The 288,358-nt window shown below is 33.3% G+C and overlaps 1 protein-coding gene, 1 non-coding gene and 3 pseudogenes across 2 annotated transcripts; 2 read left to right on the top strand and 3 right to left on the bottom strand.

The window, feature by feature from the left end:
* Positions 1-3,688: 3,688 nt before the first annotated feature.
* LOC118607888 lies at positions 3,689-3,807 on the bottom strand (annotated as a pseudogene).
* A 4,786-nt stretch (positions 3,808-8,593) lies between these two features.
* On the top strand, positions 8,594-8,712 carry LOC118608488 (annotated as a pseudogene).
* A 58,811-nt stretch (positions 8,713-67,523) lies between these two features.
* LOC118608115 lies at positions 67,524-67,630 on the top strand. Its single transcript, XR_004952917.1, has one exon. It is a non-coding gene; the product is annotated as a U6 spliceosomal RNA (small nuclear RNA).
* A 67,002-nt stretch (positions 67,631-134,632) lies between these two features.
* On the bottom strand, positions 134,633-258,122 carry KLHL4 (kelch like family member 4). Its single transcript, XM_016129519.2, is given in 12 exon segments — positions 134,633-135,791; positions 137,528-137,699; positions 158,408-158,620; positions 166,697-166,859; positions 168,310-168,534; positions 188,112-188,298; positions 191,271-191,483; positions 199,311-199,507; positions 202,282-202,418; positions 202,807-202,971; positions 257,600-257,922; positions 257,925-258,122. Coding segments are annotated over 12 exon segments (2,142 nt in total). The 5' UTR covers positions 258,012-258,122; the 3' UTR covers positions 134,633-135,731.
* Positions 165,977-166,095, bottom strand: LOC118608358 (annotated as a pseudogene).
* Positions 258,123-288,358: the final 30,236 nt, after the last annotated feature.

Genomic DNA, 288,358 nt, shown 5'->3' with positions numbered 1-288,358 from the left:
GCTTATTATTATTGCAGGTATTTTTATTATCTATTATATGCAAATTGACTACTGAAGAATGCTTTATGTTTTTAATTATGTTTTAATAAAAAAAGAAGACATTAATGTCTCCCCAGATAGTAAAGAAAAGTAGTAGTTCTAGGCTAACAATATAAATTTCTTATACTTCAGTCAATTTGAACATTTAAATCATACATATATACAACCTCCTCAGAGATGACATACAAATACATGATACAAATGTAAATAAAAAAATCCTTTTAAAAGAGTGGTGGTAGACAGGAAATTCTCAATATGGCACATGAATATTGAACCTAATTGGTTTTCTGTGGAAACTATTTTGTGGTAGTTAAATAAATTTTAGTCACTTAAAAGTAGAAAACTAGGGGACCCTTTGCCCCTAATTTCACCTTGTTACTAAATATTGAACACTATGAAAATGAAATGGAACAGCTAAGATTCTTTTATGATACATGATAAACATAAGGGATGAATAAAACTAGTTGGACCACCTTCAATTCATGTACATTATATTAACAGCAGTTCTTGAATTGCTGGCCATTCGTACTCCGCCCCTGACATATTCTGTACAGGGGAGGAAGGATAGCATAATAATCAACATTACTTAGTTTCAAACTTCCATATGACTTGAGGAAGTACCTTAAACCTCTATGCCTCAGTTCTGCCATCTGTAATATAGGGCAAATGAGAGTGCCTATCTCATTAGATGGTATAGTAATTAAATGAGTTAGCATGCATAAAACCACTTGTATAGCGCCAGGAACTTCACGAGTACCCAGCATTGTCAGTTGTTATCATCATTATACTCATGCCATAAACTAGATATTGACATAATTAATCACTGGTAATGTTAACCCTGATAACTTGGTCAAGGTGATACCTGCTAGGTTTCTTTATTCCATATACTATCATTAAAGGGAAGTAACTAATTTCAACCCACACTCAAGGTGGGGAGAATTAAGTTCCATCTGTTGGATGAGGGGATATCAAAAAGTTTGTTAGCATAAACTAAAACCACTGTAGTAATTAATCAGTATTTGGGAGAAATTTGACTAAGAAGAGACTTACATGTCAGAGAGTTCAAAAAAAAAAGGGTTAGAACAGAGACACAACCATTAATTTAGCAACAAAGAAATTATTGGTAAGTTTTTTGCTAAAGCTTTTTTAGTGCAACTATGGAGACAGAAGTCACAAACTTCAAATAGTTAATGTATGCTATTTAAAAGAGCTTGGCTATCAAGGAAAAAAAAGAATAAGAATAGAAGAGTAAGATTAAGCTAGAGTCAGATGCAGAATTAAAAGAGTACTTGATTTTTGTCTTGTTTTACTAAAACAAAGACTTGAGCACATGTATGTTCTGAGGGAAATAAGCCAAGAGGTTAAGGGTATCTAAAGAGCAGTGGGGAAGAATGAGATCTAGAGCATAGATAAGTCATAGGAACCAGTGGTGTAGAACCTCTAAGCCAATATTCCTTAAAGGCTCTGTCTCAATCATGACCACTTCTCAGAATGAGGAAGGAGAGATCAGCTTATTGTGTATTTACACACTGGACTTCTACTCTTTTCCCTCTCTCATTTTAGAGGATGGAAAAAGAGATTAAGGGTTTTTTTCTACAATAGGGAAAATCTATACGCACACACATGCGAGCACATAAGCACGTGCGCGCGCGCGCACACACACACACACTCACACGCACACTAGCAGAGGAAGTTTGTAAGGCCTAGCAAAGGCATGGGTCTTAAACCCATCTTTCGAAGGAAACGTATTTTTGGCTTTGTGGTGTCTGACTTCTATCCCTGGTATATCCCAGAGAATGGCTTAGTCTAGAAGAAACATGAAAATACCACATCTCCTTAAGTTGCCATCTAACATTTTTCTCTCACATAAAGTATGCAAGTTCATATAAAAAAGTGAGCAAATGTCTTCCATTTACTTAAACTATTCAGACTAGATTTGGAGAAGTATTTCAGATCAAGAAAAAGTATACTTTCTGGCTGTTCTTTCACTTAGAAGTTTGGCCTGCTGATCAGAAGCAGGGTATTTCACATCTTTTGTGTGCTAAACTAAATATTGTTTTATGACTCCATGGAATTAAGTTAGGGCTGAAGTTTTGTGGCACATTTTTGTGGAAGAATATTTTTTGCTGTTTTGGTCTTTTGGAGTCAAGTTTAGTTTTCTTGTCATTTTTAAGGCATAAGTACACCTGGAGATAAGCAGTTACTGAAAATGGCATACCACATGTAGGCTATGGCATTACTTAAACTCTCTTATACTTAAGGGTTTTTTTCTACAATAAGGAAAATCTTACCCAATGTATATTTTAAAAACATGATTGGATCCGAAAAATAGCATTGAAGGTTTCCGTACTTAATTATCTTTAAATTACTGATAGTAATAGATGTTCAGAGTAGTACAATGCCATACAAGCATATCTAGAAAATATATTTTTCAGATAAAATTAAAGCACTTCTTTTGCCAAATATATTCAAGTACTTAATTAGTCATTTCTTTTATCTTTTTAACTATGTTATTTTACATAAGAACACTATATTGCAGTATTAGATTATTAAAATAATAATTTGCATACTTGGTTCAATCTTTATTTTAAAATTTCTAAATATATATGTACTGACTCTAGGCAGCTGTATTACTTTTATATGACCTGTTCCCTTCTAATTTTAGATTATTAAAAATGCTACATTTAAAATGCTTAGTATACATTTTATTAAGTATTCTATGTTTTAAGGGTAAATATTCTCAGCAGAATGGAAAGATATCAAACACAGTGCTTATCCTTTCTTGTCTTGCTCAATTTCTTTAGAAAGCTCCCTGCAATATTTTGCATTAAAATCGTCTTCCAAGTGGATTAAAAGTGTTTGAGTGAGAAATGAATTGATTGAGTGATTGCAACAGAGTAGATGGAAAAATGACCTAGGAAGAAGAGATCAAATTTTCTTAGAAGGATTGAGAATCTTTATTCTTTTGTTTTATTTATTTTGAGGCCAATTTAAAAATGCTAAAAAGTCCAGGAGATGACTGAATAGTGTAACAAGATCCAAAGTACACCAGTCCAAGAATTAACAAAAGTTAACATTTTCTTCTTTGTGCCTCAGATATTTTGATATAAACCAGTAGTTATTCTATGTTTTGATATTGAGAAAAATGGTGCTATGTGCGTTTTTCTGTTTGAACAAATGCGAAAGTTTCTACAGAATATATGACTGCAAGAATAATTTATGGATTTAGAAAATGACAGTTTTTATTTATTTATTTATTTTCTGTGAGAGGAGAATAGGCTTATACTTTAATGAGGTGACCAGTTCTTAACAGATGAGCTCCACAGTATATGCAACTCAAACTTGCTCCTCGGCCTAGAGGTTACTCACTCCACATAGAATTTTTAATACTCTCATCCACTCCAAGCCACCCCAGCTTTTATTTCTAATAGATATTTTCAAATCGCTCTCTAAAACAGTTATTTCAATTTACATTCCTCTCAATAGATTGTGAGAGAGTTCATATTTTCTCCCATCCTTCTCAACACTTTATTTAGTTAGTTAGTTAGTTTTTTATTTATTTATTTTTTAGGTGAAGTAACCCTTGGTTGACCTCACAGATTTCAAGGAACTTGTCAGCTTATAATACCTTATTTTTAAAATTTTTTTACTCCTACAGCACCTGATATTCCTAGGTGTTCTCCCATCCAAGTACTAACCACGCCCCACTCTGCTTAGCTTCCGAGATCAGGTGGGATCGGGCTTGTTCAGGGTAGCATGGCCATAGACCACAAAACTTTTTTTAATAGCCATTTTTATTTTGCTTATTTGGTAACTGAGAAATGAATAGTACTTTACTACCATTTTAATTTCCATTTCTCTTATTTCTAGAGATTAATATTCTATTTTACTTCTACTGGTCATTCAGGTTCTCTCTCATGCATTTTCTATTTATTACATCTTTTGTCTGTTTTTCTGTTGTATTGTTTGCCTTTGCCTAAGTTCATTTAAAATTTTGGATACTTCTAATTTGTCCTTTGTATATGTAATAAATATATTTTCCAAGTCTGTTTTGAGTTCTTTAACAGTTTTCTCATCTCTTTTTATATATAATTTATGTTTTGGTGTGGTCAATTTATTTTCTTAATGAATTTTCTGTGTGTCGTCAAATAAAACTTGTTTTATCCTGAGGTCTTAATGACAATTTCTTCTGTTTTTTTTTTTTTCCCCTTGTAGTTCTGAGTTTTCCCTTTTCAATTATTTTAAAATCCTTCTATTTTTTTCCCTACTAGGTAAAGTAAGTTGTCGAAATACCATTTTTTGAAATGTCCATCCTTACTCACTGATTGGAAATACTGCCTTCAAGTTCTCATATATATTTAAATTTATATTTGTTCTCTATTCTGTTTCATTAATCTAGGTCTATTTCTGTACAAATAGCGCATGTTTTAATTACAAAAGCTCTATAAGAAGCATCAATATTTAGTCTCTTATTCCCTTCCTGACCTCAATGCTTTTTTGTTTGCTTGTTTGTTTTATTCAAATTGTCATAGGTACTCTTACAACTTTAATTTTCCATATTAATTTTCCAATAATTTATTATAAACCATTTTCAAACATATAGGATATTTGAAAAGATTTTACTGTGAATTACTATTATCCAGCATTTATACTCATCAATATTAACATTACACTATACTTGTTTTATCTCATATCTATCGATCTATCAATCCTTATGTCTATCCATAAATCCATCTTTTTTGCTTTTGGCGGCATTTCAAAGTAAATTTCAGACATCAGTACTTCCTAAAAATATTTCAGTGTGAATATGATTAATTAACATTCCATATTTGTTTATAGTTTATTTTTATTTTGATATAAAAAATTACATGAAATAAAATGCACGAGTTGTGTATATGCACATATTCAAAATTTTTACTAATGTATACAACTGTAAAATTCACATTTTTATCAAGATAATAAAACATTGCTATTGCCCTATAAAGTTACCTTCTGCCTTTTTCCAGTCAGTACCTGCTCCCACCACTCCCAGAAGCAATCTCTTTTCTGAATTTTACAGGTAGACTAGTTTTGCTTATTTTAGAATTTCACATAAATGAATCATACAGTATGTAGTCTTCTGTCTAAAGTTTGTTTCATTTAGCATAATGTTTTAATATTTATCCATGATCTTGCATGAAATATTAGTTCATTTATTTTTATAGCACAGTAACATTCCATTGTATTAATATAACTTTACTCATTCTTCTTTTGATAAACACCTAGGCTGTTCCCAATTTATAGCTATTATAAATTAGTTTTCTATGAATATTCTGTGAGTATATGCCTTTACGTCTCTTTGGTAAATACCTAGCAGTAGAATTTTAGATCATAAGATCAGTTCTGTATTAATTTTAGAATGCATTTCTTAAGTTCAACTTGAGCAATGGGTGGAATCACATCGAATTTTAGATTAATTTAGAGAGCATTAACAGCTTTATGATAATTGCTTTGCATACATTAATATTTATCAGCTTTCTCATTTAATAATATTTCATATTATTTTTGTCTTGCACAGTTTAGCTAATGTAGTTACAGATATGTCAATATTGTGGAAATTATATATTTTTTCTGTTATGCTATCTACTTTGTTCATAAATTTGATAAATTAAAAACTATTGATTTGTATAGATTGATAACATGGCCAAGCTGTGAGCCTTCATAATAGTTCAAATTAGATGTAGATTATTTTGGGTTTTATATTTAGACATATGTTCTACAAAAAAAGTAAAGTTTCTTCCTTTATCAGTATAGATCTTTTAGATCCATATGTAGCTTTTTGCTTTTCTTATTACGTCGCCTACAAATTTCAGTACTGTGAGAAATAGTTACAATAAAAGTAGGCAATGATATTGCCTTAATATGAATTTCAACGGTACTTCTTATAATTAAATACCATTAGTGATGATATTTGCTATAAAAATTATTTCTTGTTTGTTTTGTTGAGGTGTAATTGATATATAACATATTAATTTTACATATACAACATAACTTTATATTTGTATATATTGCAAAATGATCACCACAATAAGTCTAGTCAATGTCCATACTATACATAATTATAGTATTTTTTTCTTGTATTGAAAACTTTTAAGATTTAATCTCTTAGCAACTTTCCAAACTACAATACAGTATTATTTATTGACTACAGTCAATATGCTATACATTACATCTCTGTGACATTTATTTTATAACTAGAAGTTTTTATCTTCTGAACTCCTTCACCCATTTTGCCCACTGTCAATTATCCACCTCTGGCAACCACCAATCTGTTCTCTGTATCTATAAGCTTGTTTTTTTGTTCGTTTGTTTTATTTTAGCTTTTACATATATGTGAGATAATATGGTAATGGTCTTTCTCTGTCTGACTCATTTCCTTTAGCATAATGCCTTTAAGGTTAATCCATTTTATTGCAAATTGCAAGATTTTTGTCTCTTTTATGGCTGAATAATATACCACTCTGTGTACACGCTGCGCGTGCGCACATGCGTGTGTGTGTGCGCGCGCATGCACACACACACACACTATATAGTTATAATCAATTTTTCTTTATTCATTCCTCCATTGATTGGCACTTAAGGTTGTTTCCATATTTCAGCTATTATAAATAATGTTACATAGGACTTATTATTCTTCTTCAAGTTAAAGGAGTTTCTTATTATTTCTAGTATGCTAATATACTTTTTAAATGAATAAATATAGAATTTTGAAGACTAATCTTTCTAGTTTTGTTAACATTATTATGTTTTACATTAATTTTAGTCTGTTAATGTGGCAATTCACATCAGAAAGTTTTTCTTATTTTGAAATATATTTTGTAGTTCTGGAATAAACCCTACTTCATTATATATACAAAAGTAATTAAGTAAATTTGGCATTCTTTTTTGGCTTATTATGTCTGTGCTCACTAGCAAAATTGATCTATAATTTTCTATTTTAGGATAGTCTTTATACAGTTTTTAATTCTTTAAATAAAATCTTAACTTTTTAGAAGAGTTTTGGGTTTAAAATAAAATTGAGAGAAAGGTACAGAGATTTCCAATATGTCCCCTACTCCATCCCCACATGCATATACTCCTACATTATCAACCTCACTCATCAGAATTATATATTTGTTACTAAGGATGAACCTACATTAACAAATTATGATCACACAAAGTCCATGGTTTACCTAAGGTTTGACTCTTGGTGTTATACATTCAAGGTATTTGAACAAATGTATAATGTATAATAACACAATAATGATTTATTGTGGTGATCGTTTCATATGATATACATATATTAAAATTTATGTTCTACACTTGAAACTGATATATCGTATGTTAATTATATCTAAAAAATTTTTAAACATTATAAAAGGATAAAAACTTAAAGAAATAAAAAGGCATATATCAATCATTTTATATTAGTATACAGAGTATTTCACTGCCCTAAAATTCTGTGTGATCTGCCTAATCATTCTCTCTCCTACCCCATCCTACCTCTGGCAACCACCTATTTTTTCATCGTTTTCATAGTTTTGCCTTTTACGAAATGGAGTTGAAATCATACAGTAGGTAGCCCTTACAGATCGGGTTCTTTCACATAATAATATGCATTTAAGATTCATACACATCTTTTTATGACATGATAGTTCATTTATTTTTAATGCTGAATGATGATGTTTTATAGCCTGGATGAATCACAGTTTGTCTATCCATTTTCTTATTGAAGGATATTTTGGTTTCTTCCAAGTTTTAGTAATTATAAATAAAACTACTATAAAAATCCTACTTAAGCAGGGCTTGTTGCCTGCTGAGTCTGCCCTGTGGGCGTGTAGTTTGTGAAGGTGGTTGAGTGGTGCTCTGGTGCGGTCTAAAGCTCGCCACCGGATGTGTTGGTTCTGGGACCTCTTAGGAAGTACATTTGTGCAGGTCAAATTTGTCCTCTGTCTGTGTCATGCCTAGGGCCACAAATGATTACCAATTGTTCTGGGTTTGGAGGTGACCGGGAGAGGCTAAGTTTAAATGGTAGCTGGCTGTTGCTAGGCCTGACCTTGGGACTGTTTGATAAGAGGTGTGGGTCACAGTGATGCCAGATGCTGCTTGTTTAGGCTTTTTTGAACCTTTGAGAAATTTTAGGAAAGTCCGTAGCATGAGCCCAGATAGGCCATTTGTATGGAAAGGTCACTGAAAGTGATCTAAGTGGGCCTAAAAGTTGGGTAGAATAAGGTCTCAGAGAACCACCAGGGCAGCTCTAATGTTGTTAGCTAGGTTTATGGAAACTGAGATATAGTTCCCACCTGTTTGTTCAGGCTAGGTTGGGGAATGGTTAACAAAGTAACAATGGCTTCTGTCAGCACTCTGTCTGGGAGAAAGCTGCCCCTCCAGTCCTTGCCCAAAATACAGACAAGTAATTTCCTTCTTGTAAAAATCCTTGAAGCTTTTTGAGCTGGTGCCTCAGTACTGAAGTTCAGAGTGAGTGACTCCATCAGCAATTAAGTCTGCATGTGGGCCCTTTAAGAGGAACTCTGTAATCTACTACCATACCATCCTGAATACACCTGATCTCATCTGATCTTGGAAGCGAAGCAGGGTCAGGCCTGATTAGTATTTGGATGGGAGATCACCTAGGAATACCAGGTGCTGTAGGGGAAAAAAAGGGAGGTTTGTGACTCTTGAAGTCCTTCATCTCATTCAGCCACAATCTCCACATGTTTTCACAGCCAGGGTTATGAGGACTTCTCTTTTTGGCACTGGAACTCTGGGCGGGGAGCCTGATGTGGGGCCACCCCTCTGTTCTCAGGGGGAATTTCTGTAGCCAAGATATCTCTCCGGATTTTTAACCACCACACGTGTGTGAGACCAGCCTGTCCCGGCCCACCGGACAGTCAACAGGGACCCTAAGACAGAACGGGTAGGGGAGGGAGACAAGACGACGCAAAGAATGGAGACAAGACAGGCTTTCTGATCAAGTCTCGTTTATTAAGGCTCGCTGCAGGCTTACATAGGGCGTGATCGGGTGATGTTGCATTAGCGGGGCTGATTGGCCAGAGGCATTCAGGATATACTGTGTAACACAAAGGGGCCGAGCGAAAAGACCCGCGAAAAGTCCCTTTGGCAGGAAGCGAGGCAGATACACCCGGGAGGCTTACGTGCCCTTGGCGCGAAGCTCTGCTGAGCAGCCATTTTCGGCCTGGTAGTCATCTTAGTCAAAACAGCCCCCGACACCAGCCTGTCTTGCGTTTCTGTCCCTCCTACCAGTCTAGATATTGCTTCTTCTCTATGTCCTTAGTTATAGGCCTTCTGTTCAATTAGACTTTAGGTGAGTCTCAATGATGGTTGTTCCATAGTTTACTTGTAATTTTGATGTTCATCTTACTTAAAAAATACTATATTTCAGATTGTTATTTTCTTATATCACTTTAGGAACCTATAACAAGATTTAATATTCAGTGTCATTTAGTTCTACATATAGGCGTTTAGATTTATTTCTCTTTTTTTTAATTTTGGTAACATTGGTTTATAACATTATATAAGTTTCGGTTTGCAACATTATAAATTTGGCATCTCTATTTACTACAGCATGTTCACCATCAAAGTCCAGTCTCCATCTGCCAACATACAATTGATTCCTTTTACCTGTTTGCCTTCCTTTCACCACACTTCTTTTCTGGTAACCATTGATCTGTTGTCTGCTTCTATGAGTTGGTTTATGTTTTTGTTTTTTTATTTATTCTTCTGTTATATTTTGGGTTGTCTTTTTATATTCCACATATGAGTGAAATCATACAATATTTATCTTTTTTATTTGACTTCTTTCACTTAGCATAATATCCTCAAGGTCCATCAGTATTGTTGTACATGGCAAGATTTCACTTGCTGTATGGCTAATAGTATTCCACCTTGTGTGTGTATACATATACATATATAAATGGATATATATATCCCTTGTCATAAATTAATTGACCATATGTGCATGGGTTTATGTTGGGCTCTATTCTGAGAAAAAAAGGACGAATTCTTAAAATAATATATTATATATATTAAAATAATACACATATTATATATATTTAAATTAATTTCACATCACATCTTCTTTCTCTTTACCCGTAGATAGATACTAGACACTTAGGTTGTTGCCATATATTGGCTATGTAAATAATGCTACAATAAACATAGGTGTGCACATATCTTTTTTAATTAGTGATTTTGTTTGTTTCACATAAATCCCCAGAAGTGGAATTGTCAGATTACATACTAGTTCTATCTTTTTAATTTTTTGAGGAAATTCCATACTGTTTTCCATAGTAACTGCCCCAATTTATATTCTCACCAACAACAAACAGGACTCCCCTTTCTCCATATCTTCACCAGCACTTGCTATTTCCTATTTTCTTGATAACAGCCATTCTAACAGGTCTAAATTAATATCTCATTGTGGTTTTGAGTTGCATTTCCCTGACGATTCATGATGTTGAGCATGCTTTCTTAAACCTGTCAGCCATCTGAATGTCTTCTTTGGCAAATGTCTATTCAGATCCTCTGCACATTTTTTAGTTAGAATGTTTTGTGTTTTGCTATTGAGTTGTGTGTGTTTTTTTAAAAAATACATTTTAAATATCAACCACTTATCAGATATGTGATTTACAAATATTTTCTTCCATTCTGTAGGTTGCCTTTTTATTTTGCTAATGGTTTCTTATGCTTTATAGAAGCTTTTTAGTTTGATGTAGTCCCACTTGTTTCTTTTTCCTTTTGTTGCCTTTACTTTTGTTGTGAACTTCAATAAATCATCTACAAGATCTTTGTTAAGGAGCTTATGGCCTATGCTTTGTTTTAGGAGATTTTGACTTCACATTCAAGTTATTATTCCATTTGCGGTAAAATTTTTTATGCCTGATATAAGGTAGTGGTAAAATTTTATTATTTTTCATGTGGCAGTTTAGTTTTCCCAACAACATTTAATAGTCTGTCCTTATTTCATTATATATTCTTGGCTCCATTGTCATAAATAAATTAACAAATATATGTAGGCTTATTTTTGATCTCTATTCTGTCCCATTGATTTATGTAGCTGTGCTTACACAAATTCTATATTCATTTGATTAATATAGCTTAATAAGGTACTTTGAAATTAGGTAGTGTGGTGCCTCAGTTTTGTTCTTTCTCTAGATTGCTTTGGCTATTCGGCATCTTTTATAATCTCATACAAATTTTAAGATTGTTTATTTTGTTTTTGTGAAAAATGTCATTGTAATTTTTATAGGGATTGCATTGAATCTGTAGATTGCTCTGGGTAGTATGGATATTTTTGCAAAATTAATTATTCCAATCCATGAGCTCAAATTATCTTTCCATTATTTAGAAAGATATACTTTTAAAATCTTTATTTTATCATTAGTTTTAAGTATACAGTCCACTGGTTCGATATTTATAAAGTTTACAAATGATCACCCTGGCTCTATACCTTTCTCTCCTCTGGCTCTATACCTAAACATTACATTAAGGCTAACTGCATTCCTTACTCTGTGCTCTCCATCCGCATGACCACTTATCAACTACTAATTTGTACTTCTTTAAACTTTCACCCCTTTCTCTTAGCCCCACGACTCCCCTCCCCTCTGGCCATCACCGATTACCCTCTGTATTGTCTTCTTTGTCTTCTTTTATTAAAGCCTTATAGTTTTCAGTGTACAGATCTTTCCCCTCCTTGGTTAAATGTACTCCTAGATATTTTGTTATTTTCGATGCAATTATAAATGGGATTGTTTCTTAATTAGTTTTGTTCTGATAGTTCGTTATTAGTTTATAGAAAACCAGGTTTTCATCATCTTAGTTTATTCCTTAACTTTTATTATTTCAGGTCTATTGTAAATGGTTTTTTCCCCCCTAATTTTCTTTTCAGATACTTTGTGGTTAGGGTAAAGAAATGGAACTGACTTTTGCATATTGAGTTTGTATTCTACTGTTTTACTGAATTTATGTATTCTAAGAATTTTACAGAGATTTAATGTACATATATATATTTACATATATATATATACACAAAATTATGTAATTTGCAACTACGTACACTTTTATTTTCTCTTTTTAGATTTAAATGACTTTGATTTATTCGCCTTGCTTAATTTTTTGGTTAGGACTTCCAATATCATTTTAAATATGAGTGATGAGATTGAGCATCCTTGCCTTGTTACTGATCTTAAGGGAAACACTTTAATTTTTCCTAATCGAGTATGTATAGACCTGTCAAATTTTCATATGTGGCCTTTATTAAGTTGAGATTTTATTTTATTCCTAAACTTTGAGAGTATCATTAAATGGTATTGAATTTGTTCAAATGATGTTCATGTATCTATTTAGGTTATCATGTGATTTTCATGCTTTATTTTGTTATTATGGCATATCATATTATTTGATTTTTTATGCATAAACCATCCTGGCATCCCAGGAGTAAGGCCCATTTAGTCATGGTGTATGGTCTCTTCAATGTTCTGTTAAAGTTGTTTCTCTAGTATATCATCAAGTATATTGGCTGATAGTTTTTCTCTTTTTGTGTGTGATGTGTTTGTTTGTCTTTGGTATCAGAGTGACACTGGACTTCATAAAGTGTTATTATAAGTGTTCTCTTTTCAATTTTCTGAAGGAGTTTGACAAGGATCTGTGTTAATTCTCTTTTGAATATTTGGTAGAACTCAGTAGCAATGTGTTCTGGTCCTGGGCTTTTTATTGTTGGGACATTTTTGATTACTGATTCCACCTCCACATTAGTTATATGTCTGTTCAGACTTTCTGTTTCTTCATGATTTAATTTCAATAAGTTGTATGTTTTTAAGAATTTATTCATTTCTTCTTAATTATCTAATTTGTTGATGTATAATTATTTATAGTAGTTTCTTATCATTTTTTTTCATTTCTGTGGCGTCAGTTGTTATGTCTCTTTTTTCATTTTTAATTTTATTTCTTTGTGTCTTTTTTATTAATCTAATTAAGCATTTGACAATTTTGTTTGTTTTATTAAATAACTCTTATTTTTATTTATTTTATCTATTATTTTTATGTTTTCTACTTTACTTATTTACACTCTATTTTTTCATTCTTTCTTTCTGCTAAGTTTGGGCTTGGATTACTCCCCCCCACTTTGATAATTTCTGAAGGTGTGAAGTTAAGTTTATATTTGATATATATCTTTTTATGATACAGTGCTTTTTTTGCTTCATCCCATAAGTTTTGGAATGTTGTTTTAATTGTCACTTGTCTTTATGTATTTTCTAAATTCTTTTAAATTTATTTTTTGACTTGATGCTTGTTCAATACTGTTATTTAATTTCCACATATTTTTGAATTTCTGGTTTTTGTCTCTTATAGATTTTTAACTTCATTCCACCATAGTTAGAAAAGACAGTTGATATCATTTCAATATTTCCTTTAAAAGCTTGTTTTTTGAACTATTATGTGAAATATCCTGTAGAAATATATGTATTCTGCTGCTGTTGGGTGAAATGATTTTTATATGTCATATAAGTCCATTTAGTCTATTGTATTGTGCAAGTCATCTGTTTCCTTACAATTTAATATCTGGATGTCTTATTCATTATTAAAAGTTGGTTACTGCTATCTCTTACTATTATTGTAATGCTTTTAATTCCTTCATTTATATCAATTTTTCCTTTATATATTTAGGAGTTCTGATGTTGAATAAATATACACACATACACACATGCACTAGTCATATCTTCCTAGGGGATTGACCAATTTATTTTTATATAGTGTTCTTTCTCTCTTGTGATATTTTTTTGACTAAAGTATATGTTGTCTTACATAAGTCAAGCCTCCTTGACCTATCTATCTATCTATCTATCTATTTATTTATTTATTGTCTTGTATTTCTGTTATTCTTTTCTTCCACTCTTTGCAAACATCCTTTGTGTTTTTTTTTGTATTTACATGCTTTGATTCCTTTCTCTTTTTATTTGTGCAATTTGTATAGGTATTTACTATTGTTTCAATCATGCTTATGTAAGATATCTTATAATAGTCCATTTTAAACTGATAACAACTTATGTTCAAGCATATACAAAACCTATATACTTCAAATTCTATACTCTTTGTTATTTTCACAATTCACATATTTTCTTACTATGTGTCTTTTAACATATTTTAGTTATATTCACTTTCATTTATTTTGCCTTTTCACTTTGGTTAATTGATCACCATTATGGCAATATAGAATTCTGTATTTGTATATATAGTTTACTTAACCAATGACTTTTATACTTTCCTATGGTATTGTGTTCCTTTTTTATCATCCTTTCATTTCAACTTGAAGATTGCCTTTTAAAATTTCTTATAAGGTAGATTTAGTGGTAATGAACTCTCTCAGATTTTTTTTTTGGTCTGGGAAAGTGTTTATCATTCCCTCACTCGTGAAGTGCAGTTTTGTCGTGTATAGTATTCTTGGTTTGCAATTTTCTTTTGGCACTTCTGGCCTGCAAAATTTTCTTTTTAAAATCTACTGGTAATCTTGTGGGGTATTCCTTATACATGATGGTTTGCATATCTCTTGCTGCTTTCCAAGTTTTGTCTTTGTCTTTTGAAAATTTGATTATAATGTGTCACTGTGGATTTCTTTGGATGCATCTTTTTTAGTGTAATTGGGCATCCTGGATCTGGATATCAGTTTTCTTCCCAGGATTTGAAAAGTTTTCTGTCATTTTTTCTTGGAATATTCTTTTTGGCCTTTTCTCTCTTCTCCTCCTAGGATGTTAATAATAAATAATTGGTCATCCTGATGATGTCCCGTAAGATTTTTAAGCTTTATTCACTTTGTTTTATCCTTTTCCTCCTTGATTTCCAAAGACTTTTATTAGAGTTTAGTTATCCTAATTTCTGCTTGATCTGGTCTGTTGTTGAATCCCTTTAGTTGTTTTTTTCATTTCTGTTATTATATTCTTCAACTCCATGATTTTTGTTTGTAGTTTTCAAATATATTTTGTCTCTGTTGAAATTCTCATTTTGTTCTTTTGGCCTTTGTGTACATCTTTATGACATTTCTTTGAATTATCTGTCATGCAAATCTTATGACTTTATTTCATTAGGTTATAATTTCTGGAGATTTATCTTTTTTTCTTTGAAACACCTTTGTCTGATACTTCATTTTCCTTCTCTCTCTATTGGTGTTTGTACATTAGACAAAGTAAGCCCCTCTCTCAGCCTTTATGGACTGTCCCTGTATAGGAGAAGACACTCACTAACAAGCATGGCCAGAGATTTTGGGGATCTCTACTAACTCTTCTTTTTTTTTTTCTGCAGAGAGAAGCAGGAAGCAGGTAGCTTATGGTTTCAATTTTCATTTTTTCTTCATTCTCTGTTTAGCAGATGAGGGAATCTATACTGTATAGCAATCCAAACTGCTATCTCTGTTCTTCATCAGTAGCTAGATTATGTCAGAATAGTCAAAGCTCTAAGACTTGGAAGTCAGGTGACATTTTTTGGAATAGCCTCAAACAAGTTGGGATATTAGACATATGGAGCAAATATTTCCCTACCCAGGGGGAATTTGAGAGCTAGATTTCTTTATCAACACACAGTGTCCTGAACAGGGAAAATATCTATGGTAACTCACAGTTCAATCTGCCTTGTCTACTTTTTCCCAAGTCAGTAGAGTACTTCACCCATCAGAGCTCCAAGACTTGCAAGGCAGATATTAATTATTTGGGCAGCTTTGGAGAAGTTGGAGTAATGGATACATACATAGATCAACTCTTTCCCAAGAAGGTAGCTGAGGGCCAGGATTTTTTATATAGTCACTCTATGCTGAAAAAAAAGGAGGATATATGATGTCTATCATTCCAAGCTGCTATCTCTGTTTTTCTTCAGGTATCAAAAAGATACCATACCTATCAGAGTTCCAAGACTGGCAATACAGAAGCCAGTCCTTTGGGAAGCTCCCTTAGAAAATTTGGGGCACTCTACATGAAAACTAATCCCATATAACCCTTGAGAGAAGCTTGAAACTAGGAAGTTCTCCTAATTTTGTGGCACTACACCAGACAGAGGGTCTCTGGTGAGAATATCTACCAAATCTCACTACTGACTTCACTGAGTCCGATTTGATGTTTATCCGGAATGTAGGGGACTTCCCATTAGTTTTTGGATTTCTCAAAAAGGGAATTTCCCTGAGAATTGTTGCTAAATTGGTGTACTTTGAAGGGAAGGAGGGTTCATGGCTGCCTAATCTGCCATCATGCTGTAACTATAACAGTTACTTTTTATTTCATTATCACAACTGTTATATCAGGTTGATATTCTTGACATTTTATAGATGAGTTAACTTAGGTTAAGAGATGCTGAGTAACTATCCCTATATATAGTTAGTAAGTATTTGAGTTTGGAGGGCACAAACTAAAATTATTTTAGAAAAAATATAGAATATAAGACAAATGTGAGATATGTTTCAAAGATAGGATCAATAAGACTTGATAACTGGTTGTATATGGGATAAGAGAAAGAAAAATTTTAATAATGGTTTTATTTATTTTTATTATAGTCGATATATAATATTATATTAGTTTCAAGTATATAGCATAGTGATTTAATATTTATATACCTCAAAAAGTGGCCACCATACTATCTATTAATTATCTGTCACCATGCAGTTATTATGATATTATTGACTATATTCCCTATGCTGTAAATTGCAACCCCATGACTTAGTTTATAACTGGAAATTTGTATTTCTTACCCCTTTTCCATTTTCCGCCTACCCCCTACCCAGATGATTCTTATTTCATTCATTAAAATGTTAATTCATTCCATTTGCATTGAATTCCTGCTATATCAGGCACACTGCTTAATGCTAAGTATATGGTGTTGAGGAAGCAAGAAAGAGTCTTTCTGCATAGAGCTAGACACTTATTTTAGCGAGGGTGATAGGTTGAGGATGGTGTCATCAACTGACATGTGGAATGGAGTATTAAAAGTAGATTTTTAATAGAGGGGAAATTGTGTGATATCTTTTATGTTCCCATTGGAAATACATGAGGACAATATTTCCATTAAACAACTGGAAATTAAGGACTGAATATAAAAGATTTTCACTAGAGATCTATAACAGGTACTAATCAATGTGTAGCTTTCAAAGATATCAATGAATGAAATCATCAAGGTGGTATGTAAAATCAAAGGAAAAGGCAATGCCATAATCTGGGAAACATTAACATTCAAAGAGGCAAGCAAAGGTCACTTAAATGAATAACCAAGAGAGTTATTTTCTAAAAGGCAAAGAGATAGTGAAAAAAAAACCCTCAATAGTGACAAATACCAGAGAAAGATCAAGAAAAAGAGAAACTGAAATGTGTAAATTGAATTTGCCAATTAGATGATAATAGGTAACCTGTGTAAGAATATTGTCAATATAATTTTGGTTATTCAATCAAACCTCAAAATTTTTTATGTCTTCTGTAATACCAGAGAAGTGCCGTGCAAATGACATACTCAATAAATACTTGTCTAATTAATGAATAACACAACCATTATACTTGTGTTGGCTCTATTAAGGAATGATAAGGATTTCCACAGAAACTTTTATCTTTAAGCCTTGTTATATAAACATTGGTGAATAAGTAAACTGGAAATACCAATGTTCTGCAAAAATAAGAGATATGAAGCTGATATTTTAAGAAAATGAGCTATTTTTTACTTTACTACAAAGGTTTGTGATTGAAAACCATGCAATTTTATGTTCCACTTTATTGTAGAATCTCTCATTTGTATAGCTTTTACAATTTCTTTCATCACTTTGATGTACATAAACTATTTTACATTTTAGCATAATTCTGTGAGGTATATGTTATAATCCCATGTTACTAATAAAAATACAAAGAGTTGAGAAGTAATTTTTGAAAAGTCATTCATCTGTAAATGTTCAAAAATGTACAGCTCAAACAAGTGTGCTCAAGCATAGGACTCTGTTTACTATATAGCATGTTTTCCTTTATTCTGCAATCAGATGTCTATATTGAGTTTTATTTTAAAGTATTTTGTTAATATCTTATGCAATTCTAAATAAATATAAATGATTTCTTGTACATCTTTGTCCAATTTATTCATGTTATAGAACCTCAATGAGATTTGAAACCATTATTTTGATTAGATAGAATGCAATCAACATTTATTCAGCCTTGATAATAGATGAAAATTGTTAATCACAGATGTTTTAACTTATTAATAAACAAATTGAACATTTTATACAACCTAAAAAATTTGAAGTTTGTAATTAATCAAGTAGAAGAACTGAATAGATGACAAAGGCAGCAAACGACTAAAAAAATAACATTCAAAAGAACATGCGTACAAGGTGAAGTGCAATATAAACCTATAATTCAAAAAATCTCATGTATTTTTTCTTTTTTAAAAATTTAATTAATTTTTAATAGTAACATTGGCTAACAAAATCCAACAAGTTTCAACTGTACACTTTAACAGTAAGGCATATATATGTTTACACAATGTGTTCACTTCCCATAGTTTGATTTCTTTCTGGCACAACATATCTGACCCCATTAATCCATCTAACTCCCCCTTCTTCCCTCACCCTCTACTCTCTGGTAACCACTAGCCTATCGTCCATGTTCACACATCTCTGTTTGTTTTTTCTGTTCATTGGTTGCTTTTAGGTTTATATGTCACATATAAGTGATATAATGTGATTTTCAACTTTTTCTGTCTGGCTTATTTTGTTTAGCATGAATATCTCGAGGTCCATCCATGTGGTTGCAAATGGCAGGATTTCATCTCCTCTTATAGCGGAGTAATATTCCTTTGTGTTTATGTACCACAAGCTTCTTTATACGGTCATCTCTCATAGGACATGTTGACTGCTTCCATGTCCTATCCACCATGAATACCACTTCTATGAACATCGGTGTGCAAATATCTTTTTGGATATAGGTTTTCAAGATTTCGGGGTACATACCCAGTAGAGCGATCACTGAATCTTACGGTAGATAAATTCCTAGTTTTTTGAGAAATCTCCAAACTGTTTTCCATAGTGGCTGTACCAATTCGAAGTGACCATTCCATTTTCTCTACATCCCCTCCAACATTTGTTATTCACTGTCCTGTTGATTACAGTTATTCTAACAGGAGTGAGATGGTATCTCATTGTGCTTTTTATTTGCATCTCCCTAGTAGCTAGTAATGTTGAACATATTTTCAGATATTTGTTGGCAATTTGTACATCCTCTAGCGAGATGTGTCTGTTCAGATCTTCTGATCATTTTTTGATTTGATCATTTGATTTTGTTGTTTCTGAGGTATATGATTTCTTTGTGTATTTTGGATATGAGGTCCTTATCAGAGGCATTGCTCGCAAATATATTTTTACATTCAGATGGTGTCTCTTTACCTTGTTGACAATTTTTTTTCTAAGCAGAAGCTTTTCAGTTTGCTGTAGTCCCATTCATTTATTTTTGCTTTTATTTCTTTGCTTTTGAGATCAAATTCATAAAATCCTCTTTAAGTCTAAGGTCTTTCAGTTTAGGTCTTCTGTTTTCTTCTATGCATTTTATTGTTTCAGGTTTTTTATTCAGGTCCTTAATCGATTTTGAGTTAATTTTGGTGCGTAGTGATAGACAACAGTCTACTTTAGTTTTTTTGCAAGTGGCTTTTTAGGTTTCCCAGTGCCATTTATTGAAGAGGCTTTCCTTTCTCCACTGTATGTTTTTGGCTTCTGTGTCAAAAATTATTTTCCCATATAAATATGTGTTTACATCTGGACTCTTGATTCTGTTTCACTGGTTTGTTTGTCTGATTGTCTGCCAATACCATGCCACTTTGATTACTGTCACTTTGTAGGATAATTTGAAGTCAGGCACAGGGATGCCTCAAGACTCGTTCATTTTTCTCAGGATGGCTTTGGAGATTTGGGGTCTTTTGTGCTTCCAGCAAAATCTGATAATTTTTTGTTCTATTTCTTTAAAAAATGCCAATGAGATCTTGTTGGGGATCACATGAAATCTGTATAATGCTTTAGGTAATATGGCCAATTTAACTATGTTGATTCTTTCAAATGGAGACCATGGAATATCTTTCCATTTCTTCGTATCTTCTTCGATTTATTTTAATAGGATATTGTAGAATTCATTATATAGGTCCTTCACATATTTTGTTAAATTTATTCCTAGATATTTTATTCTTTTTGTTGCAATTGCAAAAGGAATTATTTTTTCCACTTCTTTTTCTGACACTGAATTATTAGAGTATAGGAAAGCTATGGATTTTTTAATGTTAATTTCATATCCAGAAATATTATTGTATTTGCTTATTGTTTCTAGTAGAGTTATTGTGAAATCTTTAGGAGTTTCTATATAGAGAATCATGTCATACACAAATAGTGACAGTTTGACTTCTTTGTTTCCTGTTTGGATACTTTTTATATCTTTCTCTTTTCTGATTGCACTCAGTAGGACCTCCAATGTTATATTGAATAACAGTGGTGATAGTGGATAGTCTTGCCTTGTTCTTGATCTTGGAAGGTTTTTAGTTTTCTATCATTAGGTATAATGTGGGCTGAGAGTTTGTCATATATAGCTTTTATTATGTTAAGGTACTTCTATAACGATTTTGTTAAGTGTTTTAATTATAAATTGATGCTGTATCTTGTCGAAGGCTTTTTATGCATCTATTGATATGATCATATGATACTTATTTTTTAATTTGTTTATGTGGTGTATATCACATAAATTGATTTGCATATGTTGAACTATCCCTGTGCCTCTTTATCTTCTAATATGTGAGAAGAACTAAAAAAGATGATCTTTTGGATTTTTTTGGAGAAACATGGCAGAGCGAGAGAGGTCCCCAGATTTATTCCCTTGAAACAACAAAAAGCAGAATATCTAAAATTCAACAACAACAACAACAACGAACACCCAAACTTCACACCAGCACGTCTGAGCATGGGATTTGCACATAAGAGCTACCACAGGTTAGAACTCCAAGTGTCAGGCTGTAGACAAGGAGAAATAAAGAAGTTGCCTCTCACAGCCACTGGAGCTCCCCATAGGAGGAGGGAGAGGGGAGAAGGTGTGGCAAGTTCCATGAATACCCTTGACTGGTAGACCTGTGAGCTCCACATGACTGGCCAAAGTGCCCAGTCATCAAGGCAGAAAGCAAAGAAGAGGGACAGCAGAGAAACAACATGAAATACTATGAACAACTAAGGTGAAAAGGGACTTCAGTAAGAAAGAGAAAACTCTCCAGAAAATAAACTTAAAAAATAGAAATATGTGAGATAAATGACAGAGAATTCAGGATGGTACTTCTGAAAAAACTCCAAGATCAAAAACAGTTCATATCAACAATTCCAGGATCGAGAAAACGACTAGATCAGCAGAATGAAGTTCGCAGCAAGGAGGCTGAAACCATTAAAAAGAATCAAATAGAACTTCTAGAGATGAAGAACACACTGCAAGAGGTGAAAAATGAAATAGCAAGCTTGGGAAATAGAGTCAACCAAATGGAGGAAAGGATCAGTGATATCGAAGACAGAAATCTAGAAATAAATCAAAAGAAAGAAGAGGGAAACAGAAGAATAAAAAATAATGAAAGATGAATACAAGAACTACCTGCTACCATCAGGAGAGAAAACATAAAAATAATGGGCACTCTCAAAGGCTAGGAAAAGGATCACAGAATGAAAGCATTTTCTGACAAATAGTTGACGAGAATTTCCCAAATCTCAGAAATGAACTAGAGCTTAGAATTCAAGAAGTCAACATAACACTCAATTATCTCAATCCAAAAGGCCTTCTGCAAGACACATTGCATTAAAATTATCAAAAATCAATGACAAAGAAAGAATTCTCAGGGCAGCCAGGGAAAAGAAGACAATAACTTATAGAGGAAAATCTATTAGCTGATAGATGAACCTCTCGGCAAAAACCTTACAAACCACAAAGGAGTGGAATCAAATATTTAAACAATTAAATGAAAGGAACTACCATCCAAGAATGATGTATCCAAAAAGCTCTTTTAGATATGAAAGAGAAATTAAGATCATTCCAGACATACAAAAATTGAGGTTATTCTCCACTGTGCGGCCTTCACTACAGGGAATACTGAAAGTGGTCAGCTCACCTAAAACAAAATGACAAAAAAAATACATAATTAGGAATAAGAAGGCTGTCAGGCAAATAAAAGCAGAAGAGTGCAAACTTTACTAAGAACGGGGTATTATAAGCTTAAATAATAATAAGAGAATTGCTATAGCAAGGTAGTAATGCATGTTCAGCATACATAGGGACAAATTGAGACAACACTGACTGAAAAGGAAAGGATTCAAAGATCCAAATTTGCAAAGGGGAATGGAGATAAGGTACACACAGAAGAAAAAGGACAAATGTATGTGTGTATATATGTGTGTGTCTGCATATGTATGTATATATATGTGTGTGTATATATATGCATACATATATATGTATATACACACATACATACATACATTATATATATAAAACTATCCTTTACATAATTATAATGGTAATAACATACCAAAGATTCAGAACTGAAGCACATAACTTAAAACAAAAAGAACCAGAGAGAAAATCCACAAAAGCCAACCAAAATAAAGAAGGCAGAAACACAAACACAGGGAAGCATTGGAAATGCCGAGCTACCAGAAATCAAAAGATAAAATGGCTATAAGAAGACTTCATATTTCAATAATCACCCTAAATATAAAGGGACTGAACTCATCCATAAAAAGACACAGAATTGCAGAACGGTTCAAAAACAAAATGCAACCATATACTGCCTCCAGGAGACACATCTCACTTTCAAAGACAAACATCAACTCAAAGTGAAAGGGTGGAAAATGATATTTCAAGCAAATAGCATTCAGAAAAAATGTGGTAGGAGTAGTACTAATGTCAGATGAAATAGACTTCAAAAAAAAGGTAAAGAAAAACATGGAGGGTCACTTCATAATAATAAAGGAAATCATGCACCAAAAAGACATAACACAGTAATATCTATGCTCCCAATCACGGAGCCTCAAATTATGTAAAGCAATTACTAACAGAACTAAAGGGAGAAACATACCAAAACATTATAATAGTAAGTGACCTAAATACCACAGTGTTGGATATAGACAGATCATCCAAACAGAAAATCAATAAGGAAATGACATCCTTACATGACAGATTAGACCAACTGGACATTATTGACATTTACAGAGTCTTCCATCCCAAAATGGCTGCTTATGCATTCTTCTCTAGTGCACATGGGATATTCTCAAGGATCATCCACTACTGGGACACAGAGATAGCCTCAATATATATAATAGGGTTGAAATCATTCTAACCATCAAAATGCTATGAAACTGGAGATCAACCATAAAAAAAAAACAGAAAGATTTACAAATACATGGAGATTAAACAACATGCTATTGAAGAATAACTGGGTCAGAGAAGAAGTAAAAGAGAGATTAAAAGACACATTGAAACAAATGATAATGATAGTTCAACATATGACAACTTTTGGGATACAGCCAAAGGGATAACAAGAGGAAAGCTCACATCATTACGGGCCTATCTCCTAAAACAAGAATGAGCTGAAATAAACAACCTAACTCTTCAACTTAACAACGACAACAAAAATACTAGAAAAGGAAGAACAAATAAAGCCTAAATTCAGCAGAAAGAAAGAAATAAATGAAATTGAAAACAAAGAATACAAAAAAAAATAGATGCAACAAATTGTTATTTCTTTGAGAAGTTTAATAAAATTGACAAACCCCTGGCTAGACTCACTAAAGAAAAAAGAGAAAGGACATGGATAAACAAAATTAGGGATGAAAGAGGGTTAATTATAACGGACACAACAGAAATACAAAGGATCATACAAGAATAATATGAGAAAGTAATGACACCAAATTTAATAACCTAGAAGAAATGCACAAGTACTTAGAAAGATATAACCTTCCTAGACTGAATCAAGAACTAGAAAATCTAAATAGATAGATCAGCAGCATGGAAATTTAAGCACTTTTCAAAATCCTACCATAAAGTAAAAGTTCAGGAATAGATGGGTTCACCAGTGAATTCTACCAAGGATTGAAAGAAGATTTAAATACCTATTATTCTCAAAGACTTCCAAAAATTCGAAGAATATGTAACACTACTTCAGTCATTTTGAGTCCTATATTACCCAGATACCAAAACCTGATAAAGAGAACACACAAAAAGAAAACTACAGACCAATATCTCTCATGAACACAGACACAAAAATCCTAAATAAGATACTAGAGAACCTAATAGAGAAACATACTAAAAAGCTTCTACGGCATGATCAGAAGGGTTTCATCACAGGGGCACAGGGATGGTTCAACATATGCAAATCAATTAAGATGATACACCACATAAATAAATGAAAAAAATAGAAATCATATGATCATATCAATGGATGCAGAAAATGCCTTTGACAAGATACAGCATCCATTTATGATCAAAATACTTAACGACATCTGTATAGAATAAGTCAAACTGTCACTACTTGCAGATGACATGATTCTCTATATAGAAAACCCTAAAGACTCCACAAGAATATTGCTAGAAACAATAAACAAATGGAGTAAAGTTTCTTGATACAAAATCAACGTTCAAAAGTCCATAGCATTCCTATACTGTAATAATGAATTATTAGAAAAAGAAGTGGAAAAAAGAATTCCCTTTGCAATAGTAACAAAAAGAATAAAACCTCGGAATAAATTTAATAAATTATGTGAAGACCTAAATATTGATAACTATAAGACCCTATTAAAATAAATTGAAGAAGATAGAAAGAAATGGAAAGATATTCTGTATTCTTGGATTGGAAGAATCAACATAGTTAAAATGTCCTATAACTTAAAGAATTATACATATTTAATGCAACCCCCCACCAAAATACCATAGACAGTTTTTTAAAAAAAATAGAACAAAAAATAATCAGATTTATATGGAAGCACAAGAGACCCCAAATTGCCAAAGCCATCCTGAGTAAAAAGAATGAGACTGGAGGCATCTCTGCCCTACTTCAAATTATCCTACAAAGTGACAGTAATTAAAACGGCATACTTTTGGTAGAAAATTAGGCAAACAAACCAGTGGAACAGAATCAAGAGTCCAGAAGTAAACACATATTTATATGGGCAAATAATTTTTGACAAAAAATCCAAAAACATATAGTGGAGAAAGGAAAACCTCTTTAATAAATGATGCTGGGAAAACTGGAAAGCTACCTGCAAAAAAATGATATTAGTCTGCTGTCTATCACTACACACCTAAACTAACTCAAAATGAATTAAGGACCTGAATATAAGACCTGAAACAGTAAATTATATAAAGAAAACATAGAAACTAAACTTATATTCCTTGGACTTAAAGAGGATTTTTTAAATTTGTCCTCAAAGGCAAGGGAAGTAAAAGCAAAAATAAATGAATGGGACTCCATAAAACTAAAAAGCTTTTGCACAGCCAAAAAAATAATGGTCAACAAGGTAAAGTGAGAACCATCAGAATGGAAAAATATATTTGCAACAAACAAACAGGACAAAGAAACAGAGACTCATGGACATGAACAATAGATTAGTGGTTACCAGAAGATTAGGGGGAGGAGGGAGGCAGGAGTTAGATGGGGTAAAATGGGTCAAAAATGTGGTCCAAGAAAGAAATCTAACTATGGGTGGTGAACTCATAATACAACGTGTGTGTGTGTGTGTGTGTGTGTGTGTGTGTGTGTGTGTATGCCTTACTATTGAATTGTATGCCAGAAACTTACTGAATTTCGTTAACCAATGTCATCATAAAAATATATTAATTAATTAATTAATTATCTAAGAGTGATCTCATCAACATAAATTATCTCAGTCCTTCCTGAATGACAAAGAAATATCTATCATTTGGGAAATATAAGGGCTTAGATATTCTCTCCCAGGAATGAGGAATGAAGACAGGACAACTTATACATAGATGATATGTAAAGTCATGATACTAGGTGAGATTACACAAAAATATCTGTTGGTAGAAAAGAGAAGATGTCCAAGCACCAATTATTGAAGTACACCAATATTAAGAGATCAAGAAGATGAGAGTCAACAAATAACAGGGAACCCTGTGCACTTTGGTGAGACTACAAACTGGTGCAGCCACTATGAAAAATAGTATGCAGATTCCTTAAAAATCTAAATATAGATATACCATAAGATCCAGAAATTCCACTTCTTGGTATTTATCAAAAAAAGAAAAGAGAGAGACAGAGAGAGAAAGAGAGAGAGAGAGAGAGAGAGAGAGAGAGAGAGAGAGAGAGAGAGAGAGAACTAAAACACTAATTTGAAATATATATGCACCCTTATTTCATTGCAGCATTATTTATAATAGCCAAGATATGAAAGCAACCTAGGTGTCCATCAATAGATGAATGGATAAAGAAGATATAGTATACAGACACACACAAACACAATAGGTTGTTATGCAGCAACAAAAAGAAAGAAATCTTGCCCTTTTGGATGACATAGATGGATTTAGATGGTGACAGATGTTTACTAGAATTAGTGGGGTGGCCGGATCCGTTTTGAGTCAGTACCAAACTCCCAGGAAAGCAAGATGTTCTGCAAAGTTGATACACTGTTTAATCTGCTGACACAGGAAAAAGTATACTTAGAGCTCTATGAAAGTATCTGATGTTCTTTAGCTTCTGATGTCCATGCCTGTTAGCCCTAAGGAAGAGAATGTGAAAATAACCGCAGGCCTCCTGGGACAATATCAGCTATTGTTTGCATACTTGTAAGTGTTACTTCTCACCCACTTGATAGGTTATAAATATGCTGTGCTAAATAAACTCAGGGCTGCAGCAGTGACTGCATGCCCTCCTGAAGCACTTTCCTGTCTTCTTTTTTTTCCTTAGGCTTCACCCCCCAATTTCAGGTGCTGTTCGACCTCAGCCGGCTGGCTCCGGCAGTGGGGTGATCACATTTTGAGGTATAAAATGTTGAATCACTATTTTGTACAACCTGAAACAAATATAATCAATATAAGATTGTATACTAATTATACTTAAATTTAAAAAAGATACTAAAAAAAGAAAAGAAAAGATGAGCACATATAGCAAAAGAGCCTAAGGAAAAGGCACCAATTAGGTAGCAGGTAAATTGGGTGTCCTGGAAGCTACATGAAGAAAGTGTTTTATGGAGAAAGAAATGATCAACGATGTAAAGTGTTACTGGCAGATAAGACATGATGAGACCCTAAAAATGACCATGAGGTATAGCAAGTTTCCATTTCACTAAAAACCTAGAGTAGTTCAGTGTTGTGGTGATAGCAAATCTGATTGGTGCAGATCCAAAAGAGAAATGGAGAACATAAATCTGGCTGAAAGGTATGTGGGGATTCTTTGTATAATTTTTTTTGCAACTTTCGTGTCTGTTTTATTTCAATATAAAAGTTTTAAATATAATATAAAGAAACAAAAAAGGAATTTGAGAGTAGAAAAATTAGAAAAAAAGGATTGTACGTAACTTTTTCAAAGAAGTTTCCTGTAAGTTGAAGAAAAGAAATGCAAAAGCAGCAGAGAGGGAAGTGGTTAAGAGGATTTGTTCTGTTTCGGTAAGAGGGAAACAGTGAAATGTTTTCCCTGCTGACTGAGGTTGGAGTGGGTGGGGAAGGGGAGAATTTCTGGAAGAATATCCTTTAGTAGTTGAGGGGAGATGGGATCTCTTACATCGTGGAGAGGCTGGCCTTAGCTGGGAGCAGAGACATTGCATTGCACTCAGTAACACAAAAGGAGGCAGAGCATATAAGCACAGATGCATGTAGTTAGATATATAGGGTAGTGAGAACCTGTGGAGGTTCTCTTTTAATTGCTTTCATTTTCTCTATGAAGTAGGAAACAATGTTAATAGATGAGGATGAGGAAGCACCGGAGGTATTGGAGGTTTTCAGAGAGAAGAGGAAGTATGAAATAGTTATCTGAAAGAGTGGGAGAATTAAAGAACCATAGAAATATAGTATGATAGTAGGCCAACTTTGAATGTCCTCTTGAGGTTCATGGTCATGAATTTAAAGTGAGACTGCTAAGTATTACTGGTTTTCTCCAGCCAAGTTTCAGCTTGCATGCAGGCATTGTGCACACTAACTATTGTATTAAACCGGAGCTGTAGTTCTGTTAAATGAGTAGGAGCGACAAAGTGGACAATATATTCAAGGTAGTGATTATAATGATTGGAATCTAAGCTCAAGAAATAGCATAGTAGCAAAGACTTGCTAAATTATCTATGCAAGATGAAGTAGGACATTTTAGTATTTATGCGTAAGACTGTTAGATAGTGCTATTGTTAGAGAAGTATGTTTTAAAATAGAAAACAAAATTGTTAAGACTGCTTGATTCTAAACATTTTATCTATTAAATACATTTATAAAAGTAGCATTTTTAAAGCGCCAAACTTGAATATCAAGTTAGTGGCTGTTATCTTTCAGCGTGATAGCTTTATCAAATATCATTCCATATCATTACAAAAAATAACCACTGACTTTCTTTTTAAAGCTCACAATTCTAATATTATATAACCTGTGCTTTAAAATTAAAGATAATTTTAATTATAATATTTTCTCTTTTTATCATTGTTTCAAGCACAGACCCTTTAATAACAGCCATGCATTGTTGAACAGTACAAGTCTTTCCAGCTTTTTTCCTATACTTCTCTATTGCATTATCAAATCTCTCATTGAATTAAATGAAATAAATCAACCTGTAGTAACTGGGCACCCACTGATTGTAAATTTTTTGAGTATCAAATTATTTATTTACAACTAGTAAGGGTAATAGTCTCAAAATTTAAAAACAGAGAAAATTTAAACATGAAAATCTCAAATAGCTTACAACTTTATTAATTTTAACAACTTGTCCAACCCCTGAATTTTAATCTTATAATTATAAAAATATATCTGTTTATCTTTTTTATTATCATACTATATGGCAAATACTGACAAGTAATGAGATGAGTATACTTTAAAATTAACTTGAGATGTGATACGCCACTCAAAATAGAGTGGAAATCCAAGATAGGAAATTTAGAGTTCAATTCTATCAAGCTTATTTTGTAATAATAGCTGAATTATAAATATCTCTTAGATTTTACAATTTCAAATTTATAATGATCCGTATGTTACATTCTGCAATACAAATGAATATAACCACATAGTTATGTCTTTAGCAAGAGAGGTAAATGGAATAACATCGCTTTTGAAACTGAATCAAATTATAAACATAATTGCAATACTTCAATCAGAACTTTGATGAAGTTTTTATAATTTTGATATGACGGATATCATTCTTAGTCATTGTAGCACTCAATTTCTCAACAATATTCCAGGTAACATTAGTTCCATGAGATAATAATAGTCAATGGAAAAAAGTTTCTATTGTCAAATATGGCTTTAAAAGATTTTAGTTCACAAGAGCATATGCAAGTTTATGATAATATTGATTCTCTAAAGTCCTGCAGAATATAAGTCTAGTTACATTTGTTTAATTCTGTGTTACCAGAATTATTGACTGATGCATTTTTTTTTACATAAAAACCTATGCTTCTTTAAACTAATATTGTTTCCATATGTAAAAGCCATTTGGACAACTTTATGGATCAAGACTAAAAACATATAGCCCATTCAGTCAAAAAAACTGAACTGAACCAGTTATTTGATTAACTTTATTGATCATGTTTTAAGTTAATAGTTTTCACATTACTGTATAGGTGGGCACAAAAATACTTAATCAAATTCGGTCTTTTAGTCTTAAGTTCATTTTTTTTCATTAATTTTTGTATAACACCAGCTATTAAGAATTCCTTTCTTATAATTTCCTTCTTTAAGGTAATAAAATTTCTTCTTTTACTTTAGAGTAAAACCCACATTGTCTGGTGTTTGTAGCATTCAGAATTTATCTATCTACTATCTAAGTATTTTGATTGGTATATTATCATTTTATAAACCTATAATCTAGTACAGTCCACTGTGGAAGTTACTGGTAATAGAGGTTGCTAGAGTATTTCGATGTACCTCTCTTGCCATTGAAGGCGGTGGGGAATCAACATCTCCTTAAAGTATCCACTGTTATTTTTTTCATTTTAGGTTTGTGAAAGGGGACAAAATAATGTCATTGACATTTAGTTTATAAAAAAAATTAAACTAACCAATACTTTCATTCCCTCAACATTCCCAGTGAAAGACTTCTACAGTACTCAGGTTATTTAGTGTAGTGGTAGAAGACAGAAATATAAAAATTATGACTTGGTTTATAGCCAAACAATATTACCTAGTAGCTTTATGACCTTGGGCAAATTATTAATCTCTGCAAACCATTATCTATAAAACAGGAATGACAACATCTGCTTCAACACAAGATTGCTATAAGAATCAAGTAAGATACAATAAGTATTTTAAAGTGATTTGAAAGCAACAGAGCATTAAATAATTCAAAGTATAGATACGGGCATAGTAATATACATATTAATACAGATAGATAGTTGAGTCAAATTTGTCTTGGATGCTTCTCTGGCTCTATTCTGTCCAACTGCAGGTACTCCTACTTTGAGTGCTCTGCATTTTGTGTTATGCTCAGAGTTCTTATGCTACCATTCTCCTGACTCCATAAAAACTAAATGTGAAGAACTTACTTACATTGAGCTGTCAGGACTTTTTACTTACTCCACCTGGTGATATTGTCTCGAAACGTTCTCTTAATAAGTACAGTTTATTTTCTTTTATAACATATTTCTTATTGGACCCTATTTTCATACCGAATTTTAGCATTTATCCTTCCGGGGATACCTACAAATCAGATACTTCTATACTGTTTAAAAAAGAATAATTCTTTCTTTGGACTCATTTGCTCATGCTGTCTGTAGCTAGTGGGCCTAGGAATAGTTGTGGTCAAAGTTATGTAGATGGTTCTGATTAAGTTCTTTTCATTTCTATTTCTGAATTTGACATTAGATCATTTTTACATTTCTACTGGATTCATTCTTTTTTCCTTCAATATTATAAACATTGTTTTTTTAAATTTATTAATTTATAATTTCAATTTGCTACAAAAATATCAAATCATGACTAAAATTGTATGTGTATAATATATATTATTATTATTGATTACTTTCTGTATTAGTTAGCTAAGGCTGCTGTAACAAAATACTCGTGACTGGGTCATTTGAACAACAGAAACTTATTGTTTCAAAGTTCTGGAGGCAGTTCTAATCTGAAATCAAAGTATTGGCAGGGTTGGCTCTTTCTCAGGGCTGTTGAGAGAAGGCTCTGTTTCAGGACTATTTTCCTGGCTTATAGATGGCCATCTTCTCTCTCTTTTTTTTAATCATTTTCCTTGTATGTGTACCCGTGTTTAAACTTCCACTTTTTGTAGGAACACCAGTTATATTTGACTTTGAGCACACTCTACTCCAATATGATCTAACCTTAACAAATTACATCTGCAATTACCCTATTTCCCAATAAGGTCACGTTCTGAGATACTGGGAGTTAGGACTTCAACATACACTTTTTTTTTTATAGAAGACACAATTCAACCTATAACATATTCCATTCATCTTCTACATATGGTGGAAGAGTCCTTTCATTTCTAACTTTCAGGTAAGAAATTGGTTATTAATACCAGTGTTATGTGGGATAGCTTCTGGACTCACAGCAGACCTTTATAGAATATCAAATTGATATTAATAGCATTAATATTATTGAAATCCATTTTAACATTTTATTTACATTTTAACTTAATTGAATATTTTTAACTCAATCCTTCCTGATTTAGGGACACCTAGATATTTATAGAATATTTTTTTCTTTTTACTAGATTATTAACAACTTTACTTTGAATTGTCTGTACTTGCTAACATACCAACTCCACCAATCCCTACCTCATGCACATGTGTAGTACAGTGTGTTCGAGTCAGAGATACAAAAGAATTAACTAAATTTTTTCGTATACTTATTTTATGCATAGACAAAAACCATAATCATTAGTGGTATCATATTAAGTATATATTGAGCCCACTTCCATATATGCCCTCTCAATCAGGAGTCTGTTCTCTGACACTCAAATAAAATATTGGAATTCGTTCTTAAATAAGCCATTGACAGAATCCAAAGCTAGTTTTTGCTAAATAAGTTTTAGGAAGAATTCCTAAATGAAGTGTTAAAATACTTCTTCCTTCTTAAATAAGACAAAATGTTAAAACTAACACAATATTTTGGCAAAATAAATTAAAGGAATTGGATGAAATAAAAAATAGGCAAACGATCTCATATATGTGTTATAGAAAATACTTTTATATTATGGCTGGAAGGAATGTGAATTAATATTGCTATTTCTCTTTATACAAAGTGATTAGAATATTTATAGTTATGTCTTTTTTGTTATCTAATGATGCCATCTAGTGAACATATAAAATTTTGAGAATATAGTCTCTTCTAGGCATTACAGTGCTTATTAAACAAGATTTTACACAGAAAAATGTCTTTAAAAGACTCTATATGTACTTTATTTTGAAGATTAAAGGTAAAGGGAGACTTATGAATCCAAAATATAAATAAGATAACTGGCTTCAGTCTGGGGAAAATAACTTTCATAAGGTAATATTATTTTTTTACTTTAGCTATTTTATTCCTCTTGAATTCAATTTTGGTCAATACCTTTCTTTTAATACAGTTAGGACTTCTACTTCATAAAGTGAAGTTGATTTTGGTGCTGTACTAAATATTAAATTACTTTTGTATATTTCTTTTTTTAAAAAACAATTGAATCACAGAGGCTTAATATGGCATATAAGAAATATAAGTACTGTAGGCATACCCTTTGGATCATATGTTTGACTTTATTGTAGACTTAGCTAATTCTTACTGTAGGCTATAAAAAGCATACTGCACTTATATTTAACTGCTGGAGAATCACCTGAAGTCCAGCTGATTATAACACCTATGTCTGATAACATAAAGGAGACACATAGAAGCCAGTAAGAGTAGCAAAGTCGCAGATCAGGCTGGACTCACACTTGCGGGTGGTGGAAGATCACCGGGAGGGAGAGCGAGGCTGCAGAGGCTCTCCCGAAGGAGAGGGGGTCCTGATCTCATATGGGGGTCTCCGGCCCAGGGTCCCATCCCAGGGAAGAGGAGATTCCAATAACTCTGACTGCAGAAACCAGAAGGGATTTTGGCTGTCTGGGTGAGATGGAAGGAGACTGAAACCCTAGATGCCCCTTTGAAGGACCTGTGAACAGACTTTCTGACCTGTGGACACTCACCAGGGACACTGGTAGTGGGTCAGAGGCTTTCATGGGATTCATTCTGAGAAAGTCTGCATTACCTGGAACCAGAATGAGGGCTTGAAGGGCAGCCATCATTGTGCCTTAGTCCCGCCCCGGTACCAGACAATCTACAGACTGTGCAAGCTTGACTGTATGTGCTCGACTGTGCAGACCTCTTCCACAAAACAATTAGAAAGTGCTGTCCAGAAGGAATCAGCCTATCCCACCAAACCTGATTCCTTAGGGCATTTGTCGCTGGATCCCTGCCAAGCACTGCTCTGATCAAGGGCCAAGCATTCCCAGTTGGTGGACAGCTCTGTGAGCCTCATTTCCATCCGCAGCAGGCAACTAGTGCAGTGAGCTGCATTTGCAAGATATGGTCAGGCAGATCACTGCTTCCAACACAAACTGGGGCAGATCTTGGGGATCTATGAGCTAGTCTTGCTGTGGTCTGAGACTTCTGCGGGAACACGTGAACTGTTACCAAAGTTGCAGCAAGACTAAGGCTGTATTGATCTAACTGTCATTGTCTTTCTGAGACCACACCCAACTCTACCCATAAATTACACCAGGTGGCCCATAGACAGTGACCTTCCACAGTCCTGCCTCTCTCATCCCCTGATCTCCCAATTCACACAGACAACAAACTTTGGCTAGCACAGGTTGGGCACTGCATGGAAATCAGCAAGTAGACCTTTGCTTCCTGCAAGAGTTGCAATATTGTGTCAGGAGAGTTCAGTGGTCTATGGGACTTCCCCAGACTACAGCTTGTCTCACTGTGATCTGTGACTACAGCGGGTGCACCCAGGTACAGAAGTTGCAGCAAAACTGAGGCTGTATTGATCTGACTGCCTTTGTCTCTCTGAGACCCCACCCCACTCTACCCACAAATTGCCTCAGGTGGCCCATTGACAGTGAACTGCTACAGCACTTCCTCTCCCCTTCCCTGATCTCCCAATCCACAGGCGACAAACTTTAGCTGTCACAAGGTGAACACTGCACAGAAATCAGCAAGCAGATTTTTGTTGCCTGTAAGAGTTGCAATATCGTGTCCAGGGAGCACAGGGGTCTGTGGGACCGCCCCATATGGCAGCTGGTCTCACTGAGATCTGTGTCTACAGTGGAGATGCCCAGGCACAGAAGTTTAGCAAAACTGAGGCTGTATTGGCTGGACGGACCTTGTTTCCCTGAGGTCCCACTTCACTCAAACCGCAAAGTGCCTGCAACCCATTGACAGGCAGCCTCCTGTGCCTCGTTTGGCTCTGAGGTTGTGCAGTCAGTGCAGGCAACAGACCTAGGCTAGCACAATGAGCACATTTCGAGGAAAAGAATTGTGGACAGACCACTGATGCCTGTATGAGCTGCAATATCTCTTGAGAGGATCACAGGGGTCTGTATTAGCCTTATGGCACTTGACTCCCTGAGCTCCTGCCCTATACAATACACAAAGTGCCAAGTGCACGTTGAAAGGAAGCTGACCCTGCCCAGGGGTAGTGTATTCAGGCCCAAGGTGGGCAGCGGCTGACCTTGTTATGAGTGGAAACTTGTACAGGGACCCACAGAGACAATATTGGCACATAAATTGAAACTGCAATGGCAGGGGAAAATTTACTCAATAGACCCAAGAGACTCCCAGAGTCCCTGTACCACGCAACATGTATATTGCCCAAAGGCTCATCCAGTTTAAGAGACAGGCAACTGACAGGCAATGTCATGCCTTGAGGAGCTCTGGTCCCTCTGCTAAACTACTATAGGTCAGGGACAGGGGATAACTGGCCACTGTCTACAGCACTGTCTCTTTCACTTACCTATAGATCCAACATAGGCAACAACCATCTGTGGATCACTTTGTAGTTCCAAACAGGTAGCCCTGAGTAATCAAAACCAGCAGCTGACCTTGGCCTACTTGGGAGCCCCTCCCAAGGGACGACAAAAACAATACATTAGGAGGCTGGTATCAGACCACAGCAGAGCAACTCATGACTATTCTCATTAGAGGTATGAACTAAGGGTAATTGCAACAATGACACAAGCCTGCTAGGGAAAAATCCAAATCAGTGGGGTCAGCCACCATGCAGCAACTCTTACCTTGTGAGTGCAGCAAATTTCCACAATTAGTCAGCCTGAGTGTTAATCCCACCCACTGATCTAATTACAACAATAAAGGCTTGGTGGTGACAGATCACACACAACCCACACGAAGATCACGTTCAGATCCCCTGGCATAAAGGATCAGGGAGAGTGTGTGACTGGGCCACATAGGATACTTTCTATATTAGGTCATCTGGCCAAAGCCGAGAGATGAAACAGATATTTCTGACGCATAGAATTGAACATAGAGAGGCTATTAAATGAGAAAACAAAGCAGCAGGCCATAAATGAAACAACAGGAGAAAACTCCAGGAAATAAGCTAAATGAAATGGAGGTAAGCAACCTACCAGAGACAGAGTTCAAAATAATGGTTATAAGGATGCTCAATAAACTTATGGGGAGAATGGAAGAGCACAATAAGAACCTCAACGAAGAGATAGTAAGCATAAAAAAGGATATAGAAACCATAAAAAAGAACCAAACAAATTAGAAATACAATAACTGAAATGAAGAATACACTAGAAAGATTAAAGCGTAGGTTGGATGAAGCAGAAGGTCGAATCAATGAATTGGAAGACAAGGTAGCAGAATACACCCAATCAGAACAACAACAAGAAAAAAAAAGATTTTAAAAAAATGAGGATAGTTTAAGAAACCTCCAGGACTATAAGAAGCATAAAAATATCCAGATCATAGGAATATCTGAAGAGGAAGAGAGAGGGGTAGGGATTGAGAATCTACTTGAAGAATAATGACAGAAAAATACACTAACTTGGCAAATAAATTAGACATACAAGTTCAGAAAGCACAAAGAGTCCAAATCAAGAGGAATTCAAACCAACTTACACCAAGACACATAATTAAAATGCCAAAGGTCAAAGACAAAGAGAGAATCTTAAAAGCAGCAAGAGAAGGAAGTTAGTTACTTACAAGGATACCCCCATAAGAATGTCTGCTGACTTTTCAATGGAAACTTTTCAGGCTAGAAGAGAATGGCAAGACATATTCAAAGTTATGAAAAACAAAAAACTGCAACCACAAATACTCTACCCAGCAAGGCTTTTGAAAAATGGAAGATAAGATAAAGAAATTTCCAGATAGGGAAAAGCTTAAGGAATTCATCACCAACAAGCCAGCAATACAAGAAATGTTAAAAGGTCTTCTATAAAAAGAGAAGGGGTAAAAAAGAAAATAGAAATAACAAATATGAATAATAACATGGCAGTAATGATGTATCTATCAGTAATCACTTTAAATGTAAACAGATTAAATGCTCTAATCAAAAGACATAAGGTAACCGAATGGATAAGAAAACAAGCCCCGTGCATATGCTGTCTACAAGAGACACACTTCAGATCAAATGACACTCACAGATTGAAAGTAAAGGGATTAAAAAAAGATATTCACACAAACGGAAATGAAAAAAAAAAGCCAGGGTAGCAATACTTATATCAGATAAAATAGAATTTAAAATAAAGGTTATAATAAGAGACAAAAAAGGGCATTACATAATGATAAAGAGATCAATAAATCAAGAAGACATAACCCTAGGAAACATAGGAGCACCTACATACATAAAGCAATTATTGAATGACATAAAAGGAGAGAACAATAGTAATACACTCATAGTGGGAGACTTTGACACACCATTGACACCAGCTGATAGATCTTTCCGGCAAAGAATCAACAAGGAAACAATGGGCCTAAAAGACACACTAGAACAGATGGATTTAATAGATATTTTCAGAGTATTTTTACCCAAAGCAGCAAAATATACTTTCTTCTCAAGTGCACACGGAACAGTTTTCTAGGACAGACCACATATTAGGACACAAATCAAGTCTAAATAAATTTAAGAAGATTGAAATTGCATCGACTATCTTCTGATCACCATGGTATGAAACTATATATCAACTACAAGAAAAACACTGGAAAAAACACAAACATATGGACTCTAAAGAACATGCTACTAAACGATGAATGAGTTATTGAAGAGATCAAGAAAGAAGTCAAAAGATACCTAGAGACAAATGAAAATAAAAACAAAATGAATCAAAATTTATGGGACAAAGTGAAAGCGGACCTAAGAGGAAAATTCATAGCAATACACGTCTACCTCAAGAAACAAGAAAAAGCTCAAATAAATAATCTAACCTTACACTTACAAGAACTAGAAAAAGAACAGCTAACAAAGCCCAAAGTGTTTAGAAGGAAGGAAATAATAAAGATCAGAGGAGAAATAAATGAAATAGAGTCTACAAAAACAATACAAAGATTAATGAAACCAAGAGCTGGTTCTTTGAAAGGATAAATAAAATTGACAGACCCTTAGCCAGATTCATCAAGGAAAAAAGAGAGATGACTCAAATGAATAAAATCAGTAATGAAAGAGGAGAAATAACAACCGACTTCATAAAAATACAATGGATCATAAGAAAATACTATGAGCAATTATATGCCAACAAATTGGACAATCTGGAAGAAATGAGCACATTCCTAGAAACATACAATCTCCCAAGACTGAGTCAAGAAGAAACAGAAAATCGGAATTGACCGATTACCACCAATGAAATAGTATCAGTAATCAAAAACTTCTCAAAAAGCTAAAGTTCTGGACCAGATGGCTTCATAGATGAATTTTTCCAAACATTCAAAGAACTATCATCTATTCTCAAACTATTTTAAAACATTCAAGAAGAAGGAAGCTTCCCTAACTCCTTTCATGAGACCACCATTACTTTGATTCCAAAACTAGACAAAGACATTACAAAGAATGAAAACTATAGGCCGATATCTCTTATGAACATTAATACAAAAATTCTCGATAAAATTTTAGCAAACTGAATTCAGCATTACATTAAAAATATCATACACCATGATCAAGTTGGACTTATTATTGGGATGCAAGGCCGGTACTATATCCACAAAGCAAATAATGTAATACACCACATTAACAAATTGAAAGATAAAAACCATATGATCATATTAATAGGTGCAGAAAAAGCAGTCAACGAAACCCAGCATCCATTTATGATAAAAACTTTCAGCAAAGTGGGAATAGAGGGAACATACTGCAACATAATAAAGGCCATATATGACAAACGTACAGTTAACATCATACTCAATGAGGAAAGGCTAAAAGCATTTTCTTTAAGATCAGGAACAAGACAAAGATGCCCACTTTCACCACTCCTCTTCAACATTGTATTGGAAGTTTTAGCCACAGCAATAAGACAAGAAAGAAAAATAAAAGGAATCTGAATTGGAAAGGAAGAAGTAAAACTTTCATTATTTGCTAATGACATGATACTATACAGAGAGAACCCTAAAGATTCCACCCCAAAACTGCTAGAACTGATCAATGAATTCAGTCAAGCAGCAGGTTACAAAATAAATATTCAGAAGTCAGTGGTATTTTTATACACCAACGATGAACTTTCAAAAAGAGAAATTAAAAAAACAATCCCATTTACAACTGTTTCCCAAACTACTAGATACCTGGGAATGAAATTAACCAAGAAGGTAAAAGATCTGTTTGCAGAAAATTATAAGTCATTGAAAAAAGAAATTGAAGAAGGTATAAATGAATGGAAGAATATACTGTGTTCATGGTTAGGAAGAATTAACATCATTAAAATGGCCATACTATCCAAAGCAAACTATAGAGTCAATGCAATCCCTATGAAAATACCAATGGCATTTTTCAGCAAGCTAATCCTAAAATTTATATGGAGCCATAGAAAACACCGAATAGCCACAGCAATCTTGAGAAAAAAAGAACAAAGTTGGAGGTATCACACTACCTGATATCAAACTATACGACAAGGCTACAGTAATCAAAAAAGCATGATACTGGCATAAAAACAGATACATTAATCAATGGAACAGAATAGAGAGGCCAGAATTAAATCTGCATCTATACACTCACTTAATATATGATAAAAGAGGTAAAAATAGACCATGGGGTAAAGACAGTCTCTTCAATAAATTGTGTTGGGAAAATTGGATAGTTATATGCAAAAAAAAAAAAAGAATCTTGACCACCTTCTTACGCCATATACAAGAATGGACTCAAAATGAATTAAAAATTTAGATGTGAGACCCAAAATCATAAAACTTCTAGAAGAAAACATAAGCAGTAAACTCTCCGATAGTAATAACAGGAATTTATTTTCAGATATATCTCCTTAGGAAGGGAAACAAAATAAAAAATAAACAAATGGGACTATATCAAACTAAAAAGTTTTTGTACAGCAAAAGAAACCATCAAGAAAACAACAACAACAACAAAACGACTGTTTAGGAGAAGATATTCACTATTGATACGTCTGATAAGGAGTTAATATCCAAAATATATTAAAAAAAACTCATACAACTCAACAACGAAAAAAACAAACAATCCAATTAAAAAATGAGCAGAAGACCTGAACAGATACTTCTCCAGAGGAAATACACATGGCTAATAGACATATGAAAAAATGCTCAAGGTTGCTAAACATCACAGAAATGCAAATTAAAACCATAATTAGATATCACTTCACATCTGTCACAATGGCTATCATCAATAAATCAAAAAACAACAAGTGTTGGTGATGATGCGGAGAAAAAAGAACCCTCATACATTATCGAGATTGCAAATTGGTACAGTCGCTATGGAAAATAGTCTGGAGGTTTTTCAAAAAATTTTAAAAGGATATACCTTTTGACCCAGCAATTGCACTTCTGGGTATTTATTCAAAGAAAACCAAAACAATGACAGCACAATTTACAGTAGTCAAGATATGGAAAAAAAAAACCTAAATGGCCATCAACAGATGATTGGATAAAGAAATTATGGTTCATAGGTTCATATTACAATGTAATATTACTCGGCCATTAAAACAACGAAATCCTACCATTTGCAATGATATGGATGTACCTAGAGGTTATAATGCTGAGTGAAGTAAGTCAGACAAAGATAAATACCATGATTTCATTTATATGCAGAATCTAAGGAACAAAAAGAACAATAATAGTTGTTAGATAGTCACGGAGATGGGGAACACGGAATAGGGAATGCAGTTAGCAATAATATGCTGGCTATGTGGAGGGTTAGAGGAAGGAGGGAACAATCGGGGGATTGGATTATGAACTATATAGATGTCTAACCAATGTACTGTATACTTGAAACTAATTTAAATAAATGTGTTTTTTTTAAAGCAAGGATGATAGTAAAGGAAAAAAGGATAATGATATGTTGATCAATGGTAGAGAGCCCAGAAATAAACGCATGCCTATACTTACTTAATATATGACAAAAGAGGCAAGAATATACAATGGGGTAAAGACAGTCTCTTCAATAAATGGTGTTGGGAAAATTAGACAGACACATGCAAAAAAGTGAAACTGGACCATCTTCTTATACCATATACAAGAATATATTCAAAATGGATTAAAAACTTAAATGTAATACCTGAAACCATAAAACTTCTAGAAGAAAACATAGGCAGCAATCTTCCTGATATTGCTACTAGTGATTTCTTTTCAGACATATCTCCTTTAGTACGAGAAACAAAAGAAAAAAAAATATGTCAATGAATTCTTTGATACTCTTTTCTTTGAGATGTGCAACCTAATTCTCTCCTTTCGTGTGTTCTGGACCTAGCGAGTCACTTCTTATTAATAGAATAAAATAGAATTGACAATATTTCATTTCAGAGACAACTGATAAAAGGCACAGCATTTTTCTTCCTTTTATCTCAGAGCACTAGCTCAGGGGGAATTTAGTTGCCATGTTTTGAGAAGATAGTCACATGGAAAGTATTTTAGTCAGCTTAAGATGCTATAAAAAAAATCAGATTGCACAACACAAATTTATTTCTCGCAGTTTTGGAGGCTGGGTAGTCTAAGATCAAGGTGCTGATTGATTTTGGTTCTTGGTAAGAGCCCTCTATTCCTGGTCATATCCTCATATGATGGGGCTGTGGGGGTAGGGAACAAGTGCTTGTACTATTTTCTGTCTCTTCTTATAAGTATACTAATTCCATCACGAGGGCTGTACCCTCATGACCCAGTTATCATCCAAAGTCTCTAATCTCCAAATACTATCACTTTAGAGATTAAGGCTTTAACATATGAATTCAGAATGATAGAAACATGTAGCTCATAACAGGGAGGAACTGAAGCCTCTGGCCAATAATCTCCAAGAAACTGTGGCATCCTGACAACAGCCATATGAATGAGTAAAGCATCTTTAGAAGTGGATCCTCCAGCCCCAGTCAGGCTTTCAGATGGCTGTAGCACTGGCTGAGAGCTTGATTAAAACCTCATGAGAGACTCTGAACTCAAATGACCCAGGTAAACTGGTATCATATTCTCGACCTTCAACAACCGTATGAGATAATAAATGTTTGTTGTTTTAAGCTGCTAAATTTTGAGTAATTTTGGCAACAATAGATTACTAGATATAATATGGATATAATAATTATAATTTTATATCTCTAATAAAATAGATATGCATTTTATTTTAAGCATAATTAGTCAATTTTGCTTTCTTGAAACATTAAATTGGTTTCTATAAATCACACTCATAGTTTTCTTCTCCTTCTCTGGCTACTTTTTTTTCCCCAGATATATTTACTATCCTGTTGCTGATTCATATATATTTGAATTTGAGTTCATCTGGGTTCCACTGGTTCTTCATTTATTTTCTGTCAACACTCACACCCTAGGTGATTTATAAACTCGGGTTTAAATACAATCTACATGAAGATTACTCTCAAATTTATGTATAAGCTCATACTTCTTCCTTGAACTACAGACCCATGTGTCTGCTTGACATTTGGGTGTCTCACAGAATGGAGGTGTTTTAGCAGCTTATGCTGTTTTCCCAAATTTGCTCTTTCTCCATTTTCTCCTGCCTCAGGAAATGATACTTCTTACCTACCCAATTGCTCAAGGAATAAACAGTGTCATATTTGACACTATTCTTATCTCTCACATTTATTTTATCATCAAGTTATATTGATTCTATCTTCAGAATATATCTTGAATACTTGTCGCATTCCCTGCTGTCACTTTAGCCCAAGTCGCTATCATTTATTGTCTCAATTTCTACAAGAATCCTCCAGCTAGTCTCTCTTTCACTACAGGATATTTTACACATAAGTCCAAGTGAATTCATATATTAAAGCAAATGAAATACCATTATTAAATTTAATAAATAAACATCACTTATTTAATATACTCAAATATCTAGTTAGTGTTCAAACAGTAATTCCATGATATCATCAAATATTCAGCCTATATCTAAATTTCCCTGATTATTTCATTTTTACTATGGTTTGTAGACATCCATATCCAAATATGACCCATGCATTGCATTGTGATTAATTGATATGTCTTATAATATTTTTAATCTATAAGTTTTCTATTTAGTATGTAGGTATCAAATTTTTATTTTTATTTTTATTTTTGTAATTTAGTTTCTGAAATGACTGGGAAATTTGTATTGTAGTGTTTAATAGTCTGGATTTTGCTGACTTCTGATACTTGTTCAGTCACTTCGAACTGCTTTTTACCTTTTGTACATCTTGTAACTTCTTGCTGAAAGGTGGACATGATGTATTAGGTAAAAGAAACTACAGTAAGTAAATAGGCCATTAGTGATGTAATAATAAGGTAGAGGAGGAAGGAAAGCATTCTATAGTCTTAATAATTAGCTCTCAGCCTTATGGTGAGCCTGCACCCCTGGACTATGAACTTCATCAGAGCTTCTACCTTTTTGCCCACTTAGATGGGGAAAGATGACTAGAGGCATCTGGAGACTGGCATTTTTCTTCTCCTATGCGGAAGGCTTGAGCCAGCTGAGGTTGAATATTTTCTTTCCATCCAGGTAGGTTAGGCTCTTGTTAAAAATAACAGAATACTCTTCTGTATTTAAAAATGATTATTTTTTTCTCTTTCCCTGTTAGAAGCAAGAGGGAAGCTTTTCTCCCCGATATTCTCTGTGAGGACCTTATAAAACTCCTAAGTAAAACTCACAAAAGTGTGGGAGCTCCCTGTAATTGGTTTTATTAAACTCACAGTGAATTTAAAAAATTATGATTTATACATGGAATCATGGAATCAAGTAATATTTAAACTGTGAAAAAAGCCATATTTACACACAAACCCCGGGATAATGTCTGTGTGACTATTTCCTTCCCGGAGGAAACTGCAGGTCCTAGACTTTCAGACCTCAAAGAGAGGGAAATCTCTGAGAGCTATTTTTGTTTTGAGAAAAGAGGTTCTCAAAATGATGAGCTACTGCATTTAAGAAAATGTTTTGATCTGAGTTGAAGTTACAAATTAATGGGAAACATATGAGTTAGATTTTGTTATTTCCAATATCATTGTCCATATTTGTAGCCACTTACTTTAACAAGTTTAAAAAATTATACGTAGTTTGTAAAAATGCAGTAAATAAGTATAAGTAGCTGTGATATTCTGACCAGTTAGTAATACTTTTAAGTATTTCCTAAAGAAAGTAGGGACTAAATGAATTGGTGGTATGGAGTGACTTGCAATAGACCAAGACTGACATATTATAAATTGGTAGATGAGAGAGTAATTAAAAATCAGAAATTAACTATAACTATATTATATTAATAATACATGATACTAGTAATGAATAGTGTTAAATACAATTAAGATTAAAAACTATAACATTTATTAAGTAGAATAATGCAATAATGCTATTATTGTATTAGAAGACTTGATCACTGTGCCCAGTAATGAAGCTGTTGGTGAGTTCGGTAGGAATAATTACTTATGATAATGTAGGTGAATTTCCTGGAAATAATATACAAGCAAAATATCTTGCAAATGCTTGTACAAAGATTATGTAATTTAGAAAACAAATCATACTGTCGTTCATGTGTTTTATGACAATCAAAATAAAAATTGAATAGTATTTATTAATTTATTTGGTAAATTCTAAGTATTAGTAATGCAGTATAGTGAATACTATGATGTTAAAAAAAAGATACACTTGTCTGTATTCCTAGAAATAGGGAAAGTAGTTCCTCTTACTTTTCAAGTCTCACTTAAAACAATTATATAAACATAAGTCAAATAATAAGATAGTTGCTAGTAGGCATTTTATATTAATAACTAAGATTTCCCTCATTACATTTGTAGGCTATATTTATCTACTAACAAGATTCAAAATTTTCATGGAGGAAAATCAGTCATGCTCTTGATAGAGGAATTACACAACTTGTATTTGATGGAAGAATAGTTCTGGCATTATAAAGGAGCTGAAGGTCAGTCCTAGGCTAAGTAAAGGAGGAAGAATAAATGAATCACACTCAAATTTGAATGATCAAAAATATTTTATTAAATCCAAGACATACAGCATAATTCATATTAGATTTGAGCATAAATTGTTTTGACATTCAAATTATACTGTTTAATGAATAAAATCCACAGATAGATGAAAATCTCTGTTGAACGCTTCAGAATCCTCATGCCATTCCAGATACAGATTGTGACAGAAAATACAGGCAAAAAAGTAAAAACCTCTCTATTCATTATTTGCTGTACTTACTTTGATTTCTCCATTAAATGGACATTTTCCAATATTACTAGGAAGTATTTAGGAATCAAAGTTATTATGTATTTCAACTGAGTTTTTAAAACTAAACCATGAGTGAATTTAAGGTTATAAATTGGTGCTATTTTAACTTACTTTTAATATTAAATGATATCCTAATGATGATATATTATAACCTAGATCTTTCATTATCAGGTTGTTAAAAAAATTATATTTTTAAATAGAAAAACAGCAAAATGTGAAGTCTTGACTCAAGAAAGGTATACTCTTGGATGTGGATTGTAGAAGTACTTTGTAAATGGAGATTTTTTTTAAAATGGAATATTAGCAAACATGCTCTCACAGAATTATAGAATTGAGTCAATGAGAAGCATGCAGATAACTGTTTTATGTTCTTGCTAGTTTTATTTTCTTCAGCTAGTTGTAAATTTAAATAGCTTTGTATATATTATTACAAATACATTAAAATATATTTTTCTATACAATCTACCTTAATGTTATTAAAAATGAAAGTTTTTATTTGAAAGCATTGAAGCCAATATAAATAATATCGATAGTTCATAAATTAAAGTGAATATTGTTTTTATCTTGTGTTTCAGAACCCTTCAACAATTTTTTTTCATTATAATGGCTTTTGTTTATTATTTGGCTTTTATTAATTATGTGTTCTCAATTTTAATATCCATTCACTGAGAGTCTTTATAGTCTAACCTTCTATTTCTTATCTGATCTCAATTTAGTTTCCTTGGGAAATTATATCAATGATTTAATTTTAAAAAATTGGATTTAAAGTCACTTTCTATTAAAAATTTATTAAATTACTGTTACTATCTACATTTAACAAAATGTAAATTATAAAACATTTTTATTGTTTTGAAGGTAATCTTAATTTTGGATGTCGGTGAACTATTCTGGGAGAAATGCTTCCAAAGAAGAAGTAAATGTCAAAGTGAGTTAAAATAAACACTAGGATATTAAAATAAGAAGAAAAATTTAAGTATGGGCTGTGAGTCTCAGTATTTCATACAATAAAGCTATGTTTTTTATTCTCAACATCCTTGATTTTAAAAACTGCTAAATTGTCAAATTATACTTTTTAGAAAAAATACTGTATTTTATTGTATCTTGCCACAGTATTTGGAACATATTCTAAATATAACGATCTTCACAAAATACAAATACTCTAAACTCTGAGAAAAATGCCTGAAACAACATATTCTTTACATATTTGTTTCTTCATGGCACTTCACATTTTTTTTTACCTGAGGAGAAACACAATGCTTAATTTATTTAATTCTACCTAAATTTTAGTTGAGTTATATAATAGGTTTAATATTACATATAAACATTCTTCCACAAAATGATAGAGAACCATATTATTTCATTTAGCCAAATGTTATAAAAATTTATAATGAAATTTGATATGCTGTATTCAAAAAAATAATTAGAAACATTAAAAAGCAGTACTCACAGTAATCTTTAGTTTGTCTTGGCTATAACGGTGCTTAGTACTTTTGCTGAATCTGCTGTTGCAATCAATTAGTTACCCATTTTATATAATTATTATGTATATATAAAACATAAACGTATATAATTTATATAATTATGCACATATCTTACAAATTCCTAAAAGGGATTTATGCGTAAATTACCCACACTCTGGTTATAATCATTATAACCAAATAAACCAAGGCATGATGAAAAATAAACAAGATTATCATTTATGAGCAATATTGCTTAGAGTATATATTTGTTGCTTTGAGTAAAAAACAAATACTTCTGTAACTAAAAGTTGCTTCAGAAGTTAAATATAGACTTTAAAATATATCTACTTTGGTTTAGTGGCACGTTTATAAAATGCATTCCAGAGATTCATATAATACAAAAAGATTGCTGTCTAATTTAATTTCTAAAGAAAATAAAGCCATCTGTTTTAATTGTAAAGAGCAAATAAATACAAATATCATTTTGCTCCTTTTTTAAAAAAATCATTGAGATCTAGGAATCTATTATTAAATAAATATATAGTGTAGTTCATGAAGATCAGTAATTAGTCTTATGAGTCCTTATTCACTTGCTAGCTTTGATGATGATTATGAACATTATATAATTTAAATTATTTTGCTTATTATTCAGATAATATTTACTTTATATGAATACAGAATATTAACAGTGAAATATAAGGTAATCAGAACAAAAAAATGATAATTCATGTAATTTAAGATGGCCTTCCTCTGATCCAAAAATTCATTAATTTGGTCAAAATCATACATGAAATATTAAGATATCTCTGTCAATTCAAAATTAATACAAAAAGATGAAACTATATTAGAAAAGAAAGTTATATTTTTTCTCACTACTTATTACATTGAATTAAAAATGACTCCCATGCATAACATGATAATTAAATAGAATAAAACCTACTCTTGTAATCATATAATCTTATAATTAGATAATAAAATGATTTTATAAAATTAAATTAATTGATTTATTTAAAATGTCAAATGCATAAATACTAAATATCAAATCATAAAAATAGTATATATTTTTGGTGCATAACACAGAGTTAATTTTTTGTCTCTTCTTTAATATAATTCAGTTCCAAACACAAACATGACTTTACTTTTTTAAAAAAATATATTTATACTTACATAATTAATACAAATTAAAACAATGTGTGTGATGGATATTGTGAATTAGTTCTCTCATCATCCATTTCAATCTCCTTCTAATGTGCCTCATTTTACTACAGATACTGGAAAGTCGAAAATTACATTTTCTATACTTCTTACAGCACAGAGGTGATTTTATTCCTTCATTTCGATGTACTCACATTAATATGAAAGTGAGTTTAGTGGAGAAAATGATGCAAATTTTAAGGTATCCACTAGTCTAATGATAGTTGTAGAATAGGCAGCATACACCATTTGTCATAAACTTTCTTATTCAGCAACAGTGGAAGCCTAAATGAGATAGAAGTTTATGTCTCTCTTGTGAAAAAGAAGAGTGAAGTTAGGCAGTTTAAGGGTTAGGTATCTTCACAAAGTCATCAGGCACACAGATTTCTAGCTTGCTGCTTGCTGACTCATTCTTGTCAGGTAGCTTCCACCTAATGATCCAAAAGGTTTACCCAGCATATATGTATTCAGCCAGCAGTTACCTCTTCTTTATACAGAAGGGTCTAATTTCATTCTTTTGCATGTAGATATTCACTTTTTCCCAACACTATATGTTGTAGAGATTATCTTTCCCTTGTTGTGTTCTTGGCACCCTTGCAAAATACAATTGACGACCCTATATGAGAGGGTTTATTTCTGTGCTTTCTATTCTGTTCCATTGGTCTAAATGTTAATTTTTAAATGACAGTGCCATACTTGTTAAATTATTTTAGCTTTGTAATATATTTTGGAACCAAGACATGTAATGCCTCCAGCTTTATTCTTCTTTCTGAAGAATAAATTGGCTTATCTTGTGGCTTTTGTGGTCACATATGAGTTTTAGCATTGATCTTTCTAGTTCTGTAAAAAGTGCCATTGGAATATTGATGGAGATAGCTTTGGATCTGTATATCACTTTTGAGATTATGGACATTTTTAACAATATTAAGTCTCCCAATCCATGAACATGGAATGTCTTTACATTTTAATTCGGTCTTCCTACTTTCCAGGGGATATTGAAGATGTAATTCTAGGGTCCTTTGAAGTGACCCAAATCTTACTTGAATCCAAGCTCTCCAAATTACTATTCATAGGAGCTTCTACAATTACTTCTCTTAGCCTCAGTTCTTCTATTTGTAAAATAAAAAATAATAACTAACAAGGATTTTGAGGGGGTAATTAAGATAATGCATACAGGATACCTAATATAGTGCTTGGCATGTGGTAGGAACTAGATAAATGGAAATTAATAATAATAATAATAATAATAATAATAAAGGTGAGATATAAATAACTACTGATGATTTCTATGAAAAGGATAGAAATATTAATAATTCCGTTGTGATTTCTTTTAAAGCGTACTTTTCAGCATCAGTCAAAAATGTAATTCTAAGCAAATAGGAGAGTAGCACCTAGTGTATAGATCCGATAATCTATTTTGCTGCTTTATTTTTTCTTAAATCGATGTAGACTCTTGATTACAGATCATCCATATATTTTGCAGCATCAGCAAAAATTTATGGTACAGTATATTTTAGAGGTAATATGTCCTTAGTAGAACGTCTGGTTGGCTGATTTTGAAACTTATGTGAAAATAAGTACCTGTACCTATCAATGCAATTCACTTTAAAAGGGAAGATCAGCATGCTTATTAAGGATTAAAAGAGGAAAATTAAAGAACATTGGTATTTGATATTTCCAAATAGCATATACCAAGCTAAAGACAATGTGTTTTTATTGTCTTTAACATTAAATTTAATTCACAATGTTAGAAAAAAAAACCACATTTTTGCCATGATCCTTCATGCCTATACAATTGGTGGAGAACAAATAACCTAGATACAAATAACATAGATATATAATGCTTAGATATTTTTGAATTACACTTTGCCTTTAAATTGTACAGCTTCTTTTTTGTTGTTGTTTTTCCCCAGAAAGCATATGCTCTCCTGCGATTTATGCAAAGAAAAATAAATAAGCATCTATTAAGAAACTGTCACTATCATTTTCTTGATGTTATTTTTTGTTAGTATATCATTCTGAAGGAGTCCAACAATGAATAAAGAGTAGCCTAATAAGTTGCTTGATTGACTCCCTTTATTCCTTGATGATCATTACATCATCCTTGCCTATCTGCAGAGCCTTGATCCTATGCTATCTATTCTAGCAAGTAGATAATTTCCAATTTTGAAGTTCTAAAATGGTTTGGAGATTTATGTACCTAACAAACTGCATTTGCAAGTCTGAGTTGTTTAAAGTCTAAATCATCCCAGAATGATGCAAACCAATTAGATCCTCTATTATTTGTCTTAAGGCCTGGAGTTAACTTGTCTTGAGCCAGGTCAGAACTGCCACTACCAGATAACATTTCAAATACCTAATATAAAGCGTAAACTGTTGATTACTTCTTTTTTCATTCATTCTTTTGTTTACCTCACCATTCCATTGATAACATAAAGGATGTTATATGAATTATAAAATTAACATTGTCTGTATTTAATTTAATTGATAATGGGATTGCAAATAGGTGTATAATGAAAAGACTATTTAAGTTACAATAATGTCATGCTTTCTAATTCTACTATTATCAGTAGTTTACCTAAGGAAGTAAACGTGTACCTGAGCATAAATCCAGCAGGATTTTGACTTTTGACTTGTATAACCTAAATGAATTGTCTTGCCACCAATTTAATCATACATTATTGTTGAAGTACTATGCCTGCTGTCTTTTAAGTGAAAATAAAGCCAATATTGATACATTAATGGAGTTTAGAAAAAAATATATAATCACATTTAATATCTAATTATGGGATTCTAAGAAAAAGATAAATTCAATTTTGGTCTTAAAAATCATTAGATTTTTTTTTCTAATTTTACTTTTCTCACTGATTTCAAATAGAGTTAAAATGAAAGTAAAAATATTTACTTTTAAGGGAACGAACATGAAAAATTTTTATGAAGTAAGGATTCGTACATGCAAATAAATACAAATAAATGTTTATTATGCTAAGCATTTATAAAATTGTGTTTATGAAATGCAGTGGTTACAACTAGAACATACAGTCATTACCTGGTATGCCAACTTGATGAGTAAGAACTGTGGTTCTACTTGTTTTCATGAAATGATCATTAGTCCTGTTCTAACAAATGTTGTGAGGAATTATTCCCATGAAATGCTGGGTTGAAAATCAAGTTCTAAAATCCTTTAGAAAAGTAAAATTAAAGATAATTGGAGTTATTAGTTCCTCTGTAAAAGTGTAACATGAAAAAATGTAAAATCGAATAGTGGTTTTAGATTAAAATAAACTTGAACAAACTTCACCTTTGAAAAATCTGTTCTGAACTACGATCTTCTATTTTATTACAAGTTCAATAACTTCATACCCTTGCCTGAGAGCCTTATTATTTAGTTATCATTTTCACTATCGTAAATTAATTTTCAAATAATTTAATTATAAGTGATATGGTCGTGTAATATTTATACCTCGATCAAAGTCATATACAATGTGAAATTTTTCTCAACTCTAAAAATGTCCTCAAGATACGTGACACAGACAGTCTTTAACAGTGAAATTATATATTATAAACTAATTTCTATGAAAGAACATAGTCTCTGAAAAAATATATATGCAGAAAGCATCTATACATAAAATTATACTGAACTTAGAGAAAAAGCTTGCTCCAAATTTTGATTTTTTTTCAAAATTTATGAACTTAGACTGATATTAAATATTTACTTGAATCACTTTTCCAAAATAACTGCAAGTTCATGTCTGTTTCAGGAGTTTGGATAGCTATAAATTGAATCATTTATTTATTTTTAAAAATCTATCTTAATACCTGCTAGAAAAAAATGCTTACTATGTTGAGTTTCTTAATATCCTCAGTTATTACATCAAATTAAAGTACCCAAAGAAGAAAAAGTGTTGATCTTTATAACAGAAAAATAATTATTTTGTTTAACACAAAGAATTCACCTTTGATTTTATTTTTTATTTATTTTATTTTATTTTTTTAAATTTATTTTTATGGTGATATTGGTTAACGAAATCCAATAAGTTTCAGCTGTACACTTTAACAGTAAGGCATATGTGTGTGTGTGTGTGTGTGTGTGTGTGTGTGTGTGTATGCGCACACATACATATATTCACACTGTGTGTTCACCTCCCATAGTTAGATTTCTTTCTGTCACCACATATTTGACCCCCTTTACCCCATCTACCTCTCCCTTCCCCCTCCTCCCTACCCTCTGGTAACCACTAGTCTATTGTTCATGTCCATGAGTCTCTGTCCTGTTCATTTGTTGCTTTTAGGTTTATATCCCATGTATAAGTGATATCATGTGATTTGCAATGTTTTCTGTCTGTTTTATTTCACTTAGCATGATTATCTCAAGGTTCGTCTATGTTGTTGCAAATGATAGTATTTCCTCTATTCTTATGACTGAGTAATGCTCCATTGTACATATGTACCACTGCTTCTTTGTCCAATCATATATCGTAGGACATCTCGGCTGCTTCCATGTCCTGGCCACTGTGAATAATGCTGCTATGAACATCTTTTCTGATATGGGTTTTCAAGTCTTTGGGGTAAATACCCAGTAGGGGGATTGCTGGACCATATGGTAAATCAATTCTTAGTTTTTTGAGGAACCTCCAAACTATTTTCCATAATGGCTGCACCAATTTGTCTTTGATTTTAAAATTATATTCTGACGTTTTACTTCATCTGCTATTTTATTGTTTATTCACAGGGTGCATAGTAGGTTGCTATCATCAATAATACCATAGGCTAATGAATGTAGGAGTCAATTCTAATGTTTGATGAATTTATGCACATTTTCTAGCTTCAGTGAGAGCTATAGACAATTTAAGGTATCAGCTGAGACCAAATTTATTGAATCCAACTAGAAGGATGAGATGAGAAATATTTTTCTTTACAAAAATCTGTATTATAGAATCTAATTAAGATGATCTAACATTTCAGATGTAGGGGTTTAAAACTGCCGACTCTAAGATGATGTGTTTGTTGAAGAAGCCTCTTTTATAGTTCAGCGGAGGGAAAAAATTAAATGAAGTTTATTAAAGTGAATTTGATAGTTGATATAAAAATTACTGGGAGAGTAATTGGAAAACTGAATCCTTACCGACACTCACTATAAAGAAAGTAAAATTTAGCATGCATGAAATGAGATGCTACTTTACTCATAATTTATCACTCCAAGTGAGTCTGTTTCAGTCCATTTAATTTCACTTTATTGATTCTTCCCCTTTCTCCTTTGCACTCTAATGTTGAAGCCACAGGCATGCTCACTTTTCGCTCTATTCCTCACCTCTCCTTTCAGTTACCTGCATGCTGAATAACTCCACTAGTATCATCACTTTTTATAAAGTTAAAAAGTTTGTTTCCTGATTATAAAAGTTAGACATATTCATTTTACGGCAAAGGCAAAAAGAAAAAGTTATTGTCTGTCATTGCATTCCAAAGAGAGAGAACCATGGTTAATACATATTTTTTTAAATTTTTTATTGTAGTAATTTTTGATGCACATATATTAACAAACTTGAGCTTATACTTTGTATATAGTCTCAAGTCCTGATGACTTCATTTCACATTATATTATAAACATTAACCATCTCATAATTTAAAAATATATATATATATATTTTTCTATTTCGGCATTTTATTCTTTTGTATCAATACATTTAAATCTATTTTACCAGTCATCTATTTAAATTGTTTCTTTTCTTGTGTTATTAAAAATAACATTGCAGTGAACAGCAATGAACACAATTCTTTGTACACATCTGATTGTTTACCTAAAAACAGATTCTTAGAAAGAGATTACTAAAAGTAATCTAAAAGAGATTACTAAAAGTTTTTTTTTTAAGGCTCTCGATATTTTGCTAGGTTACTTTCCAGAAAAGGGGTAACAGCTTTCATATTCTTTAGCAAAATTTGAGGCTTCCATTACCTTTTTAATAAAAGTAATTTAGTTCTTGATATTGGGTAGAACTTAATACATAGTTGAATAATATTAATGCTAGTTTTGAGGAATTACGTGAAATATCCTTCTTTCTTACCTTACATCAGATGAATACTCCTGATCTAGCTTTCAGAAGGAAACACGGGAAACCTTTGGGGCCATTAAGGAGAATATTTTCTTTTGCATGCACTTATTTGAAGAGTAGCTAAATTCAGAAACTCTTATGTGAATCTGTGGGAGGATTTCCAAATCTACATGTTTTTGCTTGCTGTCACAGTGTTTGATTTCATGACACTAATCTGAATTATCGCCATTTCTTTAATGTGTAATTCACTTTTTGTTTCTTTTTTTTTTAAATCTAATCTTCCTTTACTAATACTTGACCTTTTGTAGCCTGGTCACAGCACCTAATTATAGGTGATTTAGTATGTGTGTTGCTTTTATGTTTACATTTCCCATCAAGATTAGAAAATCACTGCAGAGCAGAAGGCATATTTATATGTTTGTATGTTGTGCGGAATGCAAAAAGTCAACCTAAAATGTTAGTTAAGGCCAATTTCAAGTAGGCTTATGACTTAACATTTAAAGTAAGAAAAGTAGACATGTATACAAAGTACAACTATATATGCCAGTTTCCAAATTTTATTCTGGAAATTTTGATAAATGTTTCTCTGAAAAGAGGGTTATCTACAACTTGAGAAATACTCATGTTTCATGGATCAGGGTTTGGGAAATGCTGATGCCTATTATTTCCTATAAAATAACCCTGAATATTGATTACTAGCAGTCTATTTTCTTACTGGCTTTCTATTTTATGTTGAAATAATTGTAAGACACTCAGTGCTAATTCCTACTTCCTTATTTCATCATAGATTTAGAGATACAAAAATAACTAGATACTTTATGTCTTTAAATATATGAAGATAATTTATTAGCTGAGCTAAGAGAAATTAGGAGAAAAACCCAGATCGTGCACCCAGGAATAAATTTTGAAACCATTAACTCATGCATGATAAAAATGTTTACTCTTTTTTTATATAAGATAATCCACATGATTTTATGCCTCTCCAACTGTTCCTTTTCAGTAATGTTACCTGGAGATGTCTACATTACATAAATTTCATGAGATTTTACAAATGAAAATATACACTAATAAAGGCATTATTTTTTAGTATGAAAAGTCTCTTTAGCACCAAAATTCAGTGCCTTTTAGCTCTTTTAAGCATATGTACGAAGAAGCTCTGGATGAATTTCCCTTCAAGACACACATTTCCAGATTTAATTAAATCTCTATATTCTTTTTTTTTTGATAAAATAGCATCCTCAGGTCTTCTTCATCATTCAGTCTAATATGCTAATAGTAATAATAACAATAGTTAAAATTAATTGAGTCCTTAATATTTACCCAGAACTATTTTAATTACTTGCATGTATTAACATATGTAGTCCTCAAAACAACCCCATAGCTTTACACTATGATTATCTCAATTTAATGGGAAATTAAAAAAAAGATACACAAAGAGGATATTTGGCCAAGATTAAACAACTAATAACTGGCAAAGCTAGGATTCAATGCAGCTAGTTTAAGTTCAGAATCTATGTTTTTACCTACTAAGATTATAGAACCTACTAGTAATTTTTTAAATTAATTAATTTAATTTTTTATAGTGACATTGGTTAACAAAATCCAAAAATTTTCAACTAAACACTTTCAGAATAAAGCATATATATATATATATATATATATATATATATATATATATATTTAGACTGTGTGTTCACCTTCTATAGTTAGATTTCTTTCTGTCACTACATATTTGACCCCCTTTAACCTGTCTACCTCCTTCTTGCCCCCATCCCCTATCCTCTGCTAACCACTAGCCTATTGTCCATGTCCATGAGTCTCTGTTTGTTCTGTTTATTTGTTGCTTTTACGTTTATATCTGACATATAAGTTATGTCATGTGCGGTTCAACTTTTTCTGTCTGGATTATTTCACTTATCATGATTATCTAGAGGTCCAGCCATGTTGTCACAAATGGCAGTATTTCATCACTTCTTATGACTGAGTAATATTCCATCGTATATATGTACCACCACTGCTTTACTCAGTCACCTGTCATGGAAATCTTGGTTGCATCCATGCCCTGGCAACTATAAATAATGCTGCTATGAACATATTTTTGGATATGAGTTTTAAAGACTTTGGGGTAAATACCCAGTAGAGGGATTGATGTATCATATGGTAGATCAATTACTAGTTTTTTGAGGAACCTCCATATTGTTTTCCATAGTGGCTGTATCCACCAGCAGTGTATGAGGGTTCCTTGTTCTCTGCTTCCTTTCCAACATTTGTTATTATTTGTCCTGTTGATTACAGATATGCTAACAGGTGTGAGATGGTATCTCATTGTGGTTTTGATTTGCATTTCCTAATAGCTAATGATGTTGAACATATTTTCATATATTTGTTGGTCAATTGTATGTCCTCAAGTGAGAAGTGTCTGTTCAGGTCCTCTGCCCATTTATTGATTTGTTTGTTTATTTGTTTTGTTGTTGTTATTGAGCTGTATGAGTTCTTTGCATATTTTGGATATTAGGCTCTTATTGGATGTATTGCTTGTAAATATATTTTCCTATTCAGATGGCTGTCTTTTTACCTTGTTAATGGTTACTTATGCTGTGCAGAAGAATTTTAGTTTGCCATAGTCACATTTATTTATTTTTGAACATTTATTTGTACTCAGAAACTTTACTGTATTTCCTTATTGTTTCTAATAGTGTTCTCGTGGAGTCTTTAGGATTTTCTATATAGAGAATCATGTCATCTGAAAAGCGTGACATTTGCCTTCTTATTTGGATGCCTCTCATATATTTCTCTTGCCTGATTGCACTCACTAGGATCTCCAAAGTTATATTGAATAACAGTGGTGATATTGGATAGCCTCGCCTTGTTCCTGATCTTAGAGGGAAGATTTTTAGTTTTTCACCATTAAGTATAATGTTGGCTGAGAGTTTCTCATATATAGCATTTATTATGTTAAGTTACTTTCCTTCTGTAGCGATTCTGTTAAGTGTTTTGATCATATATGAATGCTTTATCTTGCCGAAGGCTTTGTCTGCTTCTATTGATATGATCATATGATTCTTATTTTTTAATTTGTTTGTGTAGTGTATCACATTAATCGATTTGTGTATGCTAAACTATCCCTGTACCTTTGGGATGAAGCTCACTTGACTTGTGTATAATCTTTTAGATATGTTGGTGTATTCGATTTGCTAGTATCTTATTTGAGATTTTTACATTTGTGTTCATGAGAGATATCCATTTGTATTTTCCTTGTTTTGTGTCATCTTTACCAAATTTTTGTGCCAGGGTAATATTGGCCTCATAAAATGTGTTGAGAAGTATGGCCTCCAGTTCGATTTTTTGGAAGACTTTGAGGAGAATAGGTATTAAATCATCTTTGAATGTTTGATAGAATTCACTAGTGAAGCCACCTCGTCCTGGACTTTTACTTTTTGTCAGGTTTTTGATGATTGTATAAATTTCCATACTGCTGATAGATCTATTTAGATTTTCCAGTCCTTGATTCAGTTTAGGAAGGTTGTATTTCTCTTAGTACTACTCTATTTTTTCTAGGTTATTAAATTTGGTGTTATATACTTTTTCATAGTATTCTTGTATGATCCTTTGTATTTCTGCTGTGTCTGTCATAATTTTTTCTCTTTCATCCCTGATTTTGTTTATTTGCGTCTTTTCTCTTTTTTCTTTAGTGTGTCTAGCCAGGGTTTGTCAATTTTATTAACCTTCTCAAAGAACCAGCTCTTTGATTCATTTACTTTCCTATTATTTTTTGTTTGTTTTCAATTTCATTTCTTTCTGCTCTAATTTTGATTATTTCTTGCCTTCTGCCAACTTGAGGCTTCATTTGTTCTTCATTTCCTAGTTTTGTTTTGTTTTTTTAAGATGAAGTATTAGGTTGTTTATTTGGTCTTCTTTTTGTTTTTGGAGATAGGCCTGTAATGACACGGACTTTCCCCTTATGACCACTTTTGCCATATCCCAAAAGTTTTGATATGTAGTACTATCATTATCATTCGTTTCTATGTATCTCTTGATGTCTCTTTTTATTTATTCTCTGTGACAGTTATTTCTAAATAGTATGTTGTTTAATTTCCATGTATTTGTGGTTCTTCTGGCTTTCTTTATTGCAGTTGATCTCTAGTTTCAAAGCATTATGATCAGAGAATATGGTTAGCATGATTACAACCTTTTTTTATTTGTTGAGGCTATCTCTTTGTCCCAGTGTGTGGTCAATCCTTGAGAATGTTCCTTGTGCACTAGAGAAGAATGTATAAGCAGCTGTTTGGGGAAGAAAGGTTCTTTAAATTTCAATTATGTCCGGTTGGTCTAATGTGTCATTAAAGGTAATTATTTCCTAATTTCTTTTCTGTTTGGAAGATCTGTTCATATCCAACTGTGAGGTCCCCTATTTTGGTAGTGTTTTGGTCTCTTTCTCCCCTTAGTTTAATTATTAATTGCTTTATATATTTCAGGGCTCCCTGATTGGGAGCATAGATATTAATAAGTGTTATGTCTTCTTGGTGCATGATTCCCTTTATAATTATGAAGTGTCCCTCTGTGTTTTTCTTTACCATTTTTATTTCGAAGTTTATTTTGTCTGATATTAGTACTGCTACTCCTGTATGCCATTTGCTCAAAATTTTATTTTCCACCCTTTCACTTTGAGTCTATATTTGTCTTTGAAGTTGAGATGTGTCTCCTGGAGGCAACATATGGTTGGGTTCTGTTTTTTTTTTTGATCCTTTCTGAGACTCTGTGCCTTTTTATTGGTATGTCCAATCCATTTACATTTAGAGTAATTATTGAAATATGAGATCTTCTTCTATCTATTTTACCTTTTACTTTCTGGCAGCTTGGTTTCCCAATGCTTCCTTATCTTGTGTTTCTGTTTTCTTTAGTTTTGTTGGCTTTTGTACGTTTTCCCTCTGGTTCTTCTTATTTTTATGTTATATATTTCAGTTCTGAATCTTTGATGTTTGGTTACCATTAAGATTATGTAAAAGATAGTTATACACACACACATACATATTATATATATACACATGGTTGTCCATTTTTTGTGCATGCATTATCTCCGTTCCCCTTTGTGAATCTGCATCTTTGAATGCTCCCTTTTTCAGTCATTGTTGTCTCAGTTTGTCCTTATGCAAGCTGAACGTTCATTATTTTCTTGCTATACCAATTCTCTTCTTATTATTTAAGCTTATAATGCCCTGTTCTTGGTAAGAGTTGCAGTCCTCTGTTTCTACTTGGCTGATAGTCACTTTACTCCTAATTATAATTTTTTTTTTAGGTAAGCTGACCCCTTTCAGTATTTCCTGTAATGCAGGCCTTGAAATGGAGAATTCTCTCAATTTTTGAGTGTCTGTAAAGGTCTTTATTTATCTTTCATATCTAAAGGAGAGCTTTGCTGGATGCATTGTTCTTGGCTGGTAGTTCCTTTCACTTAACAGTATGAATATTTGATTTCACTCCTTTCTGACTTAAAGTTTGTACTGATAAGTCCAACGATAATGTAATGGGTTTTTCTTTATAAGTTACCGTTTTCTTCTCCATGGCTGCCTTGAGTATTCTGTCTTTGTCATAGATTTTTGATAATTTTAATACAGTGTGTCTTGGTAAAGGCCTCTTTTGGTTGAGATAATTGAGTGTTCTGTTGTCTTCCTGAATTCCAAGCTCCAGATCACTCCTTAGATTTGGGAAATTCTTGTAGACATTTTTGTTTGAAAATGCTTTCTAGTCCCCACTCTTTTCCTTCACCTTCGATAATACCCATTATTCTTATGTTTCCTCTCCTGATGGTATCAGCTAGTTCTTGGATTTCTCTCATTATTATTTATTTTACTCTTGGTTTCTCTCTTCTTCTTTCTGATTTATTTCTAGATTTCTGTCTTCGATATCACTGATTCTTTCCTCCATTTGGTCAACTCCATTTCTAAAGCTTACTATTTCATTTTTCAACTCTTGTAGTGTTTTCTTTTTTATCTCCAGAAGATCTATTCTGTTCTTTTTGAGGTTTTCAGTCTCCTTGCTTTGCTTCTCCAGGTGTTTTTCAATTCCTGAAATTGTTCATATGACTCATTTTGGAACTCACTGAGTTCTTTCAGAAGTACTATCTTGAATTCTCAGCCATTTAAGTTGTATATTTTTATGTCTATAAGCTTATTTTCTGGATATTTCTCTTTCTTTCTTAGCTTCCTTGTCGCTTTGGTTCTTAATGGTGTTTAATGGACTATTTCTCTGTCTGGGCATTAATGGAAGCGTGTTCTACTTTCTTTCAAGAAATATTTATTATATAAAGGTCTCTCTTAAACCTGTTGCAAGGAATGCAGTTTTCTTCTTAATTTTAGTAAGTGACATCTAATCCTCTTGAATCCCTGCTTAATATAATTTCTTAATAATGCATTTTTTTTCTTGTAGTTATTCAATCACTTCCACTACTCTTCATCTCAGACTCTGTCAGGGTTAGTGACAGTTTTGGTTTCATTTGCTCAGAATCCCCGGGGGCTTTGTGATGTCTCAAAGTATATGGGGGGACGGGCCCTCTGGGTTGAGGGATTGGGGCTGTGGCTCAGTCTCATGTTTTGCAACAGCTGCTGGCAATAATGAACTGTTGTTTCTCTGCTCTCCCTTCTTCTCTGCCATTCACGCTTCTCTGCCATTCGCGCTTCTCTGCCGTTCGTACTCCTCTGCTTTCTGCTCTCATGTTGGGGCACCTTTGCTAGCTGTGCGGAGCTCACAGCTAGCAGGCATGGCTGTTTAGGAACCCACCGCACCTTCTCCATTTCCCCTCCTCTTGCAGAGAGATCAGGCTCAAGAGCATCTTCTTTGTTTCTCCCAGTCTACTGCCTGACTACTGGGGTTCTGAGATGTGGTGGCTCTAATACACAGATCCCTTGCTCAGACGTGCTTCTGTGGAGGTTGAATGTTTTTTTTTTTTTGAGTTTTAGATGTTCAGCTTATTGTTGTTTCAAGGGGAGGTATCTGGGGACATCTCTCACTCTGCCATGTTTCTGATATCACTCCTTTTCTGTTTTTGTTGTCTCATATTATCACTATTATGCTGAACATTAATTTGTAAATTGCTGGAGCTGTTATATTCTCTTTTGAGAGTATTTTATTTTTACCCTTAACCATTATGTAATATTTAATCTTATAGTACCCTGTCTTAGTAAAGGTTGTATATTGCTGCTTCTGCCTGCCTGTTAGTCATCTTACTTGTAGTTATTTATTTATTTATTTTTTGTACTTTTGTTTCAGGTAGAATTGCCTCCTTCATTATTTCCTTTAATGCGAATCTTGTGGTGGAAAATTCCTTCAGCTTTTGTATGTCTGGAAAAGTGTTTATTTCTCCTTTATATCTAAAGGAGAGCTTTGCTGGATACATTATTTTTGTCTGGCAATTTCTTGTTTTGTTTTGTTTTCAATAATTTGAATATTTGGTTCCACTCTCTCATTGTTTTTAAGTTCTGTGCTGAGAAGGCCAATGAAAGTCTAATGGGTTTTTTCTTTATAAGATATTGTCTTCTTTTCTCTGGCTCTCTTGAGAATATTTTTTGTCATTAATTTTTTAAAAAAAATAATTTATGTTGGGGAAGTACTTTTTGGGTTAAGATGACGGTGTTCTCTTTTCTTATTGGATTCGAAGATCCAGGTATTTTCATAGGTTTGGACAATTTTCATCTACTATTTGTTTAAATATGCTCTTGGTTTCCTTCTCTCTCTTCTTCTTCTTCTTCTGGTATGCACATTAATCTTATGTTTTTTGTTTCTGATGGTGTCAGAGAGCTCTTATAGAGGTCTTATAGAGAATGTTTTTTGTTCTCAAGTCTCTTTCTTCTTCCTTTCATGCTATTTCCAGATTTCTGTCTTTGCTATCACTATTTTTTTTCATCTGGTCAGCTGTATTTCCTAAGGTTACTATTTCATTTTTTTTTAATTCTCTTTTAAAGTATTCTTCATCTCTAGAATTTCTTTTGGTTCTTTTTTACGGGTTTGATGTCCTTGGTAAAGCATTTGTTTTGTTCATTTATTTTTTTCTGATTTTTTGGAATTTTCAGTCAAAATTTACTTGCATCTCATTGATTTTGTTTTCAAAGAGCAATCCTGAATTTTCAGTCATTTAAATAATATATTTCTATGTCTTTAAGCTTATTTTCTGGAGGTTTTTCACTTCCTTTGTGAGGTTCCTTTTCACCTTGGTTGTTCATAGTATCTCATGGCCTATTTCTCTACCTTGGAATTAATGGGAGTATACTCTGCTTTAAAAAAAAAATAGAAAATTTATTATGTAGTGATATCTCTTTAGCAGGTTGATAAGAAGAAGTTTTTCTTTTGATTTCTAGTAAATGATCTCAAAGCCCCTTATGTCTCTGCTTTGAGGCTAAAAATGCCTTTTTCTCTCTAGTATGTGACTGTGTAATTCCTCTGCAATCAGGTCCCTTATTCTCAGGCCTCCATCCCCATGAAATGATGTGATTGGTGATGAGGGTCTAATTTCTGAAGAGGTCCTGAAATCCTGTTACTGTTCCAACAGTCAGATGCAATGTTCTGCTGCTCCTTCTGATTCAGCCTGACTGGATATGGGTAGGGTTGATTGGGAGAAGCCCATGGTGTGTATGGCTGTTTCTCTCCCGGGTTTCAGTTGTCTTGCTTTGATATCACTGTCCATATCTCTGATACTGGTTGTAGTGTATGTTTCAGTACTGGTCACACAAATTCCCTGGGTCTCGGTGGTGTTAACTCTGAGAGAATATGGGGCTGGAGGGCACGCTCTGAATTGGTTTTCGAGGGGGAGAGGTGTGCAACCAGACTTTGTGACTCAGCCTCCTGGTTTGCAACAGCAGTTGCTAAGCCACAGCTGTCATTCCTCTGTACGCAGTCTCTGCCCTGCTCCCTTCACTGGCCCTTGGCTCAGCTGCATTGAATATGCTGATTACATAGGTTGCAGTGCTCCTGGCTTCAAAGGGTCAGGGCCTGGCCTTGAAATTTTTTCTCCCTCTCCTCCTGCAGGGAGCCTAGGCTACATTTCACAGCTTGTTTGTTCCTCACTCATAATATGCCTCTCAGCCTCCCAAGGATTTGCCCACCTTTGGATGCTCTGATGTGTAGATCCCTCCAAGTGCTCGTGTGTAGGTTAAGTGTTATTTATTGGGTTTTAGATGATAAGGTCATGGTTATTTCAAGGGGAGAGATGTGGGAAGATTCCTCACGCCGCCATGCTTCTGACATAACTCTTACCCTATGTCCTTTGATTGGAGTATTTAATCTATTTAAATTTAAATTAATTATTGATATGTACAATAGTTATTCCCATTTTATTATATATATTTATGTTCTTTTTTCCCACTTCTTTTTCAAGAATTCTTTTTAACACTTCTTATAATACTGGTTCAGTGGTCACAAACTCATTTACCTTTTCTTGTCCGGGAAGGTCTTTACCTTTCCTCCATTTTAAATAATAGGCTTGTTAGATAGTGCAGTCCTGGTTGTAGGTTCTTGCTTTTCATCACTTTAAATATCTCATGCCGATCCCTTCTGGCCTGCAAGATTTCTGTTGAGAAATTAACTGATAGTCATTTGGGAGCTCCCTGTAGGTAATTAACCACTTTGTTTTGCTGCTTTTTGAATTCTCTATCTCTCTCTATTTTTTTAATCTTTGACATTTTAATTATGATGTTTTTTGGTATGGGCCTTTTTGGATTCATTTTGTTTGGGACTCTGTGCTTTCTGAGGTTGTATGTCTATTTTCTTCACCAGGTTAGGAAAATTTTCACTCCTTCTTTTTTCAAATAGGTTCTCAATCCCTTGGTCTCTTTCTTCTTCTGATAGTCCCCTATGTTGCAAATGTTACAAATGTTGATGCTTTTTTAGAGGTCCCTTAAACTATATTAACATTTTAAAATATTTTCTTGTTTTCTACTGCTTTCTCTTTCAAAACATTGATGTTTTTCTTATGTTTCATCTAATCAGCTGTTGATTCTTTCTATTATATGTATTGTTTCATTAATTATATTCTTCATTTCTGACTTATTTTTTATGTCTTTGTCTTATGCTTACTATCTTGTTGTTGATATCCTCACTAAGTTCCTAAAATATTTTTATAACCAGCATTTTAAACTTTATATTTGGTAGGTTGTTATTTTTCATTTTGTTTTGTTCTTATTCTGAAATTTTCTTTTGTTCTTTTATTTGGACATGCTGTTTCCTCATTTTGGCTGCCTTTCTACATTTGTCTCTATGTATTAGGTAGATCGGCCACATCTTCCAGTGTTGGATGGGTGGACTTATGTAGTAGGTACCCCATAGAACCCAGTGGCACAATTACCCTCATCACCTGAGCTTGGTGCTCCAGGAGTGCCCCTCATGTGGGTTGTGTGTGTCCTCCATTTGTAGTTGAGCCTTGATTGCTATTGACACATCAGGGGCTGGAATTGATGCTGAGGCTGACTGGCTGTAAGGACTGTGGTAAGGACTGGTCACTGCCACAGCTTATGAGCTTCTGTGTGGGCCCTGACCCCACAGAGCATATTCTCCCCAGCTGCCTCTGGTGCCTGCCACACCTCCTTTTGTGTGTATTTATCATGGGCCTAATCATGTGGTGCTCTGTTGTGGTCTCAAGCTGGCCTTCCAGTGTGTTGGTACTGGACTCTCTTGGGAGGAAGGGCTCTGTACAGGCCAAAATCAGCTGCTGCTTGTGACAGGCACAGAGGTTTTTGGTAAGAGCTACAAAGTGATCTGTGGTTGATAGCTGCCTGTGCTGGACCGGGAGGTGGGTTGGAGAGGCTAAGCTCTGAAGAGAGGCTAGCTGCCACCAGTACCAAGCCTGAGGGAGCTCAGCAAAATGTTTATGGCACCCTGGGACCTGCTGTAGCCTGCAAGCTGCTTGTAAGGCTGAGTTTTTATTTTTATTTTTATTTTTTTTAAAAAAGGCTCCTGCAATACATAAATTGGCAGAGCCAAGGTCTCAGGAAGTCATTAGGGTGTGTCAAGTGATGTTCAACAGGTTAATGCAGATTAAATTTTGGTTTCAGTGCTGAGCCAAGGGCCATTCTGTAGAAGGCTCAGAGCACACTGAGACCACCCACCATCTGCCAGGGGCTCATGGATCCCCGAGAGTTGTTTAAGAAAAATTACAGTGCAGGCTGGGGCTGGCTGCCTGCCACAAAAACACCTCAGGAAGGTGCATGAGCCTAGGCCTACTGCTTGCTGTTAAAAGAGTGTCCTGTTGTACAAGAGTTGGGTGCGGCAGGGTCACCACGGTAAAGCAAGCAGATTTTACCAGGCCAATGCTCATTTATTTGATAATTTCTAACTGTCCTCTTACCATAGGAAACCATCTTCCTTACAGATATTACTTCAAATAAAATGTGCACCTAAAATAAGCAATTTTAACTTCTCCAACAAAAACTTACAGTATGCAAGTCACTTACTTTTTACTTTCCAATGATATGTGGTGATCTAGCAAAGAAATACGCTTGCTTATTTTTCTCTCTAAAGATGTTTTTTTTGTGTGTGTTGGCCAAAATGACCTACATGATTCTTGCCTCTTCTAATTTTACCTAAACACTCATTCATTTCTCTGGCAAATACTTTCCGTCCCCTCTTTCCCTATATACTCATTCTCTATTAGTTCCAGCTGACTGACTTCTACTCTCAAAACATTAAAAAAGTCCTAGTCGTTCTGCTAAATCCAGTAAACGTTTCTGTATTTCTTAATGTTTTTAACTACTCCAAACTTTCCCAGTAACACACACATTTCTTGACTTTGACAGCATTTTACTTTCCTGATATTCTTGTTTCTCTTGCCATTCCATCTTTATAGCTTTTGTTTACATCTTCTCATTGTACCACCTAACTGAATATGGAATTAAACTCCATACCTAACCCACTATTCATGCTTTTTTATGTCTTCATTATTGCATCATAAAAATTACTCCCAAATCAACATACATATGAACTCTTAAATGCTTAGCAGTGCTGTACAAGACATATACAACTGAATATCACACTGACATTTCAAATTCACAATGTCTGAAACTTAAATCAATTTTCCCTTCACATAAACTTCTACTTTCTATCTATTCTGTGTCTGTCACTCTTTCAATCTTACAGGTCAGGGAACTGAAAGTATTTTAACCCATTCATCTCCTTTTCTTCTATGTATAATTTCTCACTGAGTTCTCTTTTTTTTTCTTTCAAATCTTTCAGATTTTCTTTCTTCTCCATTATTTTTGCTACCCAATCTAGTACCCATTATTTGTAGAGTCATCTTTGGATTATTATAATAACCTCTTTATTGTCTTTCTGCCACAAGTCAGTCACCATCTATCTTGTATTCTCTCTTGCCAAATTGCTTTTCCCAAAGAATTATTTTTGTGCCTTATATGCCTGTTATTTTTGTCTATTATGTAAGAACCCTAATGTGGGATTTTAATTTTTTTCTTCTTTTAAAACATTTCCCACATTTTTCTCAAGTTAGACCATAACAAAAATGATCTAAAGAACTGAATGTCTTAATTATTTGTATTCTAATTTATTATTTTGCTGCTCTAGATTTTGTACTCTCTGCTACTTTAATTCCAATTATTTTTATTGTGCACATAAAAAACATTACCAGCTATCAAAAAATAGGCACCAAAATAATCTCACTTCATTCTAGTTTTGTTCTTAGATGTGCTCCAGAGACTTAGAAGGTGGTAAATAGCAGAGTATTATTAACTTACCAGCAGAGGAAGATGAACAACTTCTTGCTCACTCTATTGTCAAAGAAGTAAGAACTTCAGCGCCCACCAAGTGGTAAATAGATTTTGACAGTTATCTGCTTACATTCACTTATAGCATTAGTCCATACTGGCCCTAAGACTGTCTTGTATCTACCTAGTACTACAGAATTTAATTTGAGTAAATTCAATTATATCCCGGTAATGAGAATACAAAACTTTTATGTACCCTTTAATAAGCAGTAAAATATGCTCCAAAACAAACTGAACAAAACTTTCTGTCCCAGAGTTCTTTGGGGGGACTAATACAGTTAAGTGACTGATGTAGAAAATAAGTCCAGATGTGTATTATTCAACTGATTTCCAGGAACCTCTGAAGCAAGCAGAATGTTGAGGATAGAGTAGAAAATATTTCTGATCACCTGAGACAGCTGTATAAAATAAGGAAGTTCCATCCATGACTGAAACACAATTTGGGATATAGCAGGCTTGTTTGTGAGGGTATGGGATCAGATGGCAAACATTTGAGTGTTTTTGAGCATGCCTGGTTGGATTATGGCACTAATATAAGTGAATTGTATGATTTCTTACCATTTTGATTTGTCATCAAATAATTTCTTGAAGACATTTAGATATGTATGATGTAGGGGTATTAGCTAGGTATCGAATTGCTTTATGAAATAATTTACATATATAGTTTTGTTTGGCATATAATGGTATCATTTAAACTTTTTTGTATACTTGAGTTATTGCTCATTTTATACCTAAGTACCCTGGGTTTTAACAGTTTTATTAGGGTTAATAAAATCATTTTAATTTTCTATCATGTAATCCAATTTAAGAGAGTTTTTAAGGAAATAACCCAAGTTAATTCACCTAACAATCATTTCTACATTTTCTTTACTATATGTGTGGCAGTTAATAACAATGTATGTGAATGTGTGTATATTCTGTAAGACAAGGAGCATTCAAATAACGATATAAAAATTATCGAATTAGTGCTCCCTTCCGCAGCACATATACTAAAATTGGAATGATACAGAGGAGATTAGCATGGCCCCTGTGCAAGGATGACATGCAAATTTGATAAGCATTCCATATTTTGTGCCATACCCTAGCCTCTTCACACCTGGTGTTGATTAACTCAGAAGAAACGTGTCAAAGCACAAGGTACGACCCACCATAGCAAAAGTGGGACTTTTCCTAAAAATATTGATGTAAGGCAATCTGAAATTAGTTACACCTAGATATTTATGAGCAAATATGTTGACTTATAAAACTTAAAAAAAAGATTGAATTAGCTATTTGAACATGAGTATTGTTATACACTTACTCTACTCCTTTGAGATACTTTTTGATAGAATAACATAGCAATGGCTACTAGAGTACATTAAATATTTGAAATGCAATCTGAAAAAAATCATGAATATGTTACAAATGAATGTAACATTTATATTTATCATAATTTTCCACTTAAAAGGTTAAATTGTATTTTACAATACTATAAAGCCATGGTTTTATACAGTATGATGTGTGAGAACTTTGCCAGAGTAATTAGAATAAGATAGTGAAATTATTTTTGCTGTTCTATAATTAATGATATCCATTTAAGTTACTGTTTTATTTCACCTTGTTAATGCTAATTGTGAGCTCTTATGTTATAAGTCAAAATGAGGCAGAAAAAAACTGAAACAATACTATATACAATTGGTTAGTTGAAGACAGCAATTGCTGAAATAGATGACAAATAATTTGTAAAGTTAGTTTGCCATTGATATTTTTGCAAATGTATAATCGAGAGAGAAGGGTACAGCATTTTACAATCTTGTTTCAGATTTCACCATTTACTTTATTTTTGCAAAATTCGCTTGAGTAATTTTTCATAGATTACTTTTGTTTTACAAAGCAGAAGCACTGTTTTCTTCAAATCATCACATTGTAAAGTGTATAAATGTTGAATCACCATGTTGTGCATCCGAGATTAATATAATATTGTATGCCAATTATACTTAAATATTTTTTATATTTAAAAAAATTTTGTTATGGTGACATTGGTTAACAAAATCCAGTAAGTTTAAGGTGTACAATTTAACAGTACACCTGTTGAATTGTGTGTGTGTATACACACATATTGTATTATATGTTCACCCCCTATAGTTAGATTTCTTTCTGTCACCACATATTTGACCATTTTACTCCATCTACCTCCTCTTTCCCCCTGACCCCCAGCACCTTTTGGTAACCACTAACCTAGTAGGAACTGGCAACAAAGCAAGTGTCAGCAAGTGTCATTTCTCTTTTGATTGGGGGTTTTCTTTCAAGATTGGACTACAGTAAAGTCTTTGGTTATACTTTTCTTGACTCAAACAAGTCATTATTTGTAACAACGCATTGTTAACATTCAAAGTAATTAACAAGCAGTACAAACAAATCACCAACTACTTGGAATGGATGCTGTAAACAACCTATGTTGGTACCAGTGTGTTTTAAAAGAATATTATCACTGCCACTCTCTATTAAAAATCATTGTGGAGGCAGTCCAATGACAACACATTAGACCTTTCCCATTATAGTCTCTATCTTTGACACATTCTTCATCTACTTCCATTCTTAATGGCTTATTTCCCTCCAACATCCTGGTACTCTTCTTATTCATATCACAAATGTTTTGCCTTAGTCCAAATAGAGCAGAGATATCTTTGGATATTTTTGCCTCCTTATCTTAGTTACTTAAAATACTCTCTATATATGAGGATAGAGTAAAAATAAGATTAAAAACCATAAGAGGATATAATTTAGGAATATATTGGGTATAAGAAACAGAATGACCATTTATAGTGGCTTAAATAAGAGGTATTTTTTTCCCAATAATAAGAATTCAAAGAGTAAGATTCTGGTACTTGTTTAGTATCATGATGAGGTTAGGGTTTTGGATACTTCTCTCTGTATTCCTCTTGGCTTCCCTCTTATAGCCATAATATATGGTCACTATGGCTATATCAATTATATTCTCTAAACTGTACTAAAAGTCAGGAAAGAGGGAGTGACACAAAACAGAACTTATTTTCCCATCCTCATCTTATACTAGGGAAAAAATGATTTGTCAAAACTGCTCAGCAAAGTTCTTATATTTTATTGGTCAGAACTGGATCACATGGCCATCACTAATCTATGAATGTCACCACTTTCCCTGATATCAAGGAACTTCTACCTGATACTTTGAGGCAGAAAAATAGGTAAATGCCTCTTGGGTAGATAGCCAACAGTGTCTGACACAGAAAGTATGGGAGGATGAAAACACACAACTACATAATTTTATCCACTCGCTTTAATATTTCTTTTTTACTCTTAGAATTTTTTCAAAGCCTCTGAGTCAATATGTATAGTTGAAAATAGGTGTTTAAGGGAATGTTTATTAAATGCATCTAAGTTCATGAATTTATCAATCTACTTCAGATTTCTTTCTAGTGATTGTCTTCTAAGTTCTTAGCATTTGTTCACAACTTGATTTGTCAAGCATCAAAATTTAGATGTTGTTATGGTAATAATGAAGGTAACTAGACATGTTTATGGTTTCTTTGGTATTATTTCTATGAGTGCAGTCTTTTAAAAATATTTTGATTCAAATGTAGGCACTAGAGAATTTTTCCCAAAAGAAATTTTTCCTTTGTTTAAAGGGATACTAATGTTATATACGAACATCCTTTGCATAGGTATTTTCATTTTGTTTTGATATAAGTGTGTGCGTGTGTATATATATATATATATGACAGCCCTTGGTTGACCTCACAGATTGCAAGGACGTTGTCAGCTTACAATCCCTTATTTTTTTTTATTTTTTACACCTATAGCACCTGGTCTTCCTAGGTGGTCTCCCATCCAAGTACTAACCGGTACTGATCCTGCTTAGATTCCAAGATCAGATGGGATGAGGCTTGTTCAGTGTGGCATGGCTGTAGAAAATTTAAGTATATTTCTAGCTAGACATTCGCAGATGTGTCTAAGTGGAAAAATGTTGACTAATTTGCATTAACTTTGTAATAGTACAACTTATTTAGTCCACTAGGACATATAATGGAAAATTAACCAGAATAAAATAGTTGATTACATATGCAAAGATGACTTATATCATAGATAGACCTTTGCAGTTGATTTTTTTTCATACAGAAAAATTCTGTAGGAAAGCTGTTGTTAAATGTTTTATGTTGAGAAGTAATTTTTCTTATGATTGTTATTATTTCCCTCTAGACACATTTCACCAGATACATCACATTTTAATTCATCAATTATATTTTACTGCAATACTTGATTCAACTAAAACTGTCATCAGGTCTTCCGCTTCAAAAATTTATGAATATTTTTTGTTATTATTAATTTATTTTTATTTTCTTTGTTCGTACTACTTTTCACTCTTTACTTCCTAGAGATTTTCTGCAGCAGTGTTTCCCAAGGAAATCTTGAGGAACTGCTACTGGTCTTAATTACTACAGATATTCAATGCTTAAACAACTACCATTAAGCTGTGGCATAAATAGAATATTAAATAATTTTAGAATAGTAGTTTGGAATATTTTATCACTTTCTATAACTCAGTTATCCTTTCTTATTAGCATGGACTCAAATGCACAAAATTTATGCTAAAAATTCATGGTCATTTTTCTCCCCCCCTCTTTTTGGTGAGAACATAGTTTATACTGCCAAATGAAATGAACTGTCAGCAGACCTGTTCTTTGTGCTTAGATAGCAACCCAAGCCATGGAGTTTGGAAAGAATCCTTTGATCTCTCAGACTTTTGTTTTCTTATCTATAAATAGAGGTACTAGTGTTGATTTTTAGATTGATATTTTAAGGTTATACAGAACAAATGAATTAACGTTTGTAAATAGTACTTTTTAAATGGTATGTAAAATTTACTTTATATATTAGAATTGCTATTTAAATGTGTATGATTGTAATGATAGCGACTCAGTTATGAGTGGATACAATTCATCTGTTTTATAAAATTGTGGTAATTAAAAATTTAATAGCACATTAGTGTTATTCTACTCTGATATCTTTTTCCCCCTGAGATTATGTTTAAGGTTCCCAAAAGAATTACAGCTTATTGACTGTACTTTTGGAAAAAGCACTGGGATAGCATTCTTGAATGTTTGCCAAATAACTCTCTAATATCTATGTTTAAAATGTGACCCCTTTTCCATTAGAACATAGTAATGTACAAGCCCCCATGATGATTAGCTGGAAATATCAGATGCTGTATTACAGAGGAATTATATATATTGAGGCTTGTATGCCAGAGAGATATTAAGTTTTCAATGCTACCCTTGAGATTTGAAACATTGTAACTACAATTATTAAATAAGTTCTTAAATCCTAATGGCTATAAGAAATATATCCCATATCCCTAGATACTGAATTTGTAACAAATTGTCAGGGGAAGAATAAATACTATCATAAAGACTTTCAGAGAGATGAACAATATGATAATTTTAGTGGTTTTTAACATTTTAGAAAGATAAACTTAGAAAAACACACATACAGAATCGACTGAAACTGTGATCTAACAGACACGAGATAGTTAAATCTCACATTTCATATTTTTCTGCTACTTAAATACCATTTTTTTTTGTAAAATTAAAACAAAACCAGTTACTTAGTTCAATTTGCAGATTATAAAGACTGAAACTTTTTGAGCAACAAAATATGTAATGTATTACTGTGCTGTCAAATATCCTTGGTAAAAGACGTGCACAGTTGATGTTACCTTTTTTGCAAAAATAAAAAGAAACAAAGAATGATTAATAATTCATTTAAGTCCATTGTTTTCACTTTTCTTATTAAGAATAACCCCACATTAAACTAATATTAATTAACCACAATGTGAACATGAGACAATTGGTTTTCATCAATTATAAGCAGTATTTAGTTTTATTAATATCATTCTTCTATTAGTGTTAAGCCCTTTGCGGTGCTAGAAGAATTTTTTTTATCACAAACCAAATGGTTTGGTTCTAGAAATTTCAAAGATTATATAAAAGAGGTTGCAACCTATTCCAGCTAGGAAAAAATAAATAAATAGATAATGGAATTTTAGAGTAGGAATGAAACTATTTTAAACTATGTTGAATTTGTAACTGTTACAATAAAAGGGCATTATTAGTTTTAATTTCTTAGTTAAAAATAGATTCTACACACAAGTTCTATGAATGTCTGATGATTATGGTATAGTAGGAGTAGTAGGAGTATTAATAGTAGTTGTATTTGTAGTAGACAGTAGTAGTGCAAATAACTATTTTTAGAATATTGACTATAAGCCATGTGCTATGCTATGCCCTTTGTTTTACACTAAAAAATCTCATTTAACTACCGCCACAACAATATTATAAGGTAGATGTCATTATCAGTATCTGTATTTTATGGACATGAAAACTGAGGCTTCATGAGATTAAGTGGCTTGCCAAGTTCACAAAAGTGTTAAGTGACAGAGCTAAGATTTGAATTCATGTCAGTCTGAATGCAGATGCCTTCATCATTACACTATACTGAATGACCCATACTTATACTTGATCATTTTAATATTTGCTTCTCAGGTTCTCATTCACTCATTCATTCATTCATTCATTCAAAAATTGTTATTGACTGCCAACTATGTGTCAATAACTAATCTGATTATTTATGATCCCAGAATGAGCATGCTCATTTTTTACAATACTAGATTTAACCACTTGCTCCTGGGATATGTAAAATTTATTCCAAATTTTGGCAGTTGTAGCCTCAAAATCTATTTTCTTCTTCTTTGGAATTCAATTGGACTGCATTTCTCTGCCTTTCCTGAATTTTGATGTGGCTGAGATTTTTCCAAAAGATGGATATGTTTGAATCTCAACCAGGCATGTCCCATCAGATCCTTTTATGTAATGTCTTCTCTGTGATTTTTTTCCTTACAGTTGACTGCAGTGGCAATTTTCAGGGCAATCTAGGAAGCTCTATGTTGATTACAGCAGAGCCTCCTTCACTTAAGTCTTTTAACTGCTACCTGGAGTGAGATTGCCTAATACTGTTAAGTGAAAGAAAACTACACTGGCTGAGACTTCAATTATACTAAAATGTTTGTTTATTGGTTACCAGAGGATTAGCCTATCATAAATAATACAGAAAGTAAAAAGTCTCAAATCTTAGTTTCCTAGGGGCCTTTTCAACTGAGCATAGTGGCATTCATCATGATCAATGAGCTGGTGGCAAGGCAGCCCTTTATCATTGCTGGGGTTTCCAATGAGAAAGGGAAAGCTTTCCACCCTAAATTATGGAAAGGGCCATTAATATCAGTATCTACTGACTATATATATATATATATATATATCAATAAAATAGATTAACTATATTCGTTTTGTACATTCCACCAATTATTTTTCCTTTTCTAGTCTTCAAGGTTTTCCAAAAGGCATAGATTTACGTGGGATTACAATAACAGTTAATATTTATTGAATACTTAATATGTTCAGAGATTGTGCTGTGCCCATTATGTATATTATTCCATTTAATCTTCAAATAATCTTGTGATATAGGAACTGCTATTAGAGGTGATTAAATTGAAGCTTAAGTACATTAAATACCTTGTTCAAAGTCTCACACACAGGAACTGGTATACTTTTCATAAAAACTCAGTCTTGTTTGACCCTACCTTAGAGACCCAATATTCCTACAGATTAAAAAAAAAAAGAAGGAACTTTATACCATTTTTTATTAATTTTTATCTGTGATGCTAATCTAGTGACATCTTTAAAAAATATTATTATTGAGGCATAATTCACATGCCAAAATTTCACCATTACAATGTGTACAATTTATTGTTTATTTAGCATATTCACCAGGTTGTGAAATCACCATTATTTAATTCCAAAACATTTTATCATCTCCAAAGGAAACCCCATACCTGGTAACAGCATTCCAAATTTCCCCTTTTCCCATACTCTGGCAAACACTAATCTATTTTCTATCTAAATGGATTTTCCTATTCTGGACATTAAATATAGATGAAAACATATAATATTTGGCTTTTTGTGTCTAGCTCATTTTACTTAGCATAATCTTTTCAAGATTACTATAATATATATCTGTACTTTTTAAAAATTAATAAATTTTACTTTTTGAATAGCTTTAGTCTTACAGAAAAATTGAGTAGAAAGTACATTGAGTTTTTACATACCCCCATAAACTTCCTCTACCCCCCCCCCCCATTTTCATCTATCTTTAACATCTTGCATTAGCGTGGTACATTTGTTACAATTGATGTGCCAATATTGGTACACTATTATTAACCAAAGTGCATAGTTTCCATTATGGTTCACTCTTTGTGTTCTACATTCTTTAGGTTTTACCAAATGTGTTATACATGTATCCACCATTATAATATCATGCAGAATATTTTCACTCTCCTAAGACTCCCTTGTATTCCACCTATTCATCTCAACTTTTCTTCTGCTGAATCTCTAGAAACCACTGATTTTTTATTGTCTCCCTAATTTGACATTTCCAGAATGTATATACAGTTGACTCTTGAACAACATAAGTTTGAACTGTGTGGGTTTATTTTTGTGCAGATTTTTTTCAATAAATATACTCAGCCCTTCATATTCACGGATTTCGTGTTAACAAACTGAAAACAGTAAGCCTTTAGATGACATCTCTGGCACAAGTCTCCTGGGAAGATCTTGTATAACCAGGCCCTTGGCTCTCCCAATTTCTACCATATCCAGTGGCCCTAAATAGCTGACACAGCCTCATATGGTATCCTGGGCACCAGGCTCCTGATGGGTTCCTGGAAATTTAGGCACCTGTCTCACCCTGGAACCTGAAAGCTCCAGTAGCCCTATGTGGCCCCTGCAAAATGGAAGGACAATCTACAGAATGAGAAAAAAAGTGTAAACCATAAATCATTTAAAGGGTCAATATCCAAAATATGATTTAAAAAAGAATTTATAGAATTTGATAACAAAATATGATTAAATAATGGGCAGAAGAACTCAATGGACTTTTTTTTTTCAAACAAGATGTCTAAATAACCAACAGGTACATGAAAAAATACACATTACCAATCATAAGAGAAATCATAAGGCAAATCAAAAACACAATAATATATCATGTCACACCAGTTAGAATGGCTACTATCGAAAAGACAAGAAATAACAAGAGTTGGCAAGGATATGGAGAAAAGGGAACCCTTATACATTGTTGGTGGGGATGCAAACTGGTGCAACCACTATGGAAAATAATATGGATATTCTTTAAAAAATTAAAAGTAGAAGTACCATATGATCCAGTAATTTCTCTTTGGGTATTTATTTAAAGAAAACAAAAACACTAATTCAAAAAGACATACACATTACCATGTTCATTGTAACATTATCCACAATAGGCAATATGTGAAGACAACTTAAATATCTATAAATAAATAAATAGATAAATAAAATGTAATTATCTTTCTATCTATCTACCTACCTACCTAACATACCTACTTATCTACCTATCTATCATCTATCATCTACCTATTTATCATCTATCTATCTATCATCTATCTATATCATCTATTATTCAGCCCTAAAGAAAAAATATTTGTCATTTGTGACAACATGGATAGAACTTGAGGGCATTACACTTACTGAAATTAGTCAGAAAGAGCAAGAACAACACCATATAATCTCAGTTACATGTGGAATCTAAAAAAATAAAATAAAATAAAAAATAAATGAATTAAAAACCAAAGCTCATAAGATATGGAGAACAGAATGGCGGTTCTCAGAGGTGGGGGTTGAGGGGGTGGGCAAAATGGTTGTAAGAGTTCAAAAGGTACATATTTCCAGTTATAAAATCAATACATCATGGGTATGTAATGTAAAGCATGGTAAATATAGTTAATAATGCTATATTTTATATTTGAGAGTTGCTAAGAAAGTCAATATTAAGTTTCTCATTGCAAAAAAAAAATTGAGGCAAATACTTAAAAGAGAATTGCTGGGTCATATGGCAATTCTATTCTTAACTTTTTGAGGAACCTCCATGTTTTCCATAGCGGCTATACCAATTCACATTCCCACATCCTCTCCAACACTTGTTATTACTTTTCCTGTTGATGATAGCCATTTTAACAAAAACTTGAAAACATTTATCTGCAAAGATATATGCATCCTGATGTCCACAGCAGCATTATTTAATGTGGCCAAGACATGCAAACAACCAAAGTGTTCTTTGATAAATGACTAAATAAAGATATGTGACACACACACACACACACACACACACACACACTAAAATATTACTAAGCTATAAGAAAAATAAAGTACGGCCATGGGTGGATCTAGAGATTATCATGCTAAGTGAAATAAGTCAAGCGGAAAAAGTTGAGAACCATGTGATTTCAGTTACCTGTGGGATATAAAACTGAAGGCAACAAACAAACATGACAAATAAATAGAAACTCATGGACACAGTGGATTAGTGGTTACCAGAGGGAAGAGGTAGAGGAGAAGGTAGGTAGTGGTAAAAGGGATCAATTATATGGTGACAGAAGGAAATTTAACTTTGAGTGGTAAACACAATGCAATATACAGATGATGTATTATTGAACTGTATACTTGAAACCTATATGATTTTATTAACCAATGTCATCCCAATAATTGTAATAAAAAGTAAATAAAAGTTGTAACTATATATGGTGACTGATGTTAACTAGACTTATTGTGATGACCATTTTGCAATGTATACAAATGTAGGATCACTAAGTCGTATGCCCAGGACTAATGCGTTATATGTTAATGATATCTAAATAAAAAAGTGTTTAAGTAAGTGAATAGACAAGCCACAGATTGAAAAGAAATTGCAATGCATATATCTGACAGGTTTTTTTGCAAATATACAAGGAATTATTACAACTCAATAACCCCCCCCCAAGAAAAAACAATGACTAAAAAAACAAATAGACACTTTAAAAATAAGTTATAAAATGTCATTAAGGACATGAAAATATACACAGCATTGTTTAGCAGCTAAATGAAATTTAAGACCAATATAAGTTGATTTTATATGTACTAAAATATATAAAATTAAAATACCAACAAATACCAAATATTTTTGAAGATGTAGTTTAAATGGAATTACCATATACTGCCGGTGAGAGTAAAAAAATGTAATCACTTTGAAAAAAGTTTTGGCAATTATTTGTGAAGTTAAACATATGCCAACCCTATGACCTGCAATTCTACTCCAGATTATTTACTCAGGACAATAGATAAAATGTATTGATTCCCATCCAATGAATTACTATTCTGCAGAGATTGAGAGAGAGAAAAAAAGGGAGAAGGAGAGAGAGAGAAAAATTGAGAGAGAGAGAGAGAGAGAGAGAGAGAGAGAGAGAGAGAGAGAGAGACCTACTGATAGATGTCAAAACATGAATTAATAGAGTTTTGGAATTGACTAAAAGTAGGTGTGAAGAAGCTTTCTGTGGAGATGAGGTCACGTTTACATTAAAAAAAACCACATCAATTTTTACTTAAATTTATGCATTTTATGTTTTTAAATTCTATCTAAGAATGAAATCTTACCATTTATGACAACATATATGGACCTACGAGGTTTTATGCTAAGTAAAAGACAGAGAAAGAAGACAAATACCATGTGATCTCACTTATATGTGGAATCCAAAGAGCAAAAGAAACAAAGAAACAAAACAGAAACAGTCTCATAGATGCAGAGAACAAATTGGTGGTTGCCAGATGGGAGGGGTTTGAAAGGTTGGGTGAAATAGATGAAGGAATTAAGAAAAAAAAATCTACTTAGGCAGTAAAAGTATAAAATGTTTATAAGTGATTGAAAACACATTTAAGCTCTATCTCAATAGACTGCTTTCTTCTCATTTTAAAGATAAACAGATTATATACATATAAATTCCTATATTCCTCATTTTGCAAACTATTGATGACTATAGGAAAGACATTAAACTAGTTTCAGATAATATGTGTTTCATTCTAGGTTTATCACTTACAAGTTTGGTGATCTTGGGAAAAATTTCAAAGTGTCATAGATCTATAGACTATTAAAGCTGAGGAAACATGTAAGGTGAATAAAAAGGTTGAACTAAATTAGAAAATTCCTATTGAAAGCCTTTTGATCCTCCTATATAAAGTGTTTTTTGATGTGCAATTAAAATTTCTTTAATCCCTTAATAGTGCAAATTAAAACTTTCATCTTACTTTGAATGTCATCCCAACTTAGAGCAAATTGCCCAGTCTTACGAAAGTTTTTTTTCTCTTGGATTACACCTAAGGCTAAATGACTGGAATAACTGGATTAGGGCATTCTTTAGAGATCCAATCTAACCCTTTCTTCTTGAGAAAACAATCTGTAAGAAAAGATTGGGCAATGATATTAGATAAAGAAAAATATTATTGACATTTTGAGGTTTTATTCTTTCATGGGATGAGATGATATTGGTCTCTAGAAATATCTGTGCCTTCCTTAAAGTGATATAGTTAGCAATAAGCCTGAATATCTATTGACAGTGACAATATCTTCTTGGTAAATTGTATTCGAGTAACAAACAAGTTCTTTGTGACTGTAGTCATTCATTTTTGAAGACGGAAACTTTTCTCCTTCAAGGTTCCTTTCATATATATTTCAGAGAATCTATCTTATTCAATCAATATGAAGAACACTTCTAGCTGTTGATAAATTTTTGAACATCTTCTGACTTTAAGAAGGCCCCTGTGATCTGATGCACTGTAATATTCAGACGGACTAGTAGTTTTTCACTTGGAAAGAAATTTATCACTTTATTGTCGGTTCCTTTGTTAAATCAAATATGATAAGTATTTGAGCCATGTCGTTCCATTGTAACTAGGCCCACCCTTTCAGCATTTACATAATCTATAGAAATCTTAACATGTTGGCTATATGTTGTTATGATTGTCCATCAGGTATTTGCTGGATTTATAATATTATATTATAATGAACTTGAAGACTCTCATATGAGAGAACAACAAATTATGTATAATTTGAAAAAAACACTTTTTACCTCACAATATTCAGGTAAGTAGTTCTAAGTAGACTGAAAAACATGTTGAGTCAATCTCAGAGTTAGACCTCTTCCTCTTTGAAATAATCCAAATAATCTCAAATTAATTTCTCTTTATTTTGAGTCTTTCCATATTTTTTTCTTATTTCAGAGGTTTAATATATTTTTAAGATCAGTTTTTTTAAAATTCACATTTCTATCTCTAATTTCCCTTTACCATCATTTAAACTGTCACTTGAATTACAAATGGAATTTTTGTTTATTCATCAGAAACTCTTTTATTATCAAGTCAAATAGACTCATGAGTAGTTCCAAAGCCATTATCGAATAATATATATTTAGAAAGGCTAGCTATTGAAGTGGCATCAAAACCATAATGTTGCTAAAAAAAAATGATGTAATGCATTTTCAAAATGCTTTTCTTAGGCATGTTCTTTATAATAACTTCGCTTTAATCAAGTTTAAGTTTTGTCACTCATTTCCTTTAGAATTCTCTACAAGTAAGATAAAATCTAGAAGTGAGCACTTCCTAATGAAATAATTTTCTCATCCCTCATTCCTTAGGGCTAAGGTGTGCAACTGTTTTCCTACTTATTTTATTAGTATACTTAACATAGAGACACTCAAAGATATCTAACTAAGAAAAATGTAATAATAGTACTGGCAATATTTAATATTATTATAGAAGCTAACATTTATTGAGGGCTCACTATGCATCTGGAAACTCATAAGATTATGAAATGGATGTCATTAATGTCACACAGGTAGTAATAGTTAGATTCAAATCCAGCTCATCTGACTCTAGCGTGTGTGTTCTTCGGTACATATAAAAGACAGTTCCTGATTATTCACTATTGTATCTCAGGGATTCAAAGGCACCGTGCCTGATGAATAGTATGTAGTCAGTAATGATAAATGAATGAATGATAACTGTCTTCAAAAGGTGTATATCCTATTGGAAAGGAGATGTCACACATAATTTTTAACACATGAAAAGCTGTATAAGGAATTGTAAGTTAAATAACATACTTTATTTGGAAATTATATTTTAAGATAGTCTTAAAATTTGAGTTTTTGTGAAGAGTTGTGCTACATTTGTTTGCTAGGAAAGAAGAGCAATTGGGAAAAGAAAGTTTCCATGGGTCTGAAAGAATTGTAGTCCTCATTAGAAGTTGATTAACCAAATTAGGGAGGGAAGTAACATGAAAATAAAACAGGTCTGCATAAGGACACTCTTAAGAGATATAAACAAAACTAAAAACAAAAAAAGTGATGTTTGTCTTCATTTTACAGTTTTTCTAACATTTTATCATATTTAATAAGTAAAATTATATTTCGTTTATATTATACTGTTGACATTTTTAGATTTGCTTTCGTTAGAGCTATGCTATTTACTCTTCCCAAAGCTGGGATTTTATGGCTCATATACCAAACACTGAAATGTGATGTTCTTTAAATATTTTCTCTATATAATAGATAATACTTTCCAGACAATCTGTACCTACTTTTAACCTCAAATTTGATCTAAGTTATTTCCAATTCTGTTAATATATTTAATGTTTAAAGAACAAATTTCAGTGCAGAAAATTTAATTTGACTATAAAATTCGGTGCAGGAAGATTATTTTTAGTAATTTTTTGACTCAAATTTATAATTAAAAAATCAGCAAAAAAAATGACAAAGACTTTTGCACTTCTGGTCAAAATGACATAATAGGTAGATGCTGTGCTCATATCCTTGATGACTGCATCAAAACTACAATTAAACTACAGAATAACCATCATTGGGAGTCAACTGAGGTCTGGCTGAACAGAAGTCCTACAACTGGGAAAATACATAAAAGGTCACCTGGAGACTAATATAAGGGTTGGAGACATGAAATGACTGGTCCCATAACCACGTGTGGTAGTTGAGAATTGGGAGAGATATCTTGGCTGTAGAGAAGAGCAGAAGAGTAAGGGGGTCCAGCCCCACACTGGGATCCCAAGCCCAGGGTTCTAGTGCTAAGAAGAAAAGTCTCCACAACCTCTGGCTTGAAAATCAGTGGAAATTGTGTCTGATTGAGACTGAGAGCTAAAGGAGTTGCAGATGTTCCTCTTAAAGGGCTTGTGTACAGATTTACTCTGAGCTCAAGTGCTAGGATGGCTGCTCAAAAAGTGATAGCTGCCAGGGACATACAGGGAAGAACTGGGTTGTCTGGCTTTAGGGAGAGGGCTTGAGGGGCAGCTTTCTCCCAGACAGAAGTGTTGGCAAAATTCATTGTACCTTTGTTGAGCCCTTCCCTCTCCTGGTGTGAGGATGCAAGAGGCTGTCATTTCTGATTTTTCATCAACCCAGCTAACACAGGTTATTCTGCCCAGGTGATTCCCTAAGTCCTCATCCCTCCCTACTTACGAGCTCAGTTATGCTGCCTCCAGTGTTTTTTTTTTTCCCACACAAATGGCCTGTTTTGGCTCATGCCGTGGACTTACCTAAAATCTCTCAAAAGTTCACAAAATGCAAACAACCAGTATCTAAACTTGGTGTATCCTGCACCTCTTGGTGAGCAGCCCCAAACCTGGCACTAGCAGCAGTTGACCTTGGTTCATGACTTGGCCTCTTGAGGCACTTCGAACGCAACCAAGCACAGGTGGCAGCCATCTGTAGATTGCTTGGTGACTCTTGACAGTTAGCCCTGGGCAGGGCACAGGCTGTGAATGAACTGTGCCTGCAGCAGGGCCTCTTTCAGGAGGCCCTTTGGCTGGAACATCCAGTGGTCAGATTCAACTGAAGCCAGAGCACTACCCAGAGCTGCATCTGAGGAGGACATACACAAAGGACAGACTGGGTAGGCACCCAAGCTCTTTTATTGTGAATCCTGCTTTGTAGGGTCAGACCCTCAATAGCCAGTTCTTACAACCAATCAGCCCAAAGGTCAATTCCACTCACTGATGAGAAAACAGCTATGAAGCCTCAACTACAACAGGAGAGCACACACAACAGATATGTGGAACACACCTTGAACACCAACTCAAGTAATAAGGGAAGACTGTGCCAATGCACTTCATAGAACACATACTACATAGGACACCCTTTCTCTACTAAGACTAAGAAGACTTAGGAACCCTTAGTAATACAAAAAAACAAACACAATGAGGCAGACAAAATGGGGAGACAAAGAAACAATATCCCACATGAAAGAACAGAACAAAGCTTCAGAAAAAGTATTCAACAAAATGGAAACAAACAATCTATCAGATGCAGAGTTCAAAACGCTGGCTATAAAAACGCTCAATGAACTTAGAGGAAGAGTAGATGAACTCTATGAAGGTTTTAACAAAGGGATACACAACATAAAATAGAGAAAAAAAACATAAAGAAGACCCAATCAAAAGAAACTTTGCAGGCCAGAAGGGATTGACAAGAAATATTCAAAGTGACAAAAAGCAAGGATTTACAGCCAAGGTTACTCTATGCAACAAAGCTTTCATAAAAAATATGAATAATAAGTAGGCAATGGCTATATATCTAGCAGTAATTTTAATAAGAAATAATTAAATGCTCCAATCAAAAGATAGGGTGGCTGAATTAATATGAAAACAAGACCCTTACATATGCTGCCTACAAGAGACATACTTCAGATCAAAAGAAACAGATTAAAAATAAAAGACTAGAAATAGATGTTTCATAAAAGTAGAAACAAATTTAAAAAAAGCTAGGGCAGCAATACTTACACCAGACAAAATAGAGTTTAAAACAAAGGCTATAACGAGAGACAAAGAAGGACCCAGTTATTCCACTTCTGGGTATTTATCTGAAAAAAAAAATAAAGATACTGCTTGGAAGGGACATGTGCATCGATATGGTCCTTGCAGCATTATTTACCATTGTCAAGATATGGAGGCAAACTCAGTATCAATCAATGGATAAACGTATAAAGAAGAAGTGGTACATATGTACAATGGAATAATATTAGCTCATGTAAAATAATAAAAGAATGAAATCTTGCCATTTGTAAGAACATGGATAGACATAGAGGATATTATTATGAGTGGGGTAAGTCAGATAGACAAAGACAAATGCCATATGATTTCACTACATGTAGAATCTAAGGAACAAAATAAACAAAATAGAAACAAATTCATAGAGAACGTTTTGATGATTGATGCATGGCAGTGGTTTGGGGGACTGCATGAAAGAGGGGAAGAGATTAAAAAGTACAAATTGGCAGTTACAAAATAGTCATGGGAATGTAACATAGCATAAGGAATATAATCAATAATATTTTAATAACTATGTATGGTATCATACAGGTACTAGATTTATCAGGGTACTCACTTTATAAGTTATATAAATGTGTAATGACTATCTCGTGCACTTGAAATTAATATAATAATATATGCCAACAATAATTATAGGCTTAATTCAGAATATAGCCCCTCCACATACTCAAAAGACTAATAGCTGCCTGGACAGCAGCCAAGGAAAGCAGTACACAAAGAGCTTTCAGCAGTGTCCACTCCCAAGGAAGTTTTCTGCCACTCCCATGGACTTTACCTGCTCCCGTAACCAAGCAGCACATCTTGCTCCCATCTTTCTGAAAAGGTGGCTAATCCTCCAATGAGATTACCCATCCTTTTGCTTGTGGGCATAAAACTCTGCTTTCACTTGGTCAGTAGCAGCCTCTTCCTGCAGCTCCAACCAACTGCCATTGAAGCTTTTCTGTCTCATAAGTATTAAATGGTATTTTTCATCTATCTCATTCTCCTGGTGGTTTTTCAGAATATCCAAACCCTGGTGCAAGTTCCAGGACTGGGGCTCCTGTGTTACAATTGGCATAGTCAGCATGAAACTTTGGAAAGTACCCCGATCGAGTTAACCTTGAGTGAGAGGGAGAACATGCCTGGTGGGGGTCTGCCTGGGGGAATATTGGGATGGGCTTCTGGTTCCATGTTATTTGAGGTGACAATCTTTTAGATTCTTGGAGCCCACCAAGGGAATGAGGAGATGCCACAATACATTTATGTGCCTCTTACAGGTTTTATTGAATGTAGGAGATGTGTGTTTTTTTAAAAAAGAAGGAGCTGCAGGCCATAGCAGCCGCAGTGGGATGGCCCTTCTACAGGCTCTGTGCGTGATTTACTGCTAAGCAGTTTCAGGCTGAGGAAAGGGAGCAGAAAGTGGAAGAGGAAGTAAGGCTAGAAAGAAGTAAGGCCACAGGCCAATAGGAAGAATATTCTGGGGCCACCACAGTTAGAACAGACTAGTGAACAACTGCAGGACCTAGCCTGCCACTTTGCAAAAGTTTGAGGGTGAAAGCTAATGAAAGCTCACATATGGGAAAGAATTGCACAGTCTGAATGGAACCCCAGTAAGTGGAATCCCATGGCAGAAAGTGAGTCTAAGTCACATGGGCAACTAGAGATGTCTTCCCAGAGGAGGCCACATGTGTATCTCAGGCCTATATGGTAATTGTTCAGAGACTAAAGACTCAACAAGAATTCCCTGAGGGGAAATATCTGAGGAACCTACCTCTTCCCCTTAAACATCTACACACTTCCAACTGGATGTATACATCGGCGGAGTCGGTAGAGTTGGCTGCCAAGTTCTGCCATGGAGTTCATCATGGAGTGGCTCCTCTACCTCTGGGACACAGGTGCAGATGGCATAATACTGTCTGAGGATGAATTGACCTGGTTGGTCACTGTCACCACCCACCTTTCTTTGCACCAATGCATACATGGAAAAATCTAATATGCGGAAAACACATTGCTGCTGAATTGGCTCATAGTGGGTTGCTGAGCAGTTTGGCCAAATTAAGGTGATTTGCCGAGGGCCCAGACATGCCGGATGCCCATGTCAGGACTGCAGGTGTTCCTTAGGGAGATGGAAATGCAATATGTTATTAAAATCGAACTATTTGAGGGCCTTGATGCAGTTCCATTTACTGTAGTTATGTGGGACTGCATCATCCATTCAGTCCCACAGATACTTTATTCCCAGCTTGTTCACCCTAGTGGGGAGGACAATCCAGGAAGTGGCACAGGCTGTTGCCCACTTTGGGGGAAATTGAACTGGTCAGGCAGAAATAGGGGGCCCAAGGGAAAGAGAAAGTCAATTGTGAGTGTACAGGCAAGAAGTAAAGATGACCTAGTAAATGTGACCAGAAGGGAACTATGGATGGATCCGATAAAAGCAAGAGTTGACCCAGAAAAGAATGATAAGCAATTAGTACAGTACTGGTAGCCCTGTGGCAGCAGCTTAAACTGGAGTAGAACTTCTAACTCCTACTCAACAAGTGGGTGGCTATCTGCACCTTAGAATGGACTTCAAGTGAAGGACACTCTTGACTCTTGGCTCCTTGCCTGGATGACTTTTTGCAGGACCAGGACGCATTCAAAACATTCACCCAGATAGTCAAGATCAATTCTCCTTCACCTGGGAAGGACAACAATAGGCCTTTACTGTCCTACCAATGTTGAATCTCCATAGCCCCACTATTTCCCATGGTTTTGTGGCTGAGAATTTGACCGACTGGGCTAAACCCTCCACCATACAATTGTATCATTATATTGATGATGTCATACTAAATTCTCTCTTTCAGACTTGCAGCAAGGTGTACACTGCCCCCACCTTTTCCCAGCTTCTGTAAAACTATACAGAGGGCAAATAAAATACTTCTAGAGGCTACAGAATATATTCATAAATTTGCCAATCTAAAGGATATTAATCGCTTACTGTCTTATTGCCATTAGAAATTGAGATCTCTGAGCTTTAACTATTCGTATTGCAATTGAAGGAGAAATGTATGTGTTTAGTAACAGAACGTATATGTTATAGAGATTTATTTCAAAGGAATAATGAATAAGTACTCTTACATTTATGGCAATGTGGTTATTTGCATAAGTTCAATAATAATCTGTTATCTTTATAGCAGGGTTTGATTGGAAACTTGTTTTTACTACCAAGCCTTTGACTGGAATGTCATATTTGAGAAAAATTCAGAGAATAGGATATGAACAAACAACTTTAAAGAATTAAGATTGACTTATGAAAGCCAATAAAAAAAAGCCCTTGAAATATTGGCCTAATACCTGTCTCTCATGGTTCCCAGCATTCTTCTCATGTGAGTAAAGAACATCACTTCTTGGCAGATTCAGAAACCTCAAGATATTTTGGAGATCTCAAGAAGAGCTCACCCAAAACCTATAGATATTACAGGTATCCTCAGAGGGCAAGTTCTTGCCTTGGCTTTTCTAGTCTTGTGAGGCCTTTTAAGTTCAATCTGAAGATTTCTTGTAAAATTCCAGCAATGCAAAATTAAAAGTGGCTATCTGGTTACTTAATATTCTTGAGGGACTCATGCAAATTATCACACTAAGTTTATCAAAATGACTTATTTCACAAATGAATGAGTCTTAATTTGGTTATCTTTGGTAAAAAATAGGGGTAGTTGGAAAGGAAAGAAAAACATATTTTGATAAAAAATTAAAATATACCTATATAAATATTAAGATTGTTATGCTATTCATTGTCTTTTAGGTTTTATTTTATTGTATAATTGTAAATTGGACTGGGTCCTGAGTTCTTGTTTCCTCAATTATCTGTCTGTGGTTCTTCAAACATGTTTTCAATTTGTAATTTTTCTCTCATCCTTTAATTAGGAATTATTGAAAACTATAACTGTTTTTTCCAAACCATGCAGTCTAAACATGAAAAAAAAAACTTTATACGAAATTTGAGAGATTGCCACAACAGCTCATGTTTGCACAATCTCAGTGACTGGTGCTGTGTGAGCTACACAAAGAGTTTACCTTGGTGTCTGAGGACATCACCAGGGACATTTCAAGTTGCAGGAGGTGCTTCCAGCCTTTATCTAGCAATCTTTACTGACAGCCTTACAAACTCAAGCTGGTTTATAATTTGCTCTGATTATTAAACTTCATTTTTCTCTTATTTTGATAGACATAGGAGGCATCTATATAATGCTAATACAACCTGCTAAACCTACAGTAACACTTTTGAGGAAGTTAAGATTCAAATACATAAAAGCATGCAGAAGAATACTTGTATTCATTGTAAACCAAAAATTAACAATATGCTCAATTGAATGTAGGACAGTTTTATTCCTTTAACCTCTGAACTCTACCCTCTTTTAGCAGAAAGTAGCCAGAGTGGTTGTTGCTTCTTTTCCATCGAGACTGTGGCATGATCAAAAGACTGGGGTGTAGAGTGGAGTTATAACAAGAATTGTAGCCCTTACACATTACAGCACTTGGACAAACCCCTTAATCACTTGGTGGGCCTCCCTGTGCTCCCTGGGCCATTACTTGTTAACAGGACTGGTTGCCTTATGTGTACTGTTAGTGTTAGGATGTAGTATTTATTGTATTTGTGATATATGAATGCAATATGAAAATGCTCCATAACCACCCAGGGACTCCCTGTCCAGAAGAACTGATGCTAAGAATGTGCGGTTGAGGAGCTATGTTGGGGTGGAATGTAGGGTTAACTCAGAATAGAGCACCTCCATATACCCGGAAGACTGATAGCTACCTGACCAGCAGCCAAGGAAGGCAGTACACAAAGAGCTTTCAGTAGTGCCTACTCTCAAGGATGTTTTCTGCCACTCCCATGGGCTTTATCTCCTCCTGGAACCAAACAACAAATCTTGCTCCCATCTGTCTGAGAAGGATGCTGCTTCCCAGTGAGATAACCCCTCCCTCTGCTTCTGGGAATACAAACTCTGCTTTAACTTGGTCAGTAGCAGCCTCTTCCTGCAGCTCAGACCAACTGCTACTGAAGCTTTTCTGCCTCATGAGTTAAAAAGGGCATTTACCCATCCCTCTCATTCTCTTGGTGGTTTTACCAGAATATTCAAACCTTGGTGCAAGTTCCTGACATGGGGCTCCTGCATTACAGTAATTAAAAATGTTTTAAAAAGTATTTTAAAAATATAAAAGGCTTTTTAAAGCAAAAATCTGCAGGGAAGCTTTTTTTTTTTCTAAATTGAAGTCAATATTTGTATGCCTTATAAGAGTTTTTACATTACAATCAGTTTTTATTAATTAAAACTAAAATAAACATTGTACAAATCATATAAATAAAAGATAATGATGAGGAGTCATCAGCATAAAATATGTTACAATAAAACATATTATAAGATAGAAAAAAGGAGTGATATTTTTCCACAGAACTCCAGAAAAGTTCAGGACATAGAAGAAGCATTTATAATAAAGGTGAAGGGTGAAACATAAGGAGCTTCTTAGAAAACATGTTTTCCATAAAAATAGTGTTAAACAGTAAGAAAGAATATACTCTGAGTTACTAGATAGGATGTTAAAAATATTTAACAACCATTATCACTTGACACTGACTAATGAAAAAGGATTCTCAAACAATTAAGAGGAAGGTTAGCTGTTCTACCATAATTTTTCCACCACAAATTATTAGAAAAAAAATACAGTAAAGTTTCAGGATACAAATTCAATGCACAAAAATCCATAGTGGTCCTATACACTAACGATAAATCCATAGTGGTCCTATACACTAACGATAATTTTTTCAAAAAAAAAAAAAAAGAAACGAAACGAAAAAGATTTATTTAGCAGTTGCAACAAAAACAAAAATACCTAAGAGTACACTTAATGAAGCATGTGAAGGTCCTATATACAGAAAACTGTAAAACATTATTAAAATAAATTGAATAAGACACAAAGAAATAAAAATTTTTCATGTTTATTGATTGGAAGAATCAACATAGTTAAAATGACCTTATTACCTAAAGCATTATATAGATTTAATGCAATTCCCATCAAAATCCCGATGACATTTTTTAAAGAAGTAGAGCAAAAAATTATCATATTTGTATGAAAGCACAAAAGACCTCAAATAGCCAAAGCAGTCCTAAGAAAAACAAACAAAGCTGGAGATGTCACTCTGCCTGACTTCAAATTATACTACAAAGTGACAATAATATGAACAACATAATATTGGAAGAAAAACAGACACATACAACAATGGAACAGACTTGAGAGTCCAGAAATAAACCTTAACAGATATAGTCAAATAATTTATTAATGAAGGAGCCAAAAACATACAATGTAGAAAGGAAAGGCCTCTTAAATAAATGGTGCTTGAAAAATTGGAAAGCCACATGCAAAAGAATGAAACTAGACTGTTGTCCCCATAGATCAAAATTAATTCAAAATGGATCAAAGACCGAATATAACACCTAAAAAAAATAAATTACTAAGAAGAAAAAATAGATACCAATCTCATGGACTTTGGATTTAGAGAGGATTTTATGAATTTGTTCTCAAAGACAAGGGAAGTAAAAGCCAAAAAAAAAAAAAATGAATGGGACTACATCAGACTAAAAAGCTTCTGCACAGCAAATGAAACCATTGACAAAACAAAGAGGCAACCATCTGAATGGGAGAAGATATTTGTAAACGATGTCTTAGATAAGGGCCCAATAGTGAAAATATATAAAGAACTCATACAAATCAACATTAATAAAGTCAAACAACTCAATTAAAAAATGGGCAGAGGACCTGAACAGACTCTTCTCCCCAGATAACATAAAAATGGCCACTGACATATGAAAAGATTCTCAACTTCATTAGCTATTAGAGAAATCTAATGCAAAACCACAATGAGATACCATCTCACATCTGTTAGAATGACTATCATCAACAGGACAAATATTAACAAGTGTTGGAGAAGTTGAGGAGGAGAAGAAAACCTTCATACACTGCTGGTGAAAATGTAAATCGGTACAGGCACTAAGGAAAACAGCATAAAGATTCCTCAGAACATTAAGAATAGGATTAGCAAGGAAGCAGGGAAAAAATGATGTAGATGTTCATCACTCTGGCGACCAAATCGAAGTTGTGACAGAAACAAGGAGCAAACAGCAAAGAAAAATCACCTTTTATCTAGATGAACAAGCCACACAACTAGGGAGAAATCTAAGAGATCACCCTGCAATGGCAGAAGGTAGGGTGGGGCAAGGACATGAGGCTTACCAGTCCTAAGCAGCTGATGGGAACAGAGGCTGCAGCAGCTGCAGACTCCTCTTAAAGGGTTTGTGTCTGCAAGTAGACTTGCACAGTGATGGACCTGCTCGCTTTGAGCACCAGTGCCAGTTCAGCTGCACATGGAGCACCAGGGACTTAAAGAGGGGCACCGAGTTGTCAGAGTTAGGGCCGAGGTGAGACTCGCTCTGAACAGAAGTGCCGGCGGTATCCATTGTTCCTGTGTTGAGCCCTACCCGCTCCCAGTGCACAGGGCAGTGCTACAATACTGAAGTCATCAAACTGGATAACAGAGGTTGCTCCACCCAGAGGATTCCTTTAAACTCCACCACTCCCAACTCGTGGCCCTACCCAAGACACATCCAGGTGTATCCTTGGTGAGTCAGGTGCTCCTTGCTGAGTAGCGCCTAGACTCACACTAGTGTCAGTTGGCCTTGGTTTCTGGTGTGGCCTTTTGAGGCAACCATAAGCACAGCATCTGTGGATTGCTTGCTTAATCTTAACGGGTGACCCTAAAGGGGCACAGGCTGAAGCTAAATTTGGCCTTCAGGTGAACCCCTGTCAGGTCTGTGCCACTGGACACCTACTACACAAAGCTGCACTAATAAGACTGGGAGATTTAAGAGCTTTGTTTAGTATATTGAAACAGATACAGAAGGACAGCCAAAATGAGAAGACAACAAAGCAGAAACCATATGAGAGAGTGAAACAGAGACCCAGAAATGATGAAGTCAAGCAATCTAACATGCAGAGTTCAAAACATTGCTTATAAAGATGCTCGATGAACTTAGGGGAAGAGTAGATGAACTCAGTGAGAACCTTAACAAAGAGATTAAAAAAACAATAAATAGAAATGGAAATTATAAAAAGAAACCAATCAAAAATGAAGAACACATTATCTGAGAAGAGAAGTATATTAAATGGAATAAACAAAGTGAATAAAGAAGAGGATCAAACCATTGATATAGAAAATGGGAAAGCCAAGGGAACTCAATCAGAATGGCAAAAAGAGAAAAAAAAAGAAGCCAAGACTATGATAATAATTTAAGGAGCCTATGGAACACTATTAAATGTAGACATATTTGTGTCATAGGAGTACCTGAAGGAAAACAAGGATGTCGAAGAGATATTTGAAGAAATAATGATGGAAAATTTCTCTCATCTGGTAAAAGAAGTAGACATACAACCCCCCGAAGATCAAAGAGTCTCAAGAAAGAGGAACCCAAAGAGGCCCACACCAAGACACATCATAATTAAAATACCAAAGATTAAATACAAAGAGAGAATCTTAAGAGCAGCAAGAGAATACAGTTAGTTACCTACAAAGGAGCACCCATAAGGCTGGTAACTGATTTCTCAAAAGAAACTATGCAGGACAGAGGGCTTGGCACAAAATATTCAACGGATAAAAACCCAGGATCTACTGTTGCAAGAAGTGACACCTGATAGAGAAATTTGGACACTCAGACAACTTTGTTAGAGGAAAGAGAATTTATTATTGGCGGAGAGTACGAGGCATTCAACAGATCCAAAGCATAAGCTCCCCTTGGTTAGATTTATTACAGCTTATATACTTCTACTGTCCATGCAAGGGGTACGTGATTCCTTTGTTTCAGGTTCTACATTCAATTTGTGACTCAGGATGGGGAGCGGGAGCTTCAGGTGGAGGCACTGCAAGAGGGGAAAATTTTTCAGACCATTGGTCTTATCTATTTATAGGTCATTTTGCCCTGTAGAACCACGACCTTGGTGTTGTCAACATTGTTATAGGATTCTCAAACAGAGAAGAGACACTGAGGCTATAAGCAGAAAGTAGCACTTACTAATGCTGGCACTGGCTCAGTGGATTCCTATCCAAAGGCTGAGCTCCAATTGTAGCATAAAAAGCAGTTTTACACAGTCTTGTTATTCCTACACAGCTACAGAAATAAGGAAGGACATTAGTTAGATAGCAAGGTATGAATCAATAGACGTGAGCTGGAGAGTCCTTGAAGCAGGGGAAGTAGCTATGGGAAAATGTTAGCTGGAGAGCACTATGTAGAAGGGGGGAGAGAGCAGTTAGGAATGGACTTTAACCAGCTGAGTTGGGCATTTCTGCAGGCCTTTTCCTTTGCATTTTTCAGATGCCTCCTCTCTTCTCTTACTACAACCAAAACTACTTTATCCAACAAAGCTATCACTTAGAGTTGAAGGATAGATAAAGAACTTCTCAAACAAAAATAAGCTAAAGAAATTAATTATCGCCAAGCCAGTATTACAGGAAATGTGAGAGGGTCTTCTTTAAGAAGAAAAAAAATATCAAAAACATGAACAAAGGATGGTAATAACAACATTCCTATCAACTAGCATCTCAAATGGAAAAGAATTAAGTGCTCCAATCAAAAGATAGAGTGGCTGAATGGATAAGAAAACAAGACTCCTATTTATGTTGCCTACAAGAGACTCATTTCAGATTAAAAGACACACACAGACTAGAAGGAACGGGATGGAAAAAAGATATTGTCATGATGGACCTAGTTGGTAGTACTGAGCTGAATAAAATGGGTTGGATCAAGAAAAACAAATATCGGATGATTTCACATACATGTGGAATCTAAAGAACAAAATCAATAACAACGAAAGCAGAAATTGACTCAAAGATAGAGAATATTTAGAGGGATACTCAATAGGGAGAGGTTGGGGAAAGAAAAGCAAAGGGATTAGGAAGTACGAATGGTAATTTGCAGAATGGACATGGAGATGTAGAGCGTAGCATGAGGAAGATAGTTAATAATGTAATAAATATGTAAGGGAGAAGAGGGTTACTAGTTTTAGTAGGGTGATCACTTTGCGAGTTATGCGAATCTCTGATCATGATGCTATGCAACTGAAACTGGTATATTATTATATGCCAACTATAAATGAAAAAAAAACTAATTGAATTGTACAATGCAAATACAAGCAACTAGTTTTCTATATTTTAATAGACAAAAATAGATAAATAATACATTTACTTAAAATGAATATAATTATCATATGATCCTCAATCTTTCATCTGGGTATTTACCCCACTTAATTGAAAACATTTGTAGATACATGCATCCCAATGTTCATTGCAGCATTGCACACAGTGATCAAAAATTGGAAACATCATTGTACAAACAAGTCTTTGGGGTAAATAAATACCCAGTAGACAGATTGCTGGATCATGCAGTAGACCAATTCTTAGTTTTTGAGGAACCTCCATACTGTTTTCAATAGTGTCTGTACCAATTTGCAGTCCCATTAGTGTATATTAGGGTTCCTTTTTCTCTACAACCTCTCTAACATTTGTTATTACTTGACCTGTTGATTATAGCTGTTCTAACAGGTGTGAGATGGTATCTCATTGTGGTTTTGATTTGCATTTCCCTAATAGCTAGTGATGTTGAGCATCCTTTCATGTATTTGTTGGCCATTTGATGTTCATAGCAGCATTATTCCCAGTGGCCAGGACATGGAAACAGCTGAAGTGTCTTACAATAGATGATTGAATAAAGAAGCTGTGGTACATATGTACAATGGAATATTACTCAGCTATAAGAAGAGATGGAATACTGCCACTTGTGACAACATGAATAGACCTCAAGGTAATCACGCTAAGCAAAATTAACCAGACAGAAAAAGTTGAAAATCACATGATATCACTTATACATGGGATATAAACCTAAAGGCAACAAATGAACAGGACAAACAGAGACTCATGGACATGGATAATAGACTAGTAGTTATCAGAGGGGAGGGGGGAAGGGAGGTGTAGATGGGATAAAGGGGGCCAAATATGTGGTGACAGAAAGAAATCTAACTATGTGAGGTGAACACACAGTGTAAAAAATTATATATATATATATACACATATATACACACATACATATATACACACACATATATAGATAGATATATAGATATATACATGACTTACTGTTAAAATGTACAGCTGAAACTTATTGGATTCCATTAACCAGTGTCATCATAAAACAAAAAAATTGGAAACAACCAAAGTGTCCATTAATAGATGATTATGTAAAGATGATATGGTACATATATACAATAGAATATTGCCCAGCTATTAGAAAAGATGAAGTACTACCATTTGCAACAAGTTGGATGGATCTGAAGATTACCATCCTAAGCAAAATATGTCAGACAGAAAAACTGCAGAACCATATGATGTCACTCATTTGTGGGATATAAAACTGAAAGCAACAAATGAACATGATAAGGAAACAGACTCATGGGCACAGAGAGTAGTAGTTTAGTGGTTACCAGAGGAAAGTGGGGTAAGGGGCAATAGGTAGGGGTGAAAGGGGTGAAATATATTGAGATGGAAAAAATTTAATTTTGGGTGATGAACACACAATGAAATATACAGATGATATATTATTGAATTATACACTTGACACCAATATGATTTTATTAACTAATGTTACCCCAATAAATTTAATTTTAAAAGCCTAACTGTAACCCTTCAATAAAATGTCAGTTCTGAGTTTTCATTCTTGAATGTTACTCAAGAGAGTTTTGAAGATTATTTCTAGGGTGCAACTATATGGCAAACTTGTAGAATAATCTGTCCAGATTGGAGCAGATAGAGGGTTTCGGGAGTGAGGTAACTAGTAAAATTAAACTCCATAGAGCAGATATAGTGGTAAATAATGTGATGATGAATACAGAAATAACTAAAAACAACTGGAAAATTATGCAAGTGAACAAACTAGGCAAATGATAGACTGAAATTATAAAAATGTAAATGTTAATGATTATATCTAATGATAAGACTGAGCTATCATTTAGTGAATTACAATAACTGTGAACATGCTTGTTAATGATTTAAGTAGTGTAGTGATATATATTTGGAGGAGGAGAAGAGGAGTAGTTGGAAAGGGAGAGGATGTGCAAGATAGTTAAATCTTCATCTATTATAACAGAAAATTGATATATATTTCCCGAGAAATATTTAAAGTTGATGAACCAAAGGAAGTTTATTTTTATATGTATATTGTTTAGAAATATGACCATCACTTTTAGATGAAGCAGCTATAGTAAATAAAAGTTTGGCTCTGGAAATCAGAGGTAGGAAGAGTTGGAGCAAAGAAACTACTGTATTTTGTTAAAAACCTTTAAGTACTATGTGATGTTAAAGTATCTTCATAATGTATTTTGATACATTATACATTATGTTAAAATAAAAAAAACAACAAAACAAAAAGTTAGGAACAAAAAAGAGCTTGTATGGAAGTGTCTAAGCACTGAAAAACATTGCTCTGTAAAAATTCCAATGGCCTGGTGCAATTTTCCTTGTTCCTCCCACCTTACTAACCATATATAAGGAGGGGTTTAAAGATTTAAGTGTTTTATAAGAGAGGAGATATTGTTGGTATAAACCAAAATTAATTTTAGACTGTATTAAAAAATAAAAGACATGTATTTGAGCAAAATGAGGTGCAACTGAGGAGACAGATTCAGGGAGCAAACTAAGTTGTGTTCAGGCAGATTAAAATGGGTGGCTGCCTTTTATAGCAGAAGTTCCCTCCCAGGTTCCCAATTAGGTTTTTTTATGTAAATGAGCTATCTAAATCGTACAAGTCTGGATGGAGCAGGTCTCAGACTGTTAGTAGAAAGATGAAACCAGTGTCTCCCTGCAGTGGTTGACTCAGATGGAATAAATAAGGGCATACTGCAGGAAGCCAAGTTTAGTCTGAGGTTCATCCAGGCCTACAGAGTCTCTAAGGAGCCCCTCTAAGCAAATGGCTGCTAGACTTATTATTCATAAAATGTGGGCTCTTTTTTAACGTGGGGAGTTTGTCTCATCAGATAAATTCCTTCTTGGGTCCATATCAAATAAATCTTTCTTTTTGGGTTCCACATTGGTAAATGTGACTGTGCCCTCTTGGCAGTAGGTAGTTACCAAAGAAAATGTTTTTAATATATAAACAATGTTAAACTTTACCTAAGCCCTGCAATGTGGAAAACAGTGACAGTATAACTCCCCCTTTACTATTTCAGGAAATAGCCAACTGCAGAGAACCACGCTTTCAAAATTTAAATAAGACTGGTGGATAACCCCATATTTACCTATGGCAAAACTAGGCAAGACCTTTGAATTCCCATTCTTTGCCTCATAAATGGTTCGTTGAACTGCTTGTCCCCATTAATCAATCTGGACTAAATGCCACTAACTTGATCAAGATTTGCTGGGAATTCTTTCCTATACTGAGATCTCTGAACTTTGACCCCTCCTCAATCTGAGCCAGCATTGCAATACAGAATAGCCCATTCTTAATGGCTCCTCCAGAGAGTTGACAATAGAAGAAAAATATAATCACTGTCAATCACACCAACACATCTTGTTTTTTCTAGTATCATTTATTCCTACCAATAAAAGAAAATTTATCTTTATTTTACCTTTCAGAGGCTTGCAGATCTCATGATTGGAACCTTCTCATTACAATAGTCACCCTTCCCTTATAGTCATGGAAATTGATAAAGATTGACCAATTTGCCAATGAACTGTTTATATGATTGCTTTTTCTAAGTCAGAACTCAATTCTGAAGATTTCTACTAAAATAAGACCAAGTTAATATTCTGCTTCTTTTTGCTGTTTCAATGAATGCTAAAAAAAAAAAAAAAGTTCTGTTCTTTGTATTCTGGATGTGTGTGTGGGTGTGCACAGGTGCACACGTGTATTCACTTGTACCAATGTAGTAGGCCATTAACAAAAAATTAACCACTGTGCAGTGATAAGTAAGGGTGATGACCTGCAAATGGAGGTTGCGATATTAAATGCCAAGATGAGCTCTGGTCCTTAGAAGTTGGTAGAAGATTTCAGTAAAGAAAAAAAAATGAAAACAAACAAACAAACGAAAAATACTTGTGTAGAAGAAATGTAATATTTGGCAAAAATCCACTGCTGGCACAGAGCATTCATAGGCCTTCTGAGAAAGATATGTAGAAGCTACTCTTCAAATATTGAATTTTATTCTTCACAGAGCTAAGCTAGATGGCATTTGTACAATCACAGAGTTCAAAATAATAATAGATAACATTTACTAAGTCGCTCACAATATGTCAGGGGCTTTCTATGTATTAACTTATTTCATACTTGGAGCAACAATATGAAGTAAATGCTATTAACTTCCTCTCACAACTAAGCAAATTGAAGCACAGGGGCCTTATGTAACTTTCTAAGGTCACACAGCTGGGACGTGATGCAGGCAAATTTGGACCCAGGTTGTTTAACTCTACAGCACAAGCGCTTGACCATTATAATATACAATCAGCAAGATAACAGCCATTACATCTACATGCACTCACTTTCCTCTTTGTATGGCTGTACTAGACTTATTGTACTTAAAACAAAAGTAGATAATTATTTCTGAAATTTAAATTCAATGAATTGTATAACTTAGGGGAATTTCCAAAGTAAAAAATTTGAAAATAAAATTGGTCAAGGTTTCAACAATAATTTTCTTCAGATGAAGTTAGGATAGGTGTTCATTTTCTTCTTGTTTGTATTTTTTATTTTTTTATAATGAAATTGCTTTTATTAAAAGGAAAAAAGTGAAGTTATTTCATATTAAAAACATGTTGCCTATTATTACAATGGGTAATATTGCTTTCTTTTGTATACTAGGTCATTTCTCTGGTTTTATCCCCCCAGAGTTTCTATTTCTTCTTTTCATTTATGGGTTCTTTGAACATAAAGTAGAATCTTATATCAACAGCACTTTTCAATATTTAGTATGTTTAATAATCATCAGGGGTGTTAAAGCATTCATATTCCTAGCTACTCCGAAAATGTTTCATTCCATCTTCAAAAACTACATTTTTTTTAACACAAGCACTCCAGGTAAGTTTAATGTATGTGGCTAAAAGATAGAGTGGCCATAAGATTTATAATATAAGCCAAACTGCAACATTTTAGAAAGTGAAAGGGAGTGCCAAAATATTTAAAAATTTTAGACTTGTCTGGTCAAAAGGGTAGAGTAGGTAAATGTTGTGCTTGGTTCATCTCATGGCCATTTCAAAATTACAACTAAACTACAGAACAACCATCATTGAGTATCACCTGAAGTCTAGCCGAACAGAAGTTCTACAACTAAGGATATACAGAAAACGCTGCCTCATGACTGGTAGGAGGAGTAGAGACATGGAATGGGCTGGTCTCCATATCTGCCTGTGATGGTTGAGAATCAGGAGAGATATCTTGGCTGCTAGGGTCTCCCTAAAGGAGTGAGGAGTCCCAGCCCTGCACTGGGCTTTCCAGCCCAAAATTCTAATGCCAGGAAGAGAAGTCCCTAACACTTTGGCTGTGAAAAACAGCAGAGATCATGGCTGAGTGAGACTGAGAGCTGTGGGAGTAGCAGGTGTTCCTCTTAAAGGGCCCACACATGGAATTGCTCACTGATGGACTCACTTGCTCTGAGCTCCAGCACTGGGGCAGCTGCTAAAAAAGTGTCAAGGAGGTACTGGGGTGTCTGGATTCAGGGACAGGGCTTGAGCAGCAGCTTCTTCCCAGACAGAAGTGCTGGAAGAATCCATTGTCTCTTTGTCGAGCTTTCCCCTAATCCCAGCACACATACACAGGTGATTGCCATTTTGAGTTTATCGACCTGGCTAACAGTGGTTGTCCCACCCTGGTGATTCTTTGAGACCCCGTCTCACTCAACTTGTGGCCCCATCCAAGCTGCTTCTAGTGGATTTTCCATACAAATGGCCTATTTTGGCTCACACTACACATTTTCAAAAATCCTTCAAAGATTCACAAAACCTAAACAAGCAGCATCTGTCCCTAGTGTTCCCTGTACCTGTAACTCTTGCTAAGCAGCCCTAAGCCCAGAACTAAATGCAGCCAGCCTTTATTTAAGGCTTGGCCTCTCTATAGGCACCTCCAAGCCTAGAACAGGTGGTAGCTACCTGCAGATTGCTTGGTAACTCTTGCTAGGTGGCTACAGGCAAGATATAAGCTGAACATGACCTGCAGCAGGGCCCTTTCTGGAAATATTGGGGTCTGCATGCTTAACAGCTATCTTCTGACCAAGCTGGAGCACCATATGAGACAATATCCAAGGATGATACACCCAAAGGACAGAATGAGCAGGCATTGGAGCTCTGCTAAATCAAATGTTGCTTTGTAGGTCAGACTCTAGTTAGCCAGTTTTTACAACAAATCAGCCCATGGGTCAACTCTACTAGAACAGGGTGACATAGGAGACTTATGTATGTAATACATACATGTAAATGCAGGGAGGCAGAAAAAATGGGGAGACACAGAAGTATGTTCCACATGAAAGTACAGAACAAAACTCCAGAAAAAGAACTAAACAAAATGGAAGCAAGCAATCTACCAGACACAGAGTTCAAAACACTGGTTTTAATGATGCTCAATAAACTTAGGGGAAAAATAGATGAACTAGTGAGAACTTTAACAAAGAGATTTAAAACATAAACATGGAGTTAGAAAACTAAAAAGAATCAATCAAATATGAAGAATACGATAACTGAAATGAAGAATACATTAGAGGGAATTGATAGTGGAGTACACAAGGCAGAGAATAGAAGATAAAGTAGCAAAAAACACCTGGTCAGAACAGAACCAAAAAAAAAAATTCAAAAAACAACGAGAATAGTTTAAGGTACCTCTAAGACCATATCAAGCACACCAACATCCACACCATGGGGGTATCAGAAGAAGAAGATAGAGCGAAGAATGGAAAACCTATTTGAAGAAATAATAATGAAAAACTTCCCTAACCTGGTGAAGAGAATAGATATACAAGCCCAATAAGTACAGTGAGTTTCAAATAAGTTGAACCCAAAGAAGTCCACAAGAAAACACATCCTAATTAAATTGCTAAAGGTTAAAGGCAAAGAAAGAATCTTAAAAGTAGCAAGAGAAAAGCAGTTAGTTACCTAAAAGAAAGCTTCCATAAGACTGTCAGCTGATTTTTTAACAGAAACTTTGCAGGCCGAGAGGAATTGGCATGTAGTTAAAGTGTTGGAAAGCAAGGAACTACTGTCAAGATTAGTGTACCAAGCAAATTCTATAATTTAGAATTAAAGTACAGATAAAAAACGTCCCAGACAAGAAAAAGCTAAGGAGTTCATCGACACCAAACCAGTGTTACAAAAAACGTTACAGGGACTTCTTTACAAAGAAGAAGGAAAAAAAGATAAAAAATAGAAATAAAAAAATGGCAAAAACTACATATCTATCAACAATAACTTTAAATGTAAATAAATTAAATGATCCAATCAAAATCTGGAGTGGTTGAAAGGATAAGAAAACAAAACCCTTACGTATGCTGCCTACAAGAGACTCACTTCAGATCAAAAGACACACACAGACTGAAAGTAAAGAAATAAATAAAGATGTTTTATGAAAATATAAATAAAAAATAAAATCTTGTTAGCAGTACTTAACACCAGACAAAATAGACATTAAAACAAAGGCTATAACAAGAGAAAAAGAAGGACCCCGTAATTGCACTTCTGGGCATTTATCTGAAGGTACCCCAAATACTACTTTTTTTAGGGACATGTGACTCTATATGTTTATTGCAGCATTATTTACAATAGCCGAAATATGGGGACAACCTGTGTGTCCAAAAAATGGATGAATGAATAAAGTAGAAATGATACACATGTGCAATGGAATATTGCTCAGCCATTAAATAAACAAACAAACAAACATATAAATAAATACAAGAATGAAATCTTGCCATCTGCAGCAACATATATGGACATATAGTGTGTATTGTGCTGAATGGGGTAAGTCAGATAGAGAAGGGCAAATGGCATATGATTTCACTTACATGTGAAATCTAAAGAAATGAACAAACAGAAACAGACTCATAGATATAGAGAACATTTCGATGGTCGCCGTATAGTTTGGGGGATGGCCGAAAAAGAGGACTGGATTAAGAAGCACAAATTGGTAGTTACAAAATAGCTGTGGGGATGTGAAGTACAGCATAAGAAATATAGTCAATAATATTGTACTACTATGTATGGTGTCGGATACTAGATGTATCAAGGTGATCACTTCATAAGCTCTATAAATGTCCAATCACTACTCAGTACACCTGAAACTAATACAATATTGTATGCCAATTGTAAATGAAAAACATTTAAATATATTAAAAAAACTGAAAAAAATTTAATTTAACTGACAAATTGGTTTCACTATATTGATAGATCTATGAAAGAGTTATATTCAAACACTTTCTTAAACATAATGTAAAAAATAACAAATATATGTACATTAAACAGTACTTTATAAATTATATAATTTATTCAAACATTAAAAAGTAATATGTAGAATGTTTATTCTTGGTATATGTTCATATACTTTATTCAGTAGTTTCCTAGCTATATCATTCTGAAATATGTTAACTTTTTGAGAAAAAATGTATTTTAAAATGTAATTCTACTCTTTTAATTTTTTTTTCTGAACTATATTTCAAATTTTAATTTTGTGGTTGATAAATTTGAAAATTTTTTATACTGTTAATTGATTTTTCTTTCTAGACTATGATCATTTTAATTGGGAAAATACTGTCTATAATTCCTGAGGTACCTGGGAAACTCAGAGGAAATTCTGCTAAATGTAATATATTTCCAATTCTATTGTTTGTATTAAAGCATATATTTGTTTTAGCTTAATTATATTGTTCTTGTCTCTATTTAGAGTATATTTCTTCAACAAATATTTTTATTATAAGATAATTTATCAAGAAGTTGCCTCTTTTTTGAACCTTTTGAATATTTCACCAAATTTAGATGCTGCAAAATCATATCCTTTATTTTATTCTATTATGGTTTAGAATATTAATTTTTCCAATAAAAATATGTGATCCATCACTAAAATCACAAATCCAGCTACTCCAAAGTACTATTATAAAATTATACAGTTTCAAAATGAAAACTTTTACATAGTTTGGGCTCTTATCACTTAATTCAGTCTGTCCCTTTTTTCTGTAACAATAAATTTCAATGTCTTTCTATTTTCAAAATTTGTTTTTAGTCTTTGTAATTCATTAAAAGCTTACAAAGCTAAATATGTTTGGTATTTCCTTCATTGTACATTAAAGAGTTCAAACTGATTTTGATGAAATTCAACACAAATTTAAAGAATTAATTGACAAAAAGGAATTAGTTATAATTGTATACAGGTTAATTTACAAAATAGTTAATTCAAAAGCTTAAACATTTCTAAAGTCTAACTGATGATAGACAACAAGTAAAGAAAGACAATAATTACACAAAGAAAGAAAATGTTATTTATTTTTTGATTCAACACTAAATTTATGCAAAAATATACAGTTCTATCAGTTACCCTTTGTCCATATGAATATTGACAACTATAGACTCTACATTGACTGACATACTACTAAAGCATTTTAGGATGTGATTATGAATTATTTATGTACCATAAATAATCCCAAGTAAATTTATTTAGTGATTTTCTAACTTAATAATAAGTTAAATACCTAATAAGTATTTTACCACAAAGCTTCGCTCCACTAATATTTGGATTTATATAACTGTAAAATAATTTTATCTCCAGATTGAACTTTTAAACTGAATATAAAACAGCATTCACAATACTCTAACATGTTTAACCTTAGACAAATAAACTTCTAAAGTCTTTACCATCATTTCATGAATTAGATAAAAATCTAACCATTGTTAAAAATACCATTTTTTATTTGAAACATTGATGTCTTTGATCTAAAATTGCCATCATGTAACTTGAAGTTTTTCTGTTAATGGAACTAGCTTATTAAATTATTAATTCACTTTTTGTTTATGCATGTGAAAGGTTAGAACCAAATATGAGTTAAAATTAATTTAGAATAAGTCATTTGATCTAAATAAACAGTACATTTTATGCATTACATATTTACCAACTTCTTGAGAAAGAAAATTATATTACTTATTTCTCATTAAACACATTTTAAAAAGTTTATCAATTATTGGACATACTTATTATAAAAAGAAAAGTTCTGCCAAACACTAGAGTTAATAAATAGTTGTAGACCATACAATACGTGACAAAACCACTGTAGGAAAAGTGTTATGCTACAACAAAATCTAGAAACCTGTTCTATGGCAAAGCTGTTCAACCTGGTCTGGCACACATTTCATAGCCACCTAACCTTTTTCAGGTTTCCAACTAAACCCAACAACTGGCAGACTGGAGGCTTTATACATCTGGCAGTCCTGAGTACTACCATTTAAGGACAGAAGGAGTAGCAGTCCCTAGCTGCTCATACCCCAATTCAGTTTATCATAAGAATTCTTCATGCTGTCTTTGAAAAGGAGATTTTAACAAGGCTATGACTGGAAAAAGTCTTTCAAATTTACCCAAATGGCAAAGTGAAACTGCTTACTATACATATCTCATAGACTATTAGACGTGACAATGGCAGAAACTGAAAATACAAAATGAAGTTTAACCAAACATCCAAGCTAAATTTAATGTACCTATTAATAATAATAATGATATATTAAAATGAAACGTCTGAGAAAAAACTAAACCACATCGGACCTATTGGTGGACCACTTTTTGAGTGGACTGCTCTAAAGCCTGCTGCAGTGCCCTGTCCTCAGTTAGTGTTAAATCCATATTTCCTAGGTGAAACACAAATTCTTGTTACTTCTCCTACTTCTACCCTCAGAAAATTTTAAGATTCTAGAGTCTATGTAGGGTTTCATAAATCATTTTTTACTGAAAAGACAATAGAAAAACAAAAACAGCATAAATCCCCTTATCACTATATTTTCTGAAATGGCTACGATAAACCCCTTAGTCACCAAATTAGTATTTATGGTCTTAATTTTACTGTTTCTGAGCCTAAGCTGTATAACGTGGAACATTTGTACATTACATCTGTATACATTATGTTTCTTGTATTTCAATCAAATCTTCCAGAATGATTTTGTTTAAATTCCAGTGCATATCTTGCTATGGTAATCTATTTTAGTTTTCTTCATGCTGCTGGTTGAAAATGTTCTATATTCCTCTTATGAATCTCAAAGTTTTTAAAAATTTTTCAGCGTCAACTATGTTAGCTTTTGAAAATCCTATGGTATTGGTAAAATCATCAAACTATGTTTATAGCTTTCAAAATGTTTATCTGCTTTGACTTTAATCTGTACCTGAGAGCAATCAGCTTTTGACTCTTTATAGTAGTAGCTCTTAGGTCAATATTAAAGAAAATATCATTTAGTTTTTCAAACTTCTTCCTAACTTCCTAACAGATTAGTGTTCATCTTATTTCTGAAACGAATATCAGCAATGATGGTGTACTGGTAGTGGTGATGATGAGAACATATATTTTTCACATTCGTAAACACAAATAATAATATCAGGAAATGAGAGTCTTTAGAAATTCAGAGTAATAAATATTTCAAAGACTATCACAACCATGTCTTTTCTGAATAATCACTGTGGCCACTGGACCATCTCACAGATTACCTAGCTCTAGAATTCTTTTTATACAATGCATTTAAAATTCCTGCTTAAGCTACTTACTCAATTGTTCTGTTAGTTGCAGGTGACATTTTACTGACATAAACACACATTAATGTATTAAAATTTTATTTTGGTTTATACGTATACATTTTCATCATTTAATATTGTTGTTCCTTTTCTGTTTCTTTCATAAAAAACACTTACTTAACTAAAGTTGATAGAATAGGTTGATTAATTAAATTTTCATGATACTGGACTATTGAGAAGATTTCCCAGATTTGATGACACTATGCTTCTCCAAAAATGGCTATCCACCAACAAATGACTATAACCTTCCCAGGGAGACTATAGCAGAAGCTTTCTGTTCAGCTTACATTGGTCCCACTTTACCTGATCTAAATGATGCCTCTTCCCCCAACCCAAGTTATGCTGTAACAGCTGCATAGAATGAGAAATAAATATCCACTAGAAACCTGGAGTAAGGCCTTTCAGGCTTAATGATTTTATCATTTACCAAAGTGTACTTTTACTCTCAAACTAGTTGTTGCTTCTTAATCTAAGCTTTCTTATTTTGTGTGGCCAAGTGAAAGGAGAAAACTAACTTTAGTCCTTTAAAAGAATATCTGTTCCTTGTCTCACTACTTGTCGAAAGTAGAAAAAATTAAATTATTTTGTTTACATAGTGCCAGTATTCCATTATTTTTTGCTTATCAATTACTCATCCTTGAGATCTCAGGTCATCATCTTCAGGGTAGTTTTCCCTTTAGTCAGATCAGGTTGCACACTTATATACTCTCATAACATTAGGTAATTTTCTACACTGCACTATACTTTGCAATTATATATGTATTTGTGTTAATTTTGATTAATGTATATCTTCTTAACTATGCTGTGAGGTCCATAATATATTTGGCTTACTTAACTATCTCAGTATATGGCACTATGTTTGAAATTAGTAGGGTAGGTTCTACATGATCTGGAGCCTGCCAAATTCAGATTTTATGTTGTACCACACTTTCCCTTGTTTACTATGTTTCAGTCATAAGGACTTCTTTTTTTTTGGTTTTACTTCTTTCCTCTGCTTGAAATTTGTTTTGCTTAGATAAAATTATATTATTTGAGTATCAGGTTAAATATTACCTTCTCAGAGAGAAATACTTTGACCAACCAATTCAAAAAATCCTCTCTCTCTCTCTCTCTCTCTCTCTCTCTCTCTCTCTCTCTCTCTCTCACACACACACACACACACAAGTTACATTACACAGTTTTGTTTTATTTTGTTTTGTTTTTTCAGAGTAATCATCACTTCCTGAAATTCTTTTACTTATTTACTTTTTAAAAATTTATCTTCAGGCTAGAATATGAACTCCATAAGAGAAAAGACCCTACTTTGTTTTGTCATTACTATAACTTCATTTCTCAAAATACTACCTAGCACATGCTAGCTGTTCAAATAAGTTTTCTGAATGAGTAAGTGGTGTTACATAAATATGTCTATTATAGTTGAATAAAGTGACTAATTCTCTGAGAAAAAGTGTCTTACTGTAAAGTTTGGGCACATCTTAGCATATTTAGTGAATTAATAATATACGTCCATTATGGGTTATCATGGGGAATTTAAAATGTTCTTGAGAGAGATTTTAAGGAAAAAGTAGTTGAGGAACTTAACCTGGTTCTAGAAAAATGTGCCATTTCAAAGTAGGGAGTGACTCTGTGTACTAAATGACGGGTGTCACTCATGTTGTTTCCTGAGTCTCAAGAGGATAGTACTGTGATAAACAAAAGCTAAAAATGAGAAAAGTAGCAATGATGAGAACCCAGAATCCAGAAAGTCCTGGTATTGATGACACAGGTTCCAGCAGTTTCGGCAATGAGCAATGAAGTCTTCAACACTAACACAAGGATTATAGATATTAGGTGTCTGGCACCTCATACCAGATGTCAATGAACATTTGCAACAGCATCTCTACCTTCAGCAAATTTTAGTACCAGTGTTGAGCAATTCTTGGAAAATGACAATATAGTTGCTACTTTGAGCATCAGCGGCAACAAAGACATCAAAATGGGAGAATGGAGAAACAGAGAACTTAGTGTGTAAAAAAACTTCTTTCTGCTCCTACCTGGGGACTTCAATAACTATTTGGTAAGATTTTCTGTAGAACAAACTTTCTTAACTTCATCAGTATGACATTTTGAGATGTATAGTTCTTTCTTATGGAGCTATGTTCCATGCAATGCAGGATGCTTAGTAGTGTCTCTGATTTCTATGTACTAACTGGTAGCTATATTCAGCAGCTATGACAAACAGATATCTCAAGACATTACCAAATGTCCCTTTGAAGGGGAAATTGCTCCCAGTTAATAAATACTGCTGTAGAATAGAATGAGAGAGCAAAGTCAGAGAAATCTTTTTGGAACCATTACTATCATTTAAGTCTTGCTCCCTATCCCCCAGAAAGAGGAGTCTGAGAAAACTTGGTTACATGTACAAATGAAAATACACCTAGATTTTTTCATATATGTCAAAATTTGACAAATGTATTACTCAAGCCTCTTTAGAGAGACAGAACCAGTAGAGATTTATTTCAATGAATTGGCTTATGTGATCATGAGGGCTGTAAGTCTGAAATTAGTAAGGCAGGCCAGCAGGCTGGATGCTCTCAGACAGGGCCTGATGTTGCGGTTTGGAGCAGAATTTTTTTCTTTCTCAGTGAAACCTCATTTGTTTTCTTAAGGCCTTTCAAATGATTGGATGACGCTTACCCACATTATAGAGGTAATCTCCTTTATTTAAACTTAACCAATTGAAAATGTTAATGCCATATACAAAATATCTTCATAATAACACATATATTTGTATTGAATAACTAGGTACCATAGTTATTCATAGCCAGTTGACACATAAAACTAATCATAACACTATCATATATTTTTGAATTTCGCAAGCTACTTTGGACAAACACACATAATAATATGTTGGTTGTGAATCTCAGTAATTCTTTAAAGTAGAAATTTTAGCACTGTGAAACAAATAAATTTATAGAATTCTAACATTTATAGCATTACAAAACATAACATTACAAAAATTAACTGAAGGAAGAGATCAGCATAGTGGTAAAACATGAACTCTGAAATAAGACAAACCTGAGCCTGACCCCAAATTCAGGCTCTACTGATTACTAGCTATGTAATCTTGTTGCAAATAATTTATCCTTCAGAGCTTCACTTCCTCCACCTGTTAAAGAAGTACAATAATGCATACATCCAAGGGTTGTTATGAGATTGGAATGTGATGTTTTGGAAACATCAAGGATGGAACTTAGTCTATTAAAATAATTACTGCTTACTGGCCACTTTCTTTATGTTCAGCACTCTTCTAAGCTTTTTTTTTTCATGAATCAATTCCTACAATCCTCACTATAATCTTAAGAGAACTTTACTATAGTTATTTTAATTTTACTGATAAAAAAATCAAGGCTTGAAAATATTAAGGAACTTGTTAAGCCAGCATTTGTACCCAGACTGCCTGACATCAGAACCCAAGCTCTTAACTGCTATGTCTTTGGTTTGAACAAATACAAGTATCTATATATTGGATTGGCAAACTACAGCCCATAGGTAGCAGACCAAATACAGCTCACTCTCTGTATTTATATGGCTCATGAGCTAAGAATGTTTTTTTTTACATTTTTAAGAGGTCAAAAGACAATCAAAAAAATAATACTATTTTGTGATATGTAACAACTACTTAAAATTGAAATTTTGATGTCCATAAATAAAACTGTATTGGAACAAAGCCACACACATTCATTCATATATTATTTATGGTTGTTTTCATGCTATAACAGCAGAGTTGTATAGTTGCTAGAAGAACTATGGCCATTTACACTTAAAATATTTGCCATCTGGCCCTTCATTGATAATTTTTGTCAACTCCTACTCTAATTACCTAACTTTGGACAACATCTCAATTTTATACATGATGTGTTTATGTGTCTCAAAAAATAGTATGTGTGAGACTAAGAAATTATAAATTTATCAAATCGAGAAGACTATGAAATAACAGAATTTGCCATTTATTTTGATACTGACAGCAAACAATGTGATGACAGAAATTCAGAAGAAAATAGTCCGATAACACCATCTACTGAGAAAATCTGAGATTACAGAAAATGTGAAAAAAATCAGGTTTTCTTGACTTTTATTTGCATCAACATCACCTGGATTCTTGGTCTGAAATAATTTTCTTGAATACACTCTTCACATACTTAGTAGGACTGGAGTGCATCTAGGAATGTATATTTTAAGCAAACAGCCCATCTCATTCTGATTCAGATCATCCTTGAATCCTCTTTGAGAAACGTCAATATAAAACAAAGTTCATACCTGGGAGAAACAAAAGACATATATCAATTTACATTCCCTCATTTTAAAATGTGTTTTAGTACACATGACTCAATATTTTTGTGTCTTCAGCAATGGATTTGGTGGAGAAATAGTGCAATGGTGTCATGTGCTAGCGGCTGGAATCAGGCATGCCTTAGGCTTTACTCCAGTCATATTGAATCCCAGTGAAAGAGGACACTATGCAACAATTACCTAGAGGGGAAAAGTGATTGATACTACCTAAACTGAGAGTAAGGAGTTTGAAGACTGGTACCTGTGCTAAGTCAATAATTAAAGGAAATGGATAGATAATTTAAATGAGAACAGTAGGATTGGTGATGTGGGTGGGAGGAAGAAATCTGATAAATTCCCCTAATAGGTGGTCTACTGCTAATTTTGCCATATATTATTGGCTCAGAAGTATAGAATTGTCATCTGAAGACATGACAAATGCATCATGAAGTCTCTTATGAGAATCATCAACTGCAACAGTTTGCTCTCCAGCTTCCGGTATATGGTCGGGGCTCAGTATATGTGGAGAGGAGAAGCTAGTTAAGAAAAGTGAGGAAAGGTGGTAACAGAAAAGTTATTTGGGCAATAGAAGTAGTGGTTCTGCTAACTTTTCTTTTCAATGCTGTGGAAGTAAGGATGTATGATGCCTTTGAGGTAGATACTATTATTAAAGCCACACATGCTGATAAAGAAACTGAAGCTTAGAGACGATAAAAACAAACAAACAAACAACAACAACAACATTTATAAAGATCACTGCTATAGTCTAAATGTTTGTGTCACTCCAAAATTTGTATGTTGAAATCTTAATGTACAAAGCAATATCAGGAGGTTGGACATTTAGGGAGCACTTAGGTCATGAAGGTGGAGCCTTCATGAATGAAGTCAGTGCTCTTATAAAAGAGACCCCACAGAGCTCCTTAGCCCTTTCCACCATGTGATGATATAACGAAGTCTGTGGTCCTGAAGTGGGCCCTCATCTGACCATATTGGCATACTGACCTAGGACTTTCAGCCTCCAGAACTGTGAGAAATAAATATTTTGTTTGTTTGTTTGTTTATAGCCATCCAGCCTGTGGTATTTTGTTAGAGCAGTCTGAACACACCAAATAGCCATATAGCTATTAAGTGGTGGAGCCATCCAGAACGCAAATCCAGATTTTTCTAAGCTCAAAGCTCATGCTTTTCTGACAATGATTAGCTGCTAGGCAACCAATGTGAACACATTCTTGTACATAAAAATATCACAATAATCATTACCATTTGTTGAATACTTTGTAGGCCTAAGTCATTATACACACATGCATGCATGTGTGTGTATACAATATTTATCCATTGTATATGTGTGCCTATCCTTTGCTTACTTTGACCTTACCATAGCTCTGTAAATGAAGTAAGTATCATTATGACCTTCATTGTTCTGATGAGGAAATAAGTTCTAAGAAGTCAAGGTAACTCAGCTAGTATGTTCAGAATCTGGATCGGAACTCCAATCAGTTAGACTTTAAGTCTTTCTAATATTTAAAGACACAGTCATAGATCGATATAGTATCCCAACATTACCATGTCCTCTTCTAAGACTTGTCTAAAGTATGGGGATGGTTGTGACTTATAGAGTCAAATCAGGAACTATAATTAGCAAAATGAAACATCAGACATCATATATGCCTAACAAAAATGTTTATGAGCTGCAAATGAATATAATTTCTGAGGGATTTCAATATTTAAAAAAACCTAATTTCTTCAGAGCAATCACTGATGTAATGTTGATTTCCCAGGAATCTTGCAAAACTTGAGGATAAGTTTATACTTCAGACTTTAAAATGATGTCAACCCAAGCCTACAGATTGACTGCAATCTCATGAGAGAGTCTGATACAGAACCATACAATTAAGTCACCCCTACATTTCTAACCCTCGGAAATTGTGTGACATAAAATAATATTTATTTTGTTTTTTGTTTGTTTGTTTGTTTAAGCTGCTAAATTTGGGATAATTTGTTACACAACAATAGATAACACATGAGACATTATTTTTTATGCAGTCACATGATTCTGTCTTTAAAGGCAATATTAAAATGAGGTACTGGCTTTCTAATGGACTATCTATCTAGAATCAAAATATCACCTTTTACATTCTGTGTCAATATTCTTCAAGAAATATTTCTTCTATTTTGCAATATAATTTGTCATGTATGTCCTTCTCCCTGTGGTTTCCCTTTAGTCTTCTTGCATCCTTGGAGCTATGCTGATAGGATTGACTTCAGTCTCCTCCAGAGCAGGGTGTGTTTTAAGTAAGGACCTATTGTATTTTCTCCATGCTTACTAGTCACATCCTGAATATGGCATGAACTTTGTAGGCAAACAAAAACCTACTGCTGACCCTAGGTGGCAGAGTTCTTATCTTCACTGACCATGATCCGCTCCCACAGGTGCTTCAGCTCTGCTTCTCATGTTTCTTGTTACACAAGCCAAATAGTTTCTCTCTCCAGCTTGCTCTCAATCTATATCTTACTTATAGCTTAATCTAATGATAGGGATATGAGAGACTTATCCCCTATTAATTGGTATCAACCTTCCTCTCTAGACACTCTAAGATGTTCTCAGCCTCATTCCTTTTCTCTCAGGTAGAAGTGTGTCTTTTATTCCTATGTGTAGGCATTTTTTCTCCAGGTGATCTAATGAATAGCTGTGGAGTTTGTCATCTCTAATTGTTTTCTTAATCCAATGTATTGCTGAGGAGTGTTGGGACAGTATAAGTGCAAACAAAGGTTAGAAGGTATCTTCATGACTTTAATATAATTAGTAATTATACACACACACACATATATGTATATATATAAACTGAAATGTATACATATATATGCATATGAATTATATATAAAGTGAATAACTATACACACATTTATACTACATAAATATATAAATATATATTTATTTAAATATATGTATATTTAAATTATTGACTTCTATTTGATATTCTACTGACAGTATGCAAAACTATGTGGAGCCTAGAAATAAGGGAGTTAAATAATAAGAATCATTGTTTAAATATAAAGTCCATAGATGAGAAACTGTAGCTGGTAGGCAAAAGCTCAGTTACTACAAGCTATTCTCATTTATGTACAATAATTATTAATCAGGCTGGTTTGCAGCTTCAGTGACATATTTCTCACAAGCAATAACTTATTTTGCTATGACAATTAGCCACTGCAAATATATATTCCATGCTGACACTAAATATAATGATATCCTGATTTATTATATTATAAGAATGATATATATGATTCAGTTACATAAATTAGTCAATACATAAAACCAGAAAGAAGCAAGTTCCCAGGACTACAAAGTTGAGGGCCAAATCATGGGCTGTGATGACTTTAATTTATATCTTGAAGCTCTAAATAGATAGAATACCTTTCTTTTCTAAATACCCCTTTAAACTTTGACAATGTACAGTTAACGAAATGTCAAATCTACAAAATTGTTTTGTTTGGCTTACAAACATTTTATTTTAAATTGAATTTTAATTCCTTTAGAAGAGCTTATATTCTCAATCCCAATGTCTTCATAATTTAGTTTTATTTATACATGGTCTTGTTCATACCTTTATATTACCTATCTTGTTTCTGAAAATATTCTGAGTTTGCCGACCTACATAATACTGTGTTTTCTAACTGTTTAAGGTGAGTAGGTTCGATCTCAAACACATCTTAAACCTGGTTTATTATCCTTTTGCTACCTCAAAACAAACGACAATGAAACTACAGGTTGTACATAGTAAATGCTTCCCCTCACAGGCACGGAACTAGTCCAAGTTCTTTATTTGTTGAAAAAGGGTGTCATATGTCACCTGGAAATAACTTAAACCACAAACCTAAGATTGTGGGTCAACAATGTCACTTTTGTGTAAAAAAAATACTAATTTTAAAAGGGAAAATAATTGGATATCATTATAACTTATTTCCCGTTTACTCCAAGGATATTCACCGGTGATGCCTATGGCTGCAGCATTTACCCTGAGATAACTCATGGATAACAGTCATAACATTACCCAAAAATTTGCAATGAAATATCTCACTTTTATTATTTTCACATTACTTTGTTATATTAATAGTCTTTGGAAACAAACGACATCCTTGTATTCATAGCATTCTGTTTTTAATAGTGGTATTTCCATTTACAAAATATAGTAATTTTCAATCTCTAAAAGTGTCAAATCCTAAAAAAAAAAGCATTACTATATATGATGTTAAATTAATGGCGGCAGTGAACTGCACTTCTATTCTAAATGGGAAAAAAGAGTAAAATATTTAAATAAATGACTTCAATGAATGTATATTTATTATTTAACTAGGTTATTGGATACCTCTTTCCCTTAGAACTGTAAATCTGAATAAGTATTTTATAAACAGCAGCAGAAAATATTTGCAGCTAAACTTCTTAAAAAGGTAAAGATGTACTGTTTTTTTTCTCCCCAACCTCCCAAATTTGTCTCTCAAAATGGAGAGAAAAAAAGATCTACAAACTTTTACCTTCACCCTCTTTCTTCCTTTTCATTTGCAGTGTTTCAAGTGACTGGAAAACTGATTTTTTTTTTCTATTTTCACCGTCTTGTCTTCCTTCTGTCATTGAACAGTAAGCTTTAAGGTTACAATGTTCTAGAAAAACATGATTATTTTTAAGACTTTTTTAGGGCCTTTTTTAATTGACAGAAAAAGTGAGAGAAAGGTACAAAGATATACAATATATCTCTTGCCACAGCACATGCATAACCTCCCTTATTATTAGCATTTTCCAGCAGAATAGTGCATTTATTACAATTGATGAACCTACACTGACACATCATAGTCACCCAAGCTAATAGTTTAACATTACTCTTAATGTTGTACATTCAGTGAGTTTAGATAAATGTGAAATGACATATATCCATCATTATAATGTCATACAGAGTCTGAATTAAAATAAAAACCTCTGTGCTCTACCTATTCAACCCTCTCCTCACCAACCTTTAGCCCGTGGCAACCAACAATATTGTTAGTGTTCCTACATTTTTTGCCTTTTCTAAAATGTTATATGGTTGGAATCAAACAGTATGTACCTCTTAGATTTGCTTACTTCACTTAATAGTATGTACTTTTGTTTCTTCTATATCTTTTCATGACACAATACACATTTCTTTTTTCTTATTCTTCTCTTCCTCCTCCTCCTCCTCCATTTTTCGTAACACATTTCTTTTTAGCACTGAATAATATCCCACCATCTGGAAGTACCACAATTTATTTGTCCATTCACCTACTGAAGGATATGTCTGCCTTCAAGTTTTGAAAATTATGAATAAAACTGCTTTAAATATCATAATGAATGTTTTTGTATGGATATAACTTTGCAGTTCCTTTGAGTAAATACCAAGGAATGCAATTACTGAATTATATGACAAGAGTACTTTTAGTTTTGTAAACAACACCAAACTGTCTTCCATAACAGCTGTAATATTTTGTATTCCCAAGAGCAATGAATGAAAGTTCCTATTGCTTCACATCCTCACCGATATTTGGTGTTGTCAGTGTTTCAGATTTTGGCCATTCTAATATGCATGTAATGGCATTTTATGATTGTTCTAATTTGAATTTCCCTGATCCATATGATGTGTAGCATTTTTTTCATATGATTATTTGGCATGTGTATCTTCTTCTTGGGAATATACCTGTTAAGGTTTTTGGCTCGTTTTTAATTTGAGGTATTTGTTCTCTTATTGTTGAGTTTTAAGTTTTCTTTTCATATTTTGTACAACACTCCTTTATCAGATGTGTGTCTTCCAAATATTTCTTTCAGTCTCTGACTTGTTTTCTCCTTCTCCTAATATTTTCTTTTGCAGAGCAGAAGTTTTAAATTTTAACATAGTCTAGTTTATCAATTTTCTTTTCCATGAATTATGACCTTGGTGTTGTATATAAGTCATTGCTATATCTTCATACATGTTAAGACATGCTGTGTCTTGGAGGATTGACTCCTTTATTATTATATAATGCTATTATTTATTTATGGTAACTTTTCTTGCTTTGAAAAATGCTTTGTCTGAAATTAGCATAGTACTCCTGCTTTCTCTTTATTAGTTTTAGCATGGTCTATTTCTCTCCATCCATTTACTTTTATTCTATGTGTCTTTATTATTAAAATCATTTTTATCAGCTAGCATATAGTTAGATCTTGCTTTTTGATCTATTCTTACAATCTCTGTTTTTTTTATTGGTGCATGTAAACTATTGACCTTCAAAATAATTATTGATATAGTTGGATTAATATCTACCATATTGGCTACTATTTTCTTTGTTTTTTGTTTCTTTTTTTTGTCTTTACTATTTTCCACCTTTCGTGATTTTAATTGAACATTTTGTATAATTCAATTTTCTTTCTTTTCTTATCACATCGGTTTTACATTCTCTGCTCTGGTGAACTATGACTCCCTGTATTCACGTGTATGTCTCTCCAATCTTAATAGTAGCTCTTTTCCCTATATTCTGACCTCTCTTACACATGCTAAAAGAGTTGGTGATTTTTCAGTCTCTTAAGTTATTTTTTTTATAAGAAACCGACTTTAAATATAAAGACACATGTAGATTAAAAGTAAATGTCAACTTCCAAGTTCCTTACATGAAAAACTGGAAACCCAGAAGTGGTACTTTTTTATAGTAGAAGAAAACTCTAAGAGTAGATTCATCTAGAATCATCCTATCTTTTATTAAAGGAGGTGTAGGGGAATCTAGAAAATCCTTTCAAGACATAGCCCGGATGTCAGCAAACTTTTTCTGTAAAGGCCATACAGCAAATATTTTCATCTTTGTGGACTAAATACAGTATCTGTTACATCTACTTAACTCTGTCATTGTAGTATGCATATGAATAGGCATGGTTGAGTTCCAGTGAAACAAAAAAATAAAAGCCAGGGGAAGTAAGCAAACAAGACCATAAGAATGCTATTTTTATAACACTGAATAACCTCAGACTGTCTCATTTAATGCATTTTACTTTGAAAGAGGCTCATTTCAGTAAAATGTTTACCTATCATTTCAGAGGTTCATATATACATAAATGGCAAATTTACTCTCTTAAACCTAGTATTTGAATTCCTATCCATTACTTATGTGCTAAAGTAATTTTTAAAAAATGTTTCATTTAATCTCTGTAGCATCTTTTGAGATCTCCTGATTAAGAATAGCTCTTCGTTCTGAGAGTACTTTTTGCTTCCCATTATTATATAACTGTGTAGTCAGAAGTGTTATGTTTGATCCATCACTGGAGATGATGACCAATAAAATTTAATGAGACTTATAGAACAGTAACTCATCTGACCCAGAAATGACAATAAAAAAACAGATTAAAAAAAAACTTGAAAATCTCTAAATATATAAATAAATATGTAAAAATAGAGACATTCGGTGTATCTTAGCATATGATTTCTGTTTTTCACTGAAAAAAGATAGAGATTTTCTCTAGAATAAAAGTTTTGAAGTCCTGGCTAGACACTGGTCAAATCCCCTTCTTCAACACTAGGTTTTAATAAAGAATGTCTTGAATTTTTGGAAACATGTTGGACTGAGAGATGACCCAGAATCTCTCCCCTTGAAACAACAATAAGCTGAACATATAAAACTCAAAAAAAACAAAAAAACAAAAAACAAAACATCCAAACTGCACACCAATACATCTGAGCGTGGGACCTGTGCATAAGAGATACCACAGGTCTGAACCCTGGGTGTCAGGGAGTGGACTGGGAGAAATGAAGAAGATACTCTTGAGCCTGATCTCTCTGCAAGAGGAGGGGAAAGTGAGAAGGTACCTGCGGGAGGAGGAAGAGGGGAGAAGATGTGGCAACTTCCCTGAATAGCCCTGCCTGGGAGAGTTGTAAGTTCCACACAGCTGGAAGCAGGGTCCAGTCACCAGGGCAGAAAGCAGAGAAGCAGGACGGAAGAAAAACAACACTTGATATTTATTACCTGCAGTTGCAAAATCAGGGCTGAGCCACAGCACTCAAATCCCAACCCAGAGGTCTTCTACCCCCATGCCCTCCAAGTTCAAACACTGTAGAGTCCCAGGAGAATCTGAGAAAACACTACCTAAACTGTTGCTGACAGAGACTGAAACTGAGAGTAGCAAGCAAGATTAAAGATCTATCATAAAATAAAAAGGCATTGGGAAGGCTTTATATAAGTCAGAGATCCAAGAGGCTTAGACACCAAATACTGGAAACAAAAAGAAAAGTGCCTTCTATGCAGCTTCTAGGCTAAAGAGAGACCTTTATATAGTAAATCTTTCTGGGAAAAATGCAGAATACACTTCCATTAATGCCCAAGTAGAGAAATAGTCCATTAAACACCATGAACAACCATAGTGGCAAGACAGCTCAAAAAGAAAGAGAAAAATCTTCAGAAAATAAGCTTACAGACATAGAAATATGTAACTTAAATATTGGAGAATTCAGTATGGTACTACTGAAAAAACTCAGTGAGTTCTGACACGAGTAATATTAACAATTTCAGGAACTGTAAAGACACCTAGATGAGCAGAGCAAGGAGATTGAAAACATCAAAAAGAACAGAATAGTTTTCTGGAGATTGAAAAAAAAACGCACACACTGCAAGAGTTGAAATAATGAAATAAGAGCTTGGTAAATAGAGTCAACTAAATGTAGGAAAGAATCAGTGATGTCAGAGACAAAACTCTAGAAATAAATGAGAAGGAAGAAGAGAGAAACTGAAGGTTGAAAAATAATGAAATAGAAATTTAAAAACCAGCTGATACCACTAAGAAAGGAAACATAAGAATAATGAGCATTATCGAAAGCAAAGAAAAGGAGCAGGGACCAGAAAGCATTTTCAGACAAACAGTTGATGCAAATTTTCCAAAACTAAGGAATGAGCTAAGGCTTAGAATTCAAGAAGTAAACAGAACACCCAATAACTTCAACCCCAAAAGGCTTTTAACAAGACACATTTTATTAAAATCATCAAAAATCAATGATGAAGTCAAAATGCTCAGTGCAACCAGGGAGAAGAAATGGTAACTTATAAAGGAAAACCCATTAGATTATCTCCAGACTTCTCAATACAATAGTTACAAGCCACAAAGAAATTGAATCCAACACTTAAACTAATGAGTGAAAAAAACTACCAGCACAGAATAATGTATTCAGCAAAGCTCCTCTTTGGGTATGAAGAAGAAATTAAGACCCATCTAGACATACAAAAATTGAGGGAATTATCCACTATGAGACCTGCACTACAGGAAATACTGAAAAGAATAAGTTTACATAAAATAAAATGACAAAAAATACATAATTAGGAGTAAAGTGACTATGAGGTAAACAGAATCAGAGGAGTGCAACTCTTACTAAGAACAGAGTGTTCTAAGCTTAAATAATAATAAGAGAATTGCTATAGCAAGATAATAATGAATGTTCAGGATACATAGGAGCAAATTGAGATAACTATGGCTAAAAAGGAGAAGATTCAAAGATTCAGATTCACAAAAGAGAATGGAGACAAAGCATGCATGGAAGAAAGTGGATGACCGTGTGTTGTGTGTGTGTGTGTGTGTGTGTGTGTGTGTGTGTGTGTATAATATATATATATATATATATATATATATATATATATATAACTATCCTTTACATAATCCTAATGGTAACCACACACAGAAGATCAGAAATGAATTATATAACATAAAATAAGAAGAACCAAAAGGAAAGTGTGCAAAAGCCAACAAAAATAAAGAAAACAGAAACACAGGGCAAGGAAGCAATGGAAACACTGAGCTACCAGAAAGTAAAAGATAAAATGGTTATAAGAAGACCTCATATTTCAATAATCACCTTAAATGTAAATGGACTGAAATCATGAATAAAAAGGCACAGAGTTGCATATTGGATCAAAAAGCAAAACCCTACATTATGCTGCTTCCAGTAGACACATCTCAGCTCCAAAGCCAAATATAGACTCAAAGTGAAAGGGTGGAAAATTATATTTCAATCAATTGGCTTTCAGAGAAAAGCAGGACTAGCAGTACTAATATCAAACAAAATAGATTTCAAAATAAGAAAATGTAAAGAAAGATACTGAGGGACACTTCATAATGATAAAGGGAATCATGTACTAAGAAGACATAACACTTATTAATATCTATGCTCCCAATCAGTGAGTTCTAAAATATGTAAAGTAATTACTATCAGAACTAAAGGGATTAAAGAGACCAAAACACTATCATAGTAGGGGAGCTAAGTACTCCATAGTCAGATGTGGACAGATCATCAAACAGAAAATCAATAAGGAAATAACATCCTTAAATGACACATTAGACTAAGTGGGCATAATTGACATTTACAGAGCTTTTCTTCCCAAAACAGCTGCTTATATATCCTTCTCTAGTGCAAATGGAACATTCTCAAGGATTGACCACATACTGGAGAACAGAGATACCTTTAACAAATATAAGAGAGTTGACATCCTACCAACCATATTTTCTGATCATAATGCTTTGAAACTAGAGATCAGCTGCAATAAAGAAAATGGAAGAACCACAGATATATGGAGATTAAACAACATGCTACTGAAAAATATCTGTGTCAGAGAAGAAACAAAAAGAGAGATCAAGAGATACATAGAAATGAATGGTAATGATAGCACAACATATCTAAACTTTTGGGACGCAGCAAAAGCGGTCACAAGAGGAAAGTCCATATCATTACAAAGCTATCTCAAAATAAAGAAAGAAAGAAAGAAAGAAAGAAAGAAAGAAAGAAAGAAAGAAAGAAAGAAAGAAAGAAAGAAAGAAAAGAATGTGCTCAAGTAAACAACCTAACACTTCACCTTAAGAAAATTAGAAAAGGAAGAACAAATGAAGCCTAAATCAGTATAAGGAAAGAAACAATCAATTTTAGAGCAAAAATACATGAAATTAAATGGAAAAAAAAACAATAGAAAAAATAAATGTAACAAAGAGTTGGTTCTTTCAGAAAGTTAATAACATTCACAACTCCTTGGCTACACTCACTAAAGAAAAAAGACAAAACACAAAAATAAAAAAAATCAGAGATGAAACAAGGAAAATTATGACTGACATCACAGAAATACAAAGGATCATATAAGAATACTATAAAAAAGTATAAAACACCAAATTTAATAACCTAGGAGAAATAGACCAGTACTTAGAAAAATAAAACTTTCCTAGATTGAATCAAGAAGAACTGGAAAATCTAAGTAGACAGATCAACAATATAGAAATTGAAACAATAATCAGAATCATAGCTAAAAGTAAAAGTCCAGGATGAGATGTCTTCACCAGGAAATTCTACCAAACATTCAACGATTTAATAGCTATTCTCCTCAAACTCTTCCAAAAAATCAAAGAGGAGGCAATATTTCCCAATTCATATTATGAAGCCAGTATTACTCTAATACCAAAATTTGGTAAAGATAACATAAATAAAGAAAACTACTTACCAACATCTCTCATGAAAATAGATGCAAAAATCCTACATAAGATACTAGCAAACCGAATATGGCAACATATTAAAAAGATTATATACCATGATCAAGTGAGCTTCATCCCAAAGGCAGAAGGATGTTTCTCAACATATGCAAATCAATTAATGTGATACAATACATAAACAAATTAGAAAATAAGAATCCTATGATCATATCAATACATGCAGAAAAAGCCTTCAACGAGATAAAACATCCATTTATGATGAAAACACTTAACAAAATCTACATGGAAAGAAAGTACCTTTACATAATAAAGGCCATCTATGACAAACCCTCAGCCAACATTATGCTTGATGATGAAAAATTATAAACCTTCTCTCTAAGATTAGGAACAAGGAAAGACTGTCAACTATCCCCTCTGTTATTCAATATAACATTGGAGGTCCTAGCAAGTGCAATCAGGCAAAAGAAAAACATGAAAGGAATCCAAAGAGGAAACAAAGAAGTCAAACTGTCACCATTTGCAGATTAAATGATTCTTTATGTAGAAAACCCTATAAACTCTACAGGTTCACTACTAGAAACAATAAGCAAATACAGTAAAATTTCTGTATACAAATCAACATTCAAAAATCCATAGTGTCCCCATACTCTAATAATGAAACATTAGTAAAAGAAGTGGATAAAATAACTCATTTTGCAATTGAAACAAAAAGAATAAAAGACCTAGGAATAATTTTAACAAAGAATGTGAAGGACCTAGATAATTAAAACTACAAGATCCTATTAAAAGAAATCGAAGAAGATAGATAGAAATGGAAAGATATTTTGTGTTCTTGAATTGGAAGAATCATCATAGTTAAAATGACCTTATTACCTAAAGCATTATAAGATTTAATGTAATCCCCATCAAAATTCCATCGACAGTTTTTAAAGAAATAAAACAAAAAATTATCAGATATGTATGGATGCACAAAAGACCCTAAATTGCCAAAGCCATCCTGAGAAAAAAAGAATGAGGCTGGAAGCTTCACTCTGCCTGATTTCAAATTATACTACAAAGTGACAGTAATCAAAATAGCATGGTATTGGCAGCAAAACAGACACATGGACCAGTGGAACAGAATCGAGAGTCCAGAAGTAAAACCATATTTATATGGACAAGTACTTTTTGATAACAAAGCCAAAAACATACAGTGGAGAAAGGAAAGGCTCTTCAATAAAAGTTGCTGGGAAAACTGGAAAGCCACCTTCAAAAAGATGAAACTAGACTGTCTATCACCAAACACCAAAATTTACTCAAAATGGACTGAGTACATGAATATATGACCTAAAACAATAAAATGCATAGAAGAAAACATAGGAAGTAAACTCATGGACCTTGGACTTAAAGAAAATTTTATGAATTCAACCTAAAAAACAAGGGAAGTAGAAGCTAAAATGAATGAATGGAACTACATTAAACTAAAAAAGCTTCTGCTCAGCAAAAGAAACTGTCAACAAGGTAAAGAGATAGCCATCCAACTGAAAAAAAAAATAGTTGAATACATGTTGTTAATTCTTCTAGACAGAAAAGCACAGAAGTCTAGGTATATGGTTTTCTAGGGTTATAGATCCTGGGGTCATTAGCCATGCATGATTTTCCTTTCATACCCTCCTCCGCTGGAAGTTGACCCCAGAAAATCAATTCTGATTTTAATACTGTCTTGCTTCTCCCCTGAAATTTGGTATGTGACTCATTGGCTGGTCCTTTCTCTAGGCCTTTCTTTCTTGTTACAGTGGACCTTTCGATAAAAATTTCAAGTTAGATAGCTGTGTAGCTTGTTGAAATCCCTCTATAACCAATGATTGTGAAGGGAGTAATGTGTCTAGGAGACAAGCTATAATATAAGCTTTTATTTTTGCATTGTTTTCCTTTAGTGCTAAGAATTCAGGAAGTATAAGAGCATGTCTTAAAGGATAGACAGAATGATAATACCTTCCTAGAAACACTTTGGGAACTTGTAAGAAAGGGACTGATGCAGCACAACTGCGAATATGTGTCTGTCCTTTCGAGCTAGAGTTAAATATGCCAAAAAGTATAAGACCCAATTAAATTTGAATTTCAGATGAAAAATGAATATTTTTTTAGTATAACTCTAGCTAGAGTGCAAATATCCCCAATGATACCTATATAGTGGTGCAGGGTCTACAGAGCCTGGGGAATAAGCTTACTATTTGAGAATCAGAAACTTAATACTTTGTCAGGAGTTTTGTTTGAAAACTTTGGTAATATCTATGTAATCTAATATCTTGTGCTCCTTCCTCCATAGTGTTTGCTAACCTGTAAATTGCATCCCAGTTTTTTAGATGGTTCAATGAAAATGATAAAGGTGATGCCTAAAACAACACATTTAAATGGAACTAAATCATATCCTTGTATGTCGGGATGGTGGTGTTGGCATTTGTCACTTAAGTGAGAGAATGCCAAGAGAAATACAAAGTTGGTAAGTATGTGACAAATTGGATATTGTTTGGCCAAAATTTTTTCCCAAACCTGTGGATTTTCCTTCCAGGGACAATGTTTGCATTGCTGGGGTGAAGGAATTGTCTGGGTGGCTGCAGTACCCCATGCCGAGGAGGCAAACCAGGGATGATACAAGCAGGCAAACCATGGAACAGCATCAGGTACTTTGTGCAATTCAGGAATAGTCAGGCTGGTCAAAAATAGTAAGGACTACAAGAACACATAGACATACCAAGTGTGTAAACAAGGACATAAAGCTCTAGACAACATACAGCATGGTACAAAAAAACTGAGACCATCTTTAGCGTGAGACAAAAAGGCCTCACTGTTTTATTCATAACATTATCTCAGGAAGTCAGTAGTAAATCTTTAACTCTATCTTAGTTATGGAAATGTGGAAAGGCATGTCATGTGTCTAACACTGCTAATTTGAAAGTTGCTATTTTTTTCAGGAATATGAAACTGTCCCTTTTTTTAGGACAATACAAATGTTATGATGCTCCCCAAAGAAGCCTACTTTGGGGAGAAAAAGTATATCTCCTTGCCACTGTACCTTGTGGCATCCATGTCATATGCTTTTTTTTTATGTAAAATGTAATGAAAATTAAGTTGGCATATTTCTGACCTCTTTCTTACCAGGATTTATAGTAATAGCTGAAATCAGAAAGAATATTCATGCTAGAAAGTTATAATAAGAAGAAAAATGTTTCAGAGCACAGCATCTGGTACTAAAGCTCCTATAGATCTTTCCCAATAAATAAATCCTCCTGAACTGATATGTCAAATTCCTGATTAAGGAAATATGTGTTCTAGCTTTGCAGGGTTTCAATTGTGAGTAATAGTCTAACCTTTGTTTCTTCAAAACTGCAGCATGCATAATACATTTAATATTTTTACTAATGTATTGATGGAATACGATATTATATTAGTTTCAGATGTACACCATAGTGATTCAACTTTTATATGCCTTACAATGTGATTGCCATGACAAGTTTAGGAATTGTCTACCACTATGCAAAGTTATTATATTATTGACTATATTCCCTGAGCTATACATTACATCTCCATGGCTTATTTCAATTATAACCAAAAGTTTACGTTTCTTCCTTTAGCCTTTTTTAATCCTTCCCCCGCTCCCTCCCTTCTGGCAACCATCAATTTGCTCTATGTATCTATAAATCTGTTGCTGTACCGATTGTTCATTTTTTTTTCATTCTACATATAAGTGAAATTATATGGTATTTATCTTTCTCTGTGTGAATTATTTAACTCACCCTCCAGCATAATACCCTCCAGCTCCATCTATGTTGTTGCAAATGGCAATATTTCATTATTTTTTATTGCTGAGTAATATTCCATGCTTTCTCTCTCTCTCTGTATATAAATACGCACACACATATACACATGTATACACATATATACACACACATATATATGTATATATACACATATATATCACATCTACATATATATCACATTTGAGTATATATATCACATCTTCTTTATCCATTCATCCGTTAATAGATACCTAGGTTGCTTTCATATCTTGGCTATTGTAAATAACACTGCAATGAATATAGAGGTGCATGTATCTTTTTAAATTAGTGTTTTTGTTTTCTTCAGAAAAATATTCAGAACCTGGATCACTAAGCTGTTTGATAGTTCTATTTTTAATTTACAATTTTTAGAGAAACCACCATGCTGTTTTCTACAGTGGTTCACAAATTTATAATCCTACCAATAGTGTAGGGAAGTTCCCATTTTTTCTACATCCTCACCAACACTCGTAATTTGTTGACTTTTTGGTACTAGCCATCATAAAATATATGAGGTGATATCTCATTGTAGTTTTGATTTGCAATTCTCTAATGACTACTATTGTTATATATTTTTGTATATTTGTTGGACATCTGTTTTCTTTGGAGAAATGTCTATTTAGGTCCTGGGACCATTTTTAATTATATTTTTTTAATGTTGAGTTATATGGGGTTCTTATATATTTTGGATATGTAACTCCTTATTAGACATATTATAATACATTTTAATTGTTAAATTTTCAACTAAGATTAAGAGGAATTCAAAGAAGCAGGAAACCATGACATACATAAGAAACCAATAGGCAATAAAAACTGCCATGATGAATCTCAAATGAGATATTATAAAGTGTCTTCTAAGAATTTAAGAAAAGCAGACTTAAAGATACAAATGAAAGTATAATGACAATATATCATCAAATAAAGGACCTCGATTAAGAGATAGAAATTTTATAAAAGAACTAAATGAAAATACTGAAATTGAAAAGTCCAAGAAACAAGTTGAAAAATTCACTAGAAACACACAACAATAACTTTGAGCTGATCGAAACAAGAATCAGTGCACTTACAAATAGATTAATAGATATTATGCTGCCTAAATAACAGAGAGAAAAAAGATTTTAAAAAATCAGGGCTTCAGAAAAATGTAAGCCACCATTAAGTGTACAAGCATACAAATAATAGAAATACCAGAAGAAGAGGAAAAAAAGGAACAGAAAAGATATTTTTAAAAAATTATGAGTGAACACTTGCAAAATTTGGTAAAACATCAATCTACACATCCAGAAACTTCAATTAATTCCGAATAAGATAAACACAAAAATATATGCATCCAGAGACATCATACTACAAAACAAAGATTAATTTTTGAGAGCATCAAGAAAAAAATTAACTGCTCACTTCAAGAAAACCTCAATAATATTAACAGCTTAATTTTAATCAGAAGCAATACAGACTAGAAGACTAAAAAAAAAGAAAAGAAACAACTCTCAACATCAAACTTATGTCTAGCTTGCACACAAGCACTGCTGAGAGATCTACGCATCAGAGTATTCAAAGATAAGCAAATTGCACAAGTCAGAGAGGTAGATTAGGAGTGAAGAACAATGGAGCTGTGATACACAGCCAGAGCTCCCTGCAGTAGACAGGTGGGAAGATTTCGTGGCTGTTTCTTGTCTCTTTGAAGCCTCAAAAACTGCTGCCTCATTGATGAGCATATTTCACACAATGGAGCCCAGTAATCAGGGCAGAGAATAGGGCAGAGACTGAGTGTAAAGGGGTGATGGCTGTGTCTTAGTTACTACCATTGCCAAGAGGAAGGCTGAGTCTCAGATCTTAACTGCCCCGACAACACACACCAGAGCAGCATCCCCTCCGTATGATCCCAGAGCTAGCACCACCAAGCCCCATGGGAATTTGTGCAACCAGTACTGAAATATATAAAATAGCCAGTACCAGAAACAGTCATGGTGATATTGAGGCAAGATAGCTGAAATCTGGAAAACAGCATTACCAAAAGGGAAACAGTCACATACACCCCAGGCATCTCCTAATCAACCCCATCCCCCACCCAGTCAGGCTGATTCAGAAGGAAGCAGCAGTATATTGCATCTGATGGTAGGATCAGTAATGGGACTTCGGGGCCCTTTCAGAGGCTTAGACCAATATCACCCATCATATACTCCCATGAGGGTTGAACCCTGGGACGGAGGTGACCTGGTCGCAGAAGAGGCACACAGCCCACTGGAAAGGAAAGACCATTTTGAACCTTAAAGCAGAGATCCAAGAAGTTTGGGCACCACTTACTGGAAATCAAAAGAAAAAACCCTTTCTTATCAACCTGCTAAAGGGAGCTCACTATCAAAAAAAAAAAAAAAACACTTTGTTTAAAAAATAAAAAGTAGAGTACACTCCCGCTAATGCCCAGGCAGAGAAATAGTCCATGAAATACTATGAACAGCCAAGGTGAAAAGGAACCTCAGAAAAAAGTGAAAAACCTCCAGAAAATAAGTTTAAAGACATAGAAATATTTGATTTAAATGACAGGGAATTCAAGATTGCACTTGTGAAAAAACTCATAATGCTGCAAAAGAAATTTTGACCAGCAGTTCAAAATTAGAAACAGAATTGACTAATAACATGAGTACTTTACCAAGGATATTGAAACCCTAAAATAGAATCAAATAGAACTTTGAAGATGTAAAACCTCATTAAAAGAAATGCAGAATATAATAGTAAGCTTAGGCAATAGAGCTGACCAGATAAAGAAAAGAATTAGTGATTTGAAGACAGAAATCTGACAACGATGCAGATGGAAGAAGACAGACTTGAGAATAGAAATAATGAAAGAATTCTACAAGAAACATCTGACCCCATCAGAAAAAGCAACATAAGAATAATAAGTATATCAGAAGAAGAGAGGGAGAAGAGAACAGAAAGTATATTCGAACAGATAGTCAATGAAAATTTCCCAAACCTATGGAAAGGTAAATAATCTATTCGGCCACCCTTTGTCTTTTGATCGAAGCAACAATCTATTTACTTTTAATTTTTAATAGGTGTGTAGTTATTGCCATTTAATTAATTGTTTTGATATAGATTTTGTAGTTTCTGTTTTTCTTTTTATCATTTTGCTTTCCTGTATGTTGATGACTTTCTATAGTGTTGTGTTTAAATTTTGTTCTGTTTATTTCTTGTATATCTCTTATAAAATTTTAGTGTGTGGTTATCTTGTACTTTCTATATGTAAAGCTATGCTTGTAGCAATCTATTTTAAGTTGATGGGGACTTAAGTGTGAACACATTCTAAAATTACTGTAATTTATACTCACCTCAAGCAAATGTATGTTTTTGTCAGTAATTTTTACATCTTTTGTGTGTATCTGTTTGTGTGTTTTCCTTAATCTATTGTTGTAATTATACGTGATCTTCCTATGTTTTTTTCTTTTAATGTTCATACTAGCTTTATCATTGGTTTATCCACTGCTTTTACTAAGTGTCTTTGTCAGTGGGAATTTTTTTCTTTTTTTTATTCATAGTTTTGATATTTTATTTTCTTCATAAAAAAAGTCTCTTTAATATTTCTTGTAGTACTGGTTTAGTGGTGATGAAGACTAGCATTTTCTTATCTGAGAAACTCTTTATCTCTCCGTCGATTTAAAATAATAGCCATGCTAGATAGAATAATCTTGGTTAAAGGTCTTTGCTTTCCTTCACTTTGAATATTTCATCCAATCCCTTCTGGCCTGCAAAGTTTCTATTGAGAAATCAGCTGACAGTCTTATGGGAGCTCCCGTGTAGGGAACTAACTGCTGTTGCCTTGTTGTTTTTAAGATTCTCTCTTTGTTTTTAACCTTTGGCATTTTAATGTTTATGTGTCCTGGTATGAATCTCTTTAGGTGTATCTTATTTGAAACTTTCTCTGCTTCCTGGAATTGTATGTCTATTTATTTAGCCAGGTTATGAATGTTTTCTGTGATTTTTTAAAAATAGGTTTCAATTTCTTGTTCTTTGTCTTTTCTCTCTGGTAACCCTATGATGCAAATTTTGGTATGATTGATATTGTCCCAAAGGTTCCCTAAACTATTTTCAAATTTTTATTTTTGATACATTGTTGTGTAACTATTCCCACTATCCATTTCCAGAAAATTTTCATCATCCCAAACTGAAGCCCTGTACCCATTAAACATTAAATTCTTATTAAACCCTGTCCCAAACCCCTGGTAATTCTACGTTCTGCTTTTATCAATTCGATTATTACAGACACCTCATATAAGTGGAATCATATAGTATTTGTGTGGCTTTTTTTTCATGATTGGTTTATTTCGCTTAGAATAACTCAAGTTTTATCCATGTTGTAGTAGTATGATTCAAAATATACTTACTTTTTAAGGCTAAATAATATTTCATCAATGGATATTTGGGTTGCTTCCACTTTTTGGCTACTGTGAATAATGCTACTATAAACATTGGTGTATAAATACCTGTTAAAGTTTTTGCTTTACATTGCTTACGTGTATACCTAGAATTGGAGTACCTCGGTCATACAGTAATTTTATTCTTTATTTTTGGAAGGAACTGATATACTGTTTTTTCACTGTGATTACATCATTTTACTTTCCCATCAGCCATGCACAAATTTTCCTATGTCTTCATATCTTTGCCGACTCTGTCATTTTTGCATTATTTATAGTCATACTAATGAATATAAAGTGGTATCAGTATACTTTTGATTTGCATTTCTCTAATGATTAGTAATATTTAGTATATTTTCATGCGTTTAATGGTCATTTGTATATCTTCTTTGAAGAAATGTATATTCAAACATTTTGCCCATTTTTAAATTGAGGTATTTGTTTTATTTCATTATTGAGTCACAGGAGGTTTTAAAATACATCTGAGTATTAATTTCCTTATCTGACATATGAATTGCACATATTTGTCCCATTCTGTGGTTTATCTCTTCACTCACTAATATGGTCCTTTGATGCACAAAAGTTTTTAGTTTTATTGAAATTCAAATTCTTTTTTTTATTATTCTTGTGTTGCTTGTGCTTTCAGTGGCATATCCAAGAAATCATTCCCAAATCCAATGTCATAAATCTTTTCTTCTATATTTTCCACTAAGAGTTTTTTAAAAAAAAATACCTCTTATATTTAGGTCTTTGATTTAGTTTCAGTTAATTTTTTATATGGTGTAAGATAAAGATCCAGCTTCACTTTTTGCATGTTCATCCATTATTAAAAGTGAGGCATTAAAGTCTTCTACTATTAGTATAAAACTGTGTACTTCTCTCCTCAATTCTGTCAGTGTTTACTTCATGTATTTTGGAGCTCTGATAATTTTTACATCTATATTCATCAGGTCTATTGTCCTATAGCTTTCTTTTCTTGCAGTGTTTTTATCTTGCTTTACTATCAGGGTAATGCTGCCCTCATAAAACGAGTTTGGGAGTGTACCCTCTTTCTTGTTGGTGTTAAGGTGACTTGAAAGCCTGAGACAGGATGGTCAGCTTGGCACATGGCTCCCGTGGATCTTTAGGTTCATATGAATCACCCTGGTGCCTGGATTATAGATATTAATTGTGAACTTGGGGCCACAGGAGGCACCTAGGGTAACAAGAGTCAACCAGTGCTGGAATATGCTAGGAACCTGCTAAAGCATGGAGGAGCCTATTGCCATGGGAGCTACCTGGGGATATGGATGCTGGCTGGTGCTAGGGTAATCTGAGAATCTGCATTCATGGAATCCTATCAGGAACTAGTGCCAGGGGAATCAGCTAGTACTATGGTGGGTTGATATCCTGGAGCCACTGGAGTTGCCTGGGATCATGGGATCAAACAAGTGCCAAAGTGGATTGGGAGCTTCAGTTCATGGTAGTGCTCCAGGACCCTGGAGCCACAGAATCACCTGTGGCCACTGGTCCCCCACGACTACTAAAGCTGGTAAGTTCTCTGCTGAGCAAGAAGTTTGAGTTTGTAGGCACCCTCTGAGAACCTGGAGCCAAGGAAGCTGCCTGGAGACATGGAAGCTGCTTTGGGCTACTGGAGCTGGCAGGCACATGTTGAGATAACTTCCTGGGAGCCTGTTGGAAATCTGTTGCTATGGAAGCCACCTGGATCTGTGAAAGCTACCTGCAGTCAACAGGTGCCAAGATGAGCTTGGGGCCTATATTTGAAGAGGCCTATTGGGGTTCTGGTACCACTGTTGCCAGCTGGTATAGCAGGTGACACCTGGGTTCATGTGAGCTTGCACGTTCCAGGGTAAGTGTGAGAGAAGGCCTGGATTCACATGATCCCATGTGGTGCTTGGTCCTAAAGACACCACTTATGGCCACTAGACCCGATGGGTTCCAGGATGAGCTGGAGACCTGGGCTCCAGGGTATCCGCTAAGAACCTGGTGTCACAGGACCCACCAGGGGCTACAGGAGCTTCCTGGGGCCTCTGGAGTTATAAAGTGCATGGATGAAATGAGAGCCTCAGTTCCCAGAAGCCTGCTAAGAGACCTGTGATGAAAGAGGCCTGTAACTGTGGGAGGTGCCAGGAATACTGGTGTAGTAAGGCACCATGGTGAGCTGGAGATCTGGATTTGTGATAACCTGCTGGGAGCCCTGTAACAGAAGCTGCTAGGGACACTGGAGTAAGCAGGTGCTAGAGGGAGCCTTGGACTGTTTTCCTGGAAGCCCACAAGAACTTTATGCTAAAGATGCCACTTGGGGCCACCAGATCTGGCAAACACCAGAATGAAATGAGTGTCTGGATTCCTGGAATTATTTGAGGAGCTGGGTGTCATGGGATCTGCCTGGAGCTGCTGGAGTCAGTGAAGGAGAAAGTGAGCAGAAGTCTTCCATGAGTCTTGATGTGGAAGTCCTCTGGCGCTGTGCAAGTTGCCTGATGCCATTGGAGTAGACTGGCACAGGATGAGTTGCAGTCTGGGTTCATGGAAGCCCACTGAGAACCTGGTGTAAAGCACACTGTTTGGGGATTTTGGAGCTGCCACACTGGAACCAATCAAGGCGCTGGGTTCCCAAGAGCTTTCAGAGAACCACTTAGAACTGTGTGTATCCCCCTGTGTTTGAGTGGGTCCTTTCTGGGACCTGTGGTAAAGTTGAGTGCTCATTTTATTCTCCTTCCATTGGAAAGGTGTATTTTTGAGCTTCCTGAGCTTGGTGGAGAGTAACAGGGCAGTGTGAATATATCTTTTATACCCTCCTCAATGAGTTCTTTGACATCACTTTTATAAAATACTTTTTTTCCTACTTTTATCTATTTTAAAATAAGACTTGTTGTGCTCTAATGGCCAGAATCTCTATGTGACCCAATTTCGATATGTTATAATTATTTATGATCTAGATAGGAGAGTATTTAACAGCTCATATAGATACTGAATTTAGCATATGGAGCCAGGCTGTTTGTATGAGGGTCTCATGACCTTAGATGAAATGTGAACTTGGAAAATTTAGCTGGTCCTTGTAGAGGAGAGGCCATCAAATTCTGATTCACTATCATGTGGGATATGATCTAAATTATGTAGATATGGATTTTATAGATATGGATTTAGTCATAATTTATGTATACATCATTAGGCTTAAGACACAGTAGTTGTGGCACAGGTTACTATTTTTGAGAATATTGTGCTTTTGTCTTTTAACATTTACTCATGTATGAGATTTCCCATATTTTTCTGGATGTGCCCATTTCTCATTGTCTGTGTATACCGTGTGTGTGTGTGTGTGTGTGTGATGCATATGTGTGTATGTGTATGTGTAAGGGAATAATTAAGATTATAACAGGAATGCAAAAAAAAGAGAGAGAGAGAGAGAGAGAATGTTAGTATTAAACTTTAAGTCCATAGAAGAAAGTCTTATTCCTAGTCTGCAGAAGGCAATAATCTTTAAAAACAGGTGTTGTCAAGAGAGTAAAAAAAAAAAAAGCCAAAAGCACTTTTTAAAAAATTTACTTTGACATATGGAGAGCCAGTTTGTTGAAGTAGGGCATTCATGTGGTTTCTTTGTGACTACAGAGGAGATTTGCTTTATCCAGGAGCTGCAATCCCTCACCTGGAATTTTTACTCTTGTGAACATATTACTTCTTCTATCTCTCCGGTTGTGGCTTAGTATCTTCAAGAAGGGGTAGGGTGTAGTATAAAGAAAGACCGTTACAAAGAGTAAAAGTAACTGGAAAGCTTGTCACTCTATTTCAGATAACTGTGGTAAGAGAATGAGGACCGAAAGATGAAAGTCTGGTAAATATGTTTTATGGTCTTTTTTTTTTCTTTTCCTAGGCTAAAATTTCAGGATAGGAGTCTTGTTAAGAGAGCTTACAGAAATGGAAAATCGGAAATCAGAGGAGTGTTAGTTCTATTCCCTGTAGGAGACTTTCAGTGTTCCCTCTATATCAAAATGGGTGGCAACCACATTGGAGTCAAGTTGATGAATGGCATAGTTAGGCAGAAAGAAGAACCAAGTTTAGTACCTCAGAGTCTCCTGCAGCTCCTGTGTGGTATAGAAGGTATTTAGAAGTCCCTGCACACCCTGTGGGTATACAGGGGAAGTAGCCAATGGTGTTGTTTGGTGTGTCATCATGAACCAGGCCAAGGGAAACAGACTGGGGGATCTTGAGCAAAGTAATAGTGATTAGAAAAAAACATCAAGAACCAAGATTTCTTTCAAATCTAAGTATAGTGCATACATGTGTCAACCCTTACACTTATTGAAAGAATATATAAATTAATAGCTCTCTTTCCTATCTTTGTTAACTTAAACTAGCCTGATAGGTCATATTCACTATGCCATAGTAAAAAGGGGTCTGCCCCTATAACTCCTTCTCCCAACTAGGTTTGACTGAGGCAAGCAGTTATATTTTAGAGCTCTAAGCCATCACAACTCTCCATTCTGACAGCTCAGATCTGCTCAGATTTTAGTAGTCCAGCTGAGTAGGGGCCACACACAATTTTCAAATGTAGCTATGCAGCAGTAGCCCTGGGTAACATACATATCTCTCCTACTAGTTAATAATGGACCAAAATGAAGCAAGTGCAAGTAGGCCATCAAGAAGACAGTATTCGATCACCACTTGCCTGACCAGGCATTACTCTGGACATCTTATTGATTTCCCTATTGGTGCTATCTAGCTGTAACTGGAATATTGACAAGCTGGGCTGTGTTAGGTATTTTGATCTTTCCTTTTCCCACTGGCTTAAACTCCATTTTCACTTGGCAAGTCAAGCAGTGCTCTGGGTATAAAAGTTTATATAACTCTACTTCTACATTGATTTGGATAAAATATTAAGTTAAAGATCCAACAGAGCTCTGTGCGTGTGTTTTTCACAGCATTTCTATGTCTCTATCTCTACCCTTATAACTCAAGATGTCTATAGCTCCCTATTTAAGAATTAAAGACAATTGCAGGGGTAAGAAACAAAGGAGAGAAATTAAATTTTTTTGTATTTAAATACAGTATTTTAGCTTTTGGGGTGAAAATATTAAAAAGTCATTTCAAGCTACATTGGACATAATCTAAAGCTACACTCTTTATAACCAGAGGAAATAGATTTTATTTAAATTCAACCTGCCAAAGTACAAATATCTTTGTACAACTTATGTTGCTCCTTTTTAAGACTTAAGAAGTACTAATACATTTTATAAGCATCTCTCTGGACTTGTTATTTCACATACGACAATACAAAGCCTGTTTAATAGAACATATTTCATTCTAAAATTGTATATTACTTTAAAAGTTACTTTTATAAAAAAAGATTTTCAACATTTTAGCTTAAACATTTTTATAATGGGATAAATGGCAGTAAAAATTTAAAGGTAAAATACTACCCAACTAGCCTTTTATTTATTTATTTTTTTAATTTGAAAACATTTATTGTAGTACGCATATACTTAACATTTTCTACTGGATGGATATAATGTTAACAGAAAAGCATGTATTGATACATAAAAATAACTATAGAATATATCATGGATATTGAACATTTTTGTTTTCAAGGGTTAATATTGTAAAACATTTTCAGTTTTACTGCACTTTAACAATTGTTTTGAAAATATTAAATTTAATGGTAGGTGTTAATAGTGCTCACAAAAATGGTTTAGGTGAATATTGCTTTCTTTATCAGTGAGTCCCTGAAACTCTAAAGCTAAGGTCACAGTTTGTATCAATATGATAAATATTCACTATTTTTATTGTACAGATTGTGTATATGAAATTATGGTAACATTTTATTGGTAACAAATCTAACAAAGACAAAATATTAAGGAATACCAAATTTATATGTGTGCTTTGGAAAGCAATACCATAGAAGAGTTAGTTTGAAAATTTTAACATACTGTAAACATCATAACAAATTATATCAATGAGTTTTTGTTTTGTTTTGTTTTGCTTCAACACAGTAAAAACATTCCTCTTAGTAAATGTGAGGTATTATTTAGCTATTTGAAATATTACTTGAATAAGAGGATGATGTCTTACCGAAAATCAGCCTTTATATTTTAAGCATTAGGTGGTCTGTTTTATATTAATTATGTTCCAGATAATAGAGTACCTTTTTTTAATAGAAAATGTTTTTAACTTCTCAAACTCTTAACAATTCACAATGCTTTCATAACCTCTCATACCATGGCCACTATCAATTTCTTTTAAACATTTTAAAGTAATGAGGCTAAACCTAGACTAGTGGATCTCCATTTATATTATCAGTTGTAATAACACAAAAACTTAACACCTATATGTAATTCATGTTTAAAAGCTTATCTTGGCTTTGCAAATGAGAGCAATTTTAACTATATATTAAAATAACAAAAGAATTTTCATGTTTGATTACTAATTGAAAGAAAGAACATGTTTCTTCTTCCTCTCTTCTTCCTACTTCATTTCTTAAAATTATTCAGTTTTGTTCTCTTTGATAAAGATAGCTTTATGGAAGCTTCACTACCACAACACATGCGCCCGCTCTTCCAATGTTAACAGGAACTTCCTAATACAGAACACAAAAACAAGAGAATAAATGTTATTTGAATGAATTCCGTACTTAGTATAATGTAGCATGTTGGAGTTGATAAAGCCCTTTGTTATTCTGGTATAATCTTCACCTTGTATAAAGACAAGGGAAAATGTAGCCTAGATAATAGTCAAGTGTCGTAGGAAAAAAACAGTTTTTAAAATGATATATACATCTGAGTTTTAGGAGCAGGTAATATTGAGTAAATTTTACCACAGTTGAACAATTACAGCTGATAATATTTATCCTTCAAGGTTTTTGTTAGAGTTAGTAAGATAGTGAATAAAAATAATTTGCATATAGTAGTTATATTTTCACTTTTTTCTTTTTTTTTTCTTTTTTCTTGTTGATTGCTGTTGTCATTAAATATTTTATATGAGTTTCAGGCATACGGCAAAATTGTTATACATTTTTATAATTTACAAAGTGGTCCCTGGGATGATTACTCCAGGACCCATCTGGCACTATACATAGTTATTATAATATTACTGACTATATTCCCTATAAGACACTTTACATCTTCATGACTATTTTGTAACTACCAATGATATATAGTAGTTATGATTCCACTATTCGTTAGTTCCCTTTCACTCTTTCCAGCATCACATAATGAAACAATGAAAAACCAGGAATAGAATCTAGGTCTCTTAGATACTGGTCTGGAATTTTCAGAAAAGTAAATTCCACCACCTTAGACAAGAATTTTGATCATTGCAGTTGATCTAATTCCTTGCTTAATAAAATGTTTTCTTTTATTTCTAGCTGGTCCTAAGTATTGATAAAGTAAGGAGCTATCTACATGGCAGAATTTGAATGATTCCAAGGGTCTTAATGAATCAAATTGAAGGAAAGAGATTGAAAACCATTACTAGCTGTCATATTAACACACTTATTTAGAACTGTAACTAACTCACTATGTAGAATACAGAGCAGCATAAATTCAATATAAGGGAAGGTGAAGTTAGATATGCAATACAAGATTTACCTGTTTGTAGAAATGGTGAAGAATTAGTCATACTTTATTTTTTATTAATCCATTATTTAATTAACAAAACACCATTTGATATTTTGGAATAAATATAGCACTATGACTGGAAAAGACTGTCAGAAGCATCAAGTTTGCCTGTAGCATTCCCAAGAGGTACTTTTAGTGTCCCTTCTTGTACTCCCCTTATAATGTCTTCTATTAGATGCCTAAGACTCTTAAGATGGTTTAATTCCAGTTTCTTTCTGTGCACCAAATTTCCTGAATGACTGACTAAAAGTTACAACTGTCTCAGTCTATATAATTTCTGTAAGGAGGAGACAGAGATGTTTCTCCTGGGCATCAGCTGAGAAGAAGGGGCAGATATTGTGGACAAAGTCATTGTTATTCAGTTCTCAAGTCATAATACATATATAGAAAGTTGGCCAGAGAGTAATGATCTTAAATTATTGAATTTTATTCACTTATCTGTGAAATGAAGGATTCCATGAAAAGAGACTGCTCTGTCCCCTTTCATATAAGTACTGGTGGATCCTGCTAATGATCAATTAGATCAAGTAGTGATTTTATGTAGCATAGATAAAACCCATACTACAAATTTCACTAAAAAAAAAAATTCTGATTAGGTCCTAAAGAGGAAGAGAATAGAATTGATATTTAACATGCATTTTAAAATATTTTATTAAAACATGAAATGTTCCAATTTAAATACTTTAAATGAGATTACCTGATTCCATTCGTCTTTCTGTGCATCATATGACTCAACGGTGTTCAAATAAGTATATCCATCATATCCTCCAATCACAAAAAGTTTGTCTCCTAGGGCACATACAGCAACAGCATCTCGAGGAACACTCAGAGGTGCAACAGTTGACCATGAATCATTTTTTGGATCATAGCTTAAGAGGTTTAGAAATATAATTGAGAAGGGAAGTCCAACAGTGTTAAAATGAAAAATAATAGGCATTAATAAAATTTATACTTATCTAATATAAGAAATTTAAAACTTCTTATAAATATCAAGTATAGTCTACTAACAAGTGTAAAAGATAAGTATATGACATGATGCAATATATAAATATATATATATATATATATATATATTACATGGTTAAATCATATACTTAAAACTTATTGGATTTTGTTAATCGGTCACCCCCATAATTTTTTAATTAAAAAAATAGATGAGTACATGACAAAAATCTCTTCATTCACCAGAGATCACTCAAAACATATATATTTCCCCCAAAATACCATGCATTTCTTTGATTGGTGAGGAAATTTGACATATAAGCATGTTAACATTATGTAAAAAATGCCCCTCTCTCATTTAGTATGCTAGTTGGAGAGCCCTTATTTTTTCTTATTCTATGGTTATCAAAGTTATTTATCAAATGCCTGATCCTGTTTTTATGAAATCTCACATTTTAAGTAAATCTGAATATAATCACCTTTTAATTTAATGGGATGTAGTACTCTGATTTTAATGCTATTTGTGATTAGTGATCATAGTCTTATCCAACATTTTTCCCCTATAAGAATCCTTATTTATCTTCACAAGAGCCTAGGATTTTTTTTCCTTTTTAATCTGAAGTTAAATCCTTATCTACAAACCATTTCTGTAAGCAAAGTGAAAGAGAATTCAGTAATATTAATTAAAATTTTATCCAGGAATTCTTTCTTAAATTTGAAGCCTATAATTTTTAAGTACATAAAATCAAATCTAAAAAAGGGTAAACAATAAATGTATGCTATACATGGAAGTGCTCTCTGATTTTATATTGGCTTATTTGTAAAATATAGGGAAAATATTTATTTTGCAAAATATACTTTAATTTATTACTTTCTATTAATATACTTTATTTCTATTATCCCTCTTTTTCTGGTTTTATCTCTTTAATCATTTTCTAAATTATCTGATCTAGCTTCCATTTGAACTTGGCCTCACATCTAGTAATATTTTTGATAATGTCTGAGATCGTCAATAATTAAGACACTCTTAGTATCCATTGCATATTGTTTAGTGTTATGGAACATATTACCTTAAAATCTGATGATATAATAAAACCAAGAACCAGAAAATCCATAGCTGCAATCTTTAGCTAAGATGAATCTTCAACAAATTTCTATCATTAATTGAGACTGTACTAAGCATCAGAGTGTACGCATATATGAATGATGAACAAGGGCTCACAGAAGGATTTCCGTACAGATTTGCAAAATAAACCTAAGACTCTTATGCATGTCCATGATAATTAATGCTAAAAATTCTGACTAATGTTGATATTATCTGGGCACTACTTGATTAAAATGAAGGGTTTGGGGAATGTTGAAACTTTTGAAGAATAAAAATGGTAATATGGTTATTATCTGTAAAGACACATGAGCAGTTATGAAAGAAATAATCACTACTTCACTTTCGATTTAAAATAGCATCATGTCTCTTTCTTTTTGTTTGTCTTTTGCATTTTTATCTCTCCTTCCTTTGTTAATTATTTATTTGTTTGTTTGTTTATTTTTATTATATGATTGCAGTTGATATTCAATACTGTTTTATGTTTGGTGTACAGGTGTATAACACAGTGGTTAGAAATCTATATAATTTACAAAGTGATCAACTCCAATTAGTCTAGTACCCACCAGGACCACACATAGTTATTGCAATGTTATTGACTATATTCTGTATGCTATATGTTATAGTCCCATGACTATTTTGTAATTAACTATTTATATTTCTTAATCCCTTCAGATTTTTCTCCGAGGCTCTCAACTCCCCTACCGTCTCACAATCCTCAGTTTGTTCTCTGTATCTGTAAGTATGTTTCTGTTTTGTTTGTTCATTTATTTTGTTCCTTAGATTCCATATATAAGTGAAATCATATGGTATTTGCCTTTCTCTGCCTACCTAATTCCACTTACCATAATACCCTCTGGGTCATTCCATGTTATTGTAAATGGTGAGATTTCATCCTGTTTTAGAACTGAGTAAAATTTCATTGTACATATGTACCACCTTTTTGTTATCCAATCATCTATTGATGGGCACTTAGGTTGCTTCTATATCTTGGCTTTTGTAAATAATGTTGTAATGAACATAGTGGTGCATATATCTTTTCAAATTAGTGTTTTGGATTTATTTGAATAAATACCCAGAAGTAGAATTGCTGGGTCATAGAGAGTTCTATTTTTAATTTTATAAGAAATCTCCAAACTTTTTCACAGTGACTGTACAAATCTGCAATCCTACCAACAATGTGTGAGGGTTCTCTGTTATTCACCTCCTCACCAACACTTGTTTGTTGATGTACTGATTACAGCCATTCTGACAAATGAGAAGTAATATTACCTTGAGGATTTAATTTCCATTTCTCTGATGATTAGTGACACTGAGCATCTTTTCATGTCTATTGGCCATCTGTCTTCTTTGGAGAATTGTATATTTAATTTTTTTAAGGAGGTGTTAAGTTTCATGAGTTCTTTATCAATTTTGAATAGTAGCCTCTTAAATGTATCATTAACAAATATCTTCTCTCATTCAGTGGGTTGTCTTTTCATTTCGTTGGTGGTTTTCTTGACTGTGTAAAAACTTTTTTAGGTTGATGTAGTCCTATTTGTTTTTGTTTTGTTTTCATTTTCTTTTGTCTTTGCCAGAGGAAATATATCAGAAAAAAATGTTACTAAGGACAATTTCAGAAGGTTTATAGCCTATATTTTCTTCTAGGAGTTTTATGGATTTGGGTTCTACATTTAAGTCTTTAATTCATTTTGAGTTTATTTTTGTATATGGTGTAAGAATGTGGTCTAATTTCATGTTTTTGAATGTATATGTCCAGTTATCCAAGCACCATTTAATGAATAGACTGTCTTTACCTCATTGTACATTCTTGCCTCCTTTGTCATAAATTAATTGGCCATATAATCATGGGTTTATTTCTAGGCTCTCTATTCTGTTCCATTGATCAGTGTATCTATTTTTATGCTAGTATCATTAGCTGTTTTGATTACTGTATCCTTGTAGCATAGTTTGATATAAGATTGTGTCATACCTCCAACTTTGTTCTTCTTTATCAAGATTGCCATAGCTTTTTGGGATCTTCTATGGTTCCATATAAAATTTAGGAGTATTTGTTCTAGTTCTCTGAAAAATGTCATTGATATTTTGATAGGGATTGCATTGAATTTATAGATTGTTTTGGGTAGTATGACCATTTTAATGATGTTGATTATTCCAACCCATGAGCATGGTGTAAGCTTCATTTATTTGTATCTTATTCAATTTCTTTCTTCAATGTCTGATAAATTTTTGACAGGATTTTACCTTCTTGGTGAAATTGATTCCTAGGTATTTTATTTTGATGTTTTTGTTAATGAAATTATTTTCTTAATTTATCTTTCTGATAATTTTTATTGGTATATAAACTTGTAACTAATTTCTTAATATTAATTTTGTATCTTGACACTTTATTGAATTCATTTGTTAGCTCTAATAGTTTTTTTTTATGGACTATTTAGGGTTCTCTCTATATATTATCATGTCATCTGCAATTAACTTGACCCTTTAACTTCTTTCCGATTTGGAAGAATTTTATTTCCTTTTTTTGAATGATTACTGTGGTTACGATTGCCCATATTGTGTTGAATAAAAATGGTAAAAGTAGACACCTTTGTCTTATTCTTGATCTTAAGGAAAGTAATTTAGCTTTACACCATTGAGTATATTAGCTGTGGGTTTGTCATATATGATGTCTATTATGTTGAGGTATATTCCCTCTATTCCCTCTTTGTCGAGAGATTTTATCATAAATCAATGCTGAATTTTGTCAAACAATTTTTACTGTATCTATTGATATGATCATATGATGTTTGTCCTTCATTTGTTTATGTGATGTATCGTTAATTGATTTGTGGATATTGAACCAAACTTGCATCTCAGGAATCTATCCCACTTGATCATGGTGAATGATATTTTTAATGCATTGTTGAATTTGGTTTGCTGATATTTTGTTGAAGAGTTTTGGATCTATGTCCATCAGGGATATTGGCCTATAATTGTTTCTGTTTTTGTTTTTTGTAATATTTTTGTCTGGTTTAGGAATCAGGGCAATGGTGGCCTCATAAAGTGAGTCGGAGTGTCTTTCCTCTTCTTGAATTCTTTGGAATAGTTTGAGGATAGGTATTAATTGTCCTTTGAATGTTTAGTAACATTCACCTTTGAAGCAATCTTGTCCAGGACTTTAGTTTTTTGGGGAGGTTTTACAGTACTGATTCAATTTTGTTAGTAGTAATCAGTCTGTTCAAAGTTTCCGTTTTTTCTTGATTTAGTATTGGATCAGTGTACATTTCTAGGAATTTATACATTTCTTCTAGATTGTTCAATTTGATGCCATACATTTTCTTGTAGTATTTTTTTATAACCTTTTTTATAACCCTTTGTATTTCGGTAATATCCCTTGTTACTTCTTTTTTATTTCTAATTATTATTCATTTGTCTCGCTCACTATTTTGTGATGAGTGTGGTCAAAATTTTATCAATTTTGTTTATTTTTTTTTTCAAATAACCAGATCCTGGCTTCATTGATCTTTTGTATTGTATTGTTTTTCTTTTTCTTTCTTTTCTATTTTTTTTAGATTCTATTTTGTTTACTTCTGCTCTGATCTTTATTATTTATTTTTCTATTCATTTTGAGATTTTTTTTGCTGTTCTTTTTCTAGTTTCCCTAATTGTAAGGTTAGATTTTTTTATTTGATATTTTTCTTATTTCTTGATGTCACCATAAATTGCTATGAATTTTTCCTCCTAGGAATGCTTTTACTGTATCCCATAGATTTTGGGTCACTGTATTTTGTTTTCATTTATCTGAAGGTATTTTTTGATTTTTTTATCTCATTGTTAAGCCATTCGCTGTTGAGTACAATGACATTAGCTTCCATGTGTTTGTGTGTTTTTAATTTTTTTTTATTTGTTTCTACTTTTATACAATAGTGATAGGAGAACATGCTTGATATGATTGTAATCTTCATTAATTTATTGAGACTTTTTTTGGCCTAACATGTGATCTACTGTGAAAAATGTTCCATATTCATTTGCAAAAATAATGTATGTACTGCTGCTTTGAGGGAAATGTTCTAAAAATATCAAAATATGGTCCAGCATGTCATTTAAGGCCACTGTTCCCTTATTGATTTTCTGTTTGGAAGTTCTGCCCATTGACGCCAATAGGGTATTAATTTCCTCTACTATGACCGTATTACCCATTATGTCAGTTAACATTTGATTCATTTATTTAGGTGCTTCTCTGTTGGATGCATAAATGTTACAAGGGTTATATTCTCTTGTTAGAATGATCACTGTCCTTATGAAATGTCTGTCTCTTATTACAAACTTTATTATAAACTATTTATCTGTCATAACTATTGCTACCCCAGCTTTTTTTTTGTTTCAGTTTGCATAAAATATTTGTTTCCATCTTTTTATTTTATCTAAATGTGTGCCTTTTGATATGAAGTGTTTGTTTTATGGACAACATATGTATGGGCCTTGTTTTCTTATTTATTAAACTATTCTATGTCTTTTGATTGGAGAATTTAATCCACATATATTTAAAATAATTATTAATAAGTACCTAGTTTTTGTTATTTTGTTATTCATATTCATGTTCCTTTATTTTCATCCTTCTTCTTAAAAAAGCCCCTTGAACATTTTTTGTAGTACTAATTTGGCAATGGTGAAATCTTTTACCTTTTTCTTGACTGGGAAGCTCTTTATCTCCTTCTCAATTTTAAATGATAGACTTTGGGATGGAGTAGTCTTGGCTGTAGGCCTTTGTTCTTCATCACTGAATATTTCATGTGAATCCCTTTTGGCTTTCAAAGTTTCTGCTGAGAAATCAGGTGAAAGTCTTATGGAAGCTTCTTTGTACATTACTGTCTTTCTCTTACTGCTTTTAAGATTATCTCTGTCCTTAATTTTTGGCATTTTATTTAAGAAGTGTTTTGTGTGAGCTTCTATGGGTTCATCTAGTTTGCTCTGTTCTGTGCTTTCTGGACTTGTATGTCTAATTCTTTTCCAGGGCTATAGAAGTTATACATCATTATTTTTTCAAATAGATTTTCAATTCTGCGCTCTCTCTCTTCTCCTTCTGGTACCCCTATGACGTGAATATTGTTAGAGGTCCTTTAAACTACACTCACTTTTTAATTTTCTTTACCAGATGAGGGAAGTTTTCAGTTATGTTTATTGAAGTAGGTTTTCGATTCCTTATTATCTATTACTCTTCTGCTGAAATCCTTATGATGCCAATGTTTGTACTCTTGATGTTTTCTAAGAGGCCCCTTAAACTATCCTCAGTTTTTTAGATTCTTTATTCTTGTTGCTGTTATGAATGGGTGTTTTCTGCTACCTTTTCTTCTAAATTGCTGATTCAATCCTCTATTTCTAATCTTCTAATCTAATCTACTATTAATGCTTCCTAAGGTATTCTTCATTTTAGTTATCGTATTCTCCATATCTGACTGATTCTTCTTTACATTTCTTATCTCCACTTTTATTTTTTCTTCATATCTTTGTTAAAATTCTCACTGAGTTCATCTACTCTTCCTCTAAGTTAATTGAGCATCCTTATAACAAGCGTATTGAACTCTGCATCTGGTAGATTGCTTGTCTCCATTTTGTTTAGTTGTTTAACTGGAGCTTTGTATTGTTCTTTAATTTGAGACGTGTTTCTTTTTCTTCCCATTACGGCTGCCTACTTGTGCTTGTTTCTATGTATTAGGTAGTGTTGTTATGTATTCTGGTCTTAATAGAGTGGCTTTATATGATAGGTGTGCCGTGGGTCCCAGTGGCATAGTCTTCCCTTGTCACCGCAGCCAGATGCTCCAGGTATGTACTTTGTATGAGTTATGTTTGCTCTCCTGTTGTACTTGAGCCTTGGTTGGTGTTTGCTCTTTAATAGGAGGGATTGACAGCAGGTCTGATTGGTTGTGATGACTGATGGTGACCAGTGAAGGAGCTATTGTCCAGGAACTGACCCTATAGAGCAGGATTCGCATTAGCAGGGTTTTAGTGCCTGCCCTGTCTGCTCTTTGGGTGTGTCATCCTCAGAAGTGACCCCTAATGATGCGCTGGCTCAAACAGAAACCAGCCACTGGGCATGCAGGCCAGGGTCTTCTGGGAGGAGCCCTGCACAGGTCAAGTTCTGCTGCAGCCTGTACCCCACTCATGGTCATCTGCCATGAGCCAAGTAATCTGAAGATAGCCACCACCCATATTGGGCTTAGAAGTGCCTTAAAAGATGCTGCAAACCAGCGATGGCTGCCACTAGTGCCAGGCATGGGGATGCTCAGCAAGAGTATGGTACATGTAAAAGCCAGATGCTGCTTGTTAAGATTTTGTGAACCTTGAGAGATTTTAGGAAAGTCCACAACATGAGACAAGATAGGCCATTTAAATGCAAAATCCACTGGTAGTGGCTTGCGTGTGCCCACATGTTGGGAAGGGCAATATCTCATACAAGCTGGGTAGGGGAGGACTCAACCAAAGAACAATGCCCTCCGCCAGCACTTCTGTCTGGAAGCAACCTGCCCCTCTAGCCTTTTCCCTGAAGCCAGACAACTCTATTCCTTTTTATATGTCCCTGGAATTTTTTGAGCTACTGCCTCAGAGCCGAAGTTCAGAGAGAGTGAGTTTGTCACTGAGTAAGTCCACGTGTGGGCCCCATAAGAGGAACACCTGTGACTCCTGCAGCCTTCTCTCTCACTCAGCTTTAGTCTCTGTTGGTTTTCACAGCCAGAAGTTCTGGGAGTTTCTCTTCCCTGCCTTGAAACTCTAGTATGGGTAGCCGGGTGTGATGCTGGGACCCCTCATTCTTTCAGGGGCTCTCTGCAGCCAAGATATTTCTCCCTGTTCTCAATCGCCACATGAAAGTGAGGGACCAGCCTGTTTCACATCTCCACCCTTCCTACCAGTCTTGAGGCAACCTATTCTGTTTGTCCCCAGTTGTGGGACTTCTGTTCAGCTAGACTTCAGGTGACTCCCATTGATGGCTATTCTGTAGTTTAGTTGTGATTTCAATGTGGTTTTGAGAGGAGGCAAGAGCAGCGTTTATCTACTACACCACCTTGATTGGAATAGCCTTTTAAAAAACGTTTTGTTCATACTACTTTATTCTCTAAATTGGTCATTTGATCCTCTTCTCAATTTAATCTGCTATTGATTCCTTATAGTGTATTCTTCATTTCAGTTTTTATATTCTTCATCTCTGAGTGCTATATTTTATGGTTTCTATGTTCTTTTTTGTGCTTACTATCTCTTTGCTGAAGTTTTCCTTAAGTTTCTTAAGCATCCTATAACCAGTGGTTTGAACTCTGTATCTGGTAGATTGCTTGCCTCCATTTCATTTAGATCTTTTTTTTCTGGAGTTTTCACCTGTTCTTTAATTTGAGGCATGTTTCTTTATGTTTAATTTTGTTTCTTTTTGTGTTCATTTTTGTGTATTAGGTAGATCATCTATATCTCCCAGTCTTAGCAGGGAGATACAGCCTTATGTAGTAGGTGTCTTCTGAGGTCCAGAGGCATAGCCTATCTGGTCACTTATTCAGAGTGCTCTGGGAGTATCTATTGTATGGTTGTGTGCGCCTTTCCATTGAGGTTGAGTCCTCATTGCTGTTGGCACATCAGTGGGTGGGATTGATTCTTAGGCTTAATGACTATGAGTATTGGTTTTGCCCACAGTGTATGAGCTTCTGTGTGGCAGCTGATCCCACATATCTGGATCCTCCTCAGTTGTTTCTGGTGCCTGATGAGGCCACCCTTTGGGTATGCCACTTGTGGGGCTAATCAAGTGGTACTATGGTGTAGTCTGAAGTCAGCTGATGGTGTGTTGGTTCTGGGAACTCCTCAGAGGATCTCTATTGCAGGCCAATTTCAACCACTGCCTGTGACCAGTCTGGGGCTATCTGGTAGGAACTACTAAGAAATCATGGTTGGTCACTGCCTACGCTGAGCCTGGATAAATATGGGAGAGGCTATCTTGTGAATCAAGAACAGCTGACACCAGTACCATGCCTAAGGCAACTCAGCAAGAGGTCTAAGGCACCTTGAGATCTGCCACTGCCTGCTGGCTGCTTGTGATGCCTCAGCTGCTGAAAGAACCTCAGGTGGTACAAGAGTTAGGTAAGGCATGGAATCAGGGAATCACCATCATGGGGTGAGTAGTATTTTCCAGGTTAATGCAGATTCAGATATGGTACCAGTGGTGAACCTGCGGCACTCAGCAAAAGGCTCAGGGAAGTCTCTGTTCATTTGCTGCCTACCTGGGGCTGTGAACCCAAGAATTGTCTAAGAAAGTTTGCAATGCAGACCAATGCCTGCTGCCTATCAGGCACACAAGGCTATCTCTCCTTATATTGGATATAAGTATATTTATATATTATAATGAAAATTAAATGGAGCCTGAAGTAAAAAAAAAGACTTAGTTATTTCTCTATTAAGAGTAATTAAGGATAATTTGTTTGACTTCTTTGACTCCATTTTCTCATCAACATTATAGAAATAGTAATGCTTAACCCAACCAACATAAGTTTATATGGTGGTTTTAGAAACTTTTCATTTGAATGATGATCTTAAATAATTGGATGAGGCACCTAAGGTACTGGGTAGGCCAACTATATCTGATTTCACTGAGCATGCACTTTTAATTGACTTTCTACTGACAAGGCTATTTTAAAACTCTATAGGTATACAAGTTAAGTTGTATAAAACTGAGTTTTCTTGTGAGTTTGTATATAACAATACAAATAAGTTTTGCCTGATAAAGATAAAATTAATTTTTACAATGTAGAAATGATAACCTCTGAATATTACATTATATTTTTTATAAGATGTTAAGTATTTTTGTATCTATTAACAATTTTTTTTGGATTCTTAATTATCTATATGTCTCTTCTTCTAAGACTCTTTCGAACCAGTTTTCACATCTTATGGGTTACCTCATTAATTAATGAATTACATAAAATCTATGATCTATGTCAAATTTATATTTGTATGAAGGTTATAACTGCAATTTTTTGAAAATGATACTTTAGCATTAGCCATTTTCTCAGTCTTTTCATATAAAATGACAGTAAAGGGATAATGATATTAATAACACAATATGATTAAAAAATAATATGAACAAAAATAATTCCATCAACTAACTTCTACTAAGTACTTATTATGTGGCAGGCAATGTGCTAAGTACATTAACATTTTTTATGTCGTACCCTATGCAGTTGACACTACACTATCACTTTTCACATGAGGAAACTGTTGTTTAGAGTTATAAAGATTCTGAATCAAGGTCACATACCTTGTTAATAATATACTTGGGATTTGAATTCACATGTGTTTGACTCCAAATTCAGTGCTTTAACTAGTATACTGCACATATTTTGGTATGTGTGAAGTACTCTTCTTTCGCATTAAAAAAAAATTAGTGTATGTGAATTAAAAAAAAATCAGTATATTTGGAAATGTAAATGTGTCAGTAAATAATGTTAAATATTTAATTATTAAAACAAGTTTGTAAATACTAAATTTCGTGGTCTGCACTATAAACAACTGGATATAATTGACAATTACAGAGCATTTTATCCCAAAACAGCTGCTTATACATTTTTCTCTAGTGCACATGAAACGTTCTCAAAGATTGACCACATACTAGTACACAGAAATAGCCTCAACAAGTACAACAGGGTGGAAATCATACCAACCATATTTTCCGATCATAATACATTGAAGCTGGAGATCAACTGCAAAAATAAACTGGGGAAAACACACACAAATATATGAAGATTAAATAACAGGCTACTGAAGAACAACTGATAAAGAAAAGAAATAAAAATAGAATCAAGAAATACATAGAAACGAATGATAATGATAGTACAACATATCAAAAACTTTTGGGACATGGCAAAAGTGGTAATATGAGAAAAGTTCATATCATTACAGGCCTATCTCAGAAAACAAGAATGAGCCTAAATAAACAACCTAAAACTTCATCTTAAAAAAAAAAAAACTAGAAAAGGAAGAACAAATGATGCTTAAAGTCAGCAGAAGGAAAAAAATAATCAGAATTAGAGCAGAAATAAATGAAATAGAAAAAATAAATGCAACGAAGAGCTGGTTCTTTGAAGAGGTTAATAAATTTGACATACTCCTGGTTAGACTCCTTAAAGAAAAAAGAGAAAGGACATAAATAAATAAAATCAGGGATAAAAGAGAAAAAATGATGACAGTTACCACAGAAAAACGAAGGACCATACAAGAATACTATGAACAAGTATATAACACCAAATTTAATAACCTAGAAGAAATGGACAAATACTTAGAAAGATGTAACCTTAATAAACTGAATCAAGAAGAACTGGAAAATCTAACCAGTACAATCAGCATTATTGAAATTGAAACGATCCTCAAAAACCTACCAAAAAGTACAAGCCCGGGATCAGATGACTCTGCTAGTGAAATCTACCAAACATTCAAAGGTTAAATACCTCTCCTCAAATTCTTCCAATAAATTGAAGAGCAGGGAATACTTCCAAACTTATTTTATGAGGCCAGTTTAAACCGATATCAAAACCTGGTAAAGAGAATATGAAAGAAGAAAACTACATAGAAGGAAAAAAAAATGGAGTAGATGATATGGGCTCTGTTCATCCCTCTGGTGACCAAATCAAACTTGTGATGGAAACAAAGAGCAAGCAGCAAGGAAAAGTCATCTGGGATCTTGAAGAACAAGCTATACAATTATGGAGAAATCCAAGAAATCACCCTGCAATGGTAGAAGGTAGGACAGAGAGAGGATGCCAGGCTGCCTGGTCTGGAGTGGCTGAATGAGACGGAGACAGCGGCAGCAGCAGACTCCTCTTAAAGGGGCCACGTCTGCACGGGGATTTTCACAGTAATGGACCTACTTGCTCTGAATACCAGCATCAATTCAGCTGCGCACAGGGGGCACCAGGGACTTACAGGGATACATTGTCGGAGTGAGGGCCGAGGTGAGATTCACTCAGTACAGACGTCTTGGAAGTATCCATTGTTCCCTGTTGAGCCCACTGCCCTCCAAGTGTATAGACACAGCACTGCCATAGCCAGGATGTCATCAAACTGGATAAAAGAGGTTGCTCCATGCAGAAAATTCCCTGAAACTCTGCCTCCCCCAACTTATAGCCCTACCTAAGCCACATCAATTTGTATACTCAGTGAATAAGGTGCTTTTTGCTGAGCAGCACATAGACTCAAACTGGAGGCAGCTGGCCTCGGTTTCTGGTGTGGCCTTTTGAGGCAACTATCAACACAGCATCTGTGGATTGCTTGCTGAATCTCAGTAGGTGGCACCAGAGAGGTACATGCTTGGGCTAAATTTGGCCTACAGCTAAACCTCTCTCAGGACTGTTCAACTGGACACTTACTTCACAAATCCACACAAAGACAGGGAGACTTAGGAGCTTTACTTAGTACATAGAAACAGATATGGAAAGGTAGCAAAAATGGGAAGACAAAGAAGCAGAAACCATATGAGAGAATCGAACAGAGATCCAGATATAAAGGGGTCAAGTAATCTAACAGATGCAGAGTTCAAAACACCAAGTGGAAGTCATTCATTAGTTCTCCATTGCTCCCTGAATTTCTAAATTAATTTCAAAATAAAAGTTTCAAAAATAAAAAAAAGAAAACTACGGACCAATATTGCTCATGAATACAGATGGAAAAATATTAAATTAGATACCAGTGAACCAAATACAACAACGTATTAAAAAGGTTATGCACCACAATCGAGTGGGCTTCATCCCAGGGACATAGAGATGGTTAAACATATGCAAATCGATTAATGTGATACACCACGTAAATACATTAAAAAATGCGAATGATATGATCATATCAATAAATGCAGAAAAAGCCTTAGACAAGATACAGCATCCATTTATGATCAAAACACTTAACAAAAAACAGTATAGAAGAAAAGTACCTTAACATAATAAAGGCCATAAATGATAAACCCTCAACCAACATTTTATCTAATAGTGAAAAAAAAAAAAAACCTTTCCTCTAAAATCAGGAACAAATCAAGGCTGTTCAATATCGCCACTCTTATTCAATATAACATTGGAGGTCCTAGCAAGTGCAACCAGACAAGAGAAAGATATAAAAGTCATCCGAAAGAAAAAAAAGAAATCAAACTGTCACTATTTGCAGATGACACAATTCTCTATATAGAAAAACCTAAGGAATTCACAAGAATACTACGAGAAATAGTAAGCAAATACAGTAAAGTTTCTGGATAAAAAACCAATGTTCAGAAATCCATAGTGTTCCTATACTCTAATAATGAAATGTCAAAAAAAGAAGTGGAACAAAGTAATTCCTTTTGCAATTGCAACAAAAAGAATAAAATACCTAGGAATAAATGTAACACAACATGTGAAGGACCTATATGATGAAAACTATAATACTCTATGGAAAGAAATTGAAGAAGATTCAAAGAAATGGAAAGATATTCTGTGTCCTTGGATAGGAAGAATCAACATAGCTAAAATGACCTTATTACCTAAAGTATTATACAGATTTAATGCAATCTCCATCAAAATCCCAGAACTTTTTTTTTTAAGGAAATTTAACAAAAAAAAAAATCTTCAGATTTGTATGGAAGCACAAAAGACCCCAAATTGCTAAAGTCATCCTGAGAAAAAAGAATGAGGCTAGAGGCATCACTCTGCCCAACTTCAAATTATACTACAAAGTGACAATAGTCAAAACGTCCTGGTATTGGAAGAAAAACAGACACAGAGATGAGTGGAATAGAATAGAGTCCAGAAGTAAACTCATGTTTATATGGGTAAATAATTTTCGACAAAAAAAGCCGAAAACATACAGTGGAGAAAGGAAAGTCTCTTCAATAAATGATACTTACAATATTGGAAAACCACCTGCAGAAGAATGAAACTAGACTGTCGTCTATCACCACATACAAAAATTAACTCAAAATGGATTAAGGGCCTGAATATAAGACCTGAAACATAAAATTCATAGAGGAAAACATAGGAACTGAACTCATGGACCCTGGACTTAAAAAGGATTTTATGAATTTGACCTCAAAGTCAAAGAAAGTAAAAGTGAAAATAAATGAATGAAACTACATCAAACTAAAATGCTTCTGCTCAGCAAAAGAAACTGTCAACAAAGTAAAGAAGCAACCATATGAATGTGAGAAGATATTGGTAAGCTATGCCTCCAAAAAGGGCCTAATATCCAAAATATACAAAGAACTCATACAACTCAATAATAAGAAAAACAAAAAAACAAACAATCCGATTTTTTAAAAAATGAGCAGAGTAACTGAACATATACTTCTCCCCAGAAAACATACAAATGGCCAACAAACATATGAAAAAGTGCTCAACATCTCCAGCTATTAGGGAAATACAAATCAAAACCTCAATGAGATACTACCTCACTCCTCTAAGAATGGCTATTATCAACAAGGCAAGTCATAACAGGTGTTAGAGAGGTTGTAGGAGAAAAGGAATCATCATATGCTGCTAGTGGGACTACAAATTGGTACAGCCACTATGAAAAACAGTATGGAGATTCCTCAAAAAAATAAGAATTGTTCTACTATATGATCCAGTAACCGCTCTACTAAGTATTTACCCTAAACACTTGAAAACCCATATCCAGAAAGATATTTGCACACCAATGTTCATAGCAACATTATTCACAGTGGCCAGGATATGGAAGCAACTGAAGTGTCCTACAAGAGACAATTGGCTAAAGAAGCTTTGGTACATATATAAAATGGAATTTTACTCATGCATAAGAAGAGATGAAATACTGCCATTTGCGACAACTTGGATAGACCTCATATGATCATGCTAAACAAAATAAGCCAGAGAGAAAAAGCTGAATAACACATGATATCACTTTTATGTGGTATACAAACCTAAAAGCAACAAACAAACAGGACAAACAATCAGAGACTTATGGACACAGACAATAGACTAGTGGTTACCGAAGGGTAGGGGAGGAGGGAGAGGAGGGAGGTAGATGGGTTAGAGTGGTCAAATATGTGATGATAGAAAGAGATCTAACACTGGGCGGTGAACACACAATGCACTGTGTGTGTGTGTGTGTGTATCTATATCTATGTCTTACTGTTAAATTGTACACTTGAAGCTTACTCGTTTTGTTAGTCAGTATAAAAATAATAATAAACAAAGAAAAAACAAAAAAGAAAAAAAATAAAATGTATTTATTATAATAATAATTAAATAAATAAAATAAAAATAAACAGAATGAAGCCCAAAGGAATGGAACCATATAACCAATAGCTGTGAGACATATATAAATAACAAAATGGTGATATTAAGTTCTTCTTAGTAATTACTTTAAATGTAAATGAATTAAGCTCCCCCATATAAATGTATACTTTGGAAGAGTGAATTAAAAAAAAAAAAACAGAAGCAAATTATATGCTGTCGACAAGAGACTCATTTTTGATCTAAGGAAACATAATGACCAAAAATAAAAGGATGACAATCATATTCTATTCAAATAGTAACCAAAAGTGAATAGCAGTGTCTATATCAGTATTATACAAAATAACATTTAAAATAAAATCTGTTACAAGAGAAGAGAAGCACATTCTATAATGATAGGAGGTCAATTCACAAATAAAATAACAATTATAAACATAAAAAGATCAAGCAAAGAATTCCTAAATATTGACAGAATTGGAGGGAGAAAACTCTATAGAAACAGTAGGAGAATTCAATTCTTTACCTTCAGTAATAGATAGAATAAACAGACATATTAATAAGTATATGAAAGACTTGAACAACATCATAGACTAATTGGATCTAACTATAACTATAACTATAACTATAAAACAACTATATATATATATATATATATATATATATATATATATATATAAATTCTACCTAAGAAAAGAGAACACATGTTTTTCTTAAGTAAACATAGAACATTATCTAAAATCTACCTTATGTTATTAGGCCACAAAACAAGTCTTAATACATTTGAAAAGGTTGAAAACATGCAAGGTCTTTTCACAATGGAATTAAACTATAAATCAACAGCAGAAGGAAAATTGGAATATCTATAAATATATGGGAAAAAAGAATGCATACTTAAACAACCAATGGGGCAAACAATATGCCATAAGGAAAATTAGAAAATATGTTGAGACATATAAATGAAAACATACCATACTATATCTTATGGGATGCAGAAAAGATGTGATATAAGGAAAATCTATAGCCGTAAATGCTTACGTTAAATAGAAAGAAAAACCGAAAATCAACAACCTAACTTTACACCTTAACAACTAAAAAAAAAGAAAAGCAACGAAACTCAAAGTTAGCATAAAGAAGATAATAATAGACATTATAGTACAAATAAATAATATAGAAAATAAAAAACAATAAAATCAATAAAATCAAGAGTTGGCTCTGAAAAATGGTCAATAACATTGATAAAACTTTAGGTATATTGACTACGAGAAAATGAGAGAAAACTCACGTAATTAATATCAGGCCTGATTAGTACTTGGATGAGAGACCACTTAGGAATACCACATGCTGTAGGCATTAAAAAATAATAATAATAAAAGGGGAAAGGGCATTAGTGCTGATTTTACAGAAAAAAAAGATTATAAGAAAATCTATGAATAATTGTACACCAACAATTTGGTTAACCTTGATAAAAGGGACAAATTCCTAGAAACACACAATGTAAGCAGATTCAATGAGAATGAAACAAAATTTGAGTAGACCTATAATTGTTGAAAGATCAAATGTCTCCCAACAAAGTAATCAAAAGTCTCCTAACAAAAGCCTAAGGCAAGATGGCTTTACTGGTGAATCCTACCTAATATTTAGAGAATAATTAACACCAATCCTTTTCAAATTCTTCCAAAAAATTGAAAAGGAAGTTATAATTTAAAACTCATTGTTAAAGGTTAACATTACACTGATATAGAGTCAGACAAAGACACTGTAAGAAAACTACAGATCAATATCCCAAATGATTACTGATGCAGAATTTTTAACATAATACTAGCAAACTGAATTCACCATTATTAGTAAAATCATTTTATACCATAATAATGTGAAATTTATTTCTAGAATACAAGGATGGGTTATTATATAAAAACCAACTTATGTAACACATCACATTGCCAGAATGAAGGGGGAAAAAACATGATCATCCAAACTGATGCAGAAAAAAGTATATTAAAAATCAATCATACTTTAATGATAAAAACACTAACCAAACTAGGAATAGAAGAAAACTACCTCAACATAATAAATCCCATGTATGGAAAACTCAAAGTTAATACCACACTCAAACGTGAAAGACTGAAGGTTTTTCATTGCAGATTAGGAACAATACAAGGATGGCAATTTGTACCACCTCTATTCTACATAGTACTAAAACTCTAGTCAAAGTAATTAGGCAAGAAAGAGAAATAAAATGCATCCACACTGAAAAGGAAGAAATTAAAGAAGACACCAATAAATAAGAAGATGCCTCATGTTCTTGGATTGGAAGACTTAACATTATTAAAATATCAATACCACCTAAGTGATCTATAGGTTTACCACAATCTCTATTAATAACCCAACTTTTTTTTGCAGAAAAATCCATTATAAATCCATATAAAATGTCAGAGACCCAGAATAGGCAAAATAATTTTGTAAAAGATAAACAAAGTTTAAAGTCTCACACATCCTGATTTCAAAACTTACTACAAAGATACAGTAATAAAAATAAATAAATATATACTTATGATTTCACTTTTATAAAGATACCTATATCTATCTAGATCTAGATCTATATATAGACATATATAGATATATATAGATCTAGACATATAGAAATGAGGGAACTCAGAAATACACCCTCATATACATGGTTAAATAATTTTTGACAAGAGTCCATGGCCATTTAATGGGGAAAATAAAGTCTTTTCAACAAATGCTTATGAAAAATCTAGATATACACATGGAAAATAATGATTTCAGAGCTTTATCCTACTCCATATATAAAAATTAACTCAAATTGATTAAAGGCCTGGATGTAATTATTAAAACTATAAAACTCTTACAAGAAATGTAACGGGAAATATTTCATGACATTGGATTTGGCAATCATTTTTTTTTGGATAAAAGTACTGCCTACAAAAAAAAATAAATTGGACATAACTATTATTAAATATTATGCATATCAAAGGAAACTATCAACAGGATGAAAATGCAACCCAAGAATGAGAGAAATGATTTACAAATTACATATCTGACAAAGTATTAATATATGGAATATATAAAGAACTCCTACAACTAAAAACAATGAAAAGAAACCCAATTAAAAATGGGCAAAGAACTTGAATAAGCATTTCTCTAAAGATATAAAAATGGCCTATAGCATCTGTAAAGATGATCAATATCACAACCACGAAGAGATACCACCTCAAATTCATTAGGATAACTATTAAAAACAAAATGAATCAAAACAGAAAATAACAAGTGTTGGTGAGGATGTACAAAAAATATAACAATTTTGCTTTGTTGGTGGGAATATAAAATGGTGCAGCCACTATGGAAAATGTATGGAGGCACCTAGAAATTTTTAAAATATAGTTACCATATGATAAAGGAATTTTGCTTCTGTGTATATATATATATATATATATATATATATATATATATATATCAAAATAATTGAAAGCAGAATTTCAAACAGCTATTTCTACAACTGTGTTCATAGCAGCATTGTTCACACTAGTTGAAAGATAAATACAACCCAAATGTCCATTGATGAATAAATGGATAAACAAAATGTGATACTTAATATAATGTGATATTGTTCAGCTTATAGAAGAAAGGGAATTCTGACAAATGGTATAACACAGATGAACCCCGAAGAATTGTGCTAAGCAAAATAAGCCAGTCACAAAAGGATAACTTCTGATTCCACTTTAATGAAGTGTCTAAAATTGTCAAATTTATAGAAACAAAAAGTAAAATGGTGGTTGCCAGTAGCTGAGTTGAGGGAAGAATGGAGATTTTTGTTTAATATGTACACATTTTCAGTTTAAAGTTCAAGAGATAGATGATGGTGATGTTTTACAATGTGAATGTGCTTAATGTATTGAATTGTACACTTAATTATGGTTAAAATGGCAAATTCTTCTAATGAAATTTTGCCACACTAAAAAAATTATATGGCATAATTAAGAGGTGATAAATCATTACTTGGCTAACTATGGGGAGAACTAGTGTGAATAATCACAATGTCACATATGTTTAGCTATAGTATATATGTGAGACATTGATTGGCCTTATTTACATTTAGCATAATGTTAAAATAAAATATGTTTGCATCTCTTAAGAACTGATATCAGGAGAAGCATTCCAGATATATACTGAATAGCAAGGAGCTGGTCATTTAAGATTAAACTGTAAAAATATAAACTATTATAGATTAATAAGTTCCTGTTAGACACAAAGTATTAGCATTATTAATTAAAATTTAATAATTGTAATTATTAAAAGCAAAATAATAATATTAATAACGCTTTCTTTAGTACTTCTTCTTACACGTATCCTATATATCACTTTTAGATCAATTTTACCCAGACAACTTTCTTCATTATATTCCAGTTGCCCAAAATTTAATTATTGCTTTGTCTACAAGACAAAAATCCAGGCTATCAAACAGTCTGGTACTTAATCATGTTTTGAATTAGCCTTCCAAATTAAATTTCAACATAAAGTCTCTACTTTTCTCTATAAAAATTTTTCTTTTTCTTTTTTATAGACCTGAAATCCCCTCCGTTCTTTTGTATGCTTACAAAGTACAAATTCTACATACTCCATGAATTTATCTTAAAGGCATCACCCCATGATGATCTTTGTCCTCTGAATTCAGATGATTACACTGACTGTAAATTCGCCATTTGGTTTTCTGTTAATATCATTTTACTATCATATTTGCATATATATTTTCTGTCTTGAAAGGGAATGTGAATAGTACAACTACAAAGTCAAATGCCTGACTTATTTTAACAAACATATCCTACTTTATGAATTGAATGAATGTCTGCCATTCAAAGAAGTTACCTTTAGGAAATTAAATACTTAATGCAATAGTGTCATTATTTAGAATATTAGCATCTCTCTTGGGAAATTATTTTTGTATATTTTGTGGTGGTAAGTATTCTTTCTCTGAACATTGATTTGATTTTTTAAACAGTAAGATTATTTTGATTTGAGCTGATGAATAGGTTGAGTGAAATAGCTTGGCATAAAATTTATTCTTACATCCCTTTTGTCTCTATTTTATAGGGTGACTGTCAAACAATAAACAGCATATCTTTATACATTTCTTTTGATGGATCTGAAACACCTAAAGGGGAGTTCTTCAAAATATTGCTTAAAACTAAATGTGCAATTTTTCAAAGGACCGATCCTATGAAAGCATTGACACTTATTTGGGAGACTACTTTCTGGCAGCTTAAAATACGTACATAAATAAATAGAAATATTTTACCGTTCCACACAGTCAGAAAGCCTGGAGAATTGGTTAGAAGCAGGGGCATCATGACCCCCAACAACGTATAAGAATCCGTTGTATGTCGCAACTCCCACACCTCCACGTCTTTTGGACATTGGAGCACACAGACTCCACTTGTTAGTGTGTGGGTCAAAGTATTCCATTGATTTGAGGCAGGAACTTCCATCACGTCCACCAATAGCATACAGCCTTTAAAAAAAGACAGAAGTGTGTCTGTGTGTGTGTGTGTGTGTATATATATATATATACATATATATATGGAAATTATATATGTATATAATTTCCAAAGAGTGTATAGAAAGTACTTTGCACAAAACATTTTATGTTTCTGACTATTTAATCCATTTTCTTAGTATTTTGTAGAAGACAACCTCAGTTTGCAAATGGCTATTTACCTGAAGGTACTAAAGGTCTACCCTATCCCGAACCTTCCTGCTTCATCATTTTTTTTTTATTAAAAATTATTTGGGTGACATTCACTAATAAAATCAAATTAGTTTAAAGTGTAAAATTCAACAGTATGTCATATATATATATATATATATATATATATATATATATATATATAGCATTGTGCATTCATCACCCAAAGACAGATTTCCTTCAGTCACCAAATATTTAACCATTTTTACCCCCATCTACCTCCCCCACCACCCCTTCCCTCTGGTAACCATTAATCCAGAGTCCATGCCTGTGAGTTTGTTTGTCATGTTTGTTTGTTGCTTTCAGTTTTATAGCTCACATATGAATGAAGTCATATGGTTTTCAATTTTTTTGTCTGACTTATTTTGCTTAGCATAATTATTTCAATATCCATCCATGTTATCACAAATGGTAGTATTTCATCTTTTTTTTATGGCTGAGTAATATTCCATAGTATACATGTACCACCTCTTTATTCAATTATCCATCGCAGGGCACTTTGGTTGCTTTCATGTCCTGGCCACTGTGAATAATGAGGCTATGAACATCAGGGGACATATATCTTTGCAGATAAATGTTTTCAGGTTTTTGGGTAAATGCCCAGCAGAAGGATTGCTGGATCATGAGGTAATTCAATTCTTAGTTTTTTGATGAACTTCCATACAGTTTTTCATAATGGTTGTACCTATTTCACCAGCAGTGTATGAGAGTCCCTTTTGATCATTATTCTCTCAAACATTTGATATTAATTGTTCTGTTGATGATAGCCATTCTAACAAGTGTGAAATGGTATCTCATAGTATTGATTTGAAATTCCCAAATAGCTAGTGAAGTTGAGCATCTTTTCATATGTCTGTTGGCCTTTTTTATGTCTTGGAAGAAGTGTCTGTTCAGATCCTCGGCCCATTTTTATAATTGGGTTCTTTGTTTTTTTAATTGTTGAGTTTTATGTGTTATTTACATATTTCGGATATTAGGGTTTTTTCAAATGGTTGCCTTTTTACCTTGTTGATAGTTTCTTTTCCTGTGCAGAAACTTTTTAAAAATTGATATAGTCCCATTCATTTCATTTTGCTTTTACTTCCCTTGCTTCTGAGGTCAAATTCATAATATCCTTTTGAAATCCAAGATCGATGAGTTTGGTACCTGTTTTCTTCTATGCAATTTATTTTCATGTCTTATATTCAGGTCCTTGAATCATTTTGAGTTAGTTTTGATGTATGGTGATAAAAAGCTGTCTAATTTCACTCTTTGCTATATGGCTTTCCAATTTTTCCAGCACTGTTTATTAAAGAGGCTTTCCTTTCTCAATTGTACACTTTTAGCTCCTGTGTCAATAATGATTTGTCTATATATGTGGGAATTTACTTCTGGACACTCAATTCTGTTCCATTTGTCTGTGTGTTTGTTTTTTCTGCCAATATTATGCTGCATTAATTATTGTTGCTTTGAAGTATAATCTGAAGACAGGCAGAGTGATACCTCTGGCCTTGTTCCTTTTGTCTCAGGAATATTTAGGGTTTTCTCTATAGGGAATTACATCTTCTACAAAAAGTGACAAGTTGACCTCTTCATTCTGTATTTAGATGCTTTTTATTTCTTTATCTTGCCTGATTGCTCTAGTGGGGACTTCCAAAACTATATTGATAACAGTGGTGATAGCAGACAACCTTGTCTTATTCCTGATCTTGGAAGGATTTTAGTTTTTCTCCATTAAGTATAATGTTGACTGAGGGTTTTTCTTATTGATTTTCTGGTTGAATGATTTATTCATAGCTGACAGTGGGATGTTTAGGTCCCCTACTATAATTGAGTTTTGTCAACTTCCCCCTTTTGTTCTGTTAGTAATTTCTTTATATGTTTTGGTATTCCCTGATTGGAGCATAGATATTAATAAGTGTTAGGTATTTTTGATATATGGTTCCCTTTATCATGACAAAGTGTACATCATTATCTCTTTTTACCCTTTTCATCTTGAAGTCTATGCCATAAGCTATAAGTACGACTAGAGCCACTTTTCTCTGGGTGCCATTTGTTTGGAATAGCATTTTCCATGCTTTAATTTTTTTATTTATTATAGTTTTTATATAATAACTGACGCACAATAGGCTTCCTAAAAAAGTGATTTCCCTCTTAATATCTGGGGACGTATTGTACTTTTGATAAAAGGAATCTCTTCTCTTGACCAAGCTAATTAATACTGACATGGGCACCTGATGCATGTCAATTCATTTCCAACTATTTCTTCAGGATTTGTTTTTTTTTTAATTTTAGTTAGTGATGAGAGTCAGTGACATGCAAATTATTAGGGTCATGAAATGGAAGGTATGGGAGCTATGAGTGACTGTTTCCTGCCATCCTTCTAGAAGAAGCAATCTCGAGTATAAAAAAAAAAAATCACGCAGAATATTCTGTGAACCAATGATGAAGAGACAGAGGGTCTTGAAGGAGGTGCTAATTTTCCTTGGAAGCCAACTGCCCCAAAGCCTTCTCTTAATTATGTGTGATACTCCCATATACTTTCAACGAATTTTCCTTATAACTCAGCAATTTCAAGTTGGGTTTCTGATATAGCTAAAAAGAGAATTTTATTACTATACAGAAGCATATATAAGCTGCAGTCAAAAATTTTAGTTGGAATTACTGCACAGGTAAACAAAAAGAACTAGGAATTGCGTTTTGATAGCTTTTAAGCATTAGCAAAAGAACAGAAGACAAATAATTTAGGTGATAATAAAATTATTTAAAAACACTTAAAACAAAATACTCTATTCATATGTTATACTTATTTGAACATTTTAAAATTGACATAATATGCTATGAAAATAATATAATTTTGTTTTATGTGTAAGATTTGAAATAATATTAATACCCTCAAATGAAAAACACATCATGAATTTCAGTTTCTAGCTGTGTTCTCTTTTTAAAATAATTTTCAGGTGTACATTATAATTTGACATCTGTATATTCTATTGTGTGTTTACTACCCAAAGTCCATTTTCCTTCAGCTACCATATATTTGATCCCCTTTACCCACTCCGCCCTCTCCCTTTTCCCCTATATTTGACACCCTTTATCATATTAATTTTGAGTCTATATTTGTCCTCTCAACTGAGATGTGTCTCCTGAAGGCAGTATATGGTTTGGTTTTGTTTTTTAATCCAATCTTCTACTCTGTTCTTTTTTATTGGTAAGTTTGGCACATTTACATTAAGGGTGATTATTGAAATACAAGTGTTTCCTATAGCCATTTTATCTATTCTGGTAGCTCAGTGTTGCCATTGCTTCTTTGTGTTTCTGTCTGTTATTTTAATTTGATGGTGTTTTATGTGTTTTCCCTTTGTCCCCTCTTGTTTTTTGTTATGTATCTCAGTTCTGGGTTTCAGTGTATGGATCCCTTTAAGTTTATGTAAAGAATACTTATATACAGTAGTCCACTTTCTTCTACATTGGCCTCATCTCCATTCTTCTTTGCGTGTTTGGACATTTATTCCTTCCCATTTTCTAGTTTTGTTTTCTCAAATTATCCCTGTATATGCTGAGAATTCATTTCCATGTTGCAGTAGCTGTTGCCATTTTCTGATTTTAGAGTGTTTTCCTTTTTCTTTTTTGCCTTTAACCATTATATAATATTTAAGCTATATACATATAACATGAATACACTGTTCTCCTTAAGGATTGCGCTATCTTGCTTTCATGTGCATGGTAGTCATCTTACTTATAGATATGTACCTTTTGTCCTTTTGTTTCAGGAAGGATGGCCCCCTTCAGTATTTCTTATAATGCAGGCCCTGCAGTGGAGAATTCCCTCAGCTTTTGTAATCATTGAAAGGTCTTTATTTCTCCTTCATATCTAAAGGAGAGTTTTGATGGATTTATTATTCTCGGCTGCTAATTTCTTTTTTTTTCAATATTTTAAATATTTGGTTCCACTCCTTCAAGTGTTTGCAGTGAGAAGTTTGATGATAGTCTAATTTTATATATATATATATATATATATATATATATATATATATATATATATAATGTAATTTACTGTCTTCTTTTCTCTGGCTGCCTTGATAATTCTTTCTTTGTCATTAATTTTTGAGAATTTTAATATAATATGTCTTGAGGAAGACTTTCTGAGTTGAGATAATTGGGTGTTCTGTTTACTTCTTGGATTGGAAGATCCAGTTCTTCCCATAGATTTGGAAAATTCTCATGGACTGTTTATTTGAATATGCTCTCAGTTTCCTTCTCTCTCTGGTACCCATTATTCTTATGCTGCTTTATCTGATGGTGTCAGACAGTTCTTGCAGTGTTCTTCCATTATTTTTTCATTCTCAAGTCTCTTCTTTTTTCTGTATCATTTCCAGATTTCTGTCCTTGATGTCACTAATTCTTTTCTCTATTTGGTCAGTTCTATTTCCTAAGTTTGCTATTTCATTCATCATCTCTTTTAATGTTTTATGCATGTCAAAGAGTTCTATTTTTTATGGTTTCAATATTCTTGGTAAACTATATGTATTGTTTGTTTATCTTGATTCTAATTTATTGGAATTGTCAGTCATAATTTTTTTCACTTCTTTGAGTTTTTTCAGAAGCGCAATCATGATTTCTCTGTCATTTAAATTGTATATATCTATGTCTTTGAAATTATTTTCTGGAGTTTTTTACTTTATTTCATGAACTTCCTTTTCACCTTTTTTTTGTGGTATTTGATGGACTATTTCTCTACTTGGCCATTAATGGGAGTTTACTTTGCCTTTTTTTTTAAAAGAAAATTTATTGTATAGTAATCTCTCTTTAATGTGGTTGATAAAAATGAGTTTTTCTTTTGATTTCCAGTAGGTGGCATCCAAGCCTCTTCGGTCTCTGCTTTCAAGCTAAAAATGCCCTATCTTGTTTGATATGTGTCTATTTGCCTCTGTGGTCAAATACCTAGGTCCCTGGGCTCCACCACCATGAAAGGTTGCAATGGGTGATAAAGGACTGAGTCTCTGAATAGGTTCTGAAGTCTCATTACTGCCCTGTCAGACACAATGTTCATCTGCTTTCTTCTGACTCAGTCTGTCTGGGTGGGGATGGGGTTGATTAGGAGAAGTCTCTAGTATGTGTGGCTGTTTCTCTTCCTGTAGGGCTGGCTGTCCCCCAGGTTTCAGCTGTCTTGCTTCCATATCATTGAGCCTGTCTCTTATACCAGATATAGTGCATGTTTCAGTACTGGTTGTGAAAATTCCCCTGAGGATGTTAGTTTTAAGGAAATATGAGTGGGGAGGGTCTGCTCTGGGTTGGTGGGTGTTGGAGCATGGCTAGGCTCCATGATTTAGTTTCCTGCTTGACAATGGCAATTGTTAACCACAGCTGTCGCCCCTACATGCTCAGTCTCTACCTTGCTCCCTGCCCTGGTGTCTGGGCTCCACTGCATAGAATACGCTGATCATTCAGGCAGCACTGCTCCAGCCTTCAAAAGGCAAAGTCCTGGCCATGAAATGTTCTCTCCCCATCTTCCTGCAGGATGCACTGGTGGCATAACACAGCTGTTTTGTTTTACACTGTTAATTCGCCTTTCAATGTCACTGTGATTTGCCCACCTTTGGATACTCTGCTGTATAGATCTCACGGATGTGCTTGTGTGTAGGTTGGGTGTTATTTTTTCACCTGTAGGTATACTGCTTGTTATTTCAAGGGAAGAGATCCTGGGAGAACCCTCGTGCTGCCATGCTTCTGATATGACTCCTCACTTCATAATTTTTGTGAAAGTTACTTTGTCATAAGCGATTGAAAGATCTCACAGAAAATTAAGTACACAGAGATAAGGGAGATAATAATGTGGACATGACTTGTCAATTATATCTGAATAAAAGCTGAAAATATTTTTAAGAGTAGAATGTTTGCAAAGACTAACTCCAGTAACCTTACAATTTTAGCTATGTTCAATTGCCTAGTATTTGCATTCCTGTTGTTTTTATAAACTTTATTTATTAAAAAAATACAGGAATACATTAACTTTGTAAACAACTAAGGAAATAGAATAAACTATAAACTAATTTTTTTCCCTAGGAAGATATATTGACTATGACATTTCTCCCATAAACTTTAAAATGTCATTTTTTAAATGAACAATATTTTAAATCTAATTTAAATTTAATTTTCCATCAATAAAGAAGATAAACATTTATTAAATCATATGTCTATAACTCCCATTCATGTTCAGTTGTAAACAATAGCAAGTGAGCAAAACAAAATTGAAATATACAATTTTAATTATTTCAATCTGTTCTGTAATAGGTATGAGAGTGTTACTGAGTCACCTGATATCATTCATGTCAGACCAGAGAGAATCAGATTTAGGATTATTTTAAGCTCTAAGAAACTATAAGCCTGGTTCCTCTAATTATAGACATTGCCCACTTTTTCTTGCATAAGGTGCTAAAACAATCTGTGCTGAAATTTCTGCTGAGCCATTTTTTTAATGAGGTATTGGCTTAACACATAGTCAGTACAGACACACAACACTATCTCCTACCACTGACCCATCCTGATGTCCGAATTTGTCATCATTCAAGTCCCTCCTACATGAAGGTCAATGTCACCATATGTCCCTTGTCAGAAAGCACAAAATTAACTGGAAGAAATAACAATTCAAGCTTTTAGCAACCTCTAATATCATTGGGTTTTGATATATTAACTGGATCTTATAGGCAAGTGATCAGGAAAGGGGAAATATACAGACAAATGAATCTAGATGTAATTCTAGAGTTAGGAACACTTTACACTCAGGAGAGTATGTGGTAAGGAACAAAAAGGCTTGCCCTATTACAAAAATGGACAAAAGTTTTGGTAAATCAAGAATAAGTTAATAATAGTCTTTCAAACAGGTGTGAATTGGTATCTCATTTTGGTTTTGATTTACATTTTCCTGATGATGATGGATGTTGAACACCTTTTCATGTCTGTTGGCCATTTGTATGCCTTTTTAGAAGAAGTGTCTGTTCAGGTCCTCTGCCCATTTTTTAATTGGATTGTTTGGTTTTTATTGTTTGTTTGTTTTAGGCGAGACAACCCTTGGTTTATCTCAGATTGCCAGGACCTTGTCAGTTTATAACCCCTTAGTGTTTTTTTTTTTTGATTTTTTTACACCTACAACACCTGGTCTTCCTAGGTGGTCTCCCATCCAAGTACTAACCAGGCTCAACCCTGCTTAGCTTCTGAGATCAGATGGGATTGGGCTTGTTCAGGGTAGCATGGCTATAGGGTTTTTATTGTTGAGTTGTATGAGTTCTTCGTATATTTTGGATATTCAATCCTTATCCAAGGCACTGTTTGCAAATATCTTCTCCCATGCAATATACATATGACATTATTGAATTATACACTTGAAATCTATATGCTTTTATTAACCAATGTCACCCCAATAAATTTAATAAAAAAGAATAAGTTATAATGTAAAAAGTGGTAACTTCATAAGGGTAATCTTGAACTGGTTTGTCTATAAAAGTGTTTCTCAAATTTAATGTGCACACAAGTATTTTGAGGATATTGTTAAAATGCCAGTTCTAATTTAGGAGGTCTAGGGTGGGGTTAATATTGAACATTTCTAAATATATCTCAGGTAATGCTGATGTTCTTGGTCCCAGGACCATACTTGAATAGCAAGGAACTACAGAATATTTAATTAAATATTTATTTTAGACAATAATTTCCATCGCAATGAAGGGATAGTTCCAACAAAGGCCTTTCTTATTGATAATTATGATATTCTGGCCATGGGAATGCTTATTGATTGATGGATCATATCACTGAATTGCTGTAGCACATAACCTAGAATAAAGACCATGCATGTTTGGATTTACTCACTTGTTGTTTAATGCAACAACACCAACTGCGCTTCTAGGAGTTGCCATACTGGCCACATAATTCCACTGACGTCCCTCAGGGTCCCATCTTTCTACAGTATTTAGATAACTCCATCCATCATGACCACCCACAGCATACATTGGTCCTTCAAGTGTGGCTACACCTTAAAGATAAAAATCACATGAAGTCTCACTTAGGTATAACATATATAATGGATATTGTTTCATTTTTCAAGCAACTTACATGGAAAAAATTGTTTCTTAAATGATTTTATGTACAAATGAATAAATTACTGATCTTAATATGAAGCTAAATAAGGTTGTTTAATATTGGAAAAATTTCAGGCATAGTTACCATATCATGGAAGAACATTGTTGTAATATTGAAATCAAAAGAGGTAGTGGAACACAACATTTCTAGGGATGTGATAGAAAAGGAAGGCTGAATAATTTTGATGCTGTCTTTTTAATGTAAGGGATAGATGAAATATGACACTGAATCTTAGATAAATCTTAGAATTGTAGGTTAACTGTGGTAGGTCTTTCTAATTCCTGTTCTTTATTATAGGGATAAAATAAAAGATTCTCATCAGGTTTAATTAGAAATTTATTCTATTAAATATTATGAATATCACCTTTCTAAATGCTTCTTGTCTGTTCTGGAGAGATGCATAATTGGCTTTCTTACTCACTTTCTTCAACATCTCAATGAGCCTCTTAGATATGTCTGCATTGCCTCTCCAACACTTTAGTAACAGCAATAGATTTAAAAATTTGCTCTGATTTCTACGTAAGATATATTTTCTAAGGTATATCTAGAAATCACACTGAAAAAAACTGAGCTGAATATAATTATATAATCTACCATCTGACATAGATAATTTATCAGATAATTTGTGACAAACAATAATAAACATGGATCTACCACTGTTTAGCTGTGTAAAAGTCAGTTCTTTGAAAAAGCAATTATTCTGTTTTGTTGCTGTTGTTGTTTAAGAAACCCTATGATATTGAAAATTTATGGAGTTTAGCATGAAGAAACATTTACTCTGACAAATATTCATGAGAATCAAAGTTTCCCACTGTTCCAAAAGTCTCAACTCTATCTTTCTTAGACTTCTTTGGAATTGCTGGCATACATATAACTTAAAGGTACTCTTAAACAAAGTGATTTTTCTAAATATCCCTGTCTTGGGCCTGCATCATAAGGTTTTTGCTTAAATAGAGATTTGACTCTTCTAGGAAGAAGCATAATCCTCCAACTAGAAACACTATGTCTCTTCATCATCGAGTGCTCTTTTCTCTAAATTGTGCTTAGAAGAAAATTTCCTGTTGTAGTTTTAAGTTTCTCGGTAATGAATACCTTCTAAAAATTTTATCCTTCCTAAGTGGAACCCCTTTAAAATATCACTAGAAGGAAGGCAAGATGAACAAGTACAACATCTGAAATGAGAAAAAAGTTTAAAAAGTTTTGACAATTTGCTTAAGCTTCTCTCCATTTTATAGACATTTTGATTAAGGGTTTGGCTAAATCCAATAATGTGCAGCCTATTTTAATTTTTAGATAGATCTACCTGAACATTTTTTGGAAACTATATAACATTAAGCTCTTACCTAAGCCGTGCCTATGTGTTGACATGGGAGGCATCACAGTCCATAGTTTGCCCACTGGATTAAAACATTCCACAGTATTCAAAGTTTTTAAACCATCTCTTCCTCCCACAACATAGAGCTTATTATCAATAACTGCAACTCCAAACTGAAGCCTACGGCCACTCATGGTGCCAATATGTAGCCAGCTGTTGGTCCTGAGGTCATATTTTTCAATTGTAGTGGTACCTGGTAAAAGGATATTGAAAAAAATATTTAAAATTACTTGTATAAAAAATTAATTGGCATTATTCACATTATATTTATGTACCTATAATTTATAGCATAGAATCAGTGATTGCAACTCAAATTGAAGAAAGTAGTCCAGATGGCTCTCCAACCTGGAAGATAAGACAAGGATAATAATATTTGACCAATCCCAGATCCACAAGGGAGAATTAGAATAAAATAGTTTATTTAATATGTATGATTAAAAAATTCCTAATGGTTTCTTTGGCTACATTATGCTACTGGTAGTACTAACACAGGTGTCAAACACCATATTTTATGATGAAACTTACCTAACTTGGAATCTGTTATGACTGTCTACATATCCATTATGTATTTCATGACCTACAACCATTTAATATATTAGCTAATGTCTTTTTATTTTATTCATGTTGGAGTGTGTGTGTGTGTGTGTGTGTGTGTATCTGTGTGTTTGTGTGTCTTGTTTTAAAATATAAATGATCGACTGGGAGTAAACATGGCAGAGTGAAAGATGTCCTCAGATCTCTCCCCATGAAATGACAATAAGCTGAACATCTAAAACTCAAAAACAACAACAACAACAACAACAACAACAACACCTAAACAGCACAACAGCACATCTCAGCACGGGATCTGCACATAAGAACTACCACAGGTCAGAATCCCAGGTATTGGGCAGTGAACTCAGAGAAATAATGAAGCTGCCTCTTGCAGCCCTAAGAGCTCTTTGCAGGAGCAGGAGTGAAGGTGTGGCGACTTCCCCAATCGGCCTGCCTGGAAGTGCGGAAACTTCTAACAACTGGCATCAGGGCCTAGTCATCAGAGCAGAAAGCAGAGAAGTGGGATGGGACCGCGGAGAAAGAACAGTTGATTTTTACCAGCCCCAGTTGCAAAACAGGCTGAGCCACAGATCCAAAACCCCAAACTAGAGGGTACCTCCCCCTGTAACTCCCAGACTGATCACCATGGAGCCCCAGGGGAATCTGAGCAAATGCTACCGAAACTGCTGCTAACACTGACAGGGACTGAAACTGAGAGTAACACGTGTGATTAAATATCTACAAGAAAATAAAAAAGACATTTAGGCTTTAAATAAAGCAGGAAAACAAGTGGCTTAGATGCCACCTACTGGAAACTAAAAGAAAAATGCCTTCTTAGCAGCAGACCGAAGAGAGATGTTTATATAATAAATCTTCTTTCTGGAAAAACAACTGGATACACCTGCATTAATGCCAAGGCAGAGAAAAGGTCCATTAAACACCATAAACAACCAAGATGACAGCATCTCAGAAAGAAAGAGAAACATCTCTAGAAAATAAGCTTACAGACACAGAAATATGTGACTTAAATGACAGAGAATTCAGGATGGCACTATCAGAAAACTCAGTGAGTTCCGAAACGAGTCATATAAATTATTTTAGGAATTGAAAAAAACACCTACATGAGTAGAGCAAAGAGATTGAAACCCTCAAAAGGAACAGAATAGAACTTCTGGAGATGAAGAACACACTGCAAGAGTTGAAAAATAAAATAGCAATCATGAGAAATAAAGTCGCCTAAATGGAAGAAAGGATTAGCATATTGAAGACAGAACTCTAGAAATAAATCAGAAGGAAGAAGGGAGAAACAGAAGAAAAAAATATTAATGAAAGAGAAATACAAGAACTAGCTGATACTAGCAGGAGAGGAAACATAAGAATAATGGGCATTATTGAAGACAAGGAAAAACAGCAGGGACTAGAAAGCATTTTCAGACAAATAGTTGACAAGAATTTCCCAAATCTAAAGAAAGCTGAAACTTGGAGTTAAAGAACTCAACAGAATACTCAATTATCTCAATCCAAATAGGCCTTCACCAAGACATATTGTATTAAAGTTATCAAAAATCAGTGACAAAGATAGAGTTCTTAGGGAAGCCAGGGAAAAGAAAGTGGTAATTTATAAAGGAAAACCCACTAGATTATCCTCGGACTTCTCAGTGCAGACTTTAGAAGCCAGAAAGGAATTGAATGAAATATTTAAACTATTACATGAAAAGAACTACAAGCCTAGAAAAATGTATCCAGCTAAGGCCTCCTTTAGATATGACAGAGAAATTAACACATTTCCAGAGATGCAAAGATCGAGGAAATTCTCCACTACAAGTCCTGCACTACAGGAAATACTGATGGAGTGAGTTCACTATATATATATATATATATATATATATACACACACACACACACACACACACACACACACATATATATATAGTGTGTGTGTGTGTGTGTGTGTGTGTGTTTGTGACTATCAGGCAAATAGAAGCAGAGGAGTGCAACCCTTACTAAGAACAGGGCATTATAAGCTTAAATAATAAGATAATTGCTATAGCAAATAGTAATGTACATTCAGCACAGATGTGGACAAATTGAGATAATAATTACTGAAAGGGAGGGGATTCAAAGATCTAAATTCACAAAAAGGAAAGGCGATAAGGCACACGCAGAAGAAAATGGATGACTGTGTATATATATAACTATCCTTTTCATATTTGTAATAATAGTCACATACCAAACATTCAGAACTGAAGTATGTAACATAAAACAAGAAGAATCATAGGCAAAACCCACAAAAGCCAACCAAAATAAAGAAAACAAACAAGGACAAGGAAGCAATGGAAATACTAAACTACCAGAAAGCAAAAGATAAAATGGCTGTAAGAAGACCTCATATTTTAATAATCACGCTAAATGTAAATGAACTGAACTCTCCAATAAAAAGGCACAAAGTTTCAGAATGGAACAAAAAACAAAACCCAAACTTATGCTGCCTCAGGGAAACATATTTCAGCTCGAAAGACAAATATAAACTCAAAGTAAAAGGGTGGAAAATGATATTTCAAGCAAATGACATTCAGAGAAAAGCAGGAGCAGTGATACTAATATCAGAGGAAATATATTTCAAATAAAAAAGGAAAAGAAAAATACAGAGAGACACTTCATAATGGTAAAGGAAATCATGCACCAAGAAAACATAACACTTAGTATCTATGCTCCCAATCAGGAACCCCTAAAATATGTAAAGCAATTACTAACAGAACTAAAGGAAGAAACAGACCAAAACACTATCGTAGTAGAGGACCTAAATACTCCACTTTCAGATATGGACGAATCACCCAAACATAAAATCAATAGAGAAATAACATCCTTAAATGACACATTAGACCAACTGGACATAACTGACATATACAGAGCCTTCCATCCCAAAACAGTTGCTTGTATATTCTTTAGTGCACATGGTACATTCTCAAGACTTGACCACATACTGGAACACAGATATAGCCTTGACAAATATAAGAAGGTTGAAATCATACCAACCATATTCTCTGATTATAATGCCTTGAAATTAGAGATTGACTGCAAAAATAAGTCAAGAAGGACCACAAATACATGGAGATTAAACAACATGCCACTGAAGAATAACTGGGTCAGGGAAGAAATAAAAAGAGAGATCAAGAGATACATAGAAATGAAAGATAATGATAGTAAATCATAGGAAAACTTTTGGGACCCAGCAAAAGCAGTGAAAAGAGGAAAATTCATATCATTATAGGCCTATTTCCTAAAATAAGAATGAGACCAAATAAACAACATAACACTTCATCTTGAAAAACTAGAAAAATAAGAACAAACAAAGTCTAAAGTTAGCAGAAGAAAAGTAATCATCAAAATCAGAGCAGAAATAAATACAGTTGAAAACATAAAAACAATAGAAAAAATAAGTACAACAAGGAGCTGGTTCTTTCAGGTTATTAAAATTGACAAACCCCTGCCTAGACTCACAAAAGAAAAAAAAAGAAAGGACACAAATAAAATCAGGGATGAAAGAGGGGAAATTACAACTGATATCGCAGAAATACAAAGGATCAAGCAAGAATACTATGAAAAAGTATATAACAAGAAATCTAAAAACCTAGAAGAAATGGACCAGTACTTAGAAAAATACAATCTCCCTAGACTCAATCAAGATCTGGAAAATCTAAATAGATACATAAGCAGTATTGGAATTGAAACAATTATTAAAAACTTACCAAAAGGTAAAGGTCCTGGACCAGATAGCTTCACAAGTGAATTCTACCAAGCATTCAAAGAAGATTCAATATGTATTCTTCTCAAACTCGTCCAAAAAATTGAAGAGGAGGCAATATTTCCTAATTCATTTTCGAGGCCAGTATTACTGATACCAAAATCTGGTAAAGATGGTGCAAATAAAGAAAACTACAGACCAATATCTCTTATGAACACAGATGAAAAAATCCTAAATAAGATATTCGTGAACTGAATACAGCAATATATTAAAAAGATTACACACCACAATCAAGTGGGCTTCATCCCAGGGGCATATGATTGGTTCGACAAGCACAAATCGATTAATGTGATACACCACATAAACAAAATAAAAAATAAGAATCATATCACCATATCGATAGATGCAAAACAAAAGTTCGACAAGATACAGCACACATTTATGATAAAAACACCTAACAAAATCAGTATAGAAGGAAAATACCTTAGTATAATAAAGACCATATATGATAAACACTCAGCTAACATTATTTTTAATAGTGGAAAACTAAGATCAGGAATAAGGCAAGGCTGTCCACTATCTCCATTGTTATTCAATATGACATTGGAGGTCCTAGCAAGTGCAATCAGGAAAGAGGAAGATTTAAAAGGCATGCAAATAGGAAATGAAAAAAAATCAAACTGTCACTTTTTGCAGATGACTAAAGACTCCACAAGAACACTACTGGAAACAATAAGCAAATGCAGTAAAGTCTCTGGTTACAAAATCAATGTTCAAGAATCCATAGTGTTCCTATACTCTAATAATGAAACATCAAAAAGAAGTAGGAAAAATAATTTCTTTTGCAATTGAAACAAAAAGAATAAAATTCCTAGGAATAAATTTAATGAAATTTGTGAAGGACCTATATAATGAAAACTATAAGACCCTATTAAAAGAAATAGGCGAAGATACAAAGAAATGAAAAGATATTCCATGTTCTTGGATTGGAAGAATCAACATAGTCAAAATGGCCTTAATGCATAAAGCATTATACAGATATATTGCAATCCCCATCAAAATCCTGACTTCAAATTATACTACAAAGGGACAGTAATCAAAACGGCATGATATTGGCAGAAAAACAGACACACGGACCAGTGGAAAAGAATCGAGAGTCCAGAAGTAAACCCATATTGATATGGGAAAATAATTTTCCATAAAAAAATATACAGTAGACAAAGGAAATTTTCTTCAATAAATGGTGCTGGAAAAACTGTAAGCCACCTGAAAAAGAATGAAACTAGATTGATATCTATCACCACGCACCAAAATTAACTCAAAAAGGATCATGAACCTGAATATAAGACCAGAATCAATGAAATGCATAGAAGAAAACACAAGAACTAAACTCAAGAACCTTGGGCTTAGAGATAATTTTATGAATTTGACCTCAAAGACAAGGGTAGTAAAAGCAAACATAAATGAATAGGACTACATCAAATTAAAAAGCTTCTGCTCAGCAAAAGAAACCATCGACAAGGTAAAGAGACAGCCAACCAAATTGGAAAATGCATTAGAAATCAGTGCCTCTGATAAGGGCCTAATATCCAAAATATACAAAGAACTCATATGACTCAATAACAACAACAGTAACAACAACAACAACAACAATGACAACAACAACAAATAACAATCCAATGCAAAGATGGGCAGAGGACCTGAACAGACACTTCTCCCTAGAGAACATACAAAGGGCCAACAAATATATACTTAATATCACTAGCTATCAAGGAAATGAAAATCAAAACCACAAGGAGATAGCATCTCACACCAGTTAGAATAGCTATAATCAACAGAACAAGTATTAACAAATGTTAGAGAGGATGCTGAGAAAAGTGAACCCTCATACACTGCTGGTGGGCCTGCAAATTGGTACAGCCATTATGGACAACAGTATAGAAGTTCCTGAAAAACGTAAGAATTGATCTACCATGTGATCCAGCAATCCCTCTACTGGGTATTTACCCCAAAGACTTGAAAACCCATATCAAAAAAAAAATATTTTCACACCGATATTCATTGCAGCACTATTCACAATGGCCAGGACATGGAAGCAACCGAAGTATCCTATGATAGATGACTGGCTAAAGAAGCTGTGGTACATATATAGAATGGAATATTACTCAGCCATAAGAAGAGATGAAATATTGCCCTTTGTGACAACATGAGTGGACCTCAAGATAATCATGCTAAGTGAAATAAGCTAAACTGAAAATGTTAAAAATCACATGATATCACTTATATGTGGGATATAAACCTAGAAGCAACAAATGAACAGGACAAACAAAGACTCAGGGTCATGGACAATGAACTAGTGATTACCAGAGGGTAGGGGGTGGTGAAGAAAGAAAGAGGTAGATAGGGTAAAGGGGGTCAAATATAGGGGAGCTGAGAAAGGGTGAAGTGGGTAAAGGGGATCAATGATATGGTAATCAAAGGAAACTGGACTCTGAGTAGTAATCACACAATAGAATATGTAGATGTCAAATTATAATGTACATACAAAAATTATATAATTTTATTAACCAATGCTACCCCAATCACCTTTAAAGAATAAAAAATAAAATAAAATAAAAATAATTAAAGGAACAGGAATAAACATTCCTTTTAAATCGGCCACTGGTGTTAATTTATACAATTTTCATAATGGTTACTCAAAAGACTATAATTAAGAATATAATTATTATTTATTTGTTATTAGGATAAAAGATACAATTGTGAGGTACTATCTCCTTTATTTGTTAAAAATTTTCATTTTCTACTCAATTACCAAAATATTGTTTACTATCATAGTATACTGTCAGTAGTACCATAGGAATTTATCTTATCACTGCTTCATAATAAATTGTAATTTCTGTAGGCAATGAGTTTACCAATCATTCACAATAGCTGCTGCTATTTTTTTTGTAAAAGTTGATTTTGCACAACAGGAAAGCGTCTGACTAAAACCCCAGATGACAAGTGAAAGATTTTTTATTTATATGTGTAGTGTACCTAAGACAGCTTGTAACAGGTTTAGGAAATTTCATTCCAATTTTACAAAGTCAACCACAAGAATAAAAAAAATTAGTTTAGTTCTTCTACTAGAAGATTTGTGAAGAAAATATAATTCATTAGTTACAATAAAAATATAGTTAATATCTGTAGCATATTCATTGGCCAATTATACGTGTACAGTATGGGGTCATATGTCAAAATTTAAGCAGAGCATGTATTCTATCTATGGCTGCTTTTGAAAGTTTTTCTGTGTGTATTGGATTAGTGGAAACAGTGTTCATTTTTTTCTCTAATTTTAAATATTTTCTGATGCATAGTGCACTATACGTATTTATGTTTCAAGAGTTTCAATTTTCACAATAAAAACTTGTGAATATACAGGTACTGATTTACTCTTTCTCTTTAATCTCTGCAATTTGTACTATTAACACGGATTTGGCAAAATGCTGATTTATAGATCAGTCATTATTATTACATAGAATGCTGAGAGGTCAAATAATACTACCCACAGTATCTTTTCTACACTAAATATCTCTGGATGATACTGTTGAACCTGGAATATTACAAACAGACTCACAGCTTCTTTCATTCTGCCAACCAGTTAATTTTCTCTGAATGTTTTCAAATATTTCCATTTCCTCAACCCATCTTCCCAAATCTGTCTTCTTATCCCTTCCATCCTATTTTTACTTTTTATTCTAAACTCTTCATTAGTGGAATTTACAAAGGAACTGATTTAAATTAGGACATAAAGGCTAGGCTGCAGTAATTCTTCAGATTATGGAGATGATATTAATAGTAAATAATTAGGAAAAGGTACAAAGTGACATTAGTCAGTTGTATATAGAAGATTTACACTGAAAGGGCATAGAAGTATGCTTTATGCTAAGGTAATTTTTTTTCTGGACTTTAGATTAAATATAGCAGATACATTTACCCCACATCTTTTATTGCATTTCTGAACATATATGGCTGGCAATTCTGTATCTTAAAATTTGAAGATTTTTTTTAGCCCATTTGCCCGCCTCTACTATTGCACCAACTAATTAATATGTAAAACCTTTAGGTATCTTATTATGGCAGCTCTACAGTTGATGGGAAAACAGACTTTCTTTTTTTACTAATCTCCCTCTATAGGACCCATTTTATAATTTTTCTGTGTAAGTTGATCTTTTGCCTTTAAACATTGCAAATATTGTTTCTCAAATTTATAAACTCCTATTTGACTCTCATTTGTGATGCATGAAAGAGGGTATAAATGGGTAAGAGAATAAATTTAAAAAAAGAGATCTAGAGATACATAGAAATGAATGATAATGATAATACAACATTTCAAAAATTTTGGGACACTGAAAAAACTGTAATAAGAGGAAATTTCATATCATTACAGATCTATCTCAAAAAATAAGAATGAGCCCAAATAAACAAGCTAATTCTTCATCTTAAAAAAAAAACTAGAAAAGGAAGAATAAATGAAGCCTAAAGTCTTCAGAATGAAAGGAATAATCAAAATTAGAGCAGAATTCAGTGATATTGAAAACAAACAAAAATAGAGAAAATAGATGCAACAATGAGATGGTTCTTTGAGAAGGTTAATAAAATTAACAAATCCCTGGCTTGACTCAATAAAGAAAAACAAAGATTTAAAAAAATGAATCAAAGAGGAGACATTATGACAGAAGCAACAGAAATACAAGGAATGATACAATAAAACAAAGAAAAAGTATACACACCAAAATAAATAACATAGAAGAAATGGACCAGTACTTAGAAAGATCGAACCCTCCTAGACTAAATCAAGAAGAATGAAGAACTGGAAAATCTAAATAGATGAGTCAGCAGTATGGAAATTGAAACAATTATTATAAATCTACCAAAGTGTAAAAGTCCAGGACCAGATGGCTTCACAAGTGAATTCTACCAAATATTCAAACAAGATTGAATACCTATTCTCCTCAAACACTTCCAAAAGATCAAAGACGAGTCAATACTTCCTAACTCGTTTTATGAAGCCAATATTACCCTGATACCAAAACCTGGTAAAAATAACACAAAAAAAGAAAACTACAGACCAATATCTCTCATGAACACAGATGCAAAAATCCTAAATAAGATACTAGCAAGCCGAATATAGCAACATATTAAAGAGATTATACGTCATGATCACGGGGGTTTACTCCCAGAGGAACAGGGATGGTTCAACATATGCAAATTGATTAATGTGATACACCACATAAACAAATGAAAAAAATAAGAATTATATATGATCATATCAATAGATGCAGAAAAAGCTTTCAACAAGATACAGCATCCATTTATAATCAAAACACTTAACAAAATTGGTATGGAGAAAGAGTACCTTAACATAATAAGGCACATATGACAAACCTTCAGCCAATATTATCCTTAATGGTGAAAAATTAAAAACCTTCCCTCTAAAATAAGGAACAAGGCAAAGCTATCCACTACTGCCACTGTTGTTCAGTATAATATTGGTGGTCCTACCAAGTGCCATCAGGAAAGAGAAAACTATAAAAGGCATCCGAACAGGAAATGAAGGAGTCAAGCTGTCACTATTTGCGGATGACATGATTATACAGAAAAAACTTAAGGTATCCATAAGAACATTTCTAGAAACCATAAGCAAATACAGCAAAGTTATGGATATAAATCTATGTTCAAAAATCCATAATGTACCTATACCCTAATAATGAAGTGTCAGAAAAGAGCAGAAAAAATAATTTATTTTGTAACTGCTACAGAAAAAATAAAATACCTAGGAATAAGTCTAAGGAAACAGGTGAGGGACCTATGTAATGATAATAGTAACAACAACAACAACAACAACAACAACAACAACAATAAGACTCTATTAAAGGAAATGGAAAAGATAAAAAAATGGAAAGATATTCCATGTTCTTGGATCGGAAGAATCAAAATAGTTAAAATGACCTTATTACATAAAGCATTATACAGATATAATACAATTCCCATCAAAATCACAATGGCATTTTTTAAAGAAATAGAACAAAAAGTCGTCAGATTTGTATGGAAGCACAAAAGACCTTGAATCACCACGGCTATCCTGAGAAAAATGAACAAGGCTGGGAGCGTCTCTCTGTCCAAATTTGAATTATACTATAACAAGACAACAATCAATACAGCATGGCATTGACAGAAAATCAGATACACAGAACAGTGGAACATAATGGAGAGTCCAGAAATAAATTCATGTTTATATAGAAAAATTATTTTCAACAAAAGAGCTAAAAACACACAGTGGAGAAAGGAAAGCCTCTTCAACAAATGGTGCTGGAAAAACTGGAAAGCCACCTGCAAAAGAATGAGACCAGACTGTTATCTGTAACCACTCACCAAAATTAACTCAGTTTGGATTAAGGTCCTGTATATAAGATCTGAAACAATAAATTACATGGAAGAAAGCTTAAGAACTAAACTGATGGATCTTGGACGTAAACAGGGTTTTATGAAGTTGACATTAAAGGCAAAGGGAGTAACAGCAAAAATAAATGAATGAGACTACATCAATCTAAAAAGTTTCTGCACAACAATAGAAACCATCAACAAGGTGAAGAGTCGCCATCTGAATAGAAAAATATATTTATAACCAATGCCTCTGATAAGGGCCTAATATCCAAAATATACAAAGAACTCATATAACTCAATAACGCCAAAAACCAAACGATACAATCAAAAAATGGGCAGAGGACTTGAACAGATACTTCTCCCTAGAGGCAAAACAAATGGCCGTCAAATATATGAAAAGATGCTTAACATCGCTAGCTATTAGGGAAATGAAAATCAAAACCACTTTGTAGTATATTTTGAAGTCAGACAGAGTGATGCCTCATTGTTTTGTCTCAGGATTGCTTTTCCAATTTGGGGTATTTTATACTTCCTTACACCAGTTAGAATAGCTATTACCAACAGGACAAGAAAGAACAAATGTTGGAGAGGATGCGGAGAAAAGTTAACCCTCATACACTACTGGTGGGACTGAAAGTTAGTACTGCCTCTATGGAAAACAGTATGGAGGTTCCTCAACAAACAAAGAATTTATCTACCATATGATTCAGCAATCCTTCAACTGGGTGTTTACCCCAAAGACTTGAAAATCCATGTCCAAAAATATATTTGCATACCGATATTCATTGCAACACTATTCACAATGGCCAGGACATGGAAGTAACTGAGTGTCCTACGATAGATGATTGGCTAAAGAAGCTGTGGTAAATATATACAATGGAATATTACTTAGCCACAAGAAGAGATGAAATACTGCCATTTGCGACAACCTGGATGGACCTCGAGATAACCATGCTTAAGCGAAATAAGCCAGACAGAAAAGGTTAAAACTCACATGATATCACTTACATGTGAAATAGAAACCTAAAATCAAATGAACAGGATAAACAAACAGAGGCTCGTGGACATGGACTATGGACTAGTGGTTACAAGAGAGTAGTGGGTGGGGAGGATGGTTGAGGTAGACGGGGTAAATGGGGTCAAATATAGGAGAGTAGAGGGAGGGTAAAGTGTGTAAAGGGGATCATATATATGGTAGCTGAAGGAAGCTGGACTTTGGATGGTAAACACACAATAGAATATACATACATGAAATTATAATGTACACCGGAAAACTATATAATCGTATTAACAAATGTTACCACAGTAAACTGAATAAAAAAAAGAAACTCTATGAAAACAACAATACATTGTAAGAAGCAGCATACAATATTGAAATTATTTTTTATAATTTTGTGAAATAATGTGAACTGGTACATAGTTTTAATTAATCAATTGATTAATTAATTAATTATTTTATGCTTATATTGGTTGGTGGAATCTTACAAGTTCTAGCTCTACACAGTATTTTTTATTTGTTTAGTTTTGAGGTCAAAATTTATTTATTTAATTAATTAATTATTTATTTATTTATTTATATTTTATTTATATTTTATTTATTTTTTAATTGAAGTAATGGTTTAAATTTTTTCACCTGTCTACCTCACCTCTCTCAGCAACATTTATTGAAAAGGCTTTCCCCTCTTTACTGTATATTTTTGGCTTTTTTTGTCAAAAATTATTTGTCCATATAAATATGGACTCTTGATTTTGTTCCATTGATCCATGTGTCTGTTTTTTCTACCAATACAATGCCATTGTGATTACTGTCATTTTGTAGTATATTTTGAAGTCAGAGAGAGTGATGCCTCATTGTTTTGTCTCCGGATTGCTTTTCCAATTTGGGCTATTTTATACTTCCTTACAAATCTGATAATTTTTTATTCTATTTCCTTAAAAATGCCTATGAGATTTTGATGGGGATTGCTTTAAATTTCTATATTGCTTTAGGTAATATGATCATTTTAACTATGGTGATTCTTCCAATCCAAGAACACGGAATATCCATTTCTTTATGTCTTCTTTGATTTCTTTTAATAAGGTCCTAAATTTTCATTATATAGGTCCTTTACATGTTTTGTTAGATTTATTCCTATGTATTTTATTATTTTTGTTGCAATTGCAAAAGGAGTTATTTTTCCACTTCTTTTACTGACACTTCATTATTAGAGTATAGGAATGCTATTGATTTTTGAACTTTGATTTTGTATCCAGAATCTTTACTGTATTTGCTTATTGTTTCTAGTAGTAATCTTGTGGAGTCTTTAAGGTTTTCTATATATAGAATCATGTCATCCGCGAAAAGTGACAGTTTGAATTCTTCATTTCCTATTTGGATGCCTTTTATATCTTGCTCTTGCTGATTGAAATCATTAGGTCCTCCAATGTTATATTGAATACCAGTGGCGATAATGGGACAGCCTTACCTCATTCCTAATCTTTGAGGAAAGAATTTTAGTTTTTTACCATTAAGTATAATGTTGACTACGTGCTTGTCATATATGGCCTTTATTGTATTAAGGTATTTTCCTTCTATACCGATTTTATTAAGTGTTTTGATCAGAAATGTGTACTGTATCTTGTTGAAGGGTTTTTTTTTTTGCATCTATGATATAATCATAATGAGTCATATTTTTAAATTTGTTTATGTGGTGTATCACATTAATTGATTTTCATATGTTAAACCATGCCTGTGCTTCTGGAATTAAACCCACTTGATCATGATGTATAATCTTTTTAATATGTTGCTATATTTGGTTGGCTAGTATCTTATTTAGGATTTTTGCATCTGTGTTTATGAGAGATATTGGTCTGTAGTTTTCTTTTTTGTGTGTTATCTTTACCAGGTTGTGGTATCAGAGTAATATCAGCCTCACAAAATGAGTTAGGAAGTATTGCCTCCTCTTCAATTTTTTGGAAGAGTTTGAGGAGAAGAGGTATGAAATCTTCTTTGAATGTTTGGTAGAATTCACTTGTGAAGTTTCTGGTTCTGGACTTTTACTTTTTGGTAGGTTTGTGATGATTGTTTCATTTTCCATACTGCTGATCAGTCTATTTAGATTTTCCAGTTCTTCTTGATTCAGTCTAGGAAGGCTGTACTTATAAAAGTACTGGTCCATTTTATCTAGGTTATTAAGTTTAGTATTATACACTTTTTCATTGTATTCTTGTATGATCTTTTGTATTTCGGCAGTATCTCTTATAATTTTCCTTCTTTCTTCTCTGATCTTGTTTTTTGTGTCCTTTCTCTATTTTCTTTAAGGAATTTAGCTAAGAGTTTGTCAATTTTATTAGTCTCAATGAACCTGCTCTCTGTTGCATTTTTCCCCATTATTTCCTTGTTTTCAATTCCATTTATTTCTGTTCTAATTTTGATTATTTCTTTCCTTCTATTGACTTTAGGCTTTACTTGTTCTTTCTTTTCTATGTTTCAAAGATGAAACATTAGGTTGTTTATTTGGGCTCATTCTTGTTTTGTGAGATAGGCCTGTAACATATGAACTTTCCTATTATGACCACTTTTGCCATCTCCCAAAAGTTTTGATATGTTGTACTATCATTATCATTCGATTCTAAGTATTTCTTTATCTCTCTCTCTCTCTTTTTTTTATTTCTTCTGTGACCCACTTATTCTTCAGTTGTATTTTGTTTTGTATCCACCTATGGGTAGATCTGTCCACATTCTTATTACAGTTGATCCGAGTTTCAAAGCAATATGCTTAGAGAATATGGTTGGTATGATTTCAACCCTCTTATATTTGTGTTCCATTATAGTGTTCCATTGTGTGGTTGATTCTTGATAATGTTCCATGTGCACTAGAGAAGAATGTATAAGCAGCTGTTTTGGGATGGAAGTATTTGTATATGTCAATTATGTCTAGCTGGTCTGATGTGTCATTTAAGGATGCTATTTCTTTATTGAATTTCTGTTTGGATGATCTGTCCATATATGACAGTAAGGTAGGTCCCTACTATGATAGTATTTTGGTCTATTTCTCCTTTTGATTCTGTTTATAATTGCTTTATATATTTTGGGGCTCCATGATTGGGGCATCGATATTAATACCTGTTATGTCTTCTTTTATCATTATTTCTTTTATCATTATGAAGTGTTCCTCAGTATCTTTCTTTACATTTTTTTATTTTGAAGTCAATTTAATCTTATATTAGTACCATTACTCATGGAATGATATTTGCTTGAAATTTTATTTTCCACCCTTTCACTTTGAGTCTATATTTGCCTTTGGAACTGTAATGTGTCTCCTGGTGCCAGCATATAGATGGGTTTTGTATTGTGACTCAATCTACAGCTCTGTGCCTTTTTATTGGTGAGTTCAGTCCACTTACATTTAAGATGATTATTAAAATATGAGGTCTTCTTATAGCCATTTTATCTTTTGCTTTCTGGTAGCTCACTATTTCCATTGTTTCCTTGTCCTTGTGTTTCTGTTTCCTTTATTTAGGTTTGGTTTTGTGGGTTTTCCCTCTGGTCCTTCTTGTTTTATATTATATAATTTGATCTGAATCTTTGGCATGTGGTTATCTTTAAGAATATACAAAGGATAGTTATATAAATATAAATATATATAAATATATATTTATATATAAATATAAATGCACGCGCGCACACACACACACACACACACACACACACACACCCAGTCATCCCTTCTTTCTGCGTGTGCCTTATATTCATTCCCCTTTCTGAATTTAGATCTTTGAATCTTCCCCTTTTCAGTCATTGTTGTTCCATTTTCTCTCTGTGTATGCTGTTCTTTACTATCTTGCTATAGCAAATCTCTTCTTATTTTAAGCTTATGATACCCCATTCTTAGTAAGAGTTGCACTCCTCTGTTTCTCTCTGCCTGCTAGTCACCATACATCTAATTATTTATTTATTTTTATCATTCTGTTTTATGTCAGCTGATCCTTTTCAGTATTTCCTGTAGTGCAGTCCTCGTAGTGGAGAATTTCTTCCATTTTTGTATGTCTGAAAAGGTCTTAATTTCTCCTTCATATGTAAAGGAGAACTTAGTTGGATTCATTATTCTTGGTTGGTAGTTTCTTTCATTCAATCGATTGAATATTTGGTATTACTCCTTTCTTGCTTGTAAGGTTTGTGCTGAGAAGTCCAACAATAATTTAATAGGCTTTCCTTGATAGGTTACCATCTTCTTTTCCTTGACTTTCCTGAGAATTTTGTCTTTGTCATTGAGTTTTGATAATTTTAATACAATGTGTCTTTGTGAAGGCCTTTTGGGGTTTAGATAATTGAGTGTTCTGTTGACTTCTTGAATACCAAGCTTCAGCTCATTCTTTAGATTTGGGGAATTCTCATCAACTATTTGTCTGAAAATTATTTCTAATCTCTGCTTCTTTTCCTCCCCTTCTAGTATTCCTCTTATTCTTATGTTTCCTCTCCTGATGGTATCAGTTAGTTCTTGTATTTCTCTTTCATTATTTTTCATTCTTCTGTTTCTCTCTTCTTCCTTCTGATTTATTTCTAGATTTCTGTCTTTGATATCATTGATCCTTTCCTCCATTTGGTCGACTCTATTTCCCAAGATTATTTCATTTTTCAACTCTTGCAGTGTGTTCTTTATCTCCAGAAGGTCTATTGAGTTCTTTTTGAGAGTTTCAATCTCCTTGCTAAAAAACTCATTCTGCTCATCTAGTTGTTTTTTTCAATTCCTGAAATTGTTAATATGATTCATTTTGAATCTCATTGAGTTTTTTTCAGAAGTGAATTCTCTGTCATTTAAGTCACATATTTCTATGTTTGTAAGCTTATTTTCTGGAGATTTTTCTCATTCTTTCTGAGATGCTTTGTCACCTTCGTTGTTCGTGGCATTTAATGGACTATTTCTCTGCTTTGGAGTTAATGAAATTATATTTTTTTTTCAGAAGGAAGATTTATTATATAAAGGTCTCTCCTTAGCCTGTTGCCAAAAAGGTGTTTTTCTTTTGATTTTTGGTGGATGGTGTCTAATCCTCCTGGATTCTTGTTTTATATAAAGCCTTCTTAATGCCTTTTTTTCATATAGATATTTAATCACGCTTGATACCCTCATTGTCAGTCCCTGTCTGTGTTATTGACAGTTTCAGTAGCATTTGCTTAGATTCCCATGGGGCTCTGCAGTATTCGGTCTTGGAGGATGTGGGGGAGGGACTCTCCATGTTGGAGGATGGGGACTGCTGCTCATCCTTGGTTTTGCAACGTGGCTGGTAAAAATCAACTGTTGTTTTTCTGTTGTCCCCGCTTCTCTGCCATCCACTTTTCTCTGTTTTCTGCCCTGATGACTGTGCCCTGCCACTTGATGTGGGGAGCTCACAGCTTTCCTAGGAAGGGTTGTTCAGGAAACTTGCCACACCTTCTCCCACCTCCTCTTCCTACAGTGAGTTCCAGTGGCTGTGAGAGGCAGCTCTTTCATTTCTCCCAGTCCACCACAGGGCACCGGGGTTCTGAACTGTGATAGCTCTCATGTGCAAATCCCACACTCAGACGTGCTTATGTGAAGTTTGTTTTTATTTCTTTGTTGAGTTTTAGATGCAGCTTATTGTTGTTTCAAGGGGAGTGATCTGGGATCTAGGAATGTCTCTCATTCTGCCACGTTTCTCCAATGCTCAGATATGTTTTAATGTATTACTAACTTATATAGATAAAGGCTATCGCCTTAATGTTTTGCTATACTTACTTTTTTTTTTCCTTTTTTGTTCCTTAGGGTTCACCTGTTTTTTGCATTTTTTTATAGATTCTAAAACCCCCAAAGAGCGGTTCCTCAGTTTTTGTTGTTGTTGTTGTTGTTGTTGTTGTTGTTGTATTGTTCTTTCTTCTAACATAGTGACAGTATAGTAAGTAGAAACATAAAATTTGAATAGAAATTCCATTTCCAGTCTTTCTATATATTTTTCCTCAGGTCAGCTATCTAGTCTTAAGAGCCTTAATTTCTTCATCTGCAAAACTGTGTCAATAAGATCTATCTTGTAGCATTATTTTGATGATTAATATTGATGTTTGAAAAATACTAATCAAGGATCATATACTCGAAAGTAGTATTTTTTACTTTTATTGTGCTTGTCTGCAATGTCCCATACAGCCTTTTATGTCTCTATATACTAGATACTTAAAGAATCCCTAAATGATGGCTTTACTTCTTTCCATATATCAAACTGTGATAATGGAGTCATGAAATTATAGGAATATATTCCATTCATTTTTAGAAATTGATGAATTGTAGATATTTGGGGTTTTAAGCCTTTGTCAAGCATAGCAATAAAAATTAGCAAATTATATTCATTTACTATTCCTACCTCGAAAAGGAGGTTTGATCAATCAGATTCCCTTTATTTACTTTTTACTTAAGTATAGTTGGTATACAATACTGTATTAGTTACAGTACTTTCAGGTATATAATTTAGTGATTTGACATTTTTATGCCTTACAATGTGAGCACCCCACTAATTCCAGTAATCATCTGTCACCATGAAAACTTATCCCGATATCGTCGACTGTATTCCCCTTCACCTTTTTTCACTTATCCCACACCCACTACCCCTGTTCATTTGTGTGTTCATTTGTTTCTTTTTAGTTCCATGCATAAGTGAAATTATACAGTATTTGTCTTTGTCTGATTTATTACTATTTTTTGTAACATTCACGTATGTAATTTTAATTTAGACTGGAGCCTAAAAAAATAAAAATAGAAAACACATACACACAAAACAAACAAATAAACACAAAATTTTCTATTTCTTGCTTTGCAGATTAGGCTGTAAAAAAAGTCAAAAACTAAGATAATTATATTTATATTTTATGTTTAGTACCTTTTTTAATTCAAATATGAAAGAAGACACATTTTGAAAGCTGTTAATATTTATTCTATTTAACAAAATGCAGTAAAATATCACATTGCCAGACTTAAAATTAATTATAAGATCCTATTGCATTTATAATTTTCTGAAGAACACTAGTTCTGTGAAGTTACTCTACTACTTTGAAAATAATTGCATTTCCAAGCTCTCCTATTATAGTTTCATGATTAATTGGCATATCTCCTATATAGTCTTCCAATTTCCAATTGTTCATATCAAATATAAAACATAAGAATTTGTTTTAGTAGCACAGAAATTTGTCTTTTTTATCATTTCCTATAGGTATCAAGTGACATTTACATGTATGATCTGGCAGATTTTAAGTGGACTTGTTTTATTTTCTACACATCCAACTCTTAATTACAAAGTCTTTGCTTCATTGTTTTGGCAACATCGGGCTAAAGACTAAGAGATCAAGTATAAAAAGGTAGAGCTATATAAAAATGGGTTTTAAGAAAGGTTAAGGATAGAGAATGTTGGCTTCAAAAACTGTTCTCTATTCAGTTTGATAAATTTCTTATCATTACTTTATTCCTAGTTTGATTTGCTAATCTTGTTATCAACACTTTGATTCTTTTTTAATTGGTCTTTGAACATCTAATAAAAGATTGAAAGAAAGAGAGGCTGATCTTCTATTTCTGTCAAAAAACAAATTTAGAAGACTTTGTTCCTTCTATTTATAATAAATAAGTTTTCCCTAAAATGATCTTATATTGCAAAGTGAATACTCAAATTTTATAATTTCTGCCATAAAAGTACCTGTTAAATGTTTAGGCAATACTCATTAAAGGATTGTATCCCATAAAGTATATAAAAAAGGAAGTTATAAATTTAAATAAATATTCTATTTATGAAAATTAGCTTTGCTTTTTATTTATTGTTTTTTAAATTTATTGGGTGACACTGGTCAATAAAATTGTATAGGGTTCAAGTACACAATTCAATAATATATCATCTGTATATCGTATTATGTGTTCACCACCCAAAGACAATTCTCCTTTCGTCGCCATATTTTTGGCCCCCTTTACTCTTTTCTACCTCCTCCCTGATCCACACATTTAATATGGCTTGAATACCACCCTCATAATTTGGGGTTAAAAGTTTATCTTCTTTTTTGAATAACACTTTCTAAAGTAATTGATTTTTCCTGTTACCTTTCAGAGCATCCATGCCTCCCACAGCAAAAAGTGCCCCTACAGTTGATTTTCTAGGCTTCGTTCGAGGGCTTTGCATCATGGGTCTTCTTTCAGGTAAGAGATGATACTTCATAGCTTCTATAAGGAGTTTCTGACACTCAAGATCACCAGTAAACATGGAGCTATTTTCAAGATCTGCCAGTAACTGAAAAGTAATGATGTACAGTATATGAAGTGGAAAACTCATCATTAGAAAGAATATATTTTTATTTATATAACTTTGGAGAAAACTCGAGCTAATTCAAATGTACAACTGTTGTTATTTAATATTTTAACTTATTTAGTAGCATGTTTATGTTCACTTATGTTTTAAAATGATGAATATCTCATGATATTAGCTAATGATCTATGCAGATTTACTTGACATATGCATCTTTTGAATATATACACGTATATATTCAAAAAGAGAAAGCGAAAGAGAAAGAGCACCCATAAAATGTCTTATTTAAAACACTCAAAAAGAATGGCATTGTATACATAAAGCAAAAAGAATGTCTTTGTATGCATAAAGCAAGTATCTCCCAGTATATGGCAAGTAGCTAGAGAAACAGCCATGTTTTTGGTGGTCTTATGGGAGGCAGTACAAATATACCCATTTAAAATAAAATAAAATCACCAATAAAAGGCTGTATTTTCATTATCAAATCACTTCTGTAAAGTAATCTGGAAATATGTATTTTTTAAAAAAATCTGTACGTGTACATGTCTACATCACTAAAGTACATGTGTTAGTAACTAACCAATCCATCGGCCATAGTAGATAATTAATTTTCCTAACCAGCACTGCCTGGAAGACAATAAGACACTAATTGAATAGGGTAAAAGCTAGGTAAATTATTTTTCCTCAAATGTGTTGAGAAACTGAGTTTCTTTCAGAATTTTTTCAAAGGTCATTTAGATTAATTCCTTTGAGTTTTGGGTCCACAGTATCATAGGAAGGAATAACAAGTAGGTTGTGGAAACAGAGCTGCTAATCTCACTCTATAAAACTTGTTTAAATGTTCCTGTTCTGGACTGGTTAATGCCAGCTCCGTTCTCACTTCACTTGTTATCTTTAATGGATCACTGTTTTGACTTGGCTAGTGAGACCCTTGGAATTTTCTTAATGCACACACTGCTGAAAATAGGTTTGAAACTGGGCTATGTAATTATTTTTTCTTTCAAAAGTATTCTTCAGAGATTTATCACCATTCTTTTCATACATTTAATTTCTAGAACATTGTTTAAGGTCACTTTTGAATTCTTCGAATTCTTTTTTCCTTCTCATGACTTTATTTACTTAATTATTTATGGTGACATTGGTTAATAAAATGCAATAAGTTTCAGCTGTACACTTTAACAATAAGGTGTGTGTGTGTGTGTACACATACATGCATGCATATATATATGTATCTATGGTGTATAAATATATATGATGCATACACACATATATGTATATATATGTATACATGTATATATGTACACCCACATACTGTGTGTTCACCTCCCATAGTTAGATTTCTTTTTGTTTTGGAAAATGCATATTCTGTGTTGCCACTAGCCACCACTACCATCATCAGGAAAAGTGTACAGTCTGCATTTGAGGCGTAAGGCATATCCAGGGGTGGGAGGTCAAGGCACCACTAATTGTGTGTTTGGGCTGGAAATTTCCCCTCATTCCAATAATGTAAGAGAAGTCCAAACTAAGCATTTTGTTGAAAGAATGTCATGTAGACTTAAAACAGTATAAAGTTAAGGGCCACTGATTCTTTATATTAGTGCATTTTGAAATTTTGCATATCTAAAAATCATCTGGAAAACTTGTTAAAACACACATTCTTTGGCCTCACTCCAAGAAATTGTTTCAGTAGGTCTGCGGTACGTGACTAAGAAATTGAGCTTTGAACAAGCTCCCAGGAAATGTTGTGTTGCTGGTCCAAGGACATTTTGAGCAGCACTGCCTTAAGGAATCTGATAAATGATATACACCCTCTCATGAGACTAACACACACAATAATATACACATTCATAGAAACAAAATCTCTATAGACTCTAAATTTGGGTCTAAAATGACATACGTATTTTAATGTTTCCCTCTTGATATTACTATTGCCTTGACCTTTGGATAAATTTGTTGCACCCAGGAGATTAGTCAATATTCTTTCATTGTATATGGACAGATTCTTAAGAGTAAATAAGTAGTTCCATGGGATTTAATGAACAATTAAAAGTGAAAAGTAGAGAAACTATCAGCAAATTTACCTATTTTTAAATATTAATATTTAATTAATAATTTTGTTGAAATAAATTAATTTTAATATTTATGGTTCTACTGATCCACTAAATCCAAATAAGTTCCCTCCTCCCAAAGTGGATGATGTTTGAGGACTTCAGCCACAGCTTATAATATATGAAGTGTGCATCTGTGTAATATATTCATGTATATGTAATATACAAATTATATCTACTATTGGTCAATTTACTATAAAGAAATAATTGTGGTTATCAGCAACGGTAGAATTATGAAGAAAAACTGGACTCCAACATCACTAAACTTCACATGCTAGAATTCAGTATTAGGCGGGTCAGTCCTGTATCTTATCCAAGGGTGTTTGGTTTTAGAATCATTTTTACTATAATTCTTCAGCATACATGATGGGGATGTCATTGTAATGATGCTTTAGTGCATCCGAAACTACTATAATATGCTTTGAATCATAGCAGTTGATTACCCATATTAGTTGGTATGATCCAGATCTAACACCTTTCTAGAGTCCCCTCTTGGATGCTTTTGTACTAATTATTGTCATTTGTCCTACGAGGTAGGCAGGGGGAAAAAAGAGTTAGCTCAGTCATTTTTCCTGCTTGTTACAAGTGCTGTTTGGTGAGAGAAAATTAAAACTAATGAGTATGCTGAAGTTTAGGAATTATCTGCAGGTTTTTTTTAATCCTTGTTTCCTCTCTCTTTATTATTTATACTGCTAATTGAAGGGTGGATATGGTATTTGCAAAACATATCTTGTACACTTCAATTACCAGAAATACTCTGAATAAAATAAAATAAGACAAACAAGAAATTGATTCATGCTTAATGGTACTTTGAACTATAATTTACATTACCTGGGTGAATTTCCATACCTGTGGTGGAAGTAATGGCAGTCTGATGTAAGAAAGTAGCATTGCTAGGTCTTGTTGCCTAGCTTGCACATCATGTCCCACCCACTGCATTAGAGCATGAAAAATAGTCTCCTCATCAGGCACATTAATGTCATCACTGCACAGAAGTTTTGAAATTTCATTAGCTGGAAGCAGGAGGAATTCTTGGCTCTTTATTACCTCAATGAAGTGTTCCTAGAAAAGAAAGGTTTCCTACTAAAAAATTGTACTTTATAAACTTCTTAACAAAATAAGCATATCAAAGCATTTCACTTTGTTAAACTTCAGAAAAGACCAGAGAGATAAATATATGCATTTATAATAAATAGGTGCTATTGCTGCCCATGACAAGGGGAATGAAAGAACATTCTGAAGCTAAAGAGTCAAATGATTATACTGGGGATTATTTAAAAACACAAAGACAGGCCTTAACTGCTTCACAGTTCATATAGATAGTGTCCAATTGGACACCGATGATTTTCTCTTTCAGCTGTTGTAGGTGACAACAGCTTGACTCCAGAACTGACTGATGTCGAGTTGGTCTTCAGCTGAAAACCTTAGGAGAAAGGCTGAAAATTTTCAAGGTGGAGGTTTTCTTGAAGGCCTTGGAGAGGTAGCTCTGCCTGTATATTTAGAGAACAACATACTGAATTTCTTTGAGATGAGAAAAAAAATGATTGATGAAAAAGTTTTTTCTCTCATGGAGAACCATGGTCTTCTGTTAACCAAGGCAATGACATCTTTTATAATAAATGATAATCTACAGATTCAGAATATTTTTAAAGGGTTTCTCACAAATTTTTGGAGGGAGGATGGGGTTATATTTCTTTTTTTATTTTTATTAAATTTATTGGAGGTGATATTGGTTAATAAAATTATATTGTTTTCAAGTATACAATTCAATATATCATCTGTATATTGCATTGTGTGTTCACCACCCAAAGTCAAAACTTCTTTTGTCACCATATATTTGACCTCGTTTACCCTTATCTACTCTCCTTCCTTCTTTCCCTCTGACAACCACTAAACTATTATCTATGAGATTTTTCTTTCATTTTGTTTTGTTTGTTTTTTGTTTGTTTTTTGCTACTTACAGATTTATATCCCACATGTGAGTGAAATTACATGGTTCTCAACTTTTCCTGTCTGACTTATTTTGCTTAGCATGATAATGTCAAGATCCATCCATGTTGTCACAAATGGCAATATTTCATCTTTTTTTTACAGCTGAGCAATATTGCATTTTATGTATGTACCACATCTTCTTTAGCCAATCATTTATTGAAGGACACTTTGGTTGTTCCTATGTTTTGGCCACCATGAATAATCTTTCAATGAAGTGCATATATCTTTATGAATAAGAGTTTTTAAAATTTTGGGGTAGCTACCCAGAAGAATTTCTGGGTCATATGGCAATCCTATTCTTAATTTTTTGAGAAACCTCTATACTGTTTCCATATTTTTACATATTATGTCTAAATTTTCCTTCTGTCATTGTGTTCTCTTGTATTTTGTCAAGTATCAAATTTCAGGTAGCCAAGCTTCAACTTTGTTCATCAAAACACAAGTATATATTTTTCTGATTCATAATGTTATATATATTTTTGATAACACAAGGATTATTTACAACATTTTTTTATAGTAAAGACCTCAAGTTTTTAATATAATGAAAAAATAAACTTCTGAAATGTAGAAAAATATGTATAGCTGGTAATTTATGTTGCACAATAAATAGATATTCTGGAAGTAGCTTAAGAAAGTTTCTGAGTAACTGGGCAATCTGGAAAAGTCATATAATTCTCTCAGCTCTTCTCTGAGTTTAGATATTGTTGAACTGAGTTGCCCTTATATCAAAGTTATTCATACAATAATAATTCATACACTGATTTTTATAGACCCATGAGGAAACCCTGATACCATAAATTCCCATTTAACATGCCTATTTAGACAAAGTGCCTTCTTATGACTAAGGTGTGAGTGAGTGAGATATATCTGTGGTTCATACTGCAGCAGATGACCCTAGTTGAAAAGCCCCTAACCTATAGTAAAATAATGGAGCTAGTACTACACTAATAACACAGTACATGTGTACAGTACTTCATACTTTAAGGATTTCTTTCACAAATTTGGCCTTGCAGGAAGTGGAATTATTCTGATCAGAAAACAGGCTATGTGAATTGTTTAATCTCCTTGCAGTAAATGGCAAAATGTAGGCATACTTCAAAGATATTATTGGCTCAATTCTAGACCACTACAATAAAGTGAGTCACACATTTTCATTTTTTGTATTTCCCAGTGCATACAGAATTTATGTTAAACCATACTGTAGTCTACTAGTATTTAATAACATTATGTCTACAAGAGGAATGTACGTACTTTAATTAACAACGCTATATTGATAAAAGATGATAATCATCATCTGCGCCTTCAGTGACACATAACCTTTTTGTTTGTTGAAGGTCTTGCCTTTATGTTGATGGCTACTGAGTGATCAGGGTGGTAGTTGATGAAGCCGGGGTGGCTGTGAAAATTTCTTAAAACAAGACAACAATGAACTATAGAAATGATCCCTAAAAGTTATCAAGACAAATTGTTGGAAACATTGTGGGAAAAAATTTTACATTGTGCGAATATAAATTGATACAGTCCCTGTGGAAGACAATATAAAGCTTTCTTGAACAATTAAGAATAAAATTACCATATGACCCAACAATCTTTCTCCTGGGAATCTACCCCCCCAAAATTGAAAATATTTATCTATGAAGATATATGCACCTCAATGTTCATAGCAGCATTATTCACAGTGGCCAAGACATGGAAACAACCAAAGTGTCCTTTGATGATAATATAAAGAAGATGCAGTACACATATACAATGCAATATTACTAAGCCATAAGAAAAGTGGAATACTGCATTTGTGACAATATGGATGGATCTTGAGATTATTATGCTAAGCAAAATAAGTCAGACAGAAAAAGTTCACTACCATATGTTACTTATAAGTGGGATATAAAACTGAAAGCAACAAATAAACAAGAACAACAAACAAAAACTCATAGACACAGACAATAGTTTAGTGGTTATCAGAGGGAAGGGAGGGAGGTAGATAAGGGTAAAGGGGGTAAAATATATGGCTATGGAAGGAGATTTGACTGGCGGTGAACACACGATGCAATATACACGTGATGTGTTATCGAATTGTACACTTGAAACCTACATAGTATCGTTATCAGTGTCACCCTCAATAAATTTAATTTAAAAAAAATGGAGTTCAATGCATCAAATGACTTTTTATCACAAATGATTTATCTGTATCAAACAATGCTGTTGATATAATTTTACCTACAGTTGAAGTTCCTTAAAATTTGGAGTCAATCCTCTCAAACCATGTCACCGATTTATCAACTAAGTTTAAGTAATATTCTAAATCTTTTGTTGTCATTTTAACAATCTTCACAACATCTTCACCCGGAGTAGATTTCATATCAAGAATACACTTTATTTGCTCATCCATAAGAATCAACTTCTCATCCATTAAAGTCTTATCACGAGATTGCAACAATTAAGTCACATCATCAGGCTCCACTTCTAATTCTAGTTCTCTTTCTATTTCTACCACATCCACAGGCACTTCCTCTACTGAAGACTTGAACCCCTCAAGGTCATCCATGACAGCTGGAATCAACTTCTTCCAAATTCCTGTTAATTTAATATTTAGAACCTTCTAATCACAAATGTTCTTAATGGCATCTAGAATGATGAATTCTTTCCAGTAGGTTTTCAATTTATTTTTCCCAGATTCATCAGAGGAAACATTATCTAGGGCAGCTATAGCCTTACAAAATATTTTTTTAAATAAGACTAAGAAGTGAGAATTACTCCTTGATTCATGGGCTACAGAATGGCAGAATGGATTGCATGTTAGCAGGCATAAAAAATATAGATATTAATCATGAAAAGGATCTTTTTTTTTTCTTTTTCTGAGCAGTAGGTCTCAACAGTATGCTTAAAATATTCTGTAAACCATGTTGTAAACAAATGTGCTCTCATACATACTTTGTTGTTAGAGTAGGTAGAGTAGATTTAGCATAATTCTTAAGGGCCTTGGAATTTTAAGAATGGTAACTGAGCATTGGCTTCAACTGAAATTCACCTACTGCATTAACTGCTCACAAGAGAGTCAGCCTGTCCTTTGAAACTTTGAGGCCAGGCATTGACTTCTCCTATCTAGCTCTGAAAGTCCTAGATGTCATCTTCTTCCAAAATAAGGCTATTTCATCAACATCGAAAATCTGTTGTTTAGTGTACTCACTTTTATTAATTATCTTAGCTAGATCTTCTAGATAACTTTCTTCAGCTTCTACATTAGCATTCGCTGCTTCATCTTTCATTTTTATGTTATGGAGATGACTTTTTAAACCTCATGAACCAACCTCTGCTGGCTTCAAACTTTTTCCCTGTGGTTTCCTCACCTCTCTCAGACTTCATAGATATGAAGAGAGTTATGGCCTTCTCTGGATTTAGGCTTTGGCTTAAAGGAACGTTGTAGCTAGTTTGATCTTTGATCTAGACCACTAAAACTTTGAACATATCAGCAATAAAGCTGTTTCATTTTCTTACTATTCATGTGTTCACTGGAGTATTGTTTTTAATTTCCTTCAACAACTTTCATTTTCATTCACAAGTTGGCTAATTGTTTGGCATAAGAGGCCTAGCTTTCAGCCTATCTTAGCTTTTGACCTGTCTTAGCTTTTGACATGTCTTAGCTTTAGACATGTTTTCCTCACTAAGCTTAATTATTTCTAGCTTTTGATTTAAATTGAGAGACATGCAACTTTTCCTTTCACTTAAACACTTAGAGGTCATTGTAGGGTTATTAATTGGCCTAATAAAATGTAAATAAGTTTTATGTCATTATTGTTGTATTGCAGGGAATAGGTAGGCCAGAGGAGATGGAAAGAGACAGTAAAATGGCTTGTCAGTTGGGTAATCAGAACCCACACATTTATCAATTAAGTTTACCACCTTAAATAGGTACAATTCATAGCACCTCAAAATGATTACAATAGTAACATTGAATATCACTGATCATAGATCACCACAATAAATATAATAATGAAAAAGTTTGATATATTGAGAGAATTATCAAAATGTGAAACAGTGACATAAAATGAGCAAATACTATTGTGAAAATATAACTGACAGAATTATTTGACACAACATTGCCATAAACCATCAATTGTAAAAATGCATTATCTACAGAGTGCATTAAAGTGCAGTAAAAGGAAATATGCCTGTATGGACTAAAACCTAAACCTGCAGTATTATTTTATTTTATTCAATACTGCGACTGCCTTTCATAAGTAACAATTTTTATGAAAGTGTTAAGAAAGAAATAAAACACTCTAAAATTTACAGTTATCTATTACTGGTAGTATATGTAAATTCTGAACTGTAGCAATATGATGGAAGACTCAGTGTTTCATTAATCTACTTTCTATACACACTCTAATGGAAGAAAAGGAAAAAGGACTACATGAGAGAGAGAGAGAAAAAAAAGAGAGAGATAGTAAGAGAAAGAGCACAGGCCAGTGTGTAAAACCTACTCAATGGCTAATGTGAGTCATATACAATCAAATTGGATTATAAATTTGAGAAAGTTAAGAAATGATTAAAATGATTTATATGATGGTCATATTTAGATATAGTCAGAAATTTGTTTTGTAATATACTTTGTTAGGTCTGATGAAACTATTGAAAATTGCTTGGCAATATAGTACGCTTGTGTAAATAAGAAAATTAATGTATTGCTTTAAAGTATCTAAATATGGCATTTCAATATCCAGCACTGTAGAGGAGTATTTAGTTAAGCTTAAAGATTAAATTTATATTGTATATTTTATAACTATTTTGTTTCTAATTTCAAAGTAAACACTTTTTTCTATGCACTTTCTCAAGCGTGTTATTTGGTTTGGTATTCATTTTTTTAATCTACACTTACACCGTTGTAAAACTTATTAAATGAATATAGCATACTTGCTGAATGTTTCATCGATGCAAACTATTACTTATATGATTGTGGTGGTTAAATTTATGTGTCAACTTGACTGAGCCATAGAATGTCTAGACTTTTGGCCAAACGTTATTCCAGATGTCTCTGTGTTGGTGTTTCTGGATGAGGCTCACTCATATTACTGAGGACAATCTGTTTTACCCAGTTTATGATTCAAACAACTGTAATTGAATCCTTAGAATTTAATATTATTCTTAGACATTAAAATTATTTACATTTTTATACTATCAGTATGGCATTACAAAGCATTATTATAACAAGAACTTTACCTATTTTATTTCATTCATAATAGATAAAATAACTAAAGTAGGAGGATTAACATATTGCATTATAGGGGGAAAGCAGTATTGCAATTTTATACACATCCTGCTTTAAAACTCAGTTTAATTCATATAATAGGAAAGGGAAAAGAGGTTGATTTTGAGCAACAAAAATAATTCAAGCTGTTTATCAGATGTGTTTTGTCTGCAAAAGTAAGATAACAGACAGGAAACCCTTAATACTTAGTTCAAGAATTTAAGTAATTTAACAGGAAGTTTTCATGTTTGGCTTTTATGGTTGGATTAACCTTTGAACTATATGACTGCTGTTTGTATAGATTATATATCATCTGTATTTAGGATACAGGAATATAAATAGCATACTTAAATAATGTATATTAAAATACCGATTCATTAAAATATGATTCTCCAAGTAATGGTATTGTTTCAGGAGTATGTTTGAAACTTCAAATTTTGAAAAATGACCAGAGATGGAAAGAAGAAATAAAAAATTTTACAAGAAATTTTAGAGAATTCAAATATTATAAATTTAAAAATTTTAAGGTCTGTGTAAAGCTCCAGAAAAATACTCTTTATTTATATGCATCTCAATCCTAAAATTGTAATGTTAATTTAATTTTATTTTTAGGTGTGATTCTCAATTGTTCACTTTTATGTACTTGCCTTTTAGCTTTGAATCTTAAATAACTATAATAATTTTCTTAGCTTGAAATATTTATCTTTTAGTTGCACTTCACAAAAAGACCCATCTCTTGCATAGTTCTCTGCTTCAGAAGTTAAAAAAAGTTCATTTTCTTCTTTGCATGAGGGAATTTTAGCATTAATGGTAGGGTATATTTAACATCTTCTGTCTATTTTTCTTGCCTCCTTACAGACAATCTATCTTTCACATCATTGTCACTTATCTGAATAAATATAGCTTTAGTCCATGCAACTTTCAAAGAATTACAATATCCGAACATGTTCATTTAATTCATTATAATTGCTAATAGAATCGAGAGGCATTTTAAGGTAGTTAGGCTAAAAGGAGTGAACCGCAAATTACTTTTAGCCAAAATACATATTTTCATTAAGGCATAAAAAAAGTCCATTTAACAGAATTGTCTGATTTACTAATTTTGATATTTCTCAAGTTATGCTAGTTAATATTAACCCATTCATAGTAGCTTTTCCTTATTGAACAATATTTAAATTTCATTAGAAATCATAATTTGCACAATTTTACAAACTAAAGTTCTAACAGTGAAAAAACATCAGAAAGATTATATTTTCTTAATAGTGTGGATTTGACTTGAAACATGTACTTGTACGATTTTATATTTTCATTTCCCCAGGCGTTGAGATTTAACTAAACCTTTTGGTTTCAAAATGAGAAACTTGCTTGAGTACAGCTCAATCAGACAAATATTTTAATCTAATGTCTGTTATGTGTAAATCATTTGCAAATTATATGAGTTTATATTACATTTTGATTTTATCCCAACATTATAATATTTACTTGGAAAGATTTTATACATATGCATATATATATATGTGTGTGTGTGTGTGTGTGTGTATGTGTGTGTGTGTATAATACACACATACACATACATATCAGTAAAACAAATCAGTAAGATAGATATTGCGTTACTATATTACTGCAAATTAATTCAAAGCAATTGATTTTACCATTGTGTACTTATGTGCCACACTCAGGAGCTCTGTACATCCCTGAACATCTCCAAATGATCGAATCCCTAAGCAGTTTGAAGGATGGAGCTGCTTTATGAGAAAATTGGAGCAGACTTCAATGACTTGAGTCAGCTGCAGGAGACAAGCTGCAGCCAGCAAATTTTCAATAGTATCTTCTTTTAATTGCAGAACACCTAGATGGTTCAAAAAAGTAAAGAATTATTGTATGTTCCATAAAGTAAGCCATGAATATGCTAGCTAGTTAAAACATTTATTTTCTCGTATTAGTAAGCTTATTTTTTCTACTGTACGGTAACCACTCAGAGAACACCTTTTGAAGTCAACATAGGCAAGGGAGTCTGTGTAAACACTTACCTATATTAAAGATGGAAGAAGGGAGCCAGACTAGATTGTAAAAAACAATAATGGCAAATGAACAGTGAATACCACCATTGAAAAAGATTAACGTTATTTATCATCTTAGAACTGCATCTAAATCTTCTATCAAAATCTGTCCACATTATAACTCGAGGAACATTATGCAATATTGTATAGGGTAATACAATTGGCCATACAGATGTCACTTATGTGGAAAAACATCTTGGTGCATACGAATACTGAGCTTATATGACCATATGTCCATTTTTTTTTTGCACCTGTAATTATTAGTTGATAAAGATGACTTTTCACAGATATCATGGCTGGAATTGATGCCTGACACTGCCTCAAAAAAATATTGCCTAGAGTCCTCGGATAAAGAATTATTTATATGATTATTTTAATAGGTACAAGATACAGATTCTGTTTTAAAATACCTATAAATAATTTTTAAAAATGAGATCAGAGCAATGAAACTGTTTTCTTTATATTGATATATATGTATTTTTAGAACAAACATTATTGATGAATTACTGAAAATGTTATGCTATTTTGATAAGTTATGTTCTCACTGTTTTGTTTTAGTGAAGCTATAGATAAGTTATAAGAATGATATTTTATATGGATTTTATAAACTATAAACTATTACTTTATAATAATCTGGCCTTGTAAAATACCTTAATATGGATTTTATATGTTGCAACACCATAAATAAAAGAGTAATGCATACTGTGAAATACTCTGTATTTGATTTATCTTCTAAATCATATGTTGTAAAGGTGTCCAGTACATTAGTAGACTTCCTTGTGCTATTTCTCATCCCGGATTTTGAAGGTAAAGCCTACCTTTATCTTATGAGACCCAAAAAAGTATGAACTATTCTCAGATTCAGATCTAAAGATTCACCTGCTATAGACATTGAAATGTGGCATACTTATTAAGAAGAATATTAATTTCATAATAAATAAAACCATAAAACTCCTAAAAGAAAACATATCAAAAAAGCTCTCTACGTTGATCTTGGAAATGTTTTATTGGATAAGACACTAAAATCATAGGCAACAAAAAGAAAAAAACAACAAAAAGGACTATATCAAACTAAAAAGCTTCTACACAACAAAGAAAAAATAAATAAACTGAAAAGGCAACCTATGGAATAAAAGAACATATTTGCACACCATATATCTGATAAGGGATTAATATCTACATGAAAAGGTGCTAGACATCACTAATCCTCAGGGAAATGCAAATTAAAACCACAATGAGATATAATTTCACACCTGTTAAGATGACAAATATCAAAAAGAGAAGGGATAGCCAGTGTTGACAAGGCTTTAGATAAAAAGTAAACCTTATGCACTGTTGGTGAGAATGTACATTAGTACAGCCATTATGAAAAACAGTATGAAAATTCCTGGAAAAAATGCAACAATAGAACAATCATATGATCCAGAAACCACACTCCTGGGTAAATATCTAAAAAAAATAAAATAAGAAACTTGAATAAATATCTATACTCCTATATTTATTGCAACTATAAGATATGGAAACAACCTGACTGTTTTTGACAGATTATTGGATAAAATAAACATAATACATTATATATGAATATAAATAAGTTCAGCCATGAAAAAGATGGAAATCTTGCTGTTTGTGACAACATGGATGAACCTGGAGAGCACCAAGCTAAATGAAATAAGCAAGATAGAGAAAGTATGGTATCACTTGTATGAGGAATAAAAAAAACTGCTGATTTCATAGAAACAGTGAGTAAATTGGTGGTTTCCAGGGTCTGAGAGTAGGAAACAGTAAATTCAGGTTAAATGGCACAAATTTTCAGCTGTAAGTAGTTCTGGGAATCTAATGTACATTATGGTGGCTGTACTTAATAATATGGTATTGGATACTGTATATTTGAAAGTTGCTGAGAGTATATATTAAACATTTTCTTCTCACAGGAAAAAGAATTAACTATTTGAGATGATGCACACATTAATTATTTTGATCTTGGTATTCATTCCACCATGTGTATGTATACCACCAAATCATCACACTGTATACCTTAAGTATATACAATTATATTTGTCAATTATTCCTCAATAAAGTTAGAATGAATGAATGAATGAATGAATGAATGAATACATTCATACATACATACTACTTGACCCCAAAACTCATCCGGTTATCTTTGCTTTATAGTTTGAGTAAACAGTACTTTATTATTTCAAAGGAAAAATTGATTAAACCTTTAATGTGGAGTTGAAATATCCCACTTTCACTCTCATTTTTTTTACAAATGAGAATGCACCCGCATAGCTCGAGAGAGACAGGGACATGTTCTCACATTTTTGCATTAGGATAGCTTTATTTTCTCGTAGTCATAATTTTTTTTATAGTATGTTATTCACTTCTTGCTTTTCATACTATTGAATTTAAATCCTGATTCTGTACCTTACTACCTTAAAAAAGTTATTTAACTGGCCTATTCTTCATGTTTTTTTACTTGCATAGTAAGAATAATAATAATGTGGGTTATATAATGTAGGATTACTGTGAAGATTGAATGAGTTAATAGATGCCAAGAGCTTACCTGTGTAAGCATACTGCACTAAGGAATTAAGTGCATTAGGATCAACTCCTTCCATCTTGACCTCTTCTTGTCTGGCTTCAAGCACATCATTAGTAAACATTGCAGCAAAATAATCAGACACTGCACTGAGAACCAACCTGGAATGTTTCATAGGAGCTTACATCAGTCCATAATCTTATTGAAAAGCATAGAATTCAGTCAGTATCACTTGTATGAGGAATAAGTTTGTAACACTGTTTTCCGCTTAAATATTTCAGAGTTCGGTAAAGTGCAGTAAAATTAGAAAGGCAAATAGAATAAGTTGATTTTCTTTAAGACGGTTTGCGCTGTTTCTCTTCATCAGTTTCTCTAAAGTTTAGCTCTTTTAAATATCACACAGGAAAGTGGATACTATATGGTAATGCTTTTTCAATATAGGGTGATAAAAAACTATTTTCCTTAATGTTCCAATTTATAATCAATGGAATGATTCTCATTCATACTTGCCATAATCACAAAATGTTCTATCTGCATAAGGATACTTACCGATGAGCTGGGATTCGGAGGTGTCCAGCAATGAGTAGCACATCACACAGTTGTTTCTCTTTCAGGTAGTTCTCCATTTTATGGAGAGTTTGCTCTGCATGGTTTACAGCATGGAACTGCTCCTCAGACACATTGACATTCATTTCTTCAGAATGTGTGTGTAATCTGAAAGGGGGATAAAGTGAGAATATGGTTATTCTCCTAGTGAGTGTGCGAATATTCAGTGGTCATTTAGACACATCAACTTCTAAAAGAAATATATTGGTTTAAAATTTAAAAAAAATTCCCTCTGATCCTAAATATTTTGTTATGATTGCTGCCAGCCTTCCATTAAAGTAAAATGTCATGGAAAGTATTTATATCTGGAATGAAACATACTATGTATGATTCGGCTTCAGGGCTAGAGGTGATTTATCAACTTCAAAATACCAGCACCTTTCTTTAACTTTATTGGTATCATGATTATGTGATTAGTTGTGAAATTGTGGGAATGATTCAAAATACTTTTAAAATTTAATTATTTCCTGAAGCTTCTCTCTGTATACTTATTACACATTAGAAATATTTCTTGAATAATCTCAAGCTTCAGAGTACCATATGTCAAACCCATTAAGAAATTGGTAGTTACAAAATAGTCACAGGGATGTAAAGTACGGCATAGGAAATATAGTCAATATTATTGTAATTACTATGTATAGTGCCAGGTGGGTAGTAGACTAATTGGAGGAATCATTTTGCAAATTATATTAATGTCTAACCACTATGCCATATACCAGAAACTAATATAAAATAATAATGAATGTCAAATCTAATTGAAAAATAAAACTTAAAAATAAAAATATACATATTTCCATTTTATACCTCTTTTCCTGCTTTATTGAGATATAATTGACCTATAACAGTTTAAATTTAAGGTGTACAATATGATGATTTGATATATGTATATACTGTAAAATGATTGCCACAGTGAGGTTACTTAACATATCCACAATCTCACATAGTTACCATTTTGGGTATATATGGAAAGCGCATTTAAGTTCTACTTTCTTAACAGTTTTCAAGTATACAACTATAACTATAGTCAAAATGCTTTACATTAGATCCCCAGAAATTATTCATCTTCTAACTGGAAGTTTGTACCCTTTGAGTACTTAGGAAAACATGATGACTGTCAAATTTCCAATAATTAAAGCTGTCTGCATGTCTTTTCAACATTACACAAAGGTGGAATTTAAATAATAGCACATAGAAGCTTACAATCAGTGGAAGCTTAAATAAATTGATAGTTTGGATGAACACACTTAAATACTTTGCTTGTTACCTTTTTTGATTCCAGACATTTTTCAACCAGGAGTTAGAATTACTTGTAGGTTCCTTCAGCTTGTTTTTGTTCATTTGTTTGTTTGTTTGTTTTTAATTTTTTGAGCCAATTGTTTGACATTACTCACATTTTCTGTTTAATTTAAATAAATGATTCATCTCTGAATCTTCCTAAACTTTAAAGGCTCTTTGGGACATTCAGTCACAATATTGTTTGGACAATCAGGATAGCGTGGTATGAATATCCTTAAATGCAATATACAGATTATATATTATAGAATTGCACACTTGAAACATATAATATTAACCAATGTTACCCCAATAAACTTAATTTAAAAATAGTCTGCTACAAAATATGCTTGTTTATTTATAGTGGAAAGGAACAATACCTTGGCACCACAGACTTGAAAGCATTCAGGTTTCACTTGACTCACTTACCCTAATATTTTTGTTACTCAAGTATCATTTAATTTTCATTGAGTCAATGAAACATTCAACAACTAATTGTCTTATCTATCCTCACATATACTCTGCCATGTATTGGAGAGGGGCATATTCTAAAAAAAGAAGTATATTTTAAGAAGTTCTAAGCAGGAAATCATTTTATTCTATAAATTTTTTTCAGCCTTCTTTGATTAAGGAAAAAAGTGTCTTAAATTACTAGCTAGTTTGAGCTATGTTTACCTGTGCATTTATAAATTAATTAGAAATCTGAAGTATTTTTTAATGATCGAAATGAAGATTTTTAACACTTAAAAATCTCATCGATATGAACCACACATAATTTTGTTAGATTTCAAAAGACTGAGGGAACTCTGTTTATGTGTCACGAAGAAATAAGAGATTAGTACTCAAAGAGATATGGATAGATCAAATAATATAGTATCCAAAATACAACAGACATATTAATCTGTTATAAAAATATTATAGTATACTCTTAGTCATTATTTAAGTACACTGTAATAAAACAAATCTAACAAGTAAACTAACAAGCTAGTCTTTTCAAACCTAACCTAATCTTAATAAATTCACAGAGCTCATACATTAGTTTTATTGCCTCCATTTGAGATATTTTGCTGTCAGATTAGCTGTTACAATGGAAGCCACTTCCCAATTCTTTATTGCATGGTAACAATAGATTGTGACAAATGCCTGGATAGAAAGAATATCAAATGCCTGGATTTATTCCCTGTCCTTGTACTTACAAGCTGAGTATATTAGGCAAGTCACTTTACCTTTCTAAGCATTAATTGTCTCCTACAAAATAGGAATGCAAATAACACTAATACCAATAATATCAACAACAGTGCTTATGTCACAGGGTTCCTCAGATGATTACATGAGATAATGTACATGAAGATTTTTGTAAAAAAAATTTTTGTAAAAATGTTAAGTCTTATGTTTAGGCCTTACTATGAAAATGTAGTTATTTCCATAAATATCTTTAATTTTTTATTGAACTTTTAATTATTTAATTAATAGGTTTTGTCAGAGCAATGATAACATTACATAAAATTTGAGAACTATAGACAATTTCTTATTTTTGGTTGTCACAATTCGGGAAGGGTGCTCTGTCATCAAGTAGGGAGAGACTAGAGATGCTGGTAAATATCCTACAATGCACAGGACAGCTCACTACAATAAAGAATTAATCAGCCCAAAATATCAATGGGATCAAGTTTGAGTAATTCTTGTTTATATTGTAATTCCATCATTAGGTTTTCTTTTTCTTTTCTTTTCTTGTTTTGTCTTTATTGAAATAGACAATTAGTTGCTTGTATTTATGTTGTACAATTCAATGACTTTTTTCCTTCAATTATAGTTAGCATATAACAATATACCAGTTTCATGTTGTATAGCATAGCGATCAGAGATCCACATAACTTGCAAAGTGATCACCCCACTAAATCTAGTAGGTGTCTTCTCCCTTACATATTTATTGCAACATTATTAACCATCTTCCCCATGCTACGCTCTACATCTCCTTGTCCATTCTTAATACCTGTGCCTTTTTTTTGGTTCCCTCAACCTCCTACCTTCTAGTATCCCTCTAAATATTCTCTGTATCTATAAGTTTATTTCTGCTTTTCTTGTTGTTATTGTTGATTTTGTTCTTTAGTTCCACATGTGCGTGAAATCATGAGATATTTGCATTTCTCAATCCAACACATTTCATTCAGTGCAATATCCTCTAAGTCCATTAAGACAATGTTTTTTCCACCCCCTTCTTTTTAGTCTGTGTGTGTCTTTTAATCTGAAATGATTTTCTTGTAAGCAGCATGGGTAAGGAGCTTGTTTTCTTATCCATTCAGCTGCTCTACCTTTTGGTTGTAGCACTTTATTCTTTTCCGTTCGTGGTACTTGTTGATACAAATGTAGTTATGATCATTCTTTATTCATGTTTTTGATACATGTTTTTTCTTCTTAAATAGAGGAGATCTTCCAACATTTTCTGTAATACTGGCTTGGTGATGATAAATTCCTTTAGCTTATTTTTGTCTGGGAAGCTCTTTATCTGTCTTTTAACTCTAAATGATAGCTTTGCTAGTTTAAATATTCTTGGTTGTAGATACTGGGTTTTCATCACATCGAATATTTTGTGCCAAGCCCTTCTGTCCTGCTATTTTCTTTTTAGAAATAGTTTCTTGTGAGAAATCAGTTGCCAGTCTTATGGGTACTCCCTTGCAGATAACTAACTGTTTTTCTCTTGCTGTTTTTAAGATTCTTTCTTTGTATTTAACATTTGGCATTTTAATTATGATGTGTCTCGGTGTGAGCCTCTTTGGTTTCCTGGTTTTGGGGACTCTCTGAGCTTCCTTGGTTTTATGTCCATTTCCTTGACTGGGTTAGTGAAGTTTCCCATCATTATTTCTTCAAATAGCTCTTCAACATATTGTTTTCTTTCACATACTCCTATGACATGGATATTTTTACCTGTAATAGTGTCTCACAGGCTCCTTAAATTATTATTGTTATAGTCTTGGCTTCTTTGTTTTTGCCATTCTGATTGAGTGTTTTTGGCTTTCCCATCTTCTACATAGGTCATGTGATCTTCTTCTTTATTCATGTTGTTTATTTCATTTAATGTACTTCTCATCTCAAATAATGTGTTCTTCATTTCTGACTGGTCCACTTTTATAATTTCCAATTCCATTTTTATGTTTTTTATCTCTTTGTTGAAGTTCTTACTGAATTCATCTATACTCCCATAAGTTCATTGAGCATCTTTATAAGCAGTGTTTTGAACTCTGCATCTTTTAGATTGCTCGACTCCATTAATTCCGAGTCTCTGTTTCATTCTCTTATATTGTTTCTGCTTTTTTGTCTTCCCATTTTGCCTGTCTTTCTGTGTCTGTTTCAATATACTAAGCAAAGCCATTAAGTTTCTCAGTCTTATTAGTGTAGCTTTGTGTGGTAGATGTCCAGTGGCAAAGGCTTGAGAGGAATTCAGCTGCAGGTCAAATTTAGCCCCAGCCTGTGACCTTTCTGAGCCACCTGTTAAGATTCAGCAAGCAATCCACAGATGCTGTGCTTATGGTTGCCTCAAAAGGACACACCAGAAACTGAGGCCAGATGCCACCATTGTGACACCAGGTACTGCTCATACTACTCAGCAAAGGGCACCTGACTAAGGAGGACACCTGAATATAACTTGAGTGGGGCCACCAGTTGTGAAAGGTGAAGTTTCAGGAAATCCTCTGGGCAGATCTACCTCTGTTATCCGGTTTGATGATGTCTTGGTTATGATGGCACTGAGTCCTCACACTGGGAGAGAGTATGGCTCAACAGAGAAACAGTGGATAACACTGCAACTTCTGTTTGGCAAAAGATCCTTGCTCCGGCCCTCACAACTCAATGTCCCCTTGCAAGTGCATGTTATCTCCCCAAACAGCCTACCTGGAGCTGGTGCTCAGAACAAGTGAGTCTATTGGCAGGAAAGTTCATTCACGGACTCGGCTCCTTTAAGATGCATCCACAGTCACATGGAACTGGGCAGACTAACATTCTCGCTCCATCCTACCTTCTGCCATTGCAAGGTGATTTATTAGGTTTCTTTCTAATAGCTTGGCCCGTTCATCTAGATGCCAGGTGATTTTCCCTTGCTGTTTGCTCCTTATTTCTATCAAAACTTTGATTTAGTCACCAGAGGCACGAACAGAGCCTCTATCACAGATGACGTTTTTTTTTTTTTTCTCCATCATGTTTTCTTTCTTTCTTTATTTTTTATGTTGACACTGGTTAAGGAAATTCAGTAAGCTTCAGGTGTACAATTTAACAGTAAGGTGTATGTATGTGTATGTGTATGTGTGTGTGTGTGTGTGTGTTTTTTTTTTTGCATAGTGTGTTCACCTCCCATAGTTAGATTACTTTCTGGCACCACATGTTTGATTTTTTTTTACACCATCTAACTCCCTCCTCCCCTATCCCACTGGCAACCACTAGTTTATTGTCCATGTCCATGGGTCTCTGCTTATTTGTCCTGTTTTTAGGTTTATATCCTGCATATAAGTGATATCATGTGGTTTGTCAACTTTGAATGCCTTACTTATTTAGCTTAGCATAATTATCTCGAGGTCATCCAAATTGTCACAAATGGCAGTATTTCATCTCTTCTTATGGCTGAGCAATATTACATTGTATATATGTACCATAGATTCTTTAACCAATTATCTATTATGAGACACTTCAAATACTTTCATATCTTGGCCATCGTGAATAATGCTGCTATGCTGCTATGAACATCAGTGTGCAAATATCTTTTTGGATATGGGTTTTCAAGTCTTTGGAATAAATAGGCACTAGAGGGATTGCTGGATCATATTAGATTAATTAGTTTTTTGAGGAAACTCAATACTATTTTCCATATGGACTATACAAATTTACAGTCCCCCCAGCAGTGTGTGAGGGTTCCTTTTACTCGGCATCCTCTCCAACATGTTATTCCTTTTCCTGTAGATTATAGCTATTCTAACAGTTGTGAGATGGTATCTCATTGTGGTTTTGATTTGCATTGCCCTAATACTAGCAATGATAAACATATTTTCATATGTTTGATGGCCATTTGTATGTCTTCTTGAGAGAAGTGTCTCTTCAGGTCTTCTGCTCATTTTTTATGAGATCATTTGTTTTCTTGTTATTATTGAGTTCTATGAGTTCTTTGTATATTTTGGATATTAGGCCCTTATCAGCGGTGATACTTGCAAATATCTTCTGCATACACATGATTGTCTCCTTACCTTACTGACAGTTTCTTTTTCTGTGCGGAAGCTTTTCAGTTTGATGTAGTTCCATTCATTTATTTTTTGCTGTGACTTCCCTTGCCTTTAAGTCCAAGGTCCTTGAGTTTACTTTCTACATTTTCTTCTATGCAATTTACTGTTTCTGATCTTATAGTCAGGTCCTTCATCCATTTTGAGTTAATTTTGGTATGTGGTGATAGACAACCGTTTAGTTTCATTCTTTTGTAGGTAGCTTTCCAGTTTTCCCAGCAGAATTTATTAAAGAGACTTTGCTTTCTCCACTATGTTTTGGCATTTTTGTTGAAAGTTATTTGCCCATTTAAACATTGATGTATTTCTGACTTCTTGATTCTGTTCCACTGTTCCCTGTGTCTGTTTTTCTGCCAATGCCATGCCATTTTGATTATTGTTGCTTTGTAGTATAATTTGAAGTCAGACAGTGTGATGCCTCCAGGCTCATTCTTTTTTTTCAGGATGGCTTTGGCAATTCGAGGTCTTTTGTGCTTCCATACAAATCTGATTATTTTTGTTTCTATTTCTTTAAAAAATGCCCATGGAATTGTGATCGGAATTGCATTATATCTGTATGATGCTTTAGGTAATATGATCATTTTAACTATGTTGATTCTTCCAATCCAAAAACACAAAATATCTTTTCATTTCTTTATGTTTTCTTTGATTTCTTTTAATAGGGTGTTGTAGTTTTCATTATATAGGTCCTTCACATATTTTGTTAAATTTATTCCTAGGAATTTTATTCTTTTTGTTGCAATTGCAAAAGAAATTATTTTTTCTACTTCTTTTTGATGTTTCATTATTAGAGTATCCGAATGCTATGGATTTTTGAACGTGGTTTTTTTATACAGAGACTTTACTGCATTTGCTTATTGTTTCCAGTAGTGTTCTTGTGGAGTCTTTAGGGTTTTATATATAGAGAATCATGTCATCTGCAAATAGTGACAGTTTGATTTTTTTGGTTTCCTATTCGGATGCCTTTTATATCTTTCTATTACATGATTGCACTCGCTAGGACCTCCAATGTTATAATGTTATATTGAATAATAGTGGAGATAGCGGACAGTCTTGTCTTTTTCCTGATCTTAGAGGGAAGGTTTTCAGTTTTTCACCATTAAGTATAATGTTGTCTGAGGGTTTGTCATATATGGCCTTTATTATGTTAAGGTACTTTCCTTCTATACCCATTTTGTTAAGTGTTTTGATCATAAATGTGTGTTGTATCTTGTCAAAGGCTTTTTCTGCATCTATTGATATGATCATAATGGTTCATATTTTTAAATTTATGTGGTGTATCACATTGATCCATTTGCATATGTTGAACCAATCCTGTGCCCCTGTAATGAAGCTCACTTGATTGTGGTTTATAATTTTTTTAAATATGCTACTGTATTCGGTTTGCTAGTGTCTTATTTAGGATTTTTGCATGTGTGTTCATAAGAGATATTGGTCTGTAATTTTGTTTTTTTGTGTGTGTTATCTTTAACAGGTTTTGGTATCCGAGTAATATTGACCTCATAAAATGAGTTGGGAAGTATTGCCTGCTCTTCAATTTTTTAGAAGAGTTTGAAGATAATAGGTATTGAATCTTCTTTGAATGTTTGGTAGAATTCCCTTGTGAAGCCATCTGGTCTTGGACTTTTACTTTTTGGTAGGTTTTTGATGATAGTTTCAATTTCCATACTGCTGATCAATCTATTTAGATTGTCCAGATATTCTTGATTGAGTCTAGGAAGATCATATTTTTCTAAGTACTGATGCATTTCTCCTGTTATTAAATTTGTTTTTATATACTTTTTCATAGTATTCTTGCTTGATTCTTTGTATTCCTGCGATTTCAGTCATAATTTCTCCTTTTGCCCCTAATTTTGTTTATGTGTGTTCTTTCTATTTTTTCTTTAGTGAGTCTAGCCAGGGATTTGTCATTTTTATTAACCTTCTCAAAGAACCAGCTCCTCATTATATTTATTTTTTCTATTGTTTTTATGTTTTCAATTTCATTTATTTCTGCTCTAATTTTCATAATTACTTTCCTTCTGCTGACTTTCATTTGTTCTTATTTTTTTCTAGTTTTTTTTAAAGATGAAGCATTAGGTTGTTTATTTGGTCTCACTCGTGTTTCTTTCAATAGGCCTGTAATGATACAAACTTTCCTCTTATTACCACTTTTGCCGTTTCCCAAAAGTTTTGCTATGTTGTGCTATCATTATCATTCATTCTATGTATCTCGATCTCTCTTTTTATTTTTTCTCTTAGCAAGTCATTCTTTAGTAGCATGTTGTTTAATCTTCACGTATTTATGATTGCTCCCATTTTCTTTTACGATTTATTTCCAGCTTAAAAACATTATGAGTATAGAATACAGTTGGTATGATTTCGAACCTCTTATATTTGTTGAGACTATCTCTGTGTCCCAGTATGTTGTCAAACTTTTAGAATGTCTCATGTGCAATAGAGAAGAATATATAAGCAGCTCTTTTGGGATGAAGGGCTCTATAAATGTTAATTTTGTTCAGTTGGCCTAATGTATCACTTAAAGATGTTATTTCCTTATTGATTTTCTGTTTGAATGATCTGTCCATATCCAATGGGGTTTGTTTAGTTCCCCTCATATAATAGTGTTTTGTGTCTGTTCCTCCCTTTAGTTTTTAGTAATCATTTATACATTTTGTGGCTCCCTAACTGGCAATTTAGATATCAATTTAGAGTGTTACATCGTATTGGTGAATGATTCTCTTTATCCTTATGAAATGTCCCTCAGTATCTTTCCTTATGTTTTTTTTTGAAGCCTATTTTGTCCAATATTAGTACTGCTACTCCAGCTTTCCTCTGAATGGCATTTGCTTGAAATATTATTTTCCACTCTTTCACTTTCATCTGTATTTTTCTTTCTATGTGAGGTGAGTCTTCTGGAGGCAGCATGTGGTTGGATTTTGTTTTTTGATCCAATCTACAGCCCTGGTCTTTTTATTGGTGAGTTTAGGCCATTTACATTTAGAGTGATTTTTGAAATATGAGGTTTTCTTATAACCACTTATGTTTTACTTTCTGGTAGCTCAGTATTACTTTCACTTCCTTTCCTTTGTGTGTCTTTTTTGTTTGTTTGTTTGTTTGTTTGTTTTGGGGGGTTCTGTGGGCTTTCCATCTATCCCTTCTTGTTTTATGTTATGTGCTTCAATTCTGAATTTTTGGCATATGTTTACCATTATGAAGATGTAGAATATATATATATATATATATATATATATATATATATCCATTGTCTTACGCGTATGTATTGTCTCCATTAGCATTTTAGAATTTGTATCTCTGAATCTCCACTTTTCAGTCATTGTCATAGCAATTTTCCCTATGTATGCTGAACGTTCTTTATCATCTTACTATGGCAAATCTCTTCTAATTATTTAAGCTTATAATTACTTGTTTTTAGTAAGGGTTGTACTTCTCTGCATTTTTCAGCCTGCTACTCGCCTTACTCATACTTATGTATTTTTTTTTGGTCATTTTATTTTAGGTGAGCTGACCCCTTTCAGTATTTCCTATAGTGCAGGCCTCATAGTGGAGAATTCCCTCAATTTTTGTATGTCTGGAAAAGTCATTATTTCTTCTTCATATCTAAAGGAGACCTTTCCTGGCTACATTACTCATGGCTGGTAGTTCTTTTCACTGAATACTTTTAATATTTGATTCCAATCTTTGCTGGCTTGTAAGGTTTATGCTGAGCTGTCTGACAATAATTTAATGACTTTTGCTTTATAAGTTACTCTCTCGTTTCCCCTGGCTGCCATGAGAATTTTTTTCTTTGCCATTGATTTTTGGTAATTGTAATGCAATGTACCTTCGAGAAGTCCTTTTTGGGTTGAAACCATTTAGGTTTCTGTTGAATTCTTCAATTCCAAGCTCTAGCTCATTCCTTAGATTTGAGGAATTCTCATCAACTATTTGTCTGAAAATGCTTTTTAATCCATGCTCTTCTTCCCCCTTTGAGAATGCTCATTATTTTTATGTTTCTTCTCCTAATGGTATCAGCTGGTTCTTGTATTTCTCTTTCATCATTTTTCATTTTTTGGTTTCTCTGTTCTTTCTTCTGATTTATTTCTAGATTTCTGTCTTCAATGACATTGATCTTTTCATCCATTTGGTCGACTTTATTTCCCAAGCTTGCTATTTCATTTTTCAACTCTGCAGTGTGTTCTTCATTTCCAGAAGTTCATTTTGTTCTTTTTGAGGGTTTCAGTCTCCTTGTTAAGATCTCATTCTGCTCATCTAGTTGTTTTAAATTCCTGAAATTGTTGATATGAATTGTTTTGGTACTTATAGAATTTTTTTCAGAAATAACATCCTGAATTCTCTGTTATTTAAGTTGCATATTTCTGAGTCCGTAGGCTTACTTTCTGGAGATTTTTCTTTTTTTCTGAGCTGCCTTGTCACCTTAGTTGTTCATAGTTCTTAATGGACTATTTTTCTTCCTGGCCATTGATAGAAGTGCATTCTGCTCGTGTTTCCTAAAGAATATTTATTATATAAAGGTCTCTTTTTTAGCCTGTTGCAAAGAAGGCCTTTTTCTTTTGGTTTCCCTTAGGTGACATCTAAACTTCTTGGATCCCCACTTTATATAAAGTGTTGGCATGGCCTTTTTAAAATTGTTATTATAGATGTTTAATCACACTCACTATCCTTAGTCTCAGGCCCCGTCAGTGTTAGCGACAGTTTAGGTAGTGTTTGCTGAGATTTCTTTGGGGCTCTGCCATGTTAGGTCATGGTGATTATGAGTAAGGGGCCCTCTGCTTTGGAGGATGAGGGCTGCAGCTCAACTTGGCATTTTGCAACCACCGCTGGTAAAATTCAACTGTTGTTTCTCTGATGACACTGCTTCTCTGTCTTCTCCATTTCTCTGCTTTCTGCCCTCATGTCTGGGCACCTCCGCCAGCTACGAGGAGCTCACTGCTCTCCCAGGCAAATTTGTTCAGGGAACCTGCCAGCCCTTTCTCACCTCCGTCTCGTCCTGAAGGTGCTCCAGCTCTGAAAGGCAGCCTCTTTGTTTCTCCCAATCTACCTCTCGACTCCTGGGTTTCTGATCTGTGGTAGCTCTTATGAGTATTTCCTATACTCAAACATGCTGGTGTGCAGTTTGGATGTTTTTTGTTGAGTTTAAATGTTCAGATTATGGTTGTTTCAATGGGAAAGATCTGGGAAAGTCTCTCAGTCCACCAATTTCTTATGTCAACCCCACCATTAAGTATTTAATTCTTTATAAGCAGGAACTATTTTAATTATTTTTATAAAAATGCACCTGATATAATACTTTGCATAGAATTAGTATGTAATTGCTGATTTAATATTCAAGCCAAATTTCAGTGACTAAATATCTTTCTTTTATGTTTTAATTAAATTTATTAGGGTGACAGTGGTTAATAAAATTATATAGGTTTGAAGTGTACAATTTAATAATACATCACATGGATATTTTATTGTGTTCCTCACTGAAAGTTTAATTTCCTTTCATCACCATGTAAGTAATATACTTACTTTCCCCATCCCTCTTTCCCTTTGTTTTTTTCCCCCTTTTCCCATTGGTAACCGCTAATCCTTGTTGCATGCCCATGAGTCTCTGTTTGTTGTGTTTGTTTTATATCCCACATATGAGTAAATCTTATGGTTCTCAACTTTTTCTGTCTGACTTATTTTGCTTAGTATGATTTTCTCAAGTTTCATTCATGTTGTCGCAAATGGCAGGATTTAATCTCTTCTTATGGTTGAGTAATAAATAAATATAAATATATATATGTATCACATTTTCATTATCCAATCATCTCTTAATGCGCACTCATTTTATATAATATCTTTTTACTATTCCAAAATCTTATTCAGATAACACATTTTTTTAACTTAGAGTGATTTATAGTATTAATGGTTTATAGTGGTTTATAGTTATTAAATTGACTGAGATACCATTGGTTAATAACTTTATATAAATTTCAGGTGTACGACTTTATAATATGACATCTATATACCACATTTAGTCACCATGTATCCTTAGAATCTTCTTAGCTGTGACATTTTCTCAGATTTTCCTTATTTTTTATGATGTTGGATATGTTGAGGAGTATGGTCAGGTACTTTATAGAATACTCCTAAATTGGAACTTGTCTGATCTTTTCTCATAATTAGGCAAAGGTTATGAATTTTGGGGAGGAAGACCACTGAGGTAAAATGTTATTCTCATTACATTATAGTAAGGGTGCATTCTGACAACGTGACTAATTACTGTTGATATTAACATTGATTACCTGATTGAGGTAGAGTTTGTCAAGTTTTTTCACTGTAAAGGTACTCTTTTCGTCCCCATTCCATTATGTTATTTTTGTAAGAAAGTCACTATGTACAACTCACACTTAAGGAGTGGAACATTATATTCCATTTCCTTGAGAGTAGAGTAGTTATATAAGTTATTTCGAATTCTATTTCATGTGCTATATGTCTTTTATAATAACTATGTCTGTCTATCTATCTATCTATCTATCTATCTCTCTATCTATCTGTCATTTATCCATTCACCCATCTTTTATGTCAGTATCAAATTATGGATATTTCTTTTATACTTTGGCTTATAATGCAATACAAATTCACAAATTTTATTGCTTAAAATGTTCCAGATTTGGTCACTGAGAGCTCTGACATTTAGCTCTTGTATCCCTTTGTGATACTCAATTATTGAGAGGTTATTTTTAACACTTTCTTACCTTCCGATATTAGAAAGTACCATACACTTATCTTGTGTATAATCAGTCATTTGTCCAAGAAGCAATAGTTTCTTTTATTGGAGAAATCAGCATCTGAGTACTACATATGCTTGCTGTTACTGGGTGTCATTGCCACTAGGTTATCTCAGCTGACAGAGAAATGGAATATATGTGTATATACCAACACAATAAATGTGTTTTAATATTAAAATTCAAGTGTGAATTTGGTGCACAAGGTATTTATAGTATTTGGTACTTAAATAACACTTAACATGAATATTGCTAACTTAAAAAATGATTTTTCTATTACATAAAAAAATTAGAAATTGAACATGTGATTGAGAACTGAAAACTGAAATAAAAACCAAAACGAAGGGAAAACTTAATTGGTCCTAACACAACTACTCTTCCTCCCTCAGATTGCCTCAAACAGACTAAAGAAAACAGAAAAATAATCAAATAACATGTCCTTAAGTACATATAGTGTTGTACAATATACAAGCCTCCATGGAACTCCTCAGCATTTAAAATAGGCTTATGAGAAATGGACAGAACAAAGATTATCGTTGGAAATCTTCCTTTAAGCATTCAGTGATGCAGGTTAAATATTGCTGGAAATATATACTTACTGAGTAGTCCCACACACTGAAATTAGGGCTAATAAAAATATTTGGAAAATATTAATACAAAGCTACATATCTGAGTACAGATATTAAACTGTTCATTAAAATTCTATATAAAATAGCTGTATGATGATGGCATGGTGAGTAAAAGATGTTCCTGGATCTTTCCCCTTGAAATAACAATAAACTGTATATCTAAAACAACAAATAACACACAATCTGCACACAAGCACACTTGAATGAGTAATCTGTGCATAAGAGTTTCCAGAGGTCAGAAATATGGGAGTTGGGGAGCAGATTGGGAGGAACAGAAAGGCTGACTCTTGCAGTCTGAACTCCCTGCAAGAGAAGGAAGAAGGGAGAAATAATGGCTGGTTTCCCACAAAGCCCTGCCTGAGGGTTCAACAAATTCCAGGCGGAAAAGTCCAGGGACCAGGGAAGAAAACAGAGTAGGAACTAAGTGCAAAGGGGTAACAGCTAGGTCTTAGCAGCCACAGTGGAGAAGCACAAGACTGAGACACAAAGACTGGTAGCAACCTTCACCCATCGATCACAAGTATAGCCTCCCTCCACTCAATATCCTCCCAGATCTAGTACCACAGAACTCCAGTGGAATTAGAGCAAACATGACTGAAACAAAAATCCACTAATGGTACCATTGATGGTCTGGGGACAAGTATTACAATAGTGAATCTAAAAATTTATCAGGAAAGAAAGGCATTATTAGTCTCAAAGCAGAGATTTAACAGACTTGGACGTCATCTACTGTAAATTAAGATAAAAACACCTTAGCTACAAGCTAGATCTCTCTCTCTCTCTCTCTCTCTCTCTCTCTCTCTCTCTCTCTCTCTCTCTATATATATATATATATATATATATATATAAATTATCTATGAAGAAAAGAAAAAAAGCAGAATATATTCCCATTAATTCCAAGCCAAAGAAATATTCCATTGAATGCCATGAACAACCAAGGTGATAAGGCAGCACAGAAAGATAAAAAAAAAATTTCAGAAAATAAGCTTAAATACATAGAAATATGCGACAAAAGTGACAGAGAATTCAAGATGGTACTTAAAAAAAAAACCTCAATGAGATGCAAAAAAACTGAGATTGAAAATCCCAGAAATTAAGAAAACAAATAAACCAGCAGAATGAGTCATTTAGCAAGGGGATTGAAACCCTAAAAAGGAACCAAACACAACTTGTGGAGATGAAGAACAGATAAAAGAGTTGAAGAGTAAAATACCAAGCTTAAGAAATGGAGATGACAAAATGGAGGAAAGAATGTGATATCGAAGACAGAAATTTAGAAATAATTCAGAAGGAAGAAGAGAGAGAATGATGAATGGAAAATAATGAAAGTGAAATACAAGAACTAGCTGACACAATCAAAAAAGGCAACATAAGAATAATGGTTATTCCAAAAGGAGAAGATAAGGAGAAATAATTAGAGCATATTCAGACAGATAGTTGATGAGAATTTATCAAATGTAAAGAATGAGCTGAGGCTCCAAATCCAAGAAGATAACAGAAAAAACAATTATCTCAACCCAAAAAGAACTTTTCCAAGAGAGATTATATTAAAATTATCAAAAAATTGTGAAAAAGAAATAATTCTCAAATCATCCAGGGACAAGAACATGGTAACCTATAAAGGAATACTCATTAGACTTTATTTGGACTTTTCGGCACAAACCTTACAAGCAAGGAAGTAGCAGAACCACATATTCAAAAAAAAAAAAATGAATGAAAGGAACTACCAGCTAGGAATAACATATCCAGCTAAGCTCTCTTTTAGACATGAAGAAGAAATAAAGACCTTTACAAACATATAAAAGTTGAAGAACTTTTCCACTCTGAGGCCTTCATTACAGGAAATATTGAAAGGAATCAACCCACCTGAAACAAAATGACAAAAAAATACATAATTATGATAAGGGGATTAGCAGGCAGACAGAATCAGAGCAGTGCAAACCTTATCAATAACAGGGTATTATAAGCTTAAACAATAAGAAGACAATTGCTATTACGAGATAGAAATGAACATTCATCATACATAAGGACAATTTAGAGAACAATAACAGAAAAGGGGAGGAATCGAAGATCGAATTGACAAAGGGAATGCATATAACGCATACACAGAAGTAAATATATACATACATACGTATGTATGTATGTATGCATGTATGTATGTATGTATGTAATGCATACATATACATTCAATTTTCCTTTACATATTCTTAATGTTAACCATACACTGAGAATCCAGAACTGAAGTACATAACGTAAAACAAGAAGGAACAGAGGGAAAATCCACAGAACCTGACCAAATAAAAATAACAAACAGACACACAAGGACAAGAAAACAATGGAAACACTGAGATTCCAGAAAGCAAAAGATAAAATGGCAGTAAGAAAGCTTCATATTTCAATAATCACCCTAAATGTAAATGGACTGAAATCACGAATAAAAAGGCATAGAGTTGCAGATTGGATAAAAAACAAAACCCAACCATATGCTGCCTCCAGGAGACACATCTCAGTTCCAAAGACAAATACATACTCAAAGTGAAAGAGTAGAAAATGATATTGCAAGCAAATGACATTCAGAGAAAAGCAGAAGCAGCCTTACTGATATTAAACAAAATAAACTTCAAAAAAAAAAGGTAAAGAAAGATAATAAGGGACACTTCATATGGATACAGGGAATCATACACCAAGAAGACATAACACTTATTGATATCTATTCTCTCAATCAGGGAGCCCTAAAATATATAAAGAAATTACTAACAGAACTAAAGAAAGAAACAGACCAAAGTACTTTCATAGTAGGAGATCTAAATACTTCACTGTCAGATATATACAGGTCACGCAAAAAGAAAATCAATAAGGAAATAACATCCTTAAATTTCACATTTGACCAACTGGACATAATTGACATTTACAGAACCCTTCATCCCAAAACTACTGCTTTTGCATTCTTTTCTAGTGCACATGGAATATTCTCAAGAATTGACTAGGACACAGAGATAGCCTCAACAAATATAAAGGGTTGAAGTCATGCCAAATGCATCCTGTAATCATTATGCTTTGAAGTTGGAGATCAACTTTAAAAAGAAAGTGGAAAGAACCACAAATACATGAAGATTGAACAACTAAAGAATGACTGGGTCAGAGAAGAAATAAAAAGAGACGTCAAGAGATATCTAGAAATAAATTATAATGACAGTACAACATATTTAAAATTTGGGACACAGTAAAACTGGTAAAAAGTGGAAAGTTCATATCATTACAGATCTATCTCAAAAAAAAAATAAGAACGAGACCAGATAAACAACTTGATACTTCATCTTCAAAAGCTAAAAAAGGAAGACAAATGAAGCTTAAAATCAGTAGAAGGAAAGAAATAATCAAAATTAGAGCATAAATAAGTGAAATTGAAAAGAAACGATAAAACAAAATAAGAACAATAGAAAACAACGGAACAAAAAGCTGGTTCTTTGAGAAGGTTAATAAAATTGACAAACCAATGGCTAGATTCCTTAAAGAAAAAAGAGAAAGGACGGACACAAATAAAATAAGAATGAAAGAGGAGAAATTATGACTGATGTCGCATAAATACAAAGGATCATACAAGAATACTATGAAAAATTATATAACACCAAATGTAATAACCTAGAAGAAATGGACCAGTACTTAGAAAAATACAACCTTCCTAGACAGAATCAAGAAGAACTGAAAAATCTAAATAGACTGATCAGCAGTATGGAAATTGAAACGATCATCAAAATCCTACCAAAAAGTAAAAGCCCAGGACGAGATGGCTACACCAGTGAATTCTACCAAACATTCAAAGTAAATTTAATATCTAGTCTCCTCAAACTCTTCCAAAAAATGAAAGAGGAGGCAATACTTCCTAACTCATTTTATGAAGCCAACATTACCCTGATGCCAAAACCTGGCAATGATACATAAATCAAGAACACTACACACAGATATTGCTTATGAACACAAATGCAAAGGTTGTAAATAAAATATTAGAGAACTGAATGCAGTTAACACATTAAAAAGATTATACGACAGGATCAAGTAGGCTTCATCCCAGTGGCACAAGGATGGTTCAACATATGCCTATCGATTAATGTGTTACATCATAAAAACAAATTAAAATAAGAGATTCATATGATCATATCAATAGATGGAGAAAAAGCCTTTGACAAGATACAACATCCATTTATAATCAAAACAGTTAACAAAATCAGTAAAGAATGAAAAAAACTGAACATAATTAAGGCTATATATGACAAACTCTCAGCCAATATTATACTTAATGGCAAGAAACTAAAAACTCTCCAAGATCAGGAACAAGGCAAGGGTGTCCACTATTTCCACTGTTATTCACACATTGGCAGTCTTAGAGAGTATCATCAGGCAAGAGAAAGATATAAAAGGCATCCAAATAAGAAATGGAGAAATCCAACTACTATTTGAGGATGTTGTGATTCTCTGTATAGAAAACTTTAAGGACTTAAGGACACTACTAGACAATAAGAAAATACAGTAAAGCTTCTGAATACAAAATCGATGTTTAAAAATCCATAGCAATTGTTAAACCTTTGAGACTTGCAATGCGAACAGTGATAAATATGGGTAAACAGTTCCCAACCAGCTTTTAATATGGTATTAAAGTGTTTATTGTTTTAAAAATTTATTATTTAATGTTGATATTATTTTGTTGCAATGCTACTATTTTTATTTGCTTTACAACATTCATGAATTTTGTGAGTAATTTGTATTTAATACAGTTGTCAATTTTCTGCATTAAAGATAGAATTCTTTAAATACTACTTATTTTTTAAAGATAGAAACATATTTTGTCATGAATTAGCCTATCCTAGAAAATATCTTTATTTTTCTTTAAGAAATTTCATTTGTAATTCTATTCAATATTTTCATGTTATGTATGAATATATTTCAATTTAAAATAATAATTATAAACTATTAATAATAAATGAATAATTATAAAGTGATGATAAATAAGTTATGCAATCTGGTATAATCATTTGCAAATAATGAATCAAGGACTAAATATTGATACATTCCAGTACAAGATTCCATTTGGATAGGTTATTGTAATAAAAGTATATTTCTTACATTTACCATAAAATGTCGCATTTGTGATGTCTATCAAATGTTTCATTTAACATAAGCAGATTGATTGTTAGAGATGAAAACAGAAAATATTGAAGTGTTTAAAATGTGAAGATTGATGCTAGTTTTCAATTTTGTTGTAAAACCTCCAGGAGTATTTTTTTTCTTTTTTGGTATTACCATAGAATGTTATTTGTCATATATAAAAAGATTCATTAGCATCCCCTTTTCTCAAGCTTTCTTAGTATAACATTAATGTTGTATTACAAAAACTATCTGGAGTTAATGTTGATGTATTATGCAGATAGGTACATCACAGTTGCACTCATCTTAGTAAAACCATGCTACCAAGTATTTTAAGTCAATATCAAGACTAAGTCCTAGATCTAGATGTTTTTCTAAAGATGAAAGAGAAAAAAATGCATATTGTCCTTTATGTGACAAATAAAAATTAGAAAATATAATAAAGATATCTTTGTGGCATATAAAACTAAGACTTCGTATATCATTAAATAAAGACAAAAGAATATATTTGTTTAAATCACAAGAGTGACATCAGAAACATGGCCTAGTGAGAGGTGTCCCCAGATCTCCCTCCTTGAAAAGGCAATAACCTAAACATCTAAAATTAAAAAAAAAATACCCAAAGCGCACCTCAGCACGTCTGAGCATGGGATCTGTGCATAAGAAATACTACAGGTCAGAACTCTGGGTGTCAGGCGGTGGACTGAGAAAAACGAAGAAGCTGCCTCTCACAGCAGCCATAGATGCCTATAAGAGGAGAGAGAGAGAGGAGAATGTGCTGCAAGATCTCCGAACAGCCCTATCTGGAAGAACTGTGAGTTCTACACAGCCAGCGGCAGTACCTAGATATCAGGGCAGAAAGCAGAGAAGTGAGGAAAGCAGAGAAGCAGGGAAGATATAGAAACAAAAGTTGATTTTAACCAGATGTAGTTGCACAAATAAGGCTGAGCTGCAGCATGCATCCCCCAACCCAGAGGGCCCTTTCACTATATATTCGGAGAGCAAACACTGCAGAGACTCAGGATAATCTAAGCAAACATTACGAAACTGTTGGTAACATTGACTGGGACTGAGATGGAGGTTAACAATCATGATTAAAAATCTATAAGAAAAAAAGACATTATTAAGGCTTTATATAAAGAAAGGATCCAAGACCCTGAGATGCCACTTACTAGAAACCGCCCCCCTCTCCCCACAAAAAAAAAAAAAAAAAACAAGTAAAAAAACCACCTTTTTACCACAGACTAAAGAGAGACGTTTATAGAATAAATCTTCTTTCTGGGGGTGGGGGGAAGCAGAATACACTTTCATAAATGCTCAGGTGGAGAAATAGTCCATTAAACACCATGAACAACCAAGGTGACAAGGCAGCTCGGAAAAAAAGAAAAATCTCCAGAAAGTAAGCTTACAGACTCAGAAATATGTGACTTAAATGACAGAGAATTCAAGATAGTACTTATAAAAAAATTCAGTGAGATACGAGATGATTTATATTGACAATTTCAGGAATTGAAAAAAGAACCTGATGAACAGAATGAGTTCTCTAGCAAGGAAACTGAAACCTTCAAAAAGAACCGATTAGAAAATCTGGAGGCAGAAAAAAAAAACACAATGCAAGAGTTGAAAAAAATGAAATAGCAAGCTTGAGAAATAAAGTCCACCAACTGGAGGAAAGGATCAGTGATACCCAGGGAAAAAAAAAATCTAGAAATAAATCAAAAGGAAGAAGAGAAAAAGCAAAGAATGAAAAATAATGAAAGAGAAATACAAGAACTAGCTGATACCATCAGGAGAGGAAACATAAAAATAATAGGCATTCTCTAAGGGGAAAAAAAGGAGAAGGGATTAGAAAGCATTTTCTGACAAATAGTTGATGGGAATTTCCCCAATGTGAGGAACGAGCTGGACTTTGGAATTCAAGAAGTCAACAGAACACCTAATAATCTCAAACCAAAAAAGGCCTTAACCAAATCACATTGTATCAAAATTATCAAAAACCAATGACGAAGACAGAATTCTCAGGGCAGCCAGGGAAAAAAGATGGTAACCTATAAAGGAAAACCCATTAAATAATTATTAGACTTCTCAGCACAAACACTGCAATCAAGAAAAGAGCGGAATCAAATATTCAATCTATTTAGTGAAAGGAACTACCAGCCAAGAATAATGTATCCAGTTAAGCTCTACTTTAGATATGAAAAAGAAATAAAGACCTTTCCAGACATACAAAAATTGAGAGATTTCTACACAACGAGGCCTACATTACAGGAAATACTGAAAAGGGTCAGCTCACCTAAAACGAAATGGCAAAAAAAAAATACATAATTAGGAGTAAGGTGACTAGCAGGCATGTAGAAACAGAGGAGTGCAATTCTTGCTAAGAATGGGGCATTATAAGCTTAAAATAAAAAGAGATTTGCTATAGCAAGATATTAATGAATTTTCAGCATACATAGGGACAAATTAAGACAACAATGGCTGAAAAGTGGTGGATTCAAAGATCCAAATTCCAAAAAGGGAATGGAGAAAAGGCACACACTGAAGAAAATGTGTGTATGTGTGTGTATACACATAACTGTCTAATATTCATAATGGTAACTGCACAACAAAGATTCAGAACTGAAGTATATAACATAATACAAGAAGAACTAGAGGGAAAACACACAAAACCCAATCAAAACTAAGAAAACTAAACAAACAAACAAACAAATAAAAACCACAGACAAACAAGGACAAAGAAGCAAGGGAAACACTGAGCTACCAGAAAGCAGAAGATAAAATGGCTATAAGAAGACCTCATATTTCAATAATCACCCTAAATGTAAGTGGACCGAACTCACCAATAAAAAGGCACAGAGGTGAAGATTGGATCAAAAAGCAAAACTCTACATTATGCTGCCTCCAGTAGACACATCTCAGTTCCAAGGTCAAATATAGATTCAAATTGAAAGGGTGGAAAATGATATTTCAAGTGAATGGCATTCAGAGCAAAGCCAGAGTAGTGGTGCTGATACTAGAAGAAATAGATGTCAAAATATAAAATGTAAAGAAAGATACTGAGGGACACTTCATAATGATAAAAAGAATCATGCGCCAAGAAGATATAACACTTATTAACATTTATGCTCCCAATCAGGGAGCCCTGAAATATATAAAATGATTACAAACAGAACTAAAGGGAGAGACATACTGAAACACTATCATAGTAGGGGACCTAAACACTCCACTGTCAGATACAGACAGATCGTCCAAAGGTAAATTCAGTAAAAAAATAACATCCTCAAATGACACATTAGAGCAACTGGACTTACAGACTTTCATGCTAAAACAGCTGCATATGCATTCTTCTCTAGTGTACATGCAACATTCTCAAGGATTGACAACATACTGGGACACAGAAATAGCCTCGACAAATATAAGAGGGTTGCAATCATGCCAACCATATTCTATGATCATAATACTTTTAAACTAAATTGAATGCAAAAAAAGCAGAAAAAAACAAAAATACATGAGATTAAACAACATGTTACTGAAGAATAACTGGATCAGAGAAAAAATAAAAAGAGACATCAAGATACATAGAAACGAAAGATAATGATAGTACAATATATTGAAACTTTTTGGAGGCGGCAAAATGGCATTAAGAGGAAAGTTCATATCATTAGAGGCTTATCTCCAAAAACAAAAAATGAGCCCAAATGAACAAATTACTGCTTTATCTTAAAAGCAAACAAACAAACAAGCATTAGAAGAAGAACAAATGAAGCCTAAAATCAGCAGAAGGAAAGGACCAAAATCAGAGCAGAAATACATGAAATTGAAACTAAAAAAAAAAAAAAAATAGAAAAAATAAATGCAACAAAGAGCTGGTTCTTTGAGAAGATAAATAAAATTGACAAATCCCTGGCTAGACTCACTAAAGAATATAGAGAAAGGACAAAAATAAACAAAATTAACAATGAAAGAGCGGAAATTATGACAGACACCACAGAAACGCAAAAGATCATAGAAGAATACTATGAATAAGTGTATAACACCAAATTTAATAACCTAGAAGAAATGGACTAGTACTTAAAAAAAAATGTAACCTCTCTAGATGAAATCAAGGAGAACTGGAAAATCTAAGTAGACTGATCAGCAGTATAGAAAATGAATCAATCAAAAAATAAAAAGCTACCAATGAGTAAAAGTTCAGGACCAGATGGCTAAACCAGTGAATTCTAACAAATATTCAAAGATCTAATACCTGTTCTCCTCAAATTCTTCCAGAAAATCGAAGAGATGACAATACTTCCTAACTCATTTTGTGAGGCCAATGTTACCCTGATACCAAAACTTGGTAATGATAACATAAGAAAAAAACAAAACAAAACAAAAACAAAAACAAAAAACTACAGACTCATCTCTCTCATGAACACAGATGTAAAAATTGTAAATAAGATACTAGTGAACCAAATACAGTGACATATTAAAAAGATTATACACCACGATCAAGGAGGCTTCCTTCCCAGTGACACAAGGATAGTTCAACATATGCAAATTGATTAATGTGATAACTACATAAACAAATTAAAATATAAGAATCATCTCATCATATCAATGATGCAAAAAAAGCCTTTGATAAGATACAGTATCCATTTATTATCAAAACACTTAACAAAATTGGCATAGAAAGAAGGTACTTTAACACAATAAAGGCCATATAAGACAAACCCTCAGTCAACATTATGCTTATTGATGAGAAACAAAACTCTCCCTCTAAGATTAGAAAATAGGCAAGGCTGTTCACTATCGCCACTTTTATGCAACATAACATCGGAGGTCCTCGTGAGTGCCATCAGGCAAGAGAAAGAGATAAAACGCATCCAAATAAAAAACAAAGAAGTCAGACTGTCACTATTTGCAGATGACATGATTCTCTATATAGAAAACCCTAAAGACTTCACAGGAACACTACTAGAAACAAGTAGATGTGGTAAAGTTTCTGGATTTAAAATCAATGTTCAAAAATCAGTAGTGTTCCTATACTCTAATAATAAAGTGTCCGAAAAAGATGTGGAAAAAATAATTCCTCCATAATTGCAAAAAAAGAATAAAATATATAGGAATAAAAATAACAAAACATGTGAAGGACCTATATAATGAAAACTACAAGACCCTAGGAAAAGAAATCGAAGAAGATTAAAAGAAATGGAAAGTTTCTCCACATTCTTGGATTGGAAGAATCAACATACTTAAAATGACCTTATTACCTAATACACTATACAGATTTAATGCAATCTCCATCAAAATCCCATCTGAAGTTTTTAAAGAAATAAAACGAAAAATCATCACATTTGTATGAAAACACAAAAGTCCCCAAATTGCTAAAACCATCCCGAGAAAAGAGAAAAAGGCTGGAAACACCATTCTGCCTGACTTCAAATTATATTACGAAGTGACAATAATTAAAACAGCATAATATTGGCACAAAAACAGACTCATGGACCAGTGGAACAAAATCGAGAGTCCAGAAATAAACCCATACTTATATGGGCAAATAACTTTTGACAATAGAGACAAAATAAATGGTGGAGAAAGGAATGCCTCTTCAATAAGTGGTGCTGGGAAAACTGGAAAGCCATCTGCAAAAGAATGAAACTAGACTGTTGTCTGTCACCACACTCCAAAATTAACTCAAAATTGATTAAGGACCTGAATAAAAGACCTGAAACAATAAAATGGATAGAAGAAAACATAGAAACTAAACTCAAGGACCTTGGACTTAAAGAGGGTTTTATGAATTTGACCTCAAAGTCAAGGGAAGTAAAAGCTAAAGTAAATGAATAGGACTTCATCTAACTAAAAACCTTGTGCACAGCCAAAGAAACCATCAACAAGTTAAAGAAACAACCATCCGATTGGGAAAATATATTTGTAAGCAAACACCTTCATTAAGGGCCTGATACCATCTCATTCCCGTTAGAGTAGCTATAAGCAACAGAACAAATAATAACAAATGTTGGAGAAGATGAGGATAAAAAGGAACACTCACACACTGCTGGTGGGACTACAGGTTGGTACAGTCATGATGGAAAACTGTATGCAAGTTCCTTACAATCTAAGAATTGATCTATCATATTATCCAGCAATCCCTCTACTGAATATTTACCCCAAAGGCTTGAAAACTCATATTGGAAAAGATATTTGTACACTGATGTTCATAGCAGCATTATTCATGATGGCCAAGATATGGAAACAACTAAAGTGTCCTACAGTAGATGATTGGCTAAACAATCTGTGGTACTTATGTAGAATAGAATTTTACTCAGCTATAAGAAAAAAATGAAATACTACCATTTGTATTAACATGAATGGACCTTGAGATAATCATGCTAAGAGAAATAAGCCAGACAGAAAAAGTTGAAAATCACACGATATCACTTATACGTGAGATATAAACCTAAAAGCAACAAATGAACAGGACAAATAAAGACACATGGACATGGACGATAGACTAGTGATTACCAGAGGGAAGGGGCGAGGGGGACTGGGAGAGGTAGATGGGGTAAAGAGGGTCAAATATGTGGTGACAGAAAGACGTCTAATTATGGGAGGTGAACATACAATGTAGTTATATATGTGTGTGAGTGTGTATACACACACACACACACACACACACATATATGCCATATTTAAATTGTACGGCTGAAACTTACTGGATTTCATTAACCAATGTCATCATACAAAATCAATAAATATATTTAAATTAAAAAAATAAATAAAATTAAAATAATAAAAATCTCACAAAAACGTTGGAAAATGAAAGTGCTACTACTTAGAGAACGCTGTACTCTAAAAACTATTTGATTTACTGGTGTCTTTCTTAGTTTTGAATGAAATTTTAATGAAAGAGAAATAATTCGCAAGACAAAGTAAGGGAAACTATTGATAGTAAATTTTAATGATAAACATTGTAGAAAAGTGTTAGTTTTTAAATAATTGCCTTTCATGTTGTGATCGTGACCCCTCTCTCTTCTTTCCAAAATACAGTTAAAAATTTTCTATATGTTTTACATGCCTAAATGAACTATAATTAAATTGATAATAGGCAGAGTTTGGGTGTCATGCTAATATATTTACTGTGAGTAATGTTCAAATATCTTTCAAATACGCATTCTTTAATCAAAGTAAAATAAATATCTGAATGCTAAGCAAAAATATTTATTTATAAAAATAGCTCTTACTCTTTTACATCCACAAAAGATTTTGTAAAAATAATACAGAAAGAAAACTTCATGAAACAGATGTGGTGGCTGACAGAACTGACACTTGCATTTTCGGATACCTATTATAAGACTATATCTCTTCAGAGTTGTTATGCATTAGGAGACAGAATTTGAAAAGCAGTATATCTTTTAAGTCTACACTTAAAAGGAAGATTTACACATCATTATGTATTACCAATATAACAAAAATGTTAATACTAGTAATAAGCTATTTATTGTGTGTCAATTATAAGCCAAATAATACGCCTAATATTTTCTTAAATACTAAACCATTTAATATTTACAGCGTGTGAGTTAAGTTTTAGCTCCATTTTTCTGATATGGAAACTGAGGCTCATAATAATTAAAAATTGTCCAATATTACATAGCTAGTAAATGAAGAATTGGGTTTCACACCAAAATCTGTTTAATACTAATACTAAACATGATTTCTTTCTAATATTCTGCAATAATATTTCAGTATTTACATTACATTGCACATATAACTTATAGGATGTTAGAATCTTTTTTTAAGATTTTAAAAACATATTTAAAAATTATAGTTATCATATGACATTACATTAGTTTCAGGTGTACGACATAAGAATTAGACATTTATATTACTTATGAAGTGATCACCCTGATAAATCTAGCACACATCTGACATCATACATAGTTATTACAGTATTATTGACTATATTCCTTATGCTGTACTTTATATCTCCATATATATTCTGTAACTATCAATTTCTACTTCTGAATTCCTTCCCCTTTTTCACCCACTCCTCATTTACCAACTATCAAATTGTTCTCCGTATCTATGAGTTTGTTTCTGATTTGCTTGTTCATTTATTTTGTTCTTTAGATTCAAAATGTAAGCGAAATCACATGGCATTTGTCTTTCTCTGATCTATGCCACTCAGCACAGTACCTTCTACATCCATCCATGCTGTTGCAGATGGCAAGATTTCATTCTATTTTTATGGCTGAGTAATATTCATTATATATGCACTACCTCTTCTTTATCCATTCATCCATTGATAGACACTCAGGTTGCCTCCATATTTTGACTACTGTAAATAATGCTGCAATGAACATATGAATTTAATTGTCCCTTCCAAGTAGTATTTTGGCTTTCTATGAATAAAAACCCAGAAGTGAGGTAACTGGGTCTTTCTTTGTCTTTTGTTATAGCCTTTGTTTTAAAGCCTATTTTGTCTGGTGTAAGTATTGCTACCCCAGCTTTTTTGTTTGTTTTTATTTTCATGAAATGTCTTTTTCCATCACTTCGCCTTCAATCTGTGTGTTCCTTTGAGCTGAAGTGAGTCTCATGTAGGGAGCATATGGAAGGGTCTTATTTTCTTATCCATTGAGCCACTTATACTTTGGTTGGGACACTTAATTCTTTTCCATTTAAGGTACTTGTTGATAGATAAATAGTTATTACCATTCTTTATTCTTGTTTTGAATACATGTTTTTTATTTCTGCTTAAAGAAGTCCCTCCAACATTCCTATAATGCTGGCTTAATGTTGATAAATTCCTTTAGTTTGTTTTATCTGGGAAACTCCTTAACTGTCCTTGAACTCTAAATAATAGCTTTACTGGATAAAGTACTCTTGGTTGTAGATTCTAGGTTTTCATCACTTTTAATATTTTGTGCCAAATCCTTCTATCCTGCATGGCTTCTTTTGAGAACTCAGCTGCTAGTCTTATGGGAGCTCCCTTGTAGGTAACTAAATGCTTTTCTCTTGCTACTTTTAAAATTATCTTTATGTCTTTAACCTTTAGCATTTTAATTATGATATGTTTTGGCGTGAGCCTCTTTGGATTCATCTTGTTTGGGACTCCTGTTTGTGCTTTCTGTGTATATATGTCTATTTTCTTCAACAGGTTAGGAAAGTTTTCAGTCATTATTTCTTCAAATATGTTTTCGATTTCTTGGTCACTTTCTCTTTTCCTCTGGTTTCCCTATGATGTGAATATTGGAACAGTCGATGTTGTCCCTGAGGCCCCTTTGGTTGCTGTTTCCACATCAATGGGGGGATTGACCCTCAGGTTGATTCGTTGTAAGGATTGGCTGTAACTATAGTGGAAAAGCCATTGTGCAAGGGCTGGCCCTATGAAGTATAATTTGCTTTAGCAGGACTCTGGTGCTTGCCTAGGCTGCCCTTTGGGTTTTTCATCCTCGGATGTCACCCTGGTGGTGCTCTAACTTAGACTAAACCAGCAATGGAGCATGCAGGCCTGGGTCTACTGGGAGAGGCTCTGCTGTAGGGCAAGTCCAGCTACAGACTATATTCTGTCTGGGGCCACCCGTTATGAGCCATCAAGCAATCAGCTGATGGCTGCCACCCACACTGGTCTTTGATAGCCTTGAGAGGCCAAGCTGCAAAGTAGGGCCAGCTGCTACTAGAGCTTGGCTTAGGAATGCTCAGCAAAATGTACAGGGCATGCTGAGACAGGGTGCTGCTTGTTTAGGTTTTAGGAAAATATTTAGCTTGAGTCAAAACAGGAAGTTTGTATGAAAAGCCACTGAAAGTAATTAGGTTCAGTCTGCAATTTGTGGCAAAGTCTCAGGGAATTACCAGGGTGGGCAACCAGTGTTAGCTAAGATGACAGAGACTCATGTGACAGGCATCTGCATCTGCACACTGTGAAAGTGGAACACATCAATGAGCAAATTATATCTTCTGTCAGCACTTCACAATACTTATGCATTCTGCATGTAGATATCCAGGTAGGACAATGTGTCAGAATTCAGTTAGTCAATAGGGACTTTAAGAGAACATATAATATGAAAGTCTCAGAAAGCAAAGAGCCAATCATACAGACATATAGATGAGGATAAAATTGGCAGAGATTTATAGAAACACAAAGCATAGAGTCAAAAGTCTGAACATGTGCTCAGAAAGAATCAATAGAAAAGAATGTCACAATAAAATCATTACGTATTATATTATTTTATATTATATATTATACAAATTTCAATAATCCATAGAGCATATATAGTCACATAAAAAGACAATGACAAAATATTTGTGAATCTTATTTTTCATGATTAAGCCAATGTAATAGAAAGATATAAAAGGCATCCAAATAGGAAACCAAAAAAATCAAACTTGATCAAAGATATGAATGGAAAAAATACTTAAACTTATGTGATGCAGCAAAAGTAGTGCTCAGATGGAATTTTATAGCTCAAAATGCCTACATTAAAAAAAAGATGTCATATCATAACCTTTTTACTTGAAGAAAATAGAAACAGAAGAGCAAAGTAAAAACAAATCTAGCAAAATAACTAGTAACAATTATAATGGAAATGAAAATAAAAAGACAATAGAAAAACAATAGAATCAGTGAAACTAAAAGTTGATTTTCTGAAAAGTTAGGAATGCTCAGCAAAATGTACAGGGCATGCTGAGAAGTTCAACTAAATTGACAAACTTTTAGCTAAACTGACCTAGAAAAAAGAGAGGACTCACTAAAATTACAATAAAATAGGAAGCATTACTACTAATTTTACAAAAATAGTATGACAACAAATTTTGTATCCTAGATAAAATGGATGCATCAAAGAAACACACAAAATATCAAACTTACTCAAAAAGAAATAGAAAATCTAAACAGGCCTATAACAATTAAAGAGATTGAATCATTAATCAAAAAACTGCAACAAAGAAAAGTCCAGGACCACATGGCTTTATGGTAAATTGTATCAAACATTTAAATAATTAACATTAATCTTTCTCAAACTCTCAAAGAAAATAGAATAGGGGGAAACACTTTCTAACTCATTTTATGAGGTCAGCATTGCTATGTTAATAAGGACAAACAAGACATCACAAGAAAAAAAATACATAGGGAAAACATCTGTCATGTATATATAAAAATATTAATACAATACCAAAGCAAAATGTGCAAACCAAATCCAGCAGCACATTAAAATGATTATACACAATGAACAGGTGGAATTAATTCCAAGATGGTTGGTTCAGGAATCAAAAATCAATCAATATAATAAAGCATATTAGTGGAATGAAGGGGGAAAAAATACTTGATAATCTCAATTGATGCAGAAAAAATATATGAAAGTGACATCAGAAACGTGAAAGCTTTAGAGATCCCCTTGATCTTTCTCCTTGAAGTTAAAAGTTGAACAGCTTTAATTAAAAAATAATAATAATAAAGATTCCCTGCTGAACATGCAAACACTTCTGAGAGATCCCCATATCGAAACATCTGAAGGTGGGCAAATCATGAAGAACAGGAGAGGTGAAAAGAGAAAATAACGGAGATAAGATCCAGTGCATAGCTCACTGAAGATCATGGGAGAGGTAAAGAATCAAACTACAAGTGCACTCTGTAGCCCTGAGCACTCATGCCTCAATGATCAGTATATAATACTGAGGCTGAACCCAGTGGGCTTTAGGGAAGAGACAAAATACAGAAGTGCAAAAGCTTTGTTCTAAAAATCTCCACTGCTAAGCAGAAAACAAAGCCACAGAGTCTGTCCTCCTCCCCCAACACTTCCAGAGCTCCCTTCTTCTCATGCTCTCAGAGCTAACAGCAGGCCCCAGATAAAACTGTAGCAGTGAGTATCGGATTACAAAGTAGAATACCTACATCCTTAAGAACTGGAGAGATAGCTCCTGAGTGGCAGACATGCACTGTGGCTAATCCCAGTAACAGGAATAGAGATACAGAGGCAGGCAGCTGAGGTATGGCAGTTGTCACTACTGGGAAGAAAACAAAGCCACAAACACATCAGCAACCTCTCCCAGGCCACCCCACCCCCACCCAACAAGGCTGGTCCCAGAGGGGGTACCTGGGACACCTCAGGCAGTACAACACTGCCTCTGGCTGTTGAGGCAGCATTGGTACTTCATGGACTGGCCCACCATATTCTCCCATAGAGCTGGTGCCCTGAGACCAAGATGACCTTGTCACAGAGGAGATACACAATTCTCCATGGAATACAAGGCATTTGCCACAGCCCAGTAGAGATTTAAGAAGCCACAGTACAAGAGGAAATAAAACACTTATTCTTCAGTTCTACACAGTGGAAAACAAAAGAAAAACCTCCTCTTATAAATCTGCTAAAGAAGCATCGCTGCTGATAAAAAAGAAATAAAAACAAAATCTGTTTTTAATTACAATAAAATTAATAAAATACCTAGAAGTAAATTTAACAAAGCATGTAAAAATACCTATACACTGAAAACTATAAGAAATTATTAAAAGAAATTAAAGAAGACAAAAAAAATTGAATGATATTTTCTGTTCATGGATTTGAAGAATACATATATTTAAAATGACCATATTACTCAAAACAATATACAGATATAATGCAATTCCTATTAAAATTCCAATGGCATTTAAAAAAAATAATAAAACAAAAAATCATCAGATTTGTATGGAATCACAAAGAACCCAAATAACCGAAGCAATCCTAAGAAAAAAAGAGCAAAGCCAGAGGTAGTGCGCTGCCTGTCTTCAAATTATATCACAAAGCAACAATAATCAGAACAGCATGGTATTGGCAGTAAACAGACACGTAGACCAATGGGACTGAATTAAAAGTCCAGAAATAAACCCAAATATTCGTGGGTGAATAATTTTTGACATAAGAGCCAAAAAGATACAAGAGGAAAAAAAGCTCTTTCAATAAATGGTGCTGGGAAAATTGAAAAGCCACAAGTAAAAGAGTGAAACTAGACTGTTATCTGCTGCCACACATCAAAATTAACCCAAAATGGACAAAATGCCTAAATATAAGAGCTGAAACAATAAATCACATAGGAAAAAACATAGGCACTAAACTCATGAACCTTGAATTTAGAGAAGATTTTATGAATTTAACCTAAAATGGAAGGAAAATAAAAGAAAAAATAAATGAATGGGACTATATCAAAATAAAAAGCTTCTGTACAGTGAAAGAAAGATGAACACCACAAAGAGGCTGAGTCACAGGGCCTGGTCACATCCCTGCACTATCCCAGGGCTAGGAGAAAGCCGCAGGGAAAACTGCAGCAGTGAGTACCCCAAGAACTGAGATACACACTGCAGCTGGTCCCAGTGACAGGGACAGAGATATAGATTCAAAGCAGCTGAAGTTTGGCAACTGCTTTTATCACACTTATATCTGACAAAACAAACATCAAGATAAATAGGTACGGACAAAGATAGACACACTTGTTAATGATAAAGGGAACAATGCATGAAGAACACAGAACACTTGTAAAAACATATGGCCCCAACCAGAGAGCACCAAAATATATAAAACAATTACTAATAGAATTAATGCGAGCAACTGGCAAAAGCACGATTATAGTAGGGGACCTAATACTCCAATATCAGCCTTTGATAGATCATCCAAAAAAAGTCAATAAGGAAATATAAACTTTAAATGATACATTATACCATTTGGACATAATCAACATTTACAGAGCCTTTCATCCCAAAACAACAGATTATACATTCTTCTCTATTAGACATGGAACATTCTTACAAGTTGACAATATATTGGGACACAAAACTAGCCTCAACAAATTTAAAGTTGAAATTAGACCAAGCATAATCTCCAACCAATGGTTTTAAATTACAAATTAACTGCAAAAAGAAAGCAGAAAAAAATATGTGGAGATTAAACAACATGCTACTAAAGAATGACTAAGTCAAAGAATTAAAAGGAAAAATCAAGAGGTACATAGAAACAAACGAGAATGAAAATACAATATATAAAAACTTGTGAGAGACAGCAAAAGCTGTAAGAAGAAGAAACTTCATATCATTATAGGCTTATCTCTAGTAAAAAGAAAAATCTCATATAAATAGCTTAACATTTTATCTTAAAAATAGGAAAAAAAGAACAAATGAAGCCTAAAATAAGCAGAAGGAATAAAATAATAAAATGTAGAGCAGAATTAAATAAGATTAAAAGCAAAAAGACAGTAGAAAAAAATCAATACAAAGAATAGCTAATTCTTTGGGGAAAAATGATCAATAAAATTGATGTAACCCTGGCTAGGTTCACTAGGAAAAAGAAAAAATAAAATAAAGAAAATTAGGAATAAGAAAAAAGATATAACGTATACTATCAAAATACAAAGTATCATACCAGAACACTATAGAAGATTATATGCCACCAAATTCAATAACCTAGAAGAAATGGACATGTTTTTAGAAATATGCAACTTTCCTAGACTGAATCACGAAAAACTGCAAAATGTAAGTAGTCTGATCAATAGTAAGAAAATTAAAACACTCATCAAAAAGCTCACAAAAGGTAAAAATTTAGGATGAGAAGGCATTATTGGTGAATTTTAGGTAAAATTAAAAGGTGATTTAATACCTGTTGTTCGCAAACATTTCCAAAAAAATAAAGAAAAGGCAATACTTCCTGACCTATTTTATGAGACCAACAGTACTCTGACAGTGAAACCTGATAAAGATAACACAGAAAAAGAAAAATTATAGAGCAATATCTCTGATGAATGCAGATGCAAAAATCTGAAACAAAATTTTAGCAAATTGAATACAACAATACATTTAAAAGATTATACGGGATCAGACGTCAGATACATCGCAGAGTGAGAGACATTCCCAGATCTCTCCCCTTAAAACAACAATAAGCCGAATATCTAAAATTCAACAACAACAACAACAACAACAAAACACCTAAACTGCACAAGAGTATGTCTGAGCATAAGAGCTATCACAGGTCAGAACCCCAGGTGTCTGGAGGTTGACTAGGAGACACAAAGAAGCTATCTCTCACAGCTGGAGCTCCCTGTAGGATGAAAAAAGGGAGGAGGTGCAGCGAGTTCCTTGAACAGCCCTGCCTGGGAGACCTGTGAGCTCCATTCGGTTGGCCGCAGTACCCAGTCATCAGGGCAGAAAGCAGAGAAGTGGGGGTGGTAGAGAAGCAGAGGTTGCAGAAAAACAAAAATTGATTTTTACCAGCTACAGTTACAAAATGTTAGGATGAGCCACAGCCCCCATCCCCAAACCCAGAGGGCCCTTCCCACCATAACCTCTGAGACTAAACACCACAGAGTCACAGGGAATCAGAGCAAACACAAACAAAACTGTCCCTAACACTGACAGGGACTGAGACTGAGGGTAACGAGCATAATTAAACATTTATAAGAATAATAATAATAAAAAAACATACTTAAGACTTTATATAAAGGAGGGATCCAAGAGGCGTAGATGCCACCTACTGGAAGCCAAGAGAGAAACACTTTCTTTCCAACAGGCTAAAGAGAGAACTTTATATAATAAATCTTTCTGGAAAAAAAGGAGAAAACACTTCCATTAATGCCCATGTGGAGAAATAGTCCGTTAAACACTATGAACAACCAATGGGATGAGGAAGCTCAGAAAGAAAAAGAAAAATTTCCAGAAAATAAGCTTATAGACATAGAAATATGTGACCTAAATAACAGAGAATTCAGAATGGTACTTCTGAAAAAACTCGATGAGATAAGAAAAGATTCATATTAACAATTTCAGGAGTTGAAAAAACAACTAGATGATCACAATGAATTCTTTAACAAGGAGACTGAAAATTTTAAAAACAAATGAATATAACTTCTGGAGATGAAGAACACACTACAAGAGTTGAAAAATGAAATAGCAAATTTGGGAAATAGAGTCGACAGAATGGAGTAAAGGATCAGAAATATCGAAGACGAAAATCTAGAAATAAATCAGAAGGAAGAAGACAGAAACTAAAAAATAAAAAAAAATGAAAGAAATACAAGAACTAGTTGATACCATCAAGAGAGGAAATAAGAATAATGGGCATTCTCAAAGGTAAGGAAAAGTAGCAGGGATTAGAAAGCATTTTCAGACAAATAGTTGATGAAAATTTCCCAAATCTAAGAAATGAGCTGGAGCTTGGAACTCAAGAAGTCAACAGAACACCCCAAAAAGGGCTTCTCCAAGTCACATTGTATTAAAATTATCAAAAATCAATGACAAAATAATAATAATAATTCTCAGGCAGCCAGAGAGAAGATGGTAACCTATAAAGGAAAACCCATTAGATTATCATCAGAATTCTCAGCAGAAACCTTAAAAGCCAGAAAGGAGTGGAATCAAATATTCAAACTATTAAGTGAAAGGAACTACCAGCGAAGAATAATGTATCTAGCTAAGCTCTACTTTAAATATAAAGGAGAAATAAAGTCCTTCCAGACATACAAAATAGGAGGGAATGCTCCACTACAAGGCCTGTATTACAGGAAATACTAAGAGAAGTCGGCTTACCTAAAACAAAATGGCAAAAAAAAAGTACATGATTAGGAGTAAGGTGACTGGTAGGCAGATAGAAGCAGAGGAGCACAACCCTTACTAAGTACAGGGCATTATAAGCTTAAACAATAAGAAGAAATTTGCTATCACAAGATAGTAAAAACATTCAGCATACATAGGGACAAATTGAGATAACAATGATGGAAAAGGGAAGGATCCAAAGATCCAGATTCACAAAGCAGATTGGAGATAAGGCATGCACAGAAGAAAATGGATGACTGTGTGTGTGCGTGTGTGTGTGTGTGTGTGTGTGTATAAATATATATAAACTGTCCTTTGTATATTTGTAATGGTAACCACACACCAAAGATTCAGAACTAAAGTACATACATAAAACAAGGAACAGAGGGAAAACCCACAACCTCTCCCACAAAATAAAGAAAACAAAAACACAAGGACAAGAAAGCAATGAAAAACCAAAGTACAAGAAAGCAAAAAGATAAAGTTGTTTTAAGAAGATCTCATATTTCAATAATCCTTCTAAATGTAAATGGACCAAACACATCAATAAAAAAGCACAGAGTTGCAGATTGGATCAAAAACAAAACTCAACCATATGCTGCCTCCATGAGACATTATCTCAGTTCCAAAGACAAATACAGACTCATGGACATGGACAATAGACTAGTGGTTACCAGAGGGTAGGGGTAGATAGGAGTAAGGGAGGTAAATGAGGTGAAAAGATTCAAATATGTGGTGACGAAAGGAAATCTAACTATGGGAGGTGAACACACAATGTGAATATATAATATACCTTACTGCTAAAATGTACAGCTGAAATCAGATTTTGTTAACCAATGTCACCATAAAAACAAATTAATTAATTAAAAAATGTAGAAATTAGTTAAATGTATAAGAGTGGAATATTTGGGCCATGAGGTATTTTTCTAGTACTCATAAAATTACATTTTTTAGGGGCTATCATGAGAAGTCCAGAAGCAAGAATAAAGGGCTATTGTCATTGAACTTTAAAAGCAAATGCTGGTGGACAATGCTCACATTAGGTACTTGGAATTTACCTTAACATAAATACTTCCCTGGTATAGAGAAATAGTTAACCTTTTACAAAACTGGGAGGAACATATTTATTTTCCAAAGAAACAACTTGTCACACACACACACGTGCACACACACACACACACACACACACACACACACACACAGATACATTACCACTTAACGTATTAAGGGTACATTTGTCTTTAATACTAAGAGTATGGTTTTAGTGAACAATTTTTTTTCTAATTTACAAAATCCTAACATTATTTATGGCTTGTTAGATATACTACTACTATACCACTTACTACATTTCATCTTTCATTATAGTTGTTAGTATACATATTTTATGTTCTCCGCGACAATGTAAGTAACTGGAAAGATTTTTTATACATAATTCTTTCTGTAAAGGTATTTTGGATATATTATATATTCTAAATATTTATTGAATGTATAGATGAGGTAGTAGTTTGGGGAAATTTTTACTTTTATTTGATTTTTGTTTTCCAGACACGAAAACAATGTACAGTAATATACTTTCATGACTTTTATTTACTGTTTTATTTCTGTGTGAAACACTTGCAGTCAAAATTATTTTAGCTTCTTTAACAGTGAGAGTATTTTGACATAACAAAATGATTTTAAATAGGGTGTCAAATCAAAGCATTTCTGAAAAATGAGCAAAACTCATTGGTGGAAAAGTTGAAGGCTCAAAATATCTCAGAAAAATTTGTCACATGACAAAATTTGTATTCCTGTCTGTTGTAGAAAACACTCCCTCCATGTATCACAAAGTGCTTTTAGAACAAGTGTTGATAAACTATGTCCCATAGGTCAAATCCAGCTGGCCATCTGTTATGTATGGTTCATGACCTCGAAATAGATTTTACATTTTTAAATGGCAAAGGAAATTTATACAATGTCCATAAATATGGTCTTATTGGAATACTGTCACACTCATTCATTTAGATGTTATCTATGACTGCTTTTGCACTGAAATCAGAGTTGAATAGTTGCAACAGAGACTGAATGGCTTGCAAATCCCAAAATATTTACTCCTGTACAAAAAGTTTACCTTCCCATGTTCTAAAACATTTATTGCAGTCATGTCTCACAATGTGCTTCTAGAACATCCAACAGGACTTAAAATTTATTACCTTAGATGCTATACTTTGTTAGTTTAATTTTACCAAAATCCAAATGACACAAAATAATGTATTAAAATGGATTCTTATGTTTCTCACATTTTATTCCCTTCTAGGATTACAAGAAAATGTTCCTTGCTAAACATTATTTCAGACATCTACTTTGGCGAATGTGAGAAGGATGTTTGTAACTGATTAGAGTATGAAGATATGTTAAAATCTCCTGAAATGAATGAAACAATAATTTAACAATGACATATCTGTTATAAAATAATTAACTGAATGATTAATCAATGGCTAGCTAATTGTTAAACATTTTTTTATCAACTATCTAATAGAAACTCTCACGTTTTTAATAATCTGCATTATCACATGCCATGAATGTGTTATAATAAAAATTGTTCATAACTTTAAAATTATAATGTTAATATTTATTGAGTATTTATATGTGAGGCACTGTTCCAGTGCCTTTATATTTATTGCCTCAATTAATCTTCCTCATAGCCATATGAGATAGGTGCATATATTTTAGTTTGGAAACTGGAGAAAAAGACCTTTAGAGCAGTATATTGGAGTGAGATGACCCATTTGTATCTCTCCATACATTTAAAACTAGTTGGGCAGTTATAACCCAACAAAGGTTCCTCTGCTCAACTCCCTAGAATTCTTAAAAGATCCAAATATTGATACAACTGAAGGTGGGAACACATAGAGAAGGCAGAATCAGATGAAGGGCACAAACTCTGCCCCCACATGTGGTTCCCCAGCCACTGTGGCTGAGCCTACAGCCACAGCAAATGTATTAGCAATGGAAGAATTGGGGTGCGGCATCCACATTATGGATGGTGAAGGATAAGAGGGACAGACGCAGCATTGGCACCCAAGAATCTACCTCACTTCTCCAATTGCTGAAAAGCCTGGTAGCAGACAGAAATACATGTCTACATGTCTATGGCCTTCCATTGTGCCAATAGGCATAGGGAATGAGGTAGCAATGCTTTGGCCTTGCAAACATGTCTTTTCCCTAAGTGTCATACCTCCTCATCACAGTGGTGGTGCCCTGAGACCCAGGCAACCCTGACACAGATGGGTCACTCATTATCTCAGTCACCCAGGTGGAAACATGCATAACCACAGTAGGACACCCTCTCCGTGACCCTGGAGACACAAGTAGCACAGGTAAGAGAAAATAAAAACTTGAGATAGAGCAACATATACCAGAAGACAAAAGAAAGACCTCTAATTATCAACCTGCTGAAATGTTAAAATCAAAATAATACCAAAATAAGAAAGGTGTTCACTACTGCAATGGGCCAGAAGAGGAACAACTCATCCAGTACCATGAATAACCAAAACAATACAAAAACATAAGAAAATGACAATTTTCCAGAAACCAAACTCAAAATAATGGAAGATTAAGGCATAAGAAAACTCAGGAAGGAAGTTTAATGAGCTCAAGAATGAAACTAATGAACATAAGGAGTAGTTTACTTAAGAGATTGAAAGTATAAAGAACCAAAAGAAATTCAGGAGCTTAAGAACTCAATAAATGAGATGAAGAATGCATTAGAAAGTACTTAATACAGAGTAAACCATATGAGAGAGATAATTACTGAGCTTGGATATAGAAATCTAGAAATAAATCAGATGGAAAGAGAGAGAAAACAATGAAAGAAAAAATGGAAGAACATGAGGAGAACACTCTGACTCAATTGGAAAGGGCAACTTTAAGATAATTGGTATCCCAGAAGGAGAACAGAGGTTAAAAGGAACATAAAATCTATTCAAATAAATAATTAATGAGAACTTCCTAAACTTAGGGAAGGAATTGGACATTCAAGTAGAAGAAGCCAAAAGAACACCTAATTATCTCAACACAAAAATACCTTCTCCATGACACATTATGTTACAAGTGTTGAAAGTTAATAATAATAAAAATAATAATAATTTTAAGGTAGCCAAAAAAACAATAGTAACCTACAAAGAAAACCCCATCTGGTTATCATTTGGTTTATCAGGAGAAACTCCACTGGCCAGGAGAGAGTGTAATAATATATTTATTATATTGAAAGACCAAAACAACCAGCCAAGAATAATGCATCTATCAAAGTTATTCTTTTAGATGTTAAGGAGTAATAAGGGTTTGCCCAGATAAATAAATGCTGAGGGAATTTATTACTACAAGACCTGTATTACAAGAAATGATAAAAGGAGCTTTTCTAACTGAAACAAAAGGACAAAAAAATATACAAAACTTTGAGTAAATTGACATATAGAAACAAAAAATTGTAACTCTATTTTAGAATAGTATTATATCATAAAGGTTAAAGGGAAAACACATTAAAATAACTAAAGCTACTTAATGAATACACAACATAAAAATAAATAATATATGACAACAAAAACTAAAAGGAGAGAAGGAAAAAGACAAAACTTGTACAGACAACTAAAGATAAAATGCTATCAGAAGAAAATGATTAGTTTGTCTATGAGACATGTTACACAAACTTCATGGCAACCATAAGACAAAAATCTAGACCAGAGCTGAGACACAAAACATAAAAACAAGAATAAATAGAAAAAATATTATAGGAAACCAACAAATTAAAATAGCAGACAGAAGAACAAATGAAAAAAAATCAATGGATATACAGAGCAACCAGAAAACAAAAGAGAAAATGGCAGTAGTAGGTACTCATATAGCAACAATTATTCTAAATGTAAATTAACTAATTCACCGAACAAAAGGCACAGTGTACCTGATTGAATTTTTAAAAGAGACCTACTACGTGCTGCCTTCGGGAGACTAATCTCAGCTCAAAAGACAAATATAGGCTCAAAGCAAAAGGGTGGAATATTATACTTCAAGCAAATGATATCCAGCAAAAATTGTGTGTGGCCATACTTATATCAAACAAAATAGACTTCAATACAAAAAAAAAAGATAATAAAAAGCAATGATGGACATTTTATAATCACAATGGAGATAACTAATCAAGAAGACATAACAGTTATTAGTATACATGCACTCAATTTACAAGCACCAAAATATATAAAGCAATTATTAAGAAATCTAAATGGAGAAATAGAAAATAAAACAATAATAGTTGGAGATTTTAACATTCCACTTACATCTATGGATATGTCATTCAGACAGAAAGTCAAAAAGGAAACATTGGCCTTAAATGACACAATAGATCAGATGGACTTAATAGATATAGAAGTGTTTTCCATCCCAAAGTGACAAAATGCACATTATTGTCAAGTGCACATAGAATATTCTCAAGAATAGACAATGTGTTGGGGTATAAAATATATTTTAATAAGTTTTAGAAAATTGAAATCATATCAAGCATATTTTCCTATCACAATAGTGTGAAACTAGAAATCAATTAAAAAATAAATCTGGGAAATCACAAATATGTGGAGATATGGAAACAATCTGAGTGTTCATCAGTGGCTAAATGGATAAAGAAGATGTATATAGAATCAAATACTCCTCAGACACATGAAAAAAAAAATGAAATATTGCCATTTGCAACAACATGGATGCATCTCATGAGTATAATGCTAAATGAAATTAGTCAGATGGAAAAGGACACTAATTATGATTTCATTCATATGTGAAATATAAAACAAAAAGCAAACTAATAAAACAAAACAAAAGCCAACTCAAGGATGCAGACAACAGAATGGTGGTAACTAGAGGAAAATGGCTATAAAGAAAAGGCGAAATGAGTAAAGGGGGTCAAATATATGGTAACACATGGAAACTAGACTTTTGGTAGTGAGCATGCAATAGAGTACACAGCTATCAAATTATAATGATGTATACCTAAAAACATATATAATGTTATTAACAGATGTTACCACAATAAAAAGTTAAGATTAATTAATCAAAAAAACCCCTGAAGAACAGAGGTTAAATAACTCATTTGAGGTCATGATGCAAATAAGTGGTATAACTGGCTTTTAATTCTGCTAATCTGACTCCACAGTGCTCTGTATTGTGCCTTTTTACATAGGCTGTGGTAAGAAAATGCTCAGGAAACACACTTTACTTGGGTTGACTGTAAAGACATAAAAAGTTGTTTTGTTTTGTTTTGTTTTGTTTTCCAGGAGAAAATGGACATATTAGATTGTTTAGTGTGACTGGAAGATAAATTATATTGCTTATATCTATTCATTACTTTTTTCTTCAGCATGTTAGACATTTTGTCAGTGTTTTTTCATTCCTATTTGTTTTATAAAACATGTGATGTCTGATGTTTTTAGAAAATTGAATACAACTAAGATAGACTATGAAAATAATGATTTTCTAGGGAAAGTAAACCATAAACAACAAAGTCACACTTTATCTGCTGTTCATAACAATTACCAATTATTCTCTATGTAGCCAGCAGCATAGATCAGATCAAGAAAGAAGAAAACTGGTTTGCTTTTGACAAACCAGCAAGTGAGTATTGTTATGTACAAGTTTAGTTCTTACTTTTAACTGATGCCTGGTTGAAATTCATATATACTGATTCTGGAAACTAATGTTGCCAAATTTCTCTTGCTACTTTTCAGTCACAGCTTACTCTGAAAATCACCTAGATATATTTTATAAGGCATGTTTTTTAGATGCTTTGTAGAGAACTGTTAAATTATGAAAAAAAAATCAGGATGTCTAGCACTGCTGAAGCCAAAAAAATCATCGAGTGTAAAAATCAGACACATCAAACAAAATAATTGTTATGAATATAGTGTTTTAACAGAAGAAATCAAGCTACTTTCCCAATAGGTAAGAGACATAAAAGGAGCTGAAGACCCCGGGAAAATAATTAAAGCATATTTTATATTTAAACAGAAATAATGACAGATGTCTGACTTGAGAAAAAATCAGATTTTTTTTTTGTCTTCATTACTACCCTCCATTAAATGCAGTAGATACTGGACAATAACGAGAAGCCTTCAGTAGTACAGGATTCAACAGAAACCAGCATGAAAACAGTCTAAATTAAAAGTAGCAAAGATGAATTGAAATCTTGACATTATAAGAATATATATATATATATGTATAAATGATATACAGAAAGTATTCTGTGTGTATGTGTGTGTGTACATATTTGTTGTTGTTGTTGTCGTTGTTGTTAATCTAATTAAAACAACAAATTCTTGTATCTGTTGTTCCATATTCTCTGAAAATACATAGATCTCTTTCGGTAAACATTTAGTGTTTCAATTTTCAAGATAGTTTATAAAAGGAAAAGATGGCTAAATTATATATCATTTTTATATGAACTATAATGTAAGTATTGTATATTCCAAAAATGAAAGCTAATTTATATATTTTTTTAAAACTAAAATGAAAGTGTTCTTTATCTCATAGAGTTTAGATCTCTTTAAGAGCTTATACTCATTTTTACATTCTTGTATATTTTTATTTTTGTCAATTATAGTTGACATACATTACATTAATTTCAGGTATATAACAGAGTGTTGGACATTTATATAAATTATGAAGTGATCATTCCTATAAATCTAGTACCCATCTGACATTATACATAGTAATTACAATACTACTAACTGTATTGGCCATGCTATACTCTATAACCCATGACAATTTGTAACTAACAATTTGTGCCTCTTAATCCCCTCCTCCCTTCACCCATCCTCCCATTTACCAATCTTATAACCATTAAAACGCTGTCTGTATCTAGGAGCTTGTTTCAGTTGTTTGTGTTTGTTTGTTTATCCTGTTCTCTAGATTCCATATACGACATTTGTCTTTCTCTGCACAATACCCTCTAGGTCCATCCATGTTGCTGCAGATGGCAAAATTACATTCTTTTTTATGGCTGAATAATATTTCATTGTAAATATATATAAAACACCTTTATCCAATCATCCATTGATAGACAACAAGGATGCTTCCATATCTTGGCTACTATATATAATGCTGCAGTGAAAATATGGATTCACGTGCTCTTCAAATTAGTATATTGTGTTTCTTCAGATAAATACCCATAAGTGGAATAACTGGGTCCTTATCTATCTCTTGTTATAGCCCTTGCTTTAAAATCTATTTGGTATGGTATAAGTAGTACTATACCAGTTTTTTTTTTTTTTTGCTTGTTTTTTTTTTTTTTTTTTTTTTTTTTTTATGAAACGTCCTTTTCCATTCCACTACTTTTAGTCTGTGTGTCTTCTGATCTGAAGTGAGTCTCTTGTAGGCAGCATATATAAAAGTCTTGTTTTCTAATCCATTCAGCCACCTTATCTTTTGGTTTGAACATTTAATCCATTTATTTTAAAGTAATTGTTGCTAGATATGTAATTATTACCATTTTATCATTCATATTTTTTAATCTTTTTTTCTTTTTCTTAAAGAAGTTCCTCTGACATTTCCTGTAATACTGGCTTGGTGATGATGAATTCCTTGAGCTTTTTCTTTTCTGAAAAAAATCTTTATTTGTCTTTCAATTCTAAATGATAACTTTGCTGGGTGAAGTATTCTTGGTTGTACGTCCTTGCTTTTCATTGCTTTGAATATTTCCTGCCAATGTCTTCTGGCCTGCAAAGTTTCTGTTGAGAAATCAGCTGACAGTCTTATGGAATCTCCTTTGTAGGTAATTAACTGCTTTTCTCCTGCTGCTTTTGAGATTCTCTCTTTCTCTTTAATCTTTGGCATTTTAAAGATGATCTGTCTTGGTGTGGACCTCTTTGGGTTCATGTTGTTTGGGACTTTCTGTGCTTCCTAAACTTGTATGTCTATTTTATTTACCAAGTGAGGGAAGTTTTCAGTCATTATTTTCTGACATAGGATTTCAGTTTCTTGCTCTCTCTTCTTCTGGCATCTTTATGATGTGAATGTTGGTATGCTTAATATTTTCCAAGAGGCCCCTTAAACTACCTTCATTTTTTTTTTAATTCTTTATTCTTGTTGCTGTTCTGATTGGGCATTTTCTGCTACTTTATCTTATAAATCGTTGATTCGATCCTTTACTTCATCTAACCTACTATTAATTCTTCCTGAGGCATTCTTCATTTCAGTTATTGTATTCTTTATGTCTGACCAGTTCTTTTTCATGTTTTCTATCTTCATTTTTATGTTTTCTATCTCATCGCTAAAGTTCTCACTGAGTTCATCTACTCTTCCCCTAAGTTCATTGAGCATCCTTATAACAAATTTTTTTGAATTCCATATCTGGTAGATTGTTTGTTTCCATTTTATTTAGTCCTATCTCTGGAGCTTTGTTCTGTCCTTTCACCTGAGACATGTTTCTTTTTCTTCTCATTTTGGCTGACTCCTTACATTTGTTTCTACATATTAGGTGGGGCTGTTATGTCTCCTGGTCTTAGTTGAGTGGCCTTATGTAGTAGATGTGCTGTGGGGCCCAGTGGCACAGCCTTCTTTGATCACCTGAGCCGGGCACTCCAGGTATGTCCTTCATGTGGTTCGTATGTGTCTTTTTCTTGTCATTAACCCTTGGTTGCTGTTTTCTCATCAATGACACTTGGGATGTTTGGTTATGAGGACTGGTCATGACCAGTGAAGGAGATGTTGTACAGAGGTTGACTCTGTAGAGCAGGATTCACTTTAATAAGACTATAGTGTCTGCCAAGTCTTCCTTTTGGGTGTTTCATCCTCAGATGCAACCTACATTGTGCTCCAGCTCACACCAAAGTTGACCACTGGTATGCAGGCCAGGGCTTCCTGGGAAGGGTCCTGCCACATGCGAAGGTCTGCTGCAGCCTGTGCCCTGTCTGGGGCCGCCTGGCATGTGCCCCCAAGCAATCCACAGATGACCGTCACCTGTGCTGAGCTTGGAAGTGTCTTGAGAGGCCAAGCTGCAAACCGAGGCTGGCTGCCGCTAGTGCCAGCCTTGGGGTTTCTCAGCTGGAAGTACGGGGCATGCCAAGGCCAAATGCTGCTTGTTTATGCTTTCTGTACCTTTGACAGATTTTTAGGAACGTCTGTAGCATGAGGCAAGACAGGCCATTTGTATGAAAAATCCACTGGAAATGGCTTGGGTAGACCCCCATGTTGGTAGGGTGGGGCCTCAGGGAACCACAAGGGTGGGGAGACCAGTGTTAGCTATGTTGTTAGAGACTCATATATGGGACAGCCTGGTCTGCAAGCCAGGTGGGGGAGGGCTTAATATAAGAACAATGCCCTCTGCCAGCACTTCTGTCTGGGTGAAAGCTGCCCCTCCAACCCTCACCCTGAAGCCAGACAACTCAATTTCTTCCCATATGTCCCTGACACCTTTCAAGCTACTGCCCCAGAGCTGGAGCTCAGAGGGACTGAGTCCATCACCAAGTAAGTTTGCACATGAGCCCTTTAAGAGAAACGTTTATGACTCCCTCAGCCCTCTATCCCAGCCAAAATTTCCACTGGTTTTTACAGCTAGAAGTTGTGGGGCCTTCTATTCTTGGTACTGGAACCTTGGGCTTGGGAGACCAGTGTAGGGCCAGGACTTTAAACTGTTCTGGGGGTACCTCTTTAGTCATTATATTTTTCCAAATTCTCAACCACCACACCTGAGTGTGGAACCAGTCCGTTCTGCATCTCTGCCCTTCCTACAAGTCTTGAGGTGGCCTCTTCTGTGTGTCTCCAGATGTGGGACTTCTGTTAAGCTAGACTTAAGATGACTCTCATTGATTGTTTTTCTGTAGTTTCATTGTAGTTTTGATGTGGTTTTGAAAGGAGGCAAGCATATCCTTTACCTACTCCACCATCTTGACTGGAAGCTTTAAGTTTTGGTAATTAAATTTAATTTACTAATTAAATTATCATACCTACCAAAATTAGTGGGATACATTTAGTATTTTTAGAAATAAATATTAATAATTCTCATAGTTCATATCCAGTTATGTAAGCATGATCTTTATGACGCAGTTGGTTCCTGATGCAAAACCGATCTCATAATATAGTCAACCAGAGCATGTTTGGGGCTCAGATTAGAATCTTTTAATTCATGTTGACTTCTGTAGCACCCTGGAGTCATTTCTTTGAAGCAAAATACAGCAGGGTTTCCCCTCCATACAATTCCTACTCTTGTTCATCTTCTCTTAAGAAAGGAATCAAAATAATAACAAAAGGAAAAACGAGTTATAAAAGAATAAAAGAAAAAAAACCTCAAACATTGGCAAATCACAGGAGTTTAGATGTTGTTTATATCTAGCATAAAATAGGAATCTGTAGTGTGACTACAAACCTTTCATTTTTCTATATTATTGTTTGGTGTTCAGTACAGAACTGTGACTTTCCAGCCCATCTGTCTCACCTACAGTTAAATGTGTTCCCCAATAAACATTTTTTAATAAAATATAAAACTGGTATGGGCTATTCTCCTATTTAATTCTTAGACTGACAGATATTAATTACAAAGACAAAATCAGTATTGGGGTTCCCTACATCCTCGTTTTTCTAACCACATTTTCTTAGTTTTCTTTACATGAGAAGAGTATAGTATAGGTATTGACAAAAATAATGAAATAATTATTGAACTTTTTAAAAAATTCTTAAGTAAAATTTGAAGTGCATGCATGATATTCAAGTTAGTTAAGTTTTATTGAAGTATTTTATCAGTAAAATACATCATATTTAGTTGATTATACCTTGAGAAGAGAACATGATTTTTGAAAGCTTGACTTTTTCTTGGAAGTGTGTGTGTTTGTGTGTGTGCATGTGCGTGTGTAGTAGTATGAGATTTTTGAGATGAAAGTCATTGAGTCATAAGTTTAATTTCCATTTAAAGTTGAAAGGCTAGAAAATCATGTTAAATATAAAATTAAAATAATTTCAAGAAATTATTCTTTAGAGTCCAAATTAATGTTATAAGCAAAAATATCATTTTATGTCTTATATCTTCTTAATGTAGTCAAATAGATATGTTTTTTAAAGGACAAATTTTTCCAAGTCAATGATCTCTTGGTTTCCACATGTTGATTAAATAAAAAAAGGCTCGGGAAATATCTAGATATCTTTAGTTTACTCTTTTACCCATATGTTCATTTTATTTTATTATTTTATTTCTTTTAACCACACACAAGAATCAAAGCATGCTTTCTGGGAAATAACACTGTAATACAATGGTAGCAAAGATGAGTCATTAAGATGATTTTCAACATAAAGATATTTTACAAATCAAATAAATAACAGGTTTGAATTAAACAAATAGAGTGTGTTCTGATGTCACAATATATTTCTTTCTCACTGCTATTGATAAACCATTTCATGTATTCTGTACTTTAGAGCTATCAGTGTATTTCATTAATGGTATTACATGCATCAGTAAAAAAATAAGGAAAGCCTTAAAATACCAGAAATGCAAATGATTTAATCATAAAAAACACTTAATAATCTATTAGCTTATAAGTGCTTCTTAGATACACTCTAAGAATTAAGCAATTATCGCTCGACAAACAGAAGCAATTCTACTCTTTTTACTCATAAATTAATATTTGTGATTCAGTGTAATATTTTAAAAAAGAAATATGCATGTTTAAATTCTAATTTTTACAAACACTTGTAAATTATATTTTAAAAATATGTGATGACCAAACTATTTAAGAATGAATTAATCAATTATCTATGCAATGCTGTTTTAATACACCCTCAGGAAGACTATTACTATATTTTATTATTTCAAAATAGACAATTTTGAATGCTATGTATTAATTTGTCAAAGTATATTCCCCACATGGGCTTTTTCAACTTTTGGCAGATTGAATTTTATCTAAACAATGACTAGAATTTTCATGCACCTGTAAAAATCGATGCTATGCTGGAAGAATAAAAGAAAATTTTACTCAGGAGGAAATTTCTATTATTTGAGCTTGACTGGAAGCAATACCAGAAGTTTCATTAATTTTCATGTTTTTGCCAGTCATTTTCTTCCTATTTTAATGGCATAGAACTTTAAGAAAAACTAGCAATTTTTATTAATTCATTTTTGTAAGTCACTTTCTACACAATAGTCAAAATCTGTGACTGTCAGGCCCTTACTAGTGTATAGGTGTCAAAAGAAGACTAAATTATCTAAAGTGTCAGAATCTTATGTCAATTCTGGCAATTTGACTTGAAGAAGAGAAAATTGCAGGATAACTTTAATCCATTTCCCATCTACCCCAAGAATATTCACCAGTGGCATTTGTGGCTACAGTATTTGCCCAGAGATAACTCATGGATTACAGTCTTAACTTTACTCCCAAAGTTTGCCAAGAAATATCTTGTTTTTATCATTGTTTTTGCATCTTTAGAAACAAATGACATCATTCTATTTATAGCACTTTGTTTTTAGTAGTGGTATATCTACTTACAAAATATAGTAATTCTCAATTGCTGAAAATGTCAAACCCTAAAAAACATAGCATTACTACTCATGATGTTAAATTAATGTTGTCAGTGAGCTGCACTTTTTTTTTAAACAGAAACTTGGTTAATATGAATTAATAATGTTTATTTTTTTTACTTTGATTTATAATCCAACGGTATTTTATTTTGCTGCTAAAATTGTTCCAGCTGTGACCACTTGGAGCTTTTTTGGTCAGCTCCTGTGTCTCTTAGTCATACTACTATCATTATTTTATTTGAAGCCTGCCTTATTTTATGACACTATAGATGTCCTAGGTTTAGGTTTATCTTGTAGAATATTATATTTTGATTTAAGTTTTTTTTTTATTAAAGATACATTGTTACCTAGCATCACACCTTAATTTAAATTTTTCATCTTCTTCAAATATAAAGATTTCATACTAACATATATATACGCATTTACATATATGTGTATATATTTTATGTATATATAATGTTATATATATATATACATATATATACACAAAACATTGCAAGTATTTGCACTTATAAAGTCATAGGAAAGACATCAACAAGATTAGCATTAAGGGGCAGATGTCATACAAAAATAAGAAAGGAGATATAAGTATAAGAAATAAACTTTATACTAAAGCACTAAGTGACTGAACATTTAGGCAATGTGTAATAGGCCAATGTGATTAATATGTTGCTCTTGAAGTCCCATATTAAGTAGCATCATACATTTTGAATCCTTTATTTCTATTTCCAAATTCAGAAAAAAATAATACTTGCCTTTAAATATCAAAAATAATAACTATGGTTGCTTAATCATAATATTTAAAAGAGTATGATCCTAACATATTGCTAAATCCCTAGATAAAAAGAAGTGCCACATTTTTCAAATATTAAATATATTTTAATTAATGTTAACTTAAATATATATGCAATAGCACATGATTAGGAATGAGACATGAGGACCATGGTACCTCACTGTCTGAAATGAGGCTGTGAGTACCAAGGGTTTCAAATAAACCAATAGTATTTTCATTTCTAAAAAGGTTAGAAATTATTGTATTAAGTTTAAATTATTTGTTAAAATTCTCTAAACTTAGGAAAACAGTTAAATAACATGTATTTTTCTATGGTACATTTTAAACTATAGGCAAAAGATTTAATCTTAAATTTATATTGGCAACAATAAAATTATGGTTTGTTCCTTATTCTTTCCTTTAAATTAACAGTTTCTAATGAATAATGAAGTGTAAAATTAACTAAAGCAGGTCTTGCAATGAACTTTAGAAAAATACATTATTTTTGCCTTGTAAAAAGATTAGCAACAACAACAGATATCAAATAAAATAATACCCAGAAAAATATCATGGTCTGATATGAATATGCTATTTCTATTTAAAGATTTTTCTTGCAAAAATGAGAAGATACATGTAAAGTATTTAGTGCTGGCACATAGTAGGTTTCTACAAAAGGAACCTATTATTTTTAATGCTGTATTACTATTGTTTTATAATTGTTACTTTTTCAAAATCATCTCTTATCATTCTCCCCAATGAGGACTCTACTGAAGCTGTACTGGCCTCCTCGTGTTTAAAAATATCAAACGCATTCCCATCTCTGGGCTCTTGAAATTGCTGTTTTGTCTTTCCAGAATGCTCTCCCCGTAACTACCCACACAGTTTACTTCCTGCTCTACGAGAAAGAATATTTACAATTAGCTTCCCTGTTTAAGATTTAGGATTTCCCTTATAGATAAATATTTCTCAAGCACATTCCAAATCACAGATGGATTTGTGTTGAGGATGAAGGCACACAATACATTTAGACCTATCTAAATAGTTTTGTTAAGAAAGAAAATACACCACCATGTGACTTTTCACAAAGGGTACAGGCCTCTCTACCTGAGGTATATGGTCTGCTGCCTGAATAGCCAGATCCCCAGAGAACAAAATGGCACTGTGATTACAGGATGACTGGAAATTCACCTTTGTGGCCATGGGATGTGCATGTGATCTTAAAATCACTATAATGAATAACAGGTCAGGCCATATTTTTTAGTTCATCAGTTAAGATGTTTTGGACATTAGTCAATAAACTGTGTGAGGATCTGTGGCATTTATTTGAATAGAAAAAGATAAATAGTGATCAATGACTCCCTTGTGGCACAGCATCAGTAACTTCTTACTTGCTTATAATTCTTGAGTCAGACATCCTTATGGCTTCCCCCTCCACTTCATTTAGACCTCTGCTCAAATGTTACCTCATCAGAAAGGCCTTCCCTATCTGAAGGAGTATCCCTTAACTTTCTTCTCTCTGTTTTTTTTTCTTTATACGAGTACTTATAACCACTTAACTATTATATTTTTGGTTTATTTTTAATGCCTCGCTCTCTCCATTAGAATGTATATTCCACAAAAATAGGTTCTCTGCCTTGATCCCATTTTATCCTCAGCACCTAGAAGTATGCTTGACACACCATGGGTACTCAATATTTGTGCAATGAATTATTAGTAAATTCTAAGTCTTATTCACCCAATTTCCCCTTCTTTAGATGTCACAATATATTACAGCTATTCTTTTTTTTTTCCCTAGGCAAACCTCACTAGGAAATTAGAAAGGACTCAAGTGGAGAGAAAATTTAAAGTCCTGTCTGACAGTGCAACACTGACAAAGATATACAAAATCACCTTTTGCATAACCTACCAATTGTGGATAATGCAAAAACCTAAAAATCTAATAGGTAGAATGAGGGCGAAATCTCAATTCCTGCCAATTCCTTTAAAGTATGCAGCATTGAGAACCTCCAACTTTCACTGGAGCATGTTGTCTGGGCCCATACACAGTTTATCAACATTTTATTTAATGTTCTTACTCACGGTAAGGAGATGGCTACATTTGTCTTAATAAATGCAGTTTAACGCTTTGACATACACCTGGGTACTTAGGCAATAATTTCTTTACGAGTAATATATATATATATATATATATATATATATATATATATATATATATATAATTTTATAACTAAATAAACTGCCATATAAGAAGTATCATCATAATACACTGTTAAAATACTTATTCTGATTTTTTGAATGCTAGCGATGATGAAAAAGAAAGAAAGGAAACTGAGCATGGTAATTATCAGGAAGTAAAGATGCAGAGTTAAAGCTGACCAAGACAAAAAATGACAATTGAGCCCAGGTCTTTGATGACAAACATATTGACATATGCATACTCAGAGTGTAGAATAATAATACAGAGCTGTTCTTAAATAAAGTATATACTAATAATTCAATGACATAAGAATGCATTTGGGTTTTTAAATCCCCAAACATATTAATGTAATTTTAATAACTTGACTTTAATATATGTTTTAGGAATAACTGTATGTTATTTAGTTATATTGTATGTTAGTAATTTTGTCCATTCTTTATTTATTCCCTGCAATATCTGTAGAAACCAAGATATAGAAACCAAGATCATTACTTCGCCCTGAATGTCAGGGCCTATCTTGTACTAGTGTGTAATTCTTCACACTGACTGCCATTTTTGTTTGTTTTTTAACCACAAGTGTTCTGTTAAGAGATTGGCAGGCCATTGCCAACTTATCAGGATCCTTCCCTCCTGCTCCCTAATCTTGTTGAAGAAGAGAGGCATTAGAGAAGGTGGACATAAGAAAGCTCCTTCTCAAACTTTCTTTAACTAAGACATAACAATTCAAAATGCGTAATGATATAACAATTCAAAATGGGTAATGATAAATTAATAAGCTATCATATTTCAGTTAATAAAGTCTTCAATTCACTCTTTCTCTTCTGCTTAAAATATCTTTGCCACATCTATAAAACCATTTCTTATTTATTTTAAGAAAATATTATGTTTCCACTTTGACCACAGGATATTTAACAGAACATTTCTTTAGAACATGAAAACTTTCAGAAATAAAATACAAAGATACACATGCACATACATAAATATACTTTTGGTAACATTTTATATTTGACATTTAACCCACCATTTTCTTTCAGCAACTAATTTGTTGTAAATATATTCTCATGTTGGAAAATAAACTCAAGGATCCTCAAAAGAATTTTGTCAGGAGGTCAGATTGGATAATTTAAATTTCTCCATATGAGAGTCAAATGTGTTTCATATTCACCTTCAAATTTAGCAACTTTTAACATTGATTTTCATGGTGAGGAGACATCATTTGAAGACTTGCTGAATCTAAAAGTATAGATTATATATTACTTTGAAAGTCTGGTTAATTGTACTAAATACAACCTGCAGTCCCAACAGTTATATAGCATTTCCTTATGTAATCACAAACAATATTTAGGAGCATTCATATAAAAACACTCTATTTGTTAATACGTCTGCATCGCAGACAATTTAATAATATACGTAAACTCGTTTCACAAAGCTTTTCGCAGTTTATATTTCAACAAAAAGACTGTGTTCCTATAAAGGTATTGTTTTGCATATTTGATTTGTCTTTTGCCAAGGGTTGTTATGTTGTTGTTGTTGTTTTTCTATTGGCATTATGTTTTTATTTATGGAAGAAAAAACTATCAGGCAGATATATTGGAAAAACATATACAGAGAGCAAATATGCCAGCCTTTCTCCATTATACTTACATAGGGACACAGTAAACCAAATATTGAGATTTTCAAATAAATTAACATAGCATCATACCAAATCATTATATAATTTAAAACATATCGAAAACACTTCTTATTCCAAAGCTCTTTTACAATTTAATTATGTTGCCGAGATCATAAATTGTGTCCATAACATGTTGGAGAAATAAAACCGTGTAATAAAAAAGAAAAAAAAATAAAGATCTACTAAAGTAAGTTATATTGAACACTATTAGAGGAGGGAGCATAACTTTTTCTTACTCAAACAATACTGGTGGACACAAAAATAAAAACTAAGTCAAATATTTTTTTAACTATAATGAAACGATACTTTATTATCATTTCTTTTTACATTTTAATAAGAAATGTAATAGTCCATTTCTTTAAGATCTCATCTTTGTAAGCAACATTTTATTATTTGATTTACATAAAATATTTCTGTGACTGAAAACTAGCCATGAAACTAACATAACTTGAAACAATTTTCAAATGCCAAAGGAAACTGTTCCATATTCTCACATAAAGATAACATTTATCAAGCATCAATATACCAACTGTGTACTACAGAACCAATAAGAATTTACTATTTTGCCAGAGTTTTCTAACTCGGAAAGTAAAAAAAAAAAAAAAAAAAAAAAAAAAAGATTTCTATGTGATTTATCACACTTGTGCAAAGAATCACAACTATCTGAACATCCAAACTACAGAGGATATTAACAGAAAATTAGCAATTATAATAAACATCTGTTAGAACTGAAACAATTCTTAATGGAATTGGAATGGAAAAGAAGTAAACTCACAATTCTAAAACATATTCTCTGTTAATTATGAAAATATAGTTTTACTGTTTTTTTTTTAATAGACAGAGAAGGGGGTTTTGTGAAGATCTCGATTGTGTACACAGAAATTCAGAGATAATTATAGCACTTTTATTTAAACATTAAATGAGTTTTAGAGGGTAAATTAACCTAGGCTATGGCTTTCATTTATGTGATTGAAAACTCCTACCTTGCTGTAAAAATTTCTGTATTGTCATCAGCCATCATCTCCAAATCTTGTGAGCGTTTGAAGAAATTCTCCTCTGGAACAGCTTTAGGAGTATCTTCATTTGCTTGAAGATGTTCTATCAGGGTTTGTGAGTGCCAATTCTGAAGAGAACCTTGATGGGTAGGGGCTGGTCCTGGCACCGGTATCAGAATGTTGTGTTGGACAGGACTATTGCTTTTTTTCAGTCCATTTCTGTCCCTAGAGTGGCTCTTCAATCTGCCCTGAACCGGGATCCCTCTATGCTCATATCCTTCCTGCTGAAGGCAGTTTCCAGAGCTGAGCTGGGTGAACCTTGAGAAGGATGACTAAACCACCTCCAGCGTAGCCTTAGGATCTGTTTCACATTAAACTCTTTCTTGTCAGACATTGACATTGTTGCAGGAGGACAGACAAAAGCCTTCTCTCACAAAAAGGAAATGAAACCTTTGTTATCTCTTGTTTCTCTGCCTATTCTGTTGAACTAACAAAAGCAAAAGTGCGGATGGAGAGCAGCCTTTCTCATTTACCCCCTCCCCCGCTGCCTGCTGCCTGTGGTACACTATGAGTACTTGTAGCTTTCTAGCTGAAAAGCTGCAGCTAACAGTGTAGGTGGGAAACCATACTGACAGGATGATGAGGTCAGACCTTAAACAAGTAAATCAGCTTAGCACAGGAAAGCAGCTACCATAACACACTCCAGCTGCTAGATGTGCATGCTCACAGCCCTCCCGCCTGGACTTGCAAATATCTAATTCAGTTCCTTCCTTGCTGAATTACAGTAGCTATGGCCTAAACCTAGGCAAATGAGTAAAAACAGCTCACTTCTAAAACTGTATCAATTTTCCTTATGAGAATTTGTAACAGTGGCTTCGTTATGATCTATTTTAGGAATCTTATGGAAATTTTGAAGGTGGTTTATTAAGAAAACGTGTTTTACCATGAGTCCCTTAATACAAGTTTGTTGCTATTTTTACAAAACATCTGAAAATGTGAAAATCTTTATATAAATATTTGTTTGAAATCTGAACAGTTTCAGAAATATGAGTGTTAGTTACCCAGGACTATACCAACACCCCCCCCCACACACACACACATACACTCAACTAGGGGATGTAGTAAGGTATTTTAAGTCCAAACTTGAAGGAAGAAAGCAATGTTTTTTTTTCTGTTTGTGATCTTCAAAGAGGTGTCTACTCTCAGTGACTAAAGCTTGAAAATGAATAGCCCACTCTGATTCCATGCCTGTGTAAATACCTCCTTATCATGCTCTTTACTTTCACAGGCAGTGTTAAAGGTCTATTTTTTTTGTTTAAAAGTCCTTATGAAAGGATGCAAAACTACATTAGCTTCAAATTGACATATAACTCAGTAGTAACTGTGCACAAAGTACTTGGAGATCTGAATCAGAATTACTAATTTGTACAGAGGTAAATGTTTCTGTAACAGTCATGTATCAGGAAAGCATTCCCCAATGCCATTTTTAAATTTAGTTTAAACTTTATGCACCTTTCATGTCATGCATACAGGTGATAAGGGGGGATTTGTATCAGTTTATCCTTAGGGAGAATATTGACGCTGTAATTAGTTTTAATTATAAGTGTTAGATGAGATGTATAATCTTAGATAAGTCATTTTACTTCTTTTCATCACAGTTTCTTCATACATAATATGGAGATGCTAAGCAGATTTCTATAAAGTTTCTACTTGCAATGGATTTTAAAAACTTGAAAATAGAGAATAAAATGAGTATATATTTTTCTAAATTTCAGTAGGTATTTTACCTGCAGTTTTCTGTAAATCTACTTGTACCTTTCTCTTTCCTCTCTTGCTTTTGTAGGTCTTATAGAAAATTAATGTGTCAACTTAGCTGAGCTACAAGGTGTCCAGATATTTGGTCAAACATTATTTTGGGTGTTTCTTTAAGGGCATTTTTGGATGAATTTAACATTTCAATAGATAGACTAAGTAAAGTAGATTGTCCTCCCTAATATAAGTGAGCCTCATTCAAGCAGTTGAAGACTTAAACAAAAGCCTGACCCTTTCCTAAATAAGAGGTAATTATTTCTTCTTGACTGCCTTCAATATAGGACATCATTTTTTTTCCCTGAAATATTTGCTTTTCTGGATCTCAAGCCTGCTACACTTTTTACTATACCATCAGCTCTTTTGAGTCTCCAATTTGCTGACTGAAGATCTTGAGACTTTTTGGCCTCCATAATTATGTGATCTAATTTCTTAAAATGAATCAATCTCTATTTCCCTAATCTCTCTAAACTGCACACATATCCTATTGATTCTGGTTTTTTGTTTGTTTGTTTGTTTTTGGTTTTTTTTTGGAGAACCCTGATTGATATAGTAGAATTTTTCCAGTTTTAAGAAATTTAAAAAAATGCACACTGATAAATATACAGTTGATTTTTATACCTGTTACAAGCAAACTACTTCCATCCCTAAATTTCCAACCTATTTTCCAACAGGCTCCTTAAACCTCAATGTTAGCATTTATTATCATCTCTCCTTGGTGTGTTGTCAGTTCCTAGTACTTAACATGTAAATAATTGAAGAGAATCTTAAATAATTCTACTGATGAGCCCCAGACATTCCAGTGAGCACTGCTGTTACTGCTGGGATGATGTGAAATCATGAGTCGTCCCAGTGGCATTGGAGTCGGGGATAGCTTCAGTTTTTCTCCACCCATGCAGAAAGAATTACAGGTCAGCGAGATTTGGAAGAAGTAAGATTTATTAAAATTATATATTATAGAAGGAGACAGGCTACACTAAGGAAGACTACAGCCCTGTATTATTTGGAAAGCAAAAAGATAAAAGACAGAGTATACTCCAAGAGATGAGTGGATTTTCAGTGAGGAGAGCTATAACCACACAGAGGTGGGAAGGTCTGTTTGTATTTGGGCCAGGATGGAAGGCATTAGATGATCTGTATGTGAGGTTACCTTGACTGACAGTTGGCTGCTATATAACCCTTTGTGTACTGTGCATGTGCTTACTCAGAATTCAGTCTATTATAATTAAATTCATGAACTTCTGGCATGATATGGTATGACAATGATAGTATAATGAACCTGAGACAGGTTGGGGTAGTACTTTCTGTGCATATGTTTGAGGCTGGTTAAGCCAGCAGTTTTATGGCCTTTGTAGTTTTGGATTTGGTTTAATTTATAACTTAAAGAGGGTGGTATTTCTGAGAGGTCCTTAAGGAAGGTCTTTAAGGGAGGTTTTTATGGTTACAAAGCTAAGTCTTTGTTTCTGTTGTTGCTCATGCCTACCTAACTACTTAACACTGGCACTAAAACATGAATTACCTTCTGTTATCTAGGTAGGTACCATTCCAAGGAAAGACCCTGAAGTCAAAATCTATGTTTTATAACTTTGTATTTCCTTCCTGCCCAAAACATAATGTTGAATATTGAGTAAGTGTACTGTAAATACCAAGATAGAATAAATAAAATATTACAATAAAGGTGCAAGTAATATGTCAAAGGTGTAATAAGTACAAACAACTGGCCAGATAAGTATTTCTAAATAATACTTTCCTAGATACCAAGAGTCTATATTACTTTTCCCTGTTCTCTGAACTTATTATGATTCAGACATAATTGTGTATTTCCCTGTGTACCTTTTATAATGAGATGAATGATAACAAATACCTGTTAAAATCTAAACTTTAATAATACAATACTCTGTATGATTCTACCTAGAAAGTGTTTTTTTTTTAAGTATGCAGCTAATAGATATGTTTTTCTGACTCTTGGACACAGATACAGAATTCAAAACAGCGATTGTAAGAAAGCTCAATAATCTCAGTGAGAACTTCCACAAAGAGTTAGAAAACATAAAAATGGAGATATAAAACATATAAAAGACCAGTCAGAATGGAATCAACAGCAGATTACATGAAGCAGAGAACTGAATCAGTAATTTGTAAGATAAGGTAGCAGAAAACACTCAATCAAAATAGCAAAAAAATACAAAAGAATAATAATAGTAATAAATAAGATAGTGTAAGTTGCCTCTGGAACAAATTCAAGTGTACCAACATTCATATCATAAGGGTACCAGAAGGAGAGGAGAGAAAGCAAGAGATTGAGAACATATTTAAAAACATAATGACTAAAAATTTCCCTAATTTAGCAAAGGAAATAGACATACAAGTCCAGGTAGCACAGAGAGTCCCAAACAAGAGGAACATAAAAAGGTCCACACCAAGACACAGCATAATTAAAATGCCAAAGCTTAAAGACAAAGAGAAAATCTTAAAATCAACAAGAGAAAAGCAGTTAGTTACATATAAGGGAGCCCCCATAAGACCTTCCACTGATTTCTCAACAAAAACTTTGCAGGTCAGAAGGAAATGACACAAAATATTCAAAGTAATAAAAAGCAAGGGCTTACAATCAACATTATTCTACCTAGCAAAGCTATCATTTAGAATCGAGGGACAGATGAAGAGCTTCCTATGTAAGAAAAAGCTAAATGAATTCACTACCACCAAACCAGTACTATAGGAAATGTTAAAAGAATTTCTTTATGATATAAAAAATGATCAAAATATTAATAATAAAAAGGTATATCTATGAAAAATTACTTTAAATGTAAATGAATTAAACAATCCAATCAAAAGACATAGAGTGGCTGAATGGTTAAGAAAACATGACCCTTATACATGCTGCTTAAAATAAATTCACTTCAGACCTAAAATACACACAAGCTGCAAGTAAAGGAATAGAAAGATGTTTCATAAAAAATTTAAACAAGCAAACAAACAAAAAGCTGGTGTAGCAATATGTATACCAGACAAAGACACTTTAAAACAAAGGCTGTAACAAGAGACAAAGTAGGACCCAGTAATTATACTTCTGGATATTTATTCAGAAAAAAAAACGTTAAATACTAATTAGAAAAGATATATACACCCATCCTTTCATTGTGGCATTATTTACAATAGCCAAGGTATGGAGGTAACCTGAGTGTCCATCAATAGATGAATGAATATATAAGAGATGGTACATATATACAATGGAATATTACTCAGCCATAAACAAAAATGAAATCTTGGCATTGGCAACAACATAAATGGACCTAGAGTGTATCACGTTAATTGAAGTAAGTCAGACAATGACAAATATTATATGATTTACTTATATGTGAAATCTAAAAAAGAAAAAAAATGAACTAGCAAAACAGAAACATACTTATAGATACAGAGAACATTTTGATAGTTTCCAAAAGGGAAGGGGGTTAGAGGGCTGGGTGAAAAAGTAGAAGGGATTAAAAAGTACAAATTGGAAGTTACAAAATAGTCAGGGAGATGTTAAGTATAACATAGAGAATATAGTCAATGATATTAATAATTATGTAGTGTCAGATAGGTACTAGATTTATTGGGGTGATGATTTTATAAGTTATTTAAATGTCTAATTACTATGTTGTATATACAAAACTAATATACTATTGTATGACAACTGTAATTGACAAATTCAAAATATATATACATATATTTTAAAAAGATAAATAAAAACATATTCCATACATAAAAAAAACTTTTTTTTTATTATTAAAAACTTATGCAAAGATTAGTTCATACAGAGCCATGGTAGGGGAGGGAGGGACAAAGAGGAAAGGGTTTAGGAAACATTTTTTTGTGAGAGTTCAGTGTTCTCAACATTCTAAAAGAAAATAGAATCAGAAAGAAAAATGAAAATTGTCATATCAAAATCTAGATTAATTAAGACAAATTGATTAGATTCAAGGTAGTTTCAATATTGTTTAAAATTATACTATTATACTGAATAGAAGATTGTGCTCATAGTAATAAGATCAGAGTTTTAAAGTATATTTGTTATCTGTATAGATATTACATTGTTTTACCCAAACGGCAATAGGTAGAGTACATTTAATGAGTCATTATTTTGCACTAATTAACTAATAGAATACAGAAGTGCAGGCTGACAAAATTCACAACATACACATTATGTAAACCACATTTCTAGATGTCTTGGAGATATGAATTCTGAAGACAGATAAAGCTGTATACATAAATATAAACACTTACCTGAAGCTTTTCACAGGTATTTAAAAATCTCAACAATATCAAAACTGAGCCAAAATGTATATATTGAAGTTAATAATAACTTAAGAGCTTTCTTTAACTGTTTTATTTCTTTTAAATTTGATTAGTACCTGCTTAGTCATACAGAAATGACGAACTCCATGAAAGACTTATAGCTAGCTTACAGTTGAGATATTTTGAGTAAAATTTTATTTGAAAAGAACAGTGTATGTTTATCAGGACATATGGCTTCAAGGGAATTTCTGGAATAAATAAAGACATAAAATGAAAGTAGCATAGCCATCTAGAGAGAAATCTTTGAACTAATTATGTTCTCAGAAACCTACTTGTAGTGTGAGAAAAATCATAAAAAAAAACTGTCATGTGCATCAGATTTTGCTTTTGTAAATAAAAAAGAAAACAATATGCTCCTTCCCTAGGTTGTGAATATTGTGAAAATAAGAAAAAATAATTTAATCTATAAGATGTTTATAGCAGTTTAGAAATAGGCAATGTAAAAATATAATTTCTCATTATAAGACCATTATCTTGAAGGATTTTATTGCTGGAAAATTTTCTCTGGACACATCCCTATGCCTCATGGAATATTATGAAAAATCAATAAAATTAATCACCCTCATTACTGAATAAATTGCTAGCTAATGGAATAGGTCGAATAAATTGGAATGATCGAAAGGGTGATTAAGAGTTGTAAGAGTTAAAAAGAGTTACAGTTCTCTCATAAAGGTGAATAAAATATTCTTCTTAGAGTTAACAGTTTACTTAAATGATGTCATTTATCTCTTGCAAGTAAGCTTATAAGCACGGCTATTAATTTAGAATGGTCAAAGCAAAGAAATAAGGAAATGTAGAGAAATGCACTGTTTGTGCTGTCGAAAGAGAAAAAAAAAACAATTACAGCCTCTTTCAGTACAAAATATGAAAGCTACCTTTTTATTCTTGATTTTTAAAATAGCAATAAACTTACATTAGAAAAAAATCTGTTTTTATAAAACATTTTACTGAATTTTGTTTTAATATGTAAACTGTTCTCATAAAATACAATCGATTTGTCTGTAAACACACACACATAGCCCCACGCTCCACACAGTTTCCTGTATAGAAAATCTGTACAGTTTACAACTTGTTTACAAAAATAAATTAAGCAGAAAAATATTAAAAAGTTTCAATAGGGATAATATATGCTAACAGGCAATTCAGAAAAGATGAGGAAAATGGAATGATCAATAAAAATGTGAAGAAAAACTCAGAATTATGAGTGATCATGAAAATACAAATGAAAAGTGAAACTGAAACAATAGTTCGTATCTACCAAATTGACACAAATTAAAAGGCCTTAGCATACCAATAATTGTCTAGGATGTGAGGTTTTATAACAGAAGTGACATTTAAATGATTAGTAGAATCTTTTTGTCAACATTTAATAAAGTTGAAGATGCATATACCCAATAACTCAGGTATTCCTCTCCAAAATATGTGACCATTCTGGAAAACCAAGTATGTAACCACCATATTACTCAGAAATTGCACTACTGGTCATTATTTCTAGAGAAAATAAAACTTATTTTCACAGAAAAACTAAACACAGATATTTAGGACAAATTTATTTGTAATATCTAAAAACTAGAAATAAGCCAGATGTATTTCAACAGGTGATTGTTGTTAAACAGCCTGTGGTGTATCCATACCATGGAATGCTACTCAGCAATTAAGATGATAAATTGTTGATATACACAACTTACATGAATCTCAAGGGAATTTTGGTAATTGTCAAAAGCCACTCCCCAAAGATTATATTTGCATGATTTTATTAAATTACTTTATCGAAAAGACAACATTATATAAATGGAAAAAAAGATTAGTGATTGCCAGTAATTAGGATCAAGAGTGGGATGAATTGTGCTCTAAAAGAGTATCACAAGGTTGCCATGTGCTTAGAAAACTGTTTTTCAATCTCGTTTGTTTGCATTGCAAAATCCTGGTGTGATAGTGTACTATAGTTTTACAAGATGGTACCATTGGGGAAAACTGAGTAAAGGGTATACACAGTCTCTGTATACAATAGCACGTAAATCTACTAAAGAAAGTTTAATTTATAAAGTTAAGGGGGAAATATCACTGTAATATAGAACAACTCTGAAGTTATATTTGAATAGGGAAACCACATAGAAAACACAACTCAATAAAACAGTCAAATCCATAGACTAAAAGAGTATAGTGATGATTGTCAGGGGCTGGGGGAAGGAGAAATGAGCTTACTAATTAATGGACATGAAGTTCCAGTCAAGTAAAATGAATAAGCTCTAGAGATCTGTGCTGCAACATTGACCCTGTTATCAACAATAATATTTTATACAATCAAACATTTGTTAAGAGGGTAGGTTTCATGTTAAGAGGTCTTGTCACAATAAAATAACATTTAATTTAATTAAATAAGAAAATACAACTCAACTAAGCATTGCAGTAACCAACTCTTTTACAAAGTATCTGACTATTAAACTGAATTAAATATATTTCTGAATTGTTTTACTAGTTTGGCTTAAGTATCATAAAAGAAAATCTCAAGATAATGTTCCTAAATTTTCATTTTAATAAGAACCATTTTGGACCAAGTGTATAGTATATTTCTTGGTTGCTAAACTATCACCTGCCATATTGGAAGCATAATCTGTATTCAATAGCTAGGAAGACAAAATAAGTATTAGAGGATGTGGGTAGTACCAAGATTGATTTCATTTTTAAATATTAATAATGTGTACATTTATTGATATTTAATACTATATAAGGTTCTTTTTTAAACACTATCTAAGAATTTTATCATTTAACCTATGGAGTAGTTCCAGTTCTAATAATGATAGAATAGCTCCTATTGGACCAAATTTCTTGCAGGTAATAACCGTGACTCTGGATAAAATATTAAAGAAAAAACAACCAAGAATGTTAAAGTTATGAGAGAGTAACCAAAACAAGCAGAAACTGGAAAATTTATACATAGAAAAAAGAAAAGCATTAAGTTTTTCCATTTTATGTCACTGAGCCTGATGGCAGGGCACATTATACATACATGGGATAGCTACAACTATCATAAACCTATAGTCTTATTGAAGAACTATGGAATGTGATTCAGGGCTACCATAAAAGAGGATAGGTGGGCCAGAAATCCCAGAAAGAGACAGAGTTGGTTCCACAAATTCTGAATATAAACTCTACCCAAAGATTTTGCTGAATTTTATGCATGTGTGGTGCTGATTCCAGCAACTCAGCTGAAGCTTAAAGAATTTAAAGAACAAAGATTTAAGCTGTTTACAACTTAAGTGAAACATAGTTTAAAGTTTGATTTCAGCCAAAAATGACTACTAAAAAATAGGAGAAAATGGTACTGTTTGAAAGACTATAACAATCTAGAATCTATACGGATAGATAGTCATAATGTGCAAGATAAATTTGCTAGACGTGAGAAAAACAAGAAAATGTGACCCATATCAAAAAGAAAAGGCAATGAATAGAGATCGACTTATACATAGAATAGATTGTTGGAATGAACAGATAGAAATTTTAAAGCAGCTCTTATATCTTCGAAAAAAAAGGGAAAAGAGTAGAGAACTAGGAAACATAAAATAGAATCAAATGGAATATTTGAAACTGAAAAGAATATCTGAAATTCATTTTTTTCTGAAAGAGCTTAAAAACAGAAAAAGGATAACAGAACAAAGAATTAGAGAATTTGAAGATAGAAGTCTAAGAAGTGTCCAATCTGAAGAACTAAAAAGAAATTCAAAGAGCTATGTTTATCTGTGTGACAATATGAAAATGTCTAATATGTATGTAAGTAAAATTTCAAAAGGATAGAAGAGAGCAACAAAAACATTTGAAGCAGTAAACAAAAATTTTCTAAATTTTATTGAAGACATTAAATTACAGATTCAAAAAGATCAGTAAACACCCAAAAGAATAAATACAAAGATAGCCACCCTTAAGCATATCATAATTAAATTTCTGAAAACAGAAAAACAGGGAGGAAATCCTGACCTCTGAGTTCTTATTACAAAATAAATAAATTAATTAATTAAAGCCCAAAGACAATGGAACATCTTCTTTAAAATGCTAAAAACAAAGTCGATAGAATTGCATATTTAGAGAAAATTTCCTACAGAATAAAGGTCAGATATACACATTTTTAGAAAAAAAAAAACAGAATTCATCACCAGTAGAAGAGTACTACCAAAAAAAATACTAAAAGACATCTTCGAGCTAAAAAAAAAACTGATATCAGATAGGAATTGAAATCTTCAGGAGGAAAGCATAGTAGAAATGCTAATTGACTCAAATTTAGTATTTTTTAGGTACATACGACTATTTAAAGCAATATATATATATATATATGCGTAACATTCTAGTGTGGGATTTATAATTTATGTAGTGGTAAGACATTTGACAACTATTACAAAGGAAAGGATTGATGAATTTACACATATAGTTTCAAGATTCTTATATTTTACTTGAAGTGGCGATATTAACACTAACTAAGTGATAAAAGGTAAGAGTGTACATTATACTACCTAAAGAAATCACTAGTATTATGCTAAAAAAGTACAGCTAAAATTTACCTTTCTAAAAATCATACCAGATTAACCCCAAATAAAAGAAGAGTGTTGCAACAGAAGAACAAAAAACAGATGGGAAAAAGAAATAAAATAAAATAAAATAGCAAATCTAAATTCAACCATCTCAATAATTACTTTAGAGTAAACGGAATAAACATTCCAATTAAAAATAACCGTATGAGGTTGATGCTATTTTAATTTCATTTTTAACAGATTAAGAAACTAAAGCTCAGAGAAGATAATCACTCCTAAGCTCATACAAGAAGTAGAGAGCGAGGATTTAAACCCAGAAAGAGCCCATGTTCTTAATGTCAAAACTGCATCACTTGACATTTAAGTGATTCTGACCCACCATAAATTAATTTCCAAATAAAAAAAAATATATATATATATTTTTAGTTGTGAGATAATTTGGAATGCAGAGTTAGTGAACTCAGTGTCAAGGTAATAGTTAGTGATACAAAACTCACATGAAATAATTAGAGAAAAAATGAAAAACAGAATACAAATGTGTACTGAGTAGTGTAGTGCAAGCTAGAAGTACAAAAGGAGAAAGACTTTTCTTAAAAAAGAGAACTGTGGATTGAAGTCATGCAGGAAATTTATATGGAAAAGTTCTGGGCATTAAAGGATAAAGAATTATTAATAGATGAGTGAAGTTATTCCAAGCTAAGCAAATAGAAGGTGCAATTCCACTGTATTGAAGGTACTGTGTTGTGGTGTACAGTGAAGATATTAAACTGTTTAGTGGAATAACAGGCATAGTCAAGTCAATAAGACAGATAAGTATCTGTAACTACTTGAATAACTAGACAAAAATTAATGTATCAAGGTCTCACTAGAAGTTTTCTTGTGGTGTAACTAAGGGCTGTCTTCTGCCTTATTCTGTTTTATAGTTTTTGTGGAAGACTTGATTTTGGGCAGAGATGGTCCTCCACATATGCAGCGAAGCTGAGAGGGTGGTCAAACAGATTGTTTGACACATTTAACATGCAAAAAATCTATTAATAGGCTGAGAAAATGGCTAAATATACCAAGAAGAGATTTAATGTATAATTATAATTGAACACATACAAAACAATATGTCTTATAAGTTAAAATAAAAATCACTTCAGGATTTTATTGTAAACTCATTCTCTGAGCTTCAGTTTTCTTCATCTACAAACTGAGGTGATTTGATTAAAATATTTCAATGGTTCCATGACATTCTAAATTTCTATGATTCTTTGTATCAATAGATGAATGTGATTGCATAAATAACCATTTGATCATAGGTGAATTAATAAGAGTTTGTTGTATAGGTGCTCTTCGACTTATGATGGGGTTACGTATCAATAAACCCATCCTAAATTGAAGATATTATAAATGTAAAGCACACCTAATCTAAAGAACAACATAGCTTAGTTTAGCCTACCTTAAACGTGCTCAGAATACAATACAAAAAAAAATACTGGTAATACAGTACACTGTAGAAAAATAGTTATTAACCCTTGTGATTGAGTGACTGACTGGAAGCTGTGATTCACTGGTACTTCCCAGCATCATGAGAGAGTATTATACTATATATTGCTAGCCTGGGTAAAGATAAAAATTCAAAATTCAAAGTATGATTTTTATCGAATGGGTATCACTTTCACATCATTAATACATTGAAAAGTTGTAAGTCAAGCTATTGTTAAGTAAGTGATCATTTGTATAAAAAAAGAACATGGTACTCCCAATTTACTCTGCTGGTCAGACCACACATGGGCATATTTCTCTTAAGAACATGATGAACTGGAGCTTGTCCAGAGAAAACGGATTAGATAGTAAAGAAAATAGAAACTCTGTTAAGTGAGATACCTGAGGATATTGATTATCATATTTTAATTACATTTAGGATGAAATTGAAAAATGTAAAAATTTACCATGGTTTACAAGGCCCTTCCTATCTGATGTGGTTATACATATCAACTCCAGACCTAGAAGTGTATCCACAAGACAACTTAACCAGTGAAGGAATGTGCAAGATCATTTTTCATAGGCATATCACTAAAGAGATAAATTTTGAAATTAACTTTAATAATGTTCAGGAAAAAAAATGTAATGTGCATTCTCAGCTGCCCTGTCTTACATATGCTACTCTCTAGCATCACCTTGATTGACTCTACATCTAGCTCACTGAATTTTAGCTACAGTGGCTTTAGTCTCTTAAATAAACCAAATCCTTTCCCATCTCAGTAATTTCAGAGATATGGTTTTCTATTCTTGGGCAACTCTACTGGCAATTTTTCACTTAGTTAAATCCTCAAAATCTTTCGGGTTTCATCTTAAAAGTAACTTTCTCAAATAAATTTTCTAAAATGTACCATTCTAAATTAGGTCATTCTGTTATAATCTCTTTAATAAATCATGTAACTCAGTCATACTCTTTAATGTTCTTTCATACCAGTTTGTTATGAATTATAATTATATACTCATTTGATACTCTATGAGGTCAAAGACTTTATTTATTTATTTATTTTTGGTGGAGAGTTTATATGGGGCAACTTAAATGAGTTTTCACCATGGAGCAGAAGCCAATATAGAGAAAAAAAAAGGCATGAGGGCAGAGTTTGAGAGATAAATTCTTTGCATAATGAATTGAGGGAGGTTCTGAATTTCTAGGCACAACCTAAGAGGGTGGGAATGAACTGTCAGAAAAATGGATAGAAGAAGAAACATGAAAAATGAGTTCAGGTAGACAAAGATAGGATCCAGCTGAGTAGTGAAAGAAACAGGCAATGACAAATTTCCAGTGATGATAATGGCCGAGAGGTTTTAAAAACAAAGATGTATAATATTCCAAATTATATGCTGTGCTGTGAATTCATAACCCTAGGAATAGTGGGCACATTAGTTTGCTAGAAGTTCTGTAACAAAATACCACAAACTGAGTGGCTTAAACAACAGAAATATATGTTTTTATAAAGACATCAGTCAGATTAGATTAGGGCCAATTGTAACAGCCTCGATTTAATTATCTCTTTAAAGGCCTTATATCTCTAAACACAGTCACATTCTGAGATTTTAAGGATTAGGCTTTCACATATGAATTTTAAGGAACACAATTCAGCTCATAACACTGAAGAAGATGGTAAATGTTTCTGGATTTCCTACCAAGCATGGAATGAGAGTTAGAGCAAGTTCATCTGAGTATGAAGCAGCAGAGTAACTCCACCACAATGAAGTTGGATATCTTCCCTATAACTGGCACTTTTATTTCTTCAGTTACTTTCACTTGTGAATATTTACAAAACAGAAAAATATTTTTAATCCCAATCATATTCTCATTTATCCAGTCTTGCCATATTTTTTATTATTTTTATAAATTTGATTCTTATAGGATTATTCAAATTGAATGAGTAAACTTAAGAGGTAGAGTGAGATAGTTGTTTTCACAATTAAAAATTTGTCTATCACAAGTATGAAAATTGTAAATATATAAAATATTTTGTAGGCATTTTGAGGAGAAACATGAAAGGGAAAAGTCATAAAAATAAACTTGTGGCACAATATCAGGGGAATACTAAATCTCATTCTTAGAATCACATTAACAAACCACCAAAATTCTGAATAAATCATGAAAGAACCTATTAAAAATTGAACATATACAATTAGTAAGCTTGATATTTCTGTATATGATATTGGTTTCTTTGATACTGACGATGCAAAATTAAATAGTGTATAAGAACTATTAAAGTTTCTAAGATGTATTTTGTAACATAAGCTTTATTCTCTAAAGTCATATTTCTCTTTCCAGTAATTTCAAACTTTTCTTCATAGAGTAATGCAAATAATTTTTACTGATTCGAAATGTACAAATGTCAAAGCAACCAGGGAAAATTATTTTATCTATATTCTGAGTACTGCCAGTCACCAGTTCATTAAGCCCCTTTTTATTTACCTTCATAAAGTGTAATATGATTATTTTATACATTTTTTAAATGCTAGATTATTTTTTATATATATATATAATTTTTTAACATTTTATTTTTTTTATTTCCCCCTTCTCCCTCACCACTCTCTAATGGTAACCACTAGTCCAATGTCCATGTCCATGGGTCTATGTTTGTTTGTTCTGTTCATTTGTTGCTTTTAGGTTCATATCTCACATATGTGATATCATGTGATTTTCAACTTTTTCTGTCTGGCTTATTTCGCTTAGTATGGCTATTTCAAGGTCCGTTTATGTTGTTGCAAATGGCAGTATTTCATCTCTTCTTATGGCTAAGTAATATTCCATTGTATATATGTACCACAGCTTCTTTAGCCAATCATCTCTCCAGGATTCTTTGGTTGCTTCCAAGTCCTGGCCACTGTGAATTATGCTGCTATGAACATTGATGTCCAAATATCTTTTCGAAAATGAGTTTCCAAGTCTTTGGGGTAAATATCCAGTAGAGGGATTGCTGGATCATATGGTAGATAAATTCTTAGTTGTTTTGAGGAACTTCCATAATGCTTTCCATAATGTTTGTACCAATTTGCAGACCCAACAGCAGTGTATGAGGGTTCCTATTTTCCCACATCCTATCCAATATTTGTTATTACATGTCCTGTTGACTATAGCCATTCTAACAGGTGTGAGATGGTATCTCATTGTGGTTTTCATTTGCATTTCCCTAATAGCTAGTGGTGTTGAGCATCTTTTCATATACTTGTTGGCCATTTGTATGTTCTCTAGGGAGAAGTGTCTGTTCAGGTCTTCTGCCCATTTTTTGATTGGATCATTGTTGTTGTTGTCGTTGTTGTTAAGACAGATGAGTTATTTGTATATTTTGGATATTAGGCCCTTATAGGAGGTGTTGCTTACAAATATATTTTCCTATTCAGATGATTGTCTCTTTACCTTGTTGACAGTTTCTTCCACTAAGCAGAAGCTTTTAAGTTTGATGTAGTCCCATTTGTTTATTTTTGCTCTTACTTCTCTTGCCTTTGAGGTCAAATTCATGAAGTCCTCTTAAAATTCAAGGTCCTTGAGTTTAGTTCCTATGTTTTCTTCTATGCATTTTATTGTTTCAGGTATTATATTCAGGTTCATTGTATATTTTTGGTGTTTTAATCGAAAATTAATTGCTCATATAAATATGGGTTTATTTCTGGACTCTCGATTCTCTTCCACTTGTCCATTTGCCTATTTTTCTGCCAATAGCATGACGTTTTGTTTACTGTTGCTTTATAGTATAATTTGAAGTTGGGCACAGTGATGTCTCCAACCTCGTTCTTTTTTCTCAGCATGGGTTTGGCAATTCAGGGTCTTTTGTGCTTCCATAAAAATCTGATGATTTTTTGTTCTATTTCTTTAAAAAATGCCAATGGGATTTTGATGGGGATTGCATTAAATTTGTATAATGCTTTAGGTAATATGTTCATTTTAATTATGTTGATTCTTCCAATTTAAGAACATGGAATATTTTTCCATTTCTTTGTATCTTCGATTTCTTTTAATAAGGTCTTGTAGTTTTCTTATATATGTCTTTCATGTGTTTCGTTGGATTTATGCCTAGGTATTTTATTCTCTTTGTTACAGTTGCAAAAGGAATTATTTTTTCCACTTCTTTTTCTGACATTTCGTTATAGAGTTTAAGAACATTATGGCTTTTTGAACATTGATTTTATATTCAGAGACTTTACTGTATTTGCTTATTGTTTCTAGTAGTGTTCTTGTGGAGTTCTTAGGGTTTTCTGTATAGAGAATCATGTCCTCTGCAAATAGCGACAGTTTGACTTCTTTATTTCCTATTCCAATGCCTTTTATATCTTTCTCTTGTCTGGTAGCACTCACTAGGACCTCCAATGCTATATTGAAAAACAATGGTGATAGTGGACAGCCTTGCCTTATTCCTGATATTAGAGGGAAGGATTTTAGTTTTTTGCCATTAAATAAATGTTGGCTGAGGTTTTGTCATATATGGCTTTTATTATGTTATGGTACTTTCCTTATATACCGATTTTGTTAAGTGTTTTGATAATAAATGGGTGTTGTATCTTCTCAAAGGCTTTTTCTGCTTCTATTGATATGATCAAATGAGTTTTATTTTTTTAATTTGTTTATGTGGTGTCTAACATTCACCGATTTGCATATGTTGAACCATTCCTGTGCCCCTGTGATGAAGCTCACTTGATTTTGGTGTATAATCTTTTTAATATGTTGCTATATTCGGTTCACTAGTATCTTATTTAGGATTTTTGCCTCTGTGTTCATGAAAGATATTGGTCTGTGGTTTTGTGTGTGTGTGTTTGTGTGTGTTATCTACCAGGTTTTGGTATCAAGGTCGTATTAGCCTCATAAAATGTGTTGTGAAGTATTGCCTGCTCTTCAATTTTTCAGAAGAGTTTAAGGAGAATAGGTATTAAATCTTTGAATGTTAGATTTCACTGGTGAAGCCATCTGGTCCTGGACTTTTACTTTTTGGTAGGTTTTTGATGATCATTCCAATTTCCATACTGCGTATTTAGATTTTCTAGTTCTTCTTGATTCAGTCTAGGAAGGTTGGATTTTTCTAAGTACTGGACTATTTTTTCTAGGTTATTAAATTTGGTATATATACTTTTTCACAGTATTCTTATATGATCTTTTGTATTCCTGGGTTGTCTGTTATAATTTCTCCTTTTACAACCCTGATTTTGTTTATTCGTGTCCTTGCTCTTTTTTTCTTAAGTGAGTCTAGCCAGGGATTTGTTAATTTTATTAAACTTCTCAAAAAAACCACCTCTTTGTTGCATTTATTTTTTCTATTGTTTTTCTGCTTTCAATTTTTTTTTATTTTTGTTCTAATTTTAATTATTTCTTTCCTTCTAGTGACAAAAGACTTCATTTGTTCTTCCTTTTCTAGTTTTTTTTAATGGAGTATGATGTTGTTTATTTGCTCTCCTTCTCGTATTTGGAGGTAGGCCTGTAATGATATGAACCTTCTTCTTATGACCAGTTTTGCATGTCCCAAAAGTTTTGATATGTTGTACTATCATTATCATTCGTTTCTATGTATCTCTTGATTTCCCTTTTTATTTCTTCTCTGACCTAGTTATTCTTTAGTAGTATGTTGTTCAATCTCTATTTATTTGTGGTTGTTCCATTTTCTTTTTACAGCTGATTTCTAGTTAAAAAGCGTTATGATCAGAGAATATGGTTGGTATAATTTCAACTCTCTTATAATTGTTGAGGCTATCTCTGTGTCCCAGTATGTGGTCAATCCTTGAGAATGTTCCATGTGCACTAGAGAAGAATGTGTAAGCTACTGTTTTGGGGATGGAAGGCTCTATACATGTCAATTATGTACAGTTGGTCTAATGTATCATTAAAAAATGTTATTTCCTTATTGATTTTCTGTTTGAATGATCTGTCTATATCTTACAGTGAGATATTTAGGTCTCCTGCTATGATAGTGTTTTGATCTGTTTCTCCCTTTTTTCTGTTAGTTATTGCTTTACATATTTCGAGGCTCCCTGATTGCAAGCATATATATTTATAAGTGTTATGTCTTCTCGGTGCATAATTCTCTTTATCATTATGCAATGTTCCTCAGTATTTTTCTTTATCTTTTAGATTTTGAAGTCTATTTTATCCAATATTAGTACTGCTACTCCCACTTTTTCTGAATGTCATTTGCTTAAAACCCTTTCACTTTGAGTCTATTTTTGTCTTTGGAACTTAGATGTTTCTCCTGGAGGCAGCATGTGATTGGGTTTTGTTTTTGATCCTTTCTGTAACTCTGTGCCTTTTTATTGGTGAGTTCAATCCATTTACATTTAGGCTGATTATTGAAATATGAGGTCTTCTTATAGCCATTTTTTCTTTTGTTTTCTGGTAGCTTGGTGTTTCCATTGCTTCCTTGTCCTTGTGTTTCTGTTTTCTTTATTTTGGTTGGCTTTTGTGGGTTTTTCCTCTGGTACTTTTTGTTTTATATTATATAGTTCAGTTCTAAATCTTTCGCCTGTGGTTACCATTACAAATATGAAAAGGATAGTCGTATATCTACAGTCATCCCTTTTCTTCTGGTGTACCTTAACTCCACTCCCCTTCACAAATTTGGATCTTTGAATCCTCCCCTTTTCAGTCATTGTTGTCTCATTTTGTCTCTATGCATGCTGAACATTCATTACTATCTTGCTATAGCAAATCTCTTCTTATTTTAAGCTTACAATGCCCTGTTCATTGTAAGGTCTGTACTCCTATGCTTCTATTTGCCTGCTAGTCACCTTACTCCTAATTATGATTTTTTTTTGTCATTTTGTTTAAGTGAGCTGACCTCTTTCAGTATTCTCCATAATGCAGGCCTCATAGTGGAGAATTCCTTCAATTTGTGTATGTCTGGAAAGGTCTTTATTTCCCCTTCATATCTAGAGGAGCTAGTAGTTCCTTTCATTGAATAGTTTGAATATTTGATTCTACTCCTTTCTGACTTATAAGATTTGTGCTGAGAAGACCATTGAAAATCCAATGAATTTTCCTTTATAGGTTACCATCTTCTTTTCCCTGACTGTCCTGAGAATTCTATCTTTGTCATTGATTTTCGATAATTTTAATACAATGTGTCTTGGTGAAGGCCTTTTTGGGTTGAGATAATTGGATGTTCTGTTGACTTCTTGAATTACAAGCCTTAGTCTTTCTTTAGATTTGGAAAATTTTCATCAACTATTTCTCTGAAAATGCTTTCTAATCCCTGATCCTTTTCTTCCCCTTCAAAAATTTCCTTTATTCTTGTTTCCTATCCTGATGGTTTCAGCTACTTCTTGCATTTCTCTTTCATTACTTTTCGTTCTTTGGTTTCTCTCTTCTTCCTTCTGATTTATTTCTGGATTTCTGTCTTTGATCTGCTCCTCCAATTGGTCAACTATATTTCCCAAGCTTGTTACTTCATTTTTCAACTCTTGAAGTGTGTATTTTATCTTCAGAAGGTCTATTTGGTTCTTTCTAAGGGTTTTAATCTCCTTGCTAAACTACTTATTCTGCTCATCTAGTTTTTTTTTTTTTTCAATTCCTGAAATTATTGATATGATTCGTTTTGGATCTCACTGAGGTTTTTGTTTTGTTTTGTTTTGTTTTGTTTTGTTTTATAAGTATCATCCTGAATTCTCTGTCGTTTAAGTTGCATACTTCTATGTCTGTAATCTTATTTTCTGGAGACTTTTCTCTTTCTTTCTGAGATGCCTTGTCACCTTGGTTGTACCTAGTGTTTAATAGACTATTTCTCTATCTGAGCATTAATGTAAGTGTGTTCTGCTTTTTTTTTTTCCTCCAGAAAGAAGATTTATTATATAATGGTCCCTAGCCTATTCCAAATAAGGTGTTTTTTTTTCTTTTTTTGGTTTTCTATAGGTGGAGTCCAAACCTCTCGGATCTCTGCTTTATATAAAGTGTTAATAATGTCTTTTTTTCCTTATAAATGTTTAATCATGCTCATTACCCTCAGTCTCATTTCCTGTCAGTGTTAATGACAGTTTCATTAGCTTTTGCTCAGAGTCCCCTGGAGCTCTGCAGTGTTCCTTTTTGGAGCATATCGGGGTATGGGCCCTTGGATTGGGGAATGGGTCTGTGACTCAGCCTCGGTTTTGCAACAATGGCTGGTAAAAATCAACCATTATTTCTCTGCTGTCCCTGCTTTTCTGCCATCACTGTTTCTCTGCCTTCTGCACTGATGATCGGGCACTGCCACTGGCCACGTGGAGCTCGCAGCACTTCCAGGCAGGGCCATTCAGGGAACTTGCTGCTCCTTCTCCCTTCTCCCTCTTCCTACAGGGAGCTCTGGCTGTTAGAGGAAGCTTCTTTGTTTCTCCCAGTCCACTGCCCAAAACCTGGAGTTCTGACCTGTGGTAGCTCTTATGCGCAGATTCCATGCTCAGACATGCTGGTGTGCAGTTTGGGTGTTTTTTGTTGAGTGTGAGGTGTTCAACTTGTTGTTTCAAGAAGAGAGATCTGGGAACGTCTCTCATGGCACCATGTTTAATCCAGTCTCTTCGATTGCTCAGAAATAATTTTAATTTCTACAAGCAGAGACTGTCCTCAGAGTTCAAAATAATAGAAAATGGCCTACATTAACTGGACGGATGTGACCCATTGAGCCATCAGCCATGGAAGGGAGAAAGTAGCAATTTAATAAATAATCATAGTTTAATCCATATGGATTTATTTTGGAGATAATCAAAAGATATCGGTGGCTCCAGGTCCTGGGCTCCCGTGCCTGCCACTACAGCTGCTGGATGAACAATGGCAGGAGAGGCACCAGCATCTAGAGGCTCTGGCCTTCTGTGGCTTGCAGTCCCGCTGACTGCGGGCAGATTGACTAACTGACTTCTTTTATACTTTCAAAACAACCTGTTGCTCATATACATCAAATTAATTTTAGTATTTTAGTTTTTGTTTCTTTGGCCATAAAAAGTTTAATGACTTATTTATAGAAAATAATATATTTCTATATAGCACAAAAAGGACATTTAATTATCATTTTATGTCCTATTTTGTTGTTAGAAATTTTTATAATGCACATGTATGACTTTGATAATAAAATATTATATACCTCATAACATATGCAGGCTAATTAAAAATTTGTTCATTTAATTTTAATCTGTGTTCATGAATTTGCTAAGATATTAATATTTTCTAAATAGGATTCAAAATTATAATAATGGATTAAAAATTTATGCTGAATAAGATCAAAGATCATGGCAATGACATAATTTTTGCCAGTTCCTTAGTGTACCTTTGTGGTACATCTATTCGAAATTGCCAATAACAGTGAATAAATTAGACAATAGAAGTTTACAAAATGTATAATTTCTAAAATACACGTTGTTATATCTGAAAAAAAAGTCATTTAAACTTTATGAAATTTCTAATTTTGTACTGACCAAATGTGTGGGCAAGAGATAAAAAGTATTCCTAAACTCTATTGCTAAATGAACATTAGAGAAGTAGTGGTCCTAGGGATGGAAGGTCTCTGTTTGCTTAATAAAATATAAGTGATTATTGACCTGTATTTGCCTTGGTTTCCAATGTTAAATTCTCCCAAAAGTATAATACAAAATATGTAAAGAAAAAATAATTGACTTTTTTACTAATTTAGAAATTGCATTTTAGATGTTGCAGGAAAAGTGTCTCCCATCAATATGAATGTATTTTTAAAGGGAAATATAAGTTCTTGCCATTGTTTTCTAGCTGTCTAGCAACTTTACAGTTCTCTAGTTCAATGTCACTTCCTCAGGGAAGTTGTCCATAGCATCATATTAAAAATATTAAAAATTTATGCTGAATAAGAGAGGCTCACTTTTATGTTCTTTTTATATATGGTACTTTTCTTCATAGCACTTAGTATAAATTATTATTGTATAATTGTAGAATTTTTTGTTTAATGTACTTCCTCATTAATGAACAGGGACTTTGTTTATTCTCTTCACTGCATCACTGACATTCATCAAAATGCCTTGTGTATAGTAAGAAATCCATAAATATTTGTTGAATGAGTGATTAAAGATGGTAATGCCAGCTTTAATATGTTGTAATCTGTCATCTTGTCCCAATTTCTCACTTCTTAAAAGTCATTTAATTAAGTAGTGCTCAATTGGGGTATCTTCTTATACCCAGCGTCATTTGACAATGTTTGAAGACATATTCGATAGTAACAAATGGTGAAGATTTGCTGCTACTGGCAACTACAGTGTAGAGGATAGGAATCCTGCAAAATCACTCTACAATGCACAGATCACTCACCATAAAAAGCCACTATTCAAAATATTAATAGAGCTGAGGTTGAGAAAATCTGAATCTGATTAAGAGTTTTTTAAAAAAGAATTTAATTAATTTCAGGTTCAGGTAGATAGGGTAACTATATCAATAAGTTTAATGAATGGATCAGTAAACTTTATTCTTGCAAAATATTTTATTTCTATATAACGTTGTCCATAAATGTATTTTAGGTGGTGATTCTTGAATGAATAAAATAATGTATATATTTTAATTCATGAATAGCAACTATAAAGTTTCCTCCAAAATTCATAAACAGGATTCATAGATCACAAGCACAGTGGTATTTTAGCCTTTTAAAAAATTATTTTAAATTTTAATATTTTTACCAGACATTATTTTATTTAACTGATTTTAATTACAGTTAATATACAATATTATATTAGTTTCAGATATGACAACATAGTGACTACATATTTATCTACCTTATGACTACATATTTATCTACCTTATGAAGTGACCACCCTGATAAGTCTAGTACACATCTGACTCTATGCATAGTTAACAAAATACTATTGATTATATTTCTTATGCTGTACTTTATATGTCCATGACTACTTTTATAATTTGTATTTCTTAATTTCTTCCACCTTTTTCACCCATCCCCACAGACCCCATTCCATCTGTTGATGATAACTTTATTCTCTGTAACTATGAGTGTGTTTCTCTTGTTAGTTCAATTATTTTATTTTTTAGATTTCATCTGTAAGTGAAATTATATGGTATTTATCTTTCTCTCACTAACTTATTTTACTTTGCATAATGCCCACTAGATCCATCCATGTTGTTACAAATAGCAATATTTCATTATTTGTATAGTTGAATAATATTCTATTATACATACATACATACATACATACATACATACATACATACACCACACCTTTATCCATTCATTTATCAATGGACATTTAGGTACCTTCCATATCTTGGCTGTTGTGAATAATGCTGCAATGAACATAAAAATGTATATATGTTTTTAAAATAGTGTTTTGGATTTCTTCAGAAAATACCCGCAAGTGGAATTGTTGGGTCGTAAGAAATTTTCAGACTATTTTTCTAATTTTAACTTTTTGATGAATTTCCATACTATTTTTAATCATCCTAACAGTGCACAAGGGTTCCCTCTTCTCTACATCCTTGCCAGCACTTGTCATTTATCGATTTATTAATGATAGCCATTCTGACAAGTGTAAAGTGACAGATCATTGTGGTTTTAATTTGCATTTCACTGATAATTAATGATGTTGGGCATCTTTTGATATATCTATTGGCTATCTGCATGCCCTCTTTGAAGAAATGTCTATTCAGGTCTTCTGTTCCTTTTTTTATCAGGTTTCTTTGTGTGTGTGTGTGTGTGTGTGTGTGTGTGTGTGTGCGTGCGCGCGTGCGTGGTGTGTGTAAAGTTGTATGAGTTCCTTATATATTTTGAACATTAACCCCTTATCAAATATATTACTGGAAAATATCTTCTCCCATTCAGTGAGGGTTTTTTTTTTTCCATTTTGTTACTAAATTCCTTTTCTGTGCAAAAACTTTTTATTTTGATGTAGTCCCATTTCTTTATTTTTCTTTTGTTTCTCTTGCCTGAGGAGACACATCCAAATACACACACACACACACACACACACACACACACACATTGCTAACAGTGATGCCAAGGAATTCAATGCTTACCTGTGTTTTCTTTTTCAAGTTTTATTATTTCAGATCTTATATTTAAGTCTATAACTAATTTAGAGTTTATTTTTGTATATCATATAAGAAAGTTAGTGATCTAGTTTCATTTTTCCCTATAGATCAGTCTATTTTCCCAATCAATATTTATTGACAATACTCTCTTTACCCCATAGTATATTCTTGTTTCTTTTATCATAGATTAATTGACCATATAGGTATGAGATTATTTCTAGTCTCTTTATTCTGTTGCATTGATCTGCATGTCTGATTTTAAGCCAGTATCATGCCGTTTTGATTACTACAGCCTTGTAGTATAATTTCGTACCAGGTATTATGATACCTCAAACTTTGTTCTTTCTCAAGATCACTGTGACTATTTGGAGACTTTTGTGGTTTCATAAAAATTTTAGAATTATTTTTTCTAGTTCGGTGAAAAACTCCATTGGATTTTGATAAGAAATGCATGGAATATGTGAATTGCTTTAAGTAGTATGGACATTTTAATGATGTTAATTCTTTTTATCTATGAGCACATTATACACTTCCATTTATTTGTATCTTCTTGAATCATTTTTTAAAATGTCTTATAATTTTCTAAGTACAGGTTTTAAACCTCCTTGGTTAAATTTATTGCTAGACAATTTTTTATTTTTGATGTAATTGAAAATAGATTGCTTTCTTAATTGCTCTTTTTGGTAGTTTGTCATTAGTGTGTAGACATGCAACTGATTCTCGAATATTAATTTGATATCCTGATACATTATTGAATTAATTTATTCTATTAATTTTGGGTGGAATTTTTAGGATTTTCTGTATGTAGTAGCATGTCATCTGCAAATAATGACAGTTTTACTTCTTTTCCAATTTGGATGCCTGTTAAAAAAATTTTCTCGTCTGGTTGCTGTGACTTGGAAAATTCAATACTATGTTGAATAAAAGTTGTTATAGTGGGCATCAGTGTTCTGTTCCTTATCTTAGAAATAAAAGCTTTCGGCTTTTCACCATTGAGCATGATGTTAGCTCTGGTTTGTCATACATGGCCTTTGTAATATTGAGGTATGTCCCTTCTATCTCTACTTTGTTGAGTGCTTTTATCATAAATGAATGTTAGATTTTATCAAATGTTTTTTGTTCATATATTGATAGGATACATAGTTCTCCTTTATTTTCTTTATTTGGTGCATCACATTAATAGATTTGCAGATACCGAACCAACTTTGCATCCTGGAAATAAATCCAACTTAATCATGCCATATGATCTTTTTAATATATTGCTAAATTTGGTTTGCTAATATTTTCTTGAAGATTTTGAATCTGTTTACCTGGGAATATTGACCTACAATTTTCTTTTTATTTGTGGTGTCTTTGTCTGGTTTTGGTGTAAGGGATATGCTGGCTTCATACAATGTTTTTGGGAGCCTTCAATCCTCTTCAATTTTTTGGAATGGATTGAGAAGGATAGACATTAATTATTTGAATGTTTGGTAAAATACACCTGTGAAGTCGGCTGGTCCACTACTTTTGTTTGTTAGGATAGTTTGATTACTGATTTGGTTTTGTTTGTATTCATTTGTCTGTTTAGACTTGGTGTTTCTTCCTGTTTGTATTGGAAGATTATGTTTCTAGGAATTTTTCTTCATTTTTTCCAGGTTGTCCAATTTGTTGGCATACAATTATCCACAGTATATTCTTATAATTCTTTGTGTTTCTATCATGTTATTTGTTACTTCTCTTTTATTTCTGATTTTATATATTTGGATCCTCTCTCATTTTTTTGATGAGTCTGGAAAAAGATTAATCAACTTTGTTTACACTTACAAAGAACCAGCTATTGATTTCATTGATATTTTCTAGTTTTTTTAAATATTCTTTTCAATTTAGTTCCACTCTGATTTTATTTTTTCCTTTCCTTCTACTTATTTTGGGATTTCTGTATTCTTCTTTTTCTAGTTCCCTTAGAAGTAAGGATAGATTGTTTATTTAATACTAATTCTTTGTTTTTCTCAGTTGGCCTTTATTGCTATAAACCTTCCTTTTGAACTACTTTGGCTATGTCTCATGTATTTTGGGTTATTGTGTTTTATTTTAATTTCTATCAAGGTATATTTTGATTTCTGCCTTCATCTCATTGCTAACCTATGCATTGTTCAGTAGCATATCATTTTCCCTCCATATGTTTATGTATTTTTCAGTTTTTTCTTGTGATTGATTTCTAATGTCATATCATTGTAGTAGAAGATGTTTGATATAATTTCAGTCTTCATTAATTTATTGAGACTTGTTTTGTGACCTAACATGTGGTCTATACTGGAAAACATTCCATGTGCAATTGAAAAGAATATATATTCTGCTGCTTTGGGGTAAAATGTTCTTAAAATATCAATTTAATTTATCTGATCTAAAGTGTCATTTAAGAACACTGTTTCCTTGTTGATTTTCTGTGTGGATGATCTATCTTTACTGTTGATAGGGTGTTAAAGTTTCCCATTATACTGTATTATTACCAAGCTCTCCTTTTACTTTTGTCAATATTTGCATTATATATTTAGGTGCTTCTATGTTGGATTTGTACATGTTTATAAGAGTTATATCCTCTTGTTGGATCAATTTATTTATCATTATGAAATGCCCTTCTTCATCTCTTATTATAACCTTTGTTTTAAAGTCTATTTTGTCTGATATTAGTATTGCTTGTTTTGTTTTGTTTTGTTTTTGTTTCTACTTGCGTGAAGTATCTTTTACAATCCCTTTACTTTCATTCTGTTTTTGTCTTAATCTGGGGTTTTCGTATATAGCATATACATGGGTCTTGTTTTCCTTTTTAAATTCTTCAGCCACTCTGTCTTTTTATTGGAACATTAGGCCATTTTCATTAAAGTAATTACTGATAGGTATGTAGTTGCTAATATTTTACTAATTGTTTTTTTATTTATTTAAGTTCTTCTCTGTTGCTTACTCTCTTGCTCTCTTCTCTAGTATGTTCTTGAATTTCTATAGTGTTATATTTGGATTCCTTCCTCTTAAATTCTTGTATATGTCTTATAGATTTTTGATTTATGGTTACCATCTGCTTCATATATACCCACATATGTTTATTGTATTTTATTTTAAGTTGATGGTCACTTAAGGTTGAACACAGTCTAAAATCACTACTGGTTTTACTTACCCCATCTTCATTTATGATTGTGTCATTATCTTTTAGTTATTTGCATGTATGTATCATTTAATTTTCTGTTGTAATTACACATGATTTTTTTACATTTGCCTTTTAATCCCCGTACTAGCTTTAGAGTTGGTTGATTTACTCTTTTTACTTAGAGTACAACTTCATCACTGAGAATATTTTTCTTTCCTATATTTACTTATTCATACTTCTTTTTTTCTTTCATCTTCTTCTTAAAGAAATCCCCTTGACATTTCTTATAATAATGGTTTGGTGGTAGTGAACACCTTTATTTTTTTTTCTGGGAAACTCGTTGTATCTTGTTTGATTCTAAATAATAGCTTTGCTAGGTAAAGTAATCTTGGTTGTAGATCCTTGCCTTTCAGGACATTGAGTATTTCTTGACATTCTCTTTTGGCCTGCAAAATTTCTGTAGAGAAATCAGCTGACAGTCTTATGGGAGCTCCTTCGTAGGTAGCTAACTGTTTCTCTCTTGATGCTTTTAAGATTCTCTCTTTGTATTCAACATTTGGCACTTTAATTACGATGTGTCTTGGTGTGGGTCTCTTTGGGTTCATCTTCATTGGGATTTTCTACACTCCCTAGACTTATTTGTCTATTTCATTTGCCAGAATAGGCACATTTTCAGTAATTATTTCTTCAAATAGGTTTTCAATCTTTTACTCTCTTCTTTTTTCTGGTACGCATATGATACAAATGTTGATGTGCTTAATGTTGTTCCAGGGTTCACATAAACTATCCTAATTTTTTCCATTCCTTTCTTCTTTTTGCTGTTCTGTTTGGATGTTTTTTTACTATCTCGTATTCCAGACATGACCCTCTGCTTCATCCAATCTACTATTGATTCCCTCTAGGATATTCTTCATACCAATTATTGTATTATTTATTTCTGACTGGTTATTTTTGTTTGTTTGTTTTCTATCTCCTTTTTATATTTTCTATCTCTTTGTTAAAACGCTCACAGAATTCAGCTACTCTTCTTCTAAGTTCTTTGAGTATCCTTATAACCAGTGTCTTGAACTGTGTATCTGAAAGATTGCTTGTCTCCATTTTTTTTTTAGTCTTTTTTCTAGAGTTTCTTTCTGTTCTTTTATTTGCAATGTATTTTTGTCTCCTCATTTTGATTAACTCCCTGTGTTTGTTCCTATGTATTAGGTAGATATGCCATGTTTCCTACTTTTGAAAGAGTGGTCTCATGTAGAATGTGTCTTCTTGGGCCCAGCGGTTCAGACTCCTTGGTCACCTGAGCCAGGTGTTCCAGGATATACCCTGTGTGGGTTGTGTGCGACATCCTGTTGTAGTTGAGCCTTGATTGTTATTAGCACATCTATTGGTGGGGTTGACCTTCAGGTTCACTGTCTGTGAGGGCTGGCCATGACTATAGTAAACAAGCTTTAGTAAAGAGACTGACCCTATGAAGTAAGAGTCATTTCAGTGGAGTTCTGGTACCAGCTGAATCCATTTTCCAGACCATTGTTTGATGAGATGGTTGGGAGTTTTGCTTGTGTGGTTTGAAGCTTGCCACCAGGAGTGTCGGGTCTGGAGACTCCTTAGAGAAGCTTCAGTATAGGCCAATGTTAGCCACTGCTTGTGCCAAGCATGGGGTGCTTGGTTGGAATTTCAGTGTGATCTGCATTTGTTTGCTGCGTGTGCTGGGCTTGGAGGTACTTTGGAGAGGCTATGTTGTGAACCAAGGCCAGCTGCCACTTGCAATGAGCTTGAGACCATAATGTGAGCTGAAGCTAGCAGCCAATTGTGCCAGATTTGTGGTTGCTTAGTTGAAACTATATTCTAGGCCAAGTCTAGCTGCCACATATGCCAGGCTTGGAAGCACCTGATGGAAATTACAATAAAAGTTGAGACCGATCACCACTTGTGCTGGGTTTGGGGCTGCTTAGCAAAAACCACAAGGCATGCTGAGGCTGGCTCCTTCTTGTCTGTATTTGTAGATCTTTGAGACGTTTTGGGAAAGTCTGCAGGTTGAGCCAAGACAGTCCACTTGTGTCAAAGAGCTACAAGAAGAGGCTGGGGTTGGGTGAGAGAATTGTTTGAGTTATAGTCTCAGGTAATAACCAGGACGGTGCAAACTATATTAGGATAATAGAGAGTACAGGTTTGATGCTCACCTTCACCAGACTGGCTAGGTGAAAGGAGAGCTCACCAAAGGAACAATGAATCCTGCCAGTGCTTCTTTCTCAGGAGATAGTAGCCCTGGCCCACTCCTCTATAGTCCTCATCCTGTAGTCAGTCAAGTAAGCGCCTTCCTGTATATACCTGACACTTTTTGAGGTGCATCCCCTGTGTTGGAGCATAAAGTGAGTGCGTTTTGAGCAAGTTAGCCCTTTAAGAACAGCATGTCTTGGTCTCCCACAGCCTTTTGTCTTTCTTGGATGAAATCCCCACTGGTTTCACAGCCAGATGTCATGCAGACTTCTCTTCCTGTCTTCATGCCCTGGGCCAGAAAATCCAGTGTGTTACCAGGGCCCCTTGCTTATCAAAGGGAAACTTCACAGCTGAGATATCTCTCATGGATCTTAATTCCCACATCATGGATGTGGGGACCTTCCCATTTCTTGTCCCTGCCCCCCACCTATTAGTCTTAACGTAGTGTCTTCTTTAACTATATCCTTAGTTATAAAAATTCTTTTCAGCAAGTTTTCTGTTGGTTTTCAGCGATGGTTTCTCTCTAATTTAGTTGTAATTTTGGCGTGTTTGTGAGAGGACGTAAACACAAAGTCACCTACTCTACCATCTTGACTGGAATCCAATATCTTAGTTCTTAGAGAATTTATGTTGCAAAGATCTGTCAGCTTACAGAGAAGAAAAATATGAAGGTTTACATAAAGACAAATCAATAGATAACAGTGTCTTTATTCTTTTACTTAATCCAAGACATCAAAGTAATACATTTTTTAAAAAGTTACCTTCAGTGGGTGATAGCTTTTTTTAAAATATACATTCTTCAACGATCTATTCTCAGATTAAGTTAAAGGAATAATATGATTATTCCACTTTGTTCCCTGAAAAATATAGGGTCTATGAGGCTCTTACTTATAAGAAGCACTTTGCAAAAGATATTAAACTGGTTATTAGACAAATAAATACATATGTGACTAAAATATTTCTTTGGTGTAAATATTCAAGCTTGTCTGTCTCCATTACAATGTTGCAAGATGTGTTTTTCACATCTATGCTCTACAAAAAAGAGTCACATATTAAGGTGTATGCCAGAAATAAACCCTACCTACCATTGTAAGCCATACTCAATTCAAATATACTTGTATAAGAAAAGTCTGGAATTTGTGAAGTGTCTATTATAGAATATGGGTGATAGATTTGACAAAACATTTCAAAATATTCAACTGGGAAAATTTGACTTGTTCCTTAACTGATTAAGAACATTTGCTAGGCATACAAAATTA

This window comes from Rousettus aegyptiacus, unplaced genomic scaffold (assembly GCF_014176215.1).
Source record: "Rousettus aegyptiacus isolate mRouAeg1 unplaced genomic scaffold, mRouAeg1.p scaffold_m13_p_9, whole genome shotgun sequence".
NCBI lineage: Eukaryota > Metazoa > Chordata > Mammalia > Chiroptera > Pteropodidae > Rousettus > Rousettus aegyptiacus.
The sequence above is the reverse complement of the archived record's forward strand: the minus strand, read 5'-3'. Positions and strand labels throughout refer to the sequence as shown.